Source organism: Achroia grisella, unplaced genomic scaffold, assembly GCF_030625045.1.
Source record: "Achroia grisella isolate CSIRO2021 unplaced genomic scaffold, CSIRO_AGI_Agris_v1 utg918, whole genome shotgun sequence".
NCBI classification, from domain to species: Eukaryota; Metazoa; Arthropoda; class Insecta; order Lepidoptera; family Pyralidae; genus Achroia; species Achroia grisella.
In genome coordinates, this window is record NW_026713067.1 from 1,871,084 (window position 1) to 2,121,708 (window position 250,625).

Genomic DNA, 250,625 nt, shown 5'->3' on the forward strand with positions numbered 1-250,625 from the left:
AAGAACATGCTATAGAAATATTCTGTATTCCCATGGTGGTTGGATTCTTTCATAGAATCTAGCCATGGCGGAGTAGGAATTACATTTGTTTTTTACATTATATATAGTATATGCCGTACTATATGTACATATAAATGAGAGTTCAGCCACTTGGACTTTTTGCTTATTTTTATATGTAACTTCTGTGTATTTTAAGTTTAAAATATTAAATGTTCTACAAAAAGATTTGAATTCTTTTTTTGTATTTAACATACAATGTATGTATATAAAAGGCAAGCTATAAACTATAAGGCACTCTCTACTAGGTAACTTTTAGGTATATAGTAACCGTCGTACATTCACGGACAAAATTACTTTACTATGTTATATATTTTGTGTAGTCATTTGATGACTATGCGAAATATATATGTCCTATTAGTATATATGTATATAATATACAAAAAGCAGTAGGCAGAACAGTTGTCTAATAATCATTATAAATGATTTCAACGATGATAGATATGGAAAACAATAGAAATTAATAATGAAATTAAATTATTCAAAACAAGAAAGAAAATTGATTTGACTGATAAACAGCTAGATTACAAATAATCCCCAATTATTATTTTGTATATTGCAATCAAATTATTATTAATAACAACATTGTAGAATTTTTTTTATCGTACAATGTTCATAACGAATAATATTTATTGATAAGTATCATATAGCGATACATAATTTGATTCTCTGTATTTACAAGACTTTATAATAAATTCGGCTATATGTGTATAAAAAACGTGACTGTGACTAGAGCGAGTACACAACGACTATTATTGAAAATCTTTAGTTAATAATTTTATATATGTATTTACATATATTCCTAAAACGGATCACAGAGAAGTATTCAAAGTGACATATAAAAACGAAGTTAAGTGAAAAGGATGGTCCTCCCCAATTTTTTTATGTTTCTTGAAAACATTTTAGGTCTTTAACATATGAATTGGCATTAATAATACATATAACCCAAAATTTTAAAATTCTACCCTCAACTTAATTTGTAATAGGCTTTATACATAAGCAATTTACACACATACAAAGCAAGCAGTTTGATAGCACAATTAAGAGACATAGAGGTATCTCTCTGTCTACTCTGTGGTATATAAGATAGCTTTTCCGATGTCAGAACCTCATCCTGTGGGACCAGCCATCTTGATCAAGTTTCCACATAAACCTGGATTTACATATGACGGTGATCAAAATATAACGGAGTGAGCAGAGGTTCGAGCCCATAACGATACTTGTAGTCTAAACTTGTAACCGTCAGCTAGTCTTCAGCCGCTCCATTAGTCTTTCCGCGGGATGTGCTCCTCTGCACTCCTTATTTTCGATCGGACATATTTATTTTGAATTTCTATTGTCCGATGAAGCAGTAAAGAGCATCTATGGTCAGTATGGTTATAAGTTTTTTTTTTCGGACTAATCTAATGCTGGTGGCTGTAGCTGGCCTTTACAGCTTCACCGGACGATAGGGGGGGCGAGTGCGAATGGCACTCCAAATCCGCGGGAGGACTTATGGAATGGCTGAAGGCCAACTCCCACCTGACGGAAACGACTTTAGTCTGTGGCCACCGCTAGGGGTTCAAACCTCGGCTCAGGCTGTCGTAATGTCAATTCCCGTTTGAATTGGAGTTTTATAAGTGTACCTTTAAAGTACAGCTCGATTTTCATTTCCTGATCACACCTAAAATTCGTGTATTCGACCACGTAGCGTATGAGTATGTATCGTGGCGTCATATTATGTTGTAATGGTAATCATTCCTGTAATATGGTAATATCGGTGCTCGCCCATGGGCCGTGCCTCTTGCTGGAGATTGCTCTCGGCGGACCTGTGGCGTGCATAGACCACTTACAATTCATAGACACGGCAATTGGAGAATTATCAGTATATATTTTATAGAAATCACTAGCTGTTTCTGCGACTTCGTTTATACGGAATATTTTTTTAATATTCAAATAAAAGAAGCTTTTACTTCTTATAAATTTAGTTATCTGTGTGTAAAAGTCAAAATCAATCCAGCCGTTTCAAAGGGTATTAAAGAACAAACAGATAAACAGACAAATTTATTTTAAATATTTTTTTTTGATGTGAATACGTATATTTTAATATGAATTTAGTGAAAATTTGTAATTACTTTAAGTTAGTTAAAATTTTTCATTTCATTTAATTAATTCGTGAGTACTTTTGACTGTCTATACAGTTCCAAATTATTTTCAAGTAATAGGAACTATAATAATAGATCTATAAATTATGGGATCATATGAGTTCTTTGTATTGGAGATTAGTTGTCCAACAGATACTATATATTTTTTAATATTATAATTTTAAATGTAACTTTTTGTATTGCATAAATAATAGATTTACAAAAAAAACTATTTAGTCAAATACTTGTATATGAATTAATACTTGCGTAAAATAAAACATAAAAGCAAATTTTATATTATAATTAAATTACAAATTATACTAACATTACATTAGGAAAATTGTTACTAAAAACTGGCTCTATGATGACATAAAAACATATTTATTATTTAAAAAACATACATGTATGTATCTATGAAGTTTCATAAAATAGTTATAGCTTTTTCTCACCATTTCTTTAATATAATTTTCTTCATACAAGTTATGTGTTAGAGAATATTATTACGAAGAGTGAATTTCTGTTGCTCACTGTCAGACTAATTGCAAACATTGTTGTTTTTCGACAATACCACGTCCGGACACGTCCCAAATTACACGAAAGCACCACAATGGGCCCCAGATAATGCTATAACAATTGCCGGCTCTGTCCGTCTCTCTAAGCGGCAGCAGGCGTGAGGTATCTCAGGAATTTTAATCGCATCGAAGCCTTCCAGCTCGGTTTGAACGCAATAAAAACAAAAACCGAGGACAGGTTGAATTTCGTATATGAACCATCTAGGCTCGACCTTCGGGCTTTTGTTTCAATGTACACTGTAATAATGAGTTTTTCCTATCGGTTGTTTGAAGTTACTGGTTAATATTGTCAGAGATGTACTCAAGATTTTATGTTGCAACTATAACTATATGTTTGGTAGTAGGTTTAAGTATATTACATAATGATTATACATTTGTAAACATCTAGGTATGAGTGTACAGATGTTATTTATATATTTTGAGTGCTCACATGCAAGTCAGATCGTTATGTAGGTTACATAAATTATTGATAATTAAAAAAAATGTCACAAATAGGCCATATAATTCGTGACAAATTTAGTATGCAACCAATATGGAAGTAAACCCTGTGAATTGTAAAAAGAAACGTCAAAAGCGGTTTAGATTTATGAAATATATGACTTAATAACAACAGTGTAGTAATCAACCCAGGCATACTACAGGAATATTACATAATTGATTAGAAAACGAAATAAAAAGTGAAACGAAAAAAAATATACATTTTAGAGGGAAAACTCGACTATACCGACCGTATACAGCAGATAGGCAACAAGAAGAAAAAGACTCGAAATTAGTTCCGTAGATGCACGAGTGTGACAGAGATGGAAGATGAGTATGTTAGAAAGGGATGGATGCTCGGTTGAGTGAGTCGAAAAGCAACCGGTCTAAGGGGAGGCAGATGCTCTTAAAACCCCCACGGCAAACTACAGATTCCAACAATAAGAAAATAATTATTAAAAACAATTCAGTTCCCTCCAATAAATATCCGGTAGAGACAATCTAGAAGGGACTATAAGTTGCTCACAAACAATTATTTATGGCCGTTTCTTGTCTAGTATTAATAATAGCAAATACCACTGCATCGCTCACACACAACATATTCTGATCTCGTAGATGTTTAAAAAAATATCTTTGTAGATAGACAGAGATCGTTTAATAATGACCCTAAAAAGTGGAACATTTATCATACTTTGAGGTACTACGCTGGTCAGTTTGGTATAAGATATTATTTAGAGTTCTCTCTCTTGTACCCAAGTTTAGAATTTATAGAGTTCGGTTGGTTCTGCCTCGTGTTATTTATTAGGTCATTTAGTTATTTTTTTATATAGATATAAAGTTTACAAAGAGGAAATACTTGTTTTTTGATAATATTATAAACTTTTTTCTTTATCAACTTAATATAACTTTATATCCTATACGAATTTATATCCTCAAGAGATCTACTTCAATTGAAAAAAAACTGCCTAACATTCACTCTTATATCTTATTACTCTTATAAATGTTTTGCTTTTGCTTGTAATAGTTAATATATAGAAAGATCAATTAACTGCAAGTTACATGGGCTATATTTTACAATAATGTTAGAAATTCCTTCAATAACTGCATTCGAATACGGTTGTCTCTGGTACGTAATGTGTATTAAAACTGAATATATCGCGCTATCTGTAGTCATTTTTAGTACATTTCAAATTGTTAACAACATCATAAAAAGCTTTAACTACATGCACGGCTACGTTGAACGTTTCATTTCATTCGGCAATCGCAGAAACATTCCTCATGTTATTTTCGTCATTACCTGAAAAATTACCAGCGTTAGCAAAAAACATACTATTAGTCTCACATACCAGTGTAAGGAATGTAGGCAACGGGCCAAATTACTCTAGCCGTTGAATAGTATAATGTTTGTGAATCAAGTTTTAACGTATTTGGTTGTATCAACTGTTTTGTTATGCTTGGAGACAGTGTGTCTGTTCATTGACTGTTGCTTCCATTAAAACATGGTTAAACAGACTTCAAAAGAATAGAATAGAAGTAATGTCGAACCTAATTTTAAGCGCTTCTGAATAGTAATTTTGTGTTGCTACCGGCTATTTGGTATGCAGATTTAGATAAGATCAAGATTGCTGTTGCGCTTCTCAATATAAAAATACAAGCTGACCCCGCAAAAGTTGTATTGCCATATAAATTAAAATCGTTATTGAAAAATTGAGGGAGGGAGGGAAAGGGATTGATGGTAGACGAGCGAAAATTTAGAGTTGTATGTATTTTTTAATGCCACAATATAAAAAAAAAATTACTTACTCTTATCATTTAGGGGTATGAAAAATAGATAGTAGCCGATTCCCAGATCTACTGCATATATATAAGAAGTAAAACTTATTACATGAAATATAAAACGACACTAACTATATCCCACGGAACTACCATAGTTAATTCAGGTAAAAATAGGATTACAAATAGGACGTTAAATTAGAATCTGACATATATAAAAAGAAGCTTACACATGTTATGTAAGTAACCAATGTACAGAAATACATACTTTGTCATTTGTAATATTAGTAGCATTTAAATGAGTTTTTTTTTAATCCAAACAGTTTCTTTCTCTCTACTCCGTTTACTTTTGTTGTTTTTGTTGGCTCTGCTTTTCGTTTTATACAACATTGGAGTAAATTTTTTCCTGTTAACCGTATGCGATAATTTTTTGTTTTGTAGAGTAATATTTTAGCATGATGTACTTACTTCTAGTAATGTTTGTTCTAATTGCATATCATTGCTAGAATGCCAAATGTCAATGAACTCCTTATCTACCATGTTTTCGTGTGTATTTAAAGGTTAAGTGTAATCACGTCTGCAACTCGATTCTCTGTGTGTGCACATATGTGTGATTGAACAGTAAGGAACGTTTCTTAATTTCACACATTTGTACATAATTTTTTTTTTTTATACGTCGTGAATTTTTTTTAATTTGGAATATGTTGCCAGTACTTTATATATTTTTTATCTTAAAGTTTACGTTCACCACATTTGATGTAGGTAAGCTACTTGAGTTTTAAGGGCTCAGTGGATTCAGTACAAAACATTTGTAAGTCGTCCCGGACGGGATTGCAAATGCGTGTAAAGGAATTCCGGAACAAAAATGCGCACGTCTACCTGCACAGTGGCACCAGATGCGCGTCCCCGCCTCTCCGTACAACCCTCAACCCCGCGCGCATTCCACCATTAAACGCGTAAATTGATTACGTGGAAAATCTGAGAAAATCGCACGTTAACTATGCGCAGACGCCGCCATGCCAATCTGCCGCCACATGTGCAATTGCCGCCTTTTTTACTCCAAGCGCTGTCGCTGTCGCCTCGGACTTGTATGATGCGATAAAATGTTTATTATCGCTCAAAGTCCCGTTTAAACTATGGCCTTCAAATTATGAGGTATGACTTCCTATTATGGAACTAACATTGAATAATTCAGTAAATGCACATTCGACTTGTAATGCGGTGAACGATTCGCGTGCAGGAGTCTGGAAGGTCACAGAGGGTCCGTTACCGGCACATCAGCGAGGCGAGCGTTTCGATTCGACGAACTTATTACGACAGATGGCCGCGGCCGAGGGAGCGGGCGCGGACCCGGCCCTTGGAAGAGATCGACCTCCGAAATGCGCCCGAGATTGCATTCTTTCGGCGGCGCGGGCGCATTCCACAGCGCGCCATCCGAGCTCCGCGCGCCCGCGCCAGTCGACGCGCGCCCTTTTGGGGGTTAAGATGTGTCCGTCGCGGCGGGCGCTCACGATGTGGTCCCAGCCGCCTCCCCCGGAACCAGAGTCCGATCCGCCGACGTTCCGCGCTCGCGCAGCCTCCGCTGGTGCTCACTCGTGGTGCCGGGGCTGCTTCGGCACCCGTCAGCTCGCTCGCATGGTACGAGAGCCCCTCGAATACGGGGTCCGCGTCGACCCGACCTCCGCCCGGCCGGCCGGCTTGATGGTCCGCGATGAACCCCAGTACCAGAATCTGGAGGCGCTCCGCAAGCGCCCCGAGTACGCCAACCTCGACGAGATCAGTCGCGAGTTCGGTTACCGGTTATGTCCGGAAGGACAGAATTTGGAAGACGAGGCTATTTATGAGAACATATTGTCTGTGCGCCAGATTCGTTCTGCGGAAGTGCGTTTAGTGCCAGTGTCTGAAGTGGCTTACTACGAAGGCCAAGGTTACGTGGCTACGCAGGTGTTGAGCAGAAATGGGACCTTTCCACAATGTCCACCGAACACTTGGAGTCGTTTGCAGCACGCGTGCAGGATGACTGGATCGTTGAAAGTGTTTACAGTAAATAACCATATTTTTATAGAATTTATTAATATTTTCTTCCAATTTAATTAATGCCTATCACGATCGACGGTGCTTATAACTAAGTTTAGGAGTTACAGTCGCAAGGGATATTATTTCTATCATAATTTAGTGACATGTACATATATATATTAAAATTATTTTACATTTAAAAAAGAAGAAAATTAAAGATTTAAGATTATAAAATTACTATTTAATTTACGTATATGTGTTAAGTTCAAATAAAATAAATATTGGACACTTGGTTCTTCTGCCTGCCGCATAAAAGATATAGCGCAAAATTATTTTGTGCCAGTGTTTCTAACACGATAATATAGTTCATCATATTATATATATATTTTTTTAAGCGATTTAATTTTAGGTTCTTAGTTGTACAATTAGGTTATGTAAATACTAGTAATAAATTTAAATTAATATATTGTAATAATATATAATATTGAAATATATAGTTCTATGTATAATGTAATTCTCTTTTGAAAACTAGCCTGCCTTAAAAAAGATCTCAACGATTTCGAATTTTATATTTAATCAAAACTTGATGCGCCATTTAAATTTTGTATTATCTCTCCGTAGACATTAAACACCGTTAACAAATGTAATTAATCCGAGTGAGTAAGCAAAATTAGAGCAAGTCAAGTGTAACACAATACTACAATAACGGTAACAATCAACAAAATGCCTCTGACTAACCCTTTTTTGAGTTAACAACCGTGGAGGAGGATTCTGAATTTGTATGTATTTTTTGTATGCATGCTACACGATATCTACGTCAATACCAACGTAAATTTTGATGATTCATTTTGAATTCGATAGGTTACTCCCGTTTAAGTTACTATAATCCTTTATGGAATAAAGGAATTACGTTTAACCGAATTTAAAAAGAAGGATATTCGGATATATTTTTGGTGTTCGTTACACACCCGAGAAGCCTGGTCCATTGGTTATAACAACATAAGAAATGCGAAAATCTTTAGATAGATAGAATATACTTTATTTCTAACACACAGTAAAGAAAAAGGCATAAACAATATATTAAAGCACAACATGTATAGTTATAATAAGGCGGCCTTATTGCTGAAAGCAATCTTTTCAAGGCAACCTTAGGGAAACGGATTGAAAAATGAACAGGTAGATAATATGCATACAGGAGAAAACTAAAAAAATAACAAACATATATTGATGAAGGAAAATAATAAGTATAATATGAATTTCAAATTTATGTAAACAATAATAATTATATATGTATTAAACTAGATACACTTACATGAACTACATACATATTATAAACTACATACATAATTTTAAAGTAAAATAATCTTTCTATCTAGTTTTATTTAATACAGATTATTATTCGGCACGAACATGGCATATTTTATTATCCAAATAGAAGCAGATATAATCGTAGCTAAATAGTTAGTAATTTATAATAATTTTACAAATATTATAAATATAACAAACGTAAGTTTAGATGTATGGATGTTAGTTACTCTTTCACACAGAAACTACTAAACGGATTTCAATGAAACTTTACATATTTATACATCAGAATAATAGATGGGCTATAAATTACACGCAATGCAATTTATAAAAATGCATTATTGTACAAAACTGTACGGATTAAATAAAACAGGATGTTACTAAATAATCTGCTAGAGTAGGTACCTACATATAACAGAGGAGTTTTTACACGGATTCCGTGCCAAAAATGATTAGGTATTCGTGTAATACTGTACTTGTGGCTGCCGCAAAAACCTCGCTGTGGAATTTTGCTCCGATGATCTGTTAATTTGGTAGTGACGCGTTGAATTTCGTATGTCGGTGTGAAATACGGTAACCCGACTGAAATGTGTTTCCTTACGCTTCTTTAATATATATATTTTATACTAAATTCATCACGTGACTGTACAATTGGTTAGGTTTGAAATGTTGGTTTTATACTGGTGACACTCTTCGCATTGGTATTTATATCATACTACACGATATCTTAAAGAATTATACATAACTAGCTGTCTCGTGTAACTTCGTATGCATTACTACTTGATAATTGTCATTATATTTTTCATTTACATAATTAAAAACACTCCCAATTTACATATTATACTTTTAAATTATAGCCCATGTGAATTCTGGTGTATAATCTAAATTACTGTGAATTTTCATCAAAATCTGTTCAGTAGTAGCGTGAAAGAGTAACACACATACATCCAAACTCACAAACACAGAAACTTTCGCGTTTATAATATTAGTAAGATATTGTAATAAAAATATCCCTGGACAATTCACACAGCGCCATCTAGTCCCAACTAAGCAGAACTTGTGTTATAGGTACTAGACAATTTATATAAATATGTATATAGATTTTTTTGTAAATACATACAAAATATATAGAGAAAATATCTAGATCTACATAAACAATTATTTATGAATACAAATGTTAGTCCCGTGCGAGAAAATCAAACCTGCGACTATCAGAAGTAAAGCGGTGTGCCTATACATAAGCAACAGAGTCAATTCTGATGACTATGTAAAACTTCCTCAGAATTGACTCTGAAACATAGATCCGGCGGGAGATTGTCTTTTATAATATGTATCTATGGTTTTTCGCTTCATTGGTTTTTGTCATGATGACGTATGTATGTCTTTTGCGACCAACATTATACATATATGGCATGCCTATATTTAACTTGGTTTATTCTGTTTTGTTAACGGTGTTTCCATCACCAAGGAATCAGGTACAAATTGACAAATTTAATTATCGTGGTCCAGGTTTGAACTGATTATCTTTCGGTTTAATTTGGGGTAGTAAACCACTGAGCCATGACGTTCTCTTGTCCTTTATATTGTTTTATTACAAATGAGTTAGAAATACAAATTTGATATAGATTTTTTTTATTATCAGGCTTACGCTCTCTGGGTAGCAAGCCACTGAGCCACAGTGTCCTCTCGTCCTCTATATTGTTTTATTACTACAAATACATTATGTTCTGGTAATATCTTTCAACTTGCTGTTTATCTTTCGCGTTGCCATTTATTTTACGGCTTGTTAAATATTATGTTAGGTCGACATTGAATTGTTAGTTCTTTGCAATTAAAACTAATTTTTACACACAACCTCGTCCGCGATGTACATACTAATATTATAGATACGAAACTGTCTGTCAGTTTGTTACCAAAGTTAATCTATAATAATAATAATAATATCTATAAACAATTCGTACATCGGTATCTATTGAGAATAGGTAGGCAGAGCTGGTGTTATGGGTACTAGACAACTGTTATAAATACTTAGATACATTTTTTTTGTAACATACATAATATACATAGAAAATACACAAATCGATACAAACAATCATACTTATGAATACCAATGTTCGTACCATATGAGGACTCTAACCCGACCATTGCAAGTAAAGCCGTGTGCTAAACCGCTAGATCACCGATAGCGTCAATACTACATTATGTAATATTCTCGTTAAATATTATAAAAAGAAAAGATTTGTGTTTGCTAATTTTGTTAGTAAAGATACCTACTTAAAAGATTTTAGAAATATTTCACCTACGTATTTATGGAGAGGATATATTATGTGCGAGTAACACGGTCACGAGAGCAACCCGCAGTATACAACTAGTATAATATATAAAATTCTCGTGTCGCGGTGTTTGTTATCAAGCTCCTCTGAAACGGCTTTACCGATTCTTATGATTTTTTTATGCAAATCAGACAGGTGTGAGAATCGGTCAACATATATTTATAATAGCCTGCAATGATAAGGGAATTATATTTTTTATTTTTATGATAATTTTTTTTTAATTTTTATTTTCATCATCAGAATGCTAAATCATAATAAAATAAAAATTAAAAAAAAAAATCATATTTTCATTTGAAATATATGTATATTTCAAATGAAAATATGATTTTTTTTATAGGTATGTACCTACAACTTAAATTTTTCTCGCTTTTCAGATCAAACGCTGTATTTTTATAACGATATTAATATTTTAATTTATATGACAATACAACGTTTCTTGGGTCAGCTAGATTACTACATATACATATAGGTATAACTAAATATACAATTAGAGTCGAGTAGAAATACCAAATCACCAACGTCACAGTTGCATGTAGGTTAATAATTAAAAATATACTATGTTTATATACACACGTACACAGCTTGTTTAAGAAAATGACCAAAGCAATTAAAATACCTGAGAAAACGTTTTTTTAATAAATTTACAACCACATATTTACAAGCATAGTTGTATAATTGCAAATAACATTAGTTTTATATGTAGGTAATAAATCTATATAAAAAAGTATTCTTGTAACTAGCGATGTACCCCGGCTACGCACGGTTGCTTGTAATCATTGTAGTGATTTGAAAATTGAATTTGCTGCTTTATGGTTAAAACAGTTAGGTTCAAAACCATTTGATATTTGTGACACAAATCTATCTTATATATCTTCTTTCATTAAGATCTATTCAGACGATTAATCGTGAAAAGGTAACAAACAGACAGACGCACAGACAGATTTTCGTATGCATATTTTTATTACATATCGGTCTCTTATTGGAATTATATTTTATGTTGAAATGCTAAGAAGTGCGGGAAAGAGGGTTGTTAAAATATGATCTAATGAGTTAATTGCTAGCAATGTACTGTGTCAGGTTGATTTCCACGCGGGTCCCCCTGGAATCCATTATTCTTGGTGAATTTGCCACGATGGTCTAACTGACTTGACTTCATGCTCATCCTATAGTTCTCCAATGGTGCCCCATCAGCGTAAACCGTTAGCGCAGGCGATTGCACCATTCCATTATCATCCATTAAAAAATGCGAAGTTCGTCTCTCAAACAACTTATTTTAATACTAGCTGTACCCGCGACTTCGTCCGCGTGGTATGTATATACCGTATTTATATTCATATGCATTTAGTAAAAAACGTTTATTTCAATATTACAAACAGACACTCCAATTTTATTTATATGTATATACTATAAACGCGAAAGTTTGTGAGTATTAATGGATGTTTGTTACTCTTTCACGCAAAAACTACTGAACGGAGTTTTATGAAATTTTACAGAAATATAGCTTATACATCAGAATAACCTATAACTTATATTTTAATATAATTTCACGCGGGTCAAACCACGGGCACAGCTAGTACAAATCATTCCTCTTTATGGTATTGTTGTAGATTTTTTATGGGATGTATATGATTTATGGGTTTGATAAATCACCTTGTTGCATATTTGAGGTAGAGCATGTAATTAATATCGATTGGCTGCTAGGCTCGGCTGATCTGTGGTGTAGATTATACGAGAGTAAGGCGTAGGTATTAATGTTTTCTGTGCCGGTGATTTATCTGGAATATTTTTATTCTTCGCGGTACGAAAGTCGTTTTGTTTCTCAAAAATGCAATATTCATAAAACTACATTGAACTACATTGAACACAAAACAACAACAACTACTAATATTGTTAAAAAGAAGCACTATACTGTTATATTAATCAGAATTTTTTTTTGCAGTATGTTAGTGAAATATTATTAGCTAGTAGTAATTATATCTGTAGTTACACATTACCAATTTTAGTGAAATTATCACACGAATAGAGTATAGTTCAAACGCTTTAGGTCTAGCGATTGTCGCATGATAAAAACTACATATATATAAATAATACTGTGTGAATTGTCCTGAGATTATATAATAATAATCTCAGGACATCTAGACCCAAGTTAAGCTAGCTAAAGCTTGTGTTATGGGTACTAGACAACTGTCACATATACATAGTTTTTTTTTGTAAATACATACATATTATACATAATAAAACACCCAGACCGATACAAACAATCATACTCATGAATACAATTGTTTGTGCTGTGCGAGGAATCGAACCCGCGACCATCGGTCGTAAAGCGGTAGACCACTAGACCACCGAGGTCCTCATATAGTATATTTGTTGTAAATATATATATATATATATTTTAAAAAATATATTTGTGTCATTTAGAACTTAGTTTAGTTTGGGACTATATGCCGCTTTGAGAATTATATCTGTACCTATAATACAGAAATAAAATAAATAACCCTGTCAAAAGCTTTCATTATGTAAATATTTACATTGTATTAAAAAACTTATTTTCATTGTTCACAGGCAAAAAAAGAAATGTACGATGTGAAGAAACAGCGTCTATGTTTAGCACAAGATGAGTACAAGCATTTAAACAATGCCCTGTCTACCCTCGCAGCGTCTAGAACGAGTCGTAAGTGTTATCCTACATATCTTTACATATATTACGTATATCCCTAACCTTATATAACCTACATATATTAGCAAATGCGATTGACATTCAATTAAATGAAACTGGAATTACGCTCGGTACCAAGTTATTTAGTTTCAAACTATGAGGTATTCAATTCGTAAGCATTTTTTTTACTTTGAAGCTTAACAGTATTCTGTATACTTCGTATAAAAAGAATACTCTTAAGGTACATTTTGTAAAAAGTTCTCTGGTACCTCTGACTTACCAGCAGTCGACAAGCAACTTATTTTGTAAGAGGTGTTTCGATTATCCTCCGAAATGACAACGCACGAGGTAATCTCGGGTTGATACCATTATGAGTTGATGTCCATGGTACACTTCATGTATATAAGCTACCATTCCTATTACATACAGAATCTATACTGTTTTATATTTGACGCGGTCAATAAAACGTGGTAAGATCCCGTGATTATTACTAATTATACGTATAAAAAATCTAATTCATATTACATTCTGTATATAGTATACAATGTCGTCACAGTAGTCTGTTCTCTTATATCTTTTAAAGTACGCAACGAACTTTAACGCAGTTACAAGTTTAGTGCACAGTTTTGCTCTAGCAATAGATAGAGTGATTCAAGAGGAAGGTTTATAGAATAGAATAGAAAATCATTTATTCAAATAAACTTAATTTAAGCACTTTTGAATAGTCAACAATTTTTTTTAATCTACCGTTTATTCGAAAAGCTGTGTCACAAGAAGAATAAGCAAGAAACTTGTGTGTTGCTCTTTTAAACAATCCTTGTAAGTTCACATTTTACAAGTCGAAACGTGTGAATACAAACTACCAACCTATAATGAAACTATATGTAGGTATATTATATGCGTTATGGTACAGAACAAGCCGTGAAATTCAAAGATTTGTAATTGTAAAAAGTAAAATTTATGTAATCCATGATATGCCTGGACTTAGTAAAATAATAGCTATTTATTGCAACTAATATCATACATAATTGAACTATAGAATTTATTATAAAAACTATTTGCTTTAATCAATTAATTCTATATTTTACGTCATCATAAATAAATGCGTAGAACAAGATTAAATTATAAATTACTATTAACTACTTACAAATGACTATGATACGAAATACGCTATTTGTAATTCTAATAACTTGAACTGAATAGTTCTCTGTATGTGCTGGAATTTATGTAATGTATAAAGTATATAATATATATTATACTATATATAATAATTGCACATTCCCAATAGGTTTGAACGTAATTTTTTCTAGAGATAAATGATTCTGCGGTGATGGAAATATATTGATAATAAAGCGAATTGAAAGAAATTTCTACTATACACCTCGGTAATTTAACAAGTTACAGATCTTAGTTGTTAGATCTTTTCGTGAGGTCGTCTTAATGGGTTTAAAAAAAACGTAAAGTAAAGTGGCCTAAGGTACTCCTTATAACACTCGTTCCATGCATTTCAGAGACCAGCAAGAACGAACTGTAAGCAAAATTTTTAAAATTATTTTTTAATGTCATCGTCAACATTATTATTACATATAGTGAAAAGGTGTTAATTTGAAATTACAAACACTCTAATTTTATTTATTTCTAGATAGAAATTATTTATTTAACTTAAATGCACGCAACACTAAAGGTAGTATAGTCAACCATAGATTCTGCCGAGAATAATGTAATTTGTTGTTATATAGTTATTGTGTTATTTATATATAAATATTTATTTTTTATACAGTATGTTCGTCAACGACGTCTATGACGACAACATCAACGACGTCACGACACGACCCGGAAGTGCTTCGATCGGAAGTTACACAGGCGCGCGGTCGGGTTGCGCAGCTGCGGAAAGAACTTCGACAAGCGCGAGCGGAAGTAGCTTGCGCGCGGAGAGGAGTAGATACCTTAGCCGAGTAAGTATTTTTTTATGAATCTGGAAGAGTTCACCGTCTGTGTTATAGTATACACTGGAGGGGCATCAGTGGAATATGATAGGATGTGGATAAAGTCAGGTATCGTGGCGAAATCGACAGGAGTTAATCATAAGGAGATAGCGTGTAGGTCGTCTGGGAGTTATACGGTGCATTGCCCGCAATGGGCAGCAGTACTTCTAAAAATCCCCCTCTCTTATTTTTTTTTCATTATTTTTTGTATACTATACATGCATGTCAGACAAGAGACTACTGATGCCTCATTCCCTCTTATGTATCTGTTAGGTGTTGCTTTGAATTTGGTATGTCCTTTTGCTCCTTGTCTGGGCTATGCTTCCACTTAAGCGATATATCTATTTAATATCACTTTAAATAGAATATATTTTTCATCAACTGAAGCTTTGATATATTATTTCTCTGTAATTTTCAGAGTGGAACAAAAAATAAGTTCCCAACAAGGCTGTTACAATATTACTGAAGCTCAGGCTATCATGACTGAGCTGAAGAATATACAGAAATCATTAACCTCAGGAGAGAAAGAGAGAGCAGATCTAATGCAGTCTCTAGCTAAGTTAAAGGATGACTTGACAAGATTGCAACTCGGAGATGCCTCTCCCGACCTCTCCACGTTGAGTCTTCCCCAAGAGAAACTCAGCACTGCCTCCCAAACTGATCTCTGTGCTGACCTGGTACCGATTGGTACAAGACTGGCAGAAATGGCGCGGGTTCGCCTCCAATATGACGAAGCTAGGAAACGGATACAACAAATTCAGCAACAATTAGCTGATTTAGAAGATAAAGTACAGCCAGGCCAAGCTGAGTCTGATAAAGATCGACTATTACTATTCCAGGAGAAGGAACAGTTACTGAGAGAACTGAGAAGTATAACGCCAAGGACAAGATCGAAGCAAGAGATGAGTAATATACAAATAGAGTGTGAAAGGTTAGAGCAGGACTTAAAAAATGCTTTCGAAATGTCCAATAAGTGTATAGCGGATCGTTTGAGGTTACATGAAGAGAAGCAATTATTACTACAACAGTTAAAGGACGCTCTGACGTCAATGACGACGTTGGAAGGGCAGTTGAAGACATTATCCGCTAGCACGTTATCTGTGTCGAGTAGTTCTAGTTTAGGATCTTTGTCTACAGCTAGCAGTAAAGGATCTTTGAGTTCAGGGATCAGCTTTACTGATATTTATGGAGGACCACAAATTGCGAGTTCGTTTCAAGCTGACAAACCTATAGATATGGCAGATTTACATCGAAGGGTTGAGAGGTAATTTTTTTTATCATTATGTGTTAAGACGATGATCTAAGCATTCTAAGCTGTTGGTTATATCTTATCTCTTAACAGATCTTGTGAAGATAAAGGGAATGGATGAAGTGGATTGATAACTTCTGTATCTTTTATTGTACAGTATTCTCTTTATTATATAAAGTTTTAAGAAGAATAACATAATGTAGTGTTTGACTAATTTCATAGATGATGTATTATTGTGTAACCATACGTTCGCTCTTCAGTAAAATCTTATTATCTATTTGAATCGTATATATTTTGACTTTAACTGACTATTTGAGATTTATTACTTTTTATAGTACAAATTAAATTACAATTTTACATCTAATCTAGGTATGTTATAAATACTAATTTGTAACATTGATTATAATAAAACGATCTAGTTATATTGCTTTATTAATTGTATTAAAATTATATTTATTTTGCAGGTTACTTCGCGGTACGACTTATACTGATAGTATAACTCCTGGTGCTAGCAGTTCACCATCACAACCCTCATTATCACCTAGAAGCAGTTTATCATCAGCAAGTCCACCACCCCCGCCACCTTCATATAATCAGGTATATATTTTAATAAAATCGAAGTAAATTAATTTATACCGTAATATAATTCAGATATTGTATTGCAGTACATTAAAACTATAACAAAATATTGTACAAACAATTATTGAGTTCCTTAAGTACTTTTGTTTAAAATGTATGATTCATTTTTATGTATATCTTTTAAGGGGATGGTAGTATTACATAATTTATGCTGTGTCCTTTGCATTTCCAATATAAACCTATATTACGTACCTATATACGTACATTTAAAGCTATGACACAATCAAATATCTCCCCAAAAGGATGACTGGGCATTGAGTCCACTTTTTGTACGATCTTTTATTAGTCAATAAGCAACAAATAATGTAGAAAATATTTTAGAAGATTAAGTCTACTACGATTCCTAACCTCAAAGTAAAAATAAGAAGTTAAGATAATTCTCAGAATTTATATAAGATCTCTATTTATATGTATATAATCAAGCTAATCTTTCAAGTCATCGACGTAAAACAGATGCGTTTTTAACTGCAATGTATGTTGGAATGGTATTATCAAACCGTAGTGTATGTTTATTTAATTAGTAATTTGAAAGCTGAAGAAATAATTAATGGAAACCGTTGCTATATTATTTATTTATACTTTTCAATAAATAAATATAAAATATTTATTGCAGGTGGAAAGACAAAGAAGACAGCAAAAAGAATTAGAAGAAAAATTAGCTGAAATGAGAATTGGAGTCACTACGGGACTCAATGAAGTTACAGGACTTGCCACAGGTATTAAAACCACATTCATTTAGTTTTCATTCACATGAACGAATGAAATAGCTAAGTTTATTAAGTTTATTCCATTCGTTCAGTTTCATTCACTTGCGGCTTCAAATCTATAATTTAATGATAATTGAATGGATTGACTAATGAAATAGCCAAGTTATTTAATGAGTACTGTTATTCAATTAATTAGAAATTTATATAAATTAATTCACTTTTTGAAAGTAAATAAAAAAAGAAATTAATATACAATGACCACATATTGTTTTAAGTAATTAAACATTATAAGCAATATATATTTTATTACAACCTACCTAGCTGTTTCTCGAGAATTTGTTCGCTTTTTATGAGGTAATAATTTGCATATATCCTCATGCTAAATACTAAGATTCATTCAGCCTATAGTTAACAGACAGAGAGACTGACACATTTTCACATTTATAATATTAGAATTTAATTGTCTCTGGCAGTACCTGTACAACTACAAGGACCGGGACGACCAAGCGAGCCTCTCTCACCGATATCCGAGACGCCCTCTGCACCGCTTTCACCTAGAACTCCCTCATCTAGTGGTAAGTTCTCATTTATAATGAATATTTTTATTATTATTTTCGTTTTTATTATTTTCAAGCCTTCACTGGGGCTTCTCATGTAGTTCGATATACATTTTAAAGAATGAAAAGACTTGTAAAAATAAGTAAATAAAAATTAAAACTTTATGTCGATTATTTCAAAAATTTAGTCGAATTATGAACGTCTACCTTAGACGGGTATTCTCTAATACAAAATTTCAATAATTATTGAAATTTTGTATAAGGCGAAAAAAAAATTACTTTTTTATAATACTAGGTGCGATATATACATATATGTATATGTATGTTAATGTTTCAGGTACAAATACTAGATCTGTGTCAGCGGCAGTCAGTGATGAGTCGGTGGCGGGTGATTCGGGTGTCTTCGAGGCGGCGCAAGCAGGGAATGATGCATCCAACGCAGGTAACAAACATCACTATTAAAGAAAGAAAGAAAAATATTTTATTCAGTGCAATGTAAAAAATACAATATAAACAACAAACGAAAAAAAGAGCAAATAAAATGTACATATAATTAAACTTAATTTACCATAATTAAAAAATAAACATAAAATAAACATTTTTTACATCCAATAATGCACTGAAATGGCTCCACTCAGCTTTAATGTATGTCCTAGGTGAACATACAGCTGGTTTTCAGTGGCACCAAAAATATATATATAAAAGGAGGGGAGAGAGAGGGCACTATTATAATACAACTCAGGACAATTTATAACGAAGCATCTAATTAAAGATTGAAACGAACTAAAAATAAATTATAATAACATAAAAAAATGTATTCAAGTAGCTAGCCGAACTGCACAGCAGGACAAAATATATGTGCATAAGTTATGTAAGCCTATGTGAATTCATTATGTTGACTTTGACATTTATTGAGTCATAAGCTAGGTTAAGTAGAGCTTATTTACTGATATAAAACATCCTGGTGAAAACATACTACATATACTTATGAATATGAATGTTCGTATCGCGCGTGAAATGAAATGCTACTGTTTATATAGATTATATATGTATATTATTATACATAAGTAAACTAATTTTTAATTAATAAAAAATACATATATATATTTTTTTCTTAAATCTGTTCATTTTTATTTGTAGTGAGCAGTGCGCAAATTGAGATCAAATTGCGATACTGTCCTGATGAGAGTGCGTTGGAGATTGGCATACTGCGTGCGCGTAACTTGCACGCACTGTACATCGATATTGACACTGAAATGTGAGTATTGTTAATTATTGTATTTTATTTTCCTGTTTTGTGTTGATCATGTCGTCCTTAAATTATTTTTAGTAGATACTAGCCTACAATTGTTATTTATTGCGTTTGGGTGTGTTTTAGGACATATAGAGTACTATATGTAATACTATATGATACTTGGGAAGATTAAACTTGTGTTATACAAGTACATCATACATGTATATTTTGTGTCTTGTTGCGTAGTTATCTGTCTTATCTATTCCTGCTGCTAACCTTGATTTGTGACATGGTTAATTAATACTATACAAATAGAAGTGATACATGTATAATGATTAGGGGGGTGTAATTGGTGCGTGCATGCGTACGCGCCTGTATGCTTATGTGCGTGTGTATTTAACACACTTCTATATATAATATAGAGGGCACTACAATAAAACACACAATTATTTACACTGCGTATATTCATCACCGCCGTGACCATAAAAAGCGACCAGATTAAAATTAGTTTAATTTTAATATACGAGTGCGATGAAAGTCAAACCTTAGCGCGTTACAATTTTGCTGCTAGTACCGTCTAGTAAGAGACATAGGGAACAATGGTAGTAATTTAAACGTCGTGTGTATTTGTAGCGTGGTTCGCGTGGCACTGATGAGTGGTAGCCGCGCGGGTGCGGGCGTGGTGGTGAGCAGCTCGGCGCTGGCGTGGCGTGGTGGAGCGCTGTGCTGGCGGCACTCGCAACGCGCACCCGTTGCAGGTGCTCGAGCTCTGCGGGCCGCCACGCTGCAGGTCAACGTGTGCACCGGCGCTGAGTGTCTGGTACGTAACACGTGGCAAGTGGCCTAGCACGTAGCCATCGCCGCGCTGTGCTGGCGGTACGTGCAGCGCGCCCGTCGCCAGCGCTCGCTACGTAGCACTTGGCCGGCGGCGTGCTGTGCTAGCATGCACGTACGCTGTATGTTGAGCTACGGTAGTGTAGTGACCTGCGCGGTGCTAATCAACATGTTGCGATATCAATGTAATTGAAGATACTGATAGGAATACAGTACACCACAGATTGGTACCTCAATCAGGGGTGTCTACGATCGTCACATGAGTACGTGATGTCCGTGGTGTTATCTATATATAGCCAGCGTTTTTACTGCCCCTGTTAGGTTACATAAACGCAAACAACTTTAGTACCTTATTTTATCTCAATTTGTCTAAAATAATAACACTCGTTTTACTACCTAATAATGCAACTATATTATACAGCATTGTTTTAATCATTCAAATATATTTTACGTATATAAATATATTACATAAAAATCAACTGTTTCCTCTTTATAATTTTAGTAGACAAATGACTCAAAACTGCAACCTATTTATATTAATATTAAAAGTTCACTGCGGTGTGGTGATTCAAACTTCAAGCCTGTCTGTATCATTAGTGAATCAGACTCATGAATTTTTCTAGACACTACTGGATGCTGTTTACCTGCAGTACACCACAATTGTGGCTTCGAGTCACTGGCAGACTGCCAATTGTCTGGCGCACAGACTAGTCTGTGGTTAGTCTCGTTGGCTGGCGCATTGCGGTCTAAGTGTTAATAGTATAATAGTTAAACGATATATATTATGAAATCAATATATATTATACTAGCTACTCGTCCCGGCTTCGCACGGGTGTACATGTATTATATATATAAATCTTCCTCAAGAATCACTCTATCGATTTAAAAAATCCGCTTCAAAATCCGTTGCGTAGTTTTGAAGATATAAGCGTACATAGGGACGGACAGATAGCGACAACGACTTTGTTTTATATTATGACTAAACTTGATTGACGTGATCCGGTAAAACAGCGAAACTTATCGAGTCCAATTAAACACAAAACATTTAATTGAGGAGTCATATTGCAAATTATAACTAAACTATATAACTATATATAAAGTTAATGATCATATAGTGACATAGGAATATAATGTATCACTATCTATAGTAAGAGATTGCTTTAAACGTTAAGGCCGCTTTTTATTTAAAACGTTCTAAAAAGTTCCTTTTTATGTTTATATTTTTCTTTGCACAATAAAGAGTTATATTACAATTATGTAATAATTCGGCATTAGGCTACGGTAACCATTTACCATCAGATGGGCCGTATGCTTGATTGCCACCATCGTAAAAAAAAATAGTCCCCATTACTAATACTCCACTTTCCACGAGTACTATGAATGATGACAACTAGCCAAATTTGAGTATTCGGCGACAAGCCTTGAGTGCTATGTGAATATCACTAGGCGAGAGCGATTATTTACTGAATGAAACAATCAATATTGTAAACTAAATTATACCTTATGCACATGTCTATAACGTATTTATTTGTCTACAGGGGTGTGCGCAAGTCAGCCTGGCTGATTTCGACCTGGATGCAGTTTCGCAGAAGTGGTACAACCTTCTCGGTTTCCGGTCTATGAGGAGGGACGAGAGTTCAGACGAGTCAACGGTCATATCTTCGCAAACTTCCACTCTCACAAGAAATAGAGGTAAGTTCATATTAATAAATTTCCCACTTTGTAAAAATGGCGGGATCTTTGTGTTGTCTATTTCTCTATCCAAACAGTTTACATCATATGTTATGTTGATTGAAGGGTATGGTAAAGGGTAAAACAGGAAAATTACAGGGTATGAAGGATAAAGTCTAAGCTATAACATGTTTTCCAAAAAAATCTAATACAAAAACTTTATTAAGATTTTTTAATGTAATATACTGTTATGTTGTTATTGGTATTTTTATTTCATACTTTTTGACTTTGTATTTATTTTTTGCTCCAATTATTACCCCCTATATACAACCAATGCCACTGTTTTGGGTTAATTGATCTCGTCTATGGTTAAATTAACATTTGCTCACATCGTTTCTAAAATACACTATTTCTTAACACTATTACAAGTGTGGAATAATCTATACTAGAACCTTTACATTATCTGATAAATACGAATTACTGAAAATTACTTATATTATGAAATAAATGAAATAAAATGTTTTTTGTGAATAATATTAAATTATATTTATCATAAGTAATTGGTAATACGTGTACTGCATTTCTAATTAGGTAATACGTGTAACATTTGTAGATATTTTACATTAAATATAAGAATAAACTTATTATTAAAAATATTCAATTTCAGGTCCTGAGAGCATGACTGGTGCGGAGTGTAACGTGGACTGTGGAGATAATTCAGCTTCAGAGGACGAGGAATCTAGGGAACCACTTAATCAGGTAATTTTTTTTACATAATTGTATTTGCAAACTAGCTGACGGCCCACCAGATTAGAAGTGGTAACCGTCGCCTGCATATGACGGCCCTGATGGTCTAGCGGTTTATCACATCGCTTTACTTCCTATGGTCGCATGTTGCAAATATTTGTATTCATGAGTATGATTGTTTGTATGTGTTTGGGTATTTTCTATGTATATTATGTATTAAAACATATCTAAGTTTATATATCAGTTGTCTAGTACCACAAAGCAAACTCTGATTATCGTGGAACTAGATAGCGCTGTGTTAATTGTTAATTGTTGGGATATTTATTAATTATTATACATGATCAGCACAAAGTCGATCTCAGTAAAATATCAATACAAGTAGTTCATAATATAATGTACTATAAGGCATTGTTATTAGAGTTATATTTCGTGTGAACAGTGTTAATGAATAAAACGATGAATTTTATTAATATACATATGTCAATATACATTGATGTAGGTAGGTCACATTTAATTAGATCACAACAAATTTAATTGTATATTGATTATTTATATTGTTAGCCGAAAACACGAAATTAATAAAAATATTTTATGGTATTCACATCTCTAGACGTTTGGACTAGTTTGCATTAGCCATGTCATGAGTGATTAAAAATAACTGTATATTCGTTTTCAGATTGTAGAAGAAGATTCTTCAGAAGATTATATCCCTGAGGAAGACGAGGTCCTAGAAGGAGAGTACCTGCCTTCAACAGCAGAGAAAGCCACCAATACAGAATGCAACTTCTGTCCAGAGGGAGCGAGACAACTGCACAGAAGGTATATTGAGATAGAGATACGATATTCATAATTTGTAAGATATCTTGCTGTAAATAGGCTATATTTGGGTGATGGTTGATATTGGAAATGTGGATTTATTATTATTAATCGTGACCATTTATTTCGCACACTTTTCATCACATTATTACTAGAATTAGGTAATAAAGATAATTTTCTGTACAACATGGATTTATTCAGATTACAAATATAAATTATAAGTAAATCTTTAATCCTTTGTAATCTTTGATTTAACTGATTTGAAACGCTACATATTTTTTCTATACAGTATTATTTCGTAATAATAAAGTTATTACATACTTCGAAAACTTTTTGACTTGACTACCATTAACACTCTGAATATCTTTAAAAGTCATATATAGATATATATATATAGTTGTGATTATAAATTTTACATAATATAAAATGAAGTCGTATTCGTTGTCTGTTCGCTTAGATATTTTAAACTACCCAATGAATTATAATGCAGTTTCTAATAGTAAATACAGTGATTTCAGAGGAAGGTTTTTATTAATTAATACATGTCCTCCCGTGCGTAGCCGTGGTGCGTAGCAAGTAAATTATATATATTCATAATTTCACAAATTGACGTGAAAATCTACACGGCTATAAAAAAAACATTTTTGTCTTGTATACATGTAATGAAAACAGAGTCTTACTTCGTCAGCTTAAAGTGTATATTTTATTATGTTTGGTACTGGATAATTAGATAAATAGAAATATAAATAGTGGGACAGAGGTGGCGGGCTATTGGGTATTGAGCGGTAATTTCTTTCACCAGATATATGAAATGCTTGAAACGAGTGGAGGCAGACGGCAGGCCTCAAGAGGAAGCGCCGTTAGCTAAATAGTTTATATCCGTCCATACATACGTAGTACATAGTTTTATATTTATATATAGGTACGTTTACATTGTGTCGCAAATGGTGTGTTACGCTTCGTGAATGTTAAGTTTTTGCTTTCAACTAATGATATAGTCGGTCCAGTTTTATATGTATACACTTGTATACGTTGTCTGTACACTTTTGATATATATATATATATATATTAGTAGGATATCCTAATATTGTATTATAAAGAAAAGAAAGAAATTATTTTTTTGATACAACACATTCGAAATAATGTATACAACAAAAAAAATTATTAAATACAAATCTCTACTTACAATTACAGTTTGCTGTAGAGTTAATGTAATAAAGGATTTTGTCCATGAGTTTTCTTTTATACGTGTAAGAAAATCAAATTTTCATATAAATATTCAGGTATAATATTATTGTTTTTTTTAAGTTCATGTTTTTCATTTGTGAAGTACAAGTTTTGTTACCTGGTCTTAGAATAAATTTGTATCATAAAAGTTAAGTTATAATTCTAGATTATTAAAAATAAATATGTATAATATATTCAATATGATTCATATGATATTTCATAAATATTGGACCGACTAAATATATTTGGTATTATAAAGTATGCATGCTGACAATATAATTGTATTTAATTTTTTTTAATGCATGAGTAGCATGAACGAGGCACAATGTGAATGTATCTAGTTCAATACAAACACACTTACTAACCTTGTTTTTGATATGTCTAATTAATTTTAATTGTATGACAATAGGTTTGTTACACATCCCAATTTTTTTGCGATGAATAATAGTTTATATTTTGTACTAAAACTCTAGTATTTATCGTGGATTTTTTTTTAAATTGTTGTATTATTTACAGGAGAAGTCAACAAGTAAGCGCAAACCCAGAAGAGTCACTAGCGACGATAAAAAGATCTCAAACGTTTTCACCGCAACCACAGAGTATCGGCAAAGGACAGTACATTTGTAGGTTAGTACCAGCATGTTTTCATAGATTTTAAATAGAGTAAAAATCAGTGACGTGCCTTTGTCATTAGGTACACCTGTAAGACAACTTGTAACAAAGATATTCTTATATTTATTATTGTATGAGCGTGAACCCACGAGCGTGTACCCACGTGCTTCTCATTTGTAGCACAAATGAGAAGCACGTGGGTACACGCTCGTACCTTCCTAGGGCCTCTTTTCTATAAGCACTTGCGAATTTTAACGGAATAGATATCATGCATTTGTTCAGGCGGAGGAGTATTTTCAAAAAGAACACATTAATTTTTTTTTAAATATCAATTTTATTAAAATAAATAATTATTAAAACTGTACTAAATGAAACGACATAATTATAAGATAAATGAAACCGTAATATATCTAATATAAAAGATTCTCTTGCCAGGGTGTTTGTTACCAAACATCTCCGAAATAGCTTAACCGATTTTTATGATATTTTATGGCCTTATCGGCTAAGGCTGAGAATTGGCCAACATCCGTTACTTATTATGATGTTTATTTCAGATTAAATCGTTCTGAGTCGGACTCATCGATGGCGCAGTACGCTCGAAGAGTCACGTTGCAGCCGCCCATGACCACCGGCATACCCTTCGACAGGAACCGTTGTGAACGCAGATCTTTACGGTAAGTAGTGTATTATTAAAAACTGTGTGCTTAGGGAATTATATTAATAATTTTAATTTTTTAGAATTTTTACTATACTTTTGTATTTGCGTCCAATACAAGATAGTATGTGAAATGTTTTCTTATCGAATTAATGTATTTTAGGCATATATAATAAAAATGGTATTCTGCACTCCTTTTATATATAAACCATAAGTGTAAAGCGAAATTAAATACTCCACCATTCGCGCAATTTTCTTAAAAAGGGGTACAACGGAGTACAACACTAAACTTATTTAGATCTATAAGAAATAGCGCCATACTTATGGACTGGTTTACATTTTTTAATAATTTTTTTTAATTATTATTATTTTTGTGCAGACGTGGTCGCAGCTGTGCGTTACGTCGCGGCGTGCTGGGCGCGGGGGGCGGAGCGACCGCGGGGGGTCGGGCCCGGGCTCCGAGGACGAGCCTGGACCTGGCCCTGGACCTGCGCGCGCAGCATTCACGTCTAGCGGACCTCAACAACGACATCGAGCACCTCACCGAGCTTAAGAAGAAGTATGTACAGTGCAATATTTATTTATTTACAATTACTAGAAGTTAGTGCTTCACACAGACAGACAGACTTGCTTAGTATGACGCTTTGGATATTGTTAATGTTGTGTGATATCTCATTACGAAGATATTTATTTATTAAAAAAGATTTAATTCGTTAATTCTCTTTTTAGTTAGTAAACCGCAGATAAGCCATCTTTCTGATTTTGTTGCACTTGATATAGTTTTTTTTATGGATGATAATGGAATGGTGCACCCGCCTGTGCTAACGGTTTACGCTGGCGGGGCACCAGTGGAGGGTAATGAGATGAGGTTGAGGTCAGGTCAGTTAGCCCGTAGAGACAAATTCATGAAGAATTTATTACGATGGTCTCCAGGGGGAACCGCGTGGAGGTCAACCTGACATGGTACATTGCTAGCAATAAGATAATCAATCACATTGATTATAGATTACTTACTATTTAGTAATTGGCACATGACAATTTAATTTGATTAATAACATGTAAAATAAATAAATAAATTATGACCGAGAAATAATTGATGAATTAAAAATACCCAACGTTACTTTTCTGTTCTGTCATAGATGTTGAAAGATATATACTATATTTCAATGGATAATTCTTACTGTTTATGAAATTAGTTAATTACTTAAACGTTATCTTTAAAATTATCTAATAAGAGATTTCTCTTCATTCTACAGATTAGAAGAAGCTCGATCATCAGGTGATCCAGCAGTAGCTGCGTGGGTCGCTGAGGATGACACTTTCCGGAGACTGATCACGGGTCCAGCGGAGGCGGGCTCAGACCGTACTTCCAAACTGTTGCACAAGACGTACCGCGAGATCATCAGGTTGAGGAGATCGCGGCAGGGCAGCAGGAAGCCAGACATTGTCACTTTCAAGTAAGCCAGTTGTAATATTAAAAAAGAAGTAAATATCTATCAAAATGTAATATGAGTCATATAATCTTAAACTACAATATTTACGACTACTTTTAAACAATAACAAAGTTAAAAATTAACAAATCGTTAGGAAATGGCATGTTGGACATATAGAGAGAATGTTAGATGAAAGGACAACGAAACAGGTATGATAAAATGGAAGGATGTATGGGGGATAAAATTATATTATTTCAGTCTCCACTCAATAGTCTAAAACAGAAAATAGAATTTGAAATATAGATTAATAAAAAAATAGTGAATATTTAGCACTTTGTTTCACTGAAGTTCTCACAGAAGGTCTCGACGATAGTAAAATCAACTCAAATATTTAGTTTAATAAAATGTAATAAGCTTATTTTTTCTTTCACAGAGAAAAGATGGCATTCTTCACACGCAGCAAGACCACCATCCCTGTGCTTCCAGGCGAAGAACCTGACGAGATATCCGAAGATGACTGGGAAGAAGACGACCTAGAAAGAAGAACTCCTGACGGTCGGTCTTCGAAAACGTCGTACGAACGCCGCGAACAGCGCTGCAGCGACACCCAATCCCAAAATGCTTCCGAATGTACAGAATCCAAAGAAGTGGTGGACTGCAAAAACCTTTGCCTGAACCCAGAACCATGCTACGAGAATCTGCCAGTAACCGCCAGTAACATCGACGATGCGAAAATACAAGAAGAAAATGAAACTAAGACTGAAGAGGTGAGGTATGACTTTGTTGTTGATAGAGTTTTGGGTGTTCAGGTTTGAATGAATTCATTAGCCAATCGTAATGAACGAATGAATGAATAAGCTCAAATGGCCTTGTACATGGCACCATTAAAGTGAATTTGCAAATATTTACTGTGATTATTATTGCCTATTGAGATTTCTGGTATGAAGACTGAAGCGAAAATTATTTTATATGTATCGTATTATTAATGTATCAGGACTCTAAGTTACGTACGTATGTGCAAACAGAGTGCCATAAACACTGAGAGTTCATTAATATATATATTATATGTATCTTTAAATATATTGGATCAATTTGATATCATATTGTACAAAAAAGTGCCTTAATTTTTTTGGTGCCTCCATTTGTATAAATGTACAGAAGCCTGCGAATGTGCCATATTGCGGCATGAAATGGAAAGGTATTAGGTACAAAATAGTTGTATGAAGAGTCACAAAATATATACCAAACGATTAATGTAATATGAACAGTCAGGGCGACTATTTCATTGTACAGACATACGTAATTAGTTGGCCCACCGAAATGGTTGCCCGGCTGTGTATAAATAAATTAATGAGATATTTTATAGTATCCACCGAGGACTTGACAGGCCAAAAATAGACGCTTTGTATATAAAGGCTTTGTTACACGAGTCGATAGTCGGTGTCGTGCATTTGTCGAGTACGTACCTGCCCTTAGCTCATTTCTTGCGAACCTAGAAAATTAATAACAATGTGTTCTCATATTTTAGCATCTATACACGTCCCTGAAATCGGTTGCGATGTCGGAGCAATTGTGAAAAATGCAATCATGCTCATCATGTTTGCACATTTAACCTTATGTGTTACCTACACACGAATCTAGAGCGCTATCCACCACTGTATCAAAATTACCAACGATTTCAGAGCCTTGTATAGACGTTTTTACATCAAATTTCATAATTTTAGTTAGAAATTTGTAGCTTCAATATAAGAATAAGTTTTTTAGCCAAAGGCACTATTAGTATCATCATAATTCAAATTTTCTATTACATTGACATTTTTCTTAGTCAGGTTAATTACCAAACATATCACAATTTCTACGATACATTACATTGAAATAAATTATAGTGTATATATGAACGTTCATTATTAATTTTCAAGGGTGACCAATTCAAAAGTCGCAAAACGTGGGCACACAAACGTTTTTAGCGTGCAATATTGATACACGTAGTTACTTCCTTATAGTGAGTCACTTTATGCATTACCGAATATTCATAATCTTTATATATTATCATCGTCATCATCATCACTATCGTCATCACCATCACCATCACCAATGACATCACAGGCTAAGTTGAAAGCCAGGTAGAACTAAAACATTTTGATCAAGAAACAAACTGGAAATCTGTAATTTTGAATTCTTCATACTAACTTGACTTAGCCATGTAGACTTTTAAAGCCTTCACGCAAATGAAGATTATAGAAAATATTTTCAGATCTTACCTTTGCTTCTTTGGTAACAGTTGTTCAGTATCATAAACACTAGTGATAGTATCCTGGCGGCTTCCGCCTTCGCCTTCGACTAAGCGTGTATAAATATTCACTACATTTGTTACTTCACTCCTCGCCACGATTCTAGCAGGACATGAACGACTAAGTGTGTATATAACTGCAGGGAAACATCACCATAAAAATCACATATATATATAATATTTATTGCAAATCGTGTATTAACTTTAAATTATGGGCAATGTGTTAAATGACTCACTATAGTTGAGATCTGATTTTGTGCCGATTTTGTTCGTATTTCGGTTCATAATGTTTAGTTGCAATGAGAATATACAATCTGTGGTATTTTGATGCCCAAACGTTGGAAACAATTAACAGGAACTTGTATTATATCATATTTTTTATTATTAGGGTTTATTTTAATTATTTAACTTAGTACAGTTCGAATCACAATTATCTTTGTTTCCAAGATATATTTAATCAGTCATTTGTGGTGTCTGCTGCAGATAGTATGTTTTCATTGGTCTAAATTAAAATTATAGTAGATTTATATTATATTTGTACATTTTGTATCATATTTTTAATATTATTTTAGCGATAATAATAACGTAAATAATCTGAAAATAATACATCGGTAAAAGAATTTGCATATCTGTATTTCTGAAACTTTGTCTATTATTATTAATAATTATTAATTATTTCTAGCAATATTAGTGGATGTTAAGTATTTTTATAACAAATCGATAGTCCCGTAGTCGACATAGTTGTGTAATTAAGTAATTACATTTTTGTAAAAAATGTATATTTTATATAAACATTTATGTTTTATAAATAATTTTGTAATTGTTACTGAGGTGAATTTGTATTTGCCAAATTAATATAAGTATTGTTTTAATTTTTCCATACAAAAAAGGACTATATTTTGTAAAGATGTCAATACTGTCGATAGAAGGTCGAGAAATAAAAAATGAAAATAAAAATCATAAATTAATAATGTTCTCGTTTGATTTTTGCACATCCCCAAGTTATTGTCCGCATAAAATTATTAACGTCAAAGGAAACAAAAATATGGATATATATACCTAATTGAAACGGCAAACAAATTGTCAGATATGTATAGATATACAATAGCAGACCCCGCAAGCGTTGTTTTGCCATATAAATTAAAATCGCTTTTAAAAATAAGGGTTCGTGATAGAAGAGTGAAATTTTAGGGTTGTATGTATTTTATAATGCCACATATAAAAAAATAAAAATTGTCTAAATAATTAAAATGAAATGTAAGGGATGCACAACCATTATCACTTGTGGGTATGAAAAATAGATCGTAGTCGATTCTCAGATCTACTGAATATATAAAATTTCATGAAAATCAGTCAAGCCCTTTCGAAGGAGTATGGTAACTAACATTGTGTCACGAGAATTTTATATGTAAGATATTGTTCATGTCTGATATAATTATAACATTTTCTTACATTGCATTCATGCGCCATCTTCGATCTTCTTTTGTCCTCTATCCAAAGGTTGTCTGGATGATATTGTTTGAGCGATAAAACCGCCTTTGGTACTTTTAATCCAGAATTTTTTTTAATTAAAAATGATTTAACCCGTTTTGGCGTAATATATAAAAAGAAGGGTTACGACCTCGGTGGTCTAGCGGTCTAGCACACCTCTTTGCGACTGATGATCGCGGGTTCGATTCCTCGACGGCGCAAACATTTGTATTCATGAGTACGATTGTTTGTATCAGCCTGGGTGTTTTCTATGTATAATATGTATGTATTTACAAAAAAAATATCTACGTATAAGTATCAGTTATCTAGTACCCATAACACAAGCTGTAGCTAGCTTAACTTGGGTCTAAATGGCGCTGTGTGAATTGTCCTGAGATTATTATTGTTATTAAGTTTAATTTAAAATTTTACTAGACTATTTCTTACTCTGCTATGATAACTGTATTACTAATCATTATTTTGGTAAGAACAATTAATACTTCAAAAGAAAACTATTATATGGAACAACTTAGTAAGTGAATGTGTATTTTTAGGGGTGAATAAATTTTATGATGCCTCTTATTATGCAATTAAGTTATAATAACAGCCTTATTATGTGGGCAATACGGTTTATGACATTATTTAATTATTGGATGTTAAAATTTTAGATCGCTGTTCACTGTTACCATTTATTAGGTATTTACAAAATAGAGTTTTGCAAGACTTTAAAAATGTCGAAATTAAGTCTAAATTAAATATATTGAATTATATTATCGTGGGAGCGGTATGGTGTTTACTCATACATCTCATGCAACTGGCTAATATGTTTTTTTTATATTTTTTGAAGTTTTGTATGTTTGTTTACGAACACATACAGAGTTATGGGAGTGTTTGGAGAAACATGACGCGTCTGGGAATTGGACCAACTCTCCGAAGCACTGGTTTACTGTTTAGAAAAGTTCGGAAACACCGATAAAAAAACAAAATTATTCGAAAGATGGCAGCACGTGCACTTCCTGTGGAGTATTAAGAGATTATTTAATTATTGGATATTAAAATTTTAGATCGCTGTTCATCATTACCATATTATAACAAAATAGAGTTTTGTGAGACCTTCAAAATGTCAAATTTAAGTCTAAATTAAATAAACTGAATTATGTTATCGTGGTAGCGTTGTGGTGTTTACTATTGCAACTCATACATCCCTGACATGAAGATTATTCTATAATTTTTTGAAGTTTTGTATGTTTGTTTACGAACCAATTTTGGGAATATATGGAATTGGACCAACTCAACAAAGCACTGTCTTACTGCGTACAAAGGTATTACCTATTCTGAAAGGATCAGAAACACCGATAAAAAAAAAACAGAATTATCCGAAAGATGGCAGTAGGTTCGCTTCCTATGAAGTTTATACCCAGCGAAATGCGAATATGTCAAATATAGTGTTCACAACATCGCTGACAGCTCACAATTCTTCAATTCTGTCGGTAAATATAATTATCATACCGGAAATCTAACTGACAACAATTCACGATAGATTACGTGTAATAAAAGTAACTTTAAATTAAAAAAGATTTGACATTTATACATATTCGGTTTTTTTATTTCTACCGTCCAATTCAGCTAGCTAGCTGAGTAACTTGAGTAGAACTAGCAAAAAAGTCTAATTTTATTCTATTTAAATCAATTTAAATGAATCTTTTGGAATCAGTTATCATAATTCATACTCGAGCCCTAGACAATAGTATATTTCTAATAGAAATCGCATGTATTTTTTAAATGTAATATGAATGTCAAACAAGCTGATGGCCCTCCTCGCCTATATACCTACATGCACTCCGCATATAACATTATAGTGTGACCGTATACTAATATATCGCTATACCAATGTTATGTAATTTTCATTACCTAATCTCACCCTGCAATAGAAAAACATTAACAAAATAAGCTGCTTGGCGGTGTAAACAAATGAGACTTATATATATATAAGTATAACTTATATATATTTTTTATTTTTTATTTCAATGTCTATCTCTCCAAAACCAATGACTTTTAAAAATAACTCTACCCCTCTAACCCACCACTTCAACTGAAAAGAAACTAACAAAATTATTAAGAAATTAAAAATTCCGCCTTTTCAAGTTTCCCAAACTTGTCTTTGGCGAATGAACATTGTGCCAAGCCATAATAAAAAATACCTGTAATCAAAATGGCGGAAATTCAATAATTGCGACTAAATAATTTAAAGATAAAACAAAAATATGCTTTTTAAATCATTCAATACTGGACAGTACTGCAGTATAGTTAAAAAAGAAATCGCTTGAATTGTTTGAGTGGGCATTAAACTACGTGTAAATCGGGCATAATAAACAGTAGGCCTTAATGCATGGGTTGTACTGCGGAGGTTTTCATTCAGGCACGCGAAGGGCCAATCGTACAATCTACACTCACAATCTTAGATTACACTACGCTACAAACTAACGACTTAAAGCTCACGCGAATGAATACAGTGCACATTTAATTATAAGGGATTAATTGGAATAAAATTATTGTTACGTTAATTATAATGAATATTGTAATTACTCAATCTCGAGCACTGTCGTTCACTGCTAACTACCAGCTTTGTCACAGCGTTAAGTTATCATGAAGAGATCTCTTTCAGAGATAAGCCCAACTTTGCTCACATTTTTGTACAACCATATTTTTATTTTATAGTGTTACAAGTGGAATAAACTATATTTATAATGTACTCTATAACTTTTATGTGTCTGGAATAGCAAATAACCTAGTGGATCACCTGATGGTAACAGTAGGCTGAATACATGGTCCACGATCCTACCATCACGTACACATATGGCGCTAGTAATCTTCATGCATAGCTATTTCGGTCAACTAAAATATCGCAGACGATTTTGTACTATTAGATATAGTTTACCTAAGTAGACAGTACAAAAAGGTACATCTGTCTGATTTATCAAGGAAGTCACAGAATATTAATGGTCTTAAAAATATGAATAGGTAATTAGAAATGAGATACTTGTAAATATCGCCAGTGAACAGTTGAACATATTGAATTTCAAATATTGTTATTACTGCATACAGTTTATTAAAAGCTAATTGTAAAGTTTCGCATTTAGTATACCTTATTAAGAACTCAAAAATTACTGGTCTAAGTAAGAATAGGTCTTAATGGTGACAATAATATTAAAATCCAGTTAAGAAAAAAAATCATTACAATTAGTAATAATATTAATTGACTAGTAAATAGTAATAAAAATTAGAACTACCCAATCTTGCTCAGATTTGACTTATGAAATATAGTCCAATTCTCACATTACTTTTGTATACTTTGAAAAACCTGCACTATTATTTAGTATAGTAGCAATAACAGCGGTCAAGCATCACGCACGGTTTTGAATCACAGGATACGTTAAATATAGCCCAAATTATGAACGACTACTACCACAAGAAACTTACATTTTCAACCTACTTCAAAAAAGGGTGGAATTTCATATATCTTACTAATATTGTAGACCCGAAAGTTTAAGTTTGTGAGTATGGATGGATGTTTGTTACTCTTTCACGCAAAAACTACTGAACGAATTTTGATGAAACTACAGTAATATAGCTTATAAGGGGAAAGGGAACTGTTAGTGATATGGATTGATAACCCCATTGCTAGCAACGTACCATGTCAGGTCGACCTCCACGCGGTTCCCCCTGGAAACCATCGTGTTAATTCCTGGTGAATTTGCTACGGGCTAACTGACCTGACCTCATGCTCATCTTATCATCCTCCACTGGTGCCCCGCCAGCGTAAACCGTTAGCGCAAGCGGATGTACCATTCCACCCTCAAAAAAAAATATAGCTTATATATCAGAATATAAACATATAAACATATAGGCTATAATTTGAAAAGATATTATGTAAATTGGACATATAATGTTTGTAATGCAGAGGACGTTGCGCGGGTCAGCTAGTCTACTATATAAATAAATAGGCGGGAAGGGGCTTGTTAATAATGTGGACTAATAACGACAATAGTAATGTACCATGTCAGGTTGACTTCCACGTGGTTCCCCCTGGAAATCAATTCATGGTGAATTTACCAGATGGGCTTACTGACCTGACCTCATATTAATCTTAACTGATATAAATACATAAATACATTGTCCCGTCTATATTACGCCACTAAAGAACAGGACATTCTCGATTATATCCGTACCAAGAGCAACCTGACATGGGTGACGCAGCTGGAGTCGAGCCACAACGCGAGTTTCAAGGCGTTTGTGGCCCGGGTCCCCACCAACATACTGCACACCTTCATGAAGGAAGACTACTGGCCGAAGGTTTTGGTGGACCGGCGCTACCGTGGTAGATTGCCGCCATCAGTGCCGTGATCACACAGACAATTTCAATATCTTAATTTTATATTATTTCATATGTATGTTAGTCTATAAAGTATATTTAATATGGGTCTAGTAGCCTGAAATAAATAAAATAAAACAAAAATATATTTTTTATGTGAACTTTATTCTACGTGATCGGCTTTTGATGATTTATATGATCTCATATGTATGAGATCTCTTATGTTATCAAGATTTGACTAGAAGTTTTTGTTATTCTTCCTAATAATGCGATAGAAGTCAGTTTTTATGGCCTTTACTTGGTATGTATACTATTCTGGTTGAAGTGAATCAAATTAGGCATTTTATGGAGACATAACAACTGTGTCAGGGTAAAAAACTGTTATAAGAACATTTCACACTGGATTCTACTTTAGATACGATGTATTTTTTAAATATGACACTCAATTTTGGAGGATAATTTATTTTATTCTACCAAAATGAGATTTCGATGTTTTGATTTGTCAGCCCATCGTGGCGAATTGATTAGAATGGGCTAACTGGATTTTCTACCGGTTCACCCTGACATGGCTAGAAATGGGGCTATTACACCCTATTAATAACAATCCCGTTTTCCCCCTAGTGTTTTTTTTAAAATTGATGATGATATGGTGCAGCCGCCTTCGCTAACGGTTTATGCAGGCGGGGCACCAGTGGAGGATGATAGGTAGAACATGAGATTAGCTCAGTTAGCTCATGGTGACAAATTCCCCAGGAAGTTGCAGCAAATTCACCAGGAACTTATCACGATGGTTTCATGGGGAATCGTATGGAGGTCAACTTCACATGGTACATTGCTATCAATGGGCTCATTAGTCCATATTACCACAGATAACATAATATTACTTACTGTTACTCGTTTTGTTTTTATTGAGGGTTTTGAGGTATTGTCAGGTGCTAAGACCTGTAGCACTACGACCTGCATAGATCTATTATGCTCGCCTCTTTTCAAAGTTCGCTTCTAGACCCGTCAGGGACAAGAATTGAAAGATTGTATGTATTCTGTTCATAGGAAATATATCGTTTATGTACTTGTTACTTAAGTATCTTATCCTAATAATATAATAAAACGCAAAAGTTTGTGTGTATAGATGTTTGTTACTCTTTCAGAAACTATATATATGAATATATATGAATCGATTTTGATGAAACTTTACAGTAATATAGCTTATGGAATGCGGTTATGTTGACAGGGCCGGATTTACCTCGCAGGGACCCTAGGCAAAACAGTTCTTTGACTTCGCTTTAAAAAAAAGTATTAACAAAGATCATCACCTCATTTTTTTAAACACTCACATCTGTTTATCTATTAGGCATCATTTTATCATGATCTTAGCATTTTAGCTTCATTTTAGCATGTTCTAGATTCTGGAATAATAATAATTATTGAGTTTTGAGTATTCTAGAATATGGTACGTAATCCGTATTATTAGATCTGCTTACACATTAGTATAACATATAGGCTATGCTTTAAAAAGATAATATGTGAATAGCGCGAATTATAATGATAAATGACAAGTAAGTGTGGTGCAGACGAAGTTGTGTGGGTCAGCCAGAATAAAATAATTGTTTATCGATTCAAATCTAGAACCTCTTCAGTCCTCACTGAACTTAATAAAGGTGAAGCATTATTTAAACAAGAAAATAAATACGTGGTTGGATTTCCATAATTTGGTCACAGGCACTTTCCAGCGCTGACCATCAATCATGGAAGCTTTCCGTGTTTTATGGAACCTAACGATTCTTATTCATGAATTTTACATGAGTCTGCATTTATGTTGATGTTAAATATAGATATATATATATACTGTAATAGGTGTAAATTTAATGTAATAACGCATATATTAAATTTGTAAGATAAAAGTGAACGCAAAATTCTTTCTTACAAGTAACCTATTCTCTATATCTATGTTAGGAACAGTAATAAAATAATAAATCTTAAAAAAGCAGAGTTTATATAATACATACTGGACGACTCCTAAATATTTTTTTTATTATACAATAAACTTTTTTATATATATACTAGCAATGTTTCGTCTGAGTGTTATAGTTACCTTGAACAAATGAAGAAAATCATTGTGATAAATTAAAGGTGAATTTACCACGATGAGCTAACTGACCTGGCCTCTTACTTATCATTACATCCTCCAATGATGCCCCGCCACCGTAACCCGTCAGCACAGGCGGGTGTACCATTCCATTACCATCCATAAAAAAACTTAAAGCCTAACATGCAATGGGCATCATAGAATCGTGTCCATTCTAAGATGCCCATAGCATATCAGGCTAGCTATGGTTTACAAACTGTTTTACATTAACAATAATGAGAAAACTAAACATGTATATTTATAAATAAATAAACAAAAAACTAAGATGTGTGTATTGTAGTATGATTGTGATACTAAAACGCTCAAGGGTTTTGTCCATATAGAAGTGCCTACTTACTATAAAGGTATCTGATAAGAATTCTTTTAAAAGATTGTGGGGTAAACTACAGTTCGGGCGTGCTGACCGCGTGGTATAAGGCATAAGCGGAAGATATTTATTCGACGAACTTTTAATAATTATTACTTATGTTAATAAATATTTTAGATTATTTCAATATAATGAATATAAATAAACAAATATAGCTATCACAAAGTTAAATTATTACTTCCTTAGCTATAATAAGTCCGTAGCAAGCTATATATATCGTTCATATGCTTATAAACGTATATTCCTGATAAGTTCGACTTTACAAAATTATACAAGTTTTAACAACAATTGTGAGTTTTACTGGTTTAGTGCAAATTTGTGAATTTTACTTAATATATAATATATATAAATCTGCCTTTTCAATTACTATAAATACTATTATTTTATAGCAAATACTAAGTTTTAGATAAATCACATTTATCACATTGCATTAGGCCGAGTGTCTAGTATCCGTTACTTATTTAAAACAATTTAAATGAGGGATTACAACCATTGGGTAGGTGTAATATATTTTTCTTATCCATTCCTATGTGTTCGCATTAATTTCATTATAATTTATCTTTCTTGTCTTCTTTTTTCAGTCAGTCCACTCATCTGTTTGAAAAAAACAAATCACATTCGTACATAGACAAGCCCTCATAATTTTATGAGATAAAAGATAACATGTCCGTTTCATAATTAAAACCTATATGAAGGATCCCTTTAGCTGTGTTCCTGAAAAGGTAACAAACAGACAGGCATATAATCTTTCACATTTATTAGCACGGATGCTTAAGTCAAATTTATTAAGTGTTAAATTTAATTATATAACTTATTTTTAAACTTTCACGTTTGATACATATTATTAATATAATTAACCGGGTTTTAATACATTCGCTGTTACTTGTGACTACGGCTAGTGCAACCTAGTCAAAATGTCGAGAGTAGTACACCTTTATTTACAATAAAATTTTTCGTGTAAAACCTGTTCTATTTTATTTTGTAACTTATGACTTACACCACACTGGTGCGTGACTGTCGGCGTCACGCGCCGTTCGCCCGGAAATGTGGAGGGGCTGGTCGGGGGAAGGTGAAGGCAGTTCTAAGGAAGCGAGGGGCAGTTGGGGTTTGGGGGGAATAGGGTAAAATCCACGTGCAGCCGCCGTAACGTCGAATTATGGAAATTTCGTAATATTAGAGCGAATAACCATCAAAGCGATACACGTAAAGCGATTAGGTGAATGCACAGAACTATAAAACTGCTGGAAAGAAGTAATGTACATGGAAATTTTATATAATATAGCTGTTTAATGCGGTTTCGGTCGCGTGAACTCGTTCCCGTAGGAATAAACGTGCGAAAAACTAGTATAGTAATAGTAGGTTAAATAAAAGTAGGGTAAGACCCGTTAGCCAGCAGTATTATGATGAATTGTTAGGGATATATATTAGTATTTTAATTTAACACATGTTATGGTACATTTGACTGGTCTGACGGCATACAGTACTACAGAAAGGACTGTACGATGAGTAATGCAGTCAGGTCAGCCCGTTGTTACTAACACGTCAAGGATTAACCATGAAGGTTCCTAGGGAGCACCACGTGGAGGTTGCCCTGATAACGTATGTAATATACTGTATTGGGGAGAAAGAGATTATTAGTACTGTGGATAGTCGGCCCCAATGCTAGCAAATGTATGGTACATCATACATATGGTCAGAATGACCTCCATGCGGTTTCATTCTGGAAACCAAGTGCTAAATGACCTGATCTCATGTTCATCTTATCATCCTCCACTGGTACCCTGCCAGAGTAAACCGTTAGCCCAGACGGGTGTACCATTCTATCATCACCCAATAAAAAAACTAATATATAATAATAATAATAATAATATCAGGACAATTCACACAGCGCCATCTAGACCCAAGTTAAGCTAGCTAAAGCTTGTGTTATGGGTACTAGATAACTGATATATATATATATAGATATTTTTTTTTTATAAATACATACATATTATATATAGAAAACACCCAGACCGATACAAAAAATCATACTCATGAATACAAATGTTTGTGCCGTGCGAGGAATCGAACCCGCGACCATCGATCGTAAAGCGGTATAGACCGCTAGACCACCGAGGTCGTTAAATATATGTATATAAATACTTTTATATATATATATATATATATATATATATATATATATATATATATATATATATATATATATATATATATATTCAGACCAATACAAAATTATACTCATAAATAGTAAGTATCATTCGAGAACTCGCGACCACCGGAAGTAGGGCGGTGTGCTAAACCACTAGTTCACCGAAACCATCAAAAATAGAAATAGAATAGAATGATTAGAAAGAATGACTTTTTCAAATATTTGCATACAATAAGTTTCGAGTGTTTGAAACTTCATCCCTTGCTGTACAAATGGGTGGCAGATACAGGGTGAGGGGTTGCATTTTGCAAATCATTGGGAGTCATTAAACCGAATGTAAATTGGTTCGTGTCAGTACCAGTCGCAATAGACGTACGTGTTAATTGCTGTTCTATTTCATATTTAGGAAATTTATAAATGAAAGTTCAATTGAGGATTATTTTAATATTCATACAGTAGCTGTATAATAGTTGTAAATACCAGGTATGCTTTTATAAAGTTTGAATTATTTTCACTTACAAAATATCAGTTAGTGACCATTTTCGCCGTCGCCGCATCAGAGTTTTTAAACAACTTACAGATTTTCATTTGGCTTTCCTATATCTACAGATTTCTGAGGATTTTTATGTGTATTGTGTAAATTAATATATATAAAAATAATTAATATAAATATAAATATTATTTAGTATCCTAGTACACAATTACTAATTTCTCAGTTTGCCTTATGGTTGACTGGTACGCCCTTAAATATATGTTTCCCATGAATAAAATGCCTCTAAATGATGGAAGAATTTCTCAACTAAGTACAATAACTTTGGAGGTAATTTTTGCACTTTATATAGTGTTGAAATTGATCTAAAGGAGATCAATTCAACAACTAACCAACTAGTTCATAATGACAGCTGCGCGAGCGCACCTGCCGCGGCGCGTGCTCTAGCGTAGATCCTTCCCTTAATTATTTGGTCAGATGACCATTCACATTTTTATCAGACTGTTCCGAAATGTATTTAATAATAACTTTGTTAACTCGAATAAACTTGAGTCTTTATATCTTGCAGAAATTTCAATATCATGGTCCTTATTACAACCGGCCAACAGCATTAGAATAGGTCGAAAAATTATGTTTTATTTTATCATGAAACGAGAATGATACTGTCATTGCAAACATGTTAACGCATCGCATGACGACCTCGGTGGTCTAGTATTTTAGACCATCGGAAGTAAAGTGGTGTTCTTTATTTCCGACGGTCGCGGGTTCAACTCTTCGCACGGTGGAAACATTTGTATTTATAAGTATTATTATTTGTATCGGTCTGGGTCTTTCTATGTATATTATGAATGTATTATTGCTTATTAAACTTGAGGTAAATATATAAATAATAAAGATCTAATCATAATTATGATATAAGATGTATGTCATAAAAGTTTGATATAATAATGTTAATTGTTGAGTACAAGATATAGCATATAAATCTACCTACTGACTTTAAAAATAGAACGACCATATTCTGTGGATAGCCCAGTTCGGTTTAAACGCTCGTGAAGTGAAAAGTACATATGAGTGAAAGAAGAAATTAATAGTCGTCGTGTATTGTGTTGCTGATGCCGCTTCGTAACAAGTGTCTCTGTTCTTTTTAACAGACATTTTTAACCAATCAATTTTAGCTAATAGAAGTTATCTTTACTGATCTTTTTATACATTTTATCAAAAGATCTGGACAACAATAACATAGTTACAACATCGGAAACGTGGCGTTCCGGATGGGTACGAACAGACAGACGGATCGGCAGAGCACATAATGAGCATGTTGATTATTTCATTTGTAGTTACGTCACAGTGGGTTGTTATTTCTCTGAGTATTGTCGTTTCGTAAATAATTTTTTCAACACACTTGCTCGAAAATGGATCTAATTTCACCTGTTTTAGATATATAAAACAGCTCATAAAATACGTCTGTTATTAACGTAAATAGGGAAGTTTTATTGCTATTTTTTTTTATGAAATTTTGAACTGGTCGCCGTATGACGCCAGGCAGCGAGCTGATTTATAAAAGTAAAATTGCGGGAAAGACTTTTTAGAGCACCACAATTGAGTATATTATTTTACATAAAAAATATATAACACGTTAGGTATAGAGATATTTCGTCACAGTCGACTCCGCATAGCTATGTCACCTAGCGGTTTAAACACCTTCATTCTTCTCTATTGGTCGCGAGTTCTATTCCTCGCACAGTACAAGACTGATGTGCAGATATGTATCACTTGTTTAGTACTTGTAACACAAGCTCTGGCTCTGCTTACCTACGGACTAGATGGCGCTTTGCAAATTGTCCTGAGTTATTATTATATATTTACAAAAAAAAGTTATGTTTTTTTTCAGCTGTTTAGTACCTACCCGTTACCATTTACTTGAAAATTGAAACACAAATTGACGGCTTTTTTGTGTTAGCCAGATTTGAAATCATGTTCTTTAGATCAAATTAGGCTCGATCAATCACAAATTGTTCCAAATTTAATATTTCATATCTTGGATTTTTTTTCCGTAATTAGGTTGTTGTGGATTATTGAATACGTACTATTGCCATTATTCAGTCTAGTGGATGACCACGACCGTAATGGACGAATTGGACGGTAGGGATACTGATAAAAATATGACGTGCACAAGAGGCCAAAAGGTTCTGTATGAATAAATGTCATATTAACGGTCCAGTAATTGAAATATAGATAATAATTCAAATGCGAGCGAGAACTAACTATAATCTCACCCCTACCATGTTATATTCGAAAACACGGACTTGTTATTAAAAAGAAAACAAAAATAATACATTCACGTCACATTTTTACATTATTAAGACAAGTTTGGAATTATTTATACTTGCTGTCAGGTATTTAGGGTCGTTACCATTAAATTGTGATGTGCCATGAATGGGATATAGTTCATTTTGCGTTTTAGTACTCGAACGTTATTCATTTTCACACCAGTTCCCAATTCCAAGCATGAAAGAGAAAGAATGTGTTAGAATGGATGAAAGAAGAAATATTTTTATGATTATGTATATAATATTTAAACAAAACAAATTTAATTGTTACTGTATTATGTATGTGTTTGAGTGGAATAAACATGAGAGAGCATAAACAATATCTATAAAATTTTTTTTTTTAAATGGAGTCACGTAACTCTCTCTCCCTCACTTTTCATTCCTTTGGTAGGTTTTATACATACAATATCTCACGTATTGTCAATCTTGAGGACTAAAGTGTTATCCGGTCCCTTAATTTCCCTGCAAAATTTCTGCCTTATATCTCATCAACTCATATCCTTGAAATATGATCAAAGTTTGCAAAGCTGTCTATGACAAGTAGTGAAGAACTTTTTCATGAGTAGAGATCCTTAAATATATAAAGAAGAAAAAAGAAAAAGATTATGACCTGTAAAAATAGATTAAAGGTACAAAAATCTAAAATCTAGTCTAATCTAATCTAAAAAGAAGAAATTTTATGAATAGTGCCTTGCATACAAGTTTCTCTTTGGTAGACAATGTAGCCACATACAAGCTTTCTACCGATCTGTATGTACTTATACAATTCAATGCTTTCTACCTACATGAATGGTATATAAGCTGTTGTTGTGGTTATTATAAATTTTCCCCATAATACAACTAAAGTGTTTAAATCACCATTAGCCTAGATTGCTGTGGACAATCCCTATGGTGTTAGTGCTATTGAAATTAACTTAGTAATTCACTGTATCTAAATGTAATTTGATATATAATACAATATTACATTTTCAAATACATTGGATGATATTAAAATATTGTCAACGCTATGTAATTTTAAAGAACAAAAATTTATAAATTAAAAAATAATAAATTTATAGGAAAATAAGAATAAAAATACACTAGTTCAGATATTTAGAATTAGGTATTATTTTAGATTTATTTGTTTAATTCCGCTAATATGGTAGAAGAAATTCATCAACTGATTATGTCAGGGTTTAATAAATTTTACATTTTAATAGTACTACTAAGGATAACATTGATATGTTTATAATGACTATATTAATATAGTTGAATGTCATTTATGTAAAATTAAGAAGTTATAATCTCCTATTGGAATAACAGTATTCCACGATATTATTTATTTTAGCTGACTATACCCTCATGCCACATCATTGTAAATTATTAAAATGAATTGTCACCAAATGCATTTGAAACTGAAATTATGGTTCAAAATAATTTATTTATTTATACACCAAGTGTGGTGTAGTTTAATTAATGGCTATAAATTTATACAAATTTGAACTGTATGATAATGTTGTTAGAATTCAATAATATGCATACAAATTGAGTATTATGCTAATTCAGATGGTGGAACTCGTATAATAATTACAAGCGCCACTGCCAAAGAAGGTCGGATATTTAATTTGTGTTATGATATATTGCATACTAGCGACCCACTTTGCGTTTTGCTCGAAGAAAATTCGGTGGACACAGCGTGCTCATATCGTTAGTATATCTACTATCTACTATCGTCTCTGTTACAAATAATAAATACCTAAAATCTTTTTGTGTATTACAAAAATTGTTGAACTGAGAACGCTAGTAGGTATCCACGTGGTTTGCGGTAGGCACCATCCCAAAACGAGGCCCGTGAAGGTAGGTTGTAAGCTATAGCACCCTAAACAGAGAAAGTGGGCCTGTCCTATCTCACTTACAGTACAGGCCGAGCTGACGGAATCGGGGTAGAATGCTAATGAGAAACTCCGACTTTGGTAAATGTCACCTCGATTTATACTGTGTGGTTTTTTAAAGTTTAAAAAAATTGACCCTACCTTACATGGATATCTCTTATTAATAGGGACTTAAGAAACGTCGAATTAACACTCCAGACGACCCAGGACAGACTTTACTGGGGAATATTGACCAAATGGACCAGACCAGACACAGACCAGTCAAAACAAAATAATGACGTTAAAAAAGGTTTAATTCTTTCCATTAGGGCGACATCTTGTTTGCCATTTCAGTTACATAAATAAAAAAATGGAAAAGAGATAAGAAATGCCAAGCTATTTTACCTACTGTGGAATGATCTGGTCGTCCGCACCCCCTAAGAGAGTCCAGGTTGGAGCTTCGCGGCGATCACCTTTCCCCAGGCATCAACTCCGGTGGCAATAGCTCCCGTGGGACTTGGTTAACTTGGCAGGAACTCTAAGATATATAAAAGTAAAACCAAAATGAAATAAGACTAAATATTATGTACAACTAACCTAACTTAAGATATAGAGCCATATTTGGCGATGTTTTTGTCTTTTTTGTTAGTTTTTTTAACATCCTTCTATTAAATTCGTTTTCCTAAAGTCAGCCATAAAGGTTGTGACACTACCGCAAAATCACTTTCTCTCTGTTTACATCCTTCTCCTAATGGAGGATATCATTAAATTTAAACACATTCTTAATAGATATTTTGTATTTTTTGGTGTTATTTTTTAGATATTTTGTGTTTATTATTTCTCTCTAAATATAGCACTTATTGAAGTTACATAGGTATACCTCTTGCCCACGCACTCTTGCAGGGCCTAAGTTCCAAAATGGGAGAAATAGCTGAAGACTGATGCCGGGCTACCTACTGTCATCAATCAAGTGCATAATATGTTTGACGTAACAAACGAATACACAATTTGCATACCCAGTTCGTTGCCAACGTATAAATTATTATTTATTGTTTGTTTAGACTAATTCTTTCCATTTTACCTCACCTTTGCTGTTATAATGTCTGCATTTATTTATGCGAATCTTTAGATTGATTTGTAGACATTATTAATGATTCGCATGTAACGGAACAGTGTTAGAATTTATTTCTTTAGCTGTTTATATGTCATAGAGAAGTATCCTAACTTTAGATAAATATATAGTTGTATATTTTATCAATAAGAGGAAAGGAAGGCTTATGATTAAAGAACTGGCAAATCTAGGGCCTTAAAGAATTCAGAATATCTTAGAGTAGATTAGGCTATATGGCCTTGCAGGTACAAGTCCGTACAGCCTAATCTACTCTAAGATATTCTGAATTCTTTAAGGCCCTAGATTTGCCAGTTCTTTTCTTTTTCTAATATTTTAAATGATCAAAACAATACAATAATAGCTTTGTATCTTATATCGATATAGGAAGTAACAGTACCTAATTCTATCGTATTATTCTATGGACAAATCAGTGGTGGTACATATATATAGGCGACAGTTACCATTACCATTAGGTAATTGCCCTTCCGATCGAACCCTCGTCTCCTCTCCGATCGATCCTCCTTAGAATTCAAACGTGGATCGAAATTATGACGGCCTGAGCCGAGGTTCGAACCCCTAGCTGTACCGTCAGACTAACGTCGTAGCCGCCAGGCGGGAGTTAACCTTTAAACGCTGGAGACCCTCCGACCCTCCTTTAAAGGAGGATCGGCCCCACAGGACCACCGATCCTCTATCATTCGGTGAAGCTGTAAAGGCCAACAGCATTAGAGTACTCCGAAAAAAAAATATTAGGTTGGCCGTCAGCTTGTATGCTAATAACAAAAAAATGTTTGTAACCAAATTAGGTATGCAAATTAGCAAGGCAATGAGGACTTTCTATTTCTGTCAGACATTTATACAAATACTGCGCATGTTAACGAACTTTGATAATTCTTAACATTTTGCAGTAAAACCTACTACGTACCAATTTTTTATAGTAAAAGTCGAAACTGCTCTATGATCATAGTTCTTTTCGAACGTTTGCCACCATTCACTCGGTAAATATTAGGTTAAGTAATGGTAAAAGCACGAAAAAATTACTCTTTTATAAAACCCGGACAGCCTCAGTGGTCTAGTGGTTTAGCACACCGTCTTATTTCCGAAGGTCGCTGGTTCCGTGCATGGTATAAATGTATTCCCAGTCTGGAAACCAACGAGTCACTTATGATTGTTTATATTGGTTTATGTTTATGAATAATGTATATTATATGTGTATTTAAAAAATATATATTTAAGTATTTCCGTCAGTTGCTCAGTACCCATCAAGTAAGCTTGGAACTAGATGGCGCTGTATGAATAGTCCTGCGAATAATAATATATATTTTCCAATATAAGTTGACAAAGAGTAAAAACCTACGCTTTAGCCATCCAAAATTATATACATTCTTTATTGCACAGATAATACAGTAATAAAATAGTTTAGAGACGATGTAATTTTTTTAATTACCTATTAAGTAAAACTATTAAGGACCTGTACCGACAATTTCGTCCGCGTAGAATAGTCCTTTCTCAGGGTCTAGACTATCTGTGTAACAAATTTCATTTAAATCGGTTCAGTTGTTTTGGCGTGAAAGTGGGATAGATATACAGAGTTATTATAATATTATTACTGCAGGTACTCTGTCATATTAAAACTATCGGACGGATCCTAAAGAAATTTAGTACCTAGACGTATTCTTGACTAATATGATATTTTATATGCTATTCACTAGCAACACCGCGAAATAGGGCTGGTTTTTGTAATAAACTGGCAACCCTACGCATGACAGCGTGCATAAACATGCAACTACATTCTATAGGCCAATATGAACGTTTAAGAAAGAGGTTGTACCAGTAACTTTTGAGTTAGCATGTCCCCTAAAAGGTTGTCAACGCCATAACTGCTCTATGGATTGTTTGCTATTGTTTTTTACTGGTACACTGCATACTAGCAGGTGTGAGGCCGTATGGCTCCGCGCATGCGCGCCAGTCTCCGATCTACCTGCCCAAGAGTCGGTTGTGCGGTCGTTTCTCATTTTAAAAACACGAGAAAAAAGTTTTTTTTCTGGATTTCGATAATGTGTTAGTTACGCACTTTTTCGTTTGAGGTGTGAAGTGTACGGAAACTGTGTTCACAGTGGGTTCTCTTTTAATTTTTTTTTGTGTATATGGAACGTCTGTCCGGTAGTTTAGAAAGATTTTCGTGTTTACGTTAAACGAGTGGTTTTTCGTGTTGGAATTTACGCTTTTTTCCGTTACCGATATATATATATTTTTCTTCTATCTGAACTATTTACGGTGAGTTGTAATTAAGTTTTTTTTTAATAATTTACTTTTAATTTGCGCGTGCGCTATTGTTGTGGTGCGATAGTCACGACTAGAATAAAGGTGTACATACACGAAAATTATCTATTAATTTTTATATTACCAAGTACCTATATCTTTAATAATTTACTTTTAATTTACTGTTTTATTTAGACACAAAATACGTAAACTCTAAATATTATTTCGTGTTATTCACAATGAATTCAAACTGTTGATATTGTTAGCAAGTTTTTTAGAAATGAAATAGTAATGATTCTAGCTTTCTCGTCAAACGTCTCGTCGTCGTCTTTTCTCGAGAAAAAATACAATCAGAAAGATATATTTGTCAATATAATTTTATGTGTTATGCGGGAATCGAACTCGTTACTACCGGTAGTAGCATACTAAACCGCTAGACCGTGGATGTCGTAGTAATAGAACGCTATAGCTAATGACCTTGCTGGCATGAATAATATATAATAATAATAATCCAGGATAATTCAGGCAGCGCCATCTAGACCCGAGCTAAGCAGAGCTTGTGTTATGGATATTAGATAACAGATAGAAATACTTAAATATATATATATTTTTGTTTATAGATCTTACTAATATCATAAACGCGGAAGTGTGAGCGTGTGAGAATGGACGGGTGGATGAATGAATGGATTTTTCTTATTCTATCACGCAAAAACTACTGAATGGCTTTTAATGAAAATTTACAAAAATATAGTTTTATAATTCAGAATAACATGTGAGCTATAAATTTCACGCGAGTGAGACTTATATATAAAAGAATCTAAAACCAATAAACATAAAAACGAATCTGTACCGTCCGATGAAGCGAACCCGCGACCATCGGAAGTAAAGCGGTATGCTAAACCGCTAGACCACCGAGGCCGTTCAAGCCTGAATAAGATTCCAAAACTATTCATAAAATTGGCTTGCTGTGAAATGAATGATTGCATACAGTGTCTCTGCAGTAATGTTGTCGAGTTCTCGCCAGAGGTTGCGATATAGTATTGACATTTCTATAGCTCATTAGCGCCTCAAGCACTACAATTAGATCTAAATACAGCTATTATGAATGCTGTAGTTTTTGACCTATTGTGATGTCATTTAAATTATATTAAACTATCTATGCCCGCGACTTCGTCCGAGTGGAATATTGACCTTGACCAAATAAAGAAAAAATATTTAATAAGCAAACCCAAAAAAAGTTGCATCGTTCTAACTTCAAAAATGAGGAATTTCCAAACAAACTTTCGTCCCCTTTTTTATTTTGGGTAAGTATATAAAATATACCCTTAAAGGAGTCCTAAGGCCTAAACTAAGGATATCTCGAATCCCCCTTGAGGGGGACCTGAAGGGGAATTTCAGATATTCTTAGTTCAGAACGAAATGCATATTTTATTAATCAATGAAATTCACGTCGTATTTGGACTATTCTAATGTTGTTGGCTGCAGCTGTCCTTTACAGCTTCACTGGACGATAGGGGGCCGATATAGATGGCTCTCCAAACCCGTGGAATGGCTTATGGAGCGGCTGAAGGCAAACTCCTACCTCACGGATACGACCTTTCGTACTTGACAATTTTAATTGTCTAAATATACAAATAAAAATAAAAAAGAAATATTAGCACTCCTTCTAGATTCATAGAGAACTATGCAAACTATAAGTTTGCGAAATTAAATACTCCACCGGGGGGAAGGGGATTGTTAGTAATGGGAACTAGTAATCCCCATTGCTAGCAATGTACCATGTTAGGTCGACCTCCACGCGGTTCCTCCTGGAAAGCATCGTGATAAATTCCTAGTGAATTTGTCACGATAGGCTAACTGACCTGACATCATATTCATCTTATCATCTTCCACTGGTGCCCCGCCAGTGTAAACCGTTAGCGCAGGCGGGTGCACCATTTCATTATCATCCTCAAAACATAAAAAAAAACATACTCCACCGAGCGCGCAACTTTCGTAAAAGTGGAGGTACAAAGTTTTTGCTTAACGTATTAATATAGTGATGATTATTTTAAGTAACGTAATGATGGTCGCGTCTTTACATTTAATGATAGCTCATAGGTTGTAGTTGGAGATCATTTAATTATACCACGGTTAGACCGAGCCGGTGTGTTTATGCTAGCATCGCTGAATACTTATTGAAGTTACATAGCCTTAACCTTTTTGTGCCGACTACTTACCGTTATACTACAATCCTCATATCTTATCCTTATATTTATAGGCATTAGGTATCGTAGCTTAGTGGTTTAGTGCCCTGAATAACATCCAAGGGGCCGTGACTTCAAATCTGGCAAATAAAAAATTTTGACCATCCCATCCAAGACAATAGTGATGATGGTTTTTGTTTTATATTTGGTTAGTTCCTTCCTATATCTTAATGATTTACGTCACAAATTCATTATGGTGATTACATATGGAACTGATGAACTGACACGCATTATATACAAACTTACGCTAACATTCTTCTTTCCACTTTTGTATTTTTCCTACTTTTTCGATAATATATATATATATATATATATATATATATATTATACTATATATATAATATATATACGATAATATATAATATATATACTATTTTTTGGAAAACCATTGGAGGTAGCTCTGAAAATATTGCTTTCAAAAATAATTCCGCCTTATTGTAATTAAATACGTCTAAGTCAATATATTATTTGTGTCTTTTCTTTATTATATACTGCAAATAAAATATATTCTAAAGTCTCAACGAGTAAACAGATCGTAATCAAAGACTTGAGAAAAAAAAAGACATCCTTAAGAAAAAATAATAGATTTTTATTTATATATTCATTCAAGTATTGTGCAGAAATTAACAACAAAAGAGTTTCGATTTCCAAATTCACAGTCAACACAAACAGTTATTAATAAACTCATCAACCGAGTAAAAACATTTCTTTAATAAATAATTTTTAGTTTGATTTGTTTGTTCACTTAAATATGAAGCAAAAGAGTTTTCATGGAAGAAATATTTTTTTGTTACTACCTGTCGGGTTTAAAACTATACTCTTTTTGGATTATTGAGGAAAACAATATTAAACAAAACTCTATGACCTTTCAAGGTCTTGAATAAAAAGATAATCTGACTATTCCATCTGTAATGCTACAGGCTTTTACAAAAAAATAGTATGACAACTTTTTGGCCATCTTATCTTACTAATATTATAAACGCAAAAGTGTGTGAGTATGGTTAGATGGTTGGATGGATGTTTGTTACTCTTTTACGCATAAACTACTGAAGGAATTTGGATGAAACTTATAGTAATATAGCTTATGTATCAGAATGACACATAGACTATAAATTTCATGCGAGTGAAAAGTGAGCACAGATAGTATTAAAATAAAAGCATTTGCATCTTTGACAGATGCAACAATCTATAAAAATATGTGTTTCCTTTTTCTTTGTTTGTCAGATTTTGATACCATCTGTTGTACATTTTATTGACTCTATCCACCTTGTTTAGAAGTTTAGACCTTTAACCTACCGCGTTTGTCAAATGAGAGCCGGTAGCTAGGCAGTAAACCATCTGACATGTACAATGAATGCCGCTAAAGATGCGGAGAGGAATCTTCTGCTATTAATTATAATCCTGCTTTGGTAATAATTATACCTCAATAGACATTCGCATTCTGAACATTGTAAGCACTTAATTGATTAGAGTTATGTTTATTAGTATAATAATAATTATTATTAATTAATAAAGTATAAATAAGTTTAATGTTAAATAATATTAGTAAACAATATATACTAGAACAATGAACCTAAAACTAAAAACCTTAAAAAATATAATACACTGAATGACTAAAATATATTATTAAAAGGAGTCCCTTTAGGCAAGGTTCCGAAGACTGGCAGCGTTCCCCCTTTGATAGCTAAAGCTAGACTAATTCTTTGTCCGAGGAAGCTGCCAGCTCTTCGGTCTTCTGTGATGTCGAAAAATATTTTGCTATTTTCTTAAAGAGCCTTATAGCACTAGGACCCCACGGACCAAGGGTCTCGGAACCGAATGGGACTAAATCATATTCAGAGTTTAAATGTATATATGATATGACATAAAACAATATCTAACAATTTCAGGTGATAATATTACAGTATTCATACATAATCTATTCTTTAGGAACTTCAAGTGAAATCTATTGAAAAAAAATTGAGGTTATAAAGGTAAATTTATTGAATGGAATTTCATAGCGTTTTGTTCTTCTCAGCGTCATTTATTTAAGTATATATATATTATTCATGTATAAGTACTAGCTGTTACCCGAGACATAGTCTGTATTGAATTTTATTTTTAAATTAAAACAAATAAAATTTCTAAATTAAAAGTAGCCTAAGTTACTCCTTATAATATTAGCTTTCTGCGAGTATAAGTCGGGTCAAAATCGGTCTAACCATTTTAGCGATTAGCAAGAACAAACATTCAGATATTTCTTTTATATAAGTACCGTATATAAAATGCATATGATGTAAATCTGTTGATTTGAAAATACACTTCAATTTTATTTACTAGTAGAGAATTACAATTGTAATATTTGTATAGTTTAGAAATATGCATATCTCACAGTGTTATCTGGAGTTAGTTTGTATTACAATCGAATCGTTCTGTAATACATTACAAGTAATCTTGGCAAATGATAATGACGAAAATACGCATTGTGAAAGGAAAGACGGAATGTTGTATTAGTAATAACAATGACGTTTTGTATGTAAGTCGGAGAGCTGATTTCTGTGAGAATTCGATTATCTGATACAAATCATTCACAATAATAATGATAATAAACCCTACAAAGATATAATAACTAGTGGTCGAAATTCGTCATTGAGCATTATTAAGGTTTAATAGATGCACATCAATGAGACATGTATATTGCATTTGCATATTCTAAGAATATTACTTGTAATTTTATTACAAATGTAGGTTTTTATAGACGAATATAATTTCTACTTCTAATGTATTATAAGCTATTACTTAATTGTTTTTTTAAATCTATTTTTATTTATTATTTACATAACCTAATTGTACAACTAAGAACCTAAAATTAAAGCTTAAAAAAATATAATATGATGACTAAAATATATTATTAAAAGGGTTGCGTAATGTCATACTCTTCTATTTGCGCAATTTTTATAAAAAGAGGTATACAAAGTTTTTGCTTCACGTATTTTATAATAATATGAAATTAAAATCATAGAACTCTACGTTCCCACATTCTTGACATACCCACATTTCGTTGGGTATATTTGCATTCAACATAATAGTCTATTATCGATGACAGATCATCAAAAATATAAATTGATATATTTTTGTAAGAATACGACTTCGATGTTGTCTGTTATCGATGCATAATATATTGGATATCATCACTAGAGAGTTCATCAAAAATATTATACGTAAAGAATACTACAAAACATTAATGAGCACATCGCACGCGTGTAAATCGGTTAATGAGTTTCTGAGATAAGCGCGCACAAATGCTCAAACAAATTTTTAGGTTCTGTTGCGTTGATAAACTTCTTTAATAATAGTATTTCTTATATATGTTCACGACTCACCCCACACTACGGATCGCAGCGGCAGAATGAGTTTAGTGAAAATGAACAATATTTTAACGTATATTTAATTTGGGTCGTATCCTTATTTCCTTCAAAAATGTGTAATTATAGAATAAGAAGCATGAAATATTAGTTCTTTGGAATGGCAATGTGTAAGTCACGGATGTCACATGATAACGTGATGTCCGTAGTGCTGTTCATGTGTATAAGCGACGGCTATCCTTTACCATCAGGTCTGATGTTCCATTCCAGTTACAAAAAAAAAATATTCTCATACCAGAGTCGTGCCGGATAGAAGAGGTCAATGTGCAGTTATTGATCGTTTTCCATTGGAAATGGTCCTGGGTATGTCGTAAATGCCGCAATGCAGCATTGAAGGAAAATTCAGAGAATTGTTTATTTTTATAGGCTTTGGTTTAATTTATTTAGTACTTTAGAATTGCATAAGGGTCGTAAGATAAACATTAATCTATTGATATCTCATTTCCAAAGATTTATTTCGCAAACAATTATGACTAACAAGACAATCATTATCACGTGATTTTGTTATTGTTTTTTATAAAATTACACTATGTTGCAAATATACATTGTGTATCTGTTGATATAGATAAATCAAATAAATATCTGTCTATATAATTATATCTGGAACTTACTTGATTTCTACGCCGAGGTCGAAAATCTGACTAAAACAAAAAAATTGTCTGACAATTTAGGTATATTTTTGACCGCCAAATTTATAAGTATGACAGCGGTAGGTCAGTTCCTGCCTCGGTTCTTCACGCCATCGACCGTGCCTCTGATTACCCCATCCGGGCTATCAGTCGTGAAGTTAGTATACGTAGTTACACAATATTAAACAGTTCCAATATTATCTAAATGACTAAATATTACGTAGTTAGATTTGCATAATGGATTTCGTTAACAACAGACAATCGAAAACAAATATAGATAATATCGGTACGGAATACTGTTTATACCGTCATTATGTTAATTTAAATATATGTATAGTTAACTACAATATAGATATATCCAGGGACTTCTTTTATATATAATGGCAGATAAAATTATGACGACCTGAGCCGAGGCAGGAACCCCTAACAGTGCCCTCAAACTAAAGTCGTATCCGTCAGGCTGGAGTCGGCATTCAGCTCCAAAATCCTTCTGCGGATTTGAAGTGCCAAAACTCGCCACCTATCGTCCGGCGAGGCTGTAAAGGCCAGCTGCGGCCAACAGCATTAGCTTAGTCCGAAAAAACCGTATTTATACCGTATATTTCTTTCTAGTGTCGTTTCAGGTTTTAAAGGCATAGTAACAAATATAAATTAACAACAAAACTATATTATTGAATGCCGCATTCTAATTCCTAACTATTTAAGCTTTAATTCTATAATAAACTGCTATACATTCTTAATTTCATTGTATTAAATATTATTTGAATAAAATAGTCGATAAAGCATTTTGCGAACACAAACTGGGCATAAAACATGCGAGACATACGTGTCCAGTAGCAATAAAAACACCAACAAGAGAAAATGCACTTTAAATCTTAACAAATACGGTAGAGTATGAATAGCATGTAGATAAATAAACAAATAACATATTTTCACACAATACACTGATTAACACACAAAGGGTATCCCTGAAGGCGGTAATTAGGTACTCGTGTCGTTAGACGACGAGAATTAAAGTTATTTTTAACTTGACTGTGAATTACTAACACTTTTCATGAATTTGTAAACTCATTAGTTTGTTCATGGACAATGAGACTGTGTGTTCGGGGACGACAAAGCAATCTTCCTGTTTAACAGTTTTGGGTCATTTTACATTGAGACGGCGTCGGTGGTCTAGCAGTTTAGCACATCGCCTTACTTCCGATGGTCGCGGGTTCGATTCCTCGCACGGCACAAACATTTGTATGTATTCATGAGGATGAGTGTATGTATCAGTATGGATGTTTTCTATGTACATATTGCACAATTAAATACAATTAATAATAATCTCAGGACAATTCACACAGCGTCATATAGACCCAAGTTATGCTAGCTAAAGTTATATACTAGTTATGGGTACTAGATAACTGCTACAAATACATATACTTATATTTTTTTCGTAAATACACACATAATATACATACAAACAATCATACTCATGAATACAAATGTTTGCACCGCACGAGGAATTGAACCCGCGACCATCGGAAGTAAAGCGGTGTAATACTGCTAGACCACCGAAGCCGTCACACACGTCATACACATATATTTCAGTTTCTTAATTAATAGTCGCCACTTCAGAAGTATCAAATATCAAGGATGGGATGTCTCAACTTGAGTTGATTATCATATAAAAAGCTAAGCAGATCTTATGTTATGGGTACTAGACAACTAAAATAAATACATAGTTTTTTTTGTCAATACATACATAATATACATAGAAAACACCCAAAGAGATACAAACATTCATACTCAGGGATAGAAATGTTTGTGCAGTGCGTGGAATCGAACCCGCGACCATCGGAAGTAAGGCGGTGTGCTAAACCACTAAACCACCGAGGCCGTCGCTTTTACTAGCAATTAATTAAAAAAACTTTTTAAAGTAACGATATTAGTATAATATTTTTAATGGAGAAATATGTTTAACCCGCGCACGCTGGCGATAAGTAAATTTTTAAATCTGGTTTCCTACACATTGTGATAATAAAATTACATCTCACAAGTCACTTTCACGCACGAACTTACTTAAAAAAAACTTAAACATTACCTTGTGGATCTATGCCTTTGTCACGACTTTAATATATTTAATAATATTAATTATCTTTAACACTATATAATTTTTTTTATGGCAAAATTCAAATCTTTATTCATGTAGGTCTATTACGGACTTTTATGATATGTCAAATCTACCGTCAGCTCGGAAGGATTTCGAGATGAGAAGAACTGACAAGAAACTCAGCTCGTATTCTTATCAAATAATGTTCTGCCCTTCTTAAGAACGAAACAATAAGCTTAGCCACTCGATGCTTGTTGTTTTTTGTTTTGTTTTTATTTATATATAGTGCAAATACTATAACTATCATATGGTGAATTTTAAGTAGTTTTTAATGACCGTTGGAACACCATCCCATTATCATCCATAAAAAAAACTATAACTACCATATGGTAATTTTAAGTAGTTATGACGTGGTCGAGTGTCTTGAGTAGTCATTTTCACTTAACTGTCCAGCCATGTGTGCGGCGTGGTGAGCCGGTTATTGGGCTCTCTAAAAAACATGGTGATGGCTGGTTCATCCGTCATACTCGTGAACGAGTGATGATTGTAGGGACTGGTCTGCTGTAATCACTACAACTGATTTACCCAAGTGACCCCAATAACTTAATGCTAGTTGGTGATATGTATTAAACACATTTCAACTTAAAAATGTAAAGTTACAAACGTTTATTTAAAAGAGCAACATGCAAGTTTCTTTCTCGTTCTTCTTGGGATGAGACAGCGTTTCCAATGAACGGTAGATTAAAAAAATAACTCTGACTATTCAAATGTGCTTAAACTAAGTTTATTTGTATACAGGATTCTTTATTTTATTCTATTCTATTTATCTATGTGCTGAAGATAGAAATAAGTCCTTCATTTAGCATCTATGTATCTACTTAATTATAATATACTCTATACTTCTTATACTGTAAAGGAAGTCATTCATATATGATTTCACTGTCATTTCCTGGAATAACTTTAAAGAAACGATACAGCTTATTCTAAGTGTATCCTGGAGGTAGTGATTAGATATCTATACATCTATACATATAAATAAAATGTGTCTGTTTGTAATACTGAAATAACCATATTTTACTTCAAGCATATGAATAAAAAACGGTATATACACCAAAACAAAATTTTTTACAATTTTTGTCTGTCTGTCTGTATGTCCGGAACATACAGACAACAAATCTCTGAAATGGCTAGACCGATTTTAACGGGACTCATTTTGATAGGTAGTTGATGTAATAAGGAGTAACTTAGGCTATTTTTATTTTAGAAAAATAAATTCCACGCGTATGAAGTCGCGGGAACAGCTAGTATAATATATAAGTACCCACGTGTATCATTATAGTTATGTACTGTTTATGAAAATTGAATCTGCAGGTTCCTTATTGAAAAGTTCTGGTTTACAATTACTGTTTTCTATCATAAAACTGCAACTGTGTCTATGTCATAATTAAATAGTTCTAACCATGTTTTTCTTAAGATAACAGTGTTTCCAATTTATCGTATTTCATTACTATACGACCTCGGTGGTCTAGCGGTTTAGTTTCTGATGGTCGCGAGTCAATTCCTCGTACGGTACAAAACTTGTATTCATGAGTATGATTGTTTGTGTCAGTCTGGGTGTTTTCTATGTATATTATGTATGTATTTAAAAAAAATGTATATATTTATATCAATTGTCTAGTACCCATAACATAAGCTTCACTTAGCTTGGGACTAGATGACAGTGTGTGAGTTGCTTGCGATATTATTATTATTATTATATCAACCCTGTATTCTATGAAAAATATCATATAGTCCATCCGTAGTATCACAGTAAATGGCATCCTATGTGGTTGTAGCCCACTCATGCATAAATGAAATATCTCCTTTGGAATGTTTACACTCTTTCCCGATAGAAGAGAAGAGAAGATAAAAATCATCGCTCCTAAGAATATCCTTCAATTCTAGTCCCTGACGGGTAGGTAGTGAACTCTGAAAATGGCCGAGCACAATATATCTATGTAGGTCGCAGTGCTACAGGTCCTACAGGCATCTGATAATAGCCCAAACAATCCAATAAAAAAAACTAACATCAACATCAGAACAATATGACTGGAATTCAGTTGGTCACACATAAATTTTGGAAATTCCACTAACTACAAGGCTAGAATGGTGGTATTCAACTTATCTATATTTAGTGGCGGTGGTGACAGGTGAGGAGGACGGGAGGGGGAGTGACGCCGGTGTATGCGTGTGCGCAGAATGCTAATGTGCTTCTATTGAAGTTGGTGCTCTATGTATGATTTAATGGGATTCGCCTGCTTGACTGTTACATTGTCGCACCTTATTTGTACTATAAAATAATGAATTATAATGTCATGACCAAATCATCAGTCGTAGGGGCCTCTCCCCCTGTCTCCGTTATTGTTAGTAATGTGGACTATTGGCTTCGTTACTAATAATGTATCATGACAGGTCGACCTCCACGCGAACACCGTGGGTATTTTACTCTTGAATTCGTCATGATGGGATAACTGACCTGACTTCATCCTCTAGCAGTGCCCCGCCAGCGTATACCGTTATAATATAATAAATAACCCTGGACAATTAACACAGCGCCATCTGGTCCCACGATAAGCAGTGCTTGTCTTATAGGTACTAGACAACTGATATAAATACTAAGAATTTTTTTCTTTGTAAATACATACATAATATACAAAGAAAACACCCAGGCCGATACAAACAATTATACTTATGAATAATGTTGTTTGCACTGTGCGAGGAATCGAACCCATGACCATCTGAAGTAAAGCGGTGTGCTAAATTGCTAGACCCGCTTAGTGCAGACGGAATCATTTATCAGCCAACATTAATCATATTGATCATTTCATGAAATTATTGTATGTTATGAAATAGCGTGACCATGATGTCAAGGTACTCTTTGGTTTGAGCAAATCAAAGAGAATAGCCAAATTATTGATGTAGACAATCAAATACATGTTTATGATATGGTCAAATATTGTAGGGTAACTTCAAAATAGTTCTGTTACTTTGTCAGCACAAATATTTGTATTCATAATTGTGATTGTTTCTATCGGTCTGAGTGTTTTCTAAGTAAAGTATGAATGTATTAACGAAAAAATATGTCTATGTATTTGTATCAGTTATCTAGTAACACAAGCTTTAGCTAGTTTAACTTGGGTCTAGATGGCGCTGTGTGAATTGTTCTGAGATTATTGTTATTATTAACCATTTAAAAAAATACAAAACATTTTTTTTATTTCAGTAAGATATACTGAAATATCTTGAAAATATAATAACAAAACTCCACAAATAAATAGCTAAGAAAACCGGGAAAATATAACTTGTAATTAAAAACACATACACTATGTGCAATTTGGTCCGTTTATACCGGCATATCTTGAAAACTAGCGTGCAATTAGCGACCATCATTAGGTACGAATGTTGGTCTGTCTGTGCTAATGGCCTCTATTCAAAAGGCTGTGTTGAGTGACAGAAATTGTGTGTATGTTAAGCATTTACAGTATACCTAATGTTACTTACCATTCCATAATGTTCTATATGAATTGAATGGCACATTATTGAAAAATGACCATGATTAGCATGAATTAACATTGAGGGGGGAAGGGATTATTAAATTAGTGTTTGTTGGTGGTTTGTACTCATACGTTTCGACTTTCAAATTCAAAATATCTTTATTCATGTAGGTCTGTTACAGCCTCTTATGATATGTTAGTTCAGTTTGGAATGATTTCGAGATGAGAAGAACTGATAAGAAACTTAGCTCATATTCTTTTCTTATTTGAGAAGAATATGAGCTCAGTTTCATGTAATGAAAAATAACAAAATGTAACGATTGTTTAAAAAAGCAACACGAAAGTTTCTTGCTCATTCTTTATGAAATGCTTTCCGAATGAGCGATACGTTAAAAGAAGGATAACTATGACTATTCAAAAGTGTTTAAATGAAGTTTATTAGAATAAAGGATTTTCTATTCTATTCATTGCTAGCAATATGTACCACAAATTGCTTGTAATATGTACCACAAAGTTGACCTCCACGTAGTTCCCCCTGGAAACCATGACAAATTCATTATGATTTAAGCACGATGGGCTTACTAACCTGACCTCAAGCTCATCTTCTTATCCTTCGCTGGCCATCCACAGCGTAAACCATTAGTGCAGGCCGGTGCTTCATTCCGTTGTCATACATAAAAAAATAACGATAAAATAGCGCGTTATGCTTGAAACTGAATGAGACTTACTCCAAATGATACCATGGCCTTCATATGATGAATGTGATGTCTGTGTTGCAATTCGCGTATATAGGCGACGGTTACATCAAGTGGTGTGAACTCATTTGCCATTCCAGTTACAGAAAAAAAAAGTAGTAAAGTCTTATTAATATTATAAACGCGATATTTTGTGAGTATGGATGGATGTTTGTTACTCTTTCACGCAAAAACTATTGAAGGAATTTTGATAAAACTTCACAGTAATACAGCTTATACATTGGATTAAGACATAGGCTATAAAATTCATGCGAGTGAAACCGCGGGTACAGCTAGTTGATAATAAATTTTACGTATCTATGTATAACAGTTGCGTAATTCCATAACAGCCCATTGACATCTTACTGAAGGGCACGGGTGTCTCCATAAGATGAGGAATTGGGGTTTTAACCTACTTTTACCACTCCGTTGAGGCGACATTGCAAGGGTTTTATTTCAATTTTTCCTTGTTTTGGTAATCACTGGTGTGCTGTACCTTGTTACCTAGTAGTGTAGCTCTTGGTATTGGTACGGTTGATATTAATATAAAAATGTACATTAAAATATGTCTTACTTTGTCTTTATACCTTATACGAAAATTAATCGAAAAAATTCGCAGATTCTCACATAAACTCTAAACCTCAAACTCAAACATGATAAACTTTATTTATAAAATACTAGCAATGTACTCAGAGTAAACAGACGCAATTTGGATAACGATCTACTTACTGTAATATAATAATTTCTATAGGTAAAATAATTTTTAAAATTGGTTAAGTTTTGGTTTATATTCTACATTACAAATAAAAAATATAATTTTTCCTCTTCATATATTTACTTGATTGTAATAATAAAACGACTAAGTAAAGTGTATAAATAAACAAAATAAAATGGCCCCAGTTCAAGGCAAAGGTACAAAGAGTTCAAAGCAGTGCTTTTGTACGAATAATATAATATAGGAAGCGTGGGCAGAGTTACAATGCTGTTCGAATTATATTGCGGCATAAAGGTGAAAGTTACAAATTAACTTTCTTTTAGTATCCGTATTTATAAATTGCTTATTGTGTTTTAACATCCTATTAATTCATAATAATATTATTAATTTTAAATATGTTAACAGGATTGTGACTCAGGCTCTCAAACTATTTTTTTCGGCTTACTCTAACGCTGTTGGCCGCAGCTGGTCTTTATAACTTTACCGGACCATAGGGGGTGAGTGCAGATTACACTCCAAACCCCCGGAAGGACTTATGAAGCGGCTGACGAACAACTCCTGCCTGATGGATATGATTTTAGTCTGCGGGCACCACTAAGCGTTCGAACCTCGGCTCAAACTGTCATAATTAAGATCCCCGTTTGAATTGGACGGGACATCGAAAGAGCCCCAAACTATGTCCCATATCCTGTTTGGGTCCTGCATCAAGCACGAAGGACGATCTGAATAAGGCGGCTGATTGTACCATTGAAGATGTCAAGTTCAGGTTTAAACATATTTAGGTTTACAATGGACACAAGTTGAGAAAAAACTGGCAAAAACTCCAACATCAGATGGTCCGTCAGATTATTTGCCCTTCCAGTTTTCCAGTTACATAAAAAGACAGTGACAGTACTTAGTACTGAAGGATAACATCTTAGGTATCTGGTATGTGAACGCACGAGGATATCAGATTTAAATAATATAAGATTTTGTTTGTACTTTTACAAAAAGACTGCACGTGTCAAGAATAGGAGAACAAGTTAGTGGTCCCTAATATTCTTTCCACGTACCTATACTTATTCGCGATAAATAAACAATATATATATAAAATAAAAAACAGATTTTCAGAGGGATTTTTTTCGTTATTCATCAATAGCTTCTGAGGAAGGTTGTATATATCATTAAACATCTAAGATCAAGTTAAATCCTTAAGATTCTTCCGTAAATTGGTTCAAATACTTGTGTGAAGCCGGTACGGGATACTAGTTCTAAATAAATCTGGCAGGGAGCGAGTATAATTCGATACATAAATGTAAATTAATCTATTATAGTATTTATAAAATACTAACAAAAGATTTCCTTAAAACAGACCAATTCTGAACATAGCCGCAAAACTTTCGTACAATTCCCAAAAATTTCAATCGCCTAAAGCTTCGGCTTTCATCACAAAGACGTAAATCGTATCTCAACAATAAATATCAGAGGTTGTCTGGAAAGAATTGGCTTGAAGCGAATCGTGGGTGAGACTGCACCCCGGGGCTAGTGGACCCGACACAAGCAACAGATTAACGAACTCAGATGGGTCAGTTAATTTATATTTACGACGTTATTTGAACGTAATTTCGGTAGGAAATCATAAGTCAACAATTCGACGTAGATAGACTAGAGCCTGTTTGTTTTTAAATATATGTTTAGAATGTCTATTCGTTTTGTATTTATGGTTACTAGTTTAGAGATAGCGGAGAATTAGTAGTACGATTTAAATATGTAGTTGTTGTAGTTTTATTAGTAACAAACTTTTCTCTACGGCTTTTACTGCAGAATATAATAGAATATATAATAAATTCAATTTTAGCACTTTTGAATAGTCACAGTTATCCTTCTTTTAATCTACCGCTCTTTCGGAAAGCTGTCGCATCAAGGTATAAAAACATGAATCCTGTAATTCACCCCAGTTCGATTTTTTGAAAAAAAGAATTGCCTAAATCCTTATGATACAATTTATATTCATGTTAAAATTTGTTTCTTATAGATTTATAATATTACTATGGATATAATACTGCTGTTTATTATGAGAACATTCCAGTAAGTTATGCAAAGATTATGGTTTTTATTAGATATCGCAACTGCATGTAAAATGGATGCAGTTACTTTTATTATCCTATTTATGGCATTAAATTATACTCATTAGTCTTATCACAATTAAGATTCCTTCAAAATTTCAGTTTAATAACTTAACTAATGGAGAATATCGTGTAGTGTAGATAATACGTAGTCCCAAGCTGCACTTAAGTTGCATTTCAGTTTGTAAGCAAACATATGAGCTGCACCTAAGATCTCGTGAACTTGTCAGATCTAGGGCATTCTATAAGACAAAAAAATATTTCACTAGTGATTTATAGCGTATTAGGTATGATTACCACCACCTAGCATGCATTAACTTTAGACGTTATAGTCACAAAAGTGTAACGAAAAAATAAGAGATATAAATTTTCGCTGTAACATTTTGCAGTACCTACATTCATTGATAAGTATTATGGAAAAAATACAGTTCTCATCGATGATCACTAGTATATGCCAAGGGAATCAATCGAGGGTACACAAATTCTGATGCAGTGCAGATATATGCTCGATGATGGTAATTGCACTTATCATTCCATAATTCATGAATAAAATATTTTCTAGCATTACAGAAAGATCGTTATTGTAAGGATTCCCGAGCTTTTAGGCTACTAGATATAAACTCACGACCTTTGGAATTTATAATGAGCACTTGCACCGCTAGATCACGATGCAAAATTACGCAACCTTGTAAACACTTTATGTTAGCTAAATATTAATTCGTAATGTTATTGGATATTTATTATTTTTTTATAGATTACTGGTCAATTGTGAATTAAAGGTGTTATACAGTACTTGATGTTACCTTTGCGATGAAAAATACACATAGTGTTCAAATCACACTTTCAAATATATTTTTTAAGATATAATTTAGCATATTTTCGTTCTCGTAATACACTCTATCGTCATATCAAATTTCAATAAAAAAAAATATTTTTACATTCGTATCAATCGCATTTGAAGATTGCGATATGGTTGTTTCGGTTCAAGGTATCCTCCTCTCAAGTATGACAACGGGAGTCGCATGATAATGTCTGTGTTGCTATTTATGTATGTAGGCAACGGTTACCACTTACCATGAGATGATCTGCAAGATGAGCCTATCACACTTAAACAAAAAAAAAAATAGACACATTTTCGCATTCATAATCGTCAATACTTACATATATTTTGGAAGTACATATCTTGGACATCGAACTCTACCTATGACTAAAATAAATCGCGAAGCGGTGATGGATGCGTGTAGGCATTATAGTAAAATGTGACAGCTTTACAATGTTATTCTTTGACAGTGGGTCAGTAGGGCACCGGTCAACATGCACATCATATCGGAGTTCGTGTAAGATATCATTTCTACGTGATCTCGATCGATTACCGCGGCTCTGTGTAGCCTGTATTTAAAGTAATCAAGTAATAACATACGAAACCTGATGGTAGGATAATTACATTGTTGTAATCCGTTCATGTTGATGGTCGAATCCTTTATTTATAACCATTGGCCGGCCCAAACTTTGGTCAGCCGCGATATGAAAGCTCTTAAAGTTATGTTCTTTTATGTTCAGGTAAATTGCTAATTTTTATCGCCTAACATATAAATTTTTAACCTGATAAAGGTTTCCTATAAATTAAATGACCCTGACGTCCGTCATGTAGAGATATATCATCCAAATTTGAAAATTCTTTTAGTATTCGACAGCCCATTTATAAAAAGGCTATATTCAATTCAAAATATCTTTATTCTTATAGGTCTATTACAGACTCTTATGATATGTCAAAATAACCGTCAGTTCGGAATAATTTCGAGATGAGAAGAACTGACAAAAAACTCATATCGTATTTTTTTTTAATGTTGTACATATTTACAACAATACAATTTCATTTAAATTCATATTTGGGAGAATAGAGTGACCACCAGCATAAGCTATTGAAAAAATAATAATATAAGCTATATAACATCACGCTAAGGCCAAGAGCTGGAGCGGAGAGCGGAGCTGGAATGAAAAATATTACCAAATGACTCAGATGAAGTTTCGCAGGTTAATTCATAAATAATACAACGGCTGACAGTTTTCTTAGCACACAGAAGTCTACATTTGGTTGTGGTATCCTTCCGCTATACAAAGAAGTAAGTTTGTGAGTTTGGATATTCGGGGTAATCTTGGTAATCGGTACTACTTATCGGATTTTGAAAATTCTCATGGTCTTCGATAGTCCATTTATTGAGAAAGGCTATAAGCTATATAACATTACGCTAAGACCAAGAGGATCGGAGCTACAATAAAAGATGTTGCATAAAAGGGAAAAATATGATGCAGGTGTAGTTTCACGGGTTAACCCATAGATAATAAAACGGCTGACAGTTTTCTGAGCACAAACAAGTCTACATTTATCTGTGGTATCCATCCTATTTTCAAAATTCATAGTCTTCGATAGCCCATTTATCGAGGAAGGCTATAAGCTACATAACGACATATCAAAACAAATAGGAGCAGTGCTGGAATGAAAAATATCACAAAAAGTTGCTCATATATAGTGGCGCGGGTTAAGTCATAGATAATAAAACGGCTGACAGTTTTCTGAGCACAAACAAGTCCACATTTGTCTGTGGTATCCTTCCGCTAGCACGTGAGGTGCGCACGCGCCGGGTCACCATTCCGTTGACCTGTGAGTCATCGCTACCGACGCTACGTTGTGTAATATACAACCTTGAGTGTTTCTACAGACATATGAATACGATTAATGATGCACTTAGTCTAATAAAATCGTTTATTTATTGCCGATTCATAATTTCATATATTCTCAAGAATATTTAGATTTTGGTATTAATAAAAATCGATTTGAATAGAACAGTAATATGAAATAGCGGTTTTTTGTTGTACTACTCTAATACTGTCGGCTGCAGTTGGCCTTTATAGCTTCATAGGACGATAGGGGGCGAGTGCAGATGGCACACCAAACCCGCGGAAGGAGTTATGGAGTGTCTGAAGGCCAACTACCGCCTGACGGTTACGAAACGTAGATTTTAGGTTGAGGATACCGCTAGGGGTTCGAACCTCGGCTCGAAATGAGGTCTCGATTAGACAATAAATAAACATTAGTTCAGAATATGTTGCGTCGAAAATGTTAAACCTCATTTCATATGTCCACTTTAAGGATAATCATGGCAGTACGAATACACAGTACAGTTAGAAAAAAAAACATTTTACAATTTTTTTTTATTACCAACATTACTAAGATGTTATGTGTGTGTTTAAATAAAACGATTGAAGTAAATCGTCATTAATATATTGTGCAAATGATATTTTATGTTGGCGATTACAACATTATAATGTAATTTATATTTTTTCAATGATGCACCATCATGATGGAGGTGATGTGATCACAAAAGTTATAGTAAAGCCGCAAACGAGGTGGACAGAGCGAGTGGTAGGGCAGAACTGGACGAAATTAAGTAGATAGGAATCTAATATTAATTTATATAAACTAATATGACATCAACACACTGGTTCACTACTATTGATTAAAAATATGAAATAAAACCAACTCTTCACAATTACGTGAAGTTATTATAGATATATAACACAAAAAATAGACGCGAATTTTGTATTCATACTCTCGCCGCTTCTTAGTCTCTTCAAAAAACTTTTCTTTTTAAGTCAGTTCAGTAATGGAAACTTTTAATTGAATTATGTATACAGATAAAAAATAATACATATATACTATAGGCAGGTTTAATTTTGTTAGAAATAGAATAAATATTTATATGTATATATAATATTTTATTACACATCAGATGGGTCTTCAAGATGACTTTTCGAATCATTCCGAGTTCGATGACTGACTGTTGTTTGACCGTCATAAATTACATTCGAGAATTAACGGAATATTCATAACGTGGACATGTTTATTGACGTGTCTGTATCGTCAAGAAAATTATTGTTGAGCACAAAATACTCAACAAGTATTTTAGTACCGCTTCGCGATTTACTTCAGTCATAGGTAGAGTTTGACGTTCAGGGTATGTAGTTCCAAAATGTATATGAGTATTTACGGCCTGGATGGTCTAGCGGTTTACAAAATTCATGAATATGATTGTATTTGTATATTATGTATGTATTTATAAAAAAATGTACTTATCGAAATATTAAATATTTATATATCTTTTAGACGAATATTATATATGTATAAAGAAAACAATTACTATAAAAAACATAATCAAAATCATTATCATTACATACTCGTAGTATAAAACAAAGTCGCTGTTGCTGTCTGTCTGTATATATATGTATTGGTATGTATGTATATATATTATTAAGTTATGTAAGTATTATGTATTATATGTTAAACATAATGCACCGCCCACATGAATCTCTGTTTGCCGTATGGTTGACTGGGATTAAATGCCTCTAGGTGTTAAGTCCGCCATGTGTAGCTTGTGTATATGTGCAGTAAAGTTTTAATAAATAAATACATCAGTGAAATAAAAGGTGAGTGGACGATTAGGCCCACTGCGTATTGTAAGATATAGTAAACCAAACTTTGAGAAGATATGTCTACATACGTGATGGAGAATCCTGGATCTGTACCCAGCAATCAGCCACTAATTATAGGACATTTATACATATAAATAAAATTGAAGTGTCTGTTTGTAATATTGAAATAACCATTTTTTACTACATGCATTATGAATATAAATAGGTATATGCGACAAAATATTTTTTTTATAATTTTTGTCTGTCTGTTTGTGCCGGCTAATCTCTGAAATGGCTGGACCGATTTTGACGGGACTTTTGTTGACAGGTAGCTGATGTAATAAGGAGTAACTTAGGCTACTTTTATTTCAGAAAAATAAAGTTTAGTTCCACGCGGACGAAGTCGCAGGTGCTGTACCTGCGACTTCGTCCGCGGGGAATTTGGATTTGAAATTTGAATTTGATTTGAATTTGAATTTGGTTAGTAAATAAAATATAACTATAAAAGGTTATTTTTACCATCGAATATACGAGTTACGTTATATTATATTTGATAGTGTTAAATTAGCCACTTTAGCCAAATTAATTTTTATTCAATCGATCTTTCATAAAGACTAATTTAATACTCATCTAAGTGACTGACTCATCAGCGCTGAGTCAATACTGTTGAAGTTAGAAAAACTCAATGAATAAATAAATGTTTGTATAGTAATGAAGATAGACTTTACTTACTTATAAAAAGAATACCTAAAAAATATATTCGTTTTTACTGAATTAGTATTTCAGCCACCAAATAGTTTGTATTGTAAGCTGTGTTTCAGTTGAAGGGTGAGATAAGGCAGTGAAATTACAGGGTACAGAGGCATGACATTGTTGACGGCGTCGGTGGTCGAGCGGTTTAGAACACCGTCTAACTTACGATGGTCACGGTTGTTCAAGAATATGATAGTTGGTGGTTGGGTGTTTTCTATGAATATTATGTATTTATTTACAAACAAATGTATTTATGTATTGTTCAGTTGTCTAGTACCCATAACATACGCTCTGCTTAACTTGGGACTTGATGGCGCTGTGTGAGGTGTCCTGATATATTATTATTATTATTATTATTATATTGTAGGTTGATATTGCAACAGTGAGAGATATCACGGACATGAAATAATGATGTGATGACGGTGGTGCTCTTGTATGTAAGCGATGATTGGTATTACCATCAGGCGGGCCGCCAGCTGTAATTGAAATTTACATTATAAAATATGTTTTCGGACAGATGTGGTAGTAAATTTATAAGTACCGTCAATTATTATAAATTTACAAAAAAATAGCTATATTACACTTAACACGCACTTGAGTAATTTACGAGTTAACTGTTTCTGTTCATGGATTCATCTTAACAATGATTACGTCACGGTGTAAGACATAAAAGCTCTTGTAAAGTAGCACTTAAGCGGTGTACAGTAAGATTTATGTACTCATAACTAGGGCTGCCACTTGATTACAAAAATATATTTTTTATACTACTGTGACGAACTGATAGTTCCGTGTTAGACATGTATTGTCTTTCCGAAGGACTATGGTGCCATGCCTACGTAATTTTATTATTATGTCTCTCCCTTCAAAGTGGAACGTAGTAAGTTACTTGTCGACTAAAATAGGCAAGACAGCTGCCCAAGCAGAAATTACGAATTTTTTTTATGAAACCTAAATGTTAAAAAAGTTGATGGCTCACTTGATGGTAAACGGTAACCGACGCTTTTATACATGAACAATACAATGGACATCACAGTATCATGGGATGGCCAAGCTACCATCGTCGATTTTAAACTAAAATAGGAGACACAGAAGAACCTACGCAGATAATAAGTTACGAATATTTAAAAAAATATATCAAATCAAAATATCTTTATTCATGTAGGTCTATTACAGACTTTATGATATGTCAAATCTACCGTCAGTTCGGAATGATTTTGAGATGAGAAGAACTGACACGAAGCTCGTATTATTTTCAAATATGGTGTTTACAGTAATAAAGATTTATTTTTAAATTCAAATTTAATAAAATATATATTATTAATTATTAAAATATATATAATAAATTTACCTAACTAGGTAGTGGCAATCCTAATCGTAAATAAAGTTACTCATGTAGGTGTAAATACTCAACTGAGAACCACCGGTTGGTAACAAAAATTTGGGTATACAATTTGAAATTTCCTTTTTTATTCAATTAAGTAGAAGAATTAAGAAAGGACTTTCTCTTGAATTGGTCAAGTTATATCAAATCCGACTGCTTTCCTTGCCACTGTGTTTTTTATTTACGAATATACTCATATAGAATAGTGCTGCCGTGTGTGCTAATGGTATATGATAGGATGAAAATCTAGGCAGGTCAGTTAGCTCATCCTGACCCTGATCTGGATCAAACCATTATGGTTAGGTTAGGTTAGAAGGAGAGGAGACTCGTATGGATTCCTTATAGTCATATATATTCACTAACTTCAACAGTACGAAATAATTCTAAACGATAAACCAACTTCATTAATAAAAGTATTCTAAATATAACCACTTCAATAATAAATAAATAATTTTTATTTGTGTAAAAATGGGAGCGTACATCGTAAGCTCAAACACAAATGTAAAAGAGAACATAAGCTTACACTGTGCTCCAAAAAAAATTGTGTACCTAAGGTTAGCTTTGGATATATGTTTAATAATAGTTGATTAATAATCAATATACAAATTATGTTTATATGTACATGATTTTTTATGATTAAGAACTACTACACATATATATCTATATAATATTTAAGTAATAAAATAAATCAGTCATAGCGACTATACACAAATATCTAAAAGTAGGACTTCTTCACGAGTATGATGTTATTATGAAAAAAACCAGGAAACTAATTAAAACATCTACTATACGATAGAAGCTAGTAAATGAACTGTACAGTTATAAACTTAAGTCCACACGCTAATTATTCAGTTAAATTCTAGGCTTCCTAGCTACATTGTATTTCAATTTCTTTATATGACTTTACCGTAGTTGTATACACGAATTATGGCATGTCACCAGTGTTGCCATCGTAGTGGTTTTACCACTTGAACAGGTAGACTTAAACTGTTCTTTGCTGAGTAAAATTAGTTTCTGGTGACCAATGATTTTTTAAGGGATTTAGAAAATTTATGAAAATTGTTGTTTATTTATTTAAACTTTATTTAATTTTGTAACATTTCATGACTTAATTTATGGCAATTTTTGGGAGTGCAGAGATATTGGAAAGTAATATTGATGAAATAATAATTACAAAGTAAAAGAATTCACTCGATTATTCTCTTATTATTGTATAGTAAAAAGTCTGACCTATCTTTACGAAGGCTATTGTGGCTATCAGTGTCGTAAACTCGTATCCACAGATTCAAAATTTATATGTATTTTAAGATTTTATTTATACGTATTATATGTTAGTCTGTAAGATATACATAATAAGGGCCAATGTTTGAACGTTGCCCGAACAAAATACAAAATGAGGAAAGATTAATAACTCAAAATAAAAACTAGGCTCGAAATGTTAGTCTATTTTTTGTGGTTTTAATCGGTCAAATTAGTGGGATTGTTCAAAATTGGTTGGCAGCACTGGTCCTAACACTGTGCAAGGTCTTTTGTATATTTTTGTCATTATCAACCGGTACCGGGGCTGTATGTGGGACAGAGCTCGTTACATCTAACCTTACTCGTTTTAACAAAAACTTGTACACTGACATGTTGTAATAAAATACTATAACAACACACATATATTACTTTGTAGCCTTTTTCTAAATATATGACTGAAACGGAGGTATCTGATGTGTCTGATGAGTGAGAGGTGTTGAGGGTTTTATGAAGAAAAATACTGAGACAAAAGAAAATGCGACTAATAAGACAGCGACGTGTAGAATGTTACAAAAAGAATACGTAAAAAAATATGATTATAAAATACAAAAATAATTTAAAAACCTTGCGAAGAGTTCGCTATAAGGACATGAACTAATTTATAAAGATGTTGAGGTGTGCACAGTATTTTATATAAAGGAACTCTACATATACTCGTATCTATAGAATATATAGTAGTGTCGTTAAGTTAAAATTTTTGTCTGTACGTTGATAGTCAGTTAGGTTCAAATTTTGCATCATAGGAATAAGTAAAAATAAATAATTTATTTATTTATTTCTTAAAACATTAGTAAATATACAAATAAAGATGCACATGGCGAAATTAACACTGAGACAAAATTAAAATCTCGCAAATTGGCTATTTATCTCTATAATCGTAATTTCAAATATTATACTTATGACTAATGATGAAATGTACTACAGTTTGAGGTATTCGCTGACTCTGATGGGCACCTGCGTGTGCCCGGCGCTCCTCCGATAGACCCCCCGTCTAATTCAAACGGGGATCTAAATGACGACGGCCTGAGCCGAGGTTCGAACCCCTAGAGGTGCCTTCAGACTAAAGTCGTACTCGTCAGGCGGGAGTTGGCCTTCAGCCGCTCCATAAGTCCTTCCGCGGATTTGGAGTGCCATCTCGCCCCCTATCATCCAGTGAAGCTGTAAAAGCCAGCAGCGGTCAACAGTATTAGAGTAATCCGAAAAAAAGTCAATAAAAGCCTGACCATATTCATTTGGAACAATCAGTGACTGACTCAATAATGAGTCGAACCGGAGATCGGTCTTTGGATCCGTTCCGTTCCGGATGACATGTCGAACGAATCACTTCGGACACAATATAGCTAAGATAATAATATAGATGTATGCATGTTGCCTCTGCTATGGTCAACGATGAATATGAGGTTAGGTCAGTTAGCCCATCGTGACTGTTTCAGCAGAAAATCATTATGATTTCCAAAGGTAACGTGCAAATCGACCTGATGGTATCCACATGGTATGTTGCCAACAATGGGGACTCCATTATTTGTAAGTATTGTTTTTGGATTGTTCAACTGTTCTGATGAAATCTGAGGATCTCCCTCAATGTAATGCAATTGTAATAAATATTTTTAACCAGGTCTCAGGGTAGTGCTCTCTTTTTTCGGCTTTTTAGGCGAGCATTGTGTAGTAGGTGCCGGAAATCAGACTCCTGCATCCCTTTCTCCGTCTGACACGACACCGCCTGGACTACCAGGTATAGGTCTTGCTACCAACAGTCTACTACCGCAATTAAATGCATAACTATCTCCAAGCTTGCTCAAAGTAGTATCAGGCATAAATATTATTACACCCATTTACATTCTCACTAATGAAGGAGTCGCTCATTAAATAGATAATATTGTCCGTACAGTGTGAAGTGAATGTTGTAGTATCAATAACAACATGGCTTATATGGAAATTTACAACATAGTTGTGTTAGGTATCAGAGGTGTTACTCTAATGCACATACATTATTAAACTGTATTACTATAGTAACAATTAGCGCCTAATGAAATGTAGGCAGCTTACAGGAAAAATCTGTTTCTTTTTTTGTCAATATACTGTTTAATACTCATTGTTTATTAATGAGTCTTGTCTTGAGATGACTAGCTGACCCGCGTAACTTCGTCTGCATCACACTTACTTAACATTTATCATTATTTATGTTTCTCCCAATTTACATATCTTTTTAAACTATAGACTATCAGAATAAGCTATATTACTATCCACCTATATGTTTTAATTTTAGTTGGTGTCCTTCTATAGCATTTAATTTATATAATACTAGCTATGGCCGCGGTTTCACCCGCATGAAATTTATAGCCTATGTGTTATTCTGATGAATAAGGCTATTATTGTAAAGATTTGTGTGAAAGGGTAATAAAAATCCATCCATCCATATTTACAACGTTTCACGTTAATAATATTAGTAAGATGACAAATTGACTAAAATAATAACATAAAAAAATGAACCTGAGTGGATTTTTTGTTAACTGAAGTAGCTTGTCGCCCTGGCCAGTAGGGATAGTAATAGTAAATTATGACGCGGAAAAGACCTAAAGACCCTATACGTAAAGAGTTTTTTATTTGATTTGATTAGATAGAGTTGATTGTTAGAATGTGGAGTCAATGAAGCCAGTTATCCCATCATCACTAAATCACCTGGAAGCACGATGATTTTCGATATGTAGGTACAGCGTAAAACCAATAGGAAGTCCATAGAAGTTTTGCAAAATATACAACTATAGGCGGATTATAAGAATCGTAGGGTGTGCCTACGTAGCGTGTTTTGAAGGCAAAATAGTATATGGAATTAATGTTAACGTCTATTATCGTTAGGAAATATGAATAAGACGCGATGCTCAATGGGCGGTTTGTTTTTGCGATGCGTTACAATGTTGTATAAAGCTATCTGTACATAGGTAGACGGTAGAGCAATTTATTTACATATATCTACGGAAAACATACACATTATTTACAAACATGGCTAATCTAAATATACAGCGGTGTGCTAAACCACTAGGTCACCAAAGCCGTTAATATGAATTTGAGTTGTTATTAAAAATAATAACAAATTAAAGAATAGACAAAAAGAGCCGCTGTATATATAAATGTATTGTAATCTTCGTAATGTTAGTAGTGACGATCACATTGCGTCACCTTTTTAGAGGACTAAAGTCTATTGCTCCGTAGCCTGAAATCTTACAATATCTCTTCCAATGACAGGTTACAATGCAAGTTTTTGGCGTCTGATATAGGTGAGAAAAAAGTATTCATCTGCGTGAATCATTGTACAGGTCTATTTTGTTGAAAGCGATCTCTATTTAGCTATAATGCCCGTCATTATTACCTTCATGTTCTGTTTTATTATTATTACAATGATGTGATTGATTATTATATTTATATTTATATCAGTTTATATTTTATTGTCTGCGAGAGGAACTATAAAAAGATTTCATATATTTTTTCTAGTAAAAATTATTTCACGTAAAGTCGCCAAATGTGCGATAAGCCTAAAGAGATCCTGCAAGTACAAGCTCGGCGGGTTTCAACACTACAAAATGATCATTCGATGCGCATGTTAACATATCCATAATTGTTATTACTGAAATACGAAACTCACAGCATTTGTATCCCGGAGGTCTATTCACAATATATGTACAACATGTTTATGGTACACACGTAATTTGTTTGTTTGTCCCACTTTATACTGTAGTAAAAACTTAAAATACGCAATAAGGTAATGCGTTCTTAACTGAGTACAAGAAGTACGGACATTTGATTATCTGTATGTTTTATTATAATAATTTGATTAATATCATGAAACGAAAACAAGAAATTATTTAATTATTAGTATAGATGTGGCATTATATATAATAAATGAAAAGTCTTTGGTTTATTCGACTAAAAATATTTGCCAGTAATATTATTACACAACGTAATATACATTTATACATTATAAATAAATAAACGTTTATATATTTAAAGTATCATAATTTTATTATTAGATAGTGTGCATATAAAATCAAACAGGTTTCTTTGTACATATTTCCAATAACATTATTTATAAATATGAAAACGCTAAATTAATAAGTTTCAATTAGGATTAACCTACTAATGCATATTTTAGATATTACATTAAATTTTATATAAACTGTGATTGCATCCCACTATGACATCATAGTGGGATGCAATATATTAATAAACATATTAATATGTGTATATATGTATAGTGGTCTAGCGGTTTAACACACTGCTTTACTTCCGATGGTCACGGGTTCGATTCCTTGCACGATGCAAACATTTGTATTCATGAGTATAATTGTTTTTTGTATCGGTATCAAAATGTCTGTATATTTATATCAGTTATCTAGTACCCATAACACAATCTCTGCTTATCGTGGCACTAAATGGCGCTGTGTTAATTGGCCAGGGTTATTATTTATATATATACTACCTTACCTACATGCACTATGGTTCTACCATAATAAATCAACTATATAATTATATAGTTATGAACATACGAAAAAATGACATCTTCCCAAGTCAAATACTTGTTACTCTTTCGCGCAAAAAATGCTTAGCGAATTTTGATGAAACTTTACAGTAATATAGCGTATGCATAAGAATAATACATAAGTTATATTATTTATTATAATTTATATATCGAAATTTAACGCGGATGACACCGCGGTAATATCTTGTATACAATATTTTCACAGTTTAAAATAATTATAGCTTCCTCATTTCTGTCCCTGATTCATATGAAGTCATGGAAATACACAGTAAAATGCCTAGTGCTGTCTGTACTATCCAGGAACATCTGCCCATTACACTCATTATACCGGCCACAATAACGGTCCAAGCAGACTTGCTACTTTTAGTTGCTAATGCGACGAACTCGAATGAACTACGGACAAAATCTGCATTACATTATCGTTAACTATTTTTTTACTGTCAATATTACAATGAATGAAGCACTTACAGCGGACTGACATTAGTCGTCGTCGACTAATAAGGTTAGAAGACGTTCCAGTACATAAATGGATGACAGTATAGTATATAATTAAGTCAGGCATGTAGGCTTGTATATTGAATATCCGGTTAGGTTATCTACACAGAATGTAAACTTTAAACACCAATAATCAATTGCATAGCAGTTTAGCATAGTACTTTTATATTTTTAATATTTATACATATGTATAAGAATTAATATCATGTTTATAAAAAGAACTTCGCAAATAATTCATTATTTTAGAAAAAAAAATATTACCATAAAGAAGGTTATAGTGAGTTAATTTTAAAAGATATGTGTTGACGCGAACTTTCATATGGAACTTTTTAAGGAGAATAATTCCGTCATACATACTTTTTGAGTAACTTTAACCGTTTAAGCAGCACATGCAGCGGAAGCACTCAAACTTAATATTGTTTGCCACATTTTTCATTGCTGCTCCACTCCTATTGGTAGTAGCGTAATGTTATAATATACCTACGTAAATGATAATATACCTCTCCGAAAGAATTTTTTAATTCGGTACAGCAGAACCGGAGATTACCTCGAACAAACAAACATACAAACTTTATCTCTTTATAATATTAGTATAGATTGTTAGATTTCAATTTAAAAAATTATGTACTCATCTGTGAAGGCTAGAGTGGAAGGCTATATGAAAACTAAAACTTACATTGTTATTGATATGAATCATGAACACATAAAATCTGTTTATGATGAATCATTTGCGATAAATTGTAGCCAGTGTGTGCAGGTTGGTACGTTTACATTTATTTTGCATTTTGTAAATAAGACATTGTACCGTTACAATGATATTGAAACGGGGAAGTTATAATATTCGTAGATATCTCTCAGAATACAACTATTTTGATATTACTTAGAGTAGAGTGTACACATTTGTAGAGAAAATATTTGTTGAGTGTGTATTAGTACACAAATAACATACAGTAACTTTGATAAAACTACTTAGATAAAGTATATGAGGAATCTTTTTAGTTATTGTCTAAGATATAACGCTACCAAATTGGACATTAAAAAATAACGGAGTCTAAATATTTTTTATGTAAGGAAATAGTGATGGATGATATTTATTAAATTTTAATTAGCAGTAGTTGTAATTGGCATAATGGAAAAAGTATAACAATTTTTTTATTTAATAATAGAATACAAAAGGATTAAATAGCTGAACAAGTAATTGATAACAACTATAACTAAAGACTCATTCGTAAACGAAAACGTACTGGCCGTTGCAAACTAGAGTTGCCATTTTGTGATTTCCTACCATTCCAAAATGGCGGATATGTGCCGAATTAGCGCCAAAGTAGTGAACATTATAGAATACGCATATTTTTCACCGAAATCAATATTTCACGCCGGTGGGGTTACAGATGTAATTGTTCAAAATTAACAATTCGTTCCTTTTAGCAACGCTAGAGGCACCGGCGTTATTGCTAGCACGCAACCTCGGATTGATTTCTAATGGAGTGGTTTCTATGCGTGTTAACGAAAATTTACCATCTACTTTAGTTTAATGGGTTGTTAAGTATTTTAAATTAACGACATGGCACTTTCTTTGTTGTGGTTTAGTGGTTATGTCTCCACAATGAAAATATGCAGAGTGTATAGTGATTTTTAAATGGTAACGTAGTAAGAATAGCGTGTTAACTCCTTTTTCGTCTTTAGGAGTCATAGAAGTGAAACGAAAAACTCCGTTTTTTTAATTTATTGATATGACCAACAAGCTAACGCTTCGCCTAATGGAGTATGCCTTAAATAGCATAAATATCTACATATCGACATGAAGTCGTGACCTAGGAGGCCTGAAACACGCATTGCAAAATTTCAGCATATTGGGATTTATCAGCGATTTGAGTAGTTATAATAATTGAAACAGAAATAGAAAATTCTTTGTAGAAATACATACTTTATTAAAAAAAATAGGTATGGTCATTTGAAAGTGCTTTTCAAAATTTATACCTATTTTGAATCCGTTAATAAATTACTTACTAGTAAATCATTGCCGGCCGACCAATGCACACGGGATACAAATATCTCGGTCCTCGATCGCTTCTTACATTTGTTTCTTGTAGAGGTAAAATGTCTAGGAAGCGTCGTCCCCTCATGTGTAGCGAGAACAAGGCCGATTTCATATAGTGTGCCCGTCAATTGATCTTAATGCTGGACCTGATTTTAGAGTCACTTGTAGACCGGTTACCGGACCGTTTAATTCCGGTAATCCTATACACCACTTCCCCAACACCGTTCACACCGTCCTTTAATTAACATGCAAATTCAATGTGTCCACATCCAGACGCTCATTATGTGGCCGGAAGCGCTTGGGAGCGGGGAAGGGGCGGAAGTGACGTAACATGCGCGTGCGCTGGTGCGTGAAGCCTCACAACCTGTGGGGGATAGCGATTTCGATGTGTGTAACGGTTTTTAGGAGCGCAACAGTATTATTTATTATTATTTTATCTGCGTAAAATTTTCCCCATTTTAGTATTTTTTATTGCTGCTTCCCCCAATTGATCATAGCGTGATTCTATATAGCCTTTCTTGATAAATGAGTGAATGTTACAAGTCATTGCAGTAAAACAAATAAACTGATGATGTTTGAACAAACAAACAAAAAATATTCATTTAATAAACTCAGAATAGAAAAGTACGGTAGTAAAATATGTACCGATGTGAAAAATAAAATCTCATTAACATTACATTGGTTACATTTTTTACTTCAAATTCATATCATTGACTGACCTTACTATATTAAAATACCTTTTATATTTCATACAATTGTAGCACACAATTATACGTTAGAAGCGCTACAATTTCAACTTCTAATTATGCTGCGATGGTCATTGGCCCTTAGTTTGGTTTTGATTTATTATTTTGTTCAATTATAATGACATGACCGGAATAAAAGTAGCTTATCCTTTTCTGTTACAAATTTATATATATTTTTCATGACGATTCGTTATAAACATTAGAGGAATCTACCGTATACAATAATAGGATTTCTTTAATTCAAATAAAATGACAAGAACTCTCACGATCCTATTCTAGTCATTAGTGCTGTGAAATTAGAAATTAGTAGAATACAAAAAAATGAGTATTGAAAAGTCGTATAAAAAATCATCCAAGCATCAAAGCATCCAAGATGCGTCGTAAGTGCGGTCAGCGGGCATTATAAGAAAATTGTTTGTGGTGTCCAACAACAATAGAGTTCTTTGTACGAAAAGTGCTTAAACAATTTTATTCAAATTATTGTACAGACGAGCGATTCGACAAATGGTGAGCCGTGGACCGCGAAGAACTAATGCTTTGGCCACAGAAATGTTGAGTTCAGAGTAAGAAATACGAGATTCTATAATGGCCGTGGTAAATAATAAAATACTTAAATTTTCATAAGAAAAGTCTAATTGAAGTTACCTTACAATTGATATTATTTTTTCAAAGGATTTTAGAGGTAATGATCTTTTGTACTTTCTGACTCACAGTAAAATTATTAGTGATAAATTGATAATTCCTTCCTTGGATATATATGTGGAGTCGAATTCATTTGGCGAGTAATCCATCACACACACATTACAATGACGAATGAACGACGAGCTAAGTATAAAAGCAAATAGCGCGCAGTTCTACTAACTACTACTACTACTACTACTACTACTACTACTTGTAACAAATCTAGCATGGAGATAAATAGATCTTTTAGAATAAAATAATATATCCGGCTTAAATCAATCCCGCAATACCATCACATTCAAGTTATATCAGCCATGCAGGATTTTGCCTTCAGCCGCTCCATATAACCAGAAGTAACTTTTACACTCGTCTTCATTTTCATCTGGCGAAGGATCTGGCTGTTAAGGTCAGTTATAGATAAAAGCATTAGAGTAGTTCGAAAAAAATATATACAAAAATGCGAGCAACAAACAGCCTTAGTTTTGATGGCCACAACATTTCCATATTGTACTCTCCACGTTGCCTTGCAATCATCTCGTGCAAAGACCGTGGCGGTGGGAGCTATATGAACGTTCACTGAATTTATAATTATTTTACCAAATACATCAAATTAATGGAACAGAACTAAAATCTATGGTTGGTTACCGTCTTATGGACTGTATTGGATCAATTAGGTCTAAGAGTAGACTTGGAGTATCGAGACAAATTATTTCAATCCTGATTAAATCTCCCTCGATACTATCGTGTTTAGTTCGCTACAATAGGATGAGTGACCTGCCTTTATTATCTTAACTGGATTTTGTCGTAGATCTTTAATTGATGCAGTTGCATAATATCTATCTTATCTAAATCATCTCAAAACTCTATAATTCATACTCTTTCTCTTTACTGCAGATTATAGCATTAATGAAGTTTTAAGCATTAAAATCATTAAGTTGTAGATAGCACAGTATCAAAGGTGAGTCGTTTGAACCTTTAGGCATATGAAAGTCGTTTAGGTCAATCCAACGAATTCACTATGGACAGTGATCCGTAACATTATTTTTTATTTAGTATAAAGTATTGTCTAATTTGTCAAACGATTTCATGAACAATTTTATAGTATTCTTTCTCTCGCTTGCCAGACTCGCTCAATGTTCAGCTGTTTAATATATGTTTGTCTGTCTCTTACTGTTCAGAAACTGCTAAACCTATCAATATGAAAAACGACAAAAAAAAACAATAAGTAGCTAAAAAGTGTCCGGTTTTTAATCAATATTCCACAATTGTTAGGCTTGCACTACACTAACTTGTAACATATGCGCGTGCGCCGATCATAATTTGAGGTCATTGACACACAGGGTACACAATAAAAAGGTGGCGCTAACGACTCGTGAAAAGAAATGCTCGTATAGTTTAGGAGATTTTTTATGAAATGTGTAATTTTGGTGCACGCACTCGTGTGTTACTAAGCTATATTTCATTACTTGAAACTTAAATGGATAGGTATGTCGTGAGTTACACGAACGGTTACGAGTTCATGATTTTTTTTTACATTTATACATATTATATATATGTTTAATAAAATAGTATATAACAAAGTGCCTATATACAAAGTTACCTATAAAAAGAAGTTGCCGGCACTATTTGTACGCTTAGTTAGATCTTTTAAATTACGCATCGGATTTTAAAACAGTTTTCAGTAATTGATACCTACAGGGATTCAATAAAAAGGTTTCTACGTATAGATAGCAGCTACAAAAATTTAAATATTTGCAATGCACCCATTCGAATCCAGGGCAGATCGGCTAGTATATATAATAAAGTCCCTGCCGCATCTGTTTGTATTTGCGGTGATAATCTCAAAAACTAGGAAACGAATTCATGCGGTTTTCATCTACCAACAGAGTGAATCCTTTAGTAACATTTAGGTGTATAATTCTTTAAGATTAATATATCCGTGCGAAACCGGGGCAGTTCTCTAGTGTACTATAATTCAGAATAAATTCATGTCTGACTGTAGAATAGATCATATCACAGAAACTTCATGATAATGGTCTATTATTACTGGAATCATTTCATGTTAAACGTTTGTTGGTTGGTTTATAGACGTGTGCCCACATCATTAATGCATGGTGGCCATGCATTGCACTGCATTTTTACACTATCTATTCAATTTGAATAATTAAATGAATTCGTGATTTGGAATATGTATTATTAAAAGTGTATTGTCTTGTAGTTTAAGGATATGGTAATGAATTGCAATCAAATCAAATCAAAATATCTATATTCGTGAAGATCTATTACAGAGTCTTTTGATATTTCAAATCTTAATAACTCTTACGATGCCTGTAAGAACTTGGAATTAGATAAACCCGCAAGTCTGTAATTCTTTTTTTAATGAGTAATGAGGGCTAGCTGAATAGCAGTACTGTATAGTTGCACCTCATTGAGGTTGTGCTTATATCAGCAACAGTAGAGGCTGCTCCTATTGACGAGAGTTTATGGCAATAGTTGTTCATGTACGGCATTTTCATTTAATGTTAGACATATACACCTACATAAGTACACAATGTAAATAAGGTGTTTTTAAAAAAAAAACAAAGTTTCTTGGCAGTTCTCAATTGAATCTGTATACTGAACTGGACGGTTAGGAAATAATATAATATAAAAAAATGACTTTCATAAGCGTCTAAAATGTCCTAGAATAAATGATTTTTGATTAAAGTTTCATTTGTTTGCCAACTTTGTATGTTTTTTTTTTGGTATATTCTTTGTAATTTGTTAATGCTAGCAATAAAAATTTTATTTATCTATCCTATATTTTATTTATATTCAATGGGAAATAAACTGAAGGTCTACAATATGGTTAGTGGTAACCATGACCTATATACCTGAACAGCACTTTTTTTATTTTTGAACTAATATTTTTTTTTTATTATGAATTGGCATTAAAAATACATACAACCCTTAAGTTTTACCTTTCTACCACCAAACCATATTTTTATTAGTGCATATCATTATTAAAAAATAGGGGTAGATACGTAAATTTATATGACAAGACAAAGATTGTCGGGACAGCTAGTATTAATATATATCTCACAATTCATATATTTATATCAACGTCCAAATGACTTGGTCCGCAACAGTGCAATGATATCCATGCCTCTAGAGTGGACAATCTGATTATGACGTCATCCTGTAATTAACTGCCTCATCACCCTTCAATCGAAACAGCTTACAAAGCAAACTGCAGCAGGCAACTTTAAACAAAGTGTACCTCGGTAAAATATTTGGTACATAAGGATAATTGGTTTGGAAATGACGTACTGGATGTCTAGACAAAAGGCAAACAAATCGATCGCTACCGACTGCATAGTATAGAACGAGAGGGCAATATACATATAAATTCATTTGTCCTGAAAAACAGACAAAAAAATTCAAACTGACATATCACAATATAAACATCAGTTTGAATTTTTTTGACTACTCTAATGCTGTTGGCCTTAGCTAGCCTTTACAGCTTCACCGGACGATAAGGGGCGAGTGCAGATGCCGCTCCAAACCTGGGAAGGGACTTGTGCAGCGGCTGAAGGCCAACTGCCGCCTGACGGATACGACTTTAGTCTGAGGGCACCGCTAGGGTTTTGAACCTCGGCTCAGGCCGTCGTAATTTTGATCTCCGGAGGGGTTGAAACTTGAAATTTTTATATTCAGGAAATTTGCTATTCCAATTTTATATAACGGCTCCAACCTGTACATGAAATGACCTTGTTGGTCTATCGGTTTAGTAGATCAGCGGTTTATACCGCCTTACTTCCGATGGTCACGGGTTTGATTCCTTGCATAGTATAAACATTTATACTCACGAGTATATTTTGTATTGGTATGTGTGTTTCATATGTATTTGAAAAAATATTAATATATTTAATACATTCTTTAGTACTCATAACACAAGCTCTGCTTACCTTGGAACTAAGTGGAGATGAAAGGTCGTAAGTTTTTAATTTTATTATAAATATGTAACATTTATATTTCCAATGTACCTATAGGACCCTAATAATCCTCTCTCATAATTTATAACCAGACAATTAATTACCATAGTCATCAATATACACTTTTTACAACGCCTTTTATACCAATGCTTCTGAAGATCACAATGTTTATTCTAAAGTTGGCAGCCATTATGACTGGTTACTATTCAAGTGTTTTTACAAGCTCTACACATATGTCTATAGCCTCACTTTAATTTTATAGTAGACCTTAACCAGTCATTTTGACCCTCATAATCTACTACAGTAGATTCATATTAGGATCAGATAATACTGGTGAGATACGTCAGAAATCTACGGTCCCTGACTAAAATAAACACTTATGTGTGAGTGAATGACGTGTGTATACACCTTTATGTATATCATTGGCTTTATTGAATTATTCTTGTATATATATTTGTATAAATAGTATTGCTACTAGTTTCCGAACAATTTCTATCAGGAAAATAAAAAAAAATCTCTTCTGAAAGAGTGCTTTATACTGTTAGTAATGATGGTTATAGAACTCTACATTCAACGAGTGTATGTAACTGTATATGTAAAGTATTGCATGTATAAAGTGTATAAATAATAAATTAATTAATAAATTTAAAGTAGATAATCTTTAATAAAAAAAATCTAATAAATTGTAGCCAAGAATAATCCCGATCACATCTACTTTCAAACAAAGAAAACCGCATCAGAATCAGCCGATTGGTTTGGATGCCACAAACAGACATACGTGAAACATATAAAAACAATATTTTTTAAGATACTTTCTTACAAATGGCAAACAATTAATAAATATATGAAAAAAAAACATACTTATTAAGATTACGGTTACTTCTTGATATTAAAATGGTTACAACATGATAACGATGTGGTGACTGACATTCACAATACAACAACTGTAAACCAAGCTACTTTTCAATTTATATGACAGAGGAATACGCGCAGAGTACTAAAAATTCAACTTCTAAATCTGATCAAAATTTCTACTAAAATTACTGAGTTTCAAGATCATTTTTAGGTTTTTTAATTTTTTTATGGATGGTAATGGAATGGTGCACCCGCCTGCGCGGTTTATGCTGACAGGGTACCAGTGGAAGATTATACGATGAGCATGAGGTCAGATTAGTTAGCTCATCGTGACAAATTCACTAAGAATTCATCATGATGGTTTCCCGGGGGAACTGCGTGGAGGTCAACCTGGCATGGAACATTGCTCAAATAAGATCATCAGTCCACATTACTAACAATCCGCTGTCCCCCATCATTTTAGGTTCCAAATTCATTTCAGAAAAACCTTTTAAAACTAAAGATTGGTACCATAAACCCAATCTGAATATTAACAAAATTCTAATTGCAAAATAAACGATCAGCTACAAGCACATAACTTGTCCTTTGCGTTCACAGTTTGCTCGTATAATGCCTCTTTTCTGAGACACTTGTAATAGGGCGCCATCTTGTGCCTCACTACTTTTGAAAAACCGGAAATGACAACATAATATCCACAGCCTACTCGCATTGTATATTATAGACATGTATGAATAATCCACAGTTAAATAAAAAAATCTCCCTTTTCAATTTATTTAAAAAATAAGAAATGAACACAAAATTTTTTTGGTCAAACAACTGAATCAGCGATTATACTCACTCAATTTGTAGCGGTCTATAGAAATGAGTCGTCGACCCCTGAAAGGTTTGGCTGCATATTAAATTTTACGTCGCTTTTTTTTGTTACAGGTAAATCTTCGTATTGTTCGCGTTGTGAGAATGTGATTAATTTGGTGAGTAATTCTTCGCTTACGTCTTTGTTGTTCCACTTTAAAAAGTGACGTGTGTATGTAAATATTTGCTGGTAATTTTATTACGCCAAATGGTAAATACTTAGATTTAACTTGTATTGTTTTTATTTACCGTGGAGGGTATCGTGTGAATGAAATTAAACGATTAATCAAAGCTTTGCTCCAACACCAACCCGAGGTTTAACTGCAATTTTATAAATATAATTTTGGAAGATTTTTAGGTATGATATACTTACAGTTGTAGTACAGTTAAAATTTGTGTTGATTTCCGCAACTGAAACAAATTCTTTGAACTTTAACTAACACGTAAATAATATAAGAAGTAAAAGTAGGAAATTAACAAAATAAATTTAACGGTCATTTTTTTTTATTTTTTTATTATCTGTCTTTGAATCAATTATATATATAATTTAGATTTTTTAATTTACTTGAAAAAACATTGGGACCATTCTAAAGTCATTGAAATTTACTACTACTCACAGTGTAATTGGGATTAATTCAACGGAAAGCATATTTGGTTTTGTTCCCAGTGCAACTATGTACGCTCTGCTACTAGTCAATATAGAAATCGACAAAAAACAAGTATTAGAGATATATTCAAATTAAAAAATAACTTATTCATATAGGCCATTTTAGTTGTTTATGCAAGTAAAGTTTTTTTGTATTAATATTACTTACTTTTTATATTATATTTACATTAATATCAACGACCTACATACATATATATCCTTATCAACATAATTAGTAACTTTCGCAACTTTTAAATCATATATTTTCAGTAGATACAAAGTGTTCAGCTCCATTTTTGGTTGTTAGTCATGCTAATCAACTGGCGGGGTCTTTGTCAGTTTTCGTCAACCGTTTTTCTTGAGCTGTTCGTTTGAAAATTTGGGTTAATGGGGCAGCGAGCGTGTCCAAATGTTAGTTGCATCTGTTAATCAGTATCGATTTCTCTTCTTGGAATTTTCTATTTCTATTTGCTTTGTTTCGGAACCGTTTTGTTAAAATTTACCTCGCTTGTTAATTCATTAAGAATTTTATAGTTCTTGATCGAATGGTCTTGTTATTTATAATTGACAACCAAGTCAAAATAGGTGTCTAATCAATTGACATTAAGTGTAAGATCACGTATTATATATTAAATATTTTAAGTAGTATTCAATCAATATTTTTTATTACAATTCATGAGATGATATTCTGCGTTCAGCTGGAATATATGTTGATAAATAAAACAAAGTTTTTCACGCATTTCCTGTCAAATTAATGTATAAACATATATTTATATAGTATAAAATGAAGTCGCTTCCGAAGCCTGTTTGCTTAAATCTTTAATCTACGCCACGGATTTTAATGCAGTTTTTAGCAAGTGGTAAAGTGATTCAAGAGCAATTCTTATCTGTATAATACATGTATATTCGTGCGACGCCGGGGCGGGTAACTAGTATTATAATAATCTACTAATAGAATAACGTAAAACTTCTGTTACCATTTACGCATGTCGTGGCTACCAGTAATTAAGTCAACACTATATACCTGAACTTCTTGCAAGTGATAATAATTGTAAATTCATAATGTAGGTATGTCTTGTTGATTGCTCAAATATATAAATTAAATAAAAAAACTACAATATGCATGCATATATAATATAATAAATGAAGCATGATGGTATCTAATTAACAAAATAAATTGAACTTACCTTTTGGGTATAAAATTTCCTTATTAGCGCCTGCCATGAAAGCGAAATAGCATTCGGACCACTTTCTTTTCTACGTTCTCGTGTTTAAATGTTACATGAAGTCGATTACTGTTGGAAAACCTAAATAGTTACAGCAATTACGGCCGCCTACAAATGTTTGGTTTAACTGATTTCATATCACGATAACACTGTAAGAATATTTCATTGTTAAGAATAGTAACTGTCGTATTTTTTGTTTTTTATTATTTTGTAATTAAACAATGTTTTGTTATTAGGACCTACAAAACAGAAAGTACTCAATTTATCGAGGAACCTTTCCGAGGTAATAAAATGACAATTTTTAAGCGTCGTGGTGGTGGGTAGACAATAAAAAGTCGTGTACGTGGGTACCTCGGTCTCATCTCTTTCAACCACTAAGCAATCAGTTCTGCAAGATGAGTCGGGATGGTGAAGTACGGCAGTTAAATTACACGTGAGAGGCATGATATCTCAGTCCTCTGGTATGATAACTTATAAATGCTATCATAGATGTCTTATCTACAGATACATAACAAAACATGAAATATATTTTTTTTATTATGGTTGCGGGTTCGATTCCTCGCACGGCACAAACATTTGTATTCATGAGTATGATTGTTTGTATTGGTCTGAGTGTTTTCATGTATAATATTTATGTATTTCTGAAAAATATCATGTATTTGTATCGGTTATCTAGGACCCATAATACAAGCTTTAGCTGGCTTAACTTGGTTCTAGATGGCGCTGTATGAATTGTTCCGAGATTATTTATTATAATACCAGTCCTAGCATAATACCAAAATATATTGTAAATCATCTTTATTACGATTTTATGCTATTATGCAATGTTTTAGCATAAAAAATCTGTAACTTTCTCATTGCATAAACCTATTTTTGGACCATAACAGCCCACGATCGTCCCACTGCGGGGCACGGATATTGTATCCCCTTATAAAGAGGACATTAGCCTACTATTAGATACCACGCCGACGTAATTGTTGAGTACAGGGCTATATTTCTATCTCCTTAAAATTATGTATATTAGTATTGAAATATTTTGTAGTGTTTAAATTTTCAATAATCAGAATGTTTAATTTTGCTATTATATTCTGATGACTTCTTAGGTGAAAAATATATGTCGTCTGCATGAGTATCTCAATTTACTCCTGTACCACGTTACTCCTGTCACCAAGCTACTTGGTTTGTAAGCTGTATTTGGATTATTTGGATTATATGGCAGAGAAATTATAAGATAGGGGAGGCATAACATCTTAGTCCTTCAATGGCAACGCATGAAGGGTACATTATGACTTACTACTGGTGGGCCATCAACCGTTGAGTAGAAAAAGTATAGGATTGGAGGAGGACAGTAATATCTTTAATCTCTTTAATCTTAAGATACATTTAAGCTTTGTTGTTAATACAATACGGATCTGTTACATATACTTATATTTTCCTAAAATAAATGTACTAGTTGAGTTTCTTGTCAGTTCTTCTTAACTTAAGTAGCTAGCCGAATTGAACGGTAGGGTTATTGATAAAAAATAGAACGGGCACGGAGGCCGAAAGATCCTATCCTATGTATAGGATTATATCCTATGTGTAGGATCCTATCCTATATAAAGCTGTCCTACTTTTTAGCACACAGTAACATAATTTTAATATTAAGTTTTTGTTGTTTTTGAATAATACATTTTTTGAGTTTGTTTGAGTTTGATTTTTTATATTTACGAAGACGACTGTACTTCCTGACCTATTCGTCTGATTCTTCCTTATTCCATTTATTTGGGTTGGCGCAATATGTTTTTTTCTTCCATTCATCTCTATTCGCAGTCGTCTTGTTATCCATTCTCCTTAAGGATAACATTTTTAGAAACTTGGAATGTCATAGTTATTAATATTTAATCCTAAAAAGTAAATTTCAGGCTTCTAGCTTTAAAGATGACGATACTTCCATACAACCTTTCATCTTCCCTTTCAACCCTTAAACAAACCTTTTTCGCATTAAAAAGAACCTATATCCTTTCTAAGGGTGTAGACTATCTGTGTACCAAATTTCATTTAAATCGGTTCAGTACTTATGGCGTAAAAGCGCGACAAACAAACAGACAGACTTTTACTACTTACTCATTTATAATATGCCAACTGTACCTCCTGGCCTGTTTGAAAATTATTTAATTCGCTAGTATAAAAATATTTACTCTCTTCCCTCGTATTACACACGCAAATCATTATTTGAACGTCTTAATGGACGTAACTGAACATTGTACAAGCCACCTCTATAAATAAAACTAATGTACTAGGACTACCCTACTAGGATTCTCTTAGCATTGCCCGTCGACTTTTTCAATCGATTGTTTTTTTATCGAGTCTAATTCGAGATGTGGACACGATTAACCCGTTACATTTTGACGTTTTGTTCGTGTTACCACCTATTATCATAGATACCTGTTCGATGGGAACTAGTGGTTAGTATTATTGAATCATTCGATCGATTTACTATCGTGTTTTTAATTAATTGGTTTTGATACCGAAGTGAGGCCTATCGTAACGGATCACTGTATGCTGTGACGTGTAATTTATGTTAAAATTATAATTAAATTTAAGAGAGTTTAATCTGTATTTATATTATAAATACGAAAATGATATCTGACTGTTTATTACGTTTCAAATAATTGTTTCTGTTTAATTAACTTTGTTTTTGAGCAGCTGATCCTAGTGGGTCGACTTAGCATCGCAATCTTTTTTTTTATTACGATTCAGTAGGCTGACATGCGTCTAATATTTTTTATTCAGCCTTATAATTTCTTATAGCGTTAATAAGAGATTTGTATTTATCTTATGAACTCTTGTGTAAGATGACATATGCATTTTCGTATTTATTATTATAAATAGATATATATAACACAAAAAAAAAAATCTATCTGTCCGACTATTTATTATAAAATTAAATTTATTATAAATTTTATTTTTTTTAAATAAATTTTGATCAGCTGATCTAAAAGATCAGATTGGAGTTGTTTGGGTCAAATATTTTAATGTTTCTATAGATATTAATGACGTTTTATTAATAATATAATTTATAGATCCAATTCAAGTTTTATTACGCATTTATTTCTTACCAATTTATCGGTAGTAAATATTTAATAAGTCACTTTTGCCATTACTCTTTAGTATCAGACATAAATTTTATTTAATGATTGACAATAAAGTACTTCAGCGTTTGCCTTTCGAAAGCGGATTAGAAGGTCCTAGGGTCAACTTAGCACCTCAATCATTAATTTGTTTTTTTTTTTCGATTCATTGCACTCATTTTAAGGCTGATGCACACGATGTCTCTGATATATGTACTTATTTTAGCATTATATTTTAACTTCAATAAAAGCTTTGTATTTTATTATAATTTATAATTAATTATATTTTCGGATCCTTGTTGTATTAATTCTGATTGTATTATTTATTTATTTAAAACTTTATTGATTTTGTACAATAGGCGGGCTTAATGCTAATAGCATTCTCTACCAGCCAATCTTAGGGAGTGCAGAGATACTACAGTGTATTAGTAGTTTTTATTTTAATATATACGAGATATAAAACATTCTTTTTAAATAAATATATTTTAAATATTATATGCTAGGGAATATAATTGGTACAATTAGCCAGCATTCTGTACTACTTAGTTTAAGACTGTATTCAGCAAATGATCTACTATTTGGAAATAAATAATTTAAGATTATATAATTAACTAAATTATTACCGGAAAAACCAAACTAAAGAGTTTCAAAAATACTCTTTTAGATCTTTTAGATTACTTCTTTTAGATCCATATCCTAAAATTTGTACGTAAGTACTTGTTCATAGTAGATTTGTGATTACATATGACAGTATGATATAAATATATATTCAAATTTCACATTCAAAATATCTTTATTCATGTAGGTCTATTACAGACTCTTATGATATGACAAATCTACTGTCACTTCGGAATGACGAGCTGAGAAGGACTGATAAGAAATTCAGCTCGTATTTTTTTTTCAAATAAAAGTTGTATAGTTGTAATATTTATAGTATATAGAAACTTCAAAACAAAACAAGTCAACTGTGAGTTCATTTTACATTAATGGCGACTGCAAACGAATTATTACCACCAGCCAGTGATCTGGATAACAGTCACCACCACGTGCCCGCTTGTGGCTAATCTATCATCAGTGCTCTACCATTTGACTGTTCATTTAGTTCAAGTATTAAACCAGTAAACACCTTATAAATCTTTTTATTTATTTTTAGAATAACAACAGCTTATAGTACTATTTTACAATTTAGAAATTTACCAATTTTAGCCAATTATAGTAATCCTTAAAGATACATTGCACTGAACATCAAAAAATTATATTATATTATAAGTAAGTAGCAAGGTAAACATTAAATAAATAAATACCTATATGTGTAAATAATAATAATAGTTTAATTACAATCTTCGGATGTATCACATAGTTAAGTTTTACATGAGTTTAAAAATACATTTAAACATATAGGTATAGATATTCTATCACTACAGAATTATACTATCTGTGCCCACCCGCATGAAATTTACAGCCTACTTACTATTCTAATATATAAGCTACATTTTTGTAAAGTTTTTTAATGAAACCATTCGGTTTAGCGTTAAAGAGTTAACAAATTTCAGCCGCCAGGACGCTTACCTTTGGAAGATGTTTTTCGGTTGAAAGGTACATGGCAAGTGCAATTACAGGATAAGAGGCATTAGATCTTAGTCCTCTAGAATGGCAACGAGAGTAGTGTCACGGATATCAGATAAGATATTCACTTAATATTTGACATTGACAACACCACTTTGATACATAAGAACATAATGTCAATGAACTGGCTTTAAAAAAAAAGAAGTTCAGTTAAATTTATTGCCAGTTCTTCTTAATTGAATCTGGTTACTAAACGACCTACCGTCCGATAGGGCAAAAATATTAATGCAAAAAATTTTACGTATTGCCAGTTCTTCTCAATTGAATTACTAAACTGGACGGTAGGGCAAAAATATTAATACAAAAAAAATTACGTTCATAATGACTAAAATGTCCTATATAAATAAATTATTTTAATTTGATTTGATTTTATATACTTACGTGAATATTTCACCAGGTTTTTCGATTTCATTTGATGTAATTTCATAAATATCTGTAGTCCATATTCATAATAAAATATCGTGACATTTTCACCAAGAATTTATCACGTTGCCTTCCAGGATGTGTGTAGATGTCAATCTGCCGTGGTACTTTGTTATGAGGTCTTTAGTACCCGTTACTAACATTTCCCTCCCAAGATACAGACTCAATTTGAATTGTATTATATTATCTATAGATCTTATAATAATATTATGTTATCTGAGTCATTGTTTACGCAGCGTAAATAAGTAGAGTACAATAATATTTACAGTAATGGCACTGCTCCGGAGTAAAGTGGTCATTTCACTTTCATTGTACACTGCATTACATTTAGCACCGATGGTAGGGGATTTATAAAAACAAATATACCTTTACATTTATTTTTATTATGACGGCCTCGGTGGTCTAGCGGTTTAGCACACCACCTTACTTCCGATGGTCGCGGGTTCGATTCCTCGCACCGCACAAACATTTGTATTCATGAGTACGATTGTTTGTATCGGTCTGGGGCTTTTTTATGTATAATATGTAGGTTTTTGGGAAAAAAATATATGTCTATGTATCTGTATCAGTTATCTAGTGCCCATAACACAAGCTTTAGCTAGCTTAACTTGGGTTTAGATGGCGCTGTGTGTATTATCCTGATATAATTATTATTAGTATCTACCTCATATCACAGCTATTATTATTATTATTATTCTTTATGTGTATATTTCTCGGTTTTCTGTACTACAATAAAATAAAAATAATGATAATTTCCTACAGAATGAACAGTAATGATAAACACCGTTAACAAATTTAAATAGCTTGATAAAATGTGCTCTAATAAAGAATTTTTATTTTTTTTTCTCACGAAAGAGAATGATTATAATCTGCATAGCGGTTTAAGGGGGTCTTCCTATGTGACGGCCTGTTTTTTAGGGATATTTTAGGATTTTTTTTCTACGACCAGTAAATATTTAGAGCTTCAAGTTTTTTATCATTTATTAACACATATTTGGACAGTATAAATATAAAATTTCAGCTAAAAATATTCAGTCAAACTAGAGTTACAGCGCTCTGAACACCCCCGCCTCGAAAAAAAGAGCTCCCACTTCCTCCACGATTCCGGCTGATCGGCTTATCTGAAAAAAAAAAAAAACGGCGTTTTAATTTGTAGGCTTAAAAGCACGGAATGACCTATAATCAAATGAATATAAAAAAAATTGGATTTTTGATAGACATTTGAAATAAAAGTTGCAAATTAGGCGTTTTTTTTTTTTGTTTTTTGCTATAAAAAAATCGAAGTTTTGAAAATTTTCGATTGATAATAGTTCATTCCATGCGTTTACATATATTGAGTGTGCTCTGTAAATTTCAAGTAATTCGGTCCAGCCGTTTCTGAGATACAATGGAGGAAAGTTTGAAAAACACAGTTTTGAGAAAAACGCGTTTAAAGTTTCAAGTCCGTTAAAAACTATTAAAATATCAACTTACTCTCAATCGGCGATGCCTGGTCCATAGAGTATTCCTTCCTCTTCCTCGTGAAACTCTTTTAAAGCAGATTGTTCAGCTCTTGAGTCAATCCTGGCTTGTTTAACGACATCACTTACGCGCCGCTCAGAGCGTAAGATTCGCTTTTCATCCCGTTTCTCAACATACGCTTGGGCTTCACGACCAACAGGGCATCCCATAATCGACATAACTTTTAAAATACCTTGAAAACCTTCATTAAAGATAATAACTGCTAAGTAGCTAGCAATTTCAACAACTTTGGGACCAGAATGAAGATGTTTAGGAGCGAAAGTCCAAATCAAAGAATTCAAAGATTCGTTATTGTTTTGTGTCTCTGCTCCTAAACAACGAATTAATAATTCGTCTTTCGATAAATCTTCGAAAACCGGTTTGATAGCTTCTTGGACTTGCGGAATTAGAGGTGGTTTATCGTGATGAAATTGGTCCAGTTCATTATTAGCTTCAGCCTTACGCCATTTACACCAACTGTCTTCGCCTTCTGGACAAAATTGATGCTGAGGGTTTTCATCAGAAGAACATTTGTGATAGTACGTTGCCCAAACTTCCTTTCTCATATCTTCAAGCGAATCTGGATGGCGTCGAATTGCTAATCCGTAGAATTTTGTAATTTCTTGGATAACTTTATCAGTAAGTTTACCTGCTCCTTTTCCTGTTTAAGTCTGTAGAAACGTGTCTAAACTTGTATAAACAAATATATTAATAAAAGGGAGGCCAGGTATAAAGCCGACGGTACACAATAGGCCCGGTCTCTAACTGCCAACTCACCGCTCCGAACCGCTCTTTCTTTTACCTGCTGTATCTTTAAAACGACTTCGAATTTTCTAAAATCGCTTTACTACCGTATTCTAGACATGTTAAGGGAGCAATTTATGAAAAAAAAAAATCGATTTTTTCAACCCATCACATAGGAAGACCCCCTTAATCTGTTATGTGCAATCAGAGCTACGGCATTTACTAGTTATAATACTTATCTCTTATGTTATCTCTTATGAGGAGAGACCTGGCCAGTCCCAGCAGTGGAGTGATTATGGTTGTAGTTATTACAATAACGAAGTAAAAATTACGGTATTTTTGAAATATTCATATTATTTGACGGCGCTGTGGTCTGGTGGCTTACCCCCAGAATTAGTAATGAGTTCGAATCTGGTGAACAGTAAAAATCTGTTTGTCAATTTATATTTTTAACTGACTTTTTGGTGACAGAAATAACAAAACATGCGACTTACATAAAGCATAATAAATGGGTATAGAACTATTTGTCCATGTTCCAATTCTATCGGAAGTTGAATAACATAAAAGTGACTCACAGCAATTATGACCATTTACACAGCGCCATCTAGTCCCAAGCTAAGCAGAGCTTGTATTATGGGTACTAAACAACTGATACAAATACTTAAATCCATTTATTTTGTGTATTACCTGTATAAATACAGAAAACAATGAAAATGAAATGAAAACAGTCATAGCTACTCATTAATACAAATATTTACATCGTCATCAGGAATCGAACGCGCTGCTATCGGAAGTAAATAGGTGTACTAAACCCCTTGACTTGAGGCCGTCAATATATTATTTATAGAATCTTCGTTAAGTTCTCAATATACACTTTTATTGACATGATATTTGTATTAAAAATCGTATTCACTTAGTACGTCGAGAATTTTATCGATCGATTCAAAACAAAGATATAAGCTCAGGTCGTTTTGATTATCTCGCTTGATAAAGCTTTATATTTATTTTATTCTGGGATATTAAAGTGAGACATTAAATTATATTGTGTAGAGTCAGGTATTTTTGACTCCGTCGTATTAGTTTCGGTGTTTTGGTCTTTGTTTAGTTTTTTTATTGAACGAGACTTGTTAGTTGTATTTACATTGATTTTGTAATAATAATAAAGCCATTTATTACCTGTTCCACTGAAAATATGGGTATTGTATATATATATATATAGCCTTTAGGTTCGTATTGTTTTTAAGGAAAAATAGCGTCCAGGTCAGTATACAGACTCAGTTGAGAAGAATTGGCAAGAAATCCAACTGATCTTTTTTAATAGGCAGTTTTTCACACTGTGTAGTCGTTTTAAAGCCGTATTACTGGTTCCACTGAAAATTTGTGTATTCTAGCCTTTAAGTGTGTATTGTTTTTAAAGAAAAATATTTATTGTTCTATCATATTGGTAGTATAGGATGTTAAATTGACTATTATTCATTTTATTTCATTTTTATTTCATACAGACATCGTTGTAAAAAATATAAAGTTTATAACTTCTATCAGAAACATTTGTATATATACTTATACAAAAAATATAGCTGTGTATTTATATCTGTATGTTAGTAGTCATAATACAAGCTCTGCTTACCTTAGGACTAGATGGCGCTATGTGAAGAGATATTTTTATGTTACGCTTTTAATTTCCATAGACTTAAGTCCAGTTTAGTTTTATTTTTTTTACCCTTTTTTTTCCTCACTTACTCCATGAAAAATATTGTGTTTTTATTGTGTCCTAAGATATTATAATTATCACATAAGAGATGTTTGCTACTTCCATCAGGTGGACCATTTTCGTCATTCCATTAAAAAAATACATTTTTTAAATTGTATATATATATATTGATTACCACACATGATAGATAACTGTCAGTTAGCAACGTGTAGCTATGCACACGTATCTAAATACGTGATCTAACAAATTAAATAGATTCCACTCGTGTGAAACCGATGAAATAGAACTTGGACATAAAAAAACTATTCAATGCGTATATCGGTAAGTCTTAGAATATGTGATTTGCAAAGGGAAACCTACTAGTCAGGCGTTGTATGCCCATAAATATGCATGTACAGTTGGTAACAGAATATTTCGGAATGACAACTACTAAACCGACTGTAAAAATGAAAGTACAAAGAGTTTGTGTTGCATTTTTTAAACGACAACAAGTAATTTGAAGATCTTATGAGTCACATAATGTTTATTATGTTAGCATATATTTAAATATACTTCAACTTTAAAGTCGAAGTCAAAAGAGGATTAATTAAATAAATTGCACGTCAAAACTATTTAAATATTTTTAAATTTACCATTCTCTTCATATGGTTTGTTAACATAAACTGTTGTTATGTATAATAATACAAAACAGGTCAGCGTATTTGATTAATGAATTAAGTAGTTCTCCTATAAGTAGTATGCGTATATTAGACATATAATTAGTAAAAATCACGGGATCTTGCCACGTTTTATATTTATTTGCTGAGTTGCCGATATTTCGGCAGTGTTTCAACCACCATGACCACGGGTAAACTGTTTGAATCACTGCCGAAATATCGGGAACTCAGCCAAAAAATATATAACGCGGTGAAATTCCGAATTGATTTTTACTATATATATGTATAAATAATGACCGCGTCAAATTTAAAACATTATATACGTATATTATTCAGTACCTTTAAGGTATATGTGGAACCATCTTAACAATATTATAAACGCGAAAGTTTGGGAGTATGGATTAATAGATGGATGGATTGGTGTGTGTTAATCTTTCAAGCAAGAACTACTAAACGGATTTTGATCAAACTATACAGTACATAGCTTATACAGTAGAATAACACATAGCCTATAAATTTCATGCGGATGAAACCGCAGCGCAGCTGGTATTTAATAGTCATTGAAAATTTCATCCTAATTCCTCCAGCCCTTTTCACGTGAAAGCTTAACACAAACAGCATAAACAGACAAATATGTAAAGATACATATAAAGAATAAAAATAGATATTTATTTATAATGACTTTTTTTCTTTTTATTTAGTTGTTTTCTGCATCATATATACAGTAACTTTTTGTACTGTGTGCATTAAAGTTATATAAATAAATATTCATAGATTGGATAACAATATAACATAATAAAAAACGGTGGCAGTAAATGATTGCCCTTTATTAATATAGAATATTGTACATGAATTCCTGGTGTTATCAGTATCATTGAACCATAATTTATCTGTATTGTAATCTCGTAATAAGATCTACGAAAAACATGAAGACAATTATTGAATTATGATTGTGTTGATTTTTTGTCTATTTTAGCCTTCACGAAATAGGAATATGGAATAAATTTAAAAATTTATTGATACATCACTAGAACAAATTACATTTAAGTATACTTGTTAATAAATTACTCACTTGTTAGAATTTTACAGTGCCATCTAGTCCTAAAACAAGAGCTACAAAATAACTAATAACTAATAATGTACATAAATATGTTGAGGACAAACTTGAAGCTTTTGAAATGTGGTGTTGGAGAAGGATGGAAAGAATTAGCTGGAAAGATAAAATAAGAAATGAAGATATTACACAGGGTGAAAGAAAAAAAGGTAGATATTGATATACTATAGGAAATGACGAGGAAAAATGTAAGGACACTTGATACGGCACGATGAATTTATGAAAATTATTATTGAGGGAAAAATAGAAGGAAAGAGGGGGAGGAGATACCAAGGCACAGCCACATCAAGCTAATTAAAAACAAATTGGAGTCATGTAGTATCAACATTAAAAGAGCATGATGGAAGATCTTGGAAAAGCAAGAGCTCTACAGACAAGAGCGTTGCTATTAAATTACGAATGAACTTAAATATGTACAAAATATACTACCTCATATATATAATCACTAATACAATGATTTGTATATTGCGGGAATCGATTCCGCTATCACGGTAATGTAGTGTGTTTATCAAGTATACTCCCATTATACTAGCTGTTACTCCCGATTTTGTCTTTATTGTTGAAATAAATGAGTTGACACATAACCAAAGCGTCTCTAACAGGGTTATTGAGTACTTATAAATAATGTAACTCTGGTAAATATCTCGTTCACAATGTAATATGGAGTTTTTTAAGAAGTATCTATTATGATTTCTTAAGGGTCGGCAACGCGCACGTGAAATCCTTGGTGTTTCAAGCGGCCCATCTGATGGTAAACGGTTATCATAGCCTATAGCCTATAGCCTATAGAGCCAGATGGGCCATATGCTTATTTACTTTAAGAAAAGAGCTTCTTAAAAGGCCGTCAACACACTAGCAATGCCCCTCGGTAATTACATATCATCAGGTAAGCAGTAAGCTGGTTTGTATCCTATACTATAAAAATACCTAATTACTTGAATCTCATTGAACAATAGTTACAATATAATTACGTAAAATCAGCTATCAAAAGACTTAATTATAGACCATAGAAATCTATATGACCTTGTCTCCAATTCAGGGTTCCATACAATGACAAGCGAACAAATTACAACAAGCGAACTCCAACAAATCAGACAGACGGACAAGCCAACTATGGGAATAAGGTCTCCATTTGTCATAGTCTACACAATGGACAATTGGACTCCGCCACATGAATATTCAAAAGAGGCAGATACTAATGAAATTCGAATTGTTTTCGAGATTCGAGTAATTGTTTCGAATTAGAAGTTGGGATAGCGTTGAAGTAGCTATTGATCATTGGAATTAAGTGTTAATCCTAGAAATATTGCCGGTTACAGCTTAATACCCGTATGACGCCAGCAGTATCGGTAGAGACGAAGTAATATTTCCTTCTCTTTCCCACATACAATATACCTACTATTCGCAGTCGCACATTACAAATATTTGTATTAGTTTGTTAATTTTCTTTATTTTGTTCTGTGCATTTACTACGTATATTAAGTATATATTAAAAATAAATATGTCTTATATCTATCAGTTATTTATAATACAAATTCGAGAAAACACTTTAATTTTGAGACGAAGATTTTTGGTTAGTTCAAAGTCTTCGTAATTGGAATGATAAACAAACTGGCGGCCCTCTTTATGATAAGTGGTAACATATATATTATACCTAACGGTCACTGATATATATGTATAAATAACACCAACGACATCATATTGTCATGTTACGCCCGTGATATTAATTCGTTGCTATTCTAAAGGACTAAAATGTCCTGCCTCTTATTCTATAATTACCCTGCATAATCGAATTCTACAACCGAAACACAGCTTACATTGCAAGCTGCTTGGTGGCTGAAATAGGCAAGACTGAGGTACCCACGCAAACTTTCTACAGTCTACTTTGGTCTAAATACACCCGGAATCTTATTAGATTCCCACACTCACCTCACATCCAGGAACGAGCAATTCAAAAGTAGTTCATGTAATCTAAGAAAAACTAAAAATATCGGCGTAGTAATCCTCTAATCCGCTGATTAAGATCAAAACGTCATTTAATTGGCGGAATGACGCTTTGTCTTTTTATTTTAATCACTCATTATACTAAAAAGTGAGTTGAAATAATCATTTTATTGCTAATTAGCGCTAATAGCTCTGTGTAAGCTAATCTGACTTTGTAGAGAATGGTTAGATCATATAAGTACTCACACATTTGAGGTATGGTCACTATTGCAGCGTGTTGCATAATTCAATATAAAGCATTAAATACTTGTATAATGTTTGTTTGTTTGTAATACTTTATTGTACAATAATATTATAAATAAAAGGACACAATTGACTTAGAAAAAAAAAAACATGCGTACAATGGCGGACTTATCCCAGAAGAGGGATTTCTTCCAGTCAACCTTTGAGTTACTGAGAGGAATTGCGCAGTGGTGGAAATAGGTACAATAAATAATACGCGTCACAATGACATATATAACTAATAATATATACAGAAAATACACAAAAATATATATACATATACATACATACACATACATATACACATACACATATACATACATATACACATACACACACCAGAAAGGAAAAGAAAAATAATGAAAATAAGTGGAGCATTAAAAAAGCGCAGACTCAGAATGACTCCAGAGCTTATTAAGATGTCTCTTAAGAGAACTGATCGAAGGCGATAGTCTAATCTCTGTGGGGAGTGAATTCCATAGGCGTGCTGTTTGTACAGTAAAAGATTTAGTGTAGCGGTGGCTTATATGATAAGGAATTGTGAGTATAAGATCATGACAAGAACGTATATGCTCACCAGTACGGAATCGGAATCTCTCCTGCAGGTAAAAGGGCGAATGGGGGTTGAAGAGGATTTGGAATAAGAGGGTAAGGAAATGAATATTCCGACGAACACGGATAGGAAGCCAGTTGAGCTGCTCACGGTAGGCTGAGATATGATCAAACTTTCGTAGACCAAAGATAAACCTGATACATAGATTTTGCAGCCGCTCCAGCTTATCAAGCAACTCCTCAGAGGGATCTAGAAATGCACTGTCAGCATAATCCAGTACGGGAAGAAGTAGTGATCGAGCCAGCAACAATTTGGTACCCAAGGGCAGGAAAAACTGCAGGCGTCTGAGAGAATGGAGAGATGAAAATAATCTGCGGCTTATGTCACTTATGTGAGGCCCCCAAGATAAAGTCTGATCCATGATTATTCCTAGATTCTTGACGGTGGGAGAGAAAGGAATATGATTGCCGTCAAAGACAATGTTAGGAATTTGGACAGATTGTAAGCTTGAGATGGAGTGGTGACTGCCGACAATGATAGCTTGAGACTTCGCTGCATTAATTAATAGACCGAATTTTTGAGACCAATCAGCGATGGTGCAGAGATCGTAATTTATATTGTTGATTGCACGAGCTATATTGTCAATAGGAGCAGCGGTGTATAACTGAAGGTCATCAGCGTATAAATGAAAAGAAGAGGAGAGAGAGGCCGTGATACCATTAATAAAAAGTGCAAAAAGAATAGGTGATAATATTGCACCCTGTGGGACCCCAGCCAGAACATTAGCCCAGTTGGAGCGGAAATCATCAACTTTCACCAACTGACGCCGGCCAAACAGGTAAGATCTAAACCAGGAGAGAGCAGGAGAGGAAAAGTTCAGGGAACAGAGGATAGCCAGCAATAGGTCAAAATCAACTGAGTTAAAGGCACTAGTGAAATCGAGTAATACAAGAACTGTCACATCTTTATTTTCAATATTGTGCCTTATGTCATCAGTGATCTTGACAAGTGCAGTAACCGTACTGTGTGCACTCCGGAACCCCGACTGGTAGCGACTCAATAAGCTACCTCTGTCAACAAAATCAGAGAGCCGCAGAAGCACAAAATGTTCTAGAACTTTGGAGAGGAATGGGAGGATAGATATAGGACGAAAGTCGGATATAGAGGATGGGTGAGATGTCTTCGGAAGAGGAATAACATGACTATTCTTCCACGAAGAAGGAAAGGTACCGGTGGATAAGGAGCAGTTCAAAATGTCTACAATAAGAGGAGCTAGTAAGTTCTTATTGGGATCAATCATATCAAATCCGATACCGTCACTGCCGAGAGCTCTAGACTTGATTGAACTTAGGATTTTTAGGAACTCATCGACAGATATTTCCCCCAATGTGAAAGGACCTTCATCATGTGAATGAGGGGAGTTAGGAAGGGAGGCCAAAGTTTCTTGTTTGGTAACGGGATTTGGACGTACAGGGGGAGAAACAAAGGACTGGTTGATCTCATCAAGATTGGGAAAGTTAACATCCCAGGTTTGACGTTTCCCGATACCAATACTGCGTAAGTAGTTCCAGAGCCTACCAGGAGGGCACTTTTCAATATTTGAGTGGATATGCCTACGTCTAGCCTGCCGACATAATCTATTACACCTATTCCGTAAGGTAACGTAATACTGGCGATCACTTTCAGTACAACTACGACGTAACCTGATCTTGGCTCTATCCCGTTTACTCATGAGAGCTTTCAGTTCCGTTGTTAGCCATGGAGCCGGATTGTGTTTAAGGCGCACTTGCTGTACAGGAGCATGTTTATCGTAGGTGCTCAGAATCAGGTGTTCAAGTGCAGCCACTTTAGAGTCGACATCTGCAGCAGAGAGGATGTGACTCCAATCAGCAAGACGAAGATCACTCTGCAAGGCATCAAGATCCACGGCACTAAAATTCCGACGAAGGACGACCTTATTTCGGCGTTTAGGAGGACGGAGTTTAAAAGATGCATAAATAAGGTCGTGGTTCGAGAATGCAGCAGCACAGAATTGACCATGGGATTCAACTAGGTCTGGAGATGATGTAATAACAAGGTCAAGAAGGGATGGCGGACCATTGTGTGGAAAATGAGTAGGGAGGAGGGGTAGGGAATTTAGATTAAGAGAGTGGAGTAGAGATAGAAGCATTTTAGAACGGCAGTCATTTTTGATTAGGCACGTGTTAAAGTCGCCCATAATAATAAGATGGTCGAAATGGGGTCTCAATTCAGAAATTACGTTTTCGAGGGAGTCAAAATAATTAACATGAAGGGATGGACTGTAATAAACACCCACCAGAACTTTAGCGCGATTTAGACAGATTTTGATAAATAAATGTTCAGGGCCATTATGAATAGGAGAAGATTGATTTACCACTTCGTAGGGAATATCACAGCGAAGATAAATAGCCACTCCACCGCCTCCAACCATTCTAGAAACCTCTCCCCGTTGTGTAACGCAGGTTCGATCGTTTCTTATTAGATTATAGCCCGGGAGGATATAGAGAGAGGAGGATAAAGATGGTTTAAGGAAAGATTCCGAGATCAGAACTGCGTGAACATGATTGGAAGTAAAAGTACTCAAAAGGTCTGAGTAATGCGCAGGCACGCTTTGAGCATTAATATGAACTACGTTAAAGTTTTTACCAAAAGAAGAGAATTTAAAATTAATATTACTTTCTAAGGAGGGCATATCCGGGATATCATCCTCTGCGCTGGAAAAACTGTCTGATGAGGAAGAGAGAGAGAAATATTCATTATCAGATTCGCAATTTAGTGTATGTGACATGATTACTAATACTTATATATATATATATAAAATAGAATAAATTTATAATTATAAAAGTATTATAATATTTAAAAAAAAACTTGAATATTAAATTATTCAAAGAATGTAATAAATTCCGCATCAGTCCACTCGCCGGCAGCTGAATCAAGTTAACAAGGTATAATAGCACAACTACATCAAGTACTTACGAAAATAAATATATTTAGAGTCATACGTATTCATAGGGATACAAATATTAAGCAATAAAATTTACGTGCTGATAAGTGACAATAAGATTAAAGAAAAAAAAAAAAAAAAAAATGCAATGCTTCCAAGATCGTAAAATTAAGTATAGATTATTTTATGACTTTTGGATATCTGTCACTTGTCATTGAGGTAAAATAAATGTAAACAAGTAATGACAAAAAAAAGACAAAGAAAATTAACACGATTACCCCCAAGTGTGATAATACTTCACAAGACAGTTTTATATGTTAACCTACAAGTAAGTTAAGTAGAAATAAAATTGTCTACAACGGGTACATAATATAAGCACGCAAAAAAAAATAAAATAAAATAAGAAACAAAAAAAAATATGATAAGAAATAATGCCATCAACCGTTATTTACCACCTTGTATTGGTTTGGCCAGGGCACGGGACCTGGTTTGAGGTGGCTTGTTCCCAGCACGTGTAGATGAGCTGCTTGCAGGCTTGGCCTTCGCTCCATGGCCTCCAGTAATCGATTCCGTCTCGACGAACAGAGTTTTAATGGAACTAAGTTCTTCCATTGTAGTTATCTTCCTAAGTGAGCCATCTGGGCACACCACCATGACTTTGCCATTACCAGTCCAGCAGCCCTTAACACCTGGAGTCTTACGTGCCTCCATAAACACAGCATGTCTTGTACTGGTCAAGAATTCTGATAATGTCAACCCACTGCCACGAAGATACTTTTTAGCGGACCAGACCTGTGAGCGATCAGAAATGCTATTGAAGCGCACCAGGATTGGTCGGGGTTTGTCCTGTAATTTCCTTCCCAGACGCATACAGCTACCAAATGTTGTAGATGTTGTGTTAAGCTGAAGTTTGTGCTGACATAAACTTTGGAGGTATTCCGAGATGTTCTCATCATCTGCCTCGGCTACACCATGAAGCAATAGAATATTAGATCTGGATCTCATTTCAGTGTTGTCAAGAGTCATCAAGACAAGTTCCAACTGAGCCTTTAAACTAGACACGGTTTACCAAATAAGACTTTTAAAAGTGTGAAACTCACTTGACAATGATGCAATATCAGTTGATGAGCTGCGGGCATTCAAATCATCTTCAAAAGATGCCAATTTTGTAGAAAACAGCTGAGTGAGGTCATCCATATTCTTGCGAAGTTGCAGTAGGTGATCCATAACGAATAGTGATTATAACTTGTAGAAAATAATAAAGTGAAAATAAGGGTGAAAGAAAAACAGCTGCCGATGTGGACTAATAAACTACTTCATGTGAGTTAATAAATAATTTAATTTTACTGTAGAAATTAATTTAAAACAAATAAAATAAGGAGGAGCTAAATTAAATGTGTGTTTACTTTCCTACCCACCAATTGTCAATTTGTTAATGTCAATGTTATTATATTTTCTTATAAATTTATAATTTGTTTGTTTGTTTTGTATATTTTTTTTTAATTTTTAACACAGAACTAAATCTTACTGATTTATGTATACACTAGCTGTGTCCTATTCCTTGCCCACGTAAATTCAGATAGAAATCATCTTAATCTAGAATATTATCTATGTAACAATATTTGAGCCTAACTAGCTGTGCATTATTTTAGCTAGTAAAGATTGTTTAACAAATATACACAATAATAATAATATATTTAGGAGATATAAACGTTTAGGAAAAATTAAACCTGAATTTAAAATAATGTAATATACATTTGAAATGAACCTTACCACACAAACTTATTGAAATCTGCGCTAAATCCATCCATGATTAATGAATCAAACGCAAAGATGAACACACAAAAAATCTAGCAATCATTCAATCAATCATTGTTTTATATATTATTTTGTTGTTTTATATATTATGAATATTTACGCGTGCCACCGCAGTCTGCTTATGTGCAGTGGCCACACCCGTGTTTTCACTTTTGATATCAGTGTTATTAATAGTAAAACGTTCAGTCTTGACAGTTCAATGGAGTATCTTGCTGTGAGAGCTGAGAATTGTGTTTTTTATAGCTACATTCGTGCTCGATTGTAATTGTTTTAATCAATACAATTGTCTGGACAACTGTCATGTATTGAAAACAACTGTTATAAGTTGTTGTAACTTGTATATGAACATATATTGATAAAAGGATCGGAAAAGCCAATGAAAATGTGCATTTTTTATATAAAATATTGTAATATAAAGACTGGATAAATTACACAGTGCCTTTTAGTCCGAAACTAATCGAATTTTCATAATCAGTCCAGTTTTAATGTTATATATATTGCGTAAAATACACACTCATTTATACGTCATCCAGCACTATCTTTCAGAATCAAAATCAATACAGAACAAGATTATAATACGAATTTTAAAATACCCTTAAATAATAGAAGTTACATTACGAACGAGTAATACGAACTTTGTTTAAATAAAATTGGAGATGTCTATAGTAATAGCACGTGCAAAATTAGGTTGGTTTTCTACTCTATAAATGTAGTAGTAGCTGTTCGATAGTCACACTCGAAATGTAGAAGTATATTGAAATTAGTATTATAGATACTAATCAATACTAACACTGCCTTATATTCACACCACACCTAGGTGTAAATGGGGCGGACAGCGTGGGAGCGTTCCGACTATATTAGGCGAATAGCTTTCTGAACTTAGCCACGTGTTTCTCCTTCAATTTGCATATGTGTGTTTGTAATAAATAGACTAAAATTATGTCTCATTTATTTTGGTTAATATTGCAATGTATGTAGATAACATTATTGTGTAGAAATGAACATATTGTTCGAAGATATGTGTCTGAATGATAACTACTGAAATCATTTGAATTTTGACAGTTGACATAAAAATTATAGAGATGTAGTTGGAAAGTGTACGAATGTAGAGTCTATATCGTATATCCTTTATCAGGTACTGACTAAAAATAGAATAGGCATATCATTAAACGGAGGTCCAATACAGATCCTCCAATTTCCGGTATCTAGGTTCTCTCCTCTAAAGCAATGGTGAATTAGACTGAACTATAAAGCATAGTATGAAAGCAAGAGAGATGAAATAGTAGCAGGTTATGGCTACAACGTATGACGCACATGATCTCTTAAATTTAAGGCAAAAATTTACTAGATCATGATCCGGCCTGCTGCCTTGTAAAGTATTATAAACCATCGTAATAAATTTCTGGTGAATTTGTCATAATAGGCTAACTGATCTGACCTCATGCATATCTTATGATCCATCAGTGATGGGGCATCACCAGCGTATACCGTTAGCGCAAGCAAGCGCATCATTCTCTTATGATTCTTTAAGACCACTAAATGTATATATGCCGGGTCTTTTTATTATATTTTACATTATTATGTATGACATCAAAGACTGTTGTCTGTTGACATATGTGAATTTATTTCAATTGAATTTCCATGAAATCGTCCAACATTTAATGCCCAATTTACACTCAGCCCTAGTGGGCAGGGAAGTGAGCAGCGAGAGAGTGTAAACACGAGTGGAAACACTTCCCATGCCATTGGCGCTGGCACTCGCCCTGCCCGGCGCCGGCGCCCGGTTTTATGTGCGCGAGTCAAAGGATCGGCAGCGCGAGTGGCAGTATGTTTTTACTATCAGCACTCTCGCTCAGTTGTCGCCCAGCAATAGTTCCGGCAGCGCGAGTGGCAGAGGAAGCGGCTGAATGTAAACGTAGCATAAAAAATACAGTATCGTTCTACACAGATAAAGACACAGGCAGCGAATAGTAAACATACAAAATCGTGATTCTAATAATGATTTCTTTTTGTGAAGTTATAAATCTGTACCCATCTACTAGTGCTTATAAAGTATAATAACTTTATAGATAGGAATAGAATCTAGAATACTACTTGTACGTACTGGCTTTAAATAAAGGTTATTATATAATTTATAGGTCTCGCTATCGTACGCAATACGAAATAATTTAAGAGCTAAATAAGAAGGTACGCTAAGCTATTTCTTCACTTCACTATACCAACAAAAGAAGTTATTGTGTTTTAATGGTTTATATATTACTAGCTACTCGCCCCGGCTTCGCACGGGTGTACATGTATTATATATATAAACCTTCCTGTAGAACCAATCTATCTATTAAAAAATCTATTCAAAATTTAAGCATACATAGGGACGGACAGACAGCGACGGCGACTTTGTTTTATACTATGTAATGATTTTGACTATTTTTTATTGAGATGTTCGCTTATTACTATGTGTTTTAGATAGCACTGTGGCCTACGGATATCTATTGTGCTCGCCCTTTTTCAGAGTTCGCTACCTAGGTCTGTCAGGGACAAGAATTGAAGGGCATTGTTAGGAACAATCGATATTATCTCCTGAGGATAGACGACTCGGATATTTTGACTTAGACTGAGATGTCCTGGGATGGAATCTGGCTGATACTAAAATGGTAATTGATGCAAAATTTTTTTTTTTTAATTTTTATCTGAATTTATTATTATTATTATTATTTACTAGTTGCCGTCCTCAGTGATCTAGCAGTTCAGCACACCGCCTTACTACCGATGGTCGCAGGTTCGATTCCTTACACAAACAGTTGTAATCATGAGTATGATTGTTTATATAGGTCTGGGTGTTTTCTGTGTATATTATGTATGTATTTACGAATAATATATATCTATTTATTTGTACCAGTTATCTAGTACCCATAACACAAGTTCTGATTACTTTGAGCGTGGATAGTGAAGTGTGAAGGAATTGAACCGGCGACCATTCGGAGCAAAGAGATGTTGCGAGACCGTTGAGATCATGATACATAAACAATAATCATTGTAACGTAAAAAAAGATTAAAACACGATGCGACTGACACGTCTAGATCGACCAAAATTCCTTAAATAAATAAAGATTAAAAAACACAATTTATCATTTTATAAATCATCGTAAAACCCGTTCTTTGGTGATGTATTATCGTAAAAACAGGACATGTTGCTATATATTTTTATTGCAAACCACCATGCATTTAATAATACACAAATTTTTTCTAGGCCACGATTGGAACTATAAATAAACATATAATTTACTAGTTGTTCTTGTGCACTACTCATTTATCATTTGCCTTGGACTGCCTTGGATTACATTTAAGTATTATGACTTTGAATTTCTGAATGAATGATTTTCAATAAAGATTCTCTATCTAAGTAAAATGACAATAGTGAATGAAATAGAGGGCTCTCTTATGTATCTAAAAGTAAGTGACATAGTAAATCAGCATCTGCTTATTTACTATCTTACTAAGTGGACCCTCTGGTCCGTTTATTGGAATGGTAATTGTCCTATTTAGAATTTGTCCTATTTGAATAATACTACTAAGCATATCATGAAGACCGTTATATCCCATATTGATTGTTATTCTAGAGATCTAAGAAGAAGTGATCCTGTAATTTCACTGTCGTATCTCACCCAACAACCAAACCAAAACAGCTTACAAAGTAAGTAGTTTGGCGGACGATATAGGTAAGAGGTGAAGGTATCTACGCAGACGACTTTCTATAAAGACTACCTTGGTATTTTGGACTGCTTTAGATTTGACTATTTTTTTTAATATTTTTATTGAAGGTTTTGGGCTATTGTTAGACGCTTAGACCTGTAGCACTGCAACCTGCATAGATCTATTGTGAACTTTTTTAAGTTCGCTACTTAGACTCGTCAGGGATGAGAATTGAAGGATATTCTTCTTTAATTCAATTTATGCATGAGTGGGCTACAACCACATAGGATGTGTAGTGGCGTTTCCTATTAAGATTAGCAAAATCTCCCGATTTTTAGATTTGACCATAGTGGTTTTGACCCTCCGATACTTACCGGCTTACCGGCTTGAGCCGAGGTTCGGACTTCTATCGGTGCTTTTAGACTAAAGTCATATCCGAAAGGCAAGAGTTGGCCTTAAGCCATAAGTTATGTGTGCAATTTGTATTTAATCATTCGGTGAAGCTGTAAAGGCCAGCTGCGGTCAATAGATATTAGGATAGTAGGAGAAACATGGGTACGAAGTCATGACATCTTAGTACGTCAACCCAAGTACCTCACATAAAACCTGTAGTGCTATTCACAAGGTGTATATAGTATATAGGTGACGGTACCACTTTACATTATCAAGTGTGCTGGTACATAAAAAAAAGACGAGCAAAAAGACGGATAAAATAGAAAATTGCGGTAATTTGGATGATTGTTGGCTCATAGCCTATAATTTTGTACCTAGCATGAGTCATAACAAAGCAGTAAAGTTATTCTATCACGAATCACTTGTTACTTCATTACTGGCGTAGCACTGTGGCGCGATACGATTTATAATTAATTTGACTGCCTCTTACACCAGTACGTAATTGCCAGTCGGTTTCGTTCCCATAAATTTTTATATCATTTTAACGTTCATCGTGTTACCTAAATATAGACTCAGTAAGTATATTAGTTACTACGCTAGTTTTTTCAGTACGTTGAGGGATTTCATAATAACATATTATATTATCACATTTTTTCATCTGGAGGGTATTATTAGAGCTAAATAGGTGAGAAGGGAAGAAATTATTTTGTAATGCGAAACTAGTATAGTAGATGAATTGGAGAGGAAAAGATTACGCCAATCCCAAATGAATGAAAATTTGACTTACATTATTAATATGTAGATTTAATTTAATAGTGAATAAACTGAAAACAATACTTGACCTATTTATACAAAGCTTTGACATACAGAAGGCTATAAATATCAGTCAGTAACATGTGGTTCAGTTTTATTTTTTTAATAAAATATTTAATAAAATCCATCCATACAAAGCGGGATTGGTTGCTAATAGAGCTAACGATTTACCACGGTAGGACGCTACTGGAGGATGATGAGCATATGGTCAGGTCAGTTAGCCCATCATGCCAAATATAGCATGAATTTATCAGAAAGTTTTCAAGAAGCAACTACGTGGAGATTATGCTGGTACATTGCTAGCAAAATAATTATTAATCTACATCACTATTCATTTCCCCTCTTTCATGTAGTATCATATCTCTTAATGCGCTCCTAAATGATAATCTTTGCTTATGGGATAAGACCACTTTTTGTACCATACTACTTCTATCTTTATAATTTACTTCTGGTACAGATAATATAGGTAGTAAATAAATAAATCTGCAACTAAAGCTGAAACAAGTAAAATCGATAGGTGTAGCAAATTGTAATTAAAAAGAAAAAAATGCAGAATGCTTAAATGAATTAAAACAAACGCAGAATGTTTTAAATAAATATCAATTAACGGTCAGGTAATGGTGGACTGGAATTACCAGCCGACGTGGCTTGTTTAGGCTTCCGCCGTGTTCGCAGGATATACCTAATTGTCCATTACTTAAGTACGTAATGTAATAGTATTTCAAATTACAGTTACATAGTCACTAATATCAATAAACTATTAAGCTTTATGTAAATTTCAAAATTTATGTTGATTAATACTATCTGACTTCGCTTACAGATACATAAGTTATATATAGTTTATGTTTATTGTATATATCGTTGTATATTATCTACATATATTGTTATAGTAATATTATGAAAAGAAAATAATACATTTGTTTGTAATAGAAAACACAAATATACTTCACCGATTTAAAGAAAATATTACAACTCTTTTTCATTCCAAGGACGAAAGAGCAAACTACAGGAATAAGAATGTCCTATTCACTAAAACATCGTAAGTTGACTATGTCTGGAATTACAGTTGCCAACATATGTATAATATTTATAAAGAGCAACTCAAATAGTGTATAAAATAGAACACAACATTAGGTTAGAGTGAATTAATACTTATTTTAAAATAAGAATTCTATTTTTTTTATTCGTTTCGGTGTTATTATCGGCCAGTACGTACTGTCTCGATTTCATAGTGCATATTGAAATATTATGATCGCGTGCATCAATTACAACTATTTGGTGTCGGAACGGTACTAGGTTGCGCTTGCATCATACTACTTGGATGAATATAGTATTTTAGAAACTAAAACAATATACGCTTATAACTACATATAATTAGATATCTACTTCGTTTCAATACGTAATGCATCTAAGTTTAAACTTTTATATTATATAGACAAGTGACTCTATAAGAACTGAAACCTCTTACGAAATATAACATCTTTTCATCACTTTCTTCCACAAAGAAAATAATTAAAAATAAAAAGACTAAGTAATTGAAATAATCTAAAATAAGTAGATTTAACCTTAATAAATGACTTTTATGTAGTTTATATAAATAAAAGAGATAACCAATATATGTATATTTAATAGATGAAATCGAAAACAAGTTCATAAGTATTATTAATTTTTAATTTATACACACAAAATGGTAAAATTCTTGGAATCAGCATTCCTTTTTAAACCACATACTCACAGAGTATTCTTAAAGTTTAGCGCCAAAAATATATAAAAACCATATTATTCTAAATTAAAATTCTTTATTCTAAAATAATTTGTAACCAGCCATACTTTAAATAAAAATGCATTTAGTTGGAAACAAAGTTTATCTGTACGGATTAATCTTTTACAATCAATATGTAAATTTTTATCACAAATTTATTCGTTTTAGTTAAAATTCTTAACAAATGCAGACATTGAAGTTGGTTCCTTTACCGAGTGTGTTTAGTTCTTCAAACTGACCGATATAGTGATCTCATCAGTTAACATGAATGCAGCATAATGCATGCCAAGTGTTTAAATTAGTAAAATCAACTTATATACGTTATTTGTAAAGTGGTCTCTGTGTTGATAGTCATAAGATCGGATTTATATAGCAGTTTTTATTTCAGTACATTCCCATGGATTATTGTTTGTCAATGACTTTGCCATGAATCGATCTTCTGAGAAATTATCGCTGTGAGATTTCACGTGGCCAAATTTGAATCAGAATTGCTAATACTCGTATGTATATATACTTATGTTGTTAAATGGACATAATGTTAGACTTACTCACAATTCCAATAAAATTTTATGTCCTTTTATTTCTGATTTTATACATATGTATTTTATTAAAATAGTAGAATTGTAATGAACATAATTAAATATAATATTCCTAATAATGTGAATTAAATAATATCTATAATATTAATAATAACTCAGGGCAATTCACACAGCGCCATCTAGTCCCAAGCTAAACACAGCTTGTCTTATCGACACTGGACGACTGATAAAAATACCTAAATCCATTTTTTTTTGTAGTATAAGTTAACAAACTCGGGATAGTCGGGGAAAGAGGATTATTAGTAACGTGGATTAATAACATCACTCCTAGCAATGTACCACATCAGATAGAACTCCACGCGGTTCTCAAAAAAACTATCACTAAAATTTATTCAAAATTACGCGCCATTGTTCAATTTTATTGCAACACTAGTGAATAAAGCCATCAGATAGGTATAGTTATTGTGTCTAGACAACAGGCATAATGCTATAATAATTTTATTCTCAAGGTAAGTAATACTGAATATCTAGATATTCAATATATTTCTAGCCTATAGACTGAAACGCAATAACACGTGACTACTTCGTGATCGAAATAGGATTTACTATACAGTAAATCCTATTTCGATTAAGTATTTATACATATAGTATGGTATAAATACTTTAAATTATTACCATTAAATTTATTATATAATAGGTAAATAAAATAAAATCAAAAATCCTTTATTCACATTTTAGCCGCTTATGAGCACACTTTTTTTTTATATTAATATTTTTCTCTACCGTCCTGTTCAGTAATTTATTCCTACTTAGTGCATAACTATTAGTTTGTGACTAAATATGCCTATACCTCATCAATGCCTAAATAACAACTAAGTAAGTTAAATAATTAATAATTATTAGTAATTTATTAACTTAATTTAGTACTGGAGAAGGGTTAATCTCAGTGATTCCAGATCTGACATGTTTTCCCTTAAATTTGGGAGGTTCTTGTGGGGATGTGGAAGAAAATTGTAGTTGGCGTGTCTGTAAGAGGTTTTTGGGATCCATGTAGGTAATAAATATGGTAGGTGTAGATCATAAAGAAATAATAATAACTTTGTGGCTAAGACGATCAAGAAATACTACTTAAATATATAATATAATATTAATATCACTTAATGGATTAATATTATTTTGTTTAATTCAGATACTCTTCATCTGTAATTAGCTGTGTGAGGGGTGTTGCGCAATATAGGTGTAGAACTGTAGACTCAATAACGGTTGGATCACCAATAGAGAGATGCGAGCGAGCGATGGTCAGGTTTCCGCACGGAATATTTATGGTATCACATGCTAATTGTAGCGGAATTAAATAAAATAATGTAAATCTTTTAAGTAATGACATGGACTTAAGCAAAATAACACCTAATCGATAAGTATATTAAGATTGATCCTTACATCTTTAGTCCTTCATATATGCATTGAAGTATTAAAAAAAACAGACATAAGTATCAAGCATACTTATACGACTTTATACAAAGTGTACTTATCGTGGTCGCATCTAACATTGTACGTAGTTTGTAATCTAAGTTTTATTATGGACAGTAACTTGTATTGCATGCAGCCGATCGATGGTTAACACACTAACCTTTGTGTAAACATTTATGAATATTTTAACCACAATTATAATGTAATTGGACTACATTAGGGCGTTGGCAGACGACGTTTTATGAGACACTTTTATGCAGACCATTTTTATTAATTTTATTTTACTGTCGACAATTTAATATATTAATAACTTTAAATACTAACAAAAAATGTATAAATAATTTTAATAGGAGGAGTCTAGCTTCCAATATTCTATAAATGTTGTAATTCGACAATTTTATTTTTAAATTATAATATTTGTGAAATGATTTGCAAACAACGAACCACTCGCGGTCCTCCCTGAAAATTATGGTAGTTAAATCTAAGGTGAATTCGCTTTGACTTAACTACGATAAATTTTACTCTAACTGACCTGGCTTCAAGGCTTTTCATAGCTTGAATGACCTGGCTCATCATCTTTCACTGGTACTCCGCCAGCATATACCGTAAGCGTAGGCGGGTGTTCTATTCTAATATTATCTATAAAAAAATTACAATACAGTCACGTCTGATTAGGCCTTTACATAATTGTCACCAATTATGGTATAGTTTTTGTTATTTTCCAGGATTTTCAAATTGTAGCACTATCTTTAATTCAGGGTTCTGAAAAAATTACCGATGGTGAATGGCAAACACCAAACATCGAAGTCTTTTTGACTACTTGGACCACTTTGATAGAATGATGTGGCACTATTCATATTTAGAATATAGAAAGTAGTTTGTCTGATATTTTTATATATGTCAAGAAAAGGGAACAAGCTGTTGGTCCACCTGATAGCGAGTTTTAACCGTCTCCTATTTACTACGCTACCTATATATCATATTATTACGTACGGTCTGTGATGCTACATGTGTATTTCCATTCTGGAGATTTCATGCCTCTTACTCTGTAATTTCACTATCTTATTTCACCCATCAACCGATACATCTTACAAAGGTACACGTACAAGGTACTTAGCGGCTGAAATAAGTGAGACTGAGAATAAACCCAGACAACTTTTTACAATGCCTACGTTGGTTGAGAATCACTAATAATAATTGTGGGATAATTGCGATATAATACACTTAAATTTAAACTTATATACTTATAAAAAACTTGTAACTAAGTACGAATAAAGCATAAATAGATATAAAAGCATGACAACAGTAAATGAACTTTGTTACACAAAGTGTAATGACAAGATTGGTTCCAAATTACAGGGTAATTTTTCAACGCAATTGTAATCACGATAATGTAAAGCTTGACAGACGACTATAAAGCTTGATGGACAGACGACAAAGTAATATTGTGTATGTATTTAATGAAAAAATTAATAATTCAAAGATTTACAATGTCAGATTTTTTATCATAATTGAAATTGTTGGAGTTGTGGCAGAATATTGCGATATAGGAAAGTTATGTTATATTGTTAAAACTAGTCTGCTTGGGTACCCCATTTTTGTATCCAATAACACATACCATCTCTAATATAAACTTACAGACTTTTTACATTTTTATTTACCTACTAATGTATATTATCTTTACAATGTTTGTCTAACCTAAAATAATTTTTTTTTACCTATTCCTACCCCATTCTTACCTATTTATCCTCCAAGAAGATTGTTTTGTTAGATGTGTTTCGATTGTAGGGTGATTAGACAGTGATATTACAGGATAAGAGGCATTACATATTAGTCTTCTGGAATGAAAATCCATGTGTGGTGTCACTGACGTTACATCTTAACGTTATTCTGTTATACTCTTCATGTATATTGTCGACCACTTATGGTCAAATGGACTGTCGGTTTGTTTATCATTCCAGTATTTTTATATTATTCCTGATACAACACGCGTTTCTTTACTGTAAGTTAATTGTAGACAATAAGTAGACAAAGTTTTATCGTAATTTAACAGCATGTCAGCTTGGGGCGGGCGGGAGATTATCAGTAATGCGAAACAGTAGCCCAATTTACCATGTAAGGTCGACCTCCACACGGTCCCCCCTGGACACCAGCGTGATTGATTGCTAGTGAATTCGTCACGATGACTACTTCACGCTCATTCTTATCATCACTGGTACACATAGCCCCACCAGCGTAAACCGTTAGCGCGGGCGGGTGCATCATTTGATTGTCATCCATAAAAAATATGGCAGTTTATAAAATATGAACAAACAAACATCAACTTACTAGGCGTTATCCGCGACTTGGTTTGCATGGAGTTTCTTCCCTTATTTCACCCCATCCAGTTATTTATTTAAATAAAAGATTCATCCTTGTAACACAATCTAACTTCACGTTAATTTTCATTAAGATTCATTCAGGCGTTCAGTCTTCAACAGCTAACAAATAGACGGACACTTTTAAATTTATAATATTAGTTTGGATCCAGGTCCTATTGTACAGAGTTATTTATACTAGGCCTTCCTGTTTTACTTATTAATAGTGCCGGCAACCATATAGTATTCTGGTTTCTAAGATGGTACAGTGCAGTAAAATTACTAGGTACAGTAACTCAGACGTTACTGTAAGTATCGCCAACTTGCCAGTGATGGGTCTGTTGTAATAACTGTTATTTATTATCTGTGCCTCTGGTGTTACCAGTATTCATAGTTTGCGGCACGCTTTACACCAGGAAAACTGTACACTAGACTACAAATTAACCACCTACGTTAATAGTAACCTATACATATTGTATAACAAAGTCACTCGCTGTGTCTATCTATATTTTCCCGATAATCACAAAAACTGCTGAACAGATTGTCTTGCGATTTTCGTCATCAGTATGGTTATTTCTGTAGAAGATTTAAGTGTATAATTTGTTATTGTTTAGTGTAAATTAATTAAAATATCCTTACAAAACCGGGGTAGATCGCTGGTTAAAAATATAAAAATAAACATCTAAAAGAAATCATCATCATTAACAAATACAGTCAATTCAATGATACTTAAAAATTAGGGTATCTAAACAAGTTTGATATTTGACTAAATTAAGATTAAGCTATTTTTGGGCTTGCTATCGATGTTTTTTTCAACGGAGAATTAGTCATAACTGCATACGTACATACACAATTTTTTTGGCATCAGGCAGATTTGAACTTAGAACCTTCTGGACGTAAATCAACGTACTGTACCATTAGGTATCGACGTTCTCAGTAATTTTAAATTAATTACTGATATTGATCAAACGTCAAGCAAGATATGATATCACTTAAAAATATTGTTTTCTTTTTACAACCTAATTCACTTACACTCGAACCCTTTTCATAGAACTCATGGCATAAAACGATTCGTTGAATATTCAAACTGTAGTTTTAACATTGTATGTAATATCGATACGATGCATATTAGGTGATTCACCGTGGCTTATTTTGATGGATATATTTTTCTACCTTGTCGTTTTATTATTAGAAATTGTAGGTTGTATCTTTAATATTGTAGTACAAAGTTATACCCAAGACTTCGTTTAGTGTGGTCTAGGTTTAGGCTTTTCTTCCGATGGTTCAATTCCTCGCACGATACAAACATACGAGTATGTATTCAAAAGCATGATTGTTTGCATCATTCTGGGTGTTTCTTATGTTTATTATATATGTATTTACAAGAAATTATCCATGTATAAGTTGTCTCATATGCATAGCACAAGATCTGCTTAGCTTGTTAATCGTCCAAGTTAATATTATTATATTAACTCTGAGGAGGGCATCGATATTCGCAACACAGTATTATAATTATGTGAATGTAATTGTCTTTCGATAATATTGTACAAATGTTTCTGTTAAAAATGTATATTAATATACAAATATTCTACCTTGCTTTTGCCACTGTTATGCCATTTACTGACCCTGTACAACGTTTACACTTTATCGCCAATCTAAAGACTCATTTCCAAACATCAATCAGCAATCAGTCCGGATTGCAGGCCGTTAAAACTCTATTGTTTAGAGGCTACGTTGTGAAAACCGAATTGCGGAATCAACACAATGGAGTGACTGTTCCATTTGGTGCAACATAGAGAAATGGCAGGAAGCAGCGTGTTGTAGTAGATAAACAGAGCATTTCTTTTTGAATTATCATAACAAATACGAAAAGAAGATCAACATAACATAGCAATAGCATATGCAGGTTGTCACTCTATTCTCCCAAATTTGAATTTAAAAATGAATATCAAAAACTCAGCTCGAGTTTCTTGTCAGTTCCTCTTATATTGAAATCATTCCGAATATCATAAGACTCTGTAATAGATGAATAAAGATATTTTAAATAAAAATTTGAATATATATACTATATTAACTATATAAATTCACAGACAATATCTTCATTATACTATCTTATTTTGATAGAACTAGTCCTAGATCATGTTTAAAATTTGGAGCTCTGAAAAATCCGAAAACAAAGTACGCAGCATATATAAAATATCTACTTAACCCGGCAAACGTTGTTTTGCCATATAAGTTAATAGTAAATTTAGGATTGTATGTATTTTTAATGGCGAATCGTAAAAATATGAAAAGTTTTGGGGTGGGCCACCCTTACAGCTACACGCCCACTTAGCGCTATAATAAATAGATAACAACCTATTTTCAGACCTGTCGAGTATACACATACAATTCCATCAAAAATCGTCAATTGAAAACTTCGAGATGATTTTAAATTAGCGAAGGAATTGAGTAACACAAAGAAACGAAATAGTCGTACTGAGTCCCCCATTTTCGCAGTTGGTTGTAAGTATTTGAAGTTAATTCTTTTGTCACGTTTGAAGCAACCGTGACGCGCACCTAATACCAGTAATTTACTTTCTTTAGATGTAACACCCGTGCGACAATCGGCGGAAATGTTGCAGTCCCACATGGCAACTGTGCGTGACAGCTTTGCGAAATGTATGCAACATAATGATGATATACAGACAAACAAAATGTCAAGCAAACAATTATTACATAGTACAAAACAAAGACGCTGTCGCTGTCTGTCCGTCCCTATGTATGCTTAAACCTTTAAAACTAGGCAAAGATTTTTGATTTTCTTTTTTTAATTGATAGAGTGATGTAAGAAGAAGGTTTGTGTATATAATACATGTACACCCGTGCGAAGCCGGGGCGAGTAGCTAGTATAACGACATATTGAGTGTAAACTAATATATGACATATTTATGTATAAAAGTGTGATTGTGTGTGATTGTTCGACGATTTATCTATGTATCTGAATATCTATTGCGCCGACTTCAAATAATGGAATAAAGGAAATGCTATGATGATGATGAAATTGAAAGTAAAATTAGATATTTATTGATTATTATCACAGATGTGGTACAATTACGATGTATATGTGTATCTGTAGTATCATAGCTGCTAAAAGATGAATCTGATAATTATAAAGCATTTTTTTATTTGAAATCTGACATGATCGACTATTATTATAGGTATTTTTTATGATCTTACGGAGGACATAAAATATATAATTTTATAATTATTTATTATATTAAACTGTAAAATCCTAAATGTTTTATACAGATGCATAACATAGATAATATTTTGCTCGCCGCTCTTTTCGCTCGCATGTCACTATTGCGAAAAGCGGAGATGCGGTCCCGAGATGCGTACGCGCCGTCGCGTGTGACTGTAACGCAATATTGCACAAAATTGACTTTTATTGCTGTTGAATAAGATTGTTACTTTCCACATGTGGCAAGACAAGGATATGTTAATGAGAACGAGGAAAATAATAGAAGACTGTACCTTTCTTTTTAAGACGAAAATTAACAGTGTATATTAGCTGACCGGTGCAACTTCGTCTGTGTCATATTGCAGACCTAATACAAAACAAATAGAAATAAAAACTTGAAAATTTTTGGAATTCGTTTTTAAATCTAGAGGATTAGAGTGAATTTTCCAAAATTTGAAAAATTTAGTTAATGCAGTAGTGTATTAGGCGTGCGATATACCATAGAGAGCGAGAGAGAGAATACATACTTACCGTTCAATATTCCAAGTAGTACATATTTCACTAATTGTTCTCTTAGTATTGATCTTAGCTTCATCTTATATAGCCTTCCTCGATGAATGTCTGTCAAATTATCAATCAATAAATAAATACATATTTCTTCCATAATTTTTTCATCAAATTACTTTTAATATTATAAAGTGTAGTCTTCGCGTATTTCTCAGAGTTTTTTTTCTTTTATAATAACTCTGGACAATTATAGCTGGCATACCTGGCTTAACATGTATTATGGGTACTAGACAACTGATATAAATACAAAGATCCATTTGTAAATGCATACATAATATACATAGAAAACATCCAGACACACAAAACAAAAAAGTGTTCTGCATCTATGTAATATGATGTTATCTGTGATCTAGACCGATACAAACAATCGTACTAATGTATACTATGCTAGGAATTGGACCCGTTGACCAGATATAAACTTCTATACCACCGATGCCGTCGCTCTTTTGATTCGATTATCTTGCTACCACTATTGCACTCATATATTATGTTCTTTTAGTACCTCTTTCCATATACTACAGATGTAAAATACTAGCATAACTTAGCTGCTACCTACTAAATAATTATCAGCTGTATTTCAATAGGTTCACATAAGACTAACATAATGATAATTATTCATGTTTTCTTGTTAAGTAGTAATATATTCATTAATACAAGTAGCATGTCGCTAATGAATTGTCGTCGGACTCGACTCTATTCTAATTAATAAATTGATAATCATTTTGAATTATTAATTGGTTAATTAAGAACTATAATAATTTTTATCAAGAACTGGTATAGAAGCACGTTCTTAAATATCATTGTTCGACAACGAAACAGTTGTACGTGAAAGCATAATAATAAAAGAACTAGTTTTAAGATGGCGTTTCTCAGGGATGTATTTTAGGTTCACTATTATTTTTATTTATATAAATGTAACCGTTAAATAAAACAGTAGAAAAACTGTCTGTAAAAAATTGCCAAGCGATGAAGCACATCACATTATTTTGGATGGTCGCGGGTTTGATTCCTCGCACGATGCAATAAGTTGTATTCATAAGTATGATCGTTTGTATCAATCTAGGTGTCTATGAATATTATATATAGTAGAATTTACAAAAACAAAATCCAAGTATTTAAGCGTAAACTTAGATTGTTGAATGACCTATCTGTCGAAGTTTTTTCAAGGACTACTCTAAAACATGGGGATTTTTCAAGAAGAGTATTATAAGGTTTTTAAGAGGAGGTCAATGCGCATGTTACACCCCTGTTATTACAGGCATCTATAGGCTATGGTAACCGTTTACCATCAGGTGGGCTATATACTGAGTTATTAACGTCGTAATATAAAAAGAAAAAGCTATTTGGTGGCCGAATTAGAGAAGATAGAAATATGCAGTTGACTTTGTACTAAATCTATCTAGTCCTTCTCTACATCTTTCTAGAAGAAGACAAAAATATATTTCAAATTACAGTTATATCTTCTAGCAAAGGAAGTAGTAAATATGTCTGTAATGGGAAAATTCCTTTTGCCACCGCCTAAAATAAAAATTTATAATTATCAATTAGTCATTATGTTAATTTAATACTTTCAATTGTATTAATATGCAATAAAAGTCTATTTTAAAATACTAGTTTACTTAAATATGGTCTGCCGTATAGTTTCTGCATAAGCGTTTGCAACTTTGTATTATCAACTATTCAGTTGATAAATTACTTGAACTAGTTTTGTATTTTATTCAACTCTATAATGACCATTTATGTGAAGTACCTATAGTATTTTTTTTATGTAATTGGAATGCCAAAGAAGCTGACGAGCCATCTGATGGTAAGCAGTACCGTTGTTTATATACATGAATAGTACAATAAACATCACGTTATCATGTATCGTGATACCAGTCATGCGACATAATTCTGTAATATTTCGCTTACTTTAGTTTAAGATACCTTTATGTGTATATATTTTGAAATAAATAACTGCAAACAGACCTACTTATTATGCACAAATTGATATAAGAACCTAATCTAATTAGGGAACGAGTTAATTAATAAACTACTGTATAATATGGTTCTAATATACCTGATTAATTAGAACGGTAGTCTATTCATAATTATAACTAAAACTTTATTGGAAACTGCAAAATCATTAAAATTCATTAGATTATGTCAGATTCATTAACTCCGTATCAAGCAGTTTGTTTAGAAATAATAGTTTATTTGGTCCGAAACCCGATACCTTGTTAATGTTATTAATTTTCATAAACTGACAACTGTTAGCAATCTCAATGACTATTATTTGTTTTAATAAAAAGGCATCAGACTTCATTTAATAAATAATAATGATGTTTATTTGAATACATTAAATTAATGCAATGTATAATTAAGTTTTAAATTTGTTCAGAGGAACCGTCGTCGTAAAATATCCTTATTTTTTTTTATTTTAGGATTCTGTAGTTAAAATCTTATAATACGAGTTCCGTCCGTGATTGGATTATTTTAGTATATTGATGTGGTATTAGCGATGGCTACCATGTAACAACTGGTGAATCGTTCCTTCGAAAATATTTAGTGGCTTGGTTATTTCTTACTCAATCATTTAAACGGCTGTACAAATTAGAATGAATGTTCTTACATACCTATTTGTGATATAACAGATATAGACATTGTATGTATCCAAAACGGCCCCAATAACAAAATCCTGTGTTAGAGTTACAAGTATTCTTATTTATAAATACTATAGTGATTACGACCATACATACAAAAATATCCACAAACCTGAATAAAATGGTCATAATTAAGATCGAAGTTTTCATTAAAAACTTTTTAATTGTTTAATTGTAATTTCGCAATCAAGTTAGCTGCTGTGTCTTTAATCGAATTAGATTCTTATTTCGAGGTAGTAGAGTCTATATGTTATTATTCTGTGCACTGGTATTATGAAATTGTTAAATTTCTTGCTGCTTTTAGTGATTTGATTTGCAAGTATTAGGTTAAATTTGCAATCACGTGGGGCTAGATGGTGCTGCGTTAATTGTTAATGGTTATTTATTTTTATAAATCAATCTGGTTGACATTGAAATATTTTATTTTACAGTTTATGCAGTATATATGCAGCAGTTTATATAAGTGTCACGTTTTGTACCTACAATATGTAGGTATATATTTGCGTGATATCTAATTAATATTATAAATGCGAGAGTTTGTTAGTATGGATGGATGTTTGTTACTCTTTCACGCAAAAAGTACTGAACGGATTTTGATGAAATTTTATAGTTATAGCTATATATTAGAATAACACATAGGCTAAAAATGTCATGCAGGCGAAGTCGTGGCTGGGCTACTATATGTATAATTGTAAAAAAATATCTCATTTGGTGATTGACCGATATACCGATAAAGTTAAATGCAATAAAAAATACTGGGCTTAATTATAGTGAATTACTGCTTAGTGCATTCTAATGTACACGTGACATTGTTGCACATGCTATAAATAAGTGTTATTATTGATCGTCACGAATAGGAATTCATTTTATAGGTGTATGTCGATGGTATTTTAGTTTCAAAATGGATAAATATGGTATACTAGCTGTGTCCGCGATTTCACCCGCATGAAATTTATACTTTACAGTAATATAGCTTATACGTCAGGATAACATAATACTAACGTATAAGCTATATTACTGAAAAGTTTCATCAAAATCCGTTCTTTAGTTTTTGCGTGACAGAGCAACAAACATCCATCCATCAATACTCCCAAACTTTCGCGTTTATAATATTACAAGCTATACGGTTTCACCCGCATTGAATTTCAATAAAATATATAGCCGATATGTTATTCTAATGTATAAGCTATATTACTATAAAGTTTCATCAAAATCCGATCAGTAGTGAAAGAGTAACACACTAACATACTCACAAACTTTCACGTTTATAATATTACTAAGATTAAGATTGTCATTTGATTTGGAATGGAGTCATCGAAAATTTTTATTAGTCAAAACTATCATCAATTTCTTAAAAAATGACACGAAATTGTATGTCATTTCTTTTAAAATTAGATTGTATGTAATTATAATAATATGTGTTTACGCTACGTTAGTTATTTATATGACAAAAACAATGACGAGTTTTTACTTTAAATTATTGTACCAATATTTTTAGAACTAGTTAGGTCGCCATTTAATATTTTAAAATACGCAACGGATTTTAATGCATATTTCAGCAATAGACAGAGTGATTCAAGAAAAAACATTAAGTGTACAATACATGCGTTGCATAGTATAGAACAGGCTGAGAAAATCAGAGGTTTGTTATGCATCTGAGCGAATAGTTACACAATAAAATATTTTTAATTTTCATTTCTGAAAAGATAGTAATTGGTATTATTTATTATTATTGTAGGAGATTCAAATGAATGGAGGATAGTATCCTGTTAGTTCTTGTTAGTCAAACTACATTCTGAACTGATGGTAAATTTGAATAAAATATAGTTTGAACTATAGTTTAGAAAAGTATTATAAAATTAACCATAAGAATCAAAACATAAACAAAATAACAGAATATAAATTATCGTCATTCAATGCTAAGTGACTCTAAATATATAAATTTCTGGCTGTAATATTAATTTTGAACGATTTACGGCAAACATCGTGCGCAATATTTAAATTTGTGCATAAATAATATTCGGAAACGCACATAAATAAGTATTACAACTACAATGTTTTACGACCTACGTCGTTGATGTATTGAAATATTGAATTATACATGTAATTAATTTCAACAACTCAAAATAATTTACATTTAAACTGTCAATATGTGGGTACGATACCCTTACAGCTCTATATATGTATTTCCGTTGCTATATTTTAATATTTTGTAAATACCTAATGAGAAAACACAACGAACGTTCATAAATGAATGATATATTCCAAATTCAAATGTATTATATTATTTATTTTTAATTGTAAGAGTATTTATGGCTAGACTATGTACAGAGATTGTAATGAAAAATATCATTTAATAATAATTAATAATATTATAAATTAGATACATAACTAATATTAGAAAGATAATATGATAATGAGATAAAACTTTTTCTCTTTATTTCCAAAATGTTTTGATAAAAAACCAATCACAATTGTGAGTTTTCTTTTATATTGAATGAAAGGTACATATATCTGAGTTATTGTAGTAAAGGTAAAGGTAACCTTCTTATTATCAGGTCGGGTAAAAAAATTATATACTGCTATTTGTGCATTACTTACCTAAGTAATGCATAAACTGCAGTATTGCATTTTTGCACAGATCGGTGTCTGACAACAATTTTCTTAATTTAATTCACAAGAACTATGCTAAAATTGATAAACATCGCAATTGGATAGTCTGTGTTCGCGGTAATGCTCGAAAGTCGCTTACCGACAAAAGCATTGTAGTAAAAAATACATTCAGTTGATAGCATTCCGATGGTAGATGTAAAATAAAATAAAGACAGATCATAGCATTACATTACTATGTAATTACTAATTATACATTGTAATTTATTTATGTGCATACTGTCTGTTTAACGAAATACAGAAAAAAAAATACTCATCTATAATTCAATGCGCGGTAAATAATATTTGCTTTAATTTAATACTATGTATTAACTTAATATCATGTTAATTGCTACTTGTTTTTCGGACTATTCTAAACTGTTGTACGCAGCTGGCCTTTACAGCTTCACCGGACGATGGGGGCGAGTGCAAATGGCGCTGCAATCCCGCGGGATGACTTATGGAGCGGCTGAAGGCCAACTTCGGCCTGACGGTTACAACTTTAGACTAAGGGATGCGCTTGGGGTTCGAACTTCGCTCAGGCAGTTGTAATTTCGAACCCCGTTAAGTTATTTCCTCTCTTGTTGATTTTGATGTACATAGAATAGAAAAAAATAATCCTAAGTAAATTTAATTTTACTAAAAATGGCTAGAACAGCATAGACTCATATTGACTCAAAATTAGCTGTACGTTCCTACGATTTTTATATTACAGGGATACCCTATGGACTATAGAATTAATGGACTGTATGCATGATATTAATCAAACAATGGATAGTAATGGTAAATACTTGAAGAACCGAACAGGAAGAAGGCAAAAGTGACAATAATAATATGTCAATTTTATAAAAATTGATACATATTTTATATATTTATTTTTGTTTGAAACGTAGTTGATATACTTTAAAACACAAAACTTTTCTAATAAAACTAAGAAAAATATTGTAGGCTGTATGTACTTATTAAACTAGTTATTAGTTAACTAGCGTGTTGTTATTTGTGGCGTCAAAATTATTCCCCTATATAGATAATATAGTTATAATGAGTTAACCTATAAATGCGTGGGGTCCACCGTCCTAGATTTGGGGTTGTCCCAATTACTGGGTTTATTTGCGTCCCTTACATAACCTACTGACCTAATATTTATTTATTTTCTTTATAAAATAATAATAAGGTAGGAAAAGAAATGTTGTAAGAAGAATGTCTTAAGTGTCGTAATAAGATAAGACAGACAAATATGAAACAATCTGTAATTCACAGTACCTACTGTAGATTAAACTAAATCTATACATATAAATAAAATTGGACTGTCTATTTGTAGTATTGAAATAACGGTTTTTACTACATGCATATGAATATAAATTCAGTACACATACCCAAATTATATTTTTTACAATTTTTGTCTTCCTGTCTGTCTGTTTGTACCGGCTCTGAAATGGCTGGACCGATTTTGACGACTTTTTTTTGGCAGGTAGCTGATATAATAAGGAGTAACTTAGGCTCCTTTTATTTTAGAAAAATAAAGCTAGTATTAAATAAAAATTTAACAGATTGATGTCTGTACACAATAGTAAAACTAAAAATACAAAATAGTTATTTTGTATTTTTAGATTTTAGAATGCTTGTATGTATATGTTTGTCTGCAAAATTTTGTTGCCACTCGCCCTTTTATAGAGTTCACTTAGTAGGCTTGTAAGGGACAAGAATTGAAGGATATTCTTAGGAGCGATGGTTTTTATATCATCAGGATAGAGCGAGTACTTTTCAGAGGAAATATTTCATGGACTACAACCACATAGGATGTGTAGTTACCTCTTCTATTTGGCATTTTTGCATGTAAGTAGGGTATTATATATTGTAGTATTATATACTAAGCTATAAAGCCCTCAAATTATTACAATATTGTTAAAATTTCTAGGAAAATGCATTGTATAATTAAACCACTGCCACTCTAGCTGTAATAAATTAACAATAATTATATTTTTACATGTGCATGACTGAATTACAACAGAAATAGGTCGACACGATTTCATTTCGGTCGCAAAAGGCGTAGTTTAACACAGTTACATATAGTTCGAGCCGATCGTTATACCGCACTGCGCTTTTTGACACGTAATGTTTTTATTCTACGTAATAGTTACGTTGGCGATCACGAAACTCCAGGCTTGAAGAAGTTTAGTAAATGGTTGACAAAAAACGGCTTCTTTTTTATTAAATAATGGTTTAAATCAAAGATGTGGTGACTTTTATTAGCTTCTATTGCAGACTTTGAACTATTGAAACTGATTTTTTTGTTATAAAATTGACGCGGTATTATTTATACTTATATTTAGTAAATCAGGGGACCATACCACGTTTTATTTTTATTGAGTTCCAATGTTTCGGCAGTGTTTAGACCGCCATTATTACGATTGAAACTGAGTCTTTATTTGCGTATTGTACTTTTAATAAACATATACTCTATATGTATAATAATATATTCTACATCAAACTGAACATTATATGTCGTTTAGTAGAAGAATTACTATTTTTAAGATTTTTATACTAAATGGTATTAAGTGTCTACTATGTTATAGTAGACACTTAATACCATGTTTAAGTGTCTACTATGTTATAATAAGGGAGTGTTAAGTAAAGTTTTATCAAATTAAAATTTAAAAAACATTTTTTCGTATAAGACTTTATTATAGTCACTTATGCGATAAAATTTTCTGAAACACTATTTTTATCATGAATGTCTAAGTAATCTTTAGATATAGCAATATCGTATACACAAAGTAATATATTTTAGCACACAAATACTCCGGCATCTTTAATAAATAATAATAATTAAATAAATAACTCTGGACAATTAACACACCACCATCTAGTCCCACAGTAAGCAGAGCTCGTATTAGGGGTACTAGACAACTGATATAAATACTTATATTTTTTTTACTTATATTTATAGAGTAATTCAAGAAGAAGATTAGATAGAAGGATATGTGTAAAAGCCAGTATATTATAAATCCGAAGGATGAAGCCTCTTAACTAAGTGTGAATAGGCCTTTAAATTTAATTCGAGCGTTATTTTATATGCTGGTGTATTTACACAAAACCTTAATGAATTATACACCTAAGTCTTCATCAGAAATCAGTCTATTCATGTGTAAATTGTATGAAAATCAATAACAAAATATTATATATAAAATTCTCGTGTCACAGTTTTCGTTCTCATACTCCTCCGAAACGGCTTGACCGTTTCTCATGAAATTTTGTGAGCGTATTGAGTAGGTCTGAGAATCGGCCAACATCTATTTTTCATCCCCCTAAATGTTAGGGGTAGTTCACCCCTAAATGTTTTTTTTATTTTAAGGCAAAACAACGTTTGCCGGGACAGCTAGTGTATATATAACTATATGTAGTTGTGTTATGAAAGTATTTAATCGGCTAAGCTCGATTAGACCCTCCTATATCCTACCAGTTCTATTAAACTCCTATATTCTGCAGTCGGGTAAAGAAAGCAAATGTTATAGTCACTTTGTGTAGTAACCGATTTAATTACGCTATAGTAGATACGTCATCAGCCCACACACGAGACAAAATAAGAATTCTATAGATATGACGTAGTGATGGCGTCAAGTAGTCTGTCATTACAGCGATCCTCCCATCTATTTATAGTTCAATTATAGATAAATTAACATACCTAGTAATTAATACATTTAAAATGTATTTGTAGATTCAGCAGATGGTATTAGCCTTGTTAGTAATTAACACATTGAGCTTTTCGACCTCCGATCGATCCTCCATCATCAATTCAAACGAGAATAGAAATTACGACGGCCTGAGCCGAGATTCGAACCCCTAGCGATGGCCTCAGATTAAAGTGATAGCGATATGAATTTAATCTGAAGGCATCGCTAGGCATTGTCAGGCGGAAGTTGGTCTTCAGCCGCTCCATAAGTCCTTCCGAGAGTTTAGAGTGCCTTCTGCACTAGCTCATTATCGTTCGGTGAAGCTGTAAAGGCCAGCTGCGATCAACAGAATTAGAGTAATTAAAAAAAAGGAGCTTCTAAGATTGTGTTTAAAAATTATCTTTAATGTATAAGTGTACATTATAAATAGAGATATATACATATAAAAAATATCAGAACCCTAAAAAATGTTGCTTAGAATTCTTGTTTGTCTATGCGTTCTAGCGCGCAAATCTCAGAAATGGCTTAATCAGTTCCCTTAATATTTAAATAATGTTCGTTTTATTTAAATTGGTTGAAAAACAAAAATGTTTGAAGTATTGCTTTTCCCAATACCAAAGGTACGAAATCTTCGTATATAGTTCGTTTACTTCAAATTTTTTCGTTTATACGACTTTATATTTAAAGGTACCCCCCTTTTGGTCATACAGTAATGTGATATAGACTATAGTCTTCCTACATAAATAGGCTATCCATCACTAAAACCAAGTTTCAAAATCTAATAACTATCACCAGAGATTACTCCAAAGATCCAAAATCTCACAAACTTACCTCCTTATTATATTATTATAGATATTTAATTATTAAAAACCCAAGGAGTTATTTCTCATGGTTTGGTCTCGAAAAGAAGTAAATTCTATTAATTGAATATATAAATAAAATAAATCCTTATGATTCGACTTTGGAAAACTTTTGGTTACTGTTTTCCGAATCAAATTGAAATGAAAAATTTGATACACAATACTCTTTTTTTTATATCACGTAGGTGGCAAACAAGCATACGTAAGCATAGTAAACGGTTACCGCAGCCTATATACACGTTGCTGACCCTTAAGAAACCTTAATATACCCTTCTTGAAAAACCTCATGCTGTAGTCTCTCGAGAAATATCTTTTATAAACAAATGATGCTATCTGAAATTTACTAGAATACTTTTAAATGCTATATAGATCCAAGCAAACTTGGTAATGAAACATTATAAATATATATATCTTTCTTTGCTACAACTATGTAATAATATGTTATCTGTGCTACAACATTAATATTTCTTTTAAGTACTCCGACACTGTTGGCTACAGCTCAGCTTTACAGCTTTACTAGATGAAAAAGAGGTAATATATAAAAGATATAAGGCCCTACACAGCCGCTAAAGATCGACTCCTGACGGATATGACTTTAGTCTTAGTACCGCTAGAGGTTCGAAGCATGGTCATTGAGCTCGGATTTCCATCTGAAGGGGAAATCGGTCGAAAGAGTTATCACAATAAGATGAACTCATAAAATGCATACCAACAAATAATAACGAAATATTGATTATTACATAATATATAGTTGTTATCAACACAAGTATAGTCGTAGTTGTGGCTAGTTACGTACATGTAAGTTGCAGCTATTGTAACAATTTTGTAATTATATAAATCAGTGACACGCAACGAAAACAATTCATAATTCTCTGAACAATCAATATACGGGTTTATGTAGATGGCGCACGAGGAATTTAAATATTCAAACACTACATACCGACGTGTCATATTTTTCAATTCATTCTCAAAATTTAACATCTCTCAGACATCTATACAATATTTCAATGCATTTTGTATGCCATGCAAAATACGACCTTCACGACAAGCAATAAGACCTTACAGAGCTATCCCGAAACAGATAAAACTTTACAATATTCAACCCAACCGATATCGAATCCATCATTCTGCTCACTACATAATTAATATTACGCCTACAGTCCGAATCACCACCACCCCAAAGCAATTTGTCTACCTCACCATGAATAGAAGCACATTATCAGTTCATCAAACAGGGGTACGAAATAATCAATATCAAGCTGCCCCACCCCCTAGTACGCATGCGTGGTGGTACCCACCTGGTGGTAGTGGTTATACTCCGTGGGGATGGAGAAACCCATTTCGATAGCTCATGGGTCATTCTTGTTAGGCAAGTCGAGAAGGCACCACGAGGCATCATGGCGGTATATGCCTACAGGAGTTGTAACTGTGCATGGTCTACCAGACCCCCATGTAAGTTGAATATTATAGTTAGGGTTAAGTTTTGAATACCTTTATTAAATGTATATCTTCATTAAATACATTAACCCTTTAACGGGATATCGATCCAGTGGATTTTGTGATCAAAACGATATGGATTAAACTTTTTTTTGTTTCCGCAGAAGCTGATACGATGGCGAGGAATGGTAAGACGTGTTTGGTTTTGCTTTTTTATTAGTTTTGAGCATGGTCCACATTGTATAGTGTAAAGCAGTGGTTCTTAACCCTACAGTGACGAGGGACCATTTGACAAAATTCCTATTTCGTCATAATACCTACCATACTCTTTGAGTGTAATTAATATACAGTAAATAAATGAAGAAATAGTTAATTTATTCATAATATTAAAAAGAAATAGATATTTTGATTCTGCGGAACACCGGTGGGTGCGCAGACCACAGGTTAAGAACCACTGGTGTAAAGTATACCATAGACGCATATTAACTTTTCTATGTACATTTGTATTGAATAAACATGCTTCACAAACACACGCTATTTGTTTTATACCTCACCTGTCCGTTACACCATTAATGTGTGGTTCCATTGCGGCAATTACGCGACACTTTATATGTTCAAATTAAAAAATTTGACGCGTCTTTGTGACCATATTTTAAAAGTTATTTAGAAGGAATTTAATTTAATTTATTACGTATTTTTATAGTTAGGTATCTATATACAACGAATAAATGGTTATTGGATGTTAAATTGATAAAACTTCACTGTTATATTTAAATTATCCGTATAATAACTTTATATATTCAAAATTGACAGGTACGTTGAATTAAAGGTAATGCAGGACGAGTTTCATTTAATGTATTACGTAATATTTGTAGGTAGGTATTTACATATAATGAATGAATATTGGAATTAAACTCATAATATATAATTATTGTTACATTTAAATTCAATTAGAATTATTCATTTTTTATTTTTTTCAATTATTTAATTATCATATATAGAATATGGAAAATAATGGCCGGTTAAATAGTTATATCATAATCGTTACGCTTTCATAATAGCTATAATCTTTTGCACCAGACTACAATGTTTCTACATTTAGGGAAGATTTTCTTAAAATTTATCCATAATAATGTATTTTAAATCGCCATTATAAGGAGTTCAACGCGCGCGAATTCATTCGGGATCAATAATAAAATATAATAAAACAGGATCAATAAAACAAATATATACCACGTTGCGGCTTCTCCTGTGTTATTGCACTAAATATTATGTCTTAGTAAAACAAAGTTTTTAGAACAATTTTTCTTAACCTGTGGTTAGCGGATCCTTATGGTTCTGCATATTTACTATGAATGGGATCCGCAATGACAGATTTGAATCATTTAATAATAAACACGTGCCACTAACTTTTGCAATCGCTGTTTTGTATTTTATTAAAAATAACTTTAATTAATCTGAATTTTTCGAGGATTTTTTTCGTGATCCGAATGGATTAAGAAACGCTGTAATGGAGGAAATGCACCTTAAGTATATCGCGTTACATATTTTGACGTAATATGATAAAAGTGAATGGGATTACTTCTCGTGTTTTCCATTCAAATTGATTGACATAGAATATTGTGTGCGATTTAATATCAATTTACTCATTTATTTACTTATAAGTTTGTCTTCGAGGTAATTTCGGTGTCCATTATTTTTTATCAACAATTATAGTAAATACCAATAAGAGGAATTTTGAAAAGATGTTCGGATGTTTTTTTAAACTTCGATATTATAATAAGAAAGGTTCGAATACAAAGCTTGGGGTAACTTGACATGTTGCAAATTTCAACGAGTCTACGTACATACGTTTCCACGTTTTTTCTTATCCTACGCTTTTTTTTTACGTAAGTATTTTGATTTTCTTTTTTAAAGTACTATCGCAGATAATATAATGTCTACTATATAGGTTCCATATTAATTTTGTCGAGACTGTACTTTTTGTGAATGCATAATATTAATTATACTACGACTGTACACTGAATTAAAATTCTAAACACATGATTTATGTGAACATAAACCGTAACATATTCGCCGTGCTGTAATAAAAACTTTAACAGCACGTCAACTTTATTGAATTTATTATTTTAGCGTCGTGTAGGTGGGCGCGTGCCATGAGCCATGGGGCGCTGTTTATTACAACAGATTTCGAGTACCCTATCACCGCCCACGGGTTATTAAGGTATACAACTAGAAAAACATGGTTTTGTTTCCCGAACTGTACTTAATCTGTTAACCGAAGCAACTGAGCAGGACGTATGCATACGTCAAACGTAAACACTTGCGTGTACGACATATGGTTATCTACATTTTTGAAGTTTATGCTACGCCCTGGAACCTGGAACGGGTGGGACGTATAGTTTCGTACAAAAAAGTTTTTATATGTTCCCTTGTTGTTGCTTTTAAATAAAGGAACACATATTTCCTATCAAAAATATTAATAGACGATTAAGGGATGTCATTTTATTGATTGGACTTTAAATCTGTTTTTATTTCTCCTCTTAATCGATACGCTTTTGACAGAACGGTCATGGTCATTATGTAGTAGAGTGAGAGGTAGATGTCATCCGTCTTACGACAGTTCGCCATTTCTCCCTACTGGCTGCTGTTTTTGGTACACTCATAGAGTGGACCAGCTCTATTTTGACTTGATCGCTCCATTGCATGGGTGATCTTTTCATCAATCATTATATTCTAACTGCAGGCATAGGCTTTTATTGTAAGGTTTATTGTCTTGTTTCTTTATTAAATATATTAGTGTAGTTGCAACGTCTTCCTTGTTTGAGACTTTTAACTTTTAGGTGACGACCTAAATGGTAGGGATAGTTAATAACAATTTTGACGTCCATGAGAGACCCAAATATCCTGTATGAATAAATATTTTTTGATCAGATTTTATTACGAAATGGGGTATTAACTTGTGATGTATGTAACAACTTCGAATTATATTTGGTACCTTTCTAATAATATTATCAGGGTAAAAATTCCGTTGATATAATAATAATAATAAAAACCAGCAAAATCTGAGAGAATGAGAGATAATAATAATATTATAATATTCCCTTATCTATGGCCTCAAGTGTAACAAATAAAAAATAGAATTATGTCACTATAAACATGTGTACACACTAATAACAAATTGTATTTATGTCTAATACGAATAATAAATCATTACGTCCGGCCGTTTGATACGTCTAATATTGTAACGTTTTGTAACAGTTATCTCGTTCTAGATATGTCAAATAACTCACTGTGACCGTCTATAATGACCTTACACGTGAATATGTAAGAACAACGCTATTATTTAGTGTCAGGGGTACTTGAAGATGTATGAATATGTGCAATAAATACATATATCATATGACAGCCTCGGTAGTCTAGCGGTTACATACCACTATACTTCTGATGGTCGCAGCTTCGATTCCTCGCATGTTGCAAACATTTGTATTCATGAGTATGTTTGTTTGTATCGGTCTCGGTTTTCTATGTTAGTTATGAATGTATTTACAAAAAAAATCTAAGTACTTATCAGTTAATAAGTGAGACAAAGATACCATTTAAGATCGACCAACAAGAAGAACGACCAAGAAACTTGCGTGTTCCTCTTTTAAATAATTTTATTCTTACTTTACAATTTAAGTTTAAGTGTGTGAATACAAACTACCGCACAACAATTAGCACTAATTCAATTAAATAATCAAATAGAATAAATATTGAATACACAACACCTGGGTAAACAATTAATAAGAGGAAATCAGTCATAGTGATTAGAGCAGACCAGTCCCGTTCACGAGTATGACGGACGAGCCAGCCACCACTGCGCTCGACCATATTTTAGGGAGCCCAATAAAAACGCCGCCACAAGTCTGGACATTTTAGTGAGCATGACTACTCAAAACACCAGACCATGTCATAGCTAATCACAATTGCCATCTGATAGTTATGAATTCGCATTTAACATAAGAATGCATGCGGCAATCAATACAAAAACCGTTACGCTTTCATATTTCTAAAATAATTAAATCAAGAAAGCAATGTATATTATATTATTATACTTGTCGATTAAAGTCAGTTTGTTCGTGGCATGAAAACACGTGTAATTGGCATTAAAATAATGATAATACCCCTGTACAATTTATACAGCGCCATCTAGCCCCAAGCTAAGCTGAGCTTATGACTATTAGATATCAGTTGTCTATACATACGTAATATTCATAGAAAACATGTAATCTTTTTGATGTAACTCAAAATTGAATAACTATTAAGCAATCTATTTTATAACATACGTAAAGCATAACTCATTGCACCTGATTAATCAATAATAATTATCTAATTCGATCAACAGATATCAGTAAACACGTACAATCATCTAATCTGTGTCAGGGATATTAACTGTCTGAACTTATTAAACCTTATCTATAGCTAATCTAAGTTTGTTTAATATTTTGTCATAGTAATTAAAATGTTATAAGTCAGTGTGTTATTGAATAGTAATATGGACATTATGTAAACATGTACAAGATCATTTAAAAAGAATAAGAGCTGAGATTAAGAGATTAGCTCGAAAGCACTTCGAACTGACTGCACATCTGATATATTAAAGACTTTCGTTTAACCGCAGTTTCACCTGTATCAAATTTTAATAAAAAATATAGCCTATGTCTTATTCTAATGCACCAGCTATATTACTGTAAAGTTTCATGAAAATAAATTCAGTAGTTTTTGCGTGAAAGAGTAACAAACATTAAAACTTACAACTTTCGCGTTTGTAATATTATTAAGATATTTAAATTTCTTGATTCATAAATGTTTAGTTTACATTAGTAAACTAAACATTAAAATAGAATAAATGTGAAATTTCTTATCATTGTATAATACAAATAAAATATATTTTATCTATTTATCATATTCGTAATAAATAAGAAGTTACTTCGACTAAACTAACTACAATTTTAATTATTTAATAAGTTACGGAGAAGAGATTAAACCGTAGAGCGAAACTGACAGTTTAATATCCGTACTAAAATAAATGCATATTCAAATGTAGTGCGTTACTTCTTTAGCTACACGTAAAATAACAGTATTAAAAAAATAACAATGTCAACAAAAGTCAAATGAGAGATAAAACATTTTTGATTATTCATGAATTCATTAGTCGGTAAAAGAGTCGTTTCATACGGAACGTATTGTGTACAAAGTGTACCTTGAACATTGAGTTCTTGTAGTTACTAGTTACTCTAATTAACTCAGAGTATTCATAGTTCCTACATTAACAGTACAGACTACGGTTCTTCAGGTATTGTAGTTACTCGTTACTGATACTACAGTTATTTACTGCACATTAACTAATGTACAGTAGTAGGTATACCAAAGGAGATAAGAATTTATATACGTTACTAAAGATCGAAAAACATTTTATCAAAGACATATTATAGATACTGACAAGCTGTGAAATGTAAATAATAAAGTAACGATACTGTAGTAACGAATACTCTTTGGTATAGTATTTATTACGTACTGGTACTGTATTTGTCGTTACTTTTACGGCTCTACTTAGCAATGCCGTAAATGATTCCCAATCGACATGTAATCGGCGTAAAGTCCTTAAAAGCCGTGTCGCCTGTACCAATTGAATGGGTATGACGAAACATCGATTAATTAGATAGTTTAAAACGGAAAAAATAAGCATCGTTCGATCTAGAGTTTCTCAATTTACATCAGTGCATTACTGCCTTAAGTAGTGTAAGCAAAATCATACAGCAATAAATAAAATCAAATCAAAATAACTGTATTTATATTGGTCTGTTACAGACCTACAATCAATTCGGAATGTACTTTGATTGGAGTAGATCTGATACAAATTTTTAGCTTTGTTTAGTTTTAATTTAATTAGCATTTTTTTTAATTGTAAACACGAACAACATACCATCGCGATGGTTATTTCAGATAGGGTAGTCAGAGGTATTGCCAATTGTCGATGTTGTGGTAAACGCAACGCTTGACGTGTTCAGTATATATTTGAATCTACTCAAAACATTTTACACGTATTTAACATTATCAAATTCTAATAAATCTTTATATTATATATATTTATTTTCCGTTACATTATAATTAAAATTTGTATTTTACATTTTTTTATAGAAAAACTTTATACATTATTAAATTAATTCTAATAATGTATAAAGAACAAAGATAATACGTTACATTTCAAAATATTGTAACGTTATAACCAGAGTACCGTAGTATAATTAAAAATGTAATAGTTTTAATTAAAATTACATTAATAAATAATTATTTCGATTCGATGTGTCTACTAACCGTACTAGTAGTATTCAGGTTAAACCCTAACGAATGCAGGACACTCGGGGACTAAGTACTAACGATACAGTGCAGGATATTGCCACATTTTATTACACACAACCGTTTTTTGCATACAACCAAACGATTTACCTACATTTTAGATTTGTTTAATTACAGCTTCCTTTTGTTAATCGACGACACTTAAAATATCTTTGAACTCGCTCAAAATTAAGTTGATACTTTGGGTTACTCCAGTGTTTAAGACAGTTGAGGAAATTATACCATGTTGATTTTGATTTCATGTTGTTACCAATATAAGATATTCTAATATTCTTTAATTCTGTCATTTTTAACCGACTACATAAAATAAGGAGATTCTGAATTCGCCTGTATTTTTTTAATTAAACATATATACTAACGATAGCTCAATGGTCGAAATTCGATCATAATTAATTTAACACTACGTAAGACTCACGTATTTCAGTCCCCAAGGACTAGGAATAATAATCTATTTTCAATTTGACCACAGACCTTAACAATAAACAAAAGAGTATATATTCGTGTATGTATCAAATACATCGTAGAGTAGGTAATGTTTTTTTATTGATTTAGAGTAATTTTTATACACCTCTGTCCGCGCAATTTTCGTGACAAAGGGTCCAATGTGTTTGCTTCACGTATTAATAATATATATTATTATTAATAATAATACTTCTGAAAATTAATTTTACATTATTTTCAATTTTGTTCGCCGTAGATACCCACAGTTAATTAATTCTCTCGTTAATAATACAACAGTGTAACATTTAATACATTATTCATGGTTAGTGTGGAATAGTGAATGGTCTTGTTATGGTTTGGGTTGCTAGGATTCTCGTGACTTGTTATGTTTCTAATCATTAAATTTCAATTTGTTGTTGTAATATGACAATTATGATTATAGTAAACTAACTTCCATATAGTGTCTAGTGTACGTCTCCAACCTACCAGAGATTGTTAATAGCGATGAGACTGCCTTTTGTCACTTTTAATCTATTTTAATTGTGATTTGTTTATTATTATTTATTACTAGCTGTTCCCGCGACTTCGTCCGGTAGTATTTAACTTTAATTAAAAAAAAAGAAGTAGCCTAAGTTACATCAGCTACCTGCCGAAAAAGTCCAGTCAAAATCGGTGCAACCATTTCAGAGATTAGCCGGAACAAATAGACAGACAGACAAAAATCGTAAAAAAAATGTTTTGGTGTGTGTACCGTATTTTTATTCATATGCAAGTAATAAAAAACGGTTATGTCAATATTACAAACAGACTCCAATTTTATTTATATGTATAGATTATTAAGACTTATTATTATTATTTATTTATACATTTTATATTTTTGCAATTCTTCGGTATCATAAGTTAGAGTTACGGATCATACTGACCAAGTAATTACAATTTTAATAATAATAAATTTTGACACGAATATAAAACGACAATTAATTGAACATAATCTTTATTTTATCTTACTGTCAAACGTGTCTTTACGCGCGCCACGACAATACAGCTGCTTTTTGCAATGTGATATTATTATTCTGCCAGCGGCTTCAGTCAGGTTCAGAAACTAATATATTATATTGAAAAGCATTGTACTCCTACAGATGATATTAATGCTACATAACATTATGCTGCTGTAATAAAAAATATAAGGTATAGGATCCTCGTCTACCACCGTCTGTCTTTTCTCCTCTACCCAAAGGTCTGGAAGAGATCGCTAAGCGATAAGACCGCATTTTGACAAACTGAATATTCTGTTTATTGTATTTTTTAGATGTAACAGTAACAAATTTAAAACTAAAAAAGAAAACCTTTATAAAAAACATCATTCAAACAAATGTTCATTTATAATTAATAATAATATTTATATTCATCTGTTTGGTCCACAGATAACTCAAGAAAAAGCGATCAATAAAATGTTCCCGTCCTGACCTTAGACGAAGGCCTTAAGGTAAGTTTCCTGGGTAATTAACCCAAATATGGATAAACTTGTTTTGTTTTTTTACCCCGGATGGATAAAAGGGATGATTTAAATTTAATGTGTCCATCTTTGGGATCAAGTTTCCTAAACGGAAATAAAAAAAAACACATGATAATAACCAGGGAAATCACGTTGCACATAATATGCAAGGCAACGCTTGAAAAGTCTATGTTCGGCTGGGCATATTTATATTCAACGTGGTAAAAACGAAGTTTCAAATTTAAGTAATATTCCCGCAATTGACGTAAAATTTTACTCGTGGCGGTCTTGATATCAAGAGGTAAGTCATTCCAGAGCTTGATAGTCTGAACGGCGAAAGAATAATGAATAAAGCCGGACAAATGAGCCGGGGTATGAAGGAAAAACATTCTGATAGTGCGTAGACAGCGTTTGGTATTGTTCCCATGGAAATGAAACTTACTGCTAATGTATTTAGGATAATTAAGATCGTATAGAATTGAATAGAGTGTGCATAGCATAGGATTTCATGCGGGTGAAACCGTGGGCACAGCTAGTCTATTCATATAAATAAAATTGGAGTGTCTGTTTGTAATATTGATATAACCGTTTTTTACTACATATATGTGAATATAAATATATACACCAAAATATTTTTTTTACAATTTTTGTCTGTCTGACTGTCTGTCTGCTTGTTCCGGCTAATCTCTGAAATGGCTGGACCGATTTTCACGGGACTTTTATTGGCAGGTAGCTGTTGTAATAAGGAGTAACTCAGGCTACTTTTATTTTAGAAAAATAAAGTTAATTTCCACGCGAACGAAGTCGCGGGTACAGGTAGTAATAAATAAAAGTACTACAAGAAGGTCGTCAGATATAAATAAACAAGTACACTTGTCTGTCGGCGTGTTATTATTTAATAGTTTAATCTGTTATTTAAACCGGTTTTATGCAATCAGGTGTCACAACTAAGTACCTATTCATGTCGCCGCGGACACTGATATGGCATCATAGTTTGATACCGTTTAATCATTTCAGTTAGTAGTTATGCAAACATGTACTTGTCTGTCCATTTGTTACTTTTTCACTACTAAACTGCTGAACGGATCTTAACACGTTGACTGTCTCGGCAATATTCAGAAATCTTGTCAAAATGACAATTTGATTTAATCACATAATATTTTTAAAATTAATTTACAGCTTAGTTATTATCAAAACACATAATAATTGAGGTTTTTTAAAGTATTAAAAAGATATTATTTAATTTGAATTATTATAATTATATTTCTTTTGTCCGTTTTGTAATAATATAATATTAAAAAAGTACGAGATAGCAGCTAGTCGGCGTCCTAGAAGAGAACGAGATTTACGAGTTATCTCGTAATTAGCAGTCAACGTGTTAATGATATTTGACATGAATATACATTGATATCGTAAGGAAAGACATAGGCTCTGCATAGACAAAAAACCCGGAATAGAACGAAATTTAAAAATTTTATGCAGACGTAGTCAGCTATTATAAATACCAAAGTTTGTTAACCTTTTAACATTACTTGGCTTGTTATTCTAAGTGTAAGTGACGGGACATGTAGGTCCCACGGTCCAATAAGTATATAGCTGGTAAATATTGTTATGGAAAAACTGGAAATTTTAGGAAGAACTAGTATTTTATTATTATGAAGGGAAGACATAGGCTCTGCATAGACAAAAAACCCGGAAGAAAACGAAATTTTAAAATTTTATGCAGACGAAGTCAGCTCCTGTTATAGATACCAAAGTTTGTTAACCTTTTAACATTACTTGGCTTGGTGTGCGAAGTGTAAGTGAAGGGACATGTAGGTCCTACGGTCCTAAGTATATGGCTGGTAAATATTGTTATGGAAAAACTGAAGATTTTAGGAAGAACTAGTATTTTATTTATATAAATATATGAGTCCAGAATATATGAAGCCAGAATACAATTATTTTCTATATAAAATCCTATGACTTGATGCTTTTTACCATCAGACCCGACGATCATCACGGCACCATTTTGTGACCAGCACTTGGATATATCGAAGTGTTTCCGAGCACTCATAAAATATATAAAATAATAGACAAAAGACAAATAATATACAAAATGGTGCGTCCTGCATCCTAAGAACGAAAGAAAAACGGTTTGAAAATAAAATATTCAGAATTAATGCAAATAATGAGTAGGCTACTCGTGAGAAATGCGTACTTACTCTGTGTGTTGGTATTTTAAATGATTTCTCACAAACAACTGTTTTACGTTTTATTTACCGGATACCGATCCATTCTGGATGAACAATTTAACCGTATTTAGCAAACAGGCTCCCGAACGGAATAGCTCTAACCCACTATTTATACGGTCTATAATTGCTAAACAATTCCATTTGATTTGATTTGACGGCCTCGGTGGTCCAGCTGTTTAGCACACCGCTTTACTTCCGTCGCGGGTTCTATTGCTCGCACGGTGCAAACATTTTTATTCATGAATATAATTATTTGTATCGGTCTAGATGTTTTCTATGTGCAATATGCATGCATTTATAAAACAAAAAATATTTAAATTTTGTAGCGGCGTGGTGGGCCGTGTAAGTGTGCTCCCCCTTTAATATGATCGAGTGCAATGATAGCTGGCTCATCCGTCATACTCGTGCACTAATGCTGCTTGTAGTGGTCTGTTCGAGTTACGGCCACTAATTACACTATTTTCTTTTGACAAAATTGTAATAGCCTATGCTGGTGGTCGTTCTATTCTCCCTGACTTGAATTTAAAAATTAATCTGTATTTTTGTATACAAACAAGCTCATTTTTAAAGAGCTAAGTTTCTTGTTAGTTCTTTTTAGCTCGAAAGCACTCCGAACTGACGGTAGATTTGACATATCATAAAAATCTATAATAGACCTACTTGAATAAAGATATTTAGATTTTGAATTGATTTTGATCTGATTCATAACAACTACTGAAACACGAAAGTCTATTGCGTTACATCACTAATCAATTACATTACGTATAATATATTTAATTCTGAATAGAAAGTATCGTAGTACAAGAGCCAATGAGATCATAATCGCTGGTAATGTGTCAAATATTAAAATAACATTGAGCCTGGTCATGATCAGGGTTGCCACTCTACAAGTTTTTGCGTCGTACGAAAAAGTAATAAAAATTTCTTACCTCGGCTCAATTTTACTCCTCATTCTCGTACATCATGACATATAGGGGAAAGGGAGGAGGGGGGGTGTTATAACAAATACAGTATTTCACTTATTTTATCGAAAGTTGCGTTCTTAATTTCGTATGGGTGGTAAAATAAAAAAATATGACTATTCAAAAGTGCTCATACTATATTAAGTTTATTTGAATACAGATTATTTCTATTTTTATTTATTTTTCCTTAGATGAGACAACTATCGTGATGTTATATTTCTTCTTTATCTCGGTGGTTTAACACACCGCCTAACTTCAGATGGTCGTGGGTTCTAATCCTCGTGCGGCGCAAACATTCAGTATTCATAAGTATGATTGTTTGTGTTGGGTTGTTTTATATGTATATACTTATAATTTGTAAATATATACATTATATATAATTAGAAATAATAAGTTATGGTTACTAGAAAACTGATTTAATACTTAAATATTGTATTTATATCAATTGTATAGTACCCATAACACAAGATCTACTTAGATTGGGACTAGATGGTGCTGTGTGAATTATCATGGATTATTATTATGAAATGCAAAAATCTTGTATCTTGTATCGGTTAGCATCCCTAGTCCTGACTATACCAGTCTCGCTAGACCAAACAAAAAGTGGCCAGACGAAACTCGCCAGACGACCAATGACATTTTTTTCTGTTTTTATTATATTTTAAACGGCATTTTTATTAAATTGGACCACATTAAATACTGATGGCAAATTTCATTGTAATCTTGTATCAACAATTATTTTAATGGTAAATAATTTATTTAAAATCCGCCATTTTTATGGATTGATGTTATTATAAAAATGTTGAGATCTCATACAATATTTAAATGAATTTATTAAATACGAGTTTTTTATGGATTAAAATGGAATGGTGTACCCACTTGCGCTAACGGCATACGCTATGCAGCACCGATTGATAGGATGCGGATGAAGTCAGGTGGTCAAGTATAGAATGCTATTTAAAATTTTCCTTCTGTAGTTATTATTGCAATTATGTATTTTCAACAATTCACACAGCATCATCTAGTCGTAATCTAAGCATGGCTTAGACTATGAGTAATTTATCAGTAATCAACGATTACTAAACCTTAATAGGAAAAACATTAAAATAATCATAGGTCAAATGTCGGGCCAAAGTCCCTTAAACAAACAATATCCAATATATGCTACAGACAGTCCTCTTTATCCTCGTTGGTGCTGCTTTAAAGCCGAAGAAACGGCCGCTAACGGAATCCTGGAATGCGTAGCAGTTGTCACACAACGTACAAAAATTATCGGAAAATTCACAAAGCGACCTCATCGATTGTGGTGATTGTGCTATCGTACAGTGAAGGCTCTGAAGACATTGTGTAGTTTTGTTTATATAATTTAATTTAAACTCCTCAGTTATCTCTAGAAAAACCGTTTATTTCGTCACTTGTGCTAAATCTAACTTTTGTACACACTCAATGCTCCGGTCCGGAGTCGCCATAGACTATACCCATATATTCTTTTAAGTCGTTTATCACTAATACATTACATTACACAGACATCAGAAAGCTTCTGCGCTTGCGGATGAAGCCTGGCTGGCTACCGCTTTGAGTCTTTACGCATACGGCCCCAATGAAAGTCTATGGGGAAAATAGGGTCTAACATATTATACTGTGCGGGTATAGAACCCGCGATCAAAGTAAGGCAGTGTGCTACAATTTCTTGTTAATTGATGCATATAATCTCTCGAGTTTCTCCGTTACCTTGGTTCTGTTGTTACCATCGATTATCGCGGTAAATGGTTAACATTAACGGTCACGGTTCTAGTCAAGTGCCTGCTAAGTGAACTTAGTCAATTATACTACGTTTTTTATGTTTTATTCTAATACAACGGCCATAAAGTATATAATTCATTGGTGCTAACAAATAAATTGATTAATTCATTGAAGTTTCACAAATTAATTAGAAATTATAAGAATTATTGGAAACAATATACACGTTAATATTATAGGATAGTAAAAAGAAAATCAAATACATCGTTACTAAAATAATTAAATTTTATACTTACTCCCTATTTTTGAAATCGGCAATAGTGCTGAAGTCTAAATGCTATATAAGAAAATGCATTCGTCTGTTTTTATGGTATACGCTTTCGGGGCATCAAAGAAACATGTAGTACGAGGGTGAAGTGAGGTCATCACCCATCACCCATCGAGAAAGGAATGAATCACCCATCGAGACGAATTAACCGCGATGGTTTCTAGGAGACACGCGTGGAGGTGGACCTTAAATAGTAAAATAAAAAAGCGAAATATGTCTAGTATGAGGATAAAGTAAATCATCACCCATTGAGACGAATTAACCGCGATGGTTTCTAGAACAAACCGCGTGGTGGTCGAACTTAAATAGTAAAATAAAAAAGCGAAATATGTCTAGTATGAGGGTGAAGTGAGATCATCACCCATCGAGACAAATTAACCATTGAGGGACTGCAAGGAGGAGGAGGTCGACGTTACAGTACATTGGTAGCGATGGGCGTACCATTCCATTGAGATTAATAGTGCTGTTCACCCATCTATAATAAATAGTGGATAATTTTTTCTCCTCTCTCTCAATATCTCAATTTGAGAAATTCCTCCACTATTAGCATAAGAACATTTAATCTCTCTTCATAATATTAGTATAAACTAATTACTTCCCACAACGTCGTACAAGGAGCCACGACGAAAATAATATATGACTGAAGAAAAGAAACCTGTTTATTACGGTCATGTAAAATTATTCTTAAAAGTAATAAAACTGTACCAACAATTTCGGTAGTAATATAATCAATATTTATTTGCATTATAACAAGCCACTTTTAAAGATTTTATGATCTCAATCTTAATGTTTGGGTGTAAAACTTTGAGAACATAAATTATTTTGCAATCAATAAAATCTGGTATAAAATTAATGTCCACAAAATAACAATATACACACACTTATGCGGGTTATAAAATTAGCTAAGAATTTTGTACAGTAATAATTTAAGTTGTTTTGTTTTGGAAAACACGCCCACCTGATGGAAAGTGGTGAAGTCGCATATCGCATATATAAACATAAAAATCATGAATCATGGACATCTATAATAAAGATTATATCTATCTCTATTTTAATAATTATACTTTATTTTCTTATGACTATTTATTACTACTAATTACAATACGATACCAAAGGATATACTGGAATTACCCTTAAATATATTAAAAACATCTGTTAAATATTTTTTACTGATCAAAGCTTATTACTCACTATACGATTACTTGAATGATGAGTGTGCATGGCAATAGTTGATCATGCACGGGATTTTCATTTAATGTTAGATATAGACACCTATATAAATATACATTGTAAAGATTCTGGTTTTTAAAAAAATATATGAGTCATTCAATTGAGTTTCTTGCCAGTTCTTCTCAATTGGATATATATACTGAACTGGATGATAGGAAAAAAATTATAATATAAGAAATTGAACGTTCATAAGCGGCTAAAATGTCCTACATGAATAAATGATTTTGGAATTGAATATGAACTTGTAGAATAGAAGAAAATATGGACATAGAGTGATGTCTATGATTTTTTTCATGTTTATATTACTCTCATCTTTACAACTGATAACTAATTTATTATTGATACTACCTTGATCAATACCCATGAATGTTGTACAAAATTTAAACCATCTGCCTGTCAAAAATGTGATATTATTGAACTAGTTATATGTACCCAAAGGTTACAACGTTACTTAAGAGCAGATGATAGTTATTTCCAGCATGTAGGTGCAAACAGGTGAAAATATAACTGGACTGTTATTTGACTACTCCTGAAGTTAAAATATGCATCTGTTAAATTTTAATAATTAAACAGAGGTCTTATTCCATCTGGTTTGTAAATTAATCGCTTTCTTTTGTGACCTTTGCAGGGTCGCTTCTTGATGTGTTTATATGTAAGTTTATATGCCGTTGAAAATATTTATTCACTTTTTATTCGACCAGAAGTAATGTATAATAAACATAAATACGTGTAATATGGTATAAAATTTGGTCTTGTAGCGTAATAAGCTCTTCCAGGTAGCCTTTGGGTAGAGGAGAGAAGACAGAAAGTGGTAGGTAGCGCAACAATGGACTTATGTAATTTTTTAAGTTGTTCTTATTTTAATTGTTGTATTTTCTTTAAATTATCAATATTTTTGTATAAGTGCGCATATTGAGAATTTGTACAGCTCGCTTAACTTAAGTATGATATCAATAAATGAGTATTTATCCAATACATTAAATATATTAATACAAACAAATGCATACATACACATTATATATAATACATAAAAGTATTGAGATCGAAGTAATTATGTAACACGCAATATGGAACAAACTAAGCGGAATGAAGGATGACAGAATAAGAATAGGTTACTAGTGACATTTAACAGAGTTCTTAAAACGAGTAGTGATGGTGTGCAACAAATAGAGGATAGAAGTGAGTTCTACACACGAACGGCTAATACAGAAAAGTATTTTCTGTAGAACGACAGTTTATCTCTGAAACTAACAATCGGTTTTTAAAAAACCTTTTTCAACAGTCATCTGAAACTGCTATGCACTTTGTAATATCGGTGGTACCATTCAAGTTACCACTTACCATCCGGTGGACGGCGAACTTATTTGCCATTATAGTCACATAAAAAATAGTTATTAGTCACCGTTTCAATTGGATGTATTTTCCCACACATAATCAAATAAGATCGTTGTTTGATATCCAACGGTCACGTCGCCAGCTAGCGACCGGTGGGGTTAATTATATAATTAGCTAGGGTAGGGTAGGGTGAGAAATCGACCTGGGAACACCAGCTGGGAAATGCTAGGATTAATGTCATAATTTTAAATTTATATTGTACACTTTTAATTTACGTGCATGACTTATATTAATTGTCTTTTTACGTGTGTTTGCCTTTTATACGGATATAATCAAACTGTTGCTATGTGTTAGCGAAATTAGAACTGATTGCGATTTTGTAAAATTGTAGTCTATCTAGTTATATTAATTACTGCTTTACAATAATTGTAGAAAATAAATATTATCACCTTTTTGTTTATGTAAAAAATGTTTTAGTAATAATCGTTCAACTAAGTCATAAGAAAATAAACTATAATTATTAAGTAGAATAATCTTTATCCAAATATACTTAATATAAGCACTTTGGAATAGTCACATGTTTTTATTCTACCACTCATTCGGAACCCAGGCTCATCACAAGAAGAACGTGGGTGTTGCTCTTTTAAATAAATGTTGTTCTAAGAAAATTCATTTAACAAGGATTAGGCCTGCGATAATCAAACATAGAAATCGCTACGCACTCAATCTTTGTTCAATCAGATAACATTATCAACGCTATGAATTTAAGATAGATTTTTTCTACAAAAACATTATTATCATTTAAAAATTCTCTAATTTATAAAGAAAGTGTTTTGAAAAGAGGTTTTTAACAAAAGAAATCTAACTTCCTGAAAGCTGATTCAGTATTTTCAATTTCATGGCACCTTACATAATAATAGGTATATAAACCCAATCGCTGATTAAAATGTTAACATTAATCACTTCAAGTGAATGGAAGTTTCAGTTCTACATAGGTAGGTGCCATTTACGTGCGCTAAAGGTTGGTTTGCGTGTCAAAAATCACGGAAACCCGCCCTTTTAGAGGGGTAAACACCATAAAAGGGTGGGTCATGCCACCCAAACGGGTTGACCCCTAAATGTCCCCATTTCTATTGTTCTATATATGGTATAGGTGTTACGTTGTAACCCTTATTAGTTTTTATAGTTAGGTATTTTTAAAATATAGTTATGATATGGGTAGGAATGTAATCATTGTAATGATTAATACATTAAACCTTTTATTCAACATCTACTTATTATAGATATTGAACTGTTGTCTGCAGTTTTAAGCTGTCTTTATTGTATTTCGAATTCTATAGCTAAAATGGTTATGAAAGAGGTTTCAGTTTTTCTATATATACCGGTATAATTTACAAAATGGAATGATTTGTTAGAAAATACAACTTTAGGACTTTGTTTGAATTGTCCATTAAATTAATACTGTAAAAGGATTTATTAGTATATTATTTGTAATATAATAGAGAAACTACAAAAATGACTCAACTAAAATGAATGTGTTTCTTTCATTTTAGTCTAGTAATTTTTTAGTGTGTAATGTAAAAATTTATTACATTATAATTTGGATGGCACTATAGCTTTACTACCATTACCCCGTTAAAGAAGAATAATATATCTAAATTGAAGGTACAGTTTATACACAATGATGTTTACGAGAATATTAATCTTATTTTAAGATAAAAGATTAAAAACATTAATGCCAATTACCAAAGGATTTCACCGGTTTTAGGCGATATATTTATTACATCAATAATTTTTGTTTATAGCCTTTTTATAAACAATATATTTGCCTTAAAATGAAATTACCTATTTTATTTCGGACAATATTTTTTATTTTTTTATTGCAGTTCCATATTCAAGTAAAATTATTACTTTTTTAATTCTCATAACACGCACAATAATAAGTTAACGTTTTAATGGTCTTTGGGCAAACGATAAAAAATAAATTCTTAGTGACCTATATAGTACTTACATATGAAAAAATATCTTAAATATTTTTGATGTAAAATTCGAAAGTCTAGAAGCAATTATCAATACAAAAAACAAACTAAGGTTTCACGCAATTCTGCATCTACGATTACTGTTCTAAAAATCATGTAAAAGTGTAAAAGAATATGCAAATTTTGAAATTTTTAGAATTAGACTAAATTTTGGTATTCGTCGATGTTATATTTTTAATAGCCTACGAAATGCAAAGCTGTGTTATTTGAACTAAACATCAAATAACTTTTTAATCAATTTTTTACAATAATACTATACTTTATTATAATTATCTCTAAGGGAAAAAGAAAGCAGAGTGTGAAATTGCAGTATAGATACAATTTCCCAAGCTATTAATCTCGATTATGTGAAAAAGTACAAATGTACATTGTATCGATTTAATTTGTACTTCTTCAAAAAAGTGTGATATATAACGATATTTTTATAAATATAGTAACTATCATTAAGTCCAAAATACGCCAACATGTTTTTAATACTAGTTATTAGCACGTTAATTACAAAAAACAATATTTCTTAAAACGAAAACCAGCACTTAACGGAAATGACACGGAAAAGAAAAGATTTACGTTAATTCACGTTAGCGACATATCAAAGTCACCGGGTATCGTTTGTTTTTTTTAAATTAGTGGTTGCCTTGACAACGGGCTAACAACAAAATTATCAAACCACGGCTACAGTAATTTGAACCTTCTGTGGAAGAGTTACAGTTCTATTCTGATGGTGACAGTGGGTGGTTTGTGAGTTTGAAATATTTATAGGCAATAGTAAGGATGGATTATTATGAACTGAACGAGCGCGATTAGACATAGAATAATATTATATTATTTATACGGTGTGTCAATCACTAAATGTCGTATGTCTGTCAGTATGAACTTTTATTTATTAACTATTTATCCTTCAAATTAATTATTCATGGTTCTACGCATTTAGTAGACTATGAACTAAATTTCTACCTTTAGATATCTTTGTATAATACAATAATATGTGCACATAATTATATACATAAAGGTTAACCCAATTCAAATTGGGGTTATGTAATGATATTCGGTTATCGAAAAAAATTAAAAAAATGTTTTGTTTGTTTCAGAGCAACTGATATCCATGACATAGCCTGTTCACGCATGTGGTAAGTTTCTCTCTAGGCATAAAAGTAAATAACTGAAATACTGCTAGTCTATATACATTGTAATATTATGTGCCTCAATGTGGAGATCAAATTATGGGGAATTATATTAATAATAATAATTTCTAGAATTTAATATATTACAAGCATCGTAATAATTGCAAGTTATAATTGTTTTAAAAGATACATAATAAGTACAGGCTCATGTCGTCACTGCTACTCTTAATTCAATCCGTTACAATAAAAAAATCAAAATATTGCAGTATTTTGAAAAGTCTATAAACTATTATCAACTTTAAGGCATTATAATAAATGAGATAATAGTATGTACAGAGCAGTTTTATGAAATGCAGTAAATATTGTACTGTGTTATGATACGGAAATTTGCGGTTAACCGCGTCGCTACCGGTGATGTCTACAGAACGGAAACATTTACAAATGGTAGTTTTATAAAGAAGTTTAGTAGAAAAAATTGTAGCATCAATGTTAAAATAATTTGTTCACCAATATTAAACAGTGTTTTAAATCTTATATATAAAATTCTCGTGTCATAATGTTAGCTACCATACTCCTCTGAAACGGAATATTCAGTTGGTCTGAGAATCAGCTATTATCTGTTTTACAGACTAAGTGATAAGAGTTGTCTCCCGCTAACATTTTTAAAAAAATTTTTAGACAAATTTTTTGTTTGTCTTATATTATGTGGCATTAAAAATACATTCAACCCTATATTTTCAGTATTCTATCGCCAATATCTTTTTTAATTTATATAGCAAAACAACGTTTACGGGGTTAGCTCATAATTATATAAAACATTATCTGTTTCTATCGAAGTTACATAAAGAAATTAAGTTTACAATAATATCAAATCGCATACAAAAACGCACCTTTCGGCGGCTTACGCATGTATATCTTCAATCAATTAATCAAATCGTTATCACTATCCATCCAGTCGTAAACCGCTATGCCACTACGCTCTGATCTGTAGAGGATTGTAATGGGAACTAGTGACTCCATTACTAGCAATCATCATGGCACCTTGTTAGGTCGACCTCCAGACAGTTCTCACTGGAAACCACGTGGTTAATTCCGAGTGATTTCATCACAATAGGCTAACTGATCTGACCTCATTCTCATCATATCATCCCCCATTAAAAGCGCAGGCGTGGCACCATTCTATTATCATATATTTAAAAAAAGCTCTCATCTACTATATATACACATACATATATTATACAATTAACCACTATAACTAATCAATATCAAATCAAATCTAACACACAAGTAACAAAGGTATATATAAATATAATTTTATTTATACTTTCATTCGTTGTTGTTGTTTAAAGAAGATATCAAGCAGAATTAAGCAAGAAGATATTTTTCAAGATAAGAAAAGAAGATACCAAGAAGATCACACTGCGTCTTGGCACTGGGAGAATTCACAGGAGTTTGCAATATACCCGTGAATTTCCTGATGCCTCAACCTAGTGTGGTCACGCACATCGTGTACATATAGAAGAATGAAGAAAGAAAACTTTAATTATGAATATTGCCTATTTATTTCAACAAATTATTCATGAATGTTAATAACCAGATGACTCGCGCAACTTTGAGTCACAATTTACCAGTTTTTGTAAATGAAGTTAGGTTGTACCTATTACTACCCTATTATTATTACAATATTTATATTATTACTGTAATATTCTCTTATATGTGCTATTACGAAAAGGCCTTTATCTCAAACAAAAGTAGCCGAACAATCAGGTAGTGGGTAGTGAATTATAATTAATCTATAATTATATTCCAATTATTTCAAACTACAAACTTCTGCAATGAAATGAATTTATAAAGTAACGTTGGATCACAATTGTCCAATTAAAACGTGTATGAACAAAACAAGATACCAACAATGCCAGTGTCAACACTAATTAGGTACCAGTCACTTAGCTGGTGTGTGAACATATCTACAGTCAGGGCTGCCAACCTTACAACATTTAGCCGTTTTTTCCGGACTACTCTAACGCTGTTGGCCGCAGCTGACTTTTACAACTTCAGTTTGATGCAGCAGATGGCACTTCAAACCCGCAGAAGGACTTATGGAACGGCTGAAGGCCAACTCCTGCCTGACGGATACGACTTTAGTCTTAGGGCACCGCTAGAGGTTCGAACATCGGCTCACGCCATCGTAATCTGATCCCCGTATGAATTAGATAGGGTATTGATCGGAGGGTCCCGTAATGTCATTGCCATATCGAAATCACTATGGTCAAACCTAAAAATTTGCAGATTATGCCAATCTGAAGAGGAAACGGCATTACACATCTTACGTGGTTGTAGCCCACTCATGCATCAACTGAATTAAGGAAATATCTCCTTTGGAAAGTATACAGTCTATTCTGAGGAGTTAAAAATCATCACTCCTAAGAATATCCTTCAGTTCAACATTTTTTTGATCATTTTTTCGATGCCCGTTTAAATGAAACGGGAGATCGATCGTAGAATTTTTAGCCATGTACGAAGGACTAACACATAGATATTGGCTCAATTTGGCTTTGTAATCTGAGAGATATCCGTAGCTTAAATTAGAAATAGAAATAAAGTTAATAAATTTTGAATAGTATTTTTTTTTAAATTCTACCACTCATTTGGAAACCAAACTCATCACAAGATGAATGAGCGAGATGCTTGTATGTTGCTTGTTTAAGAAATGTTGTTGGATTTTACACTTTTAAGATTTTGTCTGAAGACAAACTGCCAAATAGTTAAGTTAATGTTCACAATAGTAAATGAATAGTTACGTCAGTAACAAAATAAATCAGTCATAGTGATCAGAGCAAACCAATATCTACAAGCAAAAATCTCGTACATATTTGTTCGAGGATGAAAATGTTCTCGTACCGAAGCCAACAATCTTGTACCTGTTTAAGTATTGTCGTATGGTTAGCATCCCTGCCTTCAGAGTAACATGTCGCAAGTATTGTACGTATTTATGTATCTACCTAGCTTAACTATTATGAAGCTAAAGCGGTTACTAACTTACTAGTTTTTTTATTGAAATGGCAAACATGCTGACGGTCTACCTAGTAAATGATAACCGTCACCTATACGAATAGCATATGAACAGCACAGCAGAGATGATATCCTTACATTATGCTCCCGGTAGTCCTGATGAACAGGGTATCAAGCGTGTAATTCACTGGTACTTCTCACTTTAACGGGAACCTCAAAAATCTCAAAAAATGTCGGTTTTTGACCGACAGAATTTTTTGAGATTGGTTCCCAATGATGCAATGATATCAATTTCAAAGATTTTTAGACTGAACATAGACAACAAAAACTGTATTTCCTTACCATAATACCTAACTTACTTCATCTACATTTATACTTCTTTTTAAAAGAGAATGAAACTGCGCGTTGAGAAGCGACAAAAGATTCTTCCCGTTTAAGTTATCGACCATTTCTTTCCCTTCATCTCAACTCCTATAAAAAAAGTCAAAAGTTCCTCAATTGACAGACAGCCCGTATTAAATAGCGAGGATGGGGTATCTAAAATTAATAGTTAAATATAACTAAAAATTTTAGTTACCCCATTTATTTTGAAGTAGAATAATAATTCTACTTCAAAATAAATTAACGTATAACGTCCTGTAGAAATGTATTCAGTTTACAATTTATTGTCATTAATCAATTTTAAAAACAAATCCATTTTTTATCAGTTACTATAAGTCGTAATAGTGCATACTATTCAAGAATCATTCTTATTTAATGTTCTTTGGAAAGATATTAATAATTATATATTATGCTATATATAATCATTATAGCATTACACTATAGCTAATTATCATATTATTATCATATAACACGGTAAGCCGTGTGACTATTATGTACATACATACATATGGATAAAAGGTTCACATTGTCTTGTAAGAAATGGATTATTCACCTCTCATTAACGGTGGCACAAAACATAGGAACATGGCGATTCAAGTTGTAGTACATAAAAAATGGTAATGCAATTTTAATGTACTAATAATAGAGTTCTATTTTGCGCGCTGAAAAGAATACTTCGTAGAAACGTAGTTAAAAGTATATATAACTAGCTGTACCTGTGGTTTTACACGTGTGAAATTTATAGCCTATATGTTATTCTGATGTATTATGTATATTACTGTATGTATTAACTATATTACTATAGATACGGGGAGTCGAAATAAGAGAGAGAAGAAAATTTCTGCGCGTTACGAATTTAATTTTCAAATGTTACAATAAAAGCACTGATATCCAGCAAGAAATAGTCGTCGTTCCTCGTTCTAGCTTTCAACTCACTCGTTCATTCGTTTCGCTTCACTTATATATCCATTCGCTCGTCATTCATGTTCCAATTCATGCATACATCGTTCGATTAATACAAGCGCTCCGTTACATACCAATCCCACATTACTATAAAGTTTCATCAATTCATCAAAATCGATTCAGTAGTTTTTGCGTGAAAGAATAACAAGCATCCAAACTCCCAAACTTTCGCGTTTATAATATTAATAAGATTGTAATTTAAAGACGAGACTATAACGACGATAATTGTGTTTTATAATATGTCCAATCGACCCTCGGCTTAATTAGTTGATTGTTCCTAAAATAGAAAGTATTTTACGATTATCAAGAGACTTATATTCGATGTTGTTTATTAAGTAGGTACAAAATATATACGCAATATTTGCATGACCATGAAAAATGATAGACTTTATTCCCGTATTTTGTACGATCTCTTCTCTAGGGAGTAAAATATAATAATTTAAAATAAGAAATGTACTCAAAAACTTTAATTAGATTATAAAATATTTACTATTATTAATAAAATATTCATCCTAGTTTATTGTGATACATTATATATTTAATAGATGTAAAACATTAAATAGTATAATTGATTAAAATATCAATTTACTGAAAAATGTGGTCACAAAAAATATAAAAACGAACATATATTATTTTCACTATTTAGGCAACTGGTCATTTTCACTATTTTTTGTTCCTATAAAAGATAGCCTACATTCGCCTTCGTATTTCATTCACGTAGAAATTCATAAAGCAATCATAAAGATCGTCAAAAAGTAACAAATACAGATATATATTCCTCCATTTATTAAATTTTATTTATAATTAAAATTCAAAATATTCAGGTAGGTCTATTATGATATGTCAAATCTACCGTCAGTTCGAAATGATTTCGAGATGATCAGCTCGAATTCCTTTCTAATATTAGTATATGTAGAGGTGTCTATTTATACATTTTTACAATATGTAGGTTCGCTTTTGACTTGCAACAAACTCCGATATATTAGCAGGACAGTTTTCATTCTGTACTGATTTACTGTTAATAATTGCTGCCTATATGTATCCAATGCATGAAGTTCCGGTGATACAATATTACAGATTTACACACACATGAACAGTTCAAAAAGACTTTCATATTCATAATATCAGTATAGAATACTTTTGTACCAATACTTTTGTAATGTACTTTGAATGGTAACCAAAAAGTGATGACCTACCTGATAGCACAGATAACATAATATTACATACAGATACCCCATCCCATACAAGAAAATGGTTCCTTTTATTTTATATTTTATTTCGCCACCGTAGCCGCTAGATGTCGCTAGATCTGAAGCAGTTCGGATTAACAAAGCATGAAAATAGATGGCAGTCAATTCAGTCTACATAACATGTTTTGCAAAGATATGTATATAATAGATATGTAGGTAACTGTATCGTGTACCTCATTAGGGACGATTCAAGATTCAATGTAAATGTGTAGGTATAATATCGTTAGCCGACACTCTGCAGATATGGCTTATGTGCCAATGTATATACCTATTATGTTATGGTTTATTTTACATTCCATGCCTATTTTTTTGATATGTTGTAACGCGTCTTATGTATAGCCTGATTTTGATACGTTTATACTCGTACGTATCAAAATCGGGCTATACGATTTTTTATTTCAATCGTTATATGTATGAGACTGATTTTAGCTACAATTAATTTACTGGTATATACTGCTTTTACCTAATGAGAATTCCGCTATATCTTATATATAAATTTTGTATCACAGTGTTAGTTGCCATATTTCTACCACATTTTGATGAAATATGATATGCTTGCCAGGTCTGAGGTAGGGTTGTTATCTATTTCTTGTACCCCTAAGTCATAGGGGTGGCCACGAAAAAATATTTTTTTGTATTATGGACAATTTTTTATTTATTTATAATGTTACATTGAAAATACATACACGCCTATATTTTCACCCGTCTTTCACCAACCCCTATTTTTAATAGCGATATTCTTACAAATATTATAAATGCTAAAAACTCAGTCTGTCTGTTTGTCTCGCTTTCACGCCAAAACTACTAAACTGATTTAATTGAAATTTGGTAGACAGATAATGTAGACCCTGAGAAACACACAGGGGAAATGAAAGGCTATATGAGGATATCGTAATTTTTAAAGTCAGATCTTGTAAGATTAAGTGAACAGGGTCGGTCTAGGTTTTTCATTATTAGAAATGTGTAACGGGGTAACACGTTATTTAGTGCGATATTGTGTATATTACAATAAAATTTAACGAGAAAATATTATAATGATGTCACTGGGACACTCATTGCCTTACTACTATATCGTCCGTTAGTCGCGAACTTTCTGGAAACACGAGAGGCGCTCGCTATTGGTCGGTCGGCGCGCGTAGATGAGTAGATGAGTTCACACACACACACACACACACACACACACACACACACACACACACACACACACACACACACACACACACACACACACACACACACACACACACACACACACACCACACACACACACACACACACACACACACCACACACACGAGTCTTACGGCGCCGCAGCGTAAGTACTTACTATACATACGTAGTATACATATGGGTGTTACAAATGTTTTTATTACGAGTAATATTACTCTGTTATCTAAGCAAGTAATGTGTGCTTATTTTGAACTTGATAACATTCTGAATTACTCGTATATCTTTCAATATCTTTAGCGGTATAAACCAGGTTATGTACTACTACTAGTATTGTTAGTGAGGGATAAAGTTGATGAACAAAAATAAAACAGTATTCGTATTAAAAATATATTCATCTAATATTTTTGGCATTATTTTTAAGTTTCTTCCAAATACAAGGGGTCTGCCATGGGGTGTTATGTACCTACATTAAAAGATACTTTTTGAAATGTATGAAATGTATGAAAGAAATGTATGTACCTACATTAAAAGATAATTTTTGACATGTATGAAATGTGTGAAAGAAATGTATGTACCTACATTAAAATATAATTTTTGAAATGTATGCACCGTACAATAACAATACACGTTAAACATCATACCACAGAGTCATACGCAAGTTAAAAACAAACTGCTATGATATTAATGAGAAAGGTAAATCAACTTTATGGTATTCGAGTTAGGGTTGATTTCTCTCTTTTTTTAAATATTATTTTAATCTTACCAGTTGCCAGTATTCGAAGACAGCTACGATTCGTACTCGATATTTTAAATTATTATGTAATCGATTTTTCAGTACAAATGTAAATAACCAACGACACTAATAATGTACTACTATATTCCGTTCTTTGAAACGGAACACTGCTATAATACAAAATAATGAAAATTTACTGTTCACAACGACTCATTAAAAGCATCATCGAGTAATGCGCTGTAATAAAATCCTGTTATCGATTATTAAAAAAAATCGATAATACATGTATTTATTTTTAATATGACAACACTTCATACATAAGTATTATTGGAAATAGTATTACTTGCTTGTTCGGCTATTTTTAATTTACTTAAAAATTTTTTATATGTTTAATTTACAATAATAATATATTTAGTGCTTATTATTGGAAAATATAAAAAAGACATTTAATTAGGCCGATACAAATGACGACAATGCCATCTATGAAAGCATTTTGAAAACATTGAGCCCCGTATTAGCACTGATTAAAGTGTAATTAAGTACTGGAAAATAACAAAATGAGTAAATATATGAAAATTACTTTTCTAAACGCATTATTTCATTTTAACATGTATATATAACTTTTTAAAAATTGATAAACATTTTTATTTGTTTTTTAAAACGTTTGCAAAACTATGAAGAATTCCATCGATACCAATCACGCCATCTATATGCAACTTTTAGCAATAATAATGGCTATTTCCTCATTGAGTGCCACTGCTGATAGTAAGTGGTAACTGTCGCCTATATACATAAACAGAACTATCGATATCACGTTTTCATCTGACACCCTTGATACAGCTCATGTAACATTCGGGAGAACTAAGATGTCACCCTCATCCTATAATTTCACAGCTTACAAAGCAAATTGTTTAGCAACTGATATAAGTGAAAATAAAGTACCAAAAAGGAAAAAACAAGGTAGTGATTTTGTTGATAATGAACGTACTGAAAAAGTCTGCATATAAGTATATTTAAATTTCTAGCGACTAAAATGGATTTTTATTAAAATTTGCGCTTACATTATTTGCACTCATGCGATGCCGGGGAGGGTCAATAATATTACTCATATTAATATCATAATGAGGTAAAGACTGTCTGTACAGACAATGGCAATAGCAACGCATGAGCGGTATCAAGGGTGTCATATAGCAACGGGATGACCATATGTTAGGGTTCGTTAAAATATGGACATAATTAAAATAAAATTTCATTATAATGTGTTATTAAATATGGGTCAACATACAGACCTAAATATTAAAATAACAAATTCTATGAATACTAAATACTTATAATAATATTTATAATATACTATTTAAATACTTCACCTACTAAGTACATAGAAAGTAATATATACTAATATTATAAGCAAGGAAAGTTTGTGAAATTGTAGAGGGTAACCTCTGGACTTACTGAACCGATTTTGAAAATTGTTTTAGTGTTGAATAGCCCATTTACCAACGAAGGCCAAAGACTATATAACATCACGTTACGGCCAATAGGAGCCGAGTTGCAATTAAAAGTAGTGGTAAAATAGGGAACATGTAACGCCAAGTAGAAGAAAATTAGTGTGAAAGATAATTAAATTAAAAAAACAATTCGTGGCGTCGCATTGATATTTTATTAATTGTCGTTGATTATCATCGAATACGAAATCGTTGGCACCACTAGTTTTGAATAAAGGGGTTATGCGGCCACTGGTTAGATTATTTCCTTTGACAAAAATGCAATAGCATATGCTGGGAGTCACAATAGTCTCCCTAATTAACTATAAAAACGAATCTATATTTCTGTAATCATGTACAAGCTCAATCGAAAATAATAAGAGCCGAGTTTCTTGTCAGTTCTTCTTAGCTTGAAAGCACCCGAACTGACGGTGAACTACCGTCGAACTGACGGTGCTTTCATGCACTGATGTTTCGGGTGCATTTCATGACATACCATAAGAGTCTGTATAGACCTACATGATTAAAGATATTTTGATATGATTGGATTGATGTCATGAGTTCTAGAATATTTTACATTGTAGCGAACACCAGAAATTCTATTGTACTGCAATACAGAACTTTAAACCTTCCTTGATTACAGGGAAGTGAATCTATCGATAATGCGGCGAAAAACGAGTGTCGATAACCGTACAAGTTTTTAGCTGTATCTATCTGTGTAGATGGATGGGAGACAGATACAATGACGTGAGTTACGTATCGTTATCATAAGCAGGTATTATTTCCTGTAAGCGTGCTATTGTACTTAACTACTACCAATTAACATTGTTACATTAAGATGTAAACACGTGTCACAATAGGCTATAATAAATAAAATGGTGTCTCAATAATGAACTGTGCTAGCAGGGCTGAAGATCGTGCCTTGTGAAAGACCTATAGCCAGTAGTGGACTGCAGTTGATCATGATGATATTTCAATAATGTTTTTAATTTTTTTTTAAATAAAATCGTTTTTAATGGCACTAGATTTCTTTAGTAAAGTTACCACTGTTATTAGTTGCGTACGCCAAAAAATTTTTTTTTATTACATGCATTCGCATATTGTACTATATTATATTATTATACTACCATATACGTACTATATCTGTATAGAAAATAAATACTTATTTTCTATACAGATAATATATTATTGTATATTAGTGTTATATGTTGAACTCATTAATTTTATAATTAACTTGACTTAGACATACTAACTTCGATGATAATATTAAAGACATACTTCCTACACTGTAAACTTATTTATACATATATCTGTATGCATTTTCTATTAATTTTTGTATCAAGTTGGCAGTAACTATGGACCATTACTTGAATCAAAATATCTTCATTCATGTAGATCCATTAGATCCATCCACAGACTCTTATGATATGTAAAGTCTACCGTACATTAAACAATATATCGTATATTAAAGTTTTAATTGATTGTTTTTGGAACATAAATACATTGTATTAATGTTATTTGTTTTCACGCACTTTTAAATCATATATTTCCTGATCCATGAATGCTCACTTATACGAGTATATTAACTCCCATATAGACGAGATAAAAAAAAAACAATGCTGAGAATTTCGTATCTCATTATCTGTTTATAAGTAGTTAAGTACAGTTGTATAAGCCGATAAGGGCTTTAATGGCAGTTTAATGAGACAGTGAGCAATCTCGTGCTAAGATTGGCGAAAAGTGGAGATCAGAATGGATATTATTAAGTAATCACGGAACTACTGTCTTTGTATTAGGACAGCATGTTCTCAATTGAGATATCCAAATATCTGAAAGCCATAACCATTCCTAACATTAAACACTGATTAGTTAAAAAAAGTATTTCTATATACGATTTCGTTCGCGTGGAATTTAACTTTATTTTTATAAAATAAAAGAAGAAAAAAAAGAAGTTAGTGCTTATTACATCAGCTAGCTGTCAAAAAACGTCCTGTGAAAATCCGTCCAGCCATTTCTGAGATTAGCCGGAAAAAACAGACAGACAGACTAAAATTATAAAAAATGTTATTTTGGTGTATGTACCGTATTTATATTCATATGCATGTAGTAAAATACGATTATTTCAATATTACAAACAGACACTCCAATTATTATTAATTTTATATATATATATATACCGTTACCGCAATACACTATTCCATTATTATTATATATAAGTATATATTCAGGAATTTATCATAATGATTTCCAAGGAGAATATGCGTCAACCTGACGTACCATACATTTCTAGCATGGGGTCAACAGTCCATATTACAAACAATCCCCTTTTCCCCAGAATTTCTATACAGTTGACTCCGTCAATAAAAGCTAGAGGAGAAAACTAATGGAGTATAGTAATAAAAAAAAGTATATATGTATGAGAAAGGTTACCACCACTTCTCAAGTTCACTACTTATTTTCCTGATTATATTTTAAACTATCAAATTAATAATTAGTGAGTTTTAAAAATAAATATTCAGTAAGATTTATCTGGATAAAGAAAAATTGTTTTTACCTTCAAAGTTTACTAGTTTAGTTAGTGCTTAATTTGAATGACGTAATTTACCACTAAGTTTAACCAAAAAGGTATAACCAGTTGGTGTTGTTGGCTACTTAATCGAGCCATTCTAAGAAAACTATAGCTTTTGGCTCGTGCCACTAACACGTATAATTTAGTTAAACGTATTTCTAAGAAGTTGCACGATAATTAAGGAATCGTAGTTTAGAGAGACTCAGGAGCAGGGATGTTAACTATACGAGAAATGTCTTACTCGTATAGGTACGAAATTTTCATTTTTCATCCCCGATATCTCTAGAGAAGAGGGGAGGAGATGGAGGGTTATATACTTGAGGTCCAAGGTGGGAGAGATTTTTTAGAAGTGTATGTATCATAAAGAGAACGTAGTGTACACTATTTTCAGGAAGCCCCTGTCATGATGGTTTCGATCTATAATTTGTCGACCTGACTAGCAGTATAACGTATAGCGCTAGCAAAGGAGCCATTAGTTTCAATAAAACTATTTCCTTAACCCTTCCATATAGAATAGAATAAAACAATAGAATAATTTGTGGTACGGCAAGGTATGAATCTCGGACCATATAAATACGGCTCATTTTTTAATGTCATCAATCGGTCGCAATTTACATCAATGTTGGTAACATTGTGTTGAATGTGAAGAAAGACAATATATATAACATTATATATGGTATACGTCAATAATATATATAATTTAAGGTTGGCAACCCTTTTATATTAACTTAAGAGTCTTCGGAACTGACGTGATAGCATGGAACAAGTCACGAAGGTGTCAATCTGTTATACATTTACATAATCGATACCTTAAGGCTGGATTATGTAACGTTTACTAGGAATTGTACTTTGAAACAGATTTAAATAAATTTAGGGTTATGTATTCTTATTTTCAAGTCGTAATATTCTTCTTCTGATAGAGTGGTCGTGGGTTACATGATTATCTCCTTTGTCCTTCGCGATAGAGGTCCCTTTGACCTCTGTCGGTTGCATTACGGCAGCTGGGTTCGCGCTATTATATAATAGCGTGAAAACGGACGAGTTTACGGTGGTTAAGCACACACACGGCTAAAGAGCGTATACTCAAGGCCCGTACTCGGCACATAAGGCCTCGCGGAAGACCAGTAACATGACATAATGGAGATCTCTGTAATTTGTTGTCCCCAGTTTGGTACGGTTTTTGGCTATTCGAGAACATTCCACTACGGACTGCAACCATGTGGAAACTATTTGATAGAGTCAGTTGCAAAATGCATCTCTTGGATTGTGCATGCCATTATCAGTTTTCTTTTTTATTAAATTGTTTTTAATAGCAATATATTTATATTTCCGCAAGTTTAGTTTTGTTTTGTAGTTCTGTTAGCGGATATCTAGTTAATGTATTTTTTTCGTTGTAGATACTTGAGAATACAAAATGTCACTTTACAAAAAATGATGCTTACTTAAAACATAAGGTATAGGTACATTGTTTATCTCTCAACACGATTACTTGATCTTAATGTCCACTTATTTAAAGTATTATTTAAGAAGAATATAATTAAGCATTAGCATACGCATTTATAAAATCTAAAATATATAATCTTCTTTGTATTAATACATATTCGTGAATTCAAAGAAGAAATAATAATAACACAGAATAATTTAGATTCATTTAGTTCTAAGCTACATAGAGGTACGGATACACGGATTTTTTTGTGTACACATATATAATATACATAAAAGTCTCCGACCAATACAAACATTCATACTCTTAAATACATTTGTTTGCATCGTGCAAAGATTCGAACTCGCGACCATCGTAAGGTCTAACGAGTTCGCCATAGAAATGTAATAATGAAGTGTTACAAGAATTGTCACAAAAAATTGAATATATCAATTATTCGATGAGATTCGTTTTGGTCTAGGTTCGAGTCCTTTCAAAGTCATTGTACAGGTTGCGTGTACGTGGGGCGGATGCAACTGCAGCATCCTGACTACCTGCAGATTAAAAAACAATATTTCTTTGTTTATTAATCTTGTTAGTTATTTTTGAATGAATTTACGTCTACACACGGTCAGCACGGTTGGTAAGCGAAATATATTGGTTGACACGCCTTATCGTTTGCATTATTGTATGTAACTTTGTAAAAAGTTTTAAATAATGTTACTGAAATAATTTATTCCACCAATGATTTATCTTGACAGACTTGTGAAATAATAGATAAATAATTTTCAAACAGGAGGAACTTCTTATTTTGACTGTATCTTGTCTAGTGAATATTTCCGACGTCTATATTTGCCAATTGTTAATAAAGTTTGATAAAAGTAATGTAAATGGAAGACTAAGATGCCTCTTATCCCGTAATTTCTGTCTTATCTCATTCCTTCAGCCGAAAAACAACTTAAAAATCAAGCTGCTTGGCGACTAAAATAGATGAGACTGAGGATCAAGAAGGATACATTAAGGTTCCTTAAGTGTCGGAATGCTGACGTCACGCCTTTGGTGATTCGTAGGCTACGACAATAGTTTACCATCCGGCAGTACGCTTGTTCTTTATTCTTTACTAGCTGTGCCCGCGGTTTCGCGCCCGCGACCCGCGTGAAATTTTTGTAGTCTATATATTATTCTGATGTAAAAGCTTGTTTTCCATTACTGTAAAGTTTCATCAAAATCCATTCAGTAGTTTTTTTTTTTGTGTATGATAATGAAATGGTGCACCCACCTGCGCTAACGGTTTACGCTGGCGGGGCACCAGTGGAGGATGATAAGATGAGCATGAGGTCAGGTCAGCCCATCGTGACAAATTCACCAAGAATTCATCACGATGGTTTCCAGGGAGAACCACGTGGAGGTCGACCTAACATGGTACATTGCTAGCAATGGGAGTTACTAGTTCCCATTGCTAACAACCCCCTTCCCCCCTCCATTCAGTAGTTATTGCGTGAAAGAGTAACAAACATCCATCCATACTCACAAACTTTCGCATTTATAATATTAATAAGATTGTACACATATAGGAAAAAAACAGTGATACGATAAATGGATCGTACAAGGGCAAGTTTATCTCTAAAATGTAATTTCTTCTAGCAAAGCAAGATAATGTTATATGATAGTGTGTTAACTAGATCTTTTGTCACCATAATATAATAAAAAAATACGATATATTTTAGAAAATATTTCAGGTAAAACTAAGATCATTTAACGCTGTCCGTTCTAACTGAGCGTGTGTAGCGTATAATTTCGCACGTCCTTGCGTGCTACTCGACCCCTGTCATTACGCGGTGTCGGCATGGGCTACCGATAATTTGCCTCTTGCCTGTCGATTAGGGACGCAATATTCAAATATCGATGATTTATAATAATATTATAAATAGCCAGTTTTTTTTGTGTATAATCATTAACATGAAGAATACGGAAAAAAATATCACCTGTTGAAAGGTAACCTACCTTACCCATAACCTACATTATAGACGAGAGTCATGACTTTTGTCATATGTCATAATGTTTCGCCCAATTCACATAATATATTTCTAAATTATACCCTGTGTGTATTATTATATAATACATACATATATATAGTGTATAAGCTATATTGCTGTAGAGTTTCATCAAAATCCGTTTAGTAGTTTTTGCGTGATAGAGTAACAAATATCCATCCATACTCACAAATTTCAAGTTTATTAAGACGAAAGATATATATATATGCATATAATCTAATATATCTCTGATCAACGCGACGGTTGACTGGTAGAGAATGCCATCAGGCATTAAGTCTGCCATGTATCCAATTTTGTGTGCAAAAGAATAAATAAATACATCAGTGACTACTGTACACTTTCCTCTATGTTTACTTCATGAGTATAGAATTTGTGGCTGCAATTATTTATTATCGAAAAGTAAGACCGTGTATCAAACCTCTAAACAACTGCGGCAACTGTCTCTTAATATATAGTATTTTATATTTAACAATATTAAAAGTACAGACATATACATCAAATCTGCCTGATTATCTATATATGTACCAATTAAACATTTATGTGTTATTTATCAAGCCACATTATTCAGTTACAAACGAGTTAAATCCGCTTTTGTATTGTTGTTTTTTGATGATTAAAAATAAATATCGATAAATCGATAATATAATTAAGATAACTCTGCTCATCACTACCGGTTGCTACGCAGGTGTTCGTTCTAGCTGGCTTTATATTTATAGTGATATTTGGATCATCTTGTAAGATCACGATATTTATTGGGTAGAGTGATGATATTGATGGATGTTTACGTGTATTGACATATGTGTTTTACCAGAGGGAGATTTCCTACAAAGCCTGTGTAGGTTCCTTTCTTAATCCTTTATTAAGCCAAATGTAATAATAATAATAATATCAGGACAATTCACACCATCTAGCGCTATATATTATACACCATCTATCTCAGCGCCATCTAGATCCAAGTTAAGCTATATAATGACAACTTGAAAATACTATATATACTTAATATCAACATTCAAACAATGTACATTGTTCATGAATAAATAATAAATTGTAGCTAACTACAACCTAGATCACGTCAGCTTTGAAATAAAAAAAAACCACATCATTATCGGTGAATTAGTTTAGGAGCTACAATGTCATAGACAGATTGTTTAGCTTGGGACTAGATCGCGATTTGTAAATTGTCGAGGGTTGTTTATTTATTATAAAATGGTCTTAATCGTAACGTTTTATTTTCTTTTGTTATTTTTACGTACGCTGTCTCGTGTGTGGTAGCCCCACTGAAAATCAGCGCTGTGGTATAATTATCCTACAGTATAAATGCTGAGTGGGAGTCACATTCAGCGTTACTAGTATATTTTAGCTTATAAGTTGTATAGTAAATAAGAATACTGTAAGGCTGAATAAATGTCTTTATTATTATTATTTTTTTTTTCCCAAAAATTCTCATCTCCCCTCTTAAGGAGAGGAGATGGCAACATACCCCCGGCAGAAGCACAGTCGGCCGGGGTTCAGGGCCCCAGGGACAGAAACCGGCGTACAATGCGGGCAGAATCTAACAGCACCGCTTTCTGCATCTTTCCCGGGAGTGAACCGCCCCGGAATCCCAACCGTCTGAGAGATGTTGTTCCAGACTGGTTGGGATAAGACCGTTCACCGACATAACGATTGGAATGATTTTATTATTATTATTATTATTGTTATCTTTTCTCTTTATTTCTCTTCCTTTAAAAAATTTAAAAGAAGGTAATACACACCTACACGGGCTAAGCCAAGTGTGGGAGAGGTTGTGCTGTGTGATGATGTTGTTGAGTAGGTTAAGAATTTTCGGGTTATGCGACATGTTATTATCATTATTAGTTTATTCGCTCAAATTTACGCTTTATAATTAGTACCTTATAAATATAAACAGCAAAAAAATCTAACTACCAAACCATTTGCTAAGTCTAGATCTATATTGAGGCAATAATTATTATCATTATTGCAACTAGATCGATATCGTTACGACTGAATTAAAACTCACGACCAGTTGTCGCAATTTGAGGTTATAGATCTACTATATTCGACCGCTTTATGACTTCATTGAATGTCGTACGTCATAAACAACATACTTATTTGGCCCCCTATAATTACAACTATAAAAAAATAAAGTGGTATTTTCAGTAATTTACCAATACCCTGTTAATAATTATCCTGTTAGTAAACATGCTATGGATTTTTGGCAAATAGACATATCTATTATTTATATTATTAACCGGGTTTTAACACGACTAATCTTATAGCAAATAAGATATTTAACTCTCTCGATGTTTCGACTAGGTTGTAATTTAACCTAGTCATGGTATTATTATATATAATACAAATAACTAGCTGTGCCCGCGCTTTCACCCGTCTGAAATTTATAGCCAATAAGTTATTCTAATGTATAAGCTATATTACTGTAAAGTTTCATCGTAATCCGTACAGAAGTTTTTTTGTGAAAGAGTAACAAACATCCATCCAGACTTTCGCGTTTATAATATTAATAAAATGTACATTAAACACGAAAGTTCGAAAATAACTAGGAATATCTAATTTTAATTATAGGCATATAGGTATATCCCGAGGTATAGCAATTACTTTCTCTTTGACGATTTACAAAATCGATTTTTTGATAGTCTGTATATATACAAATTAATTAATATTGAAGTGCCCTCCTTGTGATTTAAAATTAACAGCTTTTTACTAAATTCATACAAAAGTATATATGGTAAAGTAACCTATATATATAAAATAATATTTTTATAGATTTTTGTCTGTCTGTCTGTCTGTCTAAAAAAAACAAACAGTTTTTTTTCTTGCTAATGTCTAAAACAACTTTTGAGGGGACCTTCACTCACAGATAGCCAATGTTACAAGGAGTAACTTATTTCAATAATTTTATTAATTTTAAAATAATAACAGTTAAATTCCACGCTGAGATTTACACTTACACAAGTTACACATATATTATTATATATATATTTGTACAAAGGCACTTCTAAACTTCTGTGGATACGCCTAAAAATTGAAATACATATTTGATTGCATTATGCGAATTAGAACATGTAAAATCTAGATACAGCCTAAGTTAAATATAGGCTAAGTAATATTTAAGTACAGTGTCATAATATTGTCACAAAAGAACGGAAATGTATCCAAATGTATGCAGATTTAGTATAGCTGGTATAACCCAATATTTCCATACACCAAAACAACAATGGCGCCTTAAATGTCAGGTAGGGGACGCAGTGTAAAAACCAGGGGTGGAAATAGGGTGTGGGGGTTGTGGGGTCGTCGGATACGCCTAATGGTAGCAAGTCACGAATCCAACACTCAAATTACAACGGGCTATGTTAATGTTATTCGTAGAAACCTACCTAGGTTATATGGTTTTGTTATTACTGCCAGTCTGGATTTGAGTCACGCTATCAAATAATTTTAACGTACTAAACCTCTTTTATGAAATCTTTTATAATCTATATAATTATTTTATAACGTACAATATTTATAGTTAAAATTAATTACTTTGTTTTTAATTTAGCAACGTTTTACTTACTTTTTTAGAAGATAATGTAAATGTAATGTAAAGGAAACAAAATAATCGTGGTTAAATCCTTAAAAATTCTGCTACGGTGATACTAACTGACCTGACTTCATCGTCATCCTATCATCCTCGCTGGTGTATCATCCTCCACTGGTGGGGCACCAGTGGAGGATGATACACCAGCGTACACGGTTAGCCCAGACGGGTGCCCCATACCCACATTCATCTACATAACTATTAATAACATAACTAACTATATATATATTTACTCCTATCGGTGTCTTAAGACTAAAGTCGTATCCGTCACACACTCCATAAGTCCTTAGAACAGCTGAAGAAATTCGGCCTTCAGCCGCTTAGAGCGGCTGACTTCAGTGGGTTTTGAAGTGTCATCTGCACTCGCCTCCTATCTTCGGGTGAAGCTGTAAAACCGAGCTGCGGCCAACAGCATTAGAATAATTTGAAAAAAAAATATATACTAACCTACGTAATAAGTCGTATCTTGTCCAGAAAATGTCCTCATACATAAAACTACAAATCTCGTACCTACGAGACGAGGGTTCTCGAACTGTTGGCATCCCTATACACGGAGTTGACTAGTACTAGGATTAATGGGAGTCTATTTAAAACTTTACTATCCCTAATAATAGTCTGTAAGTTGCCATACTACAAACTAGCAAATTTTCCACACGTAAGTTGCAAAAGTTTGCATTATTTCGGAGGCCGACTCCACCTGGCACGTGAAAAGGGGTTGGTTGTAGTCGGTCATTACTGGTTTACACCGGTTCTAACAGGATACCACCCATAACAGATGGTGTAATTGCACATATCGTTTAAGCAGTTAGGGATATGTTATTCTGTATAAGTAGACCTTTATTTATTCGATTATGTTTGTAAGCATAATAATCGATTAAATAAACCCCGATTTTATTTTTAAAGGATTTTCCATATTATTTATTTTTTCAACCCTGATTTCTGAGATGTACTAGTATCTGTGTTATTGTTTTTTCCTTAGGTCACCACTTAGATAATGATGATGGTTTTGTTATTTACCACTTGGATAAAAAAACGAACAGAAAAATAGTGTTTAAAAAAACTCAATTGTTAATTAATCGGTTGTTTGGAATATTTTCTTTTCACATTGTTTTCTAATCAATTAAAAATTTATAATTTCAAATCTTTGTTATCGGTTTTTTTATACTGCATTTAAAACGGAACGATCGATAACCCGTCCCGTCTTCTCTTCTGTTTATTTGGCACATTAATTGATCTGCTAATTAACAATAATCTAACAAAACTTTATATGACTGTTTGTAAGTATGGAGGTTTGTTATTCTTTCACGCAAAAACTACTGAACGGATTTTGATGAAACTTTACAGTAATATAGCTTATCCATCATAATAACACGTAGGCTATATTTTATATTGAAATTTAACGCGGGTGAAACCGCGGGCACTTCTAGTAAGTAAACAAAGAGGTACTTACATACCGAATAATTAATGAAAAAATCTCTTCATCAGGTAATTGAAGGAATGGAGGCTTCATCATCAGATTACAGCGATGAAGAGGTGGGTGTGCTGGCGAGGGGCCAAAGGCTCTGGGTGAGGGGTGTACGATCCCATACCACTTGTGCGGACATTGTTAGAGCCCTGCAAGACGCACCCGAAGGTAATCTTATCAACTTGTGACAACACCTTAATCTTAATCGTTTTTCCAGGGTGATAAAATATAGAAAAAAATATAAATCTTTTTAACCTATCATCATTTCAGTTATATGGATTTTTAGTCAAAACTTATGTATATTTTTTATATCACGATGATGACAAAAAGGAGCTTACGGCCCACCTGATGATGATGACGCCAGAAATTTCGGTATAATATGACAATTTACACAGCGCCATCTACTTGCGAGCTAAGCAGAACTTATGTTATGGGTACAAGATAACTGATATAATTATAATTATTTATATCATTTTTGATTAATGTTTTTATTAAATTTGATTTGATAAAAACATTTCAGATCAATTCTAGACTACATGAAGATAGAAAGGCATTTAAAATTTAATTTTGTTTTTCAGGAAATGACTTAAAATCACGAGTCCATAAAATTCACACTATATAATCATAAATCATACTATTAACATTCTTATTAAATTATTGATATTGGTACATTATAGGTTATGAGGTAATATTATTCAATCTATATTTTATATAAGTTTTCTTTTCATTATTATTATCATATTTGGTAAACAGCTGGTGGAGGCCTGAGCGACCCCGGTGAGTGGGTGCTGGCGGAAAGATGGAGAGGAGTGGAGAGACCACTGCCACCAGACGTGCCAGTTCTGCATGTGCTGGCGGCCTGGGGTGACGCCAGGCATGAGGTTGGTTTACCTTTCATAACACAGCCTGAATGGTAAAGATAATAACAAAAAATTGTCTTATTCTGCATGTCATTCATACAGTCATGATTGTTTTTATACCACGATGGCGGTAATCAAGCATACGGCCCATCTGATGGTAAACAGTTACTGTAGGCTATTGACGCGTGAAACATCAGGGGTCATCAACTAATAATTTTATAATCATAATTTTAATTTTATAAATATATACTTAATATACATAGAAAACACCCTGACCGATACAAACGATCATACTCATGAATACAAATGATTGTACCGTGCGAGGAATCAAATCAGCGACCATTGGAAGTAAAGAGGATTAGTAGACCATTGTAGTAAACTCTGCTGTCAATATTAAAAATGAACAACTTGATATTCCAGGTGCGGCTATCTCTCCGTCGCGTTTCCAGTGGTGGCGAAGATGACTCAGGGCGAGATAGTGATGGGGGTAGTAGGATGGGCAGGAGACGGCGCCGGCGAGGGGTGCGGGCTGCCACACCCCCTCCCCGAGCTAAGAGCGAAGATCCAGCAGCTAGGCTGGTGTCCGTTATTCAGCATCAAAGCAAAACTATACACCAACAGCTCGATAAGTTAAGGTACCAATTGTTTCTGTCTCTTTATTTATGAGAATAGAGATTATTTATGAGAGAGAGGAAATGTGGTTCTACCACTTTTCTAACAGTTCTTATTTTATGTAAATGGAATGGCAAAAAAGCTGAACCACCTGATGGTAAACGGTAACCGTCGCCTATATATATAATATATGAACAGCACGGCATAACACCAGAGATCCTTCTCATGCATTTCCATTCCAGAGAATTAAGATGTCATATCTATTATACTGTAATGTTAGTATGTAAAAGTTTAAAAAGTGAAAAATGAAATTTATTTGAGGGCATTGTGAGCTAATGTTTTACTACCCCGATTTAATCCCTAAAGACCATCCTATGACCAAAATCAAAGCTTCCCAATTTATATTTTATCTCCAATATCATGAATTGATTACTAATTATTTTTACGCGATTATAAGTGCAAACAAGTTGGTAATCCATCCTGATGATCATTATTATTATACCCTATTCTGATGGTCTACTTTCGCCTATCAATCAACCCAACCACGACTATTTTGTAAATTAAATACACAATAAGGTACGAAATTACAATGATCAAACTATTTTCACTTTCAGGGAACAAGAGAAACTAATTGACCAACTAGAAGACCAAACTCACAAAAGTAGAATGGAGAAACACGGTACCAACTACCTGCTCGAATCTTATCTTCGAGATCTCGGCAGATGTAGCGAAGTAAACGACAGCCAAGCTGGAAACAGTGACAGTGGAGTAGGAGTTGGCAGTGGAACACCACCCAGAAGGCACACAAAGCACAAATCCAGAAGAGAAAGACTCCTGATGAGAGAACATTACTTTACAAAAGAATTAACAGATATATGCCAGGTCAACTCCGAGAGGTTGATGCAGACATCCAACGATACTGATTCCGATGCGTCATTAGATGAACTCACACGGATAAGAGAAGAAATAGAGTTATTGGAGAAATTAGCCATTATAAACAAAAGATTGCATCGCGAAGAAGAATTAGTAGTACGTTTGACGGCAAAAGTAAAACGATATATGGACGAGAACAAAGCTAACAGTTGTGAGAACGCAACGCAAGTGTCAATGTTGATTGATAAGATAGAGGAAGAGTTAGCGTTAAGTGCGAAGGAAATGCAAGACAACACAACGGAATTAGAAATAGCGGATAAAGAAATTGAGAGTAGACTGAAATTGCTTGATGAACTAACACTAGAATTAGAAGAAGAGGAGTTGCAGAATACGGTTCTAGAGCGGCAGTTAAATGAAGCATGTAGCCGACAGCCTATTCTTATCCAAGAGAGTTACGTACCTGTATTAGATGAAGCCACTGTCAACCAAACGTATAGTGGGGGTGGTTATATTTTAGACACACTTGTATGACATAGGATAAAAACCCAATTCGTTCCAAAGATCTGTTAAATTACCACTTTAGTTAGCGTCCCTTGGTGAATAATCGAGTGATCTGATCCCAAAATGGCCCCAAACGTACATATTATAGTTTATAAACGTATATTGATATTTAGACAATATTTTTTGGTGCTAAGAAAACTTGTTTATTCAAATATTGTTATTGATTGCGTGAAAACGCATGTATTGATTTGAATAATCAGAACTTAGTTGTTTGTTATATTTAGGATTTTATGATCTGCTTCTATAAATTCACAATTTATATTTCTCCTCCTCTGATTATAAAAACTAACCAGGATTTTAAAATAGTCTCTTCTGTTATTATATATTATTAATTTACTTACTGTTGTTATTGTGTGGTCATTTCAAATGATGCATTCCCTACAGTAGCGATAGTTGACTGTTTACTATTCATCGACAAAATCGGCAAAATTTATCGTGTTGCTGAAGAAAATTAGTAGTAATAGTAATAAGAATGTACAAAATCATGTTACTCCAAGAGATTGGCTTCGGTCACACAAATTAATACTAGAATTTCAATTGTATGCATATTTATTTTATTATCGTTGAAGGTTATATTAAGGTACAGTGATCATCACATCTAAGTTCTGATTTCTCATTATTAAGTTTTATAGTATAAATGTAAAAATATGTTAGTGTACAATGCCAAAAATATACACAAAACCACCAATTGCAGTATGTATAAATTTAGGCTAGTCAAATTGATAACTCGCGGCAATTCCCCTTACTACGATATTTATAATTATCATTGTTCTGATTGAATATCACAATCTAAAAGCGAATCGCTATATTATCTATGTTATTAGTAAAAATTAAAGCCTGAACTGTGTTTGACCATCAGTGTTCCCTTTAGTAAAACTTATAATTTTCGTTTCAATTCAACTTTGCTCGTTATGGTTTTATTCAACCGGATCTTTTAAGAATCCAAAATTCTGATTGATTATATTAGAATTTACAAAACTATCAATCATAATTTGATTGAATCAAATTATTAATAAAATCTCAGGACAATTCCCACTGGCTCTGTGTGGCTAGATCCAAGCTAAGCATAGCTTGTTATGGGTACTAGATAATTGATATAAATACATAGATTTTTTTTTTGGAAATACATACATAACATAGTAAACACCTAGAACTATCAAAACAATAATACTCATATACCAATCGAGGAATCGAACCCGCAACCATCGGAAGTAAACTGTGTACAAGTTATATTCTATAGCTTTTAGAATTTTGATATTGTTTCAGTAATAAATGATAATTCTATCAATCTATATATATTGAGAGCTTGTCAAGTGAACAATTATAATGTAAAAATAACTAGCAAAAATGATTGTTAAATATTTTATAATATAGAAAATACACCACAATTTTTACAAAGTCTTTTTTTACTATGTGTAAAATAGTAAAAAACAACACTTGGTTGGACATGTGAAAAGCAATGCAAGAGGGGTAACATGATAACGTGATGTCCGTGATGCTGTTCAAGTACATAGGCGACGGTTACCACTTCCCATCACGTTGACCGTCAGCTTTTTTGTCATTTCAATCACTTAAAATATACACTTGCAAGCTCCAAGTTACCCGAAAGTCTTCAACATAATTATGTTATCTGTTATTGATATGTTTATATGCATATATATAAATATAAAATATACAACGATTACAAAGCAGTGTTTTATTTGGACATAAACAAATAATATAATGAAAAAATGCACAATTTCAAATCATTTCATGCCTTGGCCAGTGATTAAATTGTATAGTTTTAGTATGACCTCAATACTGATGAAATAACAATCTATTTGTAATGAAAAGTAGGTACCTAATTTTTTAACAGTCCAATACAGTGATATTTGGAGCCAAAGTTTAGTTCGAAATTGTCAGATATTGAAAAATTTTGTGTCGAACAGATGGAGATAAAATAAGAAACCAAATGGATTCAATACGGCAGTGGATAAGTACATTTGCATCCAAATTAACAAGAGGCGACTTGTTAACTTGGATTCAAATGTACTTAGCGAATGTTTAATCTATCTATATAAGAACCTGACTATTCAATCTGAGTCGTGAAGATATACTAGTATAGTGTCCGTTTTACTACAAACATTTAAAAACCAAAATCATATAAAAGGCAGACTATTGTGATTAAGAATTCCGTAAGAATAGTTATTATATATATCTTAAACGGTTCAAGTGTCTGATTACTTCACCTGGGGTATAGTCGTGATAGTATGGTACAACTAAGTTTTATTTACATAAATACTCCTAGTATTGACTGTGGACTGTGGATATATATGTTTTTTTTTTATAGCATAGAGGACAAAAGACTTGAGGCTCACTTAATGGTAAGTTATTACCGCGGCCCATGAGCACCCGCGATACCAAGGGAATTGCAAATGCGTTACCGGCATTTTATGAAATAATCTCTTTTCTTGAAGGTTTCAATATCATATCGGTTTCGAAATACAGCTGGAAAGTGATTGATAATTATTTTTGTTCATATTTTTCAAAGCGCCTTTTACTAATTTATTAAATAAACAATACATAGCGTCGTATTAATGTTTTATGTATTGTTGTCATTTCATTATCTTAAATTGTCTACTAATATACTCGAACACGAAGCCAGAGTACATACAGAATTAAATTATATATATTTCAAAAAATACTTTCACTTATAGATAGCTAGCAGCGGATGATATAGGCTACACACAGGCAACGCCGAAGGGATTCATATAGTTATTTAGAGAAATGGTCATACAATACATATCAATTTAAACACTGGCCAAGGCACACCTTTGAAGTGGTTCAGGAAAGGTAGAGATAACTGGTATGCCTCGGTCCACATGCAGACGTCAGAATTGAAATCAGGTAGACCCGAATCTGTTGGATCTTCGTCTGCAGTGAACTGCAAGCGATCTGTGCTTATTCCGTGTCCATTGCCACCTGGAATTAAAATTAAAACATATCATCAAACATCGATAAATGAAGGGTTGTGAGATCGTAACTGGCACAAAAATAAGGGCACAGAAAGAAAAACGTCAATTTTCATTTCTGACTCTGCGGTGATGGACACACCGATAACAAACCAAAATAAATCATAGAGACGGTGGTGGATGCGTCCCCTAATGTTAGATTTCATATGTAACTAGCGAAAGGTGGCACAGATTGCCTTCACCACGTTCACATCGCAGAGAAAACCTCTAAAAACTATTTTTCTGACCTCAGTAATCTATATTCGTTTTACGAATTGTTTATTTGACAATATATTTAATATACTGCTACAGCTCGCTCTTTATTATATGTCACGTATGATAATGAAGGAGATAAAAATGTTTTGCAGAATAAAAAATATATTATTCTTAATTTTATATATAAAATACTCGTGTCACAATGTTAGTTACCATACTCCTTCGAAATGGCTTGACAGATTTTTATGAGTATTTATATGCATATAGATCTGAGAATCGGCTACTATCCACATATATTTCATATCCATAATAAGTATCTATATGTTTTTCATATCCGTATAAGTGATAAGGGTTTTGTCTACCCATAACATTTTATATTTATTTTTTTGGACAAAATTTTTTTATAAAGTGGCAATTATAAACATATATAACTCCCAGATTTTCATCTACCATCAAGCCCTATTTTTTAATAGCGATATTAATTTATATGGCAAAAAAAAACGTTTGCCGGGACAGTAGTAAATATATCAATTTCTTATATTATTCCGAAGTGACCTGAGTCTGTTATGCAGACGATAGTAATATGATAGCCATTTATCTCAGTTAATAGGGTTGTCAGCTAGGAACTCCGGCAATGGCAAGGTAGGTATACAGTATAGTTATTTAGTGGCTAAGAATCACACACCCCTTTGTCACCCTCCGGCTGTTTCTTGAAGATAGATACACGATACATTAGTTTAGTATTATATTTATGGTTTTTTTTTATTGGATTGTGTGGGCTATTGCCAGATGTTTGTAGCACCTGATAGATCTATTGTGCTCGCCCTTTTTCAAAGTTCGCTACCTAGACCCGTCAGGGACAAGAATTGAAGGATATTCTTAGGAGCGATGGTTTTTATCTCCCCGGGAAGGAGTGTAAAAATTTATAATTAATAGTGTAATTATTTATGGTTAGCTTAATAACTACTCAAGAGGCCTTCCTCTTGAGTAGTTATTAAGGAGGTATAATATTACTTTATTTATGTGTATGATGTCTAATCAGTCTAGTCATGTCTAATAATCATCAGTAGATGAAAAGAAAATTCTGAAAAGATTCCATTACCAAGATGCCTGGCGAATATGGTAACAGTTATGTGCTTCTATTATTAGCCCACTGGCTGTTAATAGACTGTTATTCTGCCATGAATTCAAACTAAATAACAAAATATAATATAATGTACAATAAATTTGACAACCCTAGTATAAGTTCAATGGTCAGCTCGTTAGACTGTTTAAATTCTCTATATCAACAATGCTATCTTGACGGCCATTCACAATCGTACAGAACGTCTTAAAGATCGCCCGTTCGTCATGATACGTTACATATTATTATTTCTACATGGCATAATTGTAATAACAGCATTAAATTTGGACTATTTGGACCCTACGAAACTTCAAACTAGGATAACGCCCGCCGTGCAACAAGAAACTGCGTTAAATATCATAAGAAAATACGTGCAATCCAATAATGTTATAGTGGAAGTGAATCCTTTATTATTTAATAGTAATAGAGACACATTCTCGCTCAGGACAAGCCAAGGACAACTGCGGATAAGAGCTAGCACTGGTATTGCAGCGCTGTGGGGCTTTAACTACTACTTAAAGAAATATTGCAAATCGCATATAGGATGGCAAGTGAAGCGTATATCTATGCCGTCCACTCTACCGGAGGTAGATGAAACCGTGACAGCGAACGACAGATTTCGTTACTACCAAAATGTATGTACGGCATCATACAGTTTCGTTTGGTGGACTGTAGATGATTGGAAGAACCATGTGGAGTGGATGGCACTGAACGGTATCAACCTATCGTTAGCACCCGTCGCACAAGAAGCTGCCTGGACCCGTATTTATAAACAGATAGGTATGACGCAAGAGGAAATAAACGAACATTTCACGGGACCCGCGTTCTTGTCCTGGCAGCGAATGGGCAATCTGCGCGGGTGGGGTGGCCCGCTGTTCCAATCTTGGCACAACCGGCAAAGAGATATACAAATAGCAGTGGTGGATATGATGTTCAAACTTGGTATCGTACCAGTTTTCCCAGCATTCAATGGCCACGTCCCTAAAGCTTTCTCGAGAATTTATCCAAAGACTACGTTTTACAAAGTAAACAGTTGGAATGATTTCAACACCGAATACTGTTGTGGATTGTTTTTGGATCCAGGTGAACCTCTATTTAAGACTATCGGTACTCTGTTTCTGAAAGAAGTAACAGTTGATAGCGGGAGCAGCCACATATACACTGCCGATCCATTTAATGAGATCAGTATTTCATCCTGGTCTACACCGCTTATACAGGAAACGGCTATGTCAATATTTTCCACAATGACTCGGACTGATGAAAACGCTGTCTGGTTACTACAGAACTGGATGTTCGTCCATGATCCGGTTCTATGGCCCAAAAACAGGGTCAAGGCGTTCCTATCTTCTGTACCCAATGGTCGAATGTTGATCCTAGATCTCCAATCCGAACAGTGGCCACAATACGACTTTTATGAAATGTACTTTGGTCAACCATTTATTTGGAATATGCTACACAACTTCGGGGGAACATTAGGGATGTTTGGAAGTATGGATATTATAAACACAGATGTGTATGAGGCGAGATCTCAGAAAAACAGTACGATGATAGGAATCGGACTCACACCGGAAGGAATCAACCAGAATTATGTTGTGTACGACCTGATGCTGGAATCCGCTTGGCGAAAAGGGCCAGTGCGTGACCTCGACGCTTGGGTGGGTGAATATGCTGCAAGACGATATGGCTGTAACGACACAGGGGTCGCATGGAAATATTTACGAAAAAGTGTTTATAGTTTCAAAGGCCTGAATAGAATTCGAGGGAAATACGTCATCAATCGTAGACCAAGTTTCAGAATAAGACCATGGGCGTGGTATAGCAGCAGGGACTTGTTTAAGGCATTTGAAAAATTTGTTTTTGTTTATAACCCTTACTGTTACACTGAAGGCTATTTTCATGATTTAGTTGACGTTACCAGGCAAGCGTTACAGTATAGAGCCGAGCAGTTATATTCAAGAGTTTTGATTGACCGATACTCCAATAATTGGGTTTTCAATGCGTCAATTAACCGCTTCCTCGATGCGATGTCAGACATAGAGAAAATTCTGTATGCAAGTAACGATTTCTCTGCAACCCAATGGTTGACAAAAGCTACTGATCTGGGAATCACAAACGAAGAAAAGTATCACTATGTATTGAACGCACGAAATCAAATAACATTATGGGGTCCAAATGGTGAAATAAGTGACTATGCTAGTAAGCAGTGGAGGGAACTATTTACATATTACTACATTCCACGATGGACAACGTTTTTGAGGGCTGCATTAGACGCTAAAGTGAATAGAGAAATTTTTGACGAGCGTAGTGTGCAGGATATAATAAAGTCTGAAATTGAAGAACAGTTTGTGAATCAAGAAATTGTGACTCAGCAACAGTCATATTTAGATATTACGAGCACCGCTATACGTCTTTATAAAAAATGGGCGCTACTTCCAAATTTGGATGACCTTCCTCTTAATATAATCGAGAGAGACCTTGAAATGAAGACCACGTGGCCTGATACAGTGGAGAGCGATGTCACGCCGGGAACAGATCCCACGGTACTCATGTGGCAATCTAGCACACCTAATTAATCATTATATATTTAAATCAAACTCTATATATATAAGTAACAGTTTCCAACAGTTGTTTAAGCTTTACTGACACACTATCAAAGTGACATCGTTGCAATTATAAATATATTCCAACCTAGCTTAGTTTTAAAGACTTTTAAAGACCTAATTTTATATACTTCCACTCCAAAGGTCGTCAATACGACGTCGAAACCAACAATTCTTTGTGTCAATTTATAATTCTGATTAATACAAAGAAAAGCTAGCATAAGAGAATAAAAATGGCAATTGACTCCTTCAAAAGTAAATACGAACATACCAAACCCATTAACATTAGTGTTTTGTCATTTTTGTTTCAAGTCCATACAATTAACTTAAACTGTACATTAATTAAGCAATATGTGAAAATTCTGAAGAAGTGCAATCTTTACTATCATTATATTTATTTATTGATACTAGCTTCTACCACGTTATCGTCCGCGTGACTATGACTAATCGGGATAAAAAGTAACTGTCCTACTCCACCTCAAGTGCTATGTAAGTGCCAAAACAAAAAATCTAACTTATGAATGTATGTATATTTTGTATATGATTGCGTGCTGTGCCATGCTTTTATAGTGCTACGATATACGTCAGTGCATTAACAACAACCTTGTGTGTACTCCATATCCTCATATATTTTACAAACAAACAGTTTTACATTTTTTTTCTTAAATTCTCCTATCTACAACCAGTCCTGGAACTATAAGCAGATCTTTTAAGTGTGTGAACTGGTAACAGTGTCGACCCTAGCAGGACGATCTGCTCCTTAAGATTACTGCGAAATATTACTTAATATCATTTCTTTTTAGGCGTTTAGGGTAGTGCTGTTTAGCAGTCAGGAGATTTTTCTTTAATTTTAGAGTTGATTATTTTCTCTTTTACTGTCAGCAGGCCAAGTTCTTTCTGAATTTTGTCGTTAGTGATGACCCAAGGGACACCCAATAATGTTTTCAGTATAATATTTTTGACACTTTGGATGATAAATTGGGAAAATTGTCACGACTCACTACACGACAGCAGTGTTGCCAATTCGATATTTTATTTTTGTCCAAAATCACATCAGTCAGTTGTATCAACTAGACTAAACGTTTAATATAAAAATAGGATAGTTTATTATATTAATATAATTAAAAAAATATTTCAATGAATACGAAACGTTTATGGTGCTCTGTGATTTGTTTAAAGTTTTTACAATTATGTACAAATTTAAAAAAATGTGCCCATATCATTTTAAATTTAAACGGATACCTACGTACCTACCTAGGTATCTATAGCAGAAAAGAAAAAATAATTTATAGGTTAGATTAAAATTATTAATAATTATAAATAGTTTGTATAAAATATGCTATTATATTGAAAAATATTAACCTTATTTTTTCATTACAATAGAATAGACTTTCTTTATTTTATTTATTAAATATCTATTAATAAAATTAAAATAAAAGAACAAGTGAACGCTGCAGTTTATTTTGTAATTTTTGAATGCAATAAAAATTATTTCAAATCAACCAACTATGTATTAACAATATAATTATAATATAATTATATAAATGCGAAAGTAACTCTGTCTGTCTGTCTGTCTGTCTGTCTCACGCCAAAACTACTGCAATTTAAATGAAATTTAGTACGCAGATAGTCACGCCAACAATTTAAAATGTATCCTTCTAAATATATAAGCTATCTAATGTACTCGCTTTTTAAATTGGTCGGATTAACAATATTTCGCTGCAGTAGTGTTTTATCGATAGAAATTATTTATGTTGCCGTCAATCGATCTTCCTTTCCGTTACTTCATCGCATTTTTTAAATTGAATTTATTTTATATTGCATCACAACTTCAACAGAAAGAATTTCATATAGTGTTACATAATTCGCCCACAGAGCCTACCCTAGTAATGATGTAACACTAAACTGTTAAAACGCTGGGATCATCAAAGGTTAATACTCACCGCCACCTGTGGGTCCCGTTCGTCCCCCGGGGGGTCTCTATCGGTTCCAGAAGCCCCAGCATCACCGGTTGCGGTTCCACCACCTCGTCTCTCTTCACCTTCCACGAGAGCCAAGAACCGAGTGAGTTCAGCTTCCTCACAAATCTGGAGCGACGTCTTGGGTCCCACAATCGCTATCGATACATTCTGTTGAGTAATAACCAAAATTATTACTTTAGGGTCATGGTTTAATGCTTTACTGCTCCACCTGAAATGGGAAGGTCACAAGATCGACTACGACGTACACAAGAAACTCTTTGTGCTAATTTATATTTCTGGATATCGTTGATAACAAACTATTACTTCGAAAAACAGTGCTACAACCCTTACGATATTGTATTTCAAATCTAGTTAAAGAAAATTGGTTGGTTGTCCTTCTATGTAAGAAATTGATCTGAGCGGTGGTCCACTAGTCTCCTTTACTAATAATCCCCTCCCTGCACTTAATATGCCTCATATTAAGTGTTACATAGAAGGATAACCAAAGTATGATAACATTTAACACCTAAGACCCTTAAAATTGTACAGTAGCAACATATTAGTTCTATATATCATGATATATTCGTGTAATTGTAAAGGTAAAAAGTATTACTACCTTACTTATATACAGCAGAGCTGTCCAATTCCGAAACCGATAAATCAAATTTTAAAACTCCGACTCCGCCTTCGGGTCGATAAATTTACCTCCGTTAGATCCCTAGTTTGGATTCCAAAACCAAACTATGACCCTATGGGGGGCCACATGTGGCCCGCGACTTGAATTAATGTGGTCTGCTAAATATTTTATTTTCTTTATTCAAGTAACAAAATAATGCAAAACCAACATTCTTATAGAGACATATATAATTACATTTAATGAGTAAATTATTTTTTCTTCTGATCTTGAAAGTATGCCCTGCACTGCGTCTATATTGGCCAATATTGGCGTCAATGTTGACAGAATTGTTAAAGATAAATTAATAAAAATGTAATATAATAATAAAATAATGATATTATACCTGCATTTTCTTTTTACAAATATTTTGCGGCCCCTCAATGGTAATTTTTATTGGCCCTAAATTTTATCTAATTTGGACAGCTCTGCTATAAGTATAACTCGATAATTGTCCTAATTGACCATTTTTAATTAACAGTATTTATATTTATGTATAATACCCTTAACAAAACTGGTTAGTTTGGGACTAGATGGCGCAGTGTGAATTGTTCTGAGTTATTATTATATTACTTTTAATGAAGATTAGAAGTGGCCATCAGAGTTACAGAAGAGAGCATATAAGTCACATCTATGATTAGGAAAGTGTACCAACTAACCTTTGTATTAAGATCTACTTCATTAGGCAGTGTATCTCTTAGAGCCCTTAGACCATGGGCTACTAATTCTTGTAGGTCGCAGTCTATGAATGTGGTCAGATGCTTCTCAAGATATGTCCTGGCAGACTGTGACCTAGCTCCAATGGCCATAGCTCTGCAGTCAAAGTAGTTTGCTGATGGACAGGTCTGGTAAATGTGAGGACCTTGATCCTAGGATTAAACAAGAAAATATTTTTTTTAGAATGAGTTAACATAGGGAAAAAATATGAGAGGACAGGGTTCCTTTCATCCTTGTATGTGAGATTCCTCTACCTAATGTAATATCCCAGGAGGGTACAAGGTTGTTAACAATGAGGACAATAGCCTGATTGCTAGAAACCATGTCTAGTCGACCTCCATGGTGCCCACTGGAAAACATTGTGGTCAATTTCTGGTAAATTCACCATGAGAAGCAAACTGACCTGACTTCATGATCATTCTATCATCCTGCATCGCCTGTGCTAACGGTATAGGCTGGCGTTAGGGCAGGCGGGTGCACCAATCCCTTAACATCCAAAAAATAATATGTAATGTCTTATTATTGTGTAATTTAAATGTGTATACATACATCATATCCAGCAACCAGTAGGCCAACTCCGAGTGGGCGTTTGTCGTAACGCTGTGTGCATATTTGCATCTTATTGCCAACAAGTGCAATCAGTCTGCCAACAGGCATTGGTGCATCGTGAGCGTAACGATGGTTTAGACATTCGGTACGCATAAATCGGCTGAAACAGAAAATTTACCATGACTCATGTGAAAAATTTTCTGATATTATTTTGGCAATTAATGTGTTAAAATTGTACCAGTTTAAATTATTTATATTTTAAAATTATTATTAGAATGTTGAAATATTCTCTAGTACATTGAGATAAATAATGTATGATAAATTTGCAATACACTGGACATAGTAATTCATATCATTAAAACCTATAATCAATATATTCTGGCAAATATGCGATTTCATTTATAGTAATTTCAAGTGATAGAATAGAATAGAAAATCATTTATTCAAATAAACTTCATTCACTTTTGAATAGTCATAACAATTTTCTTTTATCTACCACTCGTTCGGAAAGCTGTCTCATCACAAGAAGAAAGATTAAGAAACTTGTGTGTTGCTCTTTTAAATAATCCTTGTAAGTTTACATTTACAAGTAGAAATGTGTGAATGGTAATCTGGGTCATGGTTATTGTATCTTAGATTGGTATCTAAGAGATCAAAAAAGAAGAATGACAGAAAATGAGGTAGGAGGATGACATAAGAGCACCACCTGGACCAAAATGGAGGAGGAAAGCGTTGGACATAGGAACATGGAGAAGGCTTATATCTTAGGACAAGCTGATGAACCTAGGCAGTGAAATACCCATAAACAAACCCAACATTAACTTTACCATCACTACAAAGGCTATAAATAAATAAATACATCTATTTATTATTTGACAGACTCTGTAGTCTAGTGGTTTAACAGACTACTTTACTCTTAATGGTTGCAGGTTTGATTCCTTCCAAGGTTCAAACATTTGTACTTGTTAATATGATTGTTTCCATTGTTCTAGGTGTTTCATACATATATTATACATATATTTACAAAAACTGAATATGTGTATTTATAGCACTTGTCTAGTACCCACAACACGAGCTCTGCTTAAGTTGGGACTAGATGAGGCTGTATGAATTTATTTATTTATATACTTTACATCAAAGATTAATATGATTATAGACAAAGTATTTTAACATAAATCCCTACACTAAGTTTAAGGCAGGAAATCACAGAAATCGCAAGAAGGAAGGAGACCCTAGTTCAACTAGGTACAAAATTAATGTTACATCATAATTTACAAAGAATAATAGAAAATATGTGTATAGACTGGGTATGTGAGTGTGTTTTTGTGTGTGTGTGTGTGTGAACATATATATCTGTGTTTGTGGATGTGTGTGTCTATGTGTGAACAGAAGGAAGTTTGAGTTTTTACATAGAATCTTTAACTACAGTCAGTTAGGATTGTTCTGATATATTATTCTTATCTAAGCAAATATAATCTATATTGATTCCCTAATATTTTACCTCAACATACGAGCATCAGCTGTCAATCCTGATATAGAGATTCCAATATGTTCATCAATTGGAATAATCTTCTTCTGATATGCTGATAATTCACTTACTGCCCTTTTTAAGGCAATCAGAACTGCAAACTGTTTGTTCTTCAACCCTACAGTTGCAGAACCGAGCTTTACTGCCTCCATGGCATACTCCACCTGATGAAGACGCCCTTGAGGGCTCCATACCGTGACATCACTGTCGTACTGATTCCGAAACTGAAAATAGATGAGAAAATGCATAGATTAAAATAACTATTTTTAATCTTTACGAGTAATTAATTTCAGTAGATTAGTAGGAATTCATTAGAAAATAATTATAAGTAGATTACAAATTAATAAGTTAGTTAAAAACAACACAATTTGTAATTATATTTGTGTTACGAGACATATACTGGCATAAAGTTTTCTCAACTGCTATGTCGAATTTCGTATCCAAATTCGTTACTTTAACAAAAAAAACGGATGTCTACCAAGGCTGTAATAGGTCAGTTCCCTTTGCTTTTCCTTTAAAGGATAAACATAAATAAAATATTCGTCGTCATTTTAATCTTCTGCCAAAAAACCATTTTGTTAATTCATTACTTTTTTAGGTTATCTAAACTTAATTTTTATAAATTGTAAACAAGACACTTATATATCTACAAAATGATACGTAAATTAATGTAATTAGACTTTATTCATCATTAGACCTTTAGAACAGCTGTAAATTAGCTATACAAGTCAATAAATACCGGTAATGACAATGCAAGTTTCAAAAAAGGTCAATGTAAATTAATTATTGTAATGGTATATAGTAATCTTATGTTTATATAAAATACATTATTTTGACTTACCATTATGGTTTCTTTCTATGGAATTATTATCTAATATAATTCAATATTAAAATTGTAACAATGACTATGAAAATAGAACGAAAAAGAAAATTGTAATGTCAGATATACAATTTCACAGAACAAAAATACTGCGCCCGTCAATCGCAACCACAGACTAAACAGAGGCGTTTTAAACGAAAAGCATTAGTAAAACCGTACAAGCAAACTAAGACGATTCTTAATAATAAAAAATCGTAATAAAAAATATGTTTAATCTGAATCTTAAAATAATTTCACAAATTATCACAAAATTTTAAAAATGGCAAAAAATAAATATTTACTAACGTCAAATAAGCGTTTAATGATTAAGTTTAGTTTATTTAATGACATTCATTTAAATGTAACTTAAACGGAAATATGAAAATAAAGTGTTTCTTATTAACTATTAACTTCATGCTTCCATTGTTTCGATATTTGTGTCTACGCCTTTCCTGTTAATGTTTTAGTAATGTCATTGAAAGAAATATAATATTTTAAATAAAAACTATATCTACTACTACTATATGTTAAATATACCTGCTGTATATGGTATACAGCAGGTATATTTATTAACAAAGTAATTAAGTATTAGTTAATTGTTGAAATTTATAAATTTTAAATTCCGTAATTAGTAGTAAAATTATTCTGATCATATTTGAAATCGTGTAATATTATTTTATCTGTGATAGTAAGAAAATAAGCGTAAGCGCAATTTTAACTTTTAACATTTTTAACACAACGATTTATCGAGTTTATAAGTCATACGCCGCTTTTAGCTTGGGTCTAGATGGCGCTATGTGCATTGTCCTGAGATTATTATTATTATTATTATTATAAAAAATTATGGATTCCATAGCAGGAGGTTGTAAAAAAAATCCAACCTTTTCTTAATACAGATTTATTATAATTAAAATATGATATATATACAATACTTGTAGTTCGAAGTTAGAACACACAATAAATACATTTATAAAATTATATAAAGAATATTATGTATGTACCTATTTACAAAAAAAATTGTCTAGTAAATATCTATCCATAACACAAGCTCTGTTTATCTTAGATGGTGCTGTGTGAATTGTCCTTAAAAATATTATATTACTATATTCTTCCCTCAATTGTTATTAAAAAAATCTAGCATAAGTCAAAAGCATATTTCACAAAGAACAAAAAGGAAAAAACTTACAACAATTATGAATAGCTATGATAATATACGAGTTATAAATAAATAAATATGTGAAGTGGTGATTAATGTAAATTGTGAAAAATTAATTTTATTATAGTCACGATATTAAGTAAACCAATCTTTTGAACTTTGGAATAATTAACGCTATAGCGCGGTGTTTATCATCTCACCACTGTAGCATTATACGTATGATGTGATGAGGTCTCACTACATAATATCTGTGATAATATATTGTTTTTTATACGGTCTGTGTTAGTATACCGATAAAATAATTCTTCTTCTCAATTGGATGTATATACCTAATTGGACGGTAGGGAAAAAAAAATATTAATTTGTTCGGAAAGTAATTTCGTTTTTTCCTAACTTAGGATTTAATTGTATTTTTTGCACTCAACTTCACACTTATGCCGTATAATTTTTTATGCTTTACATATAGCAAGGCTTGTGTCTGAAAAATTCCAACTAATTCTACGCAGTAGTTTTTGTGTGCTTTTAAATAGAGGAATAAGCAGCATTTTCGACATATCATACTGTTTTATTACAGAAAGGGCAAAAATGCTGTTCAAGCTAGAAAGAAATTGACCGATCTGTTTTGAGAAGGTGTGTTAACAGTACGCCAGTGCCAGAACTGGTTCGCTAGTGGCGTAGTGCGAACTAGTACAATTAATTGTAATTTTTCACACACAAGCCTTGCTATATAAGCTCTCAAATCATATAAAAATTATACGGCTTAAGTGTGAAATTGAGTACAAAAAATACAATTAAATCCTAAGTTAGGAAAAAACGAAATTACTTTCCGAACAACCTAATATAATGTAAAAACTTGACGTTCATAAGCGGCTAAAATGTCCTACATGAATAAATGATTTTTGAATTTGAATTTGAATAATTGTATTTATTGTAGATTAGTAATTTTCTTTGGTAGTGTGCTATATGGCTTATTAGTAACGCGTAGGTACATTCGACGCACATTTTATTCGTCGAGGGACGTAGATTGATTTCTGTTATCTGATTAACACTGATTTAATCTTATTATCTATTTAATATTTGTGATATTTGGTAATAAATTTAAACACTTAAAAATATAAAGTTACAACGATTATTTAAATTCATTTGAAGCAACACGCAAGCTTCTTGATCGTTCTTCTTATGATGAGGCAACTTTCCGACTGAGCGGTAGATAAAAAGAAGGGTAACTATGACTATTTAATGTGCTTAAATTAAGTTTATTTGAATAAATGATTTTCTATTCTATTCTATTTTGGAGAGGTAAACTAATGGGAGTATGGCGAGTGTTGACAGATATATTATAAGTGTAGCCACAACGCGAATAAAGACACGAGCAAAAGTTAGTACAGTAAAAAAGATAGATTCAGTTATTCGTACCGCAAATTCTAAACACGTGTCTATTCAGCTCTCGTAGTCAGATTTAACAAGATACAGTTAGATATGATACTCAGACGGATCTGTCACCTATTGTGCTGCCTCCATTGTGGAAGCGTCGAGAACATCCTGAGTTATGGTATACACGCCGAGTTCAGCAAGCATCTTGAATGTTAATAGTTAAATCTTATTTGACTAATGATGGTGCGTAAAGTCCGCTTAGTTATTATTAACGCTATTAAACTGTATTATTATAATTAGAGCAAGAAAATCATAATTGTACATACATACCTATTTTTATGGATGACTAGCTGTATCTGCGAGGTCGTCCGCGTGGAATTTAACTTTATTTTTAAAAAATAAAAGAATTTTTCTAAAATAAATGTAGTCTAAGTTACTCCTTATTACATCAGTAATATGCCAAAAAAATTCTGTCAAAATCGGTCCAACCATTTCAGAGACTAGCCGGAACAAACTGACAGACAGACAGACAGACAAAAATTGTAAAAGATGTTATTTTGGTGTATGTACCACCACCATGTAAGTATTTATATTCATATGTATGTAGTAAAAAGCAGTTATTACAATATTACAAATAGACACTCTAATTTTATTTATATGTATAGATTATTGAATGATGCACCCGTTTTAGGATAATAAAGTGAGCATAAAATCAGGTGACTTGGCCGATCTTGGCTAATGGCAATTTACCACGATGGTTACCAGGGGGAACTGCGTGGAGGTCGACCTGAGATGGTACATTGCTAGCAATGGGATTATTAGTCCATATTATGTTATCTGTGATATTATTAACAATACCTTCCCCTCCTTATCCACGGGTATGTGCTATAGCATATCTATCTGGCGGATATTAGAGCTAACATCAGAGTTATACGTCAACAGTCCTTTTATTTTATTTATCTAAATCATATTAATAGTTATATTTTCCTTGCCTATTCTCAATAATATTCAATTAAATAGGCCGTCAATATGTACGTCATGCTAGATAGAACACTAAAAAAGCGACAAATAAAACAAAGAACAAATTTCCTTCTATTCGTATGTAACATGAAAAAAGTGAAAAAAAAACGCCAGTGATGGAAGTCCATTAATCAGGTTTGGAAATGATGTTTTTTGCCATGCTCCATATCTCGTCGTCGTAACCGTTTCCGTTTCCCACTATTTATTTTTTTATATATAAAAATACGATCCACTACTGTGCTTTCTCGATTGTAATATTAGTAAATGTAAATGAAAATATATATCTGTATATTAAAAAAAAAACAACAATATACAAAAAAATGTGTTCATGTAATGCACCTGCATTTAATGACCTCCATGGATGTGATAGTTGAAATCCATTAAAAACATCAAATTGTGAATTATCTCGTAATTATATATTTTTATAATAATTTTAATCAACGATGTAATAAAAATATGAAGATAACATACGATCGTCTTTTGTTTTTTTTTTTCACATTTTTGCTCTCGAGAACACAGAGTTCTTTATTTAAAAATTATATATAATACTTATATAGTATTAGTAAAATTAGTTAATAAAATGAAACACTTTTAGTGTGTCTTTAGTAATTATTTTTGTTGGAGTTTTCAACAATACATATCTATGCATGAACAGACGCCCGTGATGTTTATTTGTAACTAGCCGTGCCCGCGGTTTCACCCGCGTCAAACTTATAGCCTTTATGTTATTCAGATAAGCTATATTACAGTAGTTTCATTAATATCCGGTCAGTAGTTTTTACGTGAAAGAGTAGTAAACATCCATACTCACAAACTTTCGCGTTTACAATATCATTAAGATAACATTTACTACGTACCTATATTTTTATGTATAAATGTCTTATTTTATAGTTTTTATTTTATATTGAAGAATAACAATGGTAGAGAACAAAAATCATTAAATAGTAATGGCGCGCTTTCATCACGTACCGTTCGTTTCAGGATGTGTCTCCATTTTTTATTAACGTACCGAGTAAGATATGAAGGATAGTGAACTCCAAATTAAAGACCCATACACCATACAACATACATACAATATTAATGTATGTATTTCTAACTCATAGTAATAATATGCAAATGTTAGACACTGCAAGGAGCAGGACATTCGTTTTGTATTAACTTTCGTGTTAAATTAAGTTATGTAAATTATTTATATTCTTAACCGGGTTACATCACTTGACATTTATCATTATATTTCGCCAAATTTACATAATATCTTTTTAAATTATAGCCTATGTGTTATTCTAATGTATAAGCAAAATAACTGTAAAGTTTTATCAAAATTCCTTCAGTAGTTTTTGTGTCACACGTCCATCCATCCAAACTCACAAATTTTTGCGTCCATAAAAAGCAAGATGTTGGTGACTTAATTAGGTGAGACTGAGGTACCCATGCAGAACACTTTTTATTCTGCCTGAGTGTAATTTTAAGACATTTATATATATTGCATCACAAGAACAGATATAGTTTTCTGCAGCTTTCTTATATCTAAAAAAACGCAGTCGAAGTCGCGAGTAGCAGCTAGTTTACAACAAGACATTGTAAGAACACGATCTCTGTGTCGCTAGTAATAGCTAACTTACCATAAGACATCCAACTTGCAAGAATCTCTGTGTGCGTGAAGTGGAATTTTCTTCTATAAATTATTAGTAGGAGCATAAGGCGCCCTCCAGACGTTACTTTACACCGCTAGTATCAAATAGCAGGCAAAACACTCATTACACTATCAAGACGTGAACTATGGACCAATTTTACTGTGTTATTAATTACCAGATTATTACTACAGTAATATTTATTAGGTATTCAGACGGCGTCGATGATTTAGCGGTCTACTACATCCTTTTAATTCGGATGGTCGCTGTTTCAATTCCTCACATCTTTATAACATTGTATGTGATTTGATTATTGTTTATATATGTAGGTCTGGGTATTGTATATATAAGTATATATATATTATGTATATATTTACATAGAATGCTTAGTTTCTTAGTTTGGTACTAGAAAAAAAAATGACGTCATCTATTATTTTATGAATAAATTAAATAAGGAACTAATATTTTTCATTAATTATTATTTTTATCACTTACTAATATTATAAACATTAGGTTGTTTGTCATTATTTTGTCATATAATAAAAAAATGAATCACACAATATTTCGTCCAAATACACTTAGAGGAGTTTCTTATGTCTTTAAAAATGCATTAGTTGAAAATAAAATAGTCAAAGACATTTCTAATATCTTTTAATTGATATTTTTAGTGCTTGTTTTTTTTATTTATTTGCTCTTTTTCTATTATTAGAATATTAATAATACTATAATGAAATCTAAGCTATACTCTATTTTGTTTAAATATAATTATTTCAAACGAATTATTCAAGAGTAGATTAGTTTTCAACTGGCAATAAAAAAGGAGAAAATTACGTAATATCTACTATAATACTTAAATTCATACTCCATCAGTTATTTCGGTTTCAGTCCTGTACCTATTAAATTCTTCAAGAGTTTAAATACGGTTAATAAAGGCATAGATAATATAATATTATAACGGTAATGTTTTAACAGTATTTATAAATAAATAATCCTGGACAATTAACACAGCGCCATCTAGCCATATGGTAAGCAGAATTTGTGGTGTGGTGTGGTACTAGACAACTTATATAAATCTTATATATAAAATTCTCGTGTCACAATGTTAGTTATCATACTCCTCTGAAATGGCTAGACCGATTTTTATGAAATTTTATATACATATTCAGTAAGTCTGACAATCGGCAACTATCTATTTTTCATACCGCATAAGTCCATCGTTTGTCCATCCCTAAACATATTTTTTTTTGTTTTTGGGCAAAATTTTTTATTAATATTTTTTTAGTATGCGTCATTAAAAATTACATACAACCCTAAATTTTCACCCGTCTAACATCAACCCCTATTTTTTATAGTGTTACTAATTTATATGGCAAAACAACATTTACGGGATCAGCTCGTACTATATATATTTTTAGAATATATAGAAAACACCCAGACAGATACAAACAATCATATTCATAAATACAAATGCCAGCGTGCGAGATATCGAATCTACGAACAAATCTATAAACCATCAAAAACAATTCATAGGGACCTCGTCTGTTGCCAATATGCTTAAATATTATGCATTCATCATTGTGACGTTATTTGTGTAAGATTAAATGTTCGTAACGGATTTAATTGGACGATTATTAATGAAAACCCTATTAAAATACAGAGGCTCCATTGTGGAGTCACGTGTGATTATAGCACGTGATACATGATTAAAATTATTATTTCATTTATATAATACAGAGATATATGTGTTATTATCTGTGACGGCCTCGGTGGTCCAGCGGTTTAGGACACCGCTGTACATACAATGGTCGTGAGTTTGATTTCTCGCACGCTACAAACATTTGTATTCATGAGTATGATTGTTTGTATCGGTATGGGTGTTTACTATTTATTTTACGAATATCAGTCTAGTACTCAGAACACAAGCTCTGCTTACCGTGAGCCTAGATGGCGCTGTGTTAATTGTCCAGGTTATTTAATTACTTTTAAGAATCATCAATCGTCTTATATCTTTTAAATTACGCAACGGATTTTAATACAGTTTTCAGCGATAGATAGAGTTATTTGAGAGGTATATTTATATCTGTAATATATGCATGTTATAGAATAGATAGAACTATAGTTTAGGATATAATAGTACAAGCCGAGATTTGTAATGCCTCCTTTCGAAGCCGGAAAAGGTCGCTAGTATATATATATACAAAGTGTAGTGAAAGAGCGAAGCCTAAAACCATTGCTTCATTTGTTTATTTACATTTTATCTGATCGTCTTAGAGAAAATTTGATTTGAAGAGAAAATTTTCGAGCGTACGTCGGTAGCTGAGGTTCAATATTAAATTTAGGGGAAAATCAAACATCGTTTTGAGAGCGTTGTCACCTCGTGGTATACTAACCTGACTCCCTAACATTCCGACATGCTAAAGGTCGTGACCTCTCATGAAACAATCTGGAATAAAAAAAACTATGTGTGTTAATAAAAAATAATATAAATATTTCTGTTCATATAAATTTAACAGTCTCCTTACATGGGAAAAGAGGTTTATGTCTGCTGAGCTAGGCTCACACACCAGGTAGCTCCTCCCCCATCTCAACAATATAAGAGACCTCTTCTCCAGAACAGAACGCTCCTTTCATCTCAGTGAAGTCCTCACTGGACACGTATACGTCAAGAGTTCTCTCATGCGCTTTCACATCACCGACAATTCATACTGCCCATGTAATGGAGACAGTGAGCAAACGTTTGAACATCTCTTCAGTAATTGTCCTATTTTTGGAAGAGCCCGTTACGACCATATGTGCCATATGCACAAGTGTGCCGAATGCATAAAATTGACTCCCCTTACAAGTTGACCAGTATCATTATGAAGCCGGAAACTCTAGCTTCTTATGATGCACTTGTTAAAACAACAGTGAATAATTTAAAAAAGATAACACGTAAGTCTATAAATGCGTAAATACATAAAATATATCTAATATGTTTAAAGATATAAAAATAACATATATATGTATATATAAATATAAACTATTTCATATATCAATAATGTAAATATATATATGTGTGTCATCTATATAAATATATAATAAACACCTAGTGAAACACAACTAGCCCTACGAAAAGTTCTGCTGTATGAAATCGCAGCTGAAGTCAATATGTTAATAAGAAATAATGTCAGTGAAACAAATAAAATTAATCAACATCATTGTCTGCCTTTATCCCATTATTTGTGGTCGGCGCAGTATGTCATTCTCTTCCACTGCTCTCTATCGGTCGTCATATCGGAGCATACTCTTCTTTTATTCATATCATCTTTCACACAATCCATCCATCTTTTCTTAGGGCGTCCCTTCCCTTTACATTCATCAATGTTCACATTATACACTTTCCATAAGACATGGTCCTCGTTACTCCTCAAAACAAATAAAATTAATAAAAAAAATATATATAAGCGCTTTGAATAGTCACTTTTTTATTCTACGGCTAATTCAGTATACAGATCCAGTTAAGAAGAAAGAGCAAGTACTTGCCTGTTGCTCTTTTAGCTTAACGCTCTATCTTATTATATTTATATTATAAACCCGAAAGTTTGTGAGTATGGATAGATAGATGGATCAATGGATGTTTGTTACTGTTTCACGCAAAAAGTACTGAATGAATTTTGATGAAACAAATTGTAATATAGCTAATACATCAGAATAATACATAGGTCATAAATCTCATGCTAGTATAATTATATAATGCAACTTTAAAATTTATAATTCTGTGTGAATACAAACTACCAAATAGCACCAATTCACAAAAGTATAGCATTAAACATTTCTTATTAAAAAACATTCATTAAAAAACTAGACTAGTTACAGTAATTAAAGCATATGAATGTTTATAAATAGCACCCCTTCGATAGACCCCCTGTGCCATTCAAAATACACTCCCGAGCAACCAAATTCCAAATTGACTCGAGCTACCTCTACATTCAAATATTGTTCTGAATAAAAGTATACAACATTTAAATAAAAATAATATGTCCTTCGAAAGCTTGAAACTTTTTGATTTTATGAGATGTTATCATTATTAATGTTTAAACTTTAGTATTTATAGATATTAATAATATTCGAGTATTAACGTTACGACGGCCTGAACCGAGGTTTAAACCCCTGAGGTAGACAGAATGAAATCGTAAAGATGATAGCAGGAATAGGTCTTCAATATGGACTCGTAAAGCAAAGGACAGAACAGAATGGAAATCTTTAGAGGAGGCCTATGTCGGAAGACAAGCTGTACCGTTTATCATCATGTAATAATTAAAAAAGTTTTTTTTTTTTTTATTAACGTTACGACGGCCTGAACCGAGGTTTAAACCCCTGACTCCACTCTTCTGAGTGGAGTCAGGGGTTTAAACCTGCTTGACGGTTACGAAATCGTAACCATCAAGCAGGAATAGGTCTTCAAGTGTCATACATCATGTATATTACATTAACAGTATCATTAACATTACTATTATATGTTTAAGTGTCGCTAAGACATTATATTCCAGTGAACTGAGATGGGACATATGCTTCCGTATTCTGTATTTAACTGCTAAATCTCACCTTCCAACCAAAACTTTACAAACCAATCTGCGCAACGCTACTGTCTCACCAATGAAATTAGTGTCTTAGGCGACTGTGTTCAAAGTCTGGCAAGTATAATCGTGAAGGTGGTAACTCCGGTCATTGACCTCCAGTTACGTTTCTAACCAATGTTGAATGTCAGGTGAATTCGCGACATTTGCACAAAATATCATATAAGCTTCACGGTAAAATAAACTCATAATTCTTAAGCTTTCCTCCCGTTTTTCCTAATGGTGATATATGTGAGTTCGTTCAGCATTTGTTATTATGATATATGGAGTCCTCTACACGGTTATTTATCCATTTTCTTTACCGTTACTCGAGTACCGTATTAACCTTGTAGCGAATCAAGGTTTCGTAATACTACCCTCGTTTCTTCAAATAACTATTAACTTATACTTACAGGACTTGACTTTATTACGCTACTAGCAGTGACCGCGATGTCACCCGCGGTAAATTTCAATAAATATAGCCTGTATTATTCTGATGCATTGCGTGAAAGAGTAACAAACATCCATACTTACAAACTTTCGCATTTCTTATTTTAATTAAGATTAAGATTATTAGTTCCGTTTTCGGTCTATTAGATCTGTACATTATTTGTAAGACATATGTAATATGTAATATATAATATTACATATTTTTGAGTTTGAAGGAAATGACAATTGATAATTATCATTACATAGTATAAAATAAAGTCGGTGTCGCTGTCTGTCCGTCTCTTTGTATGCTAAAATCTTTAAAACTACGCAACGGATCTTGAAGCGGTTTTTTTAATAGATATAGTGATTCAAGACGAAGGTTTATATATATAATACACGTACACCCGTGCGAAGCCAGAGCAAGTAGCTAGTTACATTAATACTCATTATATTAATTATGCAATATAATATGAAGATTATATGACTGTTGATTTTTTTTTCTTTATATCTGCTTACTCCATAAAAGTTTTATAATTTACGTATAAATAGTATTAGGTTATTAATCTTTGGGATTTTGAACAAAAATGTGATTATAAAATTGAAGTTTAAGATATTTTTTTTCATTATATCTATATTATCCCAGACAATTTAATTAGTGTAGGTACACTATTTAGGTAGCCGTATTTGAGATAATTGTGAACTGTCTCGTTCTTTCCCATGTAGGCGGGAGTAACATTGTCATCCACTAACAAAAATACTTTATAGTTAAAAATGAATCGTCCTTAAAGTTTAAAAATGTGTCATGTATTCCAAACATATAGTTTGAAGAAACGACTTGTTATTGTCACGTGCAGACTGCAATTATTTCTGATTGACAGACACATCTCAAATACGAGATATTCTTGATACCTATTTTATATGCTTTTACCACTGAAGAAAGAAGTAAATATTAAAAATATATAAATAAGGTATTTTTATATTTAAAAATTCTTGTCGATAATCATATAACTACATAACTAATTAATTTTTATACACCATAAATACACAACGCCTTATAGTTTCAAAGTAAATTGAAGTTGTATAGTAAAACATAACTACACTATATACATATTCTATATACATATGACGGTCTCATTGGTCTAACAGTTTTAGCCCACTGCCTTACTTCCGATGGTCGCGGGTTCAATTCCGTGCACGATACAAACATTTGTATTTGTTATTATGTTTGTTTGTAGGTACCATTTATGTGCATTATGTATGTATTTACAAAAAATGTATCTTTGTATTTATATCAGTTATTATATTAAAATATATTTTGATAGATATGCTGTTAACACATAGATATTTATTTGTCTGTTCGATCAAAGATCAACTGGTATTGTATTATAAAATGTATATCAAAACATAATAATTTAATTTAATAATTTATAACTGTGTTTGAAACAATACACAAATTCTACATATACTATAATAACTGAAATGTATCATACATTTATATGTAATTAATATAGAAAAATAAAAAATACCATCTAACATTTTTTTACATATTAAAGTAAAAAGAAACACATTACTATTGAATTTTTTTGCTGATCGTCCCTATATGAAATGATGTTTCAATATTTTTAACAATAAACATTTATGACAAACCTGATAGATAGTGCTGTTAGGGTTGTCAAAATAATTTTATGTTTATAATTTTCCTTATTAGTTAATTACTTGTACCAATAACTTACCAGAAATAATACTCAGTATTTATTTAAAAAGTGAGCGCATTTTACCTATGTATTTATATTTAAACAGTGTATGTCCTGTATTCGTTGTTATACAATGTTTAAAAGAAGTAATCTTTAATATGTATATAGTTATTGAGGTTTGTTTTATGGTTATGCGTATTAGACTTCGTATTTTTTTATACTACAGTAATGGTAAACAATCCTACGTCCCTTCAGGTGGTAAATACTGGTTGCACAGGACTCCTTACATTCGGGCCGCTTGCTGGCACATTTCTTATTTTTATATATTTATATTTTTATGCGAATTTTGTCTTGTTGCTATAGTTTTGTTCTTCCTTTTGCCTTTTACAATACGATTACATAGTTACTGTAGTATTTTAAAGGGAACGAAATAATTACAAGTGCAAGCAATAAACACATATTCCACTTTTATTTTCTTACCCTCACATAATAGATACTTAATCTACCGTCTACTACAGTTACGACATATATTTTTATAATATACTGTTATACATTCACATTGCGTCTTTAATTATCACCATCGTTGGCTGCACCGACCCCAGCGCACTACATATAGTCCCATACATTGGTGGTCATTACCTTCTCCTTGATTGAGTTTAAAAATAAATCTATATTTCTGTAATCAGGTAAAAGTTTATTTGATAAGAATAAAAGCTGAGTTCTAAGTTTCTTGTCGATTTTTCTTAGTTGAAAGCGCTCTGAACTGACGGCAGATTCTGATTTATCATAATATATATAGATCTACCCTAGATATCGAATTAATTTGATTTGAATGGTCATCATATCCCAGAAATATCAACGTTATCCCATGCATATACACTATACAGGTTCATATTGGCGATTCATAACAAAGTTTATAATTATATTTTTGAAAATAACATAAATAAGTCACAGTTTTATTTATTTATTTATCAAAAATTACATAATCTCAAGGGTAGAAAATAAATTAAAATACATACGAAATAAAACTCGAAAGTTTTAAATATAATGTTAGTAACGACTTATTGTAAGTTTGCCAAATAGTAATGCATGCAATAAAAAGGTAGAGTTACAAATAAATTTTGGCACACAGAGATATAGTTGCAATAATTTATGTGTTGCTATGTGACAACCCTACACTGCTTAGCGGGGGTGTACTAATTCACTCTACCTTGGCATCGTGCCAAAGAAATAGGTACCTTATTAAGTTATGTTAGTAGTCCATTTAATATGACTAGATTAATGATGTCTAATGATGGATAAGGTAGATATCTAAATTTTGTCTATTTTCTATACATTTATTTATTTACCTTTGTTGCATTATCTTATTATTAATATTATATATACGAAAATTTGTAAGTATGGATGTTTGTTAGTCTTTCACGAAAAAACTACTAAACGGATTTTAATGAAACTTTACAGTAATATAGGTCAGAATAACATGCAGTGTATAAATTACATGCGGGTGAAACCGCGGGCTCACCTAGTCTAAAATAAATGTACAATTGGCAAGCTTAATGCCATATGGCATTTTCTACAAGCTAACCAACATTCAATGATATCACAATTTTTATGACCCAACTTAAGAAAAGGGGTTCTAATTTTCATGCGTTTAAATAAGATCTTATATTCTATATATATTAAATAAGATCTTATATTAAGATATATATATATATATATATATATATATATATATATATATATATATATATATATATATATATATATATATATATATACGTCGATCTTCATAAGATAGACATTACATTGATGAAGCTGCGTAATAAGTTAATAAAAATGCTTCAGTGTTTAAGTTTTAATAAATTTCTAGAAACATATTGCGTACATTGATGTAATTATAAAATAAATATTCACAATTTTTTTTTAATAAAATCAATATTATATTGACATACTATTTAAAGGACATTGTAATAAAGTAATTTTTTTATTGGGAGGTTTAGGCTATTCTCAGGTACTTAGACCAGTAGCACTGCGACCTACATAGAATCATTGCCCTCGCTTTTTTCAGAGTTTGCTACCGAGATCCATCAGGGATAAGAATTGAAGGACATTCTTAAGAGCGATGGTTTTTATCTCCTTAGGATGGAGTGTAAACTTTCCAAAGGAGATATTTTATTTATGCATGAGTGGGTTACAACACATATGATATGTAGTAGCATTATCTTCAGCTATATAATAAAGCAAATTTTACATATAATTAATCCTAATAATATAATAATATTCATGAACAATTCACATAGCGCCATTTAGTACCAAGTTAAGCAGAACTTGTGCTATGGGTACTAGATAACTGATACAAATATATAGATTTTTTTTTCGTAAATACATACATATTATACATATAAAACACCCAGACCGATACAAACAATCATACTCATGAACACAAATGTTTGTAACGTGCGAGAAATCGATCCCGCGACCATCTGATCGAAAGCAGTCTAAACCACTAGACCATCGAGACTATGATTTAACAATAATATAACGAAACGATAAACGAATCGAAACTAACCATATCATCTATGATTTAACAATAATATAACGATTAATAAATGATTAATGTTTTCATTTAACGAATCCATTAAGATATTTAACACGTTAGTCATAGCGGTGATCGTTGAAGTCTTTTATAAGACACCCGAGAGCACATGGCAAGGTCAAACACAATTGAAAAGAAGTACAGTTATATAGATTTTATAGTTTTTTTAAGTGATGATAATATAATGGTGCACTCGCCTACGCTAATATACGCTGCCGGGGTACCAGTGGACAGTTACAAGATGAGTATGAGGTCAGGTCAGTTAGCTCATCGTGGCAAATTCATCAGGAATTTAACATAATTGTTTCCAGTGTAAAATCCCTTTCCCCCAGATTTTATAGATTATTTTATGGTATTCATCATCATCGCAGCCCGGAAGACGTCCACTGCTGGACATAGACCTCCCCCAAAGATCTCCATTTTACGGAAAAGAAAATATTGCTAAAAGTCAAATTAATTACACTAGCAGTATGATACCGGATTTCATTGAACGGAGAATAATGTAAGTGTTGAAGGTTAGTATTGATGTGCATTGGAAACCCCGTTAAACCTACACCCGTGTCACAACTCTCGGAATTTGAGATATCATAAAGAGGATGTGTTTTTTAATGTTTGTAACATGTCTCATTTATAGTGCTTACTGATAGATAACGTTAAATAAATAAAGTCAAAAACTATTTGACCGATTTCGAAAAATCATTCACCTTTAGAATGCTATATTGTCTCTAATATAGACTACATTAATTACTAGAAAAAATTACAAATCTTCCTAAAAAAATTCTATAATGTAACCGGAAATTACTAAAAAAACTAACCTTTACTTTTTACTTGTTTACCGAAAAATATTTAAATAATAAAAGTGAACCATTGCGAAGCGGGGCCAGTCTCTAGTAATGGTGAATCATCATCATCATTATCATCATTTCAGCCCAGAAAACGTTTAATTCTGAACAAATTTCCTCCCCCAAAGATTTCCACGACGATCGTAATAGGTAAATAAATAATATAAATATAAAAAAAATTGACAGCCTTTATTTGTCCGTAACTGTACACAACTGACCACCATAAACAACGACTCATCCCACGTTTTTGATCTCGTTCCAAGTGACGTCACCGCCATATTCCGTAGATAAAACCGTAGCGGGCCGCTAGCGAGCCAAACTCACCTCGCGGCCGCTACGGCGTAGACGTGCTACGCGGACTTGTGGTACGCGAGCTCACTGAAAAGTTTCACTCTGGAATTACATCACTTTGGTATGTATTTCTATGATAAAATTATTATTACGTATAATAGTGAATAAATAAAAATTATAAGTATTATTGTTAGAAATTGTAATAAAAAAGTGTGGTGTGATATTTTAAATATTTAAAAAGTTTAACGTAAAGTCGCGTAAGAATGAAAATAATTACAAAATAACTACTACTCGAAATTTTAACTACGTATCTTCTTTATATGATTAATCTTATATAAAAAATATTGTTACAACTTAAACATTATTGCAGGTTAATTATTTAAAGGAATTATTTGCCAGTTTTACTGAATTTCGTGCTATTAGTGTCAGGTGGGTAAATATATGGTAAATATATAATATAATATTAACATATAAATTTTATATGTTATTATAGTAAGAAAGATAAACAAAACTACAATTTACCAAATTTTTTTTATTTTTGTTTCTTAATTAAAACATACGTTGTATAATGAAATAAGTCTATCGATAACAATGAAAGTTAAGTACAAGAATGAATACACTCGTTTCTTATTTAATATGTTTGAGAATACTAGATACAAAACTAAGAAAAAGTAAATCAATTACGTCCATTATCTTCCCAAAAAATGGCAGATAAAACGTCTTAATAATATAAGAAAAGATTAATTGTAAGAATTGTCTAATTCCATTTTGTTATAAATTTAAAGCGACAAAATTAATCTTACATTAATTAAACAATAATGAAAATAACACGTTAGTCTTCAGGAACAGCAATGCACTCAGTGTATCACGGGCATCAGCCTGTGATAAAGATTTTATGATTAATACCTTTACATCAATCGTTGTGCTATTAATGTTACATAAGTGACTGATATTTGTTATCTGTTCGGCTTGCTGCTTATTTGTCACTTTAATGAAATGATCTTTATTGTTCCTCTATTAGAAAAAAGAATTACGTAAACGAATACGTATATATATATGAACCATAACTAACAATAAGATAGAGGTAACCATGAGCGATCTTATCGCTAAATAGCGATTTCTATGAGGCAATCTTAGGATGGAGAGGAGTCTGGTCGAGGCATTTTTTTATTGAGTGTTTTGGGCTATTGTCAGGTGCTAAAACTATATAACTGTATATTTATATAACTAATATATATAACTAACTATAGCACTGCCATAGATATATTGTGCTAGCCCTTCTTCAAAGTTCGCTACCTAGACAAGAATCGATGGGTATTTTTAAGAGAGATGGTTTTTGTCATCTATATATATATATATATATATATATATATTTTTTTTTTTAAAGGAAATATTTCGTTTATCCATGAGTGGGCTATAACCGCATAGGATGTGTAGTGGTGTTTCCTCTTCTGCTAGGCAAAATCTGCAAATGAAACATAACAATAATGAGTTATTAATTAAATCATATAAAAAAATATAATATTTTCTTTAGTATACATAAATTAAATGTAGTATTAAGATATTATAACGGGATAGATATAATCCATTACTTTATCTATACCATCATAACATCGTAATTCAGACTCCCATCGTTAACTGGGAGTATACTTAGCTATAATAAGATAATTATACCAGTTCTAAAGTAATGTCCTCTCCCAACGACAGTAATAAAATATATAAGGAGTAAAGATTTGGATCGTCTCCAGTTTTTAACGGTATTCAGTTAAATCGGAGATAGGAAATAATTTTCGCACCAAAAGGCGCGCATTTAATGCTCATAGAAAGTTATTAAGTATTTATTAATTACTAGTACTGCCCGCTGTTTCACCCGCATTAAATTAATAGCCTATAAGCTATATTGATGTATAAACTATATTATTGTAAAGTTTCATTAAAATCCATTCAGTAGTTTCTATGTGAAAGAGTAATAAACATCCTCTCACGACAACCGCGTTTATAATATTTGTAAGATTATTATAAACTAGCTGACCCGCGCTGACTGTCTGCAGCACACCTACATGACATTTATCATTATATTTCGCCCAATTTACATAATATCTTTTAAAATTATAGCCTATATGTTATTCTGATGTATAAGCTATATTGTTGTAAAGTTTCATTAAAATCCATTAAGTAGTTTTTGCGTGAAAGAGTGACAAACATCCAACCATACTCATAGATTTCCACGATTATAATATTGACAAGATAATACTGAATTTTGCAATATATTATTATATGTACTCACAATTTCAATATTTGAACTCATATAGGGGCACTCGTTAGCTTAAAATGATGTAATTTAAAAGGAACGAAATGAGTTTATTTAAATTATTAGTACTTAGACATACTCGCAATTCTATTATGGAATTTCATTAATATAATGGAAATAATAAATTAGAAACAAGGAATGTATGAAACTTCTTAAATAATGTCTCGCTAATTAAATAGTCTAGGAAATTACATTTTGTCTCTGAAACTTTTTTAATCACTATAATTCGCAGTGAACAATGTTTTAAATTCGAAATATTTATGCCGCATTATTTAAAATACGATTTATTAAGTAAAGTAAGTAGGTACCTTATCAAGATGTTTGTCACTAAAACAATGTAATTTCTTTCCATACTTTATTGTTGAAAATCGTATGAATTTATATGCTTTATAGTTGACTGGGAGAAAATATATTCAGTTGTTAATTAAGTCCGCACTTTGAACTTTTTTAGTGTATTTGTGCATTAAAGTTTTAATAATATAAAATAGATATTCTCTTATTTATGCTAAAAACTAATTATACGGATGAGACTTTCATAGCGTGATTTACTTAGACTGAAAGGTGAAGAGTTCAAATATGGTCTAAACAAAAAAAATGTTAAACTGATTCTCCAGTGATTAAAACAACGACAACCATCCGAACTAATGAAAGAGAAGGCGGTAGTCTTACTCTCTGACACTTTGGGTTATACTCAGTGAATTGTCAGTCATCGGCCATAATTTATTAAAATTATAAATTCTATTAATATATATTTTTTTTCTACAGTCTTATGGTCAGTACTCTTATTAATTTGTTTTCTTGATTTCATTATATTAAGTTTTTTATTTTTTTTACCCCTTATAACCGTTTACAGTTCAGTTATGATTACTTTGTTAACAGCACAGAAACAAACCTCGATCCGCTTATTTGACAATTAACAACTTGTCATTTATGGTTTCTTATTGGTCGTGTAATGCAATGATAATGTGTGTAATGTGTTTTTTATTCATTTAATGTATTTTTAATACATAATTAAAAAAATAATAGCGTTCTGTACTCCCTCTCTATATAAATGTGCGTCATCCGTCCGTGCAATTTTACATAGTTTTTTTATTCACTTATTAGTGTAATGATAAAAAGGTACTGTTATATTTATTATATGCCAAAACTAAACTGCAATACTCTACCCAATAAATTACTAACTAGAGTACGGAAATTAAAACCTCAGCATTTCGTGTGGATGTGTATTTCCAACCACAAGCATTGGACGAATAATGCCATCACATCTAATTCTCAATGTCATGTTTGTGGAGGAACATTGCAATGTTTAAGTTGTTGTAATATTGAAATAAAAAATATTTAGAATGTATTGTATACTGAATATTAGTAGTGATGCCACGGAATGTTCCAGAAGAAGTGCAAAATTGTATGCAATTTTAAACAAAACAACATCGATGTTCCATGCGTGACGTTCCAAATTTGAATTTTATTATTTTATTTTTAAATATATTAAATGGCTATATGCGATCGTAAACACATCTAAATAAGTAGGTATTCTAGATGCCCTCAGTATTCTAGCGATTTAGCACCCCGCCGTACTTATGTTGGTTTAATTGCTCTCACAGTATAAACATTTGTATACATGAGTATGATTGTTTGTATTGGTCTGAGTGTTTACTAGGTACGTATGTATTTACAAAAAAATGTACATGTTTAAGTATTTATATCAGTAGTTTAGTACTCATAACACAAGATTTGTTTAGCTCGGCACTAGGTGGCGTTATTATATGTTTATAATTATGAATTGTGTATTATAATTATAATTTTAGAACTAAGCAATTCCTCTGTTGATTAATGAAAACTACATGAAATTATGTTCAGTAGTTTTTCAGATAGAAATAGAAAAGATATCATACTTTGTTTTCCTATTAACAGGCACACCAAGCCGAAAGGTAGTTAGTATTCCTGAAGAATTTTCCCGCAGAAGGAAATTTGCAATTAACCCACGTGATCAATTTAGTATGATATTTTTATATATTTTTAATAATTCTATTTTTAATAACGTGGTTAAGATAAATCCGTGCTCTACCTGGCCTTCGTCTTGATTATATCCCTAAATAACTGTGTAAAGGTACGAAATAGTAAAAAAGATCTACAAAAGTCAAAGTTAACTCTGCGAAAGTTTCCCCGGAAATCCGGTTTTGTTTAGTGAGTATTTAGGCTTTACCCGACAAGTAATTTCCTAATGAAAGTTTTATATTTATTGAAGCACAGCCGTATCTCGCATCGTTGACTACGCTGAAAACAGTCTATTTTATTCGATAATAATGTAACTTTCTATAGGTGACAGAATTTATAGAATCAATTTTTTTATGAGTTTGTTTTTTTTTATTATGTAATTGGAATAGAAATGAAACAAACAGACATCATACCTATTGAAATAGATGAAATGAGATAGGTCATGCTTTCTGAGAATGATATTGAATGAACTAAATGACTTTTTATGTTTTTTTCTGTAAGGAAAACAACAGAAAAAATTGAAACATTATTATCACATACACTATTATACATCTTTATTATTTTTTTCAGTAAGGAAAACCACAGAAAAATTAATCATTATTAATACGTACACTATTATATCTTATTAATATTTTAACGCAAAATGTTATGAGTATGGACAAATGTTTGTAATTTTTTCACGCAAAAAATACCGTACGGATATTAATGAAACTTTGCAGTAATATTGGTTATACATCATAATAACACGCAGGCTATAATTTAAAAAGAATTATGTAAGTTGGGCGAAAACATTTATCATTATAAATGTTAAGTAAGTGTGATGCAGACGAAAGTTCTCGTATCACAATGTTAGCTACTATACTCTACCGAAATAGCTTAACCGATTTTTATGAAATTTTTTATGCATATTCAGTAGGTCTGAGAATTGGAGATCTACTATCTATTTTTCATACTCCTAAGTGATAAGGGTTGTCCATCCCTTACATTTTGTTTTATAAACATAATACAAGCATGGTTGAATATTCATATTTTTTTATTCTACCACTCATTCGGAACGCGGACTCATCACAAGAAGAATGAGCATGAATCTTGTGTGTTGCTCTTTTATATAAAAGTTGTTCACAATTACATATTTAAGAATTGTGTGAATACAAACTGCAAACAGCAAAGTTGGTATAAATAAATAGTTAATTGAGTAACAACATAAATCAGACATAATTATCAGAGCAGACCAGCCCCTACACATAGAAGTAGATTTGTTTGCTCTTTGTCATATAACTTTCAAGTATGATTAAAAGATATTTTGTAAATCGAATGCTGTGGTCAGCTCAAAGGCTAACTAGTGACAGACTACCGTCTGCGGTCAATGTCCAACTTACCAACTTCATTTCGGACCTCTACCTTCGTATCGCTATTCTACAACACAATACAAAAACTTAATCTTTAGTAACTAACAAGTTCATCCATGAAGTTATGATAAGATTATCTAATCTAGTTGTAATATTACATTTAAGAGTTTGAGTTATAGAGCTAATTTCTGTCCTTTTAATGAGGTTATCACATTAATTACAGTTATAGCTTTTAAATAAGAAACATAGAAGATGTTTCTTATTTAAAAGCTATAATTGGTAACTATATATATATATATATATATATATATGTTTAGTATATTTGTAAGTATTTTTAAAGACCTATTTACCTATGTTAGGTAAAATTATAGGTTAGTCCTCTCCCACCACTGCCCATCAACCGCTTTCTGTTCTTACCTAATGGTTAGTTGGTAGAGAATGCCATGTGACAATAAGCTCGCCAAATTGTACAATTTTTAAAAGTGCAATAAAGAATAAATAAATATGTTTATTATAAGTAAACGTTTTATATATGATGAATATAAAGATATTATGTTTAAAAATAACAAAGAGAGCAACCGTGTCAAAGACTACAATTAACAAAAATAGAAATAGAAATAATCTTTATTCAAATAAACTACAAGCACTTTTGAATAGTCATAATTCTACCACTCATTCGGAATGCAATTCATCAAAGAAGAACGAGCAAGAAACTTGTGTGTTGCTCTTTTTAATAGATATTTTTTTATACAAATAATTACAGTATAACAAGTAAGAGGCATGCGATAATCAACATAGAAATCGCTACGCACTCATTATTAGTGTAATTAGATAATATTGTCTTAAAATACTTATAATTCGAAAAAAAATACAAGTTTTAATGAATTTTATAAAAATAGTGTATTCATTCTATTATTCTATACACCAAACTAACAATACAAAGTAGTAGAGATGCATCTAAGTTAATTTATTTTATAAATATTACTATATTCTTATTATTTCTATTGTATTTTAATATTTATTAAGGTAGGTTCGCCGCGTGCCATGTTATATTCAAATATACCTTGGGAAATATGGGCACGTCAATTATGGCATTCACTATAACATCAACAACCGACAATACCTATACATGTTAAAAGTTGTATAGCTACTATACAATTTACATATTATATTATATGCCTATTATTATATTTAGCAGGGCAATGATGTCTGAGATACATATTTTGCGTAATTTAGACACTACTTGGTATTTGGACTTGTTATTAAATAGTTTTAAGAACTATTGCACTATATGGTTCCTGATATAAAAACTTAGTTAAGTCCATTTTGTAACTGTTTTCTGCACAATAACGTTATTATTATTTTTATTCATACATTTTGTATTCTCGAATTTTGTCGGTGTTATAGTTTACAGTTACAGGTCGGACTGACCAAGTAATTCTAATTATTATGTTCCACCATAATAGTATGTGATTCTAACTTCCTATGACTTTAAGTAACAATGAAAGTAAGTATAAATTAATTAATACTAACACAGATAACATAATGTTACATAATAATAGTGTAATGAATAAATTATGTCCACTACGGTGACAATGAAGGTTACAGTAATATCTCTAATCCTTCCAACAACTCAGAATTGTGTACTAACTTTGAAATTAGTTAAACTGACTATTGTTTCAGGCTGTAGGGTCAGAGGTGCTCTAAACCTTTGTTCGTATATCCGATCCGGGACTCGTCATCAAAGGTATATGAGAGCACGAACGAAATGTCCGGCATTGGATATGTCATTCGTCATAACCCTTTGTTCCAATATACGGTAGGATTATATAAATGTCGTAATACTAACAATAAATAATAACTTCACAAATATTCTCTAGATGCGATAATCAGAAGCATAGACAATTTTTGACGGGCTGAGACACTAATTAGGACATCAGTCATGATTCTTCAGTGATGAAAATCTTACTAATATTATAATACTGATAGATAGATGTATGGCGTGACATGATTTTACTTTTTCACGTAAAAACTGTCGAGCGGATTTTGATGAAACTTTACAATAATATAGCAATATACATCAGAATAACACATAGGCTAGTATTCGTATATAGATGTACGAATACTAGCTGTGTCCGCTACGATGTACGAATACTACCTGTAAACTCGCCATTTCAGCTTGTAAATTAATGAAGCTGCGTCGGTGACCTAAATAATATGCATCCTCTTAAAAATATCTTAACACTACTGTTTTGTTTTTAAGCCAAATATTAATTCCATATTCCGAATACCTTCTTAGTATAAACAGGTTGTATCAATGGCTTGCTTACTGGAGCAAAGGACGCTTGATATTACTGGCCACTAATAAAAACATGTGGCCACATAAATCTCGAATTTAAAAGAAAAAAACATAATTGAAAATAAGAACTGAAAGAAAAAGGACGCTCCGTATTTTTACTATTACTGTATTGTTACTAATATTACTGTTTTTAATCAAATATATATTCTAGAGTGCGTGGCCACTAAACTGTAGCACAAATTCGTAAGAGGTTCCTAAACTTGATCGTAAAATGAGTAAGTTTGGTGTTACTTTGGTTACTTTGGGATGTTCGCAGTGTGAAAGACGTTTTTACTAGGCGAAATCGTATTTCTCCTTCCTTGTCCATTAATTATTTTCTTTACAAAAAAGTACACTATTTATTTTTATTTCTTCTTTATACCCGTTCGTCATCCGACAATATATAACTATACAATGTATTGTGCTTACGCTCCGGTTACTAGTAATTGATTTTTATTGTTATCTGAATTTGACGGATGATTGAACTATACTTCCTTCAATAATAGAAATTGGATGGAATTATTTTTAAAGATAAAACCGCCATTTCTAATTCTGCACATACTAGTTACAAAACGCGGTTTTAGTTGAATTGATTAGAACTTCGACCACAGGCTGAGTAGTAAATATTACAATTGATATAAATATCTCATATCATAATTAAGTTATTTTAATATTCTGTATAATTTTATTTGTAATTAATTTATAATTTATAATAAGTTGAGTTCCCTGCCAGTTCTTCTCAATTAAGGTAAATAACTAGCAGAACCGGACGGTAGGGGTAGTGATAAAAAATATGACGTGCCTCAGTGGCCGAAGGGCCTATGTGAATAAATGATTTTGAGTTGAGTTGTTGAGTTGAGTATGAGTTTATTAAATAACACTGAACACACCACATATACAATATACTTAAAAAATACCCAGACCGATAACAATCTTACTCATGAATACAATTGATTGCACTGTGTAAGAAATCGAACCCGCTACCATAGGAAGTAAAGTAAAGTGCTAAACCGCTAGACCACCGAGGCTGTCAATATATATACTACAAATAAATACAATACACTGTAAACAAAGTCACTATTTAAAAATTAAAAAGGGGTAGGTAATCGCCGGTAAACTTACGTGACCTTTGTCAAAACGCAAAGCCGCAGTAGGGTGTTAACTTAACTAGACTTAATCTTACTTCAGTGTAGTTTATTTGAAATTACTAACTAAATTCTGTAGACATTATAATTAAATTATAGCGTAATAATTATTATTTTAGGCTGGTTTAGTACTATAACTATCTTGTACTGTTTAGTCTGTTTCAATTTTAATTTATCTTCAACTTACTATAGGTACGTTTATGTTACTGCGTGTATTGGCTATTTACACGCCGCTTCATCTTGACCCATTATATATCCACAAGTATATGTTTCCAACTAATAGAAATGCATATGTTTATGCATTTCTATTAGTTGGAAACATATACTTGTTACATATTCATTTGTCATTACATAGTATACAAATTTGTAGAAATGCATAAACATCATTACATAGTATACAACAAAGTCGCTGTCACTGTCTGTCCGTCCCTATGTATGCTTAAATCTTTAAAACTACGCAACGGATTTTGACGCGGTATTTTTTTTCATGGATAGAGAGATTCTAGAGGAAGGTTTATATATATATATATATATATAATATGTACATCCGTGCGAAGCCAGTAGCTAGTATTAAATATACCATAGCCTCATTGCTAGAAATACGAGTCAGGTAAACCTCCAAGCGGATCCATCATTTTTAATTCTATTGCGCTATGAATGCGCTATGATAGGAATTAAAAAATATATATAAACACACAGTTCAATTCAAACAAATATTCGCATAAATACAGATTAATATAGTGTAAGAATCGAAAACGCGACAATCGCAAAGTGAGGAAGTTGTCTACCAAAATTGTTAAATATCGTGGAGCGTTTTAATAAAATACAATACGCAACCTACATAGCTGTCAACATAAATTTCCTATCACATCTTATTCACGTTATATTAGACGCTGTGAGTTAATTAAACATAAAAAGGTCTTTGTACGACCCATACGTGTCACACACTACTCCTATATAGAAGAAAAGTGGAAATAAAGTCTTGGCTATTGTGACTTTATTGTTTTCTTTAAAGAATATCTCTAAGATATAGTTATTTATGCAGTAGCAGTATATATGCACTTTTATGCACTTTTGAATATGAAAATTAAGTCAAAAGTTCATAAATGACTTTAAATAATAATTAAAGGTATCCTTCTAAAGAGTTTGGTTTAAAAAAAAACAAACTGTTTAGAAGGTTACGTTTAATTGACACAATGAAATGTATAATGACTATAAAACTACAATTTCTTTATTATATATCTTTAAATCCGGGTATCATACAATTATATGCAATTTGACAATATAATAAAACATTTAAATACAATATAACAATATAAGCTCTCTTCAATATCTAATCTCTATACAATATTATTTATTTTTGTCAGCATTTCGGAGCCAAAGAAATTTTTTTTTAATATGGACTAAAGGCAACGGAACGATAAAGACGACTAAAAGTTATGAGAGTTATATTTACATTATTAGAATTAACAATTTGGTACAAATTATAAGATTAAAAGTGGGATATTTAACTCACACTTTTCTATTTCTATCGCACATTATATTAGACGTGGGAAGTTAATTAAACATGTAAAGGTCTTTGTACGACCCACTACGCCTATATGGAACAAACGTGGAAATAAAGTCTTGTCTATTATAACTATTGTTATGAAATAAGAAATATTTACGGAAATGAAATGAAATGAAATAAGAAATATTTATAAGAAAACAATACGGTATATTAATTACATAGTAATTAGTGAGTTATACATTATGGTTTTACAATACAGTAATAAATATTATACTAACATAATACTCAATTGTACAGTAATTATCGAAAATATCATCATTAATATATCTACAATTATTTTGTCAGTCACTAATAACTTTCTTAATATATTCGTCATGATCTTGCACAAACTTTCACCCCTACTTTCACCCCTTATTTTACCCCTTCCCAATTTATTTTTACAACAACTACAGTCTATATGGATCCACTTCTTAAGGTGTAATCAGGCGTTTAGTTGTGAAAAGATTGATTACAGTCGCATTTACAATATTAGTATGAAAATAAGAACACCAGAGCCAAGAATACATTTGAAGGGACGAGTTGAAAAGCGATATGCAAGTCATAATGGATAATATAAATGCAACATCTTCAGCCGAGTTGAATTGACTTACAATAGCCTCCGGCAGTCATCGCGGTCGGGAAGTTACCGTATCTTGACTGTGAGGACGGTTTGATGTTATATTATGTATGTATAACATTTAACCTATCTATTTATTGTTGAATGAATGAGTAAGTGAAAACTTTATTGTAAATCACACAGAAAATACTGTTAAATAGATATAAATGTAATGTAAAATATAAGCAATGTATGGTACATTGCTAGCAATGGCATTATGGTCAGGTTCACCTCCATGCGGTTCATCCTGGAAACCATCATGGTGAATTGCCACTTGCCAAGATGGGCTAACCGACCTCATTTCATGCTCATTTTAACTTCCTCTATTGGTGGCAGGGTTGCCAGTGTAAACTATTATCCCATTATCATTCATACTTGAAAACAGTGGTTTAGTATTTATGATCGCGGGTTAGATGATTAAAAACATTAGTATTTATGAGTATGATTGTGTGTTTCCTATGTATATTATATATGTATTTACAAAAAAAAAATATGCATATATCTAAGTATTTATATTAGTTAGTACCCATAATATACTTTGGATATAAACAATATGTTTAATAATAATATAATTAATAGTAATTAAAAGCTCTGAACAATTCACTCAGATTTATCTAGTCCCAAGAATAGCTTGTGTTATGGATACTAAACAACTGCTAGCAATACTTAAACACATTTTTTTTTATAAATACATTATTAAATATACGGAATCTATTTATAACTCAACTATACAGTTATTTAATATAGTAAATTAGCTCTATTTGGTAGTTTATATTCACATAAATGTAAAGTTGTGGAGCAATTGTTTATAGGGAAACAAGCAAGTTTCTTGTTCAATCCACTTGGCAAAATCTACATTCTGAACGAGAGGTAGAATAATAAAAATAACTAAAAGCAAACAATAGAAAAATGGGAATTTCACTACAACACGAAGTTTATTTCAAAAAAGTATATTATTCTATTGTTTACTATGATTATCATTATTAAACATATGTATATAGATATATGTACATGGATTTGTATTTGGGAATTATTCAAAATTATTTTCTATTGTAAAGTTATTTAGATTTGAATTTGAATAATTCGGTTATATTATTCGCTTATATAATGCAATTGTATTGGATGTACTAAATTTGCACTTAAAGCACTATTTAGATTAGATCGTTTGTTCACCTTACTTTATAGACAGTTGCACGTTTTATAATACTCATGTTACCCTACTTAAAAGAGGGGTATTGTAAGTTTGACATGTATAATTGTTTCTCTGTTTCATTATAACTCCTAAACGAATGGACCGATGTTGGCGCGATGTCCTTGTTAGCTGTTGAAAGCTTACATAATCAAGATTGTTCTTAACTGCAATATGTAAATGGTTTTTCATTTGTCTCACAATGTCTTCGGCTATGATTTTTAGGATAAAAGAAAGTGCATCTCTGTCATTACAACTAATGACAATAATAATAATAAAAGCTATACAAACAATCATATCATGAATAGAAATCGTACCCGCGACAATCGGAAGTAAAGTGATCTGCTAAACCGCTAGACCATCGAGGTCGTCATCACGTCAAATTTTGATAAGGTTCGTTAAATTTATTTTATTTGCCTTAGATTTTTGCTAAGCGGTAGAGGAAACATATGCGGTTGTAGCTCACTCATGTATGAACTTAATATTTCCTTTGAAAAGTTTATATTCTATCCTGAGCAGATAAAAACCATAGCTCCTAAGAATGTCCTTTAATTCTTGTCCCTGACAGGTCTAGGTAGCGAACCTTGAAAAATGGCGAGCACAACATATCTATGTAGGTCGCAGTACTACAGGTCCAGGCACCTGACAATAGCTCAAATCCGCCAATAAAAAATAGTATAGTTCGGTAACAAAATGATTGCTGTGATATTAGATATCTATTTTAAACATTGTTTGCTAGATAACAGATATAAGTGCATATCCTTGATACGCTAGAGTCAAGATTGAATCCCAGGACCTCTCTCCCACACTCGTTACTCAATCCATTAAACTAATGATATGGTATATAGTTATTTATAAGTACTAACATGCACGTCTTGAAATAACAAACACGCGTTAGAGCCACCGAAGCATCTTAATTAATAGTATTTTATAAATAACTAGCAACTCGCCCCGACTTCGGGTGTACATGTGTACATACATATCTACCCAGGTGTACATGTATTATATATATATATATGTTCCTCCTGAATCACTCCATCTATTTAAAAAAAAAAACAGTTCAAAATCCGTTGCTTAGTTTTAAAGATTTAAGCATACATAGGTACGGAGAGACAGCGACAGCGACTTTGTTTTATACTATGTAATGATAATATCTTTACATATTATAAAACAAAGTCGCATCAACTACTCGCTTAGTTTTATTTTTGTAATGAAATTTATAGCCTATATCCTTGCAGAAATCTTATTTATATATACAAACCATAAATACCAAAAATTCCAAATTAGGGTCAGAATATTGCATGTGAAAAGATAACCAGTGGACAGACACAGTTATTTCAGGTATGTTTCACATACAGATTACATGTTATTAAATATTTTATAAGAGTACACTGGTACAATATTAATATGTAATCGAGACTAAATTACACTGAAAGTAAAGATTCCTGTACAAATAAAATATAATAAAAGTAGAAATGTACGCGACACCTATAATATATATAATGAAATATTTTATTGTTATATAATTTTACATGTTCATATATCTGTCTCGTTTTGACATGACGATTATTATGATTGACACATATTATTACTTACATGAAAACGGAAAGTAGTAAAAGTCACATCAGAAAAAGAACTAATGGTGACGATAGATAACTGTATTTTTTCGTCTACCTGAAATTACAAACAAACGATTCATTCAAATTCGAATTCAATAAATATATCTTTATTCATGTAGGTCTATTACAGACTCTTGTTATGTCAAATCTACCGTCAGTTCGGAATGATTTCGAGATGATAAGAACTGACAAGAAACTCAGCTCGTATGTTCATTATCATTGTTTCATAACCGGAGAGCAAGGATGTTAAAGAGCTCAGTAACCGTAACTGAATAAAAGTTAATATTAAAAAATTAATATCCGTAACCGAAATTATCCGAAACAGATATCATATCCGCATCCGTATCCGTATCCGGTATAATAATCATTCCTTTATTCGAAACCTATCCGTATCCGATTTTCATATCCATAACATCCTTGCCGGAGAGTAATCAGATATATAATTTAACACACATAGTCATTTTGCGGCGATATACTAGTTTTGAACTCTCGATTTTTTCTTGCTAATAGAAGATCTTCTTCTGTACAATACGAAACCGCGAGTTTGAATTATAAATTCAGGAAATCATTTCGCACTTGAGAATATAAATATCTCGTAGTATTTTTTCCTTTAAAGTCCATACTTTAAAGGAAAAGAAAATGAATCTTGAAGTTGGTGTAAAATGTACGAAGCCACTAATATTACAAGGGATATGACGTTAATCTGACTCGGTATGTTCAGGGAAAACTGTATTTTCACTGTGCTTTAAGAGTTTATTTGATTGAAAATTACAAAGAAGAAGGAACAGCTAAGTATTATATTGCATTGCAAACGGACATACGTAAGCAATTATTTCAATAGAGATGTTAGTTTAGTCAGGACATGCAATTTTTTTATTAGAAGCATCAATTATTGAATAGTATCTATTGAACTCCGGTATTCGATATATAATAACAATTTAAAATTATCGCTATAACATTTATTGAAATAGGAACTTCATATAAATACTTATGAATAGTATTTTTTTATTCTACCACTCATTCGGAATGCAGACTCATCACAAGAAGATCGAGCAAAAGAATGCCGGCAAAAAAATATAAATTAGAAACAATCTAATTATACAGTAATATTTCAGTTATAATATAAAGTATCCATAAGAAGGACATTTAGAATTTAATGTAAGTTTTTTTTTATTTTCTACATAATTTTAATGGCAAACACATGCGTTGTCATTTCCGAGCTCATATAAGTGAGATACACATGCATACGAATTTTAAGACTTAAAAGTTAAGGAAATAACAAATTCACTATAAAGAGCTAGTAAGTGACAAACATATTACAGTAATAACTTCTCGCAAAGAAACCTTCGCTAGATCTGTAAATCCCATTACATAGAAGCAGATTCTTAGATAGACATGATAGCGCCGAGAAAGTGCAATCGATACGTCAGGTCAAACTGCCAAGTCTCAGATAATAGTGTCAGTAATAATTTTCCTGCTTTATCAGATTGTATAAGGAATCCAGCTGGTGATTACATTTTCCAAGTCAATTTTATACGTAATACAAAGAAATGAGGTGCGAAGTTAAGTTTGATGATGCTTCATCGTGGATAGACGTCGCATAATGTTCAACACGCGAGACGATATTCAACGCATCAACTTAATGTATTAAAATGAAAGGTGAAATGGAGGTTCTGTTAATAAAAGTGCGAGGTTGGGGCGACGCCGATTAAACGGACTATAACACTACACACCATCCTAACCAACATGTGTGTGTGTGAAGCTTCCTGGGTCGCTTCTTCCTGTAGTGAAATCAATAGCAGTGGTAGGAAGCTTCCTTATAGCAGTGGTAGGAAACTTCTTGAATCGCTTCGTGTGTAGTGAAATCATATAGCAGTGGTAGGAAGCTTAATGGATCGCTTCTTAGACGCTTCGTGTGTAGTGAAATCATATAGCAGTGGTAGGAAGCTTCCTGGATCGCTTCTTAGATCGCTTCGTGTGTAGTGAAATCATATAGCAGTGGTAGGAAGCTTCCTGGGTCGCTTCTTAGATCGCTTCGTGTGTAGTGAAATCATATAGCAGTGGTAGGAAGCTTCCTGGGTCGCTTCTTAGATCGCTTCGTGTGTAGTGAAATCATATAGCAGTGGTAGGAAGCTTCCTAGGTCGCTTCTTAGATCGCTTCGTGTGTAGTGAAATCAAATAGCAGTGGTAGGAAGCTTCCTGGATCGCTTTGTGTATAGTGAAATAAGAGCCGACCTCTCTAGTGCGATCGCCGATTTTAAACAGCCTACAAGTTCTAAAATTGAAGGGTAATTTAGTAGTAGTGGTGGGTTTAGAATTAGGCTGCTTCGTGTGTGGGCCGTTTAAACAAAATAAAATAGTTTATCTCGATACTAAATTAGAAACACTCATAAATATGTATTACATATATTGTTGACTACAAAGTAATCGAAAAATGAAACTCCTCCGTCGACATTCATAAGATTAATTTAGTAATATTTTCTAGCGTGTTTTGTTTTAATAAAAAAATACTTCACCCAAGGTATTTATTTAAAATTTCATTATTTTAAAATTGCTTTGTCGATGGCAAGAAAAAATACTATATAAGAGTTCATTATTACATATTTTATTCAATATACGCAACACGTTTGCGCACTAATTTCTAAAATAATTGGATCTCATTTAGATGATTCTTTGTTATCCGACACGTCTCGCGCCTTTATTGTTTTTTCGTGGAATCATTTGGTTAGAGAGTAAAAATGATAAATTTGTAATCCTATAAGTTAGGCAGATACTATAAGGAAATCGGTGGTTTCGCCCACTAGAAAATTTCTTTTTTAATAGATATCTCAATACATATTATATAATACATAATCTAAATCAGATAAAGAAAAATTACGTGTACAAAATTTTTTATCTTTATCTTAACTTAGTATTTATTATTTAAAATTGTATCGTAACAAATATTATAATAGTTATAGAAATTAATTATCATAAGTTGGTAATCAAATATTGACGACCTCGGTGGTCTAGCGGTTTAGCACACCGCTTTGCGTCCGATGGTCGCGGGTTCGATTCCTCGCACGGTACAAACATTTGTATTCATGAGTATGATTGTTTGTATCGGTCTGGGTATTTTCTATGTATAATATGTCTGTATTTACGAAAAATGTATTTGTATCAGTTATCTAGTACCCATAACACAAGTTTTAGCTAGCTTAACTTAGGTCTAGATGGCGCTGTGTGAATTGTCCTGAGATCATTATAAATATTATATTGTTCCAAATTTCTTCCCTTATCCCTTATACTCAAACCTCAAACGTCTAAATCAGATCTTGGACAGTTATCCATTTCAATTAAAATTTCTTAACTAGTTATGTTCGACTCCTTGTGCATCTATATATGTATACGCCATATTGTTATTGCTGATATAATCCATAACAATAAATAAAACATGAATATGACTGAACTTTTTCATCTAACTATTCCAGTTACAGTTATGGTAATGAAACTAACAGCCTCGCGCTGACATTCCGGATGACTAAGATCTTCTACGTTGCTATCCAGTATTCCACATTAGTATCTGCATATTTATTTATGTAATTATAATATCAATTGTTAAAAGGTATCGCTTGAAACTCTCCATTCAACACGCGACGGTTGACTGAAAGAAAATGCTATCAGGCATTAAGTGCAATTTTGTGTATAGAGGAATAGAAAAATAAATAAATCTAGTAATTTCTGTACCCCTTTTACCAAGAAAGCAGTTGTAGAAAGAAAAATATAATTTAAAAATATTTTTAATTTTTCACTTTACTTATTATAAGTTGATGCCATGAATACTAACACTGACTTTCAGCTTTGTACATCCTTTAGCACTAACCCTGTATACAATACAAATAATATAATTTAATTTTAGTATGTAACAGTCTAAAATTGGAATTGAAATAACAGGAGCACAGTAATGTGTCACAATGTTTACAAATAAGTAGTGAATCAACAACCCTCGAATGATACTTAATTGTTGAAGGAATTGCGTGTACTGAACCTAATGGTATATTGTTATGATTCTATGTACAAGTAAATAATGACTTTATTATATTATACATTGGAGTGTAATGTCGAATGGTACTTTGAATGTACAGTTCAATAACAAATATACCATCAGGATTGTTATCTTGAAGTAATCAGAGCAGTCAACTGTCAAAGTTGAGTGTCTTACCAGTTCTTATGAAATTATAATACTACCCCAATCGGGTGGTAAATGTATTAAATAGGTATAAAACTATTCTTTATATACTAATGGAATTACATTATTTTGTTTATTTATTCTACAATTAACATGTGTGAGGCCACAAATATTCAGTACGGAAACTTAACTACCGTTACGACTTTCTATACTGGTGGTCAAATTCCGACAGTTATTGAGTCCAGACGTGTACCTCTGAACCAGACATCATCAGACACTATATTGAGATTAAATATAAGCTATATTCAGTCAGCCAAGTGTTGTCCGAACTCTACTCCTATTAAACTCATACTATGCTCCCAACATCAACGTGTATGTTACTACACTTATATAAATGGATGTCAAAGTTGACAAACCTTATTCCCGAGAGACTCAAGACATAAAAGTACAATTAATGTTTTGTTATCGAGCGAAGTGCAATCAGAATTATTAACGTAGTTCGTTATCCGTTTGAACGGAGAAATCAACCAAGATATGAACTTTGTATAGCGAATATATTATTGTATGTATGGATATTTAGTTCAAAGAGATATTTATTAAAATAGAAATAGTATTAATTGCAGCACGGTAATGAAAAAAAAATATGGGATTAGACTGACTTATTTATAACTATAGAAACAACTTATAACTAAACCAATCAACCATTTGCAAATACTAGTTGTCGACAGGAATTAATTTCAATAGTATGTAACCGTAGTTAAAGTACAATTTTCAATTAATATAAAGAAGTTTGTATTTGTGTAAGTTAACGTGTGTAATGTTTTTTTTAGATGTATTTTTTAAGCATTATCATAAAAATAAAAATATATATTACTGTATACTCCATAAAAATTTTGATTGTGCCTTATTTACCAAACTTTTTTTTTTTATGCGTGATGTAAGTAACTACGCCGGGTCATTTTCTTCTACTGTATTAATATTGTGATATAATAATCTATTTGAATCTTTAACATATAATTAGTTAAAACTTCCACAGACTTCTCTCTGTCGATTGATGAAAATTCATACATTATCTTTTGAGATTATTGTAAACTAGCTGTGACCGCGGTTTCACTCGCGAGAAATTTATATCCTATGTGTTATTCTGATGTATAGCTATATTATTGTAAAGTGTCATTAAAAGTTTTCAGTAGTTTTTACCTGAAAGAGTAACAAACATCCATATATACTCACAAACTTTTGCGTTTATAATAATAGTACGATATACAGACAGACGATACCTATATAAACTTTGTAGGGATATAAATTGGTATACAAATTTGAATGATATTTCATAAAAAGTTAAATGATATCTTAAGAATATTTTAAATGTGGTGTGCTAGACCTAACTAGTATCTGAAAATAATTTCATTTCTTAAGTAGCTATTTGGAAGTTTCTATTCACACGAAATCTTAAAAATGTAATTATTATTATTTAATTATTTATTTCAGGCAACTAGGCCCATATTATAAGTACCTTATAGACTAACATACATATGAAATAATATTTTAAAACTAATATATTGATATTATATGTGTAGTCACGGTACTGACCACGCCAATTTGCCAGGATAGCGTCAATACACAACACCCTTCGGTGCTGAAGAAGTTTTGTTTAAAAGAGCAACACGCAAGTTCTTTCAGCGTTCAGCAAGAGTCAGCGTTTCGAATGGGTGGTAGAATAAAAAAATATAACTATACAAAAGTGTTTATATTTTTTATTTAGGTTTATTTCAATAGATATTATTTATATTTCTATCCGAAATCTCGTGAATACTGCCGATGGCTACAGGGCTACTACATGATAGTATATTTAGGGCATGTTACTTGTTGCTAATATACCTTTGTATCGGTGAAATATATTATTTATTAGAAATGATTTAATATTTCTTGAGTATATTTATATATATAGTACTAGCTGAGCCGGCAAACTATGTTTTGCCATATAAATAAAAATCGCTATTAAAAAATAGGGGTTGGTGATAGAAGGTAAAAATTTAGGGTTGTATGTGTCTTTAAAAGCCTAATTATAATAAAATAAAATAAAACATTTTGTCGATAAAAAGAAAAACAAATTTTTGTTGTGAGCCACCCTTAACACTTAATTATTAGGGGTATAAAAATTAGTTATAAACCTATTCTCAGACCTACTGAATATACATATAAAATTTCATCAAAATCGGTCAAGCCATTTCGGAGGAGTATAAACATGAAACACTGGTTTCGTGAAATATAAAACAAGAGAATTTTGTACATATATTAGATTAGTTACAAATATTTTTTATGCTACGATGGTAAACAAGCATCCAATGGCCCATCTGATGGTAAACGGCTACCGTAATCTATGGACGCCTAAAACCAGAGGCAACACGTGCGCATATAAAATATATGTGCGCGATAAATAATAAGCCAAGATAATTCATACACTGCCACCTAGTAACTTTACGGAGCTTATATTATGGGTACTAGATAACCGATAGAAATATTTGGATACATGTCAATATATGCATATTATACAGAGAAAATAACCAGAGGGCTAATTATGTAACACGATATGAAATTGTTTCTATTGAAGTTGTGATGCAATATTAAATAATTTCAATTCAAAAAATGCGATCAAGTAAGATCGAATGACGGCAGCATAATCCATTTCTATCGTAAAACACTACGATGAAGTTGCAGCGGAATATTGTTAATCCGACCAATTTAAAAAATGAGTACATTAGATAGCTTATACCTTTAGAGGGATACATACTAACAATCTTGAATACATGTTTCAAACCCGCGACCATTTGAAGTAAGGCGCTGTTAAACCGCTGCACTAGACCACCGAGGACGTCCATTATCCATTGCAGTGCATAAATCTAATCTATCTTTATATAATATTGGTTTAGACTTAGATGGCAGGTTAGGTATTTTTTGTAGGAAGTTAGTCTAAACTATCTGTGTACCAAATTTCATTAAAATCGGTTCAGTAGTTTTGGCGTGTAAGCGAGATAAACAGACAGAGTTACTTTCGCATTTATAATATTAGTAAGGATATAAAACCGAGAAATTCAAAGATTTGTAATGTATCGCGTGAAGTCGGGACGCGTAACTAGTACACATATAAAGGTTGATCAATATATACCCAACACTTAACTGGTCAATGCATAAATACGATTTATTGGTGAATAAAAACGGCATAAACAAATTGTGCCCACTCTCAGAAAACACACAATTTATTGTTACGATCCGCGACTCGCATCAATCTACAACAATCGATTTTACGAGTGTGTCTTCATTATGCTTTTATAGTTTTTACGTCTCCTAAAGTGGCTGGGTCTATATATGCTCGTATTTTTCTTTTTATCATGGCACCCATAACTAGTTAGTACTATTCGTATGCGAAGGTTACCATTTCACCACTTTATTTCCCATTCCATTTATGAAAAATAAAAAAGAAATAAATCATGTAAAAAAAGAATTACGTACCTTCTACCATTGTTTAATTCCAAATTAAGCATATTCAATCTATACATCAATATTTAATTTATGGACAAGAATAAGACTGAAATAATATATAATTATTATTTCGCAATCTTACTAATATTCTAAACGCGAAAGTTTGTGCGCATCGATGGATAGATAGATGGATGTTTGTTACTCTTTTACGAATAACTACTGAACAGATTTTGATAAAACTACAGAATAACATTTAGGCTATAAATATCATGCGAGTGAAACCGCGGACTCGGCTAATAAAATAAAGTATTTAAATATTTGTTATGGAATATATTAAAAAATTGTGAGATAATTTCTTTAAACAGGTATTTCCCCCTCATCGAGAATGATAAGCAATGTCATACAAAATTAAATAAAACGTATGTGTTATCGCGGAATTTGCGGGCGAGTCAGGCGCCGTCTGGTCTGCGAAGCGATTTGAGGCCGAGCTCCGATACGTAAAATGACTGTGCGCTTTAAACGCCATCCTATTTAAAAAACTACCGACAAATATCTATTCGAGGTCAAAGTTTAATTTATTATATTTAAACTATCGTTTCTCCATATTTTTTATGTCGTGACCCACGAGAAAGCCCCAAATTTAAGTAAAACTCTTGTGACTCCCTATTATGTTATCATTTTATTGAATTAAAGTAAGCTATAAGTTTAAATTGTCATATTATTTATTACATCTTAATATTTAGTTTTATAACACTACACTACAATTAATTTCTTTAATAAGCGGATCTTTTATACCTATATTTATGTATATATGAAACATCTTCTTTAGAAAGTACACACTCTATCCTGAGGAGATAAAAACCATCACTCCTGAGAATATCCTTCAATTTTTATCCCTGACGGGCCTAGGCAGCAAACTTAAAACAAAGGACGTGTGATACATCCATATAGGTCGCAGGTTCTCGCACGGAGTAATAGCTCCAACCTCTTTAATAAAAACAAAGTATTTAATTTAGTATCAGTAACTTTACTGCTGTTGAAGCAGTACCGGTAGTGTAATTCTACATATCATCTCACAAGATTTCTCTTTTCATTAGATCCCCATCAGCCATCATGAGGAGCTGTTCCCGAAGCGTAGCAGTGTTGGCTGCGCTATGGCTGATCGTTGGTGCCACGTCCACGCCTGTTAGAAGATCTCCAGATCTTGAAGCAAGGCGGAGGAGTGCCATCGACCGCAGTATGATTAGGTGAGGATTAAATCATGATTAAAGAAACCTTTGTTATTTAGGTAGGTAGTTTTAATATTGACACGATATGATTAGATAGTAGAACTGATAAAGAATGATGTGAATGATGTACTGTAATATCGCATGGGATAGTCAGAGGCACTGCCATTTATAGTTATGGTGAACGGAACACTTGCTTTGCTAGATAAACCATGATACATATTTTTTTGGCTTTAAATATCATAGTTAATATGACAACATAAACAGTTATGAATAAACTATTTCATGAAATTGCACAGTAATTGTCATATAATAATATAACTGATCGACATTTTATAATATATTACGCTAATAACGTTAACGTAAACATCATGATAGTCTAATCAGACAAATTAATTCATAATTAATAATGTCACAAATAATTAGCACTCGCATCGTAAGATTGTATTCAAGAAACGTATTTATAATAACAAGAGTAGGCACTAAATAGTTACGTATTTTTTTTTGCATGAAACAATAATAAAAAAGAACATTAATAAACACTATATATTATATACAAGTTCAATATATAGAGGTATAGTAATTGCTGAACCCGTGATTTAGTACCCGTATAATTTTTTTTGTACACAGCCCGATTGTACTAAAACTATAAACTTTAAATTGTGACTTATGACAATACATTAGTGAAAATTAGATCCAAATCAGGAAATCTGCTATCGAGCAAGCAGAAGCGCATAAACAAACAGGCAAAGAAAAAAATCATTCTTTTTTATTATATGTATGGAACATGTATCATAAAATCTTGCCTCAGGTTCGGGAGGTCGTATCCCCCAGAAATATCAGCAGCTGACATCCGAGAAAGTCTTCAGCGTCCTGTACGCCGAGGCAACAGTTTCCTCCGCTTCGGAAGATCCCAGCCAATGGCACTCAGCACTGACGACCTGGTATCATTACTGAAAACCTACGGAGATGATTACGACAACGCCAAAAGATCAGCCAGCTTTATTAGACTTGGCCGTAACCCAAGTTTCATCAGACTCGGTAGATCTCCCGACGAAGACAAGACCGGTTATGAACAAAGTTCTGAACTAGTAGTTAGTGGCTATCCTCAGAGGAAATCGAGAGCGCGAGACCATTTTATCCGACTCGGGAGAGACAGCGAAGAATTGAACGACCGAAATGAATTCGAAGATGAAGCTAATGAGAGAACGAAGAGAGCAGCAGAAGTGTGTGAAGATTGTCAAGCGTAACTTGTGGTCACCAAAGTTATATATTGATGATCATTTCTGCTATTATACATAATTTTTTCACGTGAAGGTATTGTGTCAAATAGGAGAAATTGATTATCATGATTATTTACTATACGACCCTTTTCCCCTGTTACAATTTGTCTAGTAAAATCTCTGCATTTACATCAAAAAGAATAGCTTTGTTTCTTTTTGAGTAAAAACGTACGGCAGAAATACCTTATCATACCATTCTTATTTTCAATTGGTTTGTCATTTGTTATTTAAAATATTTGTATATAATTTCATTGTGATCTTTTTAATAATTATTAATATTATACCACTTTTTATTATGCACTTTTGGATACCTTTTCTATCTGTTTACCTATATAACTAATATTAATTATTTTTATATAACCTTTGTATTACTAAAGTAATATATATATATATATATATATATATATATATATATATTACTATTCTGTATTATATACTCATATTTTAAATAATATTGCAATTAATTACTTTTGTTTTTGATTGCTATGTCCCTTATAACTAAATAAAATACATAATGATTTTAATTAAACAACTGTCGATCTTCTAATGAGCTAAGGACGTGGTGCATTGATGTATATGAATTTTAAAAGTTATACGTACAATATAATTTATTTTACGTTGTGATATAAATAGTTATATAATTATAGAACAATGTTTAATATAGAGTATTATAATAATATTATTTTAATATAATATATATTGCATATAAAACAAAATTAAGCAAAATGCGCTTATTTTATTATGACCTAAATTACAACAGTAATATAGTGAATTTAATTGTTATTGATTTTTATTGAAATACATTATACTCGTAACTTATACATGACGTAATTTTTATTTAATAATATTTTAATATATTAATACATTTCTTTATTTTATAATTATTTCCTTTTTGTGTAAGTTTTCGTTAATAATTAATATAAAGTTAAAAAAAGACGTACCAAAACATACCAACTCTTACATAAAACGCAGACGTATTTATTAGATATTATTTTCTGAATACAAATAAAATCTGTATGTACGAGTATGTTGCAGTAGTCTGTAACTAACAAAATGAAATGGCAGATACGTGTTGTCTCGTTCTTTTAACCCGAACAGTAAGTATCAAGTTTGTTGTGTAATATGTATATGTATTACGTGTGTAAGTTTTCATGGTTTATTTATGTGCGAATAAGTAGGGTTACTACTATCCATGTCTGTACTCTTTAATATACCTATATGTCTGAATAAATTATAATAATTCTGATATTGATAAGATTAGTCGAAATAGGCTGCGAATAATATTATTCATAATGACAAAACAACATTATGTGTGCAGAAAATAGGTAAACACAGTATTCGGAAAAATAATTTTAAACCCTACTATATTAGTATCTTACGTATAAAGACTCATAATAATAGATTTTAAAGATATTTATACTTTCATCACATAAATAGTAGTTTGTTTCGTCATGGCAATTGTCGATAATTACAGAATTTCTTAGAAATGTTAGCTTGTTTAATTCTACTGATGTCGTTTTAGCGATAAACTGTTGTAATTTATATTTAATTATTACTTCAATTTATAGTAAAAGTGTAAGAAACCGCTATAAGGCTGGGTATTGTGTACGTTTCAGACACTTTCGCTATATATCGTTATTTATATTAGTAAATATATGAATTATTTATAACGTTTAATGAATCGATGTTGACAGAGCATAGTTATAATGTACCTACACTGTTGCAATACGAAATAAAATGCATTATTATGTACATTAAATGACTTAGTTATTACAATTATCTTTTCAATTATTATTTGAAAATAAATAACAATTATGTTTACAGAACTTTGATTAATTCCCTAAAATATATCTACCATCGTTTCATGGCAACTTAACAAGATGGTGCAGCACTATTTACAGACTTTATATATACAATGCCAATTGCCAACATTGATGTTTGTAGACGGTATACATAGTAGATAGATACGTATAGATGATAGTTACAATGTTTTATTATATGGGCGTGTTCATTATTTCACACAGATTTATCTATGACATTCTATTAACTTTTTTTGCGGACGATGAAGAATGGCGTTAATGGTATACGCTAGAGGCACGCTACTAGAGGCAGTATAAAATCAAGTTACTTAATTTATAGTAGCCAATTAATTAATTGCATAAAATTGCAAGGAATTAACCACGATCACAGACTTTCTTAAAAGTCGTGGTTTTTTTTCTTATGCAGCAATCTATTAACATCCATAATGGAATGGTGCATCTGCGCTAAAGGTTTTCACTGGCGGGGCACCAGTGGAGGAAGATAAGACGATGAGATCAGGTCAGTTAGCTCATCGTGGTAAGTTCATCATGAATTTATCACGATGGTTTTTGTAGGGATATCCACGTGGAGGTCAACCTGACTATATACTATATATTGCTAGTAATATGGTTATTACTAACTATTATATACACTACTAACTATTTTAATCTTACCTATATCATTAAGCTGCTTACTTTCTAAGTTGTGTTTCAGTTTAGAAATGAGATAAGATAGTAAAATTACAGGATAAAGGTATTGACGTTTTAGCTCTACAGAATGGCAATGCATAAGCGATATCACGGGCATCAGATGGGTAAGATGACGCAGTGAAATTACAGCATGGCATATACATGAGTATACCACTCATGTATTGCCATTCCAAAGCACTAAGATGCCATGCTTTACCCAATTTTTACACAAGATAATATTCGAAGTGCTGTTCATGTACATAGGCGACGGTTACCTTCAGGTGAGCCTGCAATTCCAATTGCATAAAAAACAGAACAGAAACATGAATCTTTATACATTGGTAATACTGACATAATTACTACTCCACTCTTATATTATAATAAATAACCCTGGACTATTATAACACAGTGCCATCGAGCCCACGGTAAGCAGAGCTTATGTTATGGATACTAGGCAACTTATACAAATACTTAGATTATAAATCTAAGTATTTGTATAAGTTAGATGTCTAGTTTTTTGTAAATACATAATACCCATAGAAAACATCGAGACCTATACAAACAATCATATACATAAATACAAATGTTAGCACCGTGCGAGGAATCGAACTCGTGACCATCAAAAGTAAAGCGGTGTGCTAAACCGCTAGACCACCGAGGCCGAGTAGTATAGATAGAATATAATATTATACATTAATAGGAATACTTCCACGAGTTATGGGTAAGCATAAATAGACATAAGGTTCCCGTGACAACAATTTTACAGCGAGCCGAGATGTAATTTACGCTTAATTACTCAGTTTTTCGCTTAATTGGCCGTTTTGCTTGCTGAGATCATCCGATACTGCACTTACAAGGGTAATGGCTAACTGAAGTTAAAGAAATAATATATCACACACTTTGTCATCTAGTTACAAACTAAGCAGAGCTGGGTACTATGAATAGTGGATATAAACATACTTAGAATATTTTTTTAAGTAAAATGTAATATTACTTAACCATTTTTAACAAATTACTATATATTTAACACATAAAATTTAATATTTCTTAACCATGTTTATCAAATTACTATATATTTAATATATAGAATGTTTTATTATTTATTTCAGGCTACTAATGGCACATATTATAAATAACTTATAAGCTGACATTTGTAATCTTATATATAAAATTCTGAGAATCAATTTTATCTTTCATACTCCCCTAAATGGTTTGCACCGATTTTTATGATATTTTATACAAAAATTTTAAAAAATGTTAGGGGTGGACCCCACCACCCCTAACCGTTTTAATTATTTTTTGGACAAGATTTTCATATTTCATTTTTATAAATACAATGTGGCATTAAAAAATACACACAACCCCAATTTTTCTGCCCTACTCTACTATCACCAAACCCTATTTTTTAATAGCGAATTTAATTTATGTGGGAAAACAACGTTTGCCGGGACAGCTAGTAATAATATAAATAAATATGACAAAATTAATGAAAATGATTTTATGTATAGAATTATACATTTTAGTAATCACATCAATAATCGTGAATGTTCATTGAATGCTGTGAACCACCTCGTCTATTACAGGAAATATTTAAAGATAATTCTTCTCTGACTATTAAAATGTTTAAGCTTTACTTTAGAGATTTCAATTAAAATTCCAGCAACAAATTTCGACCTGGAGAGACATATTTTCAGATAAAATTCTTTTTCACGATTAGTTTTCCCTTCACCGGGAAACCGGAAAAGAACTAAGACTACAGATTTTCCAAAATGATTTTGGTGTCTATATTAATATTTGGTATATAATATAATAGAGAATGAAAACTAAAACAATAACCACTGTACATCTGTAGTATAAGTTTGTACGAAATATTCACTCAAACGAGAAACTCTATTAAATTATTTATTAATAAAATAGCGTTAAATAAATCCTGTTTGAATCTTCATAAAATTATGAATTCTCGTTAATATATGGCGACTAGAATAACAAATTAATAACTTTAATAATCTACGACAATTCACACAGCGCCTTCTAAACACGTACTTGTATAATATACTCGTACATAGAAAATACTCTAATTTATCGAACAGACAAGTCCTTGTTTTTACATAGCATTTTCTTTGGACTACTCTAATGCAGCTGGCCTTTACAGCTTTACCGGACTTTAGGGGGCGAGTGCAGATGGCACTCTAAACCCGCGGAAGGACTTATGGAGCGGCTGAAGGCCAACTCCCACCTGACGGATACGACTTTAGTCTGCCACAGCTAGGTGTTCAAACCTCAGCTCAGGACGTCGTAATGTTGATCCTCATTTGAATTGGGCGAGGGATCGATCAGAGGGGGCTGAGGTATCTATAAACGACTTTTTATAGTCGACCTCTGGTGAAGCAGTTGAATCAAAACCGCAAATAAATGGAACTAAATACAGGCTGGCATTCATTACGGGAATGTTACTAACGAGTCGATACCGGATGATAATAGAACCGTACTCATTGTGCCAAAGTTCGTCATGTGTTTGTTGGGTTGTGGATTAAATCAAAAGCGTCAACGAACAGTAGTAAAATATATTTTTGTAGGTACTGCATCTGTTATGGCCTAGTTTTTTACTTTACTGATTTAGACCCCGAAAAGTATGAGTTCAAACCAAAAACTTTGTGTAGCACCACGGCTAATATTATCAATACAGTTAATCGGTTCTTAACGCGAATAATTTTATGGTCGTTATTTACCTAATGAATTTCTAGTCAATATCTCGAGAGAGGTAAATAAATACCTCATTTATCATAAAATTATATATGTATTAATGTGTTAATACACATTATTAATACATACACACCTACTAAACCAAAATAAATCTGAGTAACTTGTTCAAGGTCAAATTTAAATATACCAAGCAAAATGTGAATCAATTGATGATAATGTGAAGATTTTTTTGCCTGTGTCAAAAAATGTACATAAAGAAAAAATCATCAATAGATAAATATTAAGGTTTTTTAATACTCTTCTAAAATATTATAAGTATTGTCTAGTTATTTTATTATAAATTGTCTACTTACTTCTCTATTGTCATATGCCACAAGCGAAGAGTTTCCGCATCCGTTCCCGCTACCGCCAACGCTACGTTACACAGAGTGCAGTCTTATTTTGTTAATGGCCTCAGATGAATGCATGCCATTATCGAGTATAATCTCATAATCTGTGAGTGATTGCTTGAATTGTTGGAAACGTTGAAATTGAGAAAGAGTACCTGTACTATACGTATACTGTTTGCTGCTATAAGGAAGCAACGATAGGCACGTAAAAAGGCTATTAGCCTACATTACTAATAATCCCATTTCCCCCCTATGTATATATATTATATATGTACCTATTTACAAAAAAATTATGTAAGTATTAGTCATCCAGTACCCATAACACATTAAGGCTGCCTGGAAAAAATCGCTTTTCAGCGATAAGCCCGCCGCTATGAGGAGAACAAAACAGAATTTTCATTGTTATGATAATCGATAGTCTAGCTATAAGACGTCATTAGTTGTAAAAGGATGCGGACACAACACTAGTCGTGTGAGACGCAATAGATTGATTCACATTTTGTAACCACGTCATTGTCAATGTAAGAACTTATAAATTATATCGTATCAAACATACCAGTCTATTATTTGGCCAAACCAATACATTCACAAAACAAGCTCTGCTTAGTTTGGAACTTGATGACATTGAATTGTCCAGGTTTATTATTTTTATTATATAAAAATATCATAAAACGTAGAAAGTCGGTAAACACTACTAGTATTGAATAAATAAGGTGGTCCAGTAATTATGAATTAGTTGAACCAACATAATAATGAGGATGGGTACGCTACTTAAGATTTATCCCCGCTATCTTATATCGATTAGTGATGCGACACATAATATATTTTATCGATATCGATGAAACTATTCGTATTTAAACAATGTTTAATTTTATCTGTGATTATTATAAGTTATGTTTATATATATATATATAATATATGTACTTAAATAACATTAGAATACTAACCTTTTTTGGACTACTCTAATGCTTGGCCACAGCTGGCATTTACAGCTTCACCGGACGATAGGAAGGCGAATGCAGTTAGCACACCAAACCAGCGGATGGACTTATGCTGTGACTGAAGGCCAACTCACGCCTGGCGGTCCCTTCAGACTAAAGGCGTATCCGACTTTAGTCTGAGGGCACCGCTAGGGGTTGAAACTCGAAGCAGGCCGTCGTTTTGATCCCCGTTTAAATTGGACGGGAGATTGATCAGAGGGGATAGTACTTACCGTCTAATTGCATGTATCTATATAGTAATTATACAGTCAATTGCAAGTACATCTAAGACCAGCCTTATTTGTAATATTATTGCTATTCTGTATTTGGACATTGAAATGTCTTCTATATAAAATATTATATATTTGTTTATTTGAATAACTTCAAACACTGGTATTATACGAAAATCAAATCCGCAACCATGGAAAAATGAAGAAGCGAGTCAAACATCAAAACAATTATAACATCTAAATTATATGATTACATTTAAGACACGATTTATATATGTACTGTTTATAATCGTAGGTAGATAATAAAAGACAAACTTTCAAAATACCACATATACAATATAAGTGTCTTCAATATTAAACCCACAGAAATCATATATGTCCGAACTATTAAATAGACAAATAATCAAAATAACGGTTTTTATTTATTTATTAATATTTTACGGATCTGGATACAAGTCCTTTTTAGCCCAACATAAAGTACAAAAACATAAAAACAATGACAGTTTCTTCAGTGTTGGAAAAAAAATTATATAAAGTCTTGAATAGTACAGATAATTTAATGTTACCATTTCAAATTGTTTTTATAACAAAATGAGGTTGTCATTGATATATTTATTGTTATTAATTTAAAGATATTGTAACGTAGGACTGTATTTATATTAAGCTGGTAAATATAATGGAAAGATGCTTTTTAAGAAGGAATAGTATAATTGTATGTATCAGAAATAGAGCAAATAACACGAGAATAAAAATGACAATATTACATTTTTCTATATCAAATAATAGACAACAAAAATTATAAATTATATACAAAAAGGTGCGTCGTGCACAGTTATTGTTAAATTAAAAATATCGATATTAAAATATCGATATTTAACTTTTAAGGTTAGTTACTTAGGACAACAATATTCCAAGTTAGGTTCGCCCTACAGTGTTAATGCACAAGATGTATGTATACGATAGAACAAAATGGCCGTACGTGAGTCACCTACACCTGTGGTGATTACATTTTAAACCGCCTACGTATTATTACTCTATCTTACGTCACGTTGCTGGAATATTCTAGTTTAAACCTCGAATAAGTCCCTACTAAAATTACAAAGGATGACCGAAAAACGACGGGTGAATCTTGATGGAATTTTTAACAAAAGTGCAATAGCATATTCGTCACTATATTGTACCTAATTTAATATAAAAAAATCTATATATTTATAATTATAACTCTAAAATAATGAATTTCTCAAATAAAGAAATAAATTTGTACCTGTACAGTAAGGTCCGGAGTTTACTTTAATATCTCTCATTACAACATTATTATAGACTAGTTGTGCCTGCGCTTTCACCCGCATGAAATTTATTGCATATGTGTTACCCTGACGCTATATTACTGTAAAGTTAATCAAAATCCGTTCAGAAGTTTGTGCGTGAAAGAATAATAAACAACAATCCTAAAAACAATTCATCCATACTTACGAGTATGGCACGCGGCCTTACTTCCGCTAGCCGCGTGTTTGATTCTAGGAATCACAAAGCACAAATATTTGTATTCATGTATATTATATATTTAGGAAAAAAACTGTCTATGTATTTGTATCAATTATCTAGTACCTATAACATAAGCTTTAGATAGCTTAACTTGGGGCTAGATGGCGCTGTGTGAATTGTCCTGAGATTATAATAATTATTATTATTAGACTTACAAACTTTATAATTTATAATATTAGTAAGATTTATGAATATTATTACTAAATTATACCCCTTAGATTTTGTTTTCCGTTGAGAATTGAACCCGTATTTCTTAGCTACTCCTGCTAAATGCACATCCAATTACTCTAGGGAAGAATACTATCAACTTCGGCCAGTTTTCAATCTCTTTTTAATACTGTTAAGCTTAACGTAGATGCCATCTACTGTATTATAAAATATTTAACGGCTTACGCTTGTAAATTACAGAAGAAATTTATCAAGTTACATATTATTATAAAAAATAATAAATTCATATTCAAATTCAAATTCAAATTCAAAAATCATTTATTCATGTAGGACATTTTAGCCGCTTATGAACGTCAAGTTTTTACATTAGAATTTTTTTTCAGTTTCAGTCCAGTTTGGTATATAGATCCAATTGAGAAGAACTGGCAAGAAACTCAATTCATAATTTACATAACTCATATATATAAATAAAATTGGAGTGTTTGTTTGTAATATTGAAATAACCGTTTTTTACATATGAACATAAATAATAAATACATACACCAAAATAACATTTTTTACAATTTTTGTCTGAAAGTCTGTTTGTTCCGGCTAATCTTTGAAATGTCTGGACCGATGTTGACGGAACTTTTTTGGCAGGTAGCTGATGGAATAGGGAGTAACTTAGGCTACATTTATTTTAGAAAAATAAAGTTAAATTCCACGCGGACGAAGTCGCGGGAACTATTATATATAAAATTCTGGTGTTGCAATATTAGTTACCACACTCCTCCGCAATGGCTTGTCCGAGATTTATGAAATTTTATGTGCATATTCAGTAGGTTTGGGAATCGGCTACAATCTATTCTTCATATTTCTAAGTGATAAGGGTTATCCACCCCTAAATATTTTATTTTTATTATCTGGACACAATTTTAATTTATATAGCAAAACAACGTTTGCGGGTTCAGCTAGTATACTATAATAATAAAAATGCATATAGAATATTGAAAAATTGTTGTATTATATTATTTTGTCACATAGTATTATAAAGTTGTATGATTATTGTGTTATCTATCCCTTATCATGTCTATATATAGCCCTAACATATTCATTTAGAATTTAAGATTTAATTTTAGTGTCCATTTTAGAACTAATCAGCAAAAAAATAAAAAATAAAACAATTAATTTATTGTAAGTACCTTTATGATATTATTCTGTACCTGTACTACTTTATTTACCGTATATCAAGGGACTAGTATATAACAGCATAGAAAAATCTCGAGCTCTTAAATAAAGCTATCATTACATAGTATAAAACAAAGTAGATGTCGCTGTCTGTCCGTCCCTATGTATGCTTCAATCTTTAAAACTACGCAGCGGACTTTAAGATGTTTTTTTAATAGATAGAGTGATTTAAGAGGAAGGTTTATATATATAATACATGTACACCCGTGCGAACCCTCTAGAATCTAGTAAATAAATATACCATTTATATAATACTCCTTAGCTAGCAAACGTTTTGTAAAATTATGACTAGTGAATATTTTTGACGTCATAAACAATTTTTTTTTTATGGTGGACAACCCTTATCACTTAGTGGTATGAAAAATAGTTTACGTCCTATTCCTAACCTTACCGAATACCTATACCTACATACAAAATTTCATAAGAATTAGTCAAACCATTTCGGCGGAATTTGGTACAAACGCTATGACATGAGAACTTTATATATTAAACTAGCGACCCACCCCGGCTTCGCACGGGTGCAATGCTGATACTAAATATACCTAATTACCTAAATTTATCAATGTTTCTCTACAATATTATACATGTTTTATACATATAAACCTTCCATTCTGTCTATTAAAAAAAACGCTTCAAAATCCGTTGCGTAGTTTTAAAGATTTAAGCATAAATAGTGACAGACAGCGCAATTTCCTCCATGCGCGCAATAATCTTAAACAGGAGTACAAAGTTTTTTCTTCAACTACTTGTATAATGATTTTATTGATTATCACTTAGAACAAAATTACAATTGTGTTATCAAATATACAACTATGTATCAAAATTTATTAGTGTTACCACAGATAACATAATATTACATAGTGTTACTTATTTCCAAGCAATAACGTAGACAAATCTCGGGAATTTCTTATACTATATAATGATGTACATTCTAACTATACAGTTAATATTACATAATTATTACATTACAATTGGCAAATACACACTAACATACAGTTAAATAGACTATTCTAATTTTTGAAGTCACACTATATTAATGCGGTATAATCTCATATATTTTAACTCACTTGTTAAAAGAAAAATCATCATCTCGATTCTTTATTAGACTATACAAGATTGTCTTTAAGAGATTGCCTTTTGATTGCTTTTTTAAGTTCGCCTGTCGTTAAGCACGTTTGTATAAAATGTTCTTTTTAAACATTTTTTAGCGCGCAATAAACCGTTTCTTTATTATTAGCAATTTTTTTTTTGTGTAAATGTAACGTATTTTTTTTTCATACATCATAAGGACAAACGATTAAACCCACTTGTGAGTAATTAATAAGCGTTATCTTATCTTATATAGATAACGCTTATTAATTACTCACAAGTGTAATGTAACGTATTTTTTTTTTCATACATCATAAGGACAAACGATTATACCCACTTGTGAGTAATTAATAAGCGTTATCTTATATATCTTATATAGACCACCCACGTATTTTTTTTTCATACATCATAAGGACAAACAATTAAACCCACTTGTGAGTAATTAATAAACGTTATCTATATATATGATTTTACTTTGTAGGATGATGGCAAACAAGTATACGTGTATTAGGGTGTCCCAGAAAATTTAAAGTTTTATTTTTTCAATGCATACCCTCTAATTTTGTTTAAATGATGTCAAAACACTTATAAATAAAATTTCGCATAAATTGAATCACGGTAACCCGTGCCGACTTGCATCGAAACTTTTCAGCTTGCATAGTACGGCGCGCGCGAACTAAGTATCAATGTGCTTGTTACATCGTGTTTGTTTTTATTAGTGAACGCAGTTTTCGTTGTGTCAACATGTCTGTGGAGTTACGCAGTTCTAAAAAAGAAATATTTTTGGTCGGGGATGTAAAACATCAAATTACAGGTTCTAAACTTCCTTCTAATGTTCAAGTATGGCGATTTTATTTTATAATATTCGCAAAGTCAATTTAAGTGTCAATGAAAGTGCAAATCTTACTATTCGTGAATGTATTATTTATTGGGAAAAGGCACGTATACCGACTAAATCCTGATATTCTTTTATTCAAAAATTTTCGACCAAATTGGAAAAATATCAATGTAGAGAAGATACAAAGCCACAATGAAACGCTATTACGCCTAAACGATTCTAAAATTGATGAACTTTTAGAGTATTACAGAATGAATTGACCAAAGAAATTGTAATAGATGTCTATCGAGAGTTAATATTATGACTGCATAATATTTCTTGGCGGAGATACAGATAATAAATTAAAAATTCGGGCTCCAGGCGCCATGCACCAATTAATATAAATAAATTAAATAAATAAATTTAATTATATAAGGCGCAGATCCGGCCGCATATGGAATACTGTTCTCATCTCTTGGCGGGAGTACTACAATACCAGCTACTTCCATTTGACCGCATTCAGAACCGAGCAGCCAGAATCATTGGTAATCAACGTCTATGTGACAGACTCGACCTATTGGCTTTGTGAGATATTATATATTATGGTGCATTTTCTACCGCATATATAGTGTTTAGATTGTTGATTAATACCAGCTGCTGAGTTTCAACACCGTACCATCCGCCAGAAACTGGTCCTCGATTCAAATCTGGCACAACCTATGTGGAATCACCTTCTAAATTTAACTGTCGATATTGTGAGCTTATTCCAAAAGGCCGACAACGTATAAATTCAACATATTCACGGTTATCGATTCCGGTGTCTGCATTTATTGGAAAATCGATGATTACACATGACGTGGAAAATCGGAGGGCATCATTAGAAAACATTTTTGCGCTTAACATCGATCAATCACGGCAGCACAATGCGAAACTATCTGTCAATGCCGACTGATTCACATACGGGATGCTGTGGGCTGATGCGGCCCTTGCTTTCACTACCTCTCTTTATATAATACTTAGATAAACTGTTTCCCTCCGAAGTTTCTAGAATATTTTTAATAATAATACACATTACATGTATATCACACTAATACTAATATTAAAAATGTTTATTACCCTTTCACGAAAAACTACTGAACGGATTTTTACGCGGCCAAAATTGTGGGCATCGCTAATTTTTTAATAATTGTAAGGTATACCAGATGTAGAGTACTTGCGAAATTATTTGCGTATGTAATGTAACACTGTAGATGAAATATTATTAGAAAAAATAGTAACAATTGACTAGCGTTTTATGAAAAAAATATGGAGGGCAAAAGTAATCAAGTGAATAATAGTAATAATTTGGAAGATATTTTTTGTTTTAAAAGTTACAAGTTGTCCTGATTTTTAAAAGACAGATCATTAAATAGTATATTTAGGATATAACAATAGGTCCAATGTTCTAATATGAGTCATTGGTATATTCTTGTATAAGGTAAGTATTTAAAATGTGATAAGCATTATCAGTTAAGGCGTGTTATCATAATTAATTAAGTAGGTACTATAAATATGTAGGAATTTCATTAAAATACTGATAAAAAAAGAAATAAAGTTATCAGTAGAGGAGTGTCTTTTTTTTAAAATAAAGATATGTTACGAGGCGTCAGCAGCAACAACAACAAAGACTGTTAATTTCTTCTTTCACTTGTATGTATTTACTTTACACTTCGACCGCTTAAACCGAACTGGACTGGACTGTGCACACAATATGATTGTTCTATTTTTAAAGTCAGTAGGTAGGATATGTTATGTTCAAATCAGAACTTATCTCTTGTACTGAAAAATAAACATGATTATATTAAACTTCTAGAACATACATCTTATATTATTTAATTGGATTGAATCTATGCTATTTATATTATTACTTCAAGCCTATAGGTACAAATAATTAATTAAATAAAAATATATTGTGCTCATTATCTCACTAGATGGCGTTGTAGTCACTGAAATCTGCTCTTGAATCACTCTATCTATTAAAAAACCACTTCAAAATCCGTTGTGTACTTTTAAAGATTTAAGCATACATAGGAACAGACAGACAGCGACAGCCCCCTATCGTCCGGTGAGGCTGTAAAGGCCAGCTGCGGCCAACAGCATTAGAATAATCCGAAAAAAAAAACAATTTATAGCTGGGCAAGCTACCGGTTACTGTTGAAGGAACCCTTCTTACACAATGCTACTCAGATCTTTGATACTGATGTTGTAGTACATTAGTATCGAGTAGCGCACGGTCCGTATACACGACATAGTATCGTTAGATGCAAATCGCCTATTCAGTCACCAATAGTAATAGGCGTAGCAGCTAAGACTATACATGGGTCCAATGATCTTATGATCCAATAGTTATTAGTGAATAAGTCATATTGGAATGTAGCTTACCTTATACAAGAATATACTAATTACGAATACATTCTCGTATAAGATACATAAGTATTTAAAATGTGATATGCATTATCTTTTAATAATTACGTTGTAGGCAGGTCTCGTACCTACTTAGATTACAATGTTTTTGTTATATAGTTAGCAAGGTGGACCACTGTAATGGTCATTTTAGTGATTATAAACTACTTACAGCTGAAATATTTATTTTTTAATGCGAAAGAATGCAGGGCCGGCGGAAACGGACATGCAACGCGCAAAGTAATTGCATGAATAATAGTAATAATTTGGAAGATATTTTGTTTTAAAAGTTACAAGTTGTCCTGATTTTCACGAGACTCAGATCATATACAATTCTATTAAAATATAGAATCTATAGAATACTTAATAAATTATAATAAATAATGTAACTTAACTATGAATACGGACATAAACCGCGCTAGGGTAAAAATTGCATGCGGGCGCTGAGGACCCTTGCGCCGGCCCTGAATGGGTGGATGAATGATTGTTACTGTTTCATGCAAAAATTACTCCCGGATTTTTTTGTAACTTTAAAGCAGTATAGCGTATAGCTTATTACATGGCCTATAAATTTCATTTATTAGTAACTCATATTAAAACATAACTTACATTATCCGAGAACTAGCTTTGCCCGCGGTTTCACCCGTATGAAATTTATAGCCTACACTTTCGTGTTTATAATATTAGTAAGATGTATTAAACATATTTTCATTACTTTATACGCTATATATATACGTATACGCTGTATATAGGTATACGCTGGCACCAGTGGAGGATGATAAGTTGAGTATGAGGTCAGATTAATTAGCCCGTTGTGGCAAATTCACCAGGAATTTAACGTCATGGTTTCCAAGGAGAACCACGTGAAGGTCAACCTCTGACATAGTAAATTGCTAGAAATGGAATTATTAATCCACATTACTAAAAAAAATCTCCTTCTTCTCTATAGGTAGGTTTATTATACCTACTTACATTATAATTACGGCGACCTTGGTGGTCTAGCGGTTAAGCACACCGCTTTACTTCCGATGGTCGCGGGTTCGATTCCTCGCACGGTGCAAACATTTGTATTCATAAGTATGTATGTTTGTATCGGTCTGGGTGTTTTCTGCGTATAATATCTATGTATATACGAAAAAAATCTATACATTTGTATCCGTTGTCTAGTACCCATAACCGTGGGACTATATGGTGATGTGTGAATTGTCCAAGTCCTTTTCTCTTTCTTTCTCTTCCTTTACAAGTTTAAAAGAAGGTAGTACTCACCTACACGGGCCTTAGCCAAGTGTGGGAGAGGTTGTGCTGTGTGATGATATTGTTGAGGAGGTCAAGAACTTTCGAGTTATGCGACAGGTATTTAGTATTGTGGCATTTTGTAGGAGATATGTTTTGGAAGGGTGAATATTTAATATTTGCAGACTATTTTGAAGTGTTTTGGGTACAATACCCGTAATAGAAAGTAGTACAGTTTCAGCTCGCCATTGTGTTTTTACCATTTATTATTATTTATTATTAGGTATTTATTATGGTTACTTTATAGTTAGTAAGGGTATATAATAGACGTAATTTTGGTAATATTATAGATATTAAATCAACAGTCTAAAGGTCAAATCCACAGCTGACATGTTTAATCATTATCTACAGCTGACGCAATATATTTATATAAGGAAGTATGTTAATGAATCGAAAGTTATTACTGATTACAATGGAGGCCTGTGATTGGTTGACAGTGGAGGTCTGGCCAGTTATGGCGGATGTGTTGATATGGCTTGGTATAAATACGTAGTAGTTTAAAATGAGGAAATTAATAATATTTTATTAGAAATTTAGAATTATATAAACATTAACTACTATTTCATGCATTTTACAATGATAATAGTCTAGTTAGTAGGGTAATTAAAGGTGTTTTCCAACACTTGAAATTTTTAAGTATATGCTATTAGCCGGAATAAAATTCAAGACCCCTACAATATTCAAAATTATTGAGGCAGGCACCACAAACCTACTATCTTACCCAATAGAGAAAATAGATAGATTTCAACTCTTGTAGATACTGCTTTTATTTTAACAAAAATTGAATCAATGCAACCACTTATGTTGAAATATTATTCCAAAAAAGTGCTGGCACAGAACAAATATGGTTTGTTTTATGTTGACAATAAGAAATGTCCGAGATTTGTGTACGCTATTGCTTGAAAATAAGTACCATAGTAATATAATTGTAACAATAGTAATTTTGTTCTAAGTGATATTCAACAAAGTCATTATACAAGTACTTGAAGAAAAAACTTCGTACCCCTGTTTATGATTATTGCGCGCATGGAGGAAATTTCGCACTTATCATTACATAGTATAAAATAAAGTCCTGTCGCTGTCTGTCCATATGTATGCTTAAATCTTTAAAACTACGAAACGGATTTTGAAGCCGTTTTATTTTAATAGATAGAGTGATTTAAGAGGAAGGTTTATATAAGTACATGTATTATATATGTACACCTGTGTGAAGCCGGGGCGAGTAGCTAGTAATTTATATAGGGAAGAAGTGCAGAATGCTAATATTTTTAAAGTGTTGCATAAAAATACATTCAATCAATAAAAAAAAAATATACACACTACCATGTATTTACCACACACACACGCACACACACATAGATTCTCTATTGTTTATTGTAATACACACATAGAAGTAAGTCTTTGAGAATTAGTACCTTAATACTTTTCAAATATGTAATTTAAATTAATTATGGTCAAATATCAACCATTAGACGACCACTAGTAAATAACGCAATTTCTAATTTCGAAATTTGAATTTGGAACATAGAATTTTTCTAATTATCTTTATATTTAAATTTGGAATTAATATCCTGTAACCAAGTAAAACGGCCAGTATTTATATAGGACAAATGAAATGTTTCCGTTGTCTGAGTGTGCTTACAACCCTAAATATTTCAACAAGTTCAATATTCAAGTGGAGTTATTCATAGTGTCAGAAAACAATAGGATGAAACCTATATAGACGTTATAACTATATTCATAAAGGTCATTGTAGCATAGATTGATCTTCTATAACTGTAGTAGATACTTTACAACGTTGCATCAGAACCAATGTACCTACAAGGGCTTTCCGCGGCTTACGTCGCTATAAGTCAAATTAATCTGTATATATGTACTACTAATGAGTATATTTACTCACTAGCAGTACAGTAGCTAGCCAGGTGGCGTGGTATTGTATTTAATATATTTATTACGTATAATAACCGTACACGAATAACACTACGGATATCACATAGTCTTATGACGCCCGTGATACCTTGAGTGGTATCACGGGCGTCATAAGACTGCATTGCCATTCCAGAGACCAAAATGTCATGCGTCTTATCTTGTTTCACTACACCCTACAACCGAAACATAGCGTACAAAGCAAATACCTACCATAGTTTAGAATTAGGTGTTATTTTGCGAATCTTGAAAAAAGAAATCTTAAGAAAAATTAAGTACCATGATTTTGATTGTTTTATTTATTTATTTAAGCTTTGCATTCCATAATTTTACAGTAGATAGACAGACAGGTACATTTCAAAGTAGGTTAATTATGGATCCTGTGGGGCACAGCAAGCGGAAGAGAAGAGAGGAGGACGAGTTATTTTTTGTATAATATATAATAATAATAATAAAAATAGTATAATTAATATTTTAAAATTGTATATATTTAATTAATAAAATTGTATAATATTTAATTCAATATGTCATTTTTATATTCTAAAATGTATAATAAAATTTTTTAATCAACAATGTCTTGAGATTTCTTATAAATATTTTATCATTTTTTATCTCTTTTAAAGAAAGTGGTAAGTGGTTATATATATTTATGGATGACACCAAATTGCTACAATATGTAGGTACCTAGTGAACAAACACATTAAGACAAATTATAAAATCATTTTTATGGTAAGCGATCGAGAGCATCTTTTCGTTTGTATCTAATGACAGCATTACATTAAGGTAAAGACCTGTCGGTGATAATCATTCCGTTATTCCTCTCCTGTCAGCGTGTCGTTAATTGAGTGACACGATAGTTAAGTACAATCAAATTGAATCATCGTCATAATCCGTTACATTCCCACCTGGATAATACAATCTTAATTGATAATCTTTACCCAAACAAACATAGAATACGTGCTACCCTTCATATTGCACACTTGTTAACTCAGTCAATATTAGGATACAATGATTTATGGAAAAGCGACTTTAAAGTAAAATCATTAAAGTTTGTTTTTGAAGTTAAGTGCTTACTACTACATGCCGTTCTGCTTTATTTATAAACATGCCGTTCTGTTTACAAATAAAAAGATTGTATTCCGAACGCATCTATTGAAAATTTATTTGCTACTAAAATGAAGGTTTAGTTTTATGACGTTGGTATTACTAATTAAAAAAACTATTAATTTTGGTTTATCGTGAAGGAAAACATTTATGAGGTTATCTCTTTTGTAAATAGAAATGTTTGATTTTTCATTTGACTAATTCTGAGAAGTCATTACACTTCACCTTCACAACTAGAATCCGAGATGGAGCAGTCAAAGGTATTCTCAACTTTCGACGTCATGGACACCACAACGAGTGGCATATAACGAGCATATTTAAAACCGACGTAGTAGGTGACAAACCTACTACCATCTCTGTTTATATTATAATATTAATTTGAGTAATCGCTATTTCACCAGAATCAATCACAAATATTTAATAAAAATAAAATATTTTTTTGGTTTTTGTCAAATTTGAACTCATGACCTTTGGGTTCACACATATTAAAGATCTAGGCCACGCTGCTTTCAAAGAATAAATCTTTTGAGGCAGCATTAATACTACTCTGGTATCAGCCTTTTGTAGAGTACAATGTCCAACCCTTTTAATATATAGGTCACTTTCCATAATTTACATCAGGAAAACTCTTGAATTGGCGTGAAAAATTGGAGCCATATCATTTTGTTTGAATAGGACAAGTATCTAAAAGCCTACGCAAATAGAAAGCACATGATAATATATGATAAAAGGTCAGGAAGATGGTTGTAGGATGAAGGGGTTCAGACTGGAAGGATGCTTAGTACCGGCACAGAAAAAATATTTTACATAGTATGGTACTAGTGAAGATGTTGAGGGAAGGGTTTATTTTAGGAATGACAATGGAATAGTACCCGCCCGTGCCAATGGTTTACGCTAACGAGGTACGCGTGGAACATGATATAATGCGGGAAGTTAGGTCAGTCAGAAGACCGCATGGAGATCGACCTGATGTATATTGCTAAAGAATACTAAATCTCATTACTTACTAGCCCCCCCTTATGTTTCTTATAGATGATAATGGAATGGTATACCCGACTGTGGTGGTGCTGGCGTGGCACTAGTGAAGGATGATAAGATGAACATGAGGTCAGGTCAGTTAGCCCATCGTGACAAGAAGACGTTGAGGTCAATCTGAAATGGTATATTGCTCATAAGTCCACAATATTAAGGACTCCCTTCCCCCAAAGGGAGGCTATAACGAGTATCATAGGATGGATATATGCTGAGCGATATTAGAAGGTTAGGTTAGGTTAGCCCATGGATACTAGATACATGTAGTCGTACTAACATAAAAAAAAACGATTTGCAACTAGATACTGTGTAAGTATTTTTTTATGGTTTTGTGGATTAAGTACGTAAATGGATTGTGAAGCGCGTGTGAGGACATGCATCGACTACATAACGCTGGCTTTGAACCTGGGTCTTACTATATAAGTTAATTATGACTAATGCTACACAGTCAGTGGTTGACAAAGATGCATGTTCAAAGTTCACCTGTATATTTTATTTCATTAATTTGAAAAATTGTTACATTTTTATTTAACTATTTGTTACATTTTTACTTGGACCCAGCAGGGTGTTGTAAATTGTTACTGAAAACAAGGGCCAGGAGTGCAGTGGAAAAAGATCCACCGACAAGAAGGTGGCTGTTGAATTAAGAATGAATCAACATTAGAATATTGTATTTATATCTTTACCATACTCGTCATGCTCTCAGGTTATATAGTAAGTATTTATAATGTAAGTATATAATAGTTACATTATAAATACTTACTAGTACATGTCTATTTTCCTTTTTATTTGTTGCATTATGACATATAAATTAAGTAATATAATGTTATCCTTTTTGCACTAGTATTTACTTCTGATAACTATGACTGATGTATTTTGATTCTCAAGAAACTAATATATTTATTTAGTTTAGATAATCTCGCAATTGGGAATTTGTATTCACACAAAATCTTAAATATGTTATACTTAACAATATTTATATGAAAGAGCGTTCCTTTCGCATTTCTTTTTGTGATGAGTCTTCTTTGCTAATGTAGAACCAAAAAACTATCACATGACTTCTACTTTCAGAAGAGATTATTTGAATATATATATTCATTTTATTTTTGAATATAACCTTTCTTTGTTCGTCTTTAATATAGTCTGGCTATTTATTACAGATTTATATCGCACGATAATATGGTCCACATTTTGATATGGTTTTCAAAGTGGACACGTTATTGATACCGTAATAAAATCATACATTGTAATAGTATTGTACTCGTAGTAAGCAATAACATGACCACGACTAACAATTTTAGATGAGAATACTTCTTGAATCGTACTTTTTAAGGCGTGGTTTTCAGTAGTTGGGATTTAGTTTATACACTCATTTTCTTATTATAGAACTGTGATATATTTAAATCATAAATTGTCGATGTTTCTATTGATTTTTGTCCTACTTTTATTTGAAACATTATACCCTTACACTTAGTCCTAACATTATGAAAGCCAAGTTAAAATATAATTAATAATGAAATCAGCAATATCTATATATCTATATATTTTTTGTTTTTATCATACTTATTTATTATAATAAAAAGCATAACTGTTATCGGAATTAAAATATCATTACAGTTAAAACCTATTTTTGTAACAAAATTATAACGCCTATGAATTGTGTGTAACACACAGCTATAGAAGCCAATGGCACTCTGTTCCCTCCATCTACCCCATAATGGATCTGGCGTGAAGATAGAATAGGGAAATTTTAAATATCGATGATGGTGAAATTGAACATTTGCATTGTCATCTAGTTCTTGAAAGTTTTTGTCTAACAAAATATTAACGCTTATGAATGTGAATGAAGCCAAGAATTGTATGTAAAACCCATACGATGACAAACCAATACCAATCGGTTCTGTTTGTCTACTCCATAAGGGATCAGGCGTGAAGATAAATCGGAAGTCTTAAATATTAATGATGGTGTTCAAAGTTCATTTTTAGTCGAAACGTAACAACCGTACAGAACATTTCAAGCGAGTATAAAATAATAATAACAACAGATTCGCGTTGTAAATCATCTATTTCTATTTCTTGTTACTAAGTTTGGAAGCCATTGTGCCGATGGCTACGTCCGGGTGAGTAATAGTACAATCGCTCGTAAATACGATCGCACTCAGCTTCAGTGTTGCCAGATTCTTGTTATTTAATGGGGATAGCAAAGAAGCTGACGGCGGACCTGTATGCTGGAATACTACTATCATCACGTCATGTGATTTTTTATGTAATGGTAAAAACTGACGGTGAACATGATGGTAAGTGGTAACTATCGCCTGTAAATATGAAGAGCACTACAGACATCACGTTATCATGATGACCGTGATACCGATACGTGATATGTAATTACGTTATTCGTTATGTTATATTATTGGATCACACGCTTTTGATTATTTGTAAGTTTTCTGATCACCTTATTTTAAATAAATATATGTGCCTTATTCTGTGATTTAACAGCCTTATCGGTAATACCCTACAATGTCAACACAGCTTAGAAATCAAGCTGTTTGTTAAGATACTTTTTACAAGTCTACCCTGATAAAAACTGTCTGGTATTCCCAATTGTTTTGTTAAGAATTTCCCGATACCGATTACAGGTTTAAAAAAGTAGAGTAAACGAAAATAAGTTTACACAAGTCTATATCCTGATAACCTATTTTTAAGGTTACGAGAAATTACTGACCATTTTCTTCAACCATCTGTTCTACAATTCTGGGTCAGTATGCACAGAACCATAGTACATTACTGGTAACCATAAAAAGACCAGCCAAGCTCTAAATATATTTTTCTCCCTACACATTTATTCCGCTCAAATTCCTTTCTATCAATAAAAAATCCCCAAATGTGTGGGAAATAAAATCCCCAATCTGGCATCCCTGTTCACCTTGCTCGCGGTACCGGGTTCGATGTAACGACAGACTAACATATTGTTTTCATATTATCGACCGACTTCAGAAACTTTTTTATCTTTCACGGAATATCAAATCTTATTAATGTTATAAAGGTAAAACTTTATGACGATTGATGGATGCATGTTTGTTTGTCTTTCACGTCACTACTGGACTGATTGGAATAAAAGTCAGATAGATCAGATTTAAATTACGCGACAAGGGAGACGACCATTATATTAAATACTACCTAATACCCGCGATTTCACCTAGTTTTTTTTAGATAAAAGCCTATTTCAGTTATCGTGATACAGTCTGTTTTAAATCAAAATTTGTTTTGTCCTGGAACGC

The 250,625-nt window shown here is 32.5% G+C and overlaps 5 protein-coding genes across 9 annotated transcripts; 4 read left to right on the top strand and 1 right to left on the bottom strand.

Moving 5' to 3' along the window:
• Positions 1-6,322: 6,322 nt before the first annotated feature.
• Positions 6,323-30,917, top strand: LOC131853963 (protein kibra-like). The gene is made up of 18 exons (XM_059205062.1): positions 6,323-7,045; positions 13,222-13,330; positions 15,096-15,270; positions 15,719-16,564; positions 17,014-17,146; positions 17,802-17,904; positions 18,369-18,470; positions 18,790-18,894; positions 19,593-19,710; positions 20,320-20,506; positions 22,059-22,212; positions 22,859-22,950; positions 23,615-23,757; positions 25,498-25,608; positions 26,148-26,267; positions 26,628-26,807; positions 27,505-27,705; positions 28,115-30,917. Exons 1-18 carry the CDS (start codon positions 6,323-6,325, stop codon positions 28,494-28,496), a joined length of 3,984 nt encoding a protein of 1,327 aa, XP_059061045.1. The 3' UTR covers positions 28,497-30,917.
• Positions 30,918-48,231: 17,314 nt separating this feature from the next.
• On the top strand, positions 48,232-175,240 carry LOC131853982 (ras association domain-containing protein 10). Of its 5 annotated transcripts, none has more exons than XM_059205090.1 (9): positions 48,232-48,533; positions 86,136-86,179; positions 132,622-132,645; positions 140,725-140,786; positions 151,752-151,790; positions 171,907-172,054; positions 172,640-172,767; positions 173,167-173,381; positions 173,973-175,240. In XM_059205090.1, the coding sequence occupies exons 6-9, from the start codon at positions 171,919-171,921 to the stop codon at positions 174,760-174,762; spliced, it is 1,269 nt and encodes a 422-aa protein (XP_059061073.1). In that variant the 5' UTR covers positions 48,232-48,533; positions 86,136-86,179; positions 132,622-132,645; positions 140,725-140,786; positions 151,752-151,790; positions 171,907-171,918; the 3' UTR covers positions 174,763-175,240. The 5 variants fall into 5 exon arrangements, with proteins under 5 accessions (XP_059061073.1, XP_059061075.1, XP_059061074.1 ...); XM_059205092.1 differs by having other exon boundaries at positions 132,625-132,645; XM_059205091.1 differs by lacking the exon at positions 132,622-132,645.
• A 1,849-nt stretch (positions 175,241-177,089) lies between these two features.
• On the bottom strand, positions 177,090-188,104 carry LOC131853968 (proteasome subunit alpha type-1). The gene is made up of 6 exons (XM_059205070.1): positions 187,991-188,104; positions 187,123-187,373; positions 185,622-185,781; positions 185,015-185,224; positions 183,665-183,850; positions 177,090-177,753 (listed from the first exon to the last, which is right to left on the bottom strand). Exons 1-6 carry the CDS (start codon positions 187,991-187,993, stop codon positions 177,733-177,735), a joined length of 831 nt encoding a protein of 276 aa, XP_059061053.1. The 5' UTR covers positions 187,994-188,104; the 3' UTR covers positions 177,090-177,732.
• Positions 179,303-182,362, top strand: LOC131853967 (alpha-N-acetylglucosaminidase). The gene has a single exon (XM_059205069.1). The coding sequence runs from the start codon at positions 179,349-179,351 to the stop codon at positions 181,692-181,694; it is 2,346 nt and encodes a 781-aa protein (XP_059061052.1). The 5' UTR covers positions 179,303-179,348; the 3' UTR covers positions 181,695-182,362.
• A 15,570-nt stretch (positions 188,105-203,674) lies between the features above and the next one.
• LOC131854014 (FMRFamide-related peptides-like) lies at positions 203,675-228,109 on the top strand. The gene is made up of 3 exons (XM_059205137.1): positions 203,675-203,760; positions 226,502-226,651; positions 227,442-228,109. The coding sequence occupies exons 2-3, from the start codon at positions 226,518-226,520 to the stop codon at positions 227,878-227,880; spliced, it is 573 nt and encodes a 190-aa protein (XP_059061120.1). The 5' UTR covers positions 203,675-203,760; positions 226,502-226,517; the 3' UTR covers positions 227,881-228,109.
• Positions 228,110-250,625: the final 22,516 nt, after the last annotated feature.

Bases quoted from the DNA above. Each gene is read 5' to 3' on its own strand.
- LOC131854014 (XM_059205137.1), top strand. From the start codon at position 226,518: ATGAGGAGCTGTTCCCGAAGCGTAGCAGTGTTGGCTGCGCTATGGCTG. The intron at 226,652-227,441 runs GTGAGGATTAAA...ATCTTGCCTCAG, and splicing joins ATCGACCGCAGTATGATTAG to GTTCGGGAGGTCGTATCCCC.
- LOC131853963 (XM_059205062.1), top strand. From the start codon at position 6,323: ATGGCCGCGGCCGAGGGAGCGGGCGCGGACCCGGCCCTTGGAAGAGAT. The intron at 17,147-17,801 runs GTATATATTTTA...TATTTATTGCAG, and splicing joins CGCCACCTTCATATAATCAG to GTGGAAAGACAAAGAAGACA. The intron at 17,905-18,368 runs GTATTAAAACCA...TGTCTCTGGCAG, and splicing joins AGTTACAGGACTTGCCACAG to TACCTGTACAACTACAAGGA.
- LOC131853968 (XM_059205070.1), bottom strand. The intron at 185,782-187,122 runs GTAAAATATTAG...TTTCTGTTTCAG, and splicing joins GCTGATGCTCGTATGTTGAG to CCGATTTATGCGTACCGAAT. The intron at 185,225-185,621 runs GTATGTATACAC...GTTTAATCCTAG, and splicing joins TACTGGTTGCTGGATATGAT to GATCAAGGTCCTCACATTTA.
- LOC131853967 (XM_059205069.1), top strand. From the start codon at position 179,349: ATGATACGTTACATATTATTATTTCTACATGGCATAATTGTAATAACA.
- LOC131853982 (XM_059205090.1), top strand. From the start codon at position 171,919: ATGGAGGCTTCATCATCAGATTACAGCGATGAAGAGGTGGGTGTGCTG. The intron at 172,768-173,166 runs GTTGGTTTACCT...TTGATATTCCAG, and splicing joins GGGGTGACGCCAGGCATGAG to GTGCGGCTATCTCTCCGTCG. The intron at 173,382-173,972 runs GTACCAATTGTT...TTTCACTTTCAG, and splicing joins CAACAGCTCGATAAGTTAAG to GGAACAAGAGAAACTAATTG.